This window comes from Procambarus clarkii, chromosome 61 (genome assembly GCF_040958095.1).
Source record: "Procambarus clarkii isolate CNS0578487 chromosome 61, FALCON_Pclarkii_2.0, whole genome shotgun sequence".
Taxonomy (NCBI): Eukaryota; Metazoa; Arthropoda; class Malacostraca; order Decapoda; family Cambaridae; genus Procambarus; species Procambarus clarkii.
Genome location: NC_091210.1, coordinates 24,949,542 through 25,237,899, shown reverse-complemented (window position 1 = coordinate 25,237,899; position 288,358 = coordinate 24,949,542).

Below are 288,358 nucleotides of genomic sequence, written 5' to 3'. Positions count from 1 at the left end.
GATCCATCGCCGTTTTCAGTAATTGGCATATTTTCGGTATAAAAAGTCGTAATTAGAAACTGAAAATAGGTGCAGAGAGTCAGTATTCGTCTCAAAAATCACGCTCAGGAGTCAAATTTCCGACATTTCAGACATTTTGAAAACTGCAGGTGGGTTTGGGCAAAATATGACCCATCGCCGTTTTCAGTAATTGGCATATTTTCGGTATGAAACGTCGTAATTTGAAAATGAAAATAGGTGCAGAGAGTCAGAATTCAGATAAAAAATCACGCTCAGGAGTCAAATTTCCGACGTTTCAGACATTTTGAAAACTGCAGGGGGGTTTGGGCAAAATATGACCCATCGCCGTTTTCAGTAATTGGCATATTTTCGGTATAAATTGTCGTAATTTGAAACTGAAAACAGGTGCAGAGAGTCAGAATTCGGCTCAAAAATCACGCTCAGGAGTCAAATTTCCGACATTTCAGACATTTTGAAAACTGCAGGGGGGTTTGGGCAAAATATGATCTATTTTGCCCAAACCTAGGGGGGGGGGGGGGGGTTGGGGCAAATGTGACCAAACGCAGCTTTCAGTACTTGGAATATGTTGGGTATTAATTCGTAATTTCAAACTGCGAATACGTGTAGAGAGTCAAAATTTGGCTCCAAAATATGGCTCAGGCCTCGATATTGTGATGTTTGGGATATTTCGAAAACTGCAGGGGAGTTTGTGTAAAATATGACTAACTGCCGCTTTCAGGACTTAGCATACGTTGGGTATAAAAAGTCGTAATTTCAATCTGCGAATACGTGCATAGAGCCAGAATTTGACTCCAAAATATGGCTCAGGCCTAAAAATTGGGATGTTTGGGATTTTTTGAAAACTGCAGGGGGATTGAGACAAATGTGACCAAACGCCGCTTTCAGTACTTGGCATATGTTGGATATATAAATTCGTAATTTCAAACTGCAAATACGTGCAGAGAGCCAAAGTTTGGCTCCAAAATATGGCTCAGGCCTCGAAATTGGGATGTTTGGGATATTTCGAAAACTGCAGGGGAGATTGAGCAAAATGTGACTCACTGCCTCTTTTAGTACTTGGCATATGTTGGATATAAAAGTCGTAATATCAAACTGCGAATACGTGCAGAGAGCCAGAATTTGGCTCCGAAATATGGCTCAGGCCTCGATATTGTGATGTTTGGGATATTTTGAAAAATGCTGGGAGGTTTGCGACAAATGTAACCAAACGCCACTTTCAGTACTTGGCATATGTTGGGTATAAAAATGTCGTAATTTCAAACTGCGAATACGTGCAGAGAGCCAGAATTTGGCTCCAAAATATGGCTCAGGCCTCGAAATTAGGATGTTTGGAATATTTTGAAAACTGCAGGGGGGATGGAGACAAATGTGATCAAACGCCGCTTTCAGTACTTGGCATATGTTGGCTATAAAAAAGTGGTAATTTCAAACTGCGAATACGTGCAGAGAGCTAGAATTTGGCTCCAAAATATGGCTCAGGCCTCAAAATTGGGATGTTTGAGATATTTTGAAAACTGCAGGGGGGGTTTGGGACAAATGTGACCAAACGCCGCTATCAGTACTTGGCATATGTTGGGCATAAAAAAGTCGTAATTTCAAACTGTGAATACGTGCAGAGAGCCAGAATTTGGCTTCAAAATATGGCTCAGGCCTCAAAATTGGGATGTTTGGGATATTTTGAAATTGCAGGGGGATTGAGACAAATGTGACCAAACGCCGCTTTCAGTACTTGGCATATGTTGGGTATAAAAAAGGCGTAATTTCAATCTGCGAATACGTGCAGAGAGCCAGAGTTTGGCTCCAAAATATGGCTCAGGCCTAGAAATTGGTATGTTTGGGATATTTTGAAAACTGCAGGGAGTTTGTGCAAAATGTGACTCACTGCCGATTTCAGTACTTGGCATATGTTGGGTATAAAAATCGTAATATCAAACTGCGAATACGTGCAGAGAGCCAGAATTTGGCTCCAAAATATGGCTCAGGCCTCGATATTGTGATGTTTGGGATATTTTGAAAACTGCAGGTAGGTTAGGGACAAATGTAACCAAACGCCGCTTTCAGGACTTGGCATATGTTGGGTATAAAAAAATCGTATTTTCAAACTGCGAATACGTGCAGAGAGCCAGAATTTGGCTCCAAAATGTGGCTCAGGCCTCGAAATTGGGATATTTGGGATATTTCGAAAACTTTAAGGGAGTTTGTGCAAAATTTGACTCACTGCGGCTTTCAGGACTTGGCATATGTTGGGTATAAAAAGTCGTAATTTCAAACTGCGAATACGTGCATAGTGCCAGAATTTGGCTCCAAAATATTGCTCAGTCCTCGAAATTGGGATGTTTGGGATATTTTGAAAACTGCAGGGGGGGGGGGGGGGGGGGTTTGGGACAAATGTGACCAAACGCCGCTTTCAGTACTGGGTATATGTTGGGTATAAAAAAGTTGTAATTTCAAACTGCGAATACGTGCAGAGAGCCAGAATTTGGCTCCAAAATATGGCTCAGGCCTCAAAATTTGGATATTTGGGATATTTCGAAAACTGCAGGTGAGTTTGTGCGAAATGTGACTCACTGCTGTTTTCAGGACTTTGCATATGTTGGGTATAAAAAGTCGTAATTTCAAACTGCGAATACGTGCATAGTGCCAGAATTTGGCTCCAAAATATGGCTAAGGCCTCGAAATTGGGATGTTTGGGATCTTTTTGAAAACTGCAGGGAGGTTTGGGACAAATGTGACGAAACGCCGCTTTCAGTACTTGGCATATGTTGGGTATATAAATTCGTAATTTGAAACTGCGAATACGTGCAGAGAGCTAGAATTTTTCTCCAAAATATGGCTCATGCCTCAAAATTGAGATGTTTGGGATATTTTGAAAACTAGGGGGGTTTGGGACAAATGTGACCAAACTCCGCTTTCAGTACTTGGCATATATTGGGTATAAAAAAGTCGTAATTTCAAACTGCAAATACGTGCAGAGAGCCAGAGTTTGGCTCCAAAATATGGCTCAGGCCTCGAAATTGGGATGTTTGGGATATTTCGAAAACTGCAGGGGAGTTTGTGCAAAATGTGACTCACTGCCGCTTTCAGAACTTGGCAAATGTTGGGTATAAAAATCGCAATATCAAACTGTGAATACGTGCAGAGAGCCAGAATTTGGCTCCAAAATATGGCTCAGGCCTCGATATTGTGATGTTTGGGATATTTTGAAAACTGCTGGGAGGTTTGGGACAAATGTAACCAAACGCCGCTTTCAGTACTTGGCATATGTTGGGTATAAAATATTGGTAATTTCAAACTGGGAATACGTGCAGAGAGCCAGAATTTGGCTCCAAAATATGGCTCAGCCCTCGAAATTGGGATGTTTTGGATATCTTGAAAACTGCAAGGAGGTTTGGGACAAATTTGACCAAACGCCACTTTCAGTACTTGGCATATGTTGGGTATAAAAATTTGTAATTTCAAACTTCGAATACGTGCAGAGAGCCAAAATTTGGCTACAAAATATTGCTCAGGCCTCGAAATTGGAATATTTTGGATATTTCGAAAACTGCAGGGGAGTTTATGCGAAATGTGTCTCACTGCCGCATTCAGGACTTGGCATATGTTGGGTATAAAATGTCGTAATTTCAAACCGCGAATACGTGCATAGAGCCAGAATTTGGCTCCAAAATATGGCTCAGGCCTCGAAATTGGGATGTTTTGGATATTTTGAAAACTGCAGGGGGGTTTGGGACAAATGTTACCAAACGCCGCTTTCAGTACTTGGCATATATTGGGTATAGAAAAGTCGTAATTTCAAACTGCAAATACGTGCAGAGAGCCAGAGTTTGGCTCCAAAATATGGCTCACGCCTCGAAATTGGGATGTTTTGGATATTTCGAAAACTGCAGGGAAGTTTGTGCAAAATGTGACTCACTGCCGCTTTTAGTACTTGGCATATGTTGGGTATAAAAATCGTAATATCATACTGCGAATACGTGCAGAGAGCCAGAATTTGGCTCCAAAATATGGCTCAGGCCTCGAAATTGGGATGTTTGGGATATTTTGAAAACTGCAGGGGGGTTTGAGCAAAATGTGACTCACTGCCGCTTTCAGTACTTGGCATATGTTGGGTATAAAAATTCGTAATTTCATACTGTGAATACGTGCAGAGAGCCAGAATTTGGCTCCCAAATATGGCTCAGGCCTCGAAAGTGGGATGTTTGGGATATTTTGAAAACTGCAGGGGAGTTTGAGCAAAATGTGACTTACTGCGGCTTTCAGTACTTGGCATATGTTGGGTATAAAAATTCGTAATTCCATACTGTGAATACGTGCAGAGAGCCAGAATTTGGCTCCCAAATATGGCTCAGGCCTAAAAATTGGGATATTTGGGATATTTCGAAAACTGCAAGGGAGTTTGTGCGAAATGTGACTCACTGCTGCTTTCAGGACTTGGCATATGTTGGGTATAAAATATCGTAATTTCAAACCGCGAATACGTGTATAGAGCCAGAATTTGGCTCCAAAATATGGCTAAGGCCTCGAAATTGGGATGTTTGGGATATTTTGAAAACTGCAGGGGGCGGTTTGGGACAAATGTGACCAAACGCCGCTTTCAGTACTTGGCATATGTTGGGTATAAAAAAGTCGTTATTTCAAACTGCGAATACGTGCAGAGAGCCAGAATTTGGCTCCAAAATATGGTTCAGGCCTCGAAATTGGGATATTTGGGATATTTCGAAAACTCCAGGGGAGTTTGTGCGAAATGTGACTCACTGCCGCTTTCAGGACTTGGCATATGTTGGGTATATAAATTCGTAATTTCAAACTGCGAATATGTGCAGAGAGCCACAATTTGGCTCCAAAATATGGCTCATGCCTCGAAATTGGGATGTTTGGGATATTTTGAAAACTGCAGTAACGTGTGGGACAAATGTGACCAAAAGCCACTTTTAGTTCTTGGCATATGTTGGGTATAAAAATTCGTAATTTCAAATTGCGAATACGTGCAGAGAGCCCGAATTTGGCTCCAAAATATTGCTCAGGCCTCGAAATTGGGATATTTGGGATATTTTAAAAACTGCAGGGTGGATTGAGACAAATGTGACCAAACGCCGCTTTCAGTACTTGGCATATGTTGCGTATAAAAAAGTGGTAATTTCAAACTGCGATTACATGCAGAGAGCCAGAATTTGGCTCCAAAGTATTGCTCAGGCCTCGAAATTGGAATATTTGGGATATTTTGAAAGCTGCAAGGAGGTTTGGGACAAATTTGACCAAACGCCTCTTTCAGTACTTGGTATATGGTGGGTATAAAAATTCGTAATTTCAAACTTTGAATACGTTCAGAGAGCCAGAATTTGGCTCCAAAATATTGCTCAGGCCTCGAAATTGGGATATTTGGGATATTTCGAAAACTGCAGGGGAGTTTGAGCAAAATGTGTCTCACTGCCGCTTTCAGGACTTGGCATATGTTGGGTATAAAATGTCGCAATTTCAAACCGCGAATACGTGCAGAGAGCCAGAGTTTGGCTCCAAAATATGGCTCACGCTTTGAAATTGGGATGTTTGGGATATTTCGAGAACTGCAGGGGAGTTTGTGCAAAATGTGACTCACTGCAGCTTTTAGTACTTGGCATATGTTGGGTATAAAAATCGTAATATCAAACTGCGAATACGTGCAGAGAGCCAGAATTTGGCTACAAAATATGGCTCATGCCTCGAAATTGGGATGTTTGGGATATTTTGAAAACTGCAGGGAGGTGTGGGACAAATGTGACCAAACGCCACTTTCAATACTTGACATATGTTGGGTATAAAAAGTCGTAATTTCAAATTGCGAATACGTGCAGAGAGCCAGAATTTGGCTCCAAAATATGGCTCAGGCCTCAAAATTAGGATATTTGGGATATTTCGAAAACTGCAGGGGAGTTTGTGCGAAATGTGACTCACTGCTGCTTTCAGGACTTTGCATATGTTGGGTATATAAATTCGTAATTTCAAACTGCGAACACGTGCAGAGAGCCAGAATTTGGCTCCAAAATATGGCTCATGCCTCGAAATTGGGATGTTTGGGATATTTTGAAAACTGCAGGGGGGGTTTGGGACAAATGTGACCAAATGCCGCTTTCAGTACTGGGCATATGTTGGGTATAAAAAATTCGTAATTTCAAACAGCGAATACGTGCAGAGAGCCAGAATTTGGCTCCAAAATATGGCTCAGGCCTCGAAATTGGGATATTTTGGATATTTCGAAAACTCCAGGGGAGTTTGTGCGAAATGTGACTCACTGCCACTTTCAAGACTTGGCATATGTTGGGTATAAAATGTTGTATTTCAAACCGGGAATACGTGCATATAAGAAGAATTTGGCTCCAAAATATGGCTCAGGCCTGGAAATTGGGATGTTTGGGATATTTTAAAACTGCAGGGGGATTTGGGACAAATGTGACCAAACGCCGCTTTCAGTACTTGGTATATGTTTGGTAAAAAAAAGCCGTAATTTCAGACTGCGAATACGTGCATGGAGCCAGAATTTGGCTCCAAAATATGGCTCAGGCCTCGAAATTGGGATGTTTGGGATATTTTGAAAACTGCAGGGTGGATTGAGACAAATGTGACCAAACGCCGCTCTCAGTGCTTGGCATATGTTGGGTATAAAAAAGTGGTAATATCAAACTGCGAATACGTGCAGAAAGCCAGAATTTGGCTCTAAAATATGGCTCAGGCCTCGAAATTGGGATGTTTGGAATATTTTGAAAACTGCAGGGGAGTTTGTGCGAAATGTGACTCACTGCCGCTTTCAAGACTTGGCATATGTTGGGTATAAAATGTCGTAATTTAAAAAAACCGAGTACGTGCAGAGAGCCAAAATTTGGCTCCAAAATATGGCTCAGGACTCGAAATTGGGATGTTTGGGATATTTGGAAAACTGCAGGGAGGTTTGGGACAAATTTGACCAAACGCCACTTTCAGTACTTGGCATATGTTGGGTATACAAATTCGTAATTTCAAACTTCGAATACGTGCAGAGAGCCAGAATTTGGCTCCTAAATATAGCTCAGACCTCGAAATTTTGATATTTGGGATATTTCGAAAACTCCAGGGGAGTTTGTGCGAAATGTGACTCACTGCCGCTTTCAAGACTTGGCATATGTTGGGTATAAAGTGTCGTAATTTCCAAAACCGAATACGTGCAGAGAGCTAGAATTTGGGTCCAAAATATGGCTCATGCCTCGAAATTGGGATGTTTGGGATATTTTGAAAACTGTAGGGAGGTTTGGGACAAATGTGACCAAACGCCACTCTCAGTCCTTGGCCTTTGTTGGGTATAAAAAGTCGTAATTTCAAACTTCGAATACGTGAAGAGAGCCAGAATTTGGCTCCAAAATATGGCTCAGGCCTCAAAATTGCGATATTTGGGATATTTCAAAAACTGCAGGGGAGTTTGTGCGAAATGTGACTCACTGCCGCTTTCAGGACTTGGCATATGTTGGGTATAAAATGTTGTAATTTCAAACCGCGAATACGTGCATATAGCCAGAATTTGGCTCCAAAATATGGCTCTGGCCTCCAAATTGGGATGTTTGGGATATTTTGAAAACTGCAGGGAGGTTTGGGACAAATGTGACCAAACGCCACTTTCTGTCCTTGGCATATGTTGGGTATACAAATTCGTAATATCAAACTGCGAATACGCGCAGAGAGCCTGAATTTGGCTCCAAAATATGGCTCAGGCCTCGATATTCTGATGTTTGGGATATTTTGAAAACTGCAGGGAGGTTTGGGACAAATGTAACCAAACGCCGCTTTCAGTACTTGGCATATGTTGGGTATAAAAAATTCGTAATTTCATACTGCGAATACGTGCAGAGAGCCAGAATTTGGCTCCAAAATATGGCTCAGGCCTCGAAATTGGGAAATTTGGGATATTTCGAAAACTGTAGGCGAGTTTCTGCAAAATTTGACTCATTGCCGCTTTCAGGACTTGGCATATGTTTTGTATAAATAGTCTTAATTTCAAACTGCGAATACGTGCATAGAGCCAGAATTTGGCTCCAAAATATTGCTCAGTCCTCGAAATTGGGATGTTTGGGATATTTTGAAAACTGCAGGGGGGGGGGGGGTTTCGGACAAATATGACCAAACGCCGCTTTCAATACTTGGCATATGTTGGGTATAAAAAGTCGTAATTTCAAACTTCGAATACGTGCAGAGAGCCAGAATTTGGCTTCAAAATATGGCTCAGGCCTCAAAATTGGGATATTTGGGATATTTCAAAAACTCCAGGGGAGTTTGTGCGAAATGTGACTCACTGCCGCTTACAAGACTTGGCATATGTTGGGTATAAAATGTCGTAATTTCAAACCGCGAATACGTGCATAGAGCCAGAATTTGGCTCCAAAATATGGCTAAGGCCTCGAAATTGGGATGTTTGGGATATTTTGAAAACTGCAGGGGGGGGGGGGGGTTGGACAAATGTGACTAAACGCCGCTTTCAATACTTGGTATATGTTGGGTATAAAATGTCGTAATTTCAAACCGCGAATACGTGTATAGAGCCAGAATTTGGCTCCAAAATATGGCTAAAGCCTCGAAATTGGGATGTTTGGGATATTTTGAAAACTGCAGGGGGGGTTTGAGACAAATGTGACCAAACGCCGCTTTCAGTACTTGGCATATGTTGGGTATAAAAAAGTCGTAATTTCAAACTGCGAATACGTGCAGAGAGCCAGAATTTGGCTCCAAAACATGGCTCAGACCTCGAAATTTTGATATTTGGGATATTTCAAAAACTCCAGGGGAATTTGTGCGAAATGTGACTCACTGCCGCTTACAAGACTTGGCATATGTTGGGTATAAAATGTCGTAATTTCAAACTGCGAATACGTGCAGAAAGCTTGAATTTGGCTCCAAAATATGGCTGAGGCCTCGAAAGTGGGATGTTTGGGATATTTTGAAAACTGCAGGGGAGGTTTTGGACAAATGTGAACAAACGCCGCGTTCAGTACTTGGCATATGTTGGGTATAAAAAAGTCGCAATTTCAAACTGCGAATACGTGCAGAGAGCCAGAATTTGGCTCCAAAATATTGCTCAGGCCTCGAAATTGGGATATTTGGGATATTTTGAAAACTCCAGGGGAGTTTGTGCGAAATGTGACTCACTGCCGCTTTCAGGACTTGGCATATGTTGGGTATATAAATTCGTAATTTCAAACTGCGAATACGTGCAGAGAGCCAAAATTTGGCTCCAAAATATGGCTCATGCCTCGAAATTGGGATGTTTGGGATATTTTGAAAACTGCAGGGAGGTGTGGGACAAATGTGACCAAACGCCGCGTTCAGTACTTGGCATATGTTGAGTATAAAAAAGTCGTAATTTCAAACTGCGAATACGTGCAGAGAGCCAGAATTTGGCTCCAAAATATGGCTCAGGCCTCGATATTCTGATGTTTGGGATATTTTAAAAACTGTAGGGAGGTTTGGGACAAATGTAACCAAATGCCGCTTTCAGTACATGGCATATGTTGGGTATAAAAAATTCGAAATTTCATACTGCGAATACGTGTAGAGAGCCAGAATTTGGCTCCAAAATATGGCTCAGGCCTCGAAATTGGGATATTTGGGATATATCGAAAACTGCAGGGGAGTTTGAGCGAAATGTGACTCACTGCCGCTTTCAGGACTTGGCATATGTTGGGTATAAAATGTAGTAATTTCAAACTACGAATACGTGCATAGAGCCAGAATTTGGCTCCAAAATATTGCTCAGTCATCGAAATTGGGATGTTTGGGATATTTTGAAAACTGCAGGGGGGTTTGGGACAAATATGACCAAACTCCGCATTCAGAACTTGGCATATGTTGGGTATAAAATGTCGTAATTTCAAACTGCGAATAAGTGCAGAGAGCTTGAATTTGGCTCCAAAATATGGCTCAGGCCTCGAAAGTGGGATGTTTGGGATATTTTGAAACTGCAGGGGGGGTTTTGGACAAATGTGACCAAACGCCGCGTTCAGTACTTGGCATATGTTGGGTATAAAAAAGTCGTAATTTCAAACTGCGAGTACGTGTAGAGAGCCTGAATTTGGCTCCAAAATATGGCTCAGGCCTCGATATTCTGATGTTTGGGATATTTTGAAAACTGCAGGGAGGTTTGGGACAAATGTAACCTATCGCCGCTTTCAGTACTTGGCATATGTTGGGTATAAAAAATTCGTAATTTCATACTGCGAATACGTGCAGAGAGCCAGAATTTGGCTCCAAAATATGGCTCAGGCCTCGAAATTGGGATATTTGGGATATTTCGAAAACTGCAGGGGAGTTTGTGAGAAATGTGATTCACTGCCGCTTTCAAGACGTGGCATATGTTGGGTATAAAATGTCGTAATTTCAAACCGCGAATACGTGCATAGAGCAAGAATTTGGCTCCAAAATATGGCTCAGGCCTCGAAATTGGGATGTTTGGGATATTTTGAAAACTGCAGAGGAGTTTGTGCGAAATGTGACTCACTGCCGCTTTCATGACTTGGCATATGTTGGGTATAAAATATCGTAATTTCCAAAACTGAATACGTGCAGAGAGCTAGAATTTGGCTCCAAAATATGGCTCATGCCTCGAAATTGGGATGTTTGGGATATTTTGAAAACTGCAGGGAGGTTTGAGACAAATGTGACCAAACGCCACTTTCAGTCCTTAGCATATGTTGGGTATAAAAAGTCGTAATTTCAAATTGCAATACGTGCAGAGAGCCAGAATTTGGCTCCAAAATATGGCTCATGCCTCGAAATTGGGATGTTTGGGATATTTTGAAAACTGCAGGGAGGTGTGGGACAAATGTGACTAAACGCCACTTTTAGTACTTAGCATATGTTGGGTATAAAAAGTCGTAATTTCAAATTGCGAATACGTGCAGAGGGGCCAGAATTTGGCTCCAAAATATTGTTCAGGCCTCAAAATTGGGATATATGGGATATTTTGAAAACTGCAATGAGGTTTGGGACAAATTGGACCAAACGCCACTTTCAGTACATAGCATATGTTGGGTATAAAAATTCGTAATTTCAAACTTCGAATACGTGCAGATAGCCAGAATTTGGCTCCAAAATAGTGCTCAGGCCTCGAAATTGGGATGTTTGGGATATTTTGAAAACTGCAGGGGAGTTTGTGCGAAATGTGACTCACTGCCGCTTTCATGACTTGGCAAATGTTGGGTATAAAATATCGTAATTACCAAAACTGAATACGTGCAGAGAGCTAGAATTTGGCTCCAAAATATGGCTCATGCCTCGAAATTGGGATGTTTGGGATATTTTGAAAACTGCAGGGAGGTTTGGGACAAATGTGACCAAACGCCACTTTCAGTCCTTGGCATATGTTGGGTATACAGGCAACGAAATTGGGATGTTTGGGATATTTCGAAAACTGAAAGGGAGTTTGTGCAAAATGTGACTCATTGCCGCTTTCAGGACTTGGCATATGTTGGGTATAAAAATCGTAATATTAAACTGCGAATACGTGAAGAGAGCCAGAATTTGGCTCCATAATATGGCTCAGGCCTCGATATTGGGATATTTGGGATATTTCGAAAACTGCAAGGGAGTTTGTGCAAAATGTGACTCACTGCCGCTTTCAGGACTTGGCATATGTTGGGTAAAAAATGTAGTAATTTCAAACCGCGAATACGTGCATAGAGCCAGAATTTGGCTCCAAAATATGGCTAAGGCCTCGAAATTGGGATGTTTGGGATATTTTGAAAACTGCAGGGTGGATTGAGACAATTGTGACCAAACGCCGCTTTCAGTACTTGGCATATGTTGGGTATAAAAAAGTGGTAATTTCAAACTGCGAATGCGTGCAGAGAGCCAGAATTTGGCTCCAAAATATGGCTCAGGCCTCGAAATTGGGATATTTTGGATATTTCGAAAACTGCAGGGGAGTTTGTGCGAAATGGGACTCACTGCCTCTTTCAAGACTTGGCATATGTTGGGTATAAAATGCCGTAATTTCAAACCGCGAATACGTGCATAGAGCCAGAATTTGGTTCCAAAATATGGCTCAGGCCTCGAAATTGGGATGTTTGTGATATTTTGAAAACTGCAGGGAGGGTTTGGGACAACTGTGATCAAACGCCGCTTTCAGTACTTGGTATATGTTGGGTATAAAAGAGTCGTAATTTCAAACTGCGAATACGTGCAGAGAGCCAGAACTTGGCTCCAAAATATGGCTCCGGCCTCGAAATTGGGATGTTTGGGATATTTTGAAAACTGCAGGGAGGTTTGGGACAAATGTAACCAAACGCCGCTTTCAGTACTTGGCATATGTTGGGTATAAAAAAGTCGTAATTTCAAACTGCGAATACGTGCAGAGAGCCAGAATTTGGCTCCAAAATATGGCTCAGGCCTCGAAATTAGGATATTTGGGATATTTCGAAAACTGCAGGGGAGTTTGAGCAAAATGTGACTAACTGCCGCTTTCAGGACTTAGCATATGTTGGGTATAAAAATGTCGTAATTTCAAACTGCGAATACGTGCAGAGAGCCAGAATTTGGCTCCAAAATATGGCTCATGCCTCGAAATTGGGATGTTTGGGATATTTTGAAAACTGCAGGGAGGTTTGGGACAAATGTAACCAAACGCCGCTCTCAGTACTTGGCATATGTTGGGTATAAAAAAGTCGTAATTTCAAACTGCGAATACGTGCAGAGAGCCAGAATTTGGCTCCAAAATATGGCTCAGGCCTCGAAATTAGGATATTTGGGATATTTCGAAAACTGCAGGGGAGTTTGTGCAAAATGTGACTAACTGCCGCTTTCAGGACTTAGCATATGTTGGGTATAAAAATGTCGTAATTTCAAACTGCGAATACGTGCAGAGAGCCAGAATTTGGCTCCAAAATATGGCTCATGCCTCGAAATTGGGATGTTTGGGATATTTTGAAAACTGCAGGGTGGATTGAGACAAATGTGACCAAACGCCGCTTTCAGTACTTGGCATATGTTGGGTATAAAAAAGTGGTAATTTCAAGCTACGAATACGTGCAGAGAGGCAAAATTTGGTTCCAAAATATGGCTCAGGCCTCGAAATTGGGATATTTCGAAAACTGCAGGGGAGTTTGTGCGAAATGTGACTCACTGCCGCTTTCAGGACTTGGCATATGTTGGGTATATAATGTAGTAATTTCAAACCGCGAATACGTGCATAGAGCCAGAATTTGGCTCCAAAATATGGCTCATGCCTCGAAATTGGGATGTTTGGGATATTTTGAAAACTGCAAGGAGGTTTGGGACAAATGTGACCAAACGCCACTTTCAGTCCTTGGCATATGTTGGGTATACAAATTCGTATTATCAAACTGCGAGTACGTGTAGAGAGCCTGAATTTGGCTCCAAAATATGGCTCAGGCCACGATATTCTGATGTTTGGGATATTTTGAAAACTGCAGGGAGGTTTGGGACAAATTTAACCAATCGCCGCTTTCAGTACTAGGCATATGTTGGGTATAAAAAATTCGTAATTTCATACTGCGAATACGTGCAGAGAGCCAGAATTTGGCTCCAAAATATGGCTCAGGCCTCGAAATTGGGATATTTGGGATATTTCGAAAACTGTATGCGAATTTCTGCAAAATTTGACTCTCTGCCGCTTTCAGGACTTGGCATATGTTGGGTAAAAAAAGTCTTAATTTCAAACTGCGAATACGTGCATAGAGCCAGAATTTGGCTCCAAAATATTGCTCAGTCCTCGAAATTGGGATGTTTGGGATATTTTGAAAACTTCAGGAGGTTTGGGACAAATATGACCAAATGCCGCATTCAGAACTTGGCATATGTTGGGTATAAAAAGTCGTAATTTCAAACTGCGAATACGTGCAGAGAGATTGAATTTGGCTCCAAAATATGGCTGAGGCCTCGAAAGTGGGATGTTTGGGATATTTTGAAAACTGCAGGGGGGGTTTTGGACAAATGGGACCAAACGCCGCGTTCAGTACTTGGCATATGTTGGGTATAAAAAAGTCGTAATTTCAAACTGCGAATACGTGCAGAAAGCCAGAATTTGGCTCCAAAATATGGCTCAGGCCTCGAAATTGGGATATTTGGGATATTTCGAAAACTGCAGGGGAGTTTGTGAGAAATGTGATTCACTGCTGCTTTCAAGACGTGGAATATGTTGGGTGTAAAATGTCGTAATTTCAAACCGCGAATACGTGCATAGAGCAAGAATTTGGCTCCAAAATATGGCTCAGGCCTCGAAATTGGGATGTTTGGGATATTTTGAAAACTGCAGGGGGGGTTTGGGACAAATGTGACCAAACGCCGCTTTCAATACTTGGTATATGTTGGGTATAAAATGTCGTAATTTCAAACCGCGAATACGTGTATAGAGCCACAATTTGGCTCCAAAATATGGCTAAGGCCTCGAAATTGGGATGTTTGGGATATTTTCAAAACTGCAGGGGGGGTTTGAGACAAATGTGACCAAACGCCGCTTTCAGTACTTGGCATATGTTGGGTATAAAAAAGTCGTAATTTCAAACTGCGAATTCGTGCAGAGAGCCAGAATTTGGCTCCAAAATATGGCTCAGACCTCGAAATTTTGATATTTAGGATATTTCGAAAACTCCAGGGGAGTTTGTGCGAAATGTGACTCACTTCTGCTTACAAGACTTGGCATATGTTGGGTATTAAATATCGTAATTTCAAACCGCGAATACGTGCATAGAGCCAGAATTTGGCTCCAAAATATGGCTCATGCCTCGAAATTGGGATGTTTGGGATATTTTGAAAACTGCAGGGAGGTTTGAGACAAATGTGACCAAACGCCACTTTCAGTCCTTGGCATATGTTGGGTATAAAAAGTCGTAATTTCAAATTGCGAATACGTGCATAGAGCCAGAATTTGGCTCCAAAATATTGCTCAGGCCTCGAAATTGGGATATTTGGGATATTTTGAAAACTCCAGGGGAGTTTGTGCGAAATGTTACTCACTGCCGCTTTCAGGACTTGGCATATGTTGGGTATAAAAAGTCGTAATTTCAAATTGCGAATACGTGCAGAGAGCCAGAATTTGGCTCCAAAATATGGCTCATGCCTCGAAATTGGGATGTTTGGGATAATTTGAAAACTGCAGGGAGGTGTGGGACAAATGTGACCAAACGCCACTTTTAGTACTTAGCATATGTTGGGTATAAAAATTCGTAATTTCAAACTTCGAATACGTGCAGATAGCCAGAATTTGGCTCCAAAATATTGCTCAGGCCTCGAAATTGGGATATTTGGGATATTTTGAAAACTGCAGGGAGGTGTGGGACAAATGTGACCAAACGCCACTTTCAATACTTGACATATGTTGGGTATAAAAAGTCGTAATTTCAAATTGCGAATACGTTCAGAGAGCCAGAATTTGGCTCCAAAATATGGCTCAGGCCTCAAAATTAGGATATTTGCGATATTCCGAAACTGCAGAGGAGTTTGTGCGAAATGTGACTCACTGCTGCTTTCAGGACTTGGCATATGTTGGGTATAAAATGTCGTAATTTCAAACCACGAATACGTGCATAGAGCCAGAATTTGGCTTCAAAATATGGCTCAGGCCTCGAAATTGGGATGTTTGGGATATTTTGAAAACTGCAGAGGGGTTTGGGACTAATGTGACCAAACGCTGCTTTCAGTACTTGGTATATGTTGGGTAAAAAAAAGTCTTAACTTCAAACTGCGAATACGTGCAGAAAGCCACAGTTTGGCTCCAAAATATGGCTCAGGCCTCGAAATTGGGATGTTTGGGATATTTCGAAAACTGCAAGGGAGTTTGGGCAAAATGTGACTCACTGCCGCTTTCAGGACTTGGCATATGTTGGATATAAAAATCGTAATATTAAACTGCGAATACGTGAAGAGAGCCAGAATTTGGCTCCATAATATGGCTCAGGCCTCGATATTGGGATATTTGGGATATTTCGAAAACTGCAGGGGAGTTTGTGCAAAATGTGACTCACTGCCGCTTTCAGGACTTGGCATATGTTGGGTAAAAAATGTAGTAATTTCAAACCACGAATACGTGCATAGAGCCAGAATTTGGTTCCAAAATATGGCTAAGGCCTCGAAATTGGGTTGTTTGGGATAATTTTGGAAACTGCAGGGTGGATTGAGACAATTGTGACCAAACGCCGCTTTTAGTACTTGGCATATGTTGGGTATAAAAAAGCGGTAATTTCAAACTGCGAATGCGTGCAGAGAGCCAGAATTTGGCTCCAAAATATGGCTCAGGCCTCGAAATAGGGATATTTTGGATATTTCGAAAACTGCAGGGGAGTTTGTGCGAAATGGGACTCACTGCCTCTTTCAAGACTTGGCATATGTTGGGTATAAAATGCCGTAATTTCAAACCGCGAATACGTGCATAGAGCCAGAATTTGGCTCCAAAATATGGCTCAGGCCTCGAAATTGGGATGTTTGTGATATTTTGAAAACTGCAGGGAGGGTTTGGGACAAATGTGACCAAACGCCGCTTTCAGTACTTGGTATATGTTGGGTATAAAAGAGTCGTAATTTCAAACTGCGAATACGTGCAGAGAGCCAGAACTTGGCTCCAAAATATGGCTCAGGCCTCGAAATTGGGATGTTTGGGATATTTTGAAAACTGCAGGGAGGTTTGGGACAAATGTAACCAAACGCCGCTTTCAGTACTTGGCATATGTTGGGTATAAAAAAGTCGTAATTTCAAACTGCGAATACGTGCAGAGAGCCAGAATTTGGCTCCAAAATATGGCTCAGGCCTCGAAATTAGGATATTTGGGATATTTCGAAAACTGCAGGGGAGTTTGTGCAAAATGTGACTAACTGCCGCTTTCAGGACTTAGCATATGTTGGGTATAAAAAAGTCGTAATTTCAAACTGCGAATACGTGCAGAGAGCCAGAATTTGGCTCCAAAATATGGCTCAGGCCTCGAAATTGGGATATTTGGGATATTTCGAAAACTGCAGGGGAGTTTGTGCGAAATGTGACTCACTGCCGCTTTCAGGACTTGGCATATGTTGGGTATAAAATGTAGTAATTTCAAACCGCGAATACGTGCATAGAGCCAGAATTTGGCTCCAAAATATGGCTAAGGCCTCGAAATTGGGATGTTTGGGATTTTTTGAAAACTGCAGGGTGGATTGAGACAAATGTGACCAAACGCCGCTTTCAGTACTTGGCATATGTTGGGTATAAAAAAGTGGTAATTTCAAACTGCGAATACATGCAGAGAGCCTGAATTTGGCTCCAAAATATGGCTCAGGCCACGAAATTGGGACGTTTGGGATATTTTGAAAACTGCAGGGAGGTTTGGGACAAATGTGACCAAACGCCACTTTCAGTCCTTGGCATCTGTTAGATATAAAAAGTCGTAATTTCAAACTTCGAATACGTGAAGAGAGCCAGAATTTGCTCCAAAATATGGCTCAGGCCTCAATATTGGGATATTTGGGATATTTCGAAAACTGCAGGGGAGTTTGTGCGAAATGTGACTCACTGCCGCTTTCAAGACTTGGGATATGTTGGGTATAAAATGTCGTAATTTCCAAAACCGAATACGTGCAGAGAGCTAGAATTTGGCTACAAAATGTGGCTCATGCCTCGAAATTGGGATGTTTGGGATATTTTGAAAACTGCAGGGAGGTTTGGGACAAATGTGACCAAACGCCACTTTCAGTCCTTTGAATATGTTGGGTATAAAAAGTCGTAATTTCAAACTTTGAATACGTGAAGAGAGCCAGAATTTGGCTCCAAAATATGGCTCATGCCTCGATATTGTGATGTTTGGGATATTTTGAAAACTGCAGGGAGGGTTTGGGACAAATGTGACCATCGCCGCTTTCAGTACTTGGTATATGTTGGGTATAAAAGAGTCGTAATTTCAAACTGCGAATACGTGCAGAGAGCCAGAACTTGGCTCCAAAATATGGCTCAGGCCTCGAAATTGGGATGTTTGGGATATTTTGAAAACTGCAGGGAGGTTTGGGACAAATGTAACCAAACGCCGCTTTCAGTACTTGGCATATGTTGGGTATAAAAAAGTCGTAATTTCAAACTGCGAATACGTGCAGAGAGCCAGAATTTGGCTCCAAAATATGGCTCAGGCCTCGAAATTAGGATATTTGGGATATTTCGAAAACTGCAGGGGAGTTTGTGCAAAATGTGACTAACTGCCGCTTTCAGGACTTAGCATATGTTGGGTATAAAAAAGTCGTAATTTCAAACTGCGAATACGTGCAGAGAGCCAGAATTTGGCTCCAAAATATGGCTCAGGCCTCGAAATTGGGATATTTGGGATATTTCGAAAACTGCAGGGGAGTTTGTGCGAAATGTGACTCACTGCCGCTTTCAGGACTTGGCATATGTTGGGTATAAAATGTAGTAATTTCAAACCGCGAATACGTGCATAGAGCCAGAATTTGGCTCCAAAATATGGCTAAGGCCTCGAAATTGGGATGTTTGGGATTTTTTGAAAACTGCAGGGTGGATTGAGACAAATGTGACCAAACGCCGCTTTCAGTACTTGGCATATGTTGGGTATAAAAAAGTGGTAATTTCAAACTGCGAATACATGCAGAGAGCCTGAATTTGGCTCCAAAATATGGCTCAGGCCACGAAATTGGGACGTTTGGGATATTTTGAAAACTGCAGGGAGGTTTGGGACAAATGTGACCAAACGCCACTTTCAGTCCTTGGCATATGTTGGGTATAAAAAGTCGTAATTTCAAACTTCGAATACGTGAAGAGAGCCAGAATTTGCTCCAAAATACGGCTCAGGCCTCAATATTGGGATATTTGGGATATTTCGAAAACTGCAGGGGAGTTTGTGCGAAATGTGACTCACTGCCGCTTTCAAGACTTGGGATATGTTGGGTATAAAATGTCGTAATTTCCAAAACCGAATACGTGCAGAGAGCTAGAATTTGGCTACAAAATGTGGCTCATGCCTCGAAATTGGGATGTTTGGGATATTTTGAAAACTGCAGGGAGGTTTGGGACAAATGTGACCAAACGCCACTTTCAGTCCTTGGCATATGTTGGGTATAAAAAGTCGTAATTTCAAACTTTGAATACGAAAAGAGAGCCAGAATTTGGCTCCAAAATATGGCTCAGGCCTCGATATTGTGATGTTTGGGATATTTTGAAAACTGCAGGGAGGGTTTGGGACAAATGTGACCATCGCCGCTTTCAGTACTTGGTATATGTTGGGTATAAAAGAGTCGTAATTTCAAACTGCGAATACGTGCAGAGAGCCAGAACTTGGCTCCAAAATATGGCTCAGGCATCGAAATTGGGATGTTTGGGATATTTCGAAAACTGCAGGGGAGTTTGTGCAAAATGTGACTCACTGCCACTTTCAGTACTTGGCATATGTTGGGTATAAAAATCGTAATATCAAACTGCGAATACGTGCAAAGATCCAGAATTTGGCTCCAAAATATGGCTGAGGCCTCGATATTGTGATGTTTGGGATATTTTGAAAAATGCAGGGAGGTTTGGGACAAATGTAACCAAACGCCGCATTCAGTACTTGGCATATGTTGGGTATAAAAAAGTAGTAATTTCAAACTGCGAATGCGTGCAGAGAGCCAGAATTTGGCTCCAAAATATGGCTCAGGCCTCGAAATTGGGATATTTTGGATATTTCGAAAACTGCAGGGGAGTTTGTGCGAAATGGGACTCACTGCCGCTTTCAAGACTTGGCATATGTTGGGTATAAAATGCCGTAATTTCAAACCGCGAATACGTGCATAGAGCCAGAACTTGGCTCCAAAATATGGCTCAGGCCTCGAAATTGGGATGTTTTGGATATTTTGAAAACTGCAGGGGGGGTTTGGGACAAATGTTACCAAACTCCGCTCTCAGTACTTGGCATATATTGGGTATAAAAAAGTCGTAATTTCAAACTGCGAATACGTGCCGAGAGCCAGAGTTTGGCTCCAAAATATGGCTCACGCCTCGAAATTGGGATGTTTGGGATATTTTGAAAACTGCAGGGGAGTTTGTGCAAAATGTGACTCTCTGCCGCTTTCAGTACTTGGCATATGTTGGTATAAAAATCATAATATCAAACTGCGAAAACGTGCAGAGAGCGTGAATTTGGCTCCAAAATATGGCTCAGGCCTCGATATTGTGATGTTTGGGATATTTTGAAAACTGCAGGGAGGTTTGGGACAATTGTAACCAAACGCCGCTTTCAGTACTTGGCATATGTTGGTTATAAAAAGTTCGCAATTTCATACTGCGAATACGTGCAGAGAGCCAGAATTTGGCTCAAAAATATGGCTCAGGCCACGAAATTGGGATATTTGGGATATTTCGAAAACTGTAGGGGAGTTTCTGCAAAATTTGACTCACTGCCGCTTTCAGGACTTGGCATATGTTGGGTATAAAAAGTCGTAATTTCAAACTGCGAATACGTGCATAGACCCAGAATTTGGCTCCAAAATATTGCTCAGTCCTCGAAATTGGGATGTTTGGGATATTTTGAAAACTGCAGGGGGGTTTGGGACAAATATGACCAAACGCCGTGTTCGGAACTTGGCATATGTTGGGTATAAAAAGTCGTAATTTCAAACTGCGAATACGTGCAGAGAGCTTGAATTTGGCTTCAAAATATGGCTCAGGCCTCGAAAGTGGGAGGTTTGGGATATTTTGAAAACTGCAGGGGGGGTTTTGGACAAATGTGACCAAACGCCGCGTTCAGTACTTGGCATATGTTGGGTATAAAAAAGTCGTAATTTCAAACTGCGAATACGTGTAGAGAGCCAGAATTTGGCTCCAAAATATGGCTCAGGCCTCGAAATTGAGATATTTGGGATATTTTGAAAACTGCAGGGGAGTTTGTGCGAAATGTGACTCACTGCCGCTTTCAGGACTTGGCATATGATGGGTATAAAATATAGTAATTTCAAACCGCGAATACATGCATAGAGCCAGAATTTGGCTCCAAAATATGGCTAAGGCCTCGAAATTGGGATGTTTGGGATATTTTGAAAACTGCAGGGTGGATTGAGACAAATATGACCAAACGCCGTTTTCAGTACTTGGCATATGTTGGGTATAAAAAGTCGTAATTTCAAACTTCGAATACGTGAAGAGAGCCAGAATTTGCTCCAAAATATGGCTCAGGCCTCAAAATTGGGATGTTTGGGATATTTTGAAAAATGCAGGGAGGTTTGTGCGAAATGTGACTCACTGCCACTTACAAGACTTGGCATATGTTGGGTATAAAATGTCGTAATTTCCAAAACCGAATACGTGCAGAGAGCTAGAATTTGGCTACAAAATGTGGCTCATGCCTCGAAATTGGGATGTTTGGGATATTTTGAAAACTGCAGGGAGGTTTGGGACAAATGTGACCAAACGCCACTTTCAGTCCTTGGCATATGTTGGGTATAAAAAGTCGTAATTTCAAACTTCGAATACGTGAAGAGAGCCAGAACTTGGCTCCAAAATATGGCTCAGGCATCGAAATTGGGATGTTTGGGATATTTCGAAAACTGCAGGGGAGTTTGTGCAAAATGTGACTCACTGCCACTTTCAGTACTTGGCATATGTTGGGTATAAAAATCGTAATATCAAACTGCGAATACGTGCAAAGATCCAGAATTTGGCTCCAAAATATGGCTGAGGCCTCGATATTGTGATGTTTGGGATATTTTGAAAAATGCAGGGAGGTTTGGGACAAATGTAACCAAACGCCGCATTCAGTACTTGGCATATGTTGGGTATAAAAAAGTAGTAATTTCAAACTGCGAATGCGTGCAGAGAGCCAGAATTTGGCTCCAAAATATGGCTCAGGCCTCGAAATTGGGATATTTTGGATATTTCGAAAACTGCAGGGGAGTTTGTGCGAAATGGGACTCACTGCCGCTTTCAAGACTTGGCATATGTTGGGTATAAAATGCCGTAATTTCAAACCGCGAATACGTGCATAGAGCCAGAATTTGGATCCAAAATATGGTTCAGGCCTCGAAATTGGGATGTTTGTGATATTTTGAAAACTGCAGGGAGGGTTTGGGACAAATGTGACTATCGCCGCTTTCAGTACTTGGTATATGTTGGGTATAAAAGAGTCGTAATTTCAAACTGCGAATACGTGCAGAGAGCCAGAACTTGGCTCCAAAATATGGCTCAGGCCTCGAAATTGGGATGTTTTGGATATTTTGAAAACTGCAGGGGGGGTTTGGGACAAATGTTACCAAACTCCGCTCTCAGTACTTGGCATATATTGGGTATAAAAAAGTCGTAATTTCAAACTGCGAATACGTGCCGAGAGCCAGAGTTTGGCTCCAAAATATGGCTCACGCCTCGAAATTGGGATGTTTGGGATATTTTGAAAACTGCAGGGGAGTTTGTGCAAAATGTGACTCTCTGCCGCTTTCAGTACTTGGCATATGTTGGTATAAAAATCATAATATCAAACTGCGAAAACGTGCAGAGAGCGTGAATTTGGCTCCAAAATATGGCTCAGGCCTCGATATTGTGATGTTTGGGATATTTTGAAAACTGCAGGGAGGTTTGGGACAATTGTAACCAAACGCCGCTTTCAGTACTTGGCATATGTTGGTTATAAAAAGTTCGCAATTTCATACTGCGAATACGTGCAGAGAGCCAGAATTTGGCTCAAAAATATGGCTCAGGCCACGAAATTGGGATATTTGGGATATTTCGAAAACTGTAGGGGAGTTTCTGCAAAATTTGACTCACTGCCGCTTTCAGGACTTGGCATATGTTGGGTATAAAAAGTCGTAATTTCAAACTGCGAATACGTGCATAGACCCAGAATTTGGCTCCAAAATATTGCTCAGTCCTCGAAATTGGGATGTTTGGGATATTTTGAAAACTGCAGGGGGGTTTGGGACAAATATGACCAAACGCCGTGTTCGGAACTTGGCATATGTTGGGTATAAAAAGTCGTAATTTCAAACTGCGAATACGTGCAGAGAGCTTGAATTTGGCTTCAAAATATGGCTCAGGCCTCGAAAGTGGGAGGTTTGGGATATTTTGAAAACTGCAGGGGGGGTTTTGGACAAATGTGACCAAACGCCGCGTTCAGTACTTGGCATATGTTGGGTATAAAAAAGTCGTAATTTCAAACTGCGAATACGTGTAGAGAGCCAGAATTTGGCTCCAAAATATGGTTCAGGCCTCAAAATTGGGATATTTGGGATATTTCGAAAACTGCAGGGGAGTTTGTGCGAAATGTGACTCACTGCCGCTTTCAGGACTTGGCATATGTTGGGTATAAAATGTTGTAATTTCAAACCGCGAATACGTGAATAGAGCCAGAATTTGGCTCCAAAATATGGCTCTGGCCTCGAAATTGGGATGTTTGGGATATTTTGAAAACTGCAGGGAGGTTTGGGACAAATGTGACCAAACGCCACTTTCAGTCCTTGGCATTTGTTGGGTATACAAATTCGTAATATCAAACTGCGAATACGTGCAGAGAGCCTGAATTTGGCTCCAAAATATGGCTCAGGCCTCGAAATTGGGATATTTGGGATATTTCGAAAACTGTAGGGGAGTTTCTGCAAAATTTGACTCACTGCCGCTTTCGGGACTTGGCATATGTTGGGTATAAAAAGTCTTAATTTCAAACTGCGAATACGTGCATAGAGCCAGAATTTGGCTCGAAAATATTGCTCAGTCTTCGAAATTGGGATGTTTGAGATATTTTGAAAACAGCAGGGGGGTTTGGGACAAATATGACCAAACGCCGCTTTCAAAACTTGGCATATGTTGGGTATAAAAAGTCGTAATTTCAAACTGCGAATACGTGCAGAGAGCTTGAAATTGGCTCCAAAATATGGCTCAGACCTCGAAAGTGGGATGTTTGGGATATTTTGAAAACTGCAGGGTGGATTGAGACAAATGTGACCAAACGCTGCTTTCAGTACTTGGCATATGTTGGGTATAAAAAAGTGGTAATTTCAAACTGCGAATACATGCAGAGAGCCAGAATTTGGCTCCAAAATATGGCTCAGGCCTCAAAATTGGGATATTTATGATATTTCAAAAACTGCAGGGGAGTATGTGCGAAATGTGACTCTCTGCCGCTTTCAGGACTTGGCATGTGTTGGGTATAAAATATCGTAATTTCAAACCGCGAATACATGCATAGAGCCAGAATTTGGCTCCAAAATATTGCTCAGGCCTCGAAATTGGGATGTTTGGGATATTTTGAAAACTGCAGGGGGGGTTTGGGACAAATGTGAGCAAACGCCGCTTTCAGTACTTGGCATATGTTGGGCATAAAAAAGTCGTATTTTCAAACTGCGAATACGTGCAGAGAGCCAGAATTTGGCTCGAAAATATTGCTCAGTCCTCGAAATTGGGATATTTGGGATATTTCGAAAACTGCAGGGGAGTTTGTGCGAAATGTGACTCACTGCCGGTTTCAGGACTTGGCATATGTTGGGTATAAAATGTCGTAATTTCAAACCGCTAATACGTGCAGAGAGCCAGAGTTTGGCTCCAAAATATGGCTCAGGCCTCGAAATTGGGATATTTGGGATATTTTGAAAACTGCAGGGGAGTTTGTGCGAAATGTGACTCACTGCCGCTTTCAGGACTTGGCATATGATGGGTATAAAATGTAGTAATTTCAAACCGCGAATACATGCATAGAGCCAGAATTTGGCTCCAAAATATGGCTAAGGCCTCGAAATTGGGATGTTTGGGATATTTTGAAAACTGCAGGGTGGATTGAGACAAATATGACCAAACGCCGTTTTCAGTACTTGGCATATGTTGGGTATAAAAAGTCGTAATTTCAAACTTCGAATACGTGAAGAGAGCCAGAATTTGCTCCAAAATATGGCTCAGGCCTCAAAATTGGGATGTTTGGGATATTTTGAAAAATGCAGGGAGGTTTGTGTGAAATGTGACTCACTGCCGCTTTCAAGACTTGGCATATGTTGGGTATAAAATGTCGTAATTTCCAAAACCGAATACGTGCAGAGAGCTAGAATTTGGCTACAAAATGTGGCTCATGCCTCGAAATTGGGATGTTTGGGATATTTTGAAAACTGGAGGGAGGTTTGGGACAAATGTGACCAAACGCCACTTTCAGTCCTTGGCATATGTTGGGTAAAAAAAGTCGTAATTTAAAACTTCGAATACGTGAAGAGAGCCAGAATTTGGCTCCAAAATATGGCTCAGGCCTCAAAATTGGGATATTTGGGATATTTCGAAAACTGCAGGGGAGTTTGTGCGAAATGTGACTCACTGCCGCTTTCAGTACTTGGCATATGTTGGGTATAAAATGTTGTAATTTCAAACCGCGAATACGTGAATAGAGCCAGAATTTGGCTCCAAAATATGGCTCTGGCCTCGAAATTGGGATGTTTGGGATATTTTGAAAACTGCAGGGAGGTTTGGGACAAATGTGACCAAACGCCACTTTCAGTCCTTGGCATTTGTTGGGTATACAAATTCGTAATATCAAACTGCGAATACGTGCAGAGAGCCTGAATTTGGCTCCAAAATATGGCTCAGGCCTCGAAATTGGGATATTTGGGATATTTCGAAAACTGTAGGGGAGTTTCTGCAAAATTTGACTCACTGCCGCTTTCGGGACTTGGCATATGTTGGGTATAAAAAGTCTTAATTTCAAACTGCGAATACGTGCATAGAGCCAGAATTTGGCTCGAAAATATTGCTCAGTCTTCGAAATTGGGATGTTTGGGATATTTTGAAAACAGCAGGGGGGTTTGGGACAAATATGACCAAACGCCGCTTTCAAAACTTGGCATATGTTGGGTATAATAAGTCGTAATTTCAAACTGCGAATACGTGCAGAGAGCTTGAAATTGGCTCCAAAATATGGCTCAGACCTCGAAAGTGGGATGTTTGGGATATTTTGAAAACTGCAGGGTGGATTGAGACAAATGTGACCAAACGCTGCTTTCAGTACTTGGCATATGTTGGGTATAAAAAAGTGGTAATTTCAAACTGCGAATACATGCAGAGAGCCAGAATTTGGCTCCAAAATATGGCTCAGGCCTCAAAATTGGGATATTTATGATATTTCAAAAACTGCAGGGGAGTATGTGCGAAATGTGACTCTCTGCCGCTTTCAGGACTTGGCATGTGTTGGGTATAAAATATCGTAATTTCAAACCGCGAATACATGCATAGAGCCAGAATTTGGCTCCAAAATATTGCTCAGGCCTCGAAATTGGGATGTTTGGGATATTTTGAAAACTGCAGGGGGGGTTTGGGACAAATGTGACCAAACGCCGCTTTCAGTACTTGGCATATGTTGGGCATAAAAAAGTCGTATTTTCAAACTGCGAATACGTGCAGAGAGCCAGAATTTGGCTCGAAAATATTGCTCAGTCCTCGAAATTGGGATATTTGGGATATTTCGATAACTGCAGGGGAGTTTGTGCGAAATGTGACTCACTGCCGGTTTCAGGACTTGGCATATGTTGGGTATAAAATGTCGTAATTTCAAACCGCTAATACGTGCAGAGAGCCAGAGTTTGGCTCCAAAATATGGCTCAGGCCTCGAAATTGGGATGTTTGGGATATTTCGAAAACTGCAAGGGAGTTTGTGCAAAATGTGACTCACTGCCGCTCTCAGTACTTGGCATATGTTGGGTATGAAAATCGTAATATTAAACTGCGAATACGTGGAGAGAGCCAGAATTTGGCTCCATAATATGGCTCAGGCCTCGATATTGGGATATTTGGGATATTTCGAAAACTGCAAGGGAATTTGTGCAAAATGTGACTCACTGCCGCTTTCAGGAATTGGCATATGTTGGGTATAAAATTCGTAATTTCAATCTGCGAATACGTGCATAGAGCCAGAATTTGGCTCTAAAATATAGCTCAGGCCTCCAAATTGGGATGTTTGGGATATTTTTAAAACTGCAGGGAGGTTTGGGACAAATGTGACCAAACACCACTTTCAGTACTTGGCATATGTTGGGTATATAAAGTCGTAATTTCAAACTGCGAATATGTGCAGAGAGCCAGAATTTGGCTCAAAAATATGGCTCAGGCCTCAAAATTTGGATATTTGGGATATTTCGAAAACTGCAGGGGAGTTTGTGCGAAATGTGACTCACTGCCGCTTTCAGGACTTGGCATATGTTGGGTAAAAAATGTCGTAATTTCAAACCGCGAATACGTGCAAAGAGCCAGAATTTGGCTCCAAAATATGGCTCAGGCCTCGAAATTGGGATGTTTTTGATATTTTGAAAACTGCAGGGAGGGTTTGGGACAAATGTGACCAAACCCCGCTTTCAGTACTTGGTATATGTGGGTATAAAAGAGTCGTAATTTCAAACTGCGAATACGTGCAGAGAGCCAGAACTTGGCTCCAAAATATGGCTCAGGCCTCGAAATTGGGATGTTTGGGATATTTCGAAAACTGCAGGGGAGTTTGTGCAAAATGTGACTCACTGCCGCTTTCAGTACTTGGCATATGTTGGGTATAAAAATCGTAATATTAAACTGCGAATACGTGGAGAGAGCCAGAATTTGGCTCCATAATATGGCTCAGGCCTCGATATTGGGATATTTGGGATATTTCGAAAACTGCAAGGAAGTTTGTGCAAAATGTGACTCACTGCCGCTTTCAGGAATTGGCATATGTTGGGTATAAAAAGTCGTAATTTCAATCTGCGAATACGTGCATAGAGCCAGAATTTGGCTCCAAAATATAGCTCAGGCCTCCAAATTGGGATGTTTGGGATATTTTTAAAACTGCAGGGAGGTTTGGGACAAATGTGACCAAACACCACTTTCAGTACTTGGCATATGTTGGGTATAAAAAGTCGTAATTTCAAACTGCGAATATGTGCAGAGAGCCAGAATTTGGCTCAAAAATATGGCTCAGGCCTCAAAATTGGGATATTTGGGATATTTCGAAAACTGCAGGTGAGTTTGTGCGAAATGTGACTCACTGCCGCTTTCAGGACTTGGCATATGTTGGGTAAAAAATGTCGTAATTTCAAACAGCGAATACGTGCATAGAGCCAGAATTTTGCTCCAAAATATGGCTCAGGCCTCGAAATGGGGATGTTTGGGATATTTTGAAAACTGCAGGGGGGGTTTGGGACAATTGTGACCACACGCCGCGTTCATTACTGGGCATATGTTGGGTATAAAAAAGTCGTAATTTCAAACTGCGAATACGTGCAGAGAGCCAGAATTTGTCTCCAAAATATGGCTCAGGCCTCGAAATTGGGATATTTTGGATATTTCGAAAACGGCAGGGGAGTTTGTGCGAAATGGGACTCACTGCCGCTTTCAAGACTTGGCATATGTTGGGTATAAAATGTCGTAATTTCAAACCGCGAATACGGGCAAAGAGCCAGAATTTGGCTCCAAAATATGGCTCAGGCCTCGAAATTGGGATGTTTGTGATATTTTGAAAACTGCAGGGAGGGTTTGGGACAAATGTGACCAAACCCCGCTTTCAGTACTTGGTATATGTGGGTATAAAAGAGTCGTAATTTCAAACTGCGAATACGTGCAGTGAGCCAGAACTTGGCTCCAAAATATGGCTCAGGCCTCGAAATTGGGATGTTTGGGATATTTCGAAAACTGCAGGGGAGTTTGTGCAAAATGTGACTCACTGCCGCTTTCAGTACTTGGCATATGTTGGGTATAAAAATCGTAATATTAAACTGCGAATACGTGGAGAGAGCCAGAATTTGGCTCCAAAATATTGCTCAGGCCTCAAAATTGGGATGTTTGAGATATTTTGAAAACTGCAGGGGGGGTTTTGGGACAAATGTGACCAAACGCCGCTTTCAGTACTTGGCATATGTTGGGCATAAAAAAGTCGTAATTTCAAACTGCGAATACGTGCAGAGAGCCAGAATTTGACTCCAAAATATGGCTCTGGCCTCGAAATTGGGATGTTTGGGATATTTTGAAAACTGCAAGGGTGGTTTGGGACAAATGTGACCAAACGCCGCTTTCAGTACTTAGTATATGTTGGGTATAAAAAAGTCGTAATTTCAAACTGCGAATACGTGCATAGAGCCAGAATTTGGCTACAAAATATTGCTCAGGCCTTAAAATTGGGATGTTTGAGATATTTTGAAAACTGCAGGGGGGGTTTGGGCCAATGTGACCAAACGCCGCTTTCAGTACTTGGCATATGTTGGGCATAAAAAAATCGTAATTTCAAACTGCGAATTCTTGAAGAGAGCCAGAATTTGGCTCCAAAATATTGCTCAGTCCTCGAAATTGGGATGTTTGGGATATTTTGAAAACTGCAGGGAGGATTGAGACAAATGTGACCAAACGCCGCTTTCAGTACTTGGCATATGTTGGGAATAAAAAATTGGTAATTTCAAACTGCGAATACATGCAGAAAGCTAGAATTTGGCTCCAAAATATTGTTCAGGCCTCGAAATTGGCATATTTGAGATATTTCGAAAACTCCAGGGGAGTTTGGGCGAAATGTGACTCACTGCCGCTTTCAGGACTTGGCATATGTTGGGTATATAAATTCGTAATTTCAAACTGCGAATACATGCAGAGAGCCAAAATTTGGCTCCAAAATATGGCTCATGCCTCGAAATTGGGATGTTTGGGATATTTCGAAAACTGCAGGGGAGTTTGTGCAAAATGTGACTCACTGCCGCTTTGAGTACTTGGCATTTGTTGGGTATAAAAATCGTAATATCAAACTGCGAATACGTGCGGAGAGCCAAAATCTGGATCCAAAATATGGTTCAGGCCTCGATATTGTGATGTTTGGGATATTTTGAAAACTGATGGGAGGTTTGGGACAAATGTAACCAAACGCCGCTTTCAGTACTTGGCATATGTTGGGTATAAAAAAGTCGTAATTTCAAACTGCGAATACGTGCAGAGATCTAGAATTTATCGCCAAAATATGGCTCATGCCTCGAAATTGGGATGTTTGGGATATTTTGAAAACTGCAGGGGGGATTGAGACAAATGTGACCAAACGCTGCTGTCAGTACTTTGCATATGTTGGGTATAAAAAAGTGGTAATTTCAAACTGCGAATACGTGCAGAGAGCCAGAATTTGGCTCCAAAATATGGCTCAGGACTCAAAATTGGGATGTTTGGGATATTTTGAAAACTGCAGGGAAGTTTGGGACAAATGTGACGAAACGCCGCTTTCAATACATGGCATATGTTGGGAATATAAATTCGTAATTTCAAACTGCGAATACGTGTAGAGAGCCAGAATTTGGCTCCAAAATATGGCTCATGCCTCGAAATTGGGATGTTTGGGATATTTTGAAAACTGCAGGGAGGTTTGGGACAAATGTGACCAAATGCCACTTTAATTACTTGGCATATGATGGGTATAAAAATTCGTAATTTCAAACTTCGAATACGTGCAGAGAGCTAGAATTTGGCTGCAAAATATAGCTCAGACCTCAAAATTGGGATATTTGGGATATTTCGAAAACTGCAGGGGAGTTTGTGCGAAATGTGAATCACTGCTGCTTTCAGGACTTGGCATATGTTGGGTATAAAATGTCGTAATTTCAAACCGCGAATACGTGCATAGAGCCAGAATTTGGCTCCAAAATATGGCTCAGGCCTCAAAATTGGGATGTTTGGGATATTTTGAAAACTGCCGGGGGGGGGGGGGGGGGGGGGTTGGGACAAATGTGACCAAAAGCTGCTTTCAGTACTTGGCATATGTTGGGTATAAAAAAGTCGTAATTTTAAACTGCGAATACGTGCAGAGAGCCAGCATTTGGCTCCAAAATATGGCTCAGGCCTCGAAATTGGGATGTTTGTGATATTTTGAAAACTGCAGGGAGGGTTTGGGACAAATGTGACCAAACGCCGCTTTCAGTACTTGGTATATGTTGGGTATAAAAGAGTCGTAATTTCAAACTGCGAATACGTGCAGAGAGCTTGAATTTGGCTCCAAAATATGGCTCAGGCCTCGAAATTGGGATGTTTGGGATATTTCGAAAACTGCAGGGGAGTTTGTGCAAAATGTGACTAACTGCCGCTTTCAGGACTAAGCGTATGTTGGGTATAAAAAAGTCGTAATTTCAAACTGCGAATACGTGCAGAGAGCCAGAATTTGGCTCCAAAATATGGCTCATGACTCGAAATTGGGATGTTTGGGATATTTTGAAACCTGCAGGGAGGTTTGGGACAAATGTGAACAAACGCCACTTTCAGTATTTGGCATATGTTGGGTATAAAAAGTCGTAATTTCAAACTGCGAATACGTGCAGAGAGCCAGAATTTGGCTCCAAAATATGGCTCAGGCCTCGAAATTGGGATGTTTGGGATATTTTGAAAACTGCAGGGAGGTTTGGGACAAATGTGATCAAACGCCACTTTCAGTATTTGGCATATGTTGGGTATAAAAAGTCGTAATTTCAAACTGCGAATACGTGCAGAGAGCCAGAACTTGGCTCCAAAATATGGCTCAGGCCTTGAAATTGGGATGTTTGGGATATTTCGAAAACTGCAGGGGAGTTTGTGCAAAATGTGACTCACTGCCGCTTTCAGTACTTGGCATATGTTGGGTATAAAAATCGTAATATTAAACTGCGAATACGTGGAGAGAGCCAGAATTTGGCTCCATAATATTGCTCAGGCCTCGATATTGGGATATTTGGGATATTTCGAAAAATGCAAAGGAGTTTGTGCAAAATGTGACTCACTGCCACTTTCAGGAATTGGCATATGTTGGGTATAAATAGTCGAAATTTCAATCTGCGAATACGTGCAGAGAGCCAGAATTTGGCTCCAAAATATGGCTCAGGCCTCGAAATTGGGATATTTGGGATATTTCGAAAACTGCAGGGGAGTTTGGGCGAAATTTGACTCACTGCTGCTCTCAAGACTTGGCATATGTTGGGTATAAAATGTCGTAAATTCAAACCGCGAATACGTGCATAGAGCCAGAATTTGGCTCCAAAATATGGCTCAGGCCTCGAAATTGGGATGTTTGGGATATTTTGAAAACTGCAGGGGGGGGGGGGTTTGAGACAAATGTGACCAAACTCCGCTTCCAGTGCTTGGCATATATTGATTATAAAAAAGTTGTAATTTCAAACTGCGAATACGTGCAGAGAGCCAGAATTTGGCTCCAAAATATTGCTCAGGCCTCAAAATTGGGATGTTTGAGATATTTTGAAAACTGCAGGGGGGGATTGGGACAAACGTGACCAAACGCCGCTTTCAGTACTTGGCATATGTTGGGCATAAAAAAGTCGTAATTTCAAACTGCGAATACGTGCAGAGAGCCAGAATTTGGCTCCAAAATATGGCTCAGGCCTCGAAATTGGGATGTTTGGGATATTTTGAAAACTGCAGGGAGGTTTGGGACAAATGTGATCAAACGCCACTTTCAGTATTTGGCATATGTTGGGTATAAAAAGTCGTAATTTCAAACTGCGAATACGTGCAGAGAGCCAGAACTTGGCTCCAAAATATGGCTCAGGCCTTGAAATTGGGATGTTTGGGATATTTCGAAAACTGCAGGGGAGTTTGTGCAAAATGTGACTCACTGCCGCTTTCAGTACTTGGCATATGTTGGTATAAAAATCATAATATCAAACTGCGAAAACGTGCAGGGAGCGTGAATTTGGCTCCAAAATATGGCTCAGGCCTCGATATTGTGATGTTTGGGATATTTTGAAAACTGCAGGGAGGTTTGGGACAATTGTAACCAAACGCCGCTTTCAGTACTTGGCATATGTTGGTTATAAAAAGTTCGCAATTTCATACTGCGAATACGTGCAGAGAGCCAGAATTTGGCTCAAAAATATGGCTCAGGCCACGAAATTGGGATATTTGGGATATTTCGAAAACTGTAGGGGAGTTTCTGCAAAATTTGACTCACTGCCGCTTTCAGGACTTGGCATATGTTAGGTATAAAAAGTCTTAATTTCAAACTGCGAATACGTGCATAGACCCAGAATTTGGCTCCAAAATATTGCTCAGTCCTCGAAATTGGGATGTTTGGGATATTTTGAAAACTGCAGGGGGGTTTGGGACAAATATGACCAAACGCCGTGTTCGGAACTTGGCATATGTTGGGTATAAAAAGTCGTAATTTCAAACTGCGAATACGTGCAGAGAGCTTGAATTTGGCTTCAAAATATGGCTCAGGCCTCGAAAGTGGGAGGTTTGGGATATTTTGAAAACTGCAGGGGAGTTTGTGCGAAATGTGACTCACTGCCGCTTTCAGGACTTGGCATATGATGGGTATAAAATGTAGTAATTTCAAACCGCGAATACATGCATAGAGCCAGAATTTGGCTCCAAAATATGGCTAAGGCCTCGAAATTGGGATGTTTGGGATATTTTGAAAACTGCAGGGTGGATTGAGACAAATATGACCAAACGCCGTTTTCAGTACTTGGCATATGTTGGGTATAAAAAGTCGTAATTTCAAACTTCGAATACGTGAAGAGAGCCAGAATTTGCTCCAAAATATGGCTCAGGCCTCAAAATTGGGATGTTTGGGATATTTTGAAAAATGCAGGGAGGTTTGTGCGAAATGTGACTCACTGCCGCTTTCAAGACTTGGCATATGTTGGGTATAAAATGTCGTAATTTCCAAAACCGAATACGTGCAGAGAGCTAGAATTTGGCTACAAAATGTGGCTCATGCCTCGAAATTGGGATGTTTGGGATATTTTGAAAACTGCAGGGAGGTTTGGGACAAATGTGACCAAACGCCACTTTCAGTCCTTGGCATATGTTGGGTATAAAAAGTCGTAATTTCAAACTTCGAATACGTGAAGAGAGCCAGAATTTGGCTCCAAAATATGGCTCAGGCCTCAAAATTGGGATATTTGGGATATTTCGAAAACTGCAGGGGAGTTTGTGCGAAATGTGACTCACTGCCGCTTTCAGGACTTGGCATATGTTGGGTATAAAATGTTGTAATTTCAAACCGCGAATACGTGAATAGAGCCAGAATTTGGCTCCAAAATATGGCTCTGGCCTCGAAATTGGGATGTTTGGGATATTTTGAAAACTGCAGGGAGGTTTGGGACAAATGTGACCAAACGCCACTTTCAGTCCTTGGCATTTGTTGGGTATACAAATTCGTAATATCAAACTGCGAATACGTGCAGAGAGCCTGAATTTGGCTCCAAAATATGGCTCAGGCCTCGAAATTGGGATATTTGGGATATTTCGAAAACTGTAGGGGAGTTTCTGCAAAATTTGACTCACTGCCGCTTTCGGGACTTGGCATATGTTGGGTATAAAAAGTCTTAATTTCAAACTGCGAATACGTGCATAGAGCCAGAATTTGGCTCGAAAATATTGCTCAGTCTTCGAAATTGGGATGTTTGAGATATTTTGAAAACAGCAGGGGGGTTTGGGACAAATATGACCAAACGCCGCTTTCAAAACTTGGCATATGTTGGGTATAAAAAGTCGTAATTTCAAACTGCGAATACGTGCAGAGAGCTTGAAATTGGCTCCAAAATATGGCTCAGACCTCGAAAGTGGGATGTTTGGGATATTTTGAAAACTGCAGGGTGGATTGAGACAAATGTGACCAAACGCTGCTTTCAGTACTTGGCATATGTTGGGTATAAAAAAGTGGTAATTTCAAACTGCGAATACATGCAGAGAGCCAGAATTTGGCTCCAAAATATGGCTCAGGCCTCAAAATTTGGATATTTATGATATTTCAAAAACTGCAGGGGAGTATGTGCGAAATGTGACTCTCTGCCGCTTTCAGGACTTGGCATGTGTTGGGTATAAAATATCATAATTTCAAACCGCGAATACATGCATAGAGCCAGAATTTTGCTCCAAAATATTGCTCAGGCCTCGAAATTGGGATGTTTGGGATATTTTGAAAACTGCAGGGGGGGTTTGGGACAAATGTGACCAAACGCCGCTTTCAGTACTTGGCATATGTTGGGCATAAAAAAGTCGTATTTTCAAACTGCGAATACGTGCAGAGAGCCAGAATTTGGCTCCAAAATATGGCTCAGGCCTCGAAATTGGGATATTTGGGATATTTCGAAAACTGCAGGGGAGTTTGTGCGAAATGTGACTCACTGCCGGTTTCAGGACTTGGCATATGTTGGGTATAAAATGTCGTAATTTCAAACCGCTAATACGTGCAGAGAGCCAGAGTTTGGCTCCAAAATATGGCTCAGGCCTCGAAATTGGGATATTTGGGATATTTTGAAAACTGCAGGGGAGTTTGTGCGAAATGTGACTCACTGCCGCTTTCAGGACTTGGCATATGATGGGTATAAAATGTAGTAATTTCAAACCGCGAATACATGCATAGAGCCAGAATTTGGCTCCAAAATATGGCTAAGGCCTCGAAATTGGGATGTTTGGGATATTTTGAAAACTGCAGGGTGGATTGAGACAAATATGACCAAACGCCGTTTTCAGTACTTGGCATATGTTGGGTATAAAAAGTCGTAATTTCAAACTTCGAATACGTGAAGAGAGCCAGAATTTGCTCCAAAATATGGCTCAGGCCTCAAAATTGGGATGTTTGGGATATTTTGAAAAATGCAGGGAGGTTTGTGCGAAATGTGACTCACTGCCGCTTTCAAGACTTGGCATATGTTGGGTATAAAATGTCGTAATTTCCAAAACCGAATACGTGCAGAGAGCTAGAATTTGGCTACAAAATGAGGCTCATGCCTCGAAATTGGGATGTTTGGGATATTTTGAAAACTGCAGGGAGGTTTGGGACAAATGTGACCAAACGCCACTTTCAGTCCTTGGCATATGTTGGGTATAAAAAGTCGTAATTTCAAACTTCGAATACGTGAAGAGAGCCAGAATTTGGCTCCAAAATATGGCTCAGGCCTCAAAATTGGGATATTTGGGATATTTCGACAACTGCAGGGGAGTTTGTGCGAAATGTGACTCACTGCCGCTTTCAGGACTTGGCATATGTTGGGTATAAAATGTTGTAATTTCAAACCGCGAATACGTGAATAGAGCCAGAATTTGGCTCCAAAATATGGCTCTGGCCTCGAAATTGGGATGTTTGGGATATTTTGAAAACTGCAGGGAGGTTTGGGACAAATGTGACCAAACGCCACTTTCAGTCCTTGGCATTTGTTGGGTATACAAATTCGTAATATCAAACTGCGAATACGTGCAGAGAGCCTGAATTTGGCTCCAAAATATGGCTCAGGCCTCGAAATTGGGATATTTGGGATATTTCGAAAACTGTAGGGGAGTTTCTGCAAAATTTGACTCACTGCCGCTTTCGGGACTTGGCATATGTTGGGTATAAAAAGTCTTAATTTCAAACTGCGAATACGTGCATAGAGCCAGAATTTGGCTCGAAAATATTGCTCAGTCTTCGAAATTGGGATGTTTGAGATATTTTGAAAACAGCAGGGGGGTTTGGGTCAAATATGACCAAACGCTGCTTTCAAAACTTGGCATATGTTGGGTATAAAAAGTCGTAATTTCAAACTGCGAATACGTGCAGAGAGCTTGAAATTGGCTCCAAAATATGGCTCAGACCTCGAAAGTGGGATGTTTGGATATTTTGAAAACTGCAGGGTGGATTGAGACAAATGTGACCAAACGCTGCTTTCAGTACTTGGCATATGTTGGGTATAAAAAAGTGGTAATTTCAAACTGCGAATACATGCAGAGAGCCAGAATTTGGCTCCAAAATATGGCTCAGGCCTCAAAATTGGGATATTTATGATATTTCAAAAACTGCAGGGGAGTATGTGCGAAATGTGACTCTCTGCCGCTTTCAGGACTTGGCATGTGTTGGGTATAAAATATCGTAATTTCAAACCGCGAATACATGCATAGAGCCAGAATTTGGCTCCAAAATATTGCTCAGGCCTCGAAATTGGGATGTTTGGGATATTTTGAAAACTGCAGGGGGGGTTTGGGACAAATGTGACCAAACGCCGCTTTCAGTACTTGGCATATGTTGGGCATAAAAAAGTCGTATTTTCAAACTGCGAATACGTGCAGAGAGCCAGAATTTGGCTCGAAAATATTGCTCAGTCCTCGAAATTGGGATATTTGGGATATTTCGAAAACTGCAGGGGAGTTTGTGCGAAATGTGACTCACTGCCGGTTTCAGGACTTGGCATATGTTGGGTATAAAATGTCGTAATTTCAAACCGCTAATACTTGCAGAGAGCCAGAGTTTGGCTCCAAAATATGGCTCAGGCCTCGAAATTGGGATATTTGGGATATTTTGAAAACTGCAGGGGAGTTTGTGCGAAATGTGACTCACTGCCGCTTTCAGGACTTGGCATATGATGGGTATAAAATGTAGTAATTTCAAACCGTGAATACATGCATAGAGCCAGAATTCGGCTCCAAAATATGGCTAAGGCCTCGAAATTGGGATGTTTGGGATATTTTGAAAACTGCAGGGTGGATTGAGACAAATATGACCAAACGCCGTTTTCAGTACTTGGCATATGTTGGGTATAAAAAGTCGTAATTTCAAACTTCGAATACGTGAAGAGAGCCAGAATTTGCTCCAAAATATGGCTCAGGCCTCAAAATTGGGATGTTTGGGATATTTTGAAAAATGCAGGGAGGTTTGTGCGAAATGTGACTCACTGCCGCTTTCAAGACTTGGCATATGTTGGGTATAAAATGTCGTAATTTCCAAAACCGAATACGTGCAGAGAGCTAGAATTTGGCTACAAAATGAGGCTCATGCCTCGAAATTGGGATGTTTGGGATATTTTGAAAACTGCAGGGAGGTTTGGGACAAATGTGACCAAACGCCACTTTCAGTCCTTGGCATATGTTGGGTATAAAAAGTCGTAATTTCAAACTTCGAATACGTGAAGAGAGCCAGAATTTGGCTCCAAAATATGGCTCAGGCCTCAAAATTGGGATATTTGGGATATTTCGAAAACTGCAGGGGAGTTTGTGCGAAATGTGACTCACTGCCGCTTTCAGGACTTGGCATATGTTGGGTATAAAATGTTGTAATTTCAAACCGCGAATACGTGAATAGAGCCAGAATTTGGCTCCAAAATATGGCTCTGGCCTCGAAATTGGGATGTTTGGGATATTTTGAAAACTGCAGGGAGGTTTGGGACAAATGTGACCAAACGCCACTTTCAGTCCTTGGCATTTGTTGGGTATACAAATTCGTAATATCAAACTGCGAATACGTGCAGAGAGCCTGAATTTGGCTCCAAAATATGGCTCAGGCCTCGAAATTGGGATATTTGGGATATTTCGAAAACTGTAGGGGAGTTTCTGCAAAATTTGACTCACTGCCGCTTTCGGGACTTGGCATATGTTGGGTATAAAAAGTCTTAATTTCAAACTGCGAATACGTGCATAGAGCCAGAATTTGGCTCGAAAATATTGCTCAGTCTTCGAAATTGGGATGTTTGGGATATTTTGAAAACAGCAGGGGGGTTTGGGACAAATATGACCAAACGCCGCTTTCAAAACTTGGCATATGTTGGGTATAAAAAGTCGTAATTTCAAACTGCGAATACGTGCAGAGAGCTTGAAATTGGCTCCAAAATATGGCTCAGACCTCGAAAGTGGGATGTTTGGGATATTTTGAAAACTGCAGGGTGGATTGAGACAAATGTGACCAAACGCTGCTTTCAGTACTTGGCATATGTTGGGTATAAAAAAGTGGTAATTTCAAACTGCGAATACATGCAGAGAGCCAGAATTTGGCTCCAAAATATGGCTCAGGCCTCAAAATTGGGATATTTATGATATTTCAAAAACTGCAGGGGAGTATGTGCGAAATGTGACTCTCTGCCGCTTTCAGGACTTGGCATGTGTTGGGTATAAAATATCGTAATTTCAAACCGCGAATACATGCATAGAGCCAGAATTTGGCTCCAAAATATTGCTCAGGCCTCGAAATTGGGATGTTTGGGATATTTTGAAAACTGCAGTGGGGGTTTGGGACAAATGTGACCAAACGCCGCTTTCAGTACTTGGCATATGTTGGGCATAAAAAAGTCGTATTTTCAAACTGCGAATACGTGCAGAGAGCCAGAATTTGGCTCGAAAATATTGCTCAGTCCTCGAAATTGGGATATTTGGGATATTTCGAAAACTGCAGGGGAGTTTGTGCGAAATGTGACTCACTGCCGGTTTCAGGACTTGGCATATGTTGGGTATAAAATGTCGTAATTTCAAACCGCTAATACGTGCAGAGAGCCAGAGTTTGGCTCAAAAATATGGCTCAGGCCTCGAAATTGGGATGTTTGGGATATTTCGAAAACTGCAAGGGAGTTTGTGCAAAATGTGACTCACTGCCGCTCTCAGTACTTGGCATATGTTGGGTATGAAAATCGTAATATTAAACTGCGAATACGTGGAGAGAGCCAGAATTTGGCTCCATAATATGGCTCAGGCCTCGATATTGGGATATTTGGGATATTTCGAAAACTGCAAGGGAATTTGTGCAAAATGTGACTCACTGCCGCTTTCAGGAATTGGCATATGTTGGGTATAAAATTCGTAATTTCAATCTGCGAATACGTGCATAGAGCCAGAATTTGGCTCCAAAATATAGCTCAGGCCTCCAAATTGGGATGTTTGGGATATTTTTAAAACTGCAGGGAGGTTTGGGACAAATGTGACCAAACACCACTTTCAGTACTTGGCATATGTTGGGTATAAAAAGTCGTAATTTCAAACTGCGAATATGTGCAGAGAGCCAGAATTTGGCTCAAAAATATGGCTCAGGCCTCAAAATTGGGATATTTGGGATATTTCGAAAACTGCAGGTGAGTTTGTGCGAAATGTGACTCACTGCCGCTTTCAGGACTTGGCATATGTTGGGTAAAAAATGTCGTAATTTCAAACCGCGAATACGTGCATAGAGCCAGAATTTTGCTCCAAAATATGGCTCAGGCCTCGAAATGGGGATGTTTGGGATATTTTGAAAACTGCAGGGGGGGTTTGGGACAATTGTGACCACACGCCGCATTCATTACTGGGCATATGTTGGGTATAAAAAAGTCGTAATTTCAAACTGCGAATACGTGCAGAGAGCCAGAATTTGTCTCCAAAATATGGCTCAGGCCTCGAAATTGGGATATTTTGGATATTTCGAAAACGGCAGGGGAGTTTGTGCGAAATGGGACTCACTGCCGCTTTCAAGACTTGGCATATGTTGGGTATAAAATGTCGTAATTTCAAACCGCGAATACGGGCAAAGAGCCAGAATTTGGCTCCAAAATATGGCTCAGGCCTCGAAATTGGGATGTTTGTGATATTTTGAAAACTGCAGGGAGGGTTTGGGACAAATGTGAACAAACCCCGCTTTCAGTACTTGGTATATGTGGGTATAAAAGAGTCGTAATTTCAAACTGCGAATACGTGCAGAGAGCCAGAACTTGGCTCCAAAATATGGCTCAGGCCTCGAAATTGGGATGTTTGGGATATTTCGAAAACTGCAGGGGAGTTTGTGCAAAATGTGACTCACTGCCGCTTTCAGTACTTGGCATATGTTGGGTATAAAAATCGTAATATTAAACTGCGAATACGTGGAGAGAGCCAGAATTTGGCTCCAAAATATGGCTCAGGCCTCGAAATTAGGGTGTTTGGGATATTTTGAAAACTGCAAGGGGGGGGGGGGTTTGGGACAAATGTGACCAAACTCCGCTTTCAGTGCTTGGCATATATTGATTATAAAAAAGTTGTAATTTCAAACTGCGAATACATGCAGAGAGCCAGAATTTGGCTCCAAAATATTGCTCAGGCCTCAAAATTGGGATGTTTGAGATATTTTGAAAACTGCAGGGGGGGTTTTGGGACAAATGTGACCAAACGCCGCTTTCAGTACTTGGCATATGTTGGGCATAAAAAATTCGTAATTTCAAACTGCGAATACGTGCAGAGAGCCAGAATTTGGCTCCAAAATATGGCTCAGGCCTCGAAATTGGGATGTTTGGAATATTTTGAAAACTGCAGGGAGGTTTGGGACAAATGTGATCAAACGCCACTTTCAGTATTTGGCATATGTTGGGTATAAAAAGTCGTAATTTCAAACTGCGAATACGTGCAGAGAGCCAGAACTTGGCTCCAAAATATAGCTCAGGCCTTGAAATTGGGATGTTTGGGATATTTCGAAAACTGCAGGGGAGTTTGTGCAAAATGTGACTCACTGCCGCTTTCAGTACTTGGCATATGTTGGGTATAAAAATCGTAATATTAAACTGCGAATACGTGGAGAGAGCCAGAATTTGGCTCCATAATATTGCTCAGGCCTCGATATTGGGATATTTGGGATATTTCGAAAACTGCAAGGGAGTTTGTGCAAAATGTGACTCACTGCCGCTTTCAGGAATTGGCATATGTTGGGTATAAATAGTCGAAATTTCAATCTGCGAATACGTGCATAGAGCCAGAATTTGGCTCCAAAATATAGCTCAGGCCTCCAAATTGGGATGTTTGGGATATTTTTAAAACTGCAGGGAGGTTTGGGACAAATGTGACCAAACACCACTTTCAGTACTTGGCATATGTTGGGTATAAAAAGTCGTAATTTCAAACTGCGAATATGTGCAGAGAGCCAGAATTTGGCTCAAAAATATGGCTCAGGCCTCAAAATTGGGATATTTGGGATATTTCGAAAACTGCAGGGGAGTTTGTGCGAAATGTGACTCACTGCCGCTTTCAGGATTTGGCATATGTTGGGTAAAAAATGTCGTAATTTCAAACCGCGAATACGTGCATAGAGCCAGAATTTTGCTCCAAAATATGGCTCAGGCCTCGAAATGGGGATGTTTGGGATATTTTGAAAACTGCAGGGGGGGTTTGGGACAATTGTGACCACACGCTGCGTTCATTACTGGGCATATGTTGGGTATAAAAGAGTCGTAATTTCAAACTGCGAATACGTGCAGAGAGCCAGAATTTGTCTCCATAATATGGCTCAGGCCTCGAAATTGGGATATTTTGGATATTTCGAAAACGGCAGGGGAGTTTGTGCGAAATGGGACTCACTGCCGCTTTCAAGACTTGGCATATGTTGGGTATAAAATGTCGTAATTTCAAACCGCGAGTACGTGCAAAGAGCCAGAATTTGGCTCCAAAATATGGCTCAGGCCACGAAATTGGGATGTTTGTGATATTTTGAAAACTGCAGGGAGGGTTTGGGACAAATGTGACCAAACCCCGCTTTCAGTACTTGGTATATGTTGGGTATAAAAGAGTCGTAATTTCAAACTGCGAATACGTGCAGAGAGCCAGAACTTGGCTCCAAGATATGGCTCAGGCCTCGAAATTGGGATGTTTGGGATATTTCGAAAACTGCAGGGGAGTTTGTGCAAAATGTGACTCACTGCCGCTTTCAGTACTTGGCATATGTTGGGTATAAAAATCGTAATATCAAACTGCGAATACGTGCAGAGAGCCAGAATTTGGCTCCAAAATATGGCTGAGGCTTCGATATTGTGATGTTTGGGATATTTTGAAAACTGCAGGGAGGTTTGGGACAAATGTGATCAAACGCCACTTTCAGTACTTGGCATATTTTGGGTATAAAAGGTCGTAATTTCAAACTGCGAATACGTGCAGAGAGACAGAATTTGGCTCTAAATTATGGCTCAGGCCTCAAAATAGGGATATTTGGTATATTTCGAAAACTGCAGTGGAGTGTGTTCGAAATGTGACTCACTGCCGCTTTCAGGACTTGGCATATGTTGGGTATAAAATGTGGTTATTTCAAACTGCGAATACGTGCAGAGAGCCAGAATTTGGCTCCAAAATATGGCTCAGGCCTCGAAATTGGGATATTTGGGATATTTCGAAAACTGCAGGGGAGTTTGGGCGAAATTTGACTCACTTCTGCTCTCAAGACTTGGCATATGTTGGGTATAAAATGTCGTAAATTCAAACCGCGAATACGTGCATAGAGCCAGAATTTGGCTCCAAAATATGGCTCAGGCCTCGAAATTGGGATGTTTGGGATATTTTGAAAACTGCAGGGGGGGGGGGATTTGGGCCAAATGTGATCAAACTCCGCTTCCAGTGCTTGGCATATATTGATTATAAAAAAGTTGTAATTTCAAACTGCGAATACGTGCAGAGAGCCAGAATTTGGCTCTAAAATATTGCTCAGGCCTCAAAATTGGGATGTTTGAGATATTTTGAAAACTGCAGGGGGGGTTTGGGACAAATGTGACCAAACGCCGCTTTCAGTACTTGGCATATGTTGGGCATAAAAAAGTCGTAATTTCAAACTGCGAATACGTGCAGAGAGCGAGAATTTGGCTCCAAAATATGGCTCTGGCCTCGAAATTGGGATGTTTGGGATATTTTGAAAACTGCAAGGGTGGTTTGGGACAAATGTGACCAAACGCCGCTTTCAGGACTTAGTATATGTTGGGTATAAAAAAGTCGTAATTTCAAACTGCGAATACGTGCATAGAGCCAGAATTTGGATACAAAATATTCCTCAGGCCTTAAAATTGGGATGTTTGAGATATTTTGAAAACTGCAGGGGGGGTTTGGGCCAATGTGACCAAACGCCGCTTTCAGTACTTGGCATATGTTGGGCATAAAAAAGTCGTAATTTCAAACTGCGAATTCTTGAAGAGAGCCAGAATTTGGCTCCAAAATATTGCTCAGGCCTCGAAATTGGGATGTTTGGGATATTTTGAAAACTGCAGGGAGGATTGAGACAAATGTGACCAAACGCCGCTTTCAGTACTTGGCATATGTTGGGAATAAAAAATTGGTAATTTCAAACTGCGAATACATGCAGAAAGCTAGAATTTGGCTCCAAAATATTGTTCAGGCCTCGAAATTGGCATATTTGAGATATTTCGAAAACTCCAGGGGAGTTTGGGCGAAATGTGACTCACTGCCGCTTTGAGGACTTGGCATATGTTGGGTATATAAATTCGTAATTTCAAACTGCGAATACATGCAGAGAGCCAAAATTTGGCTCCAAAATATGGCTCATGCCTCGAAATTGGGATGTTTGGGATATTTCGAAAACTGCAGGGGAGTTTGTGCAAAATGTGACTCACTGCCGCTTTCAGTACTTGGCATATGTTGGGTATAAAAATCGGAATATCAAACTGCGAATACGTGCAGAGAGCCAAAATCTGGATCCAAAATATGGCTCAGGCCTCGATATTGTGATGTTTGGGATATTTTGAAAACTGGTGGGAGGTTTGGGACAAATGTAACCAAACGCCGCTTTCAGTACTTGGCATATGTTGGGTATAAAAAATCGTAATTTCAAACTGCGAATACGTGCAGAGATCTAGAATTTATCTCCAAAATATGGCTCATGCCTCGAAATTGGGATGTTTGGGATATTTTTAAAACTGCAGGGGGGATTGAGACAAATGTGACCAAACGCTGCTGTCAGTACTTTGCATATGTTGGGTATAAAAAAGTGGTAATTTCAAACTGCGAATACGTGCAGAGAGCCAGAATTTGGCTCCAAAATATGGCTCAGGACTCAAAATTGGGATGTTTGGGATATTTTGAAAACTGCAGGGAAGTTTGGGACAAATGTGACGAAACGCCGCTTTCAATACATGGCATATGTTGGGAATATAAATTCGTAATTTCAAACTGCGAATACGTGTAGAGAGCCAGAATTTGGCTCCAAAATATGGCTCATTCCTCGAAATTGGGATGTTTGGGATATTTTGAAAACTGCAGGGAGGTTTGGGACAAATGTGACCAAATGCCACTTTCATTACTTGGCATATGATGGGTATAAAAAGTCGTAATTTCAAACTTCGAATACGTGCAGAGAGCTAGAATTTGGCTGCAAATATAGCTCAGACCTCAAAATTGGGATATTTGGGATATTTCGAAAACTGCAGGGGAGTTTGTGCAAAATGTGACTAACTGCCGCTTTCAGGACTTAGCGTATGTTGGGTATAAAAAAGTCGTAATTTCAAACTGCGAATACGTGCAGAGAGCCAGAATTTGGCTCCAAAGTATGGCTCATGCCTCGAAATTGGGATGTTTGGGATATTTTGAAAACTGCAGGGAGGTTTGGGACAAATGTGATCAAACGCCACTTTCAGTATTTGGCATATGTTGGGTATAAAAAGTCGTAATTTCAAACTGCGAATACGTGCAGAGAGCCAGAATTTGGCTCCAAAATATGGCTCAGGCCTCGAAATTGGGATGTTTGGGATATTTTGAAAACTGCAGGGGAGTTTGTGCAAAATGTGACTCTCTGCCGCTTTCAGTACTTGGCATATGTTGGGTATAAAAATCGTAATATCAAACTGCGAATACGTGCAGAGAGCCTGAATTTGGCTCCAAAATATGGCTCAGGCCTCGATATTGTGATGTTTGGGATATTTTGAAAACTGCAGGGAGGTTTGGGACAAATGTAACCAAACGCCGCGTTCAGTACTTGGCATATGTTGGTTATAAAAAGTTCGCAATTTCATACTGCGAATACGTGCAGAGAGACAGAATTTGGCTCAAAAATATAGCTCAGGCCACGAAATTGTGATATTTGGGATATTTCGAAAACTGTAGGGGAGTTTCTGCAAAATTTGACTCACTGCCGCTTTCAGGACTTGGCATATGTTGGGTATAAAAAGTCGTAATTTCAAACTGCGAATACGTGCATAGAGCCAGAATTTGGCTCCAAAATATTGCTCAGTCCTCGAAATTGGGATGTTTGGGATATTGTGAAAACTGCAGGGGGGTTTGGGACAAATATGACCAAACGCCGTGTTCGGAACTTGGCATATGTTGGGTATAAAAAGTCGTAGTTTCAAACTGCGAATACGTGCAGAGAGCTTGAATTTGGCTTCAAAATATGGCTCAGGCCTCGAAAGTGGGATGTTTGGGATATTTTGAAAACTGCAGGGGGGGTTTTGGACAAATGTGACCAAACGCCGCGTTCAGTACTTGGCATATGTTGGGTATAAAAAAGTCGTAATTTCAAACTGCGAATACGTGCAGAGAGCCAGAATTTGGCTCCAATATATGGCTCAGGCCTCGAAATTGGGATATTAGGGATATTTCGAAAACTGCAGGGGAGTTTGTGCGAAATGTGACTCACTACCGATTTCAGGACTTGGCATATGTTGGGTATAAAATGTAGTAATTTCAAACCGCGAATACGTGCATAGAGCCAGAATTTGGCTCCAAAATATGGCTAAGGCCTCGTAATTGGGATGTTTGGGATATTTTGAAAACTGCAGGGAGGTTTGGGACAAATGTGACCAAACGCCACTTTCAGTCCTTGGCATATGTTGGGTATAAAAAGTCGTAATTTCAAACTTCGAATACGTGAAGAGAGCCAGAATTTGGCTCCAAAATATGGCTCAGGCCTCAAAATTGGGATATTTGGGATATTTCTAAAACTGCAGGGGAGTTTGTGCGAAATGTGACTCACTGCCACTTTCAAGACTTGGCATATGTTGGGTATAAAATGTCGCAATTTCCAAAACCGAATACGTGCAGAGAGCTAGAATTTGGCTACAAAATGTGGCTCATGCCTCGAAATTGGGATGTTTGGGATATTTTGAAAACTGCAGGGAGGTTTGGGACAAATGTGACCAAACGCCACTTTCAGTCCTTGGCATATGTTGGGTATAAAAAGTCGTAATTTCTAACTTCGAATACGTGAAGAGAGCCAGAATTTGGCTCCAAAATATGGCTCAGGCCTCAAAATTGGGATATTTGGGATATTTCGAAAACTGCAGGGGAGTTTGTGCGAAATGTGACTCACTGCCGCTTTCAGGTCTTGGCATATGTTGGGTATAAAATGTTGTAATTACAAACCGCGAATACGTGAATAGAGCCAGAATTTGGCTCCAAAATATGGCTCTGGCCTCGAAATTGGGATGTTTGGGATATTTTGAAAACTGCAGGGAGGTTTGGGACAAATGTGACCAAACGCCACTTTCAGTCCTTGGCATATGTTAGGTATACAAATTCGTAATATCAAACTGCGAATACTTGCAGAGAGCTTGAAATTGGCTCCAAAATATGGCTCAGACCTCGAAAGTGGGATGTTTGGGATATTTTGAAAACTGCAGGGTGGATTGAGACAAATGTGACCAAACGCTGCATTCAGTACTTGGCATTTGTTGGGTATAAAAAAGTGGTAATTTCAAACTGCGAATACATGCAGAGAGCCAGAATTTGGCTCCAAAATATGGCTCAGGCCTCAAAATTGGGATATTTATGATATTTCAAAAACTGCAGGGGAGTATGTGCGAAATGTGACTCACTGCCGCTTTCAGGACTTGGCATATGTTGGGTATAAAATATCGTAATTTCAAACCGCGAATACATGCATAGAGCCAGAATTTGGCTCCAAAATATTGCTCAGGCCTCGAAATTGGGATGTTTGGGATATTTTGAAAACTGCAGGGGGGGTTTGGGACAAATATGACCAAACGCCGCTTTCAGTACTTGGCATATGTTGGGCATAAAAAAGTGGTATTTTCAAACTGCGAATACGTGCAGAGAGCCAGAATTTGGCTCGAAAATATTGCTCAGTCCTCGAAATTGGGATATTTGGGATATTTCGAAAACTGCAGGGGAATTTGTGCGAAATGTGACTCACTGCCGGTTTCAGGACTTGGCATATGTTGGGTATAAAATGTCGTAATTTCAAACCGCGAATACGTGCATAGAGCTAGAATTTGGCTCCAAAATATGGCTCAGGCCTCGAAATTGGGTTGTTTGGGATATTTTGAAAACTGCAAGAGGGTTTCGGACAAAGGTTACCAAACGCCGCTTTCAGTACTTGGCATATATTGGGTATAAAAAAGTCGTAATTTCAAACTGCGAAAACGTGCAGAGAGCCAGAGTTTGGCTCCAAAATATGGCTCAGGCCTCGAAATTGGGATGTTTGGGATATTTCGAAAACTGCAAGGGAGTTTGTGCAAAATGTGACTCACTGCCGCTTTCAGTACTTGGCATATGTTGGGTATAAAAATCGTAATATTAAACTGCGAATACGTGGAGAGAGCCAGAATTTGGCTCCATAATATGGCTCAGGCCTCGATATTGGGATATTTGGGATATTTCGAAAACTGCAAGGGAGTTTGTGAAAAGTGTGACTCACTGCCGCTTTCAGGAATTGGCATATGTTGGGTATAAAAAGTCGTAATTTCAATCTGCGAATACGTGCATAGAGCCAGAATTTGGCTCCAAAATATAGCTCAGGCCTCCAAATTGGGATGTTTGGGATATTTTTAAAACTGGAGGGAGGTTTGGGACAAATGTGACCAAACACCACTTTCAGTACTTGGCATATGTTGGGTATAAAAAGTCGTAATTTCAAACTGCGAATATGTGCCGAGAGCCAGAATTTGGCTCAAAAATATGGCTCAGGCCTCAAAATTGGGATATTTGGGATATTACGAAAACTGCAGGGGAGTTTGTGCGAAATGTGACTGACTGCCGCTTTCAGGACTTGGCATATGATGGGTAAAAAATGTCGTAATTTCAAACCGCGAATACGTGCATAGAGCCAGAATTTTGCTCCAAAATATGGCTCAGGCCTCGAAATGGGGATGTTTGGGATATTTTGAAAACTGCATGGGGGGTTTGGGACAATTGTGACCACACGCCGCGTTCATTACTGGGCATATGTTGGGTATAAAAAAGTCGTAATTTCAAACTGCGAATACGTGCAGAGAGCCAGAATTGGGCTCCAAAATATGGCTCAGGCCTCGAAATTGGGATATTTTGGATATTTCGAAAACGGCAGGGGAGTTTGTGCGAAATGGGACTCACTGCCGCTTTCAAGACTTGGCATATGTTGGGTATAAAATGTCGTAATTTCAAACCGCGAATACGGGCAAAGAGCCAGAATTTGGCTCCAAAATATGGCTCAGGCCTCGAAATTGGGATGTTTGGGATATTTTGAAAACTGCAGGGAGGGTTTGGGACAAATGTGACCAAACGCCGCTTTCAGTACTTGGTATATGTTGGGTATAAAAGAGTCGTAATTTCAAACTGCGAATACGTGCAGAGAGCCAGAACTTGGCTCCAAAATATGGCTCAGGCCTCGAAATTGGGATGTTCGGGATATTTCGAAAACTGCAGGGGAGTTTGTGCAAAATGTGACTCGCTGCCGCTTTCAGTACATGGCATATGTTGGGTATAAAAATCGTAATATTAAACTGCGAATACGTGGAGAGAGCCAGAATTTGGCTCCAAAATATGGCTCAGGCCTCGAAATTGGGATGTTTGGGATATTTTGAAAACTGCAAGGGGGGGGGGGGGGTTTGGGACAAATGTGACCAAACTCCGCTTCCAGTGCTTGGCATATATTGATTATAAAAAAGTTGTAATTTCAAACTGCGAATACGTGCAGAGAGCCAGAATTTGGCTCCAAAATATTGCTCAGGCCTCAAAATTGGGATGTTTGAGATATTTTGAAAACTGCAGGGGGGGTTTTGGGACAAATGTGACCAAACGCCGCTTTCAGTACTTGGCATATGTTGGGCATAAAAAATTCGTAATTTCAAACTGCGAATACGTGCAGAGAGCCAGAATTTGGCTCCAAAATATGGCTCAGGCCTCGAAATTGGGATGTTTGGGATATTTTGAAAACTGCAGGGAGGTTTGGGACAAATGTGATCAAACGCCACTTTCAGTATTTGGCATATGTTGGGTATAAAAAGTCGTAATTTCAAACTGCGAATACGTGCAGAGAGCCAGAACTTGGCTCCAAAATATGGCTCAGGCCTTGAAATTGGGATGTTTGGGATATTTCGAAAACTGCAGGGGAGTTTGTGCAAAATGTGACTCACTGCCGCTTTCAGTACTTGGCATATGTTGGGTATAAAAATCGTAATATTAAACTGCGAATACGTGGAGAGAGCCAGAATTTGGCTCCATAATATTGCTCAGGCCTCGATATTGGGATATTTGGGATATTTCGAAAACTGCAAGGGAGTTTGTGCAAAATGTGACTCACTGCCGCTTTCAGGAATTGGCATATGTTGGGTATAAATAGTCGAAATTTCAATCTGCGAATACGTGCATAGAGCCAGAATTTGGCTCCAAAATATAGCTCAGTCCTCCAAATTGGGATGTTTGGGATATTTTTAAAACTGCAGGGAGGTTTGGGACAAATGTGACCAAACACCACTTTCAGTACTTGGCATATGTTGGGTATAAAAAGTCGTAATTTCAAACTGCGAATATGTGCAGAGAGCCAGAATTTGGCTCAAAAATATGGCTCAGGCCTCAAAATTGGGATATTTGGGATATTTCGAAAACTGCAGGGGAGTTTGTGCGAAATGTGACTCACTGCCGCTTTCAGGATTTGGCATATGTTGGGTAAAAAATGTCGTAATTTCAAACCGCGAATACGTGCATAGAGCCAGAATTTTGCTCCAAAATATGGCTCAGGCCTCGAAATGGGGATGTTTGGGATATTTTGAAAACTGCAGGGGGGGTTTGGGACAATTGTGACCACACGCTGCGTTCATTACTGGGCATATGTTGGGTATAAAAAAGTCGTAATTTCAAACTGCGAATACGTGCAGAGAGCCAGAATTTGTCTCCAAAATATGGCTCAGGCCTCGAAATTGGAATATTTTGGATATTTCGAAAACGGCAGGGGAGTTTGTGCGAAATGGGACTCACTGCCGCTTTCAAGACTTGGCATATGTTGGGTATAAAATGTCGTAATTTCAAACCGCGAGTACGTGCAAAGAGCCAGAATTTGGCTCCAAAATATGGCTCAGGCCACGAAATTGGGATGTTTGTGATATTTTGAAAACTGCAGGGAGGGTTTGGGACAAATGTGACCAAACCCCGCTTTCAGTACTTGGTATATGTTGGGTATAAAAGAGTCGTAATTTCAAACTGCGAATACGTGCAGAGAGCCAGAACTTGGCTCCAAGATATGGCTCAGGCCTCGAAATTGGGATGTTTGGGATATTTCGAAAACTGCAGGGGAGTTTGTGCAAAATGTGACTCACTGCCGCTTTCAGTACTTGGCATATGTTGGGTATAAAAATCGTAATATCAAACTGCGAATACGTGCAGAGAGCCAGAATTTGGCTCCAAAATATGGCTGAGGCTTCGATATTGTGATGTTTGGGATATTTTGAAAACTGCAGGGAGGTTTGGGACAAATGTGATCAAACGCCACTTTCAGTACTTGGCATATTTTGGGTATAAAAGGTCGTAATTTCAAACTGCGAATACGTGCAGAGAGCCAGAATTTGGCTCTAAATTATGGCTCAGGCCTCAAAATAGGGATATTTGGTATATTTCGAAAACTGCAGTGGAGTGTGTTCGAAATGTGACTCACTGCCGCTTTCAGGACTTGGCATATGTTGGGTATAAAATGTGGTTATTTCAAACTGCGAATACGTGCAGAGAGCCAGAATTTGGCTCCAAAATATGGCTCAGGCCTCGAAATTGGGATATTTGGGATATTTCGAAAACTGCAGGGGAGTTTGGGCGAAATTTGACTCACTGCTGCTCTCAAGACTTGGCATATGTTGGGTATAAAATGTCGTAAATTCAAACCGCGAATACGTGCATAGAGCCAGAATTTGGCTCCAAAATATGGCTCAGGCCTCGAAATTGGGATGTTTGGGATATTTTGAAAACTGCAGGGGGGGTTTGGGACAAATGTGATCAAACTCCGCTTCCAGTGCTTGGCATATATTGATTATAAAAAAGTTGTAATTTCAAACTGCGAATACGTGCAGAGAGCCAGAATTTGGCTCCAAAATATTGCTCAGGCCTCAAAATTGGGATGTTTGAGATATTTTGAAAACTGCAGGGGGGGTTTGGGACAAATGTGACCAAACGCCGCTTTCAGTACTTGGCATATGTTGGGCATAAAAAAGTCGTAATTTCAAACTGCGAATACGTGCAGAGAGCGAGAATTTGGCTCCAAAATATGGCTCTGGCCTCGAAATTGGGATGTTTGGGATATTTTGAAAACTGCAAGGGTGGTTTGGGACAAATGTGACCAAACGCCGCTTTCAGGACTTAGTATATGTTGGGTATAAAAAAGTCGTAATTTCAAACTGCGAATACGTGCATAGAGCCAGAATTTGGCTACAAAATATTGCTCAGGCCTTAAAATTGGGATGTTTGAGATATTTTGAAAACTGCAGGGGGGGTTTGGGCCAATGTGACCAAACGCCGCTTTCAGTACTTGGCATATGTTGGGCATAAAAAAGTCGTAATTTCAAACTGCGAATTCTTGAAGAGAGCCAGAATTTGGCTCCAAAATATTTCTCAGGCCTCGAAATTGGGATGTTTGGGATATTTTGAAAAATGCAGGGAGGATTGAGACAAATGTGACCAAACGCCGCTTTCAGTACTTGGCATATGTTGGGAATAAAAAATTGGTAATTTCAAACTGCGAATACATGCAGAAAGCTAGAATTTGGCTCCAAAATACTGTTCAGGCCTCGAAATTGGCATATTTGAGATATTTCGAAAATCCAGGGGAGTTTGGGCGAAATGTGACTCACTGCCGCTTTGAGGACTTGGCATATGTTGGGTATATAAATTCGTAATTTCAAACTGCGAATACATGCAGAGAGCCAAAATTTGGCTCCAAAATATGGCTCATGCCTCGAAATTGGGATGTTTGGGATATTTCGAAAACTGCAGGGGAGTTTGTGCAAAATGTGACTCACTGCCGCTTTCAGTACTTGGCATATGTTGGGTATAAAAATCGGAATATCAAACTGCGAATACGTGCAGAGAGCCAAAATCTGGATCCAAAATATGGCTCAGGCCTCGATATTGTGATGTTTGGGATATTTTGAAAACTGGTGGGAGGTTTGGGACAAATGTAACCAAACGCCGCTTTCAGTACTTGGCATATGTTGGGTATAAAAAATCGTAATTTCAAACTGCGAATACGTGCAGAGATCTAGAATTTATCTCCAAAATATGGCTCATGCCTCGAAATTGGGATGTTTGGGATATTTTTAAAACTGCAGGGGGGATTGAGACAAATGTGACCAAACGCTGCTGTCAGTACTTTGCATATGTTGGGTATAAAAAAGTGGTAATTTCAAAATGCGAATACGTGCAGAGAGCCAGAATTTGGCTCCAAAATATGGCTCAGGACTCAAAATTGGGATGTTTGGGATATTTTGAAAACTGCAGGGAAGTTTGGGACAAATGTGACGAAACGCCGCTTTCAATACATGGCATATGTTGGGAATATAAATTCGAAATTTCAAACTGCGAATACGTGTAGAGAGCCAGAATTTGGCTCCAAAATATGGCTCATGCCTCGAAATTGGGATGTTTGGGATATTTTGAAAACTGCAGGGAGGTTTGGGACAAATGTGACCAAATGCCACTTTCATTACTTGGCATATGATGGGTATAAAAAGTCGTAATTTCAAACTTCGAATACGTGCAGAGAGCTAGAATTTGGCTGCAAATATAGCTCAGACCTCAAAATTGGGATATTTGGGATATTTCGAAAACTGCAGGGGAGTTTGTGCAAAATGTGACTAACTGCCGCTTTCAGGACTTAGCGTATGTTGGGTATAAAAAAGTCGTAATTTCAAACTGCGAATACGTGCAGAGAGCCAGAATTTGGCTCCAAAATATGGCTCATCCCTCGAAATTGGGATGTTTGGGATATTTTGAAAACTGCAGGGAGGTTTGGGACAAATGTGATCAAACGCCACTTTCAGTATTTGGCATATGTTGGGTATAAAAAGTCGTAATTTCAAACTGCGAATACGTGCAGAGAGCCAGAATTTGGCTCCAAAATATGGCTCAGGCCTCGAAATTGGGATGTTTGGGATATTTTGAAAACTGCAGGGGAGTTTGTGCAAAATGTGACTCTCTGCCGCTTTCAGTACTTGGCATATGTTGGGTATAAAAATCGTAATATCAAACTGCGAATACGTGCAGAGAGCCTGAATTTGGCTCCAAAATATGGCTCAGGCCTCGATATTGTGATGTTTGGGATATTTTGAAAACTGCAGGGAGGTTTGGGACAAATGTAACCAAACGCCGCGTTCAGTACTTGGCATATGTTGGTTATAAAAAGTTCGCAATTTCATACTGCGAATACGTGCAGAGAGCCAGAATTTGGCTCAAATATATAGCTCAGGCCACGAAATTGTGATATTTGGGATATTTCGAAAACTGTAGGGGAGTTTCTGCAAAATTTGACTCACTGCCGCTTTCAGGACTTGGCATATGTTGGGTATAAAAAGTCGTAATTTCAAACTGCGAATACGTGCATAGAGCCAGAATTTGGCTCCAAAATATTGCTCAGTCCTCGAAATTGGGATGTTTGGGATATTGTGAAAACTGCAGGGGGGTTTGGGACAAATATGACCAAACGCCGTGTTCGGAACTTGGCATATGTTGGGTATAAAAAGTCGTAGTTCAAACTGCGAATACGTGCAGAGAGCTTGAATTTGGCTTCAAAATATGGCTCAGGCCTCGAAAGTGGGATGTTTGGGATATTTTGAAAACTGCAGGGGGGGTTTTGGACAAATGTGACCAAACGCCGCGTTCAGTACTTGGCATATGTTGGGTATAAAAAAGTCGTAATTTCAAACTGCGAATACGTGCAGAGAGCCAGAATTTGGCTCCAATATATGGCTCAGGCCTCGAAATTGGGATATTAGGGATATTTCGAAAACTGCAGGGGAGTTTGTGCGAAATGTGACTCACTACCGATTTCAGGACTTGGCATATGTTGGGTATAAAATGTAGTAATTTCAAACCGCGAATACGTGCATAGAGCCAAAATTTGGCTCCAAAATATGGCTAAGGCCTCGTAATTGGGATGTTTGGGATATTTTGAAAACTGCAGGGAGGTTTGGGACAAATGTGACCAAACGCCACTTTCAGTCCTTGGCATATGTTGGGTATAAAAAGTCGTAATTTCAAACTTCGAATACGTGAAGAGAGCCAGAATTTGGCTCCAAAATATGGCTCAGGCCTCAAAATTGGGATATTTGGGATATTTCTAAAACTGCAGGGGAGTTTGTGCGAAATGTGACTCACTGCCACTTACAAGACTTGGCATATGTTGGGTATAAAATGTCGCAATTTCCAAAACCGAATACGTGCAGAGAGCTAGAATTTGGCTACAAAATGTGGCTCATGCCTGGAAATTGGGATGTTTGGGATATTTTGAAAACTGCAGGGAGGTTTGGGACAAATGTGACCAAACGCCACTTTCAGTCCTTGGCATATGTTGGGTATAAAAAGTCGTAATTTCTAACTTCGAATACGTGAAGAGAGCCAGAATTTGGCTCCAAAATATGGCTCAGGCCTCAAAATTGGGATATTTGGGATATTTCGAAAACTGCAGGGGAGTTTGTGCGAAATGTGACTCACTGCCGCTTTCAGGACTTGGCATATGTTGGGTATAAAATGTTGTAATTACAAACCGCGAATACGTGAATAGAGCCAGAATTTGGCTCCAAAATATGGCTCTGGCCTCGAAATTGGGATGTTTGGGATATTTTGAAAACTGCAGGGAGGTTTGGGACAAATGTGACCAAACGCCACTTTCAGTCCTTGGCATATGTTAGGTATACAAATTCGTAATATCAAACTGCGAATACTTGCAGAGAGCTTGAAATTGGCTCCAAAATATGGCTCAGACCTCGAAAGTGGGATGTTTGGGATATTTTGAAAACTGCAGGGTGGATTGAGACAAATGTGACCAAACGCTGCATTCAGTACTTGGCATTTGTTGGGTATAAAAAAGTGGTAATTTCAAACTGCGAATACATGCAGAGAGCCAGAATTTGGCTCCAAAATATGGCTCAGGCCTCAAAATTGGGATATTTATGATATTTCAAAAACTGCAGGGGAGTATGTGCGAAATGTGACTCACTGCCGCTTTCAGGACTTGGCATATGTTGGGTATAAAATATCGTAATTTCAAACCGCGAATACATGCATAGAGCCAGAATTTGGCTCCAAAATATTGCTCAGGCCTCGAAATTGGGATGTTTGGGATATTTTGAAAACTGCAGGGGGGGATTGGGACAAATGTGACCAAACGCCGCTTTCAGTACTTGGCATATGTTGGGCATAAAAAAGTGGTATTTTCAAACTGCGAATACGTGCAGAGAGCCAGAATTTGGCTCGAAAATATTGCTCAGTCCTCGAAATTGGGATATTTGGGATATTTCGAAAACTGCAGGGGAGTTTGTGCGAAATGTGACTCACTGCCGGTTTCAGGACTTGGCATATGTTGGGTATAAAATGTCGTAATTTCAAACCGCGAATACGTGCATAGAACTAGAATTTGGCTCCAAAATATGGCTCAGGCCTCGAAATTGGGTTGTTTGGGATATTTTGAAAACTGCAAGAGGGTTTCGGACAAAGGTTACCAAACGCCGCTTTCAGTACTTGGCATATATTGGGTATAAAAATGTCGTAATTTCAAACTGCGAAAACGTGCAGAGAGCCAGAGTTTGGCTCCAAAAAATGGCTCAGGCCTCGAAATTGGGATGTTTGGGATATTTCGAAAACTGCAAGGGAGTTTGTGCAAAATGTGACTCACTGCCGCTTTCAGTACTTGGCATATGTTGGGTATAAAAATCGTAATATTAAACTGCGAATACGTGGAGAGAGCCAGAATTTGGCTCCATAATATGGCTCAGGCCTCGATATTGGGATATTTGGGATATTTCGAAAACTGCAAGGGAGTTTGTGAAAAGTGTGACTCACTGCCGCTTTCAGGAATTGGCATATGTTGGGTATAAAAAGTCGTAATTTCAATCTGCGAATACGTGCATAGAGCCAGAATTTGGCTCCAAAATATAGCTCAGGCCTCAAAATTGGGATATTTGGGATATTACGAAAACTGCAGGGGAGTTTGTGCGAAATGTGACTCACTGCCGCTTTCAGGACTTGGCATATGTTGGGTAAAAAATGTCGTAATTTCAAACCGCGAATACGTGCATAGAGCCAGAATTTTGCTCCAAAATATGGCTCAGGCCTCGAAATTGGGATGTTTGGGATATTTTGAAAACTGCAGGGAGGGTTTGGGACAAATGTGACCAAACGCCGCTTTCAGTACTTGGTATATGTTGGGTATAAAAGAGTCGTAATTTCAAACTGCGAATACGTGCAGAGAGCCAGAACTTGGCTCCAAAATATGGCTCAGGCCTCGAAATTGGGATGTTCGGGATATTTCGAAAACTGCAGGGGAGTTTGTGCAAAATGTGACTCGCTGCCGCTTTCAGTACATGGCATATGTTGGGTATAAAAATCGTAATATCAAACTGCGAATACGTGCAGAGAGTCAGAACTTGGCTCCAAAATATGGCTGAGGCTTCGATATTGTGATGTTTGGGATATTTTGAAAACTGCAGGGAGGTTTGGGACAAATGTAACCAAACGCCGCTTTCAGTACTTGGTATATGTTGGGTATAAAAAAGTCGTAATTTCAAACTGCGAATATGTGCAGAGAGCCAGGATTTGGCTCCAAAATATGGCTCAGGCCTCGAAATTAGGATATTTGGGATATTTCGAAAACTGCAGGGGAGTTTCTGCAAAATTTGATTGACTGCCACTTTCAGGACGTGCCATATGTTGGGTATAAAAAGTCTTAATTTCAAACTGCGAATACGTGCATAGAGCCAGAATTTGGCTCGAAAATATTGCTCAGTCTTCGAAATTGGGATGTTTGGGATATTTTGAAAACTGCAGGGGTGTTTGGGACAAATATGACCAAACGCCGCTTTCAAAACTTGGCATATGTTGGGTATAAAAAGTCGTAATTTCAAACTGCGAATACGTGCAGAGAGCTTGAAATTGGCTCCAAAATATGGCTCAGACCTCGAAAGTGGGATGTTTGGGATATTTTGAAAACTGCAGGGTGGATTGAGACAAATGTGACCAAACGCTGCTTTCAGTACTTGGCATATGTTGGGTATAAAAAAGTGGTAATTTCAAACTGCGAATACATGCAGAGAGCCAGAATTTGGCTCCAAAATATGGCTCAGGCCTCAAAATTGGGATATTTATGATATTTCAAAAACTGCAGGGGAGTATGTGCGAAATGTGACTCACTGCCGCTTTCAGGACTTGGCATATGTTGGGTATAAAATATCGTAATTTCAAACCGCGAATACATGCATAGAGCCAGAATTTGGCTCCAAAATATTGCTCAGGCCTCGAAATTGGGATGTTTGGGATATTTTGAAAACTGCAGGGGGGGTTTGGGACAAATGTGACCAAACGCCGCTTTCAGTACTTGGCATATGTTGGGCATAAAAAAGTCGTATTTTCAAACTGCGAATACGTGCAGAGAGCCAGAATTTGGCTCCAAAATATTGCTCAGTCCTCGAAATTGGGATATTTGGGATATTTCGAAAACTGCAGGGGAGTTTGTGCGAAATGTGACTCACTGCCGGTTTCAGGACTTGGCATATGTTGGGTATAAAATGTCGTAATTTCAAACCGCGAATACGTGCATAGAGCTAGAATTTGGCTCCAAAATATGGCTCAGGCCTCGAAATTGGGTTGTTTGGGATATTTTGAAAACTGCAGGGAGGGTTTGGGACAAATGTGACCAAACGCCGCTTTCAGTACTTGGTATATGTTGGGTATAAAAGAGTCGTAATTTCAAACTGCGAATACGTGCAGAGAGCCAGAACTTGGCTCCAAAATATGGCTCAGGCCTCGAAATTGGGATGTTCGGGATATTTCGAAAACTGCAGGGGAGTTTGTGCAAAATGTGACTCGCTGCCGCTTTCAGTACATGGCATATGTTGGGTATAAAAATCGTAATATCAAACTGCGAATACGTGCAGAGAGTCAGAATTTGGCTCCAAAATATGGCTGAGGCTTCGATATTGTGATGTTTGGGATATTTTGAAAACTGCAGGGAGGTTTGGGACAAATGTAACCAAACGCCGCTTTCAGTACTTGGTATATGTTGGGTATAAAAAAGTCGTAATTTCAAACTGCGAATATGTGCAGAGAGCCAGGATTTGGCTCCAAAATATGGCTCAGGCTTCGAAATTAGGATATTTGGGATATTTCGAAAACTGCAGGGGAGTTTCTGCAAAATTTGATTCACTGCCGCTTTCAGGACTTGCCATATGTTGGGTATAAAAAGTCTTAATTTCAAACTGCGAATACGTGCATAGAGCCAGAATTTGGCTCGAAAATTTTGCTTAGTCTTCGAAATTGGGATGTTTGGGATATTTTGAAAACTGCAGGGGTGTTTGGGACAAATATGACCAAATGCCGCTTTCAAAACTTGGCATATGTTGGGTATAAAAAGTCGTAATTTCAAACTGCGAATACGTGCAGAGAGCTTGAAATTGGCTCCAAAATATGGCTCAGACCTCGAAAGTGGGATGTTTGGGATATTTTGAAAACTGCAGGGTGGATTGAGACAAATGTGACCAAACGCTGCTTTCAGTACTTGGCATATGTTGGGTATAAAAAAGTGGTAATTTCAAACTGCGAATACATGCAGAGAGCCAGAATTTGGCTCCAAAATATGGCTCAGGCCTCAAAATTGGGATATTTATGATATTTCAAAAACTGCAGGGGAGTATGTGCGAAATGTGACTCACTGCCGCTTTCAGGACTTGGCATATGTTGGGTATAAAATATCGTAATTTCAAAACGCGAATACATGCATAGAGCCAGAATTTGGCTCCAAAATATTGCTCAGGCCTCGAAATTGGGATGTTTGGGATATTTTGAAAACTGCAGGGGGGGTTTGGGACAAATGTGACCAAACGCCGCTTTCAGTACTTGGCATATGTTGGGCATAAAAAAGTCGTATTTTCAAACTGCGAATACGTGCAGAGAGCCAGAATTTGGCTCCAAAATATTGCTCAGTCCTCGAAATTGGGATATTTGGGATATTTCGAAAACTGCAGGGGAGTTTGTGCGAAATGTGACTCACTGCCGGTTTCAGGACTTGGCATATGTTGGGTATAAAATGTCGTAATTTCAAACCGCGAATACGTGCATAGAGCTAGAATTTGGCTCCAAAATATGGCTCAGGCCTCGAAATTGGGTTGTTTGGGATATTTTGAAAACTGCAGGAGGGTTTCGGACAAAGGTTACCAAACGCCGCTTTCAGTACTTGGCATATATTGGGTATAAAAAAGTCGTAATTTCAAACTGCGAATACGTGCAGAGAGCCAGAATTTGGCTCCATAATATGGCTCAGGACTTGATATTGGGATATTTGGGATATTTCGAAAACTGAAAGGGAGTTTGTGAAAAATGTGACTCACTGCCGCTTTCAGGAATTGGCATATGTTGGGTATAAAAAGTCGTAATTTCAATCTGCGAATACGTGCATAGAGCCAGAATTTGGCTCCAAAATATAGCTCAGGCCTCCAAATTGGGATGTTTGGGATATTTTTAAAACTGCAGGGAGGTTTGGGACAAATGTGACCAAACACCACTTTCAGTACTTGCCATATGTTGGGTATAAAAAGTCGTAATTTCAAAACGCGAATACGTGCATAGAGCCAGAATTTGGCTCCAAAATATGGCTCAGGCCTCGAAATTGGGATGTTTGTGATATTTTGAAAACTGCAGGGAGGGTTTGGGACAAATGTGACCAAACGCCGCTTTCAGTACTTGGCATATGTTGGGCATAAAAAAGTCGTATTTTCAAACTGCGAATACGTGCAGAGAGCCAGAATTTGGCTCCAAAATATTGCTCAGTCCTCGAAATTGGGATATTTGGGATATTTCGAAAACTGCAGGGGAGTTTGTGCGAAATGTGACTCACTGCCGGTTTCAGGACTTGGCATATGTTGGGTATAAAATGTCGTAATTTCAAACCCCGAATACGTGCATAGAGCTAGAATTTGGCTCCAAAATATGGCTCAGGCCTCGAAATTGGGTTGTTTGGGATATTTTGAAAACTGCAGGAGGGTTTCGGACAAAGGTTACCAAACGCCGCTTTCAGTACTTGGCATATATTGGGTATAAAAAAGTCGTAATTTCAAACTGCGAATACGTGCAGAGAGCCAGAGTTTGGCTCCAAAATATGGCTCAGGCTTCGAAATAGTGATGTTTGGGATATTTCGAAAACTGCAAGGGAGTTTGTGCAAAATGTGACTCACTGCCGCTTTCAGTACTTGGCATATGTTGGGTATAAAAATCGTAATATTAAACTGCGAATACGTGGAGAGAGCCAGAATTTGGCTCCATAATATGGCTCAGGACTTGATATTGGGATATTTGGGATATTTCGAAAACTGAAAGGGAGTTTGTGAAAAATGTGACTCACTGCCGCTTTCAGGAATTGGCATATGTTGGGTATAAAAAGTCGTAATTTCAATCTGCGAATACGTGCATAGAGCCAGAATTTGGCTCCAAAATATAGCTCAGGCCTCCAAATTGGGATGTTTGGGATATTTTTAAAACTGCAGGGAGGTTTGGGACAAATGTGACCAAACACCACTTTCAGTACTTGGCTTATGTTGGGTATAAAAAGTCGTAATTTCAAAACGCGAATACGTGCATAGAGCCAGAATTTGGCTCCAAAATATGGCTCAGGCCTCGAAATTGGGATGTTTGTGATATTTTGAAAACTGCAGGGAGGGTTTGGGACAAATGTGACCAAACGCCGCTTTCAGTACTTGGTATATGTTGGGTATAAAAGAGTCGTAATTTCAAACTGCGAATACGTGCAGAGAGCCAGAACTTGGCTCCAAAATATGGCTCAGGCCTCGAAATTGGGATGTTTGGGATATTTCGAAAACTGCAGGGGAGTTTGTGCAAAATGTGACTCACTGCCGCTTTCAGTACTTGGCATATGTTGGGTATAAAAATCGTAATATCAAACTGCGAATACGTGCAGAGAGCCAGAATTTGGCTCCAAAATATGGCTGAGGCTTCGATATTGTGATGTTTGGGATATTTTGAAAACTGCAGGGAGGTTTGGGACAAATGTAACCAAATGCCGCTTTCAGTACTTGGTATATGTTGGGTATAAAAAATTCGTAATTTCAAACTGTGAATATGTGCAGAGAGCCAGGATTTGGCTCCAAAATATGGCTCAGGCCTCGAAATTAGGATATTTGGGACATTTCGAAAACTGCAGGGGAGTTTGTGCAAAATGTGACTAACTGCCGCTTTCAGGACTTAGCATATGTTGGGTATAAAAAAGTCGTAATTTCAATCTGCGAATACGTGCAGAGAGCCAGAATTTGGCTCCAAAATATGGCTCATGCCTTGAAATTGGGATGTTTGGGATATTTTGAAAACTGCAGGGAGGTTTGGGACAAATGTGATCAAACGCCACTTTCAGTACTTGGCATATGTTGGGTATAAAAGGTCGTAATTTCAAACTGCGAATACGTGCAGAGAGCCAGAATTTGGCTCTAAAATATGGCTCAGGCCTCAAAATAGGGATATTTGGTATATTTCGAAAACTGCAGTGGAGTTTGTTCGAAATGTGATTCACTGCCGCTTTCAGGACTTGGCATATGTTGGGTAAAAAATGTGGTAATTTCAAACCGCGAATACGTGCATAGAGACAGAATTTTGCTCCAAAATATGGCTCAGACCTCGAAATGGGGATGTTTGGGATATTTTGAAAACTGCAGGGGGGGTTTGGGACAATTGTGACCACACGCCACGTTCATTACTGGGCATATGTTGGGTATTAAAAAAGTCGTAATTTCAAACTGCGAATACGTGCAGAGAGCCAGAATTTGGCTCTAAAATATGGCTCAGGCCTCAAAATAGGGATATTTGGTATATTTCGAAAACTGCAGTGGAGTTTGTTCGAAATGTGACTCACTGCCGCTTTCAGGACTTGGCATATGTTGGGTATAAAATGTTGTTATTTCAAACCACGAATACGTGCATAGAGCCAGAATTTGGCACCAAAATTTGGCTTAGGCCTCGAAATAGGGATGCTTGGGATATTTTGAAAACTACAGGGGGGGGGTGGTTTGGGACAAATGCGACCAAATGCCGCGTTCAGTACTTGGCATATGTTGGGTATAAAAAAGTCGTAATTTCAAACTGCGAATACGTGCAGAGAGCCAGCATTTGGCTCCAAAATATGGCTCAGGCCTCGAAATTGGGATGATTGTGATATTTTGAAAACTGCAGGGAGGGTTTGGGACAAATGTGACCAAATGCCGCTTTCAGTACTTGGTATATGTTGGGTATAAAAGAGTCGTAATTTCAAACTGCGAATACGTGCAGAGAGCCAGAACTTGGCTCCAAAATATGGCTCAGGCCTCGAAATTGGGATGTTTGGGATATTTCGAAAACTGCAGGGGAGTTTGTGCAAAATGTGACTAACTGCCGCTTTCAGGACTTAGCATATGTTGGGTATAAAAAAGTCATATTTTCAAACTGCGAATACGTGCAGAGAGCCAGAATTTGGCTCCAAAATATGGCTCATGCCTCGAAATTGGGATGTTTGGGATATTTTGAAAACTGCAGGGAGGTTTGGGACAAATGTGATCAAACGCCACTTTCAGTACTTGGCATATGTTGGGTATAAAAAGTCGTAATTTCAAACTGCGAATACGTGCAGAGAGCCAGAATTTTGCTCCAAAATATGGCTCAGGCCTCAAAATAGGGATATTTGGTATATTTCGAAAACTGCAGTGGAGTTTGTTCGAAATGTGACTCACTGCTTCTTTCAGGACTTGGCATATGTTGGGTAAAAAATGTCGTAATTTCAAACAGCGAATACGTGCATAGAGACAGAATTTTGCTCCAAAATATGGCTCAGAACTCGAAATGGGGATGTTTGGGATATTTTGAAAACTGCAGGGGGGGTTTGGGACAATTGTGACCACACGCCGCGTTCATTACTGGGCATATGTTGGGTATAAAAAATTCGTAATTTCAATTTGCGAATACGTGCAGAGAGCCAGAATTTGGCTCCAAAATATGGCTCAGGCCTCAAAATTGGGATATTTTGGATATTTCGAAAACGGCAGGGGAGTTTGTGCGAAATGGGACTCACTGCCGCTTTCAAGACTTGGCATATGTTGGGTATAAAATGTCGTAATTTCAAACCGCGAATACGTGCAAAGAGCCAGAATTTGGCTCCAAAATATGGCTCAGGCCTCGAAATTGGGATGTTTGTGATATTTTGAAAACTGCAGGGAGGGTTTGGGACAAATGTGACCAAACGCCGCTTTCAGTACTTGGTATATGTTGGGTATAAAAGAGTCGTAATTTCAAACTGCGAATACGTGCAGAGAGCCAGAACTTGGCTCCAAAATATGGCTCAGGCCTCGAAATTGGGATGTTTGGGATATTTCGAAAACTGCAGGGGAGTTTGTGCAAAATGTGACTCACTGCCGCTTTCAGTACTTGGCATATGTTGGGTATAAAAATCGTAATATCAAACTGCGAATACGTGCAGAGAGCCAGAATTTGGCTCCAAAATATGGCTGAGGCTTCGATATTGTGATGTTTGGGATATTTTGAAAACTGCAGGGAGGTTTGGGACAAATGTAACCAAACGCCGCTTTCAGTACTTGGTATATGTTTTGTATAAAAGAGTCGTAATTTCAAACTGCGAATACGTGCAGAGAGCCAGAATTTGGCTCAAAAATATGGCTCAGGCCTCAAAATTGGGATATTTGGGATATTTCGAAAACTGCAGTGGAGTTTGTTCGAAATGTGACTCACTGCCGCTTTCAGGACTTGGCATATGTTGGGTATAAAATGTTGTTATTTCAAACGACGAATACGTGCATAGAGCCAGAATTTGGCTCCAAAATTTGGCTTAGGCCTCGAAATAGGGATGTTTGGGATATTTTGAAAACTACAGGGGGGGGGGGGGTGGTTTGGGACAAATGCGAACAAATGCCGCGTTCAGTACTTGGCATATGTTGGGTATAAAAAAGTCGTAATTTCAAACTGCGAATACGTGCAGAGAGCCAGCATTTGGCTCCAAAATATGGCTCAGGCCTCGAAATTGGGATGTTTGTGATATTTTGAAAACTGCAGGGAGGGTTTGGGACAAATGTGACCAAACGCCGCTTTCAGTACTTGGCATATGTTGGGTATAAAAAGTCGTAATTTCAAACTGCGAATACGTGCAGAGAGCCAGAATTTTGCTCCAAAATATGGCTCAGGCTTCAAAATTGGGATATTTTGGATATTTCGAAAACGGCAGGGGAGTTTGTGCGAAATGGGACTCACTGCCGCTTTCAAGACTTGGCATATGTTGGGTATAAAATGTCGTAATTTCAAACCGCGAATACGTGCAAAGAGCCAGAATTTTGCTCCAAAATATGGCTCAGGCCTCGAAATTGGGATGTTTGTGATATTTTGAAAACTGCAGGGAGGGTTTGGGACAAATGTGACCAAACGCCGCTTTCAGTACTTGGTATATGTTGGGTATAAAAGAGTCGTAATTTCAAACTGCGAATACGTGCAGAGAGCCAGAACTTGGCTCCAAAATATGGCTCAGGCCTCGAAATTGGGATGTTTGGGATATATCGAAAACTGCAGGGAAGTTTGTGCAAAATGTGACTCACTGCCGCTTTCAGTACTTGGCATATGTTGGGTATAAAAATCGTAATATCAAACTGCGAATACGTGCAGAGAGCCAGAATTTGGCTCCAAAATATGGCTGAGGCTTCGATATTGTGATGTTTGGGATATTTTGAAAACTGCAGGGAGGTTTGGGACAAATGTAACCAAACGCCGCTTTCAGTACTTGGTATATGTTGGTATAAAACAGTCGTAATTTCAAACAGCGAATGCGTGCAGAGAGCCAGGATTTGGCTCCAAAATAAGGCTCAGGCCTCGAAATTAGGATATTTGGGATATTTCGAAAACTGCAGTGGAGTTTGTTCGAAATGTGACTCACTGCCGCTTTCAGGACTTGGCATATGTTGGGTATAAAATGTTGTAATTTCAAACCACGAATACGTGCATAGAGCCAGAATTTGGCTCCAAAATTTGGCTTAGGCCTCGAAATAGGGATGTTTGGGAAATTTTGAAAACTACAGGGGGGGGGGGGGTTTGAGACAAATGCGACCAAATGCCGCGTTCAGTACTTGGCATATGTTGGGTATAAAAAAGTCGTAATTTCAAACTGCGAATACGTGCAGAGAGCCAGCATTTGGCTCCAAAATATGGCTCAGGCCTCGAAATTGGGATGTTTGTGATATTTTGAAAACTGCAGGGAGGGTTTGGGACAAATGTGACCAAACGCCGCTTTCAGTACTTGGTATATGTTGGGTATAAAAGAGTCGTAATTTCAAACTGCGAATACGTGCAGAGAGCCAGAATTTGGCTCAAAAATATGGCTCAGGCCTCAAAATTGGGATATTTGGGATATTTCGAAAACTGCAGGGGAGTTTGTGCGAAATGTGACTCACTGCCGCTTTCAGGACTTGGCATATGTTGGGTATAAAAAAGTCGTAATTTCAAACTGCGAATACGTGCAGAGAGCCAGAATTTGGATCCAAAATATGGCTCAGGCCTCAAAATTGGGATATTTTGGATATTTCGAAAACGGCAGGGGAGTTTGTGCGAAATGGGACTCACTGCCGCTTTCAAGACTTGGCATATGTTGGGTATAAAATGTCGTAATTTCAAACCGCGAATACGTGCAAAGAGCCAGAATTTGGCTCCAAAATTTGGCTCAGGCCTCGAAATTGGGATGTTTGGGATGTTTCGAAAACTGCAGGGGAGTTTGTGCAAAATGTGACTAACTGCCGCTTTCAGGACTTAGCATATGTTGGGTATAAAAAAGTCATATTTTCAAACTGCGAATACGTGCAGAGAGCCAGAATTTGGCTCCAAAATATGGCTCATGCCTCGAAATTGGGATGTTTGGGATATTTTGAAAACTGCAGGGAGGTTTGGGACAAATGTGATCAAACGCCACTTTCAGTACTTGGCATATGTTGGGTATAAAAAGTCGTAATTTCAAACTGCGAATACGTGCAGAGAGCCAGAATTTTGCTCCAAAATATGGCTCAGGCCTCAAAATAGGGATATTTGGTATGTTTCGAAAACTGCAGTGGAGTTTGTTCGAAATGTGACTCACTGCCGCTTTCAGGACTTGGCATGTGTTGGGTAAAAAATGTCGTAATTTCAAACCGCGAATACGTGCATAGAGACAGAATTTTGCTCCAAAATATGGCTCAGACCTCGAAATGGGGATGTTTGGGATATTTTGAAAACTGCAGGGGGGGTTTGGGACAATTGTGACCACACGCCGCGTTCATTACTGGGCATATGTTGGGTATAAAAAAGTCGTAATTTCAATTTGCGAATACGTGCAGAGAGCCAGAATTTGGCTCCAAAATATGGCTCAGGCCTCAAAATTGGGATATTTTGGATATTTCGAAAACGTCAGGGGAGTTTGTGCGAAATGGGACTCACTGCCGCTTTCAAGACTTGGCATATGTTGGGTATAAAATGTCGTAATTTCAAACCGCGAATACGTGCAAAGAGCCAGAATTTGGCTCCAAAATATGGCTCAGGCCTCGAAATTGGGATGTTTGTGATATTTTGAAAACTGCAGGGAGGGTTTGGGACAAATGTGACCAAACGCCGCTTTCAGTACTTGGTATATATTGGGTATAAAAGAGTCGTAATTTCAAACTGCGAATACGTGCAGAGAGCCAGAACTTGGCTCCAAAATATGGCTCTGGCCTCGAAATTGGGATGTTTGGGATATTTCGAAAACTGCAGGGGAGTTTGTGCAAAATGTGACTCACTGCCGCTTTCAGTACTTGGCATATGTTGGGTATAAAAATCGTAATATCAAACTGCGAATACGTGCAGAGAGCCAGAATTTGGCTCCAAAATATGGCTGAGGCTTCGATATTGTGATGTTTGGGATATTTTGAAAACTGCAGGGAGGTTTGGGACAAATGTAACCAAACGCCGCTTTCAGTACTTGGTATATGTTGGGTATAAAACAGTCGTAATTTCAAACAGCGAATGCGTGCAGAGAGCCAGGATTTGGCTCCAAAATAAGGCTCAGGCCTCGAAATTAGGATATTTGGGATATTTCGAAAACTGCAGTGGAGTTTGTTCGAAATGTGACTCACTGCCGCTTTCAGGACTTGGCATATGTTGGGTATAAAATGTGGTAATTTCAAACCAAGAATACGTGCATAGAGCCAGAATTTAGCTCCAAAATTTGGCTTAGGCCTCGAAATAGGGATGTTTGGGAAATTTTGAAAACTACATCGGGGGGGGGGGGGGGGGGGGGTTTGAGACAAATGCGACCAAATGCCGCGTTCAGTACTTGGCATATGTTGAGTATAAAAAAGTCGTAATTTCAAACTGCGAATACGTGCAGAGAGCCAGCATTTGGCTCCAAAATATGGCTCAGGCCTCGAAATTGGGATGTTTGTGATATTTTGAAAACTGCAGGGAGGGTTTGGGACAAATGTGACCAAACGCCGCTTCCAGTACTTGGTATATGTTGGGTATAAAAGAGTCGTAATTTCAAACTGCGAATACGTGCAGAGAGCCAGAATTTGGCTCAAAAATATGGCTCAGGCCTCAAAATTGGGATATTTGGGATATTTCGAAAACTGCAGGGGAGTTTGTGCAAAATGTGACTCACTGCCGCTTTCAAGACTTGGCAGATGTTGGGTATAAAATGTCGTAATTTCAAACTGCGAATACGTGCAGAGAGCCAGAATTTGGATCCAAAATATGGCTCAGGCCTCAAAATTGGGATGTTTGTGATATTTCGAAAACTGCAGGGAGGGTTTGGGACAAATGTGACCAAACGCCGCTTTCAGTACTTGGTATATGTTGGGTATAAAAGAGTCGTAATTTCAAACTGCGAATACGTGCAGAGAGCCAGAACTTGGCTCCAAAATATGGCTCAGGCCTCGAAATTGGGATGTTTGGGATATTTCGAAAACTGCAGGGGAGTTTGTGCAAAATGTGACTAACTGCCGCTTTCAGGACTTAGCATATGTTGGGTATAAAAAAGTCATATTTTCAAACTGCGAATACGTGCAGAGAGCCAGAATTTGGCTCCAAAATATGGCTCATGCCTCGAAATTGGGATGTTTGGGATATTTTGAAAACTGCAGGGAGGTTTGGGACAAATGTGATCAAACGCCACTTTCAGTACTTGGCATATGTTGGGTATAAAAATTCGTAATTTCAAACTGCGAATACGTGCAGAGAGCCAGAATTTTGCTCCAAAATATGGCTCAGGCCTCAAAATAGGGATATTTGGTATATTTCGAAAACTGCAGTGGAGTTTGTTCGAAATGTGACTCACTGCCGCTTTCAGGACTTGGCATATGTTGGGTAAAAAATGTCGTAATTTCAAACCGCGAATACGTGCATAGACAGAATTTTGCTCCAAAATATGGCTCAGACCTCGAAATGGGGATGTTTGGGATATTTTGAAAACTGCAGGGGGGGGTTTGGGACAATTGTGACCACACGCCGCGTTCATTACTGGGCATATGTTAGGTATAAAAAAGTCGTAATTTCAATTTGCGAATACGTGCAGAGAGCCAGAATTTGGCTCCAAAATATGGCTCAGGCCTCAAAATTGGGATATTTTGGATTTTCGAAAACGGCAGGGGAGTTTGTGAGAAATGGGACTCACTGCCGCTTTCAAGACTTGGCATATGTTGGGTATAAAATGTCGGAATTTCAAACCGCGAATACGTGCAAAGAGCCAGAATTTGGCTCCAAAATATGGCTCAGGCCTCGAAATTGGGATGTTTGTGATATTTTGAAAACTGCAGGGAGGGTTTGGGACAAATGTGACCAAACGCCGCTTTCAATACTTGGTATATGTTGGGTATAAAAGAGTCGTAATTTCAAACTGCGAATACGTGCAGAGAGCCAGAACTTGGCTCCAAAATATGGCTCAGGCCTCGAAATTGGGATGTTTGGGATATTTCGAAAACTGCAGGGGAGTTTGTGCAAAATGTGACTCACTGCCGCTTTCAGTACTTGGCATATGTTGGGTATAAAAATCGTAATATCAAACTGCGAATACGTGCAGAGAGCCAGAATTTGGCTCCAAAATATGGCTGAGGCTTCGATATTGTGATGTTTGGGATATTTTGAAAACTGCAGGGAGGTTTGGGACAAATGTAATCAAACGCCGCTTTCAGTAAATGGTATATGTTGGGTATAAAACAGTCGTAATTTCAAACAGCGAATGCGTGCAGAGAGCCAGGATTTGGCTCCAAAATAAGGCTCAGGCCTCGAAATTAGGATATTTGGGATATTTCGAAAACTGCAGTGGAGTTTGTTCGAAATGTGACTCACTGCCGCTTTCAGGACTTGGCATATGTTGGGTATAAAATGTGGTAATTTCAAACCACGAATACGTGCATAGAGCCAGAATTTAGCTCCAAAATTTGGCTTAGGCCTCGAATTAGGGATGTTTAGGAAATTTTGAAAACTACAGGGGGGGGGGGGGTTTGAGACAAATGCGACCAAATGCCGCGTTCAGTACTTGGCATATGTTGGGTATAAAAAAGTCGTAATTTCAAACTGCGAATACGTGCAGAGAGCCAGCATTTGGCTCCAAAATATGGCTCAGACCTCGAATTAGGGATGTTTAGGAAATTTTGAAAACTACAGGGGGGGGGGGGTTGAGACAAATGCGACCAAATGCCGAGTTCAGTACTTGGCATATGTTGGGTATAAAAAAGTCGTAATTTCAAACTGCGAATACGTGCAGAGAGCCAGCATTTGGCTCCAAAATATGGCTCAGGCCTCGAAATTGGGATGTTTGTGATATTTTGAAAACTGCAGGGAGGGTTTGGGACAAATGTGACCAAACGCCGCTTTCAGTACTTGGTATATGTTGGGTATAAAACAGTCGTAATTTCAAACAGCGAATGCGTGGAGAGAGCCAGGATTTGGCTCCAAAATAAGGCTCAGGCCTCGAAATTAGGATATTTGGGATATTTCGAAAACTGCAGGGGAGTTTGTGCAAAATGTGACTCACTGCCGCTTTCAGGACTTGGCATATGTTGGGTATAAAATGTGGCAATTTCAAACCACGAATACGTGCATAGAGCCAGAATTTGGCTCCAAAATATGGCTCATGCCTCGAAATTGGGATGTTTGGGATATTTTGAAAACTGCAGGGAGGTTTGGGACAAATGTGATCAAACGCCACTTTCAATACTTGGCATATGTTGGGTATAAAAGGTCGTAATTTCAAACTGCGAATACGTGCAGAGAGCCAGAATTTGGCTCTAAAATATGGCTCAGGCCTCAAAATAGGGATATTTGGTATATTTCGAAAACTGCAGTGGAGTTTGTTCGAAATGTGACTCACTGCCGCTTTCAGGACTTGGCATATGTTGGGTATAAAATGTGGTAATTTCAAACCACGAATACGTGCATAGAGCCAGAATTTGGCTCCAAAATTTGGCTTAGGCCTCGAAATAGGGATGTTTGGGATATTTTGAAAACTACAGGGGGGGGGGGGGTTGACACAAATGCGACCAAATGCCGCGTTCAGTACTTGGCATATGTTGGGTATTAAAAAGCCGTAATTTCAAACTGCGAATACGTGCAGAGAGCCAGAATTTGGCTCCAAAATATGGCTCAGGCCTCGAAATTGGGTTGTTTGTGATATTTTGAAAACTGCAGGGAGGGTTTGGGACAAATGTGACCAAACGCCGCTTTCAGTACTTGGTATATGTTGGGTATAAAAGATTCGTAATTTCAAACTGCGAATACGTGCAGAGAGCCAGAATTTGGCTCAAAAATATGGCTCAGGCCTCAAAATTGGGATATTTGGGATATTTCGAAAACTGCAGGGGAGTTTGAGCGAAATGTGACTCACTGCCGCTTTCAGGACTTGGCATATGTTGGGTATAAAAAAGTCGTAATTTCAAACTGCGAATACGTGCAGAGAGCCAGAATTTGGCTCCAAAATATGGCTCAGGCCTCAAAATTGGGATATTTTGGATATTTCGAAAACGGCAGGGGAGTTTGTGCGAAATGGGACTCACTGCCGCTTTCAAGACTTGGCATATGTTGGGTATAAAATGTCGTAATTTCAAACCGCGAACACGTGCAAAGAGCCAGAATTTGGCTCCAAAATATGGCTCAGGCCTCGAAATTGGGATGTTTGTGTTATTTTGAAAACTGCAGGGAGGGTTTGGGACAAATGTGACCAAACGCCGCTTTCAGTACTTGGTATGTGTTGGGTATAAAAGAGTCGTAATTTCAAACTGCGAATACGTGCAGAGAGCCAAAACGTGGCACCAAAATATGGCTCAGGCCTCGAAATTGGGATGTTTGGGATATTTTGAAAACTGCAGGGAGGGTTTGGGACAAATGTGACCAAACGCCGCTTTCAGTACTTGGTATATGTTGGGTATAAAAGAGTCGTAATTTCAAACTGCGAATACGTGCAGAGAGCCAGAACTTGGCTCCAAAATATGGCTCAGGCCTCGAAATTGGGATGTTATGGATATTTCGAAAACTGCAGGGGAGTTTGTGCAAAATGTGACTAACTGCCGCTTTCAGGACTTAGCATATGTTGGGTATAAAAAAGTCATATTTTCAAACTGCAAATACGTGCAGAGAGCCAGAATTTGACTCCAAAATATGGCTCAGGCCTCGAAATTGGGATGTTTGTGATATTTTGAAAACTGCAGGGAGTGTTTGGGACAAATGTGACCAAACGCCGCTTTCAGTACTTGGTATATGTTGGGTATAAAAGAGTAGTAATTTCAAACTGCGAATACGTGCAGAGAGCCAGAACTTGGCTCCAAAATATGGCTCAGGCCTCGAAATTGGGATGTTTGGGATATTTCGAAAACTGCAGGGGAGTTTGTGCAAAATGTGACTAACTGCCGCTTTCAGGACTTAGCATATGTTGGATATAAAAAAGTCATATTTTCAAACTGCGAATACGTGCAGAGAGCCAGAATTTGGCTCCAAAATATGGCTCGTGCCTCGAAATTGGGATGTTTGGGATATTTTGAAAACTGCAGGGAGGTTTGGGACAAATGTGATCAAACGCCACTTTCAGTACTTGGCATATGTTGGGTATAAAAAGTCGTAATTTCAAACTGCGAATACGTGCAGAGAGCCAGAATTTTGCTCCAAAATATGGCTCAGGCCTCAAAATAGGGATATTTGGTATATTTCGAAAACTGCAGTGGAGTTTGTTCGAAATGTGACTCACTGCCGCTTTCTGGACTTGGCATATGTTGGGTAAAAAATGTCGTAATTTCAAACCGCGAATACGTGCATAGACAGAATTTTGCTCCAAAATATGGCTCAGACCTCGAAATGGGGATGTTTGGGATATTTTGAAAACTGCAGGGGGGGTTTGGGACAATTGTGACCACACGCCGCGTTCATTACTGGGCATATGTTGGGTATAAAAAAGTCGTAATTTCAATTTGCGAATACGTGCAGAGAGCCAGAATTTGGCTCCAAAATATGGCTCAGGCCTCAAAATTGGGATATTTTGGATATTTCGAAAACGGCAGGGGAGTTTGTGAGAAATGGGACTCACTGCCGCTTTCAAGACTTGGCATATGTTGGGTATAAAATGTCGTAATTTCAAACCGCGAATACGTGCAAAGAGCCAGAATTTGGCTCCAAAATATGGCTCAGGCCTCGAAATTGGGATGTTTGTGATATTTTGAAAACTGCAGGGAGGGTTTGGGACAAATGTGACCAAACGCCGCTTTCAGTACTTGGTATATGTTGGGTATAAAAGAGTCGTAATTTCAAACTGCGAATACGTGCAGAGAGCCAGAACTTGGCTCCAAAATATGGCTCAGGCCTCGAAATTGGGATGTTTGGGATATTTCGAAAACTGCAGGGGAGTTTGTGCAAAATGTGACTCACTGCCGCTTTCAGTACTTGGCATATGTTGGGTATAAAAATCGTAATATCAAACTGCGAATACGTGCAGAGAGCCAGAATTTGGCTCCAAAATATGGCTGAGGCTTCGATATTGTGATGTTTGGGATATTTTGAAAACTGCAGGGAGGTTTGGGACAAATGTAACCAAACGCCGCTTTCAGTACTTGGTATATGTTGGGTATAAAACAGTCGTAATTTCAAACAGCGAATGCGTGGAGAGAGCCAGGAATTGGCTCCAAAATAAGGCTCAGGCCTCGAAATTAGGATATTTGGGATATTTCAAAAACTGCAGGGGAGTTTGTGCAAAATGTGACTAACTGCCGCTTTCAGGACTTAGCATATGTTGGGTATAAAAAAGTCGTAATTTCAAACTGCGAATACGTGCAGAGAGCCAGAATTTTGCTCCAAAATATGGCTCAGGCCTCAAAATAGGGTTATTTGGTATATTTCGAAAACTGCAGTGGAGTTTGTTCGAAATGTGACTCACTGCCGCTTTCAGGACTTGGCATATGTTGGGTAAAAAATGTCGTAATTTCAAACCGCGAATACGTTCATAGAGACAGAATTTTGCTCCAAAATATGGCTCAGACCTCGAAATGGGGATGTTTAGGATATTTTGAAAACTGCAGGGGGGGTTTGGGACAATTGTGACCACACGCCGCGTTCATTACTGGGCATATGTTGGGTATAAAAAAGTCGTAATTTCAAACTGCGAATACGTGCAGAGAGCCAGAATTTGGCTCCAAAATATGGCTTAGGCCTCGAAATTGGGATATTTTGGATATTTCGAAAACGGCAGTGGAGTTTGTGCGAAATGGGACTCACTGCCGCTTGCAAGACTTGGCATATGTTGGGTATAAAAATGTCGTAATTTCAAACTGCTAATACGTGCAGAGAGCCAGAATTTGGCTTCCAAAATATGGCTCAAGAGCTCGAATTGGGATGTTTGTGATATTTTGAAAACTGCAGGGAGGGTTTGGGACAAATGTGACCAAACTCCGCTTTCAGTACTTGGTATATGTTGGGTATAAAAGAGTCGTAATTTCAAACTGCGAATACGTGCAGAGAGCCAGAACTTGGCTCCAAAATATGGCTCAGGCCTCGAAATTGGGATGTTTGGGATATTTCGAAAACTGCAGGGGAGTTTGTGCAAAACGTGACTCACTGCCGCTTTCAGTACTTGGCATATGTTGGGTATAAAAATCGTAATATCAAACTGCGAATACGTGCAGAGAGCCAGAATTTGGCTCCAAAATATGGCTGAGGCTTCGATATTGTGATGTTTGGGATATTTTGAAAACTGCAGGGAGGTTTGGGACAAATGTAACCAAACGCCGCTTTCAGTACTTGGTATATGTTGGGTATAAAACAGTCGTAATTTCAAACAGCGAATGCGTGGAGAGAGCCAGGATTTGGCTCCAAAATAAGGCTCAGGCCTCGAATTTGGGATGTTTGTAATAATTTAAAAACTGCAGGGAGGGTTTGGGCAAAATGTGACCCACCGCTGATCCCATTAATTGGCATATATTCGGTATAAAATGTCGTAATTTCAAACTGCGAATACGTGCAGAGAGCGAGAATTTTGCTCCAAAATATTGCTCAAGCGTCAAATTTGAGATGTTTGGGATATTATGAAAACTGCAGGGAGGGTTAGGGCAAAATGTGACTCATCGGCGCGTTCAGTAATTGGCATATTTTCGGTATAAAAATCGTAATTTCAAACTGCGAAAACGTGCCGAGAGCCAGAATTTGGCTCCAAAATATGGCTCAAGCGTCGAATTTGGGACGTTTGGGATATTTTGAAAATTGCAGGGAGGGCTCGGGCAAGATGTGATCCATCGATGCTTTCAGTGACTGGCATATTTTCGGTATAAAAAGTCGTTATTTCATAGTGCGAATACGTGCAGAGAGCCAGAATTTGGCTTCAAAATATGGTTCAAGCGTCGAATTTGGGATGTTTGGGATATTTTGAAAACTGCAGGGAGGGTTTAGGCAAAATGTGATCCATCGCCGCTTTCAGTAATTGGCATTTTTTCTGTATAAAAAGTTGTAACTTCAAACTGCGAATACGTGCAGAGAGCCAGAATTTGGCTCTAAAATATGGTTCAAGAGTCGAATTTGGGATGTTTGTGATATTTTTTAAACTGCAGGGAGGGTTTGGGCAAAATGTGACACATCGCTGATCCCAGTAATTGGCATATATTCGGTATAAAAAGTCGTAATTTCAAACTGCGAATACGTGCAGAGATCGAGAATTTGGCTCCAAAATATTGCTCAAGGGTCAAATTTGGGATGTTTGGGATATTTTGAAAACTGCAGAGAGGGTTTGGGCAAAATGTGACTCATCGGCGCGTTCAGTAATTGGCATATTTTGGTATAAAAATGTCGTAATTTCAAACTGCGAATACGTGCAGAGAGCCAGAATTTGGCTCCAAAATATGGCTCAAGGGTCGAGTTTGGGACGTTTGGGATATTTTGAAAATTGCAGGGAGGGCTCGGGCAAGATGTGATCCATCGATGCTTTCAGTGACTGGCATATTTTCGGTATAAAAAGTCGTTATTTCATACTGCGAATACGTGCAGAGAGCCAGAATTTGGCTTCAAAATATGGTTCAAGCGTCGAATTTGGGATGTTTGGGATATTTTGAAAACTGCAGGGAGGGTTTGGGCAAAATGTGATCCATCGCCGCTTTCAGTAATTGGCATTTTTTCTGTATAAAAAGTTGTAATTTCAAACTGCGAATACGTGCAGAGAGCCAGAATTTGGCTCTAAAATATGGTTCAAGAGTCGAATTTGGGATGTTTGTGATATTTTTTAAACTGCAGGGAGGGTTTGGGCAAAATGTGACCCATCGCTGATCCCAGTAATTGGTATATATTCGGTATAAAAAGTCGTAATTTCAAACTGCGAATACGTGCAGAGAGCCAGAGTTTGGTTCCAAAATATGGCTAAAGAGTCGAATTTGGGATGTTTGAGATATTTTCAAAACTACAGGGTGAATTTGGGCAAACTGTGACCTATCGCCGCTCTCAGTAATTTTCATATTTTCGGTATAAAATTCGTAATTTCAAACTGCGAAAACGGGCCGAGAGGCCGAATTTGGCTCCAAAATATGGCTCAAGAGTCGAATTTGGGACTTTTGGGATATTTTGAAAATTTTAGAGAGGGATTGGGCAAAATGTGATCCATCGCTGCTTTCAGTAACTGGCATATTTTCGGTATAAAAAGTCGTAATTTCATACTGCGAATACGTGCAGTGAGCCAGAAATTGGCTCCCAAAAATTCCTCAAGGGTCGTATTTGGGATGTTTGTGATATTTCGAAAACTGCAGAGGGGTTTGGGAAAAATGTGACCCATCGCTGATCCCAGTAATTCGCATATATTCGGTATAAAAATTCGTAATTTCAAACTTCGAATACGTGCAGAGAGCCAGAGTTTCATTCCAAAATATGGCTCAAGAGTCGAATTTGGGATGTTTGAAATATTTTCAAAACTGCAGGGTGAATTTGGGCAAACTGTGACCCATCGCCGCTCTCAGTAATTGAATATTTTCGGTATAAAATTCGTAATTTCAAACTGCGAATACGTGCAGAGAGCCATAATTTGGCTCCAAAATATGGCTCAAGCGTCGAATTTTGGACGTTTGGGATATTTTGAAAACTGCAGGGAGGGTTTGGGCAAAACGTGATCCATCGCCCCTTTCAGTAATTGGCATATTTTCTGTACAAAAAGACGTAATTTCAAACTGCAAATACGTGCAGAGAGCCAGAATTTGGCTCCAAATTATGGTTCAAGCGTCGAATTTGGGATGTTTGTGATATTTTTAAAACTGCAGGGAGGGTTTGGGCAAAATGTAACCCATCGCTGATCCCATTAATTGGCATATATTCGGTATAAAATGTCGTAATTTCACACCGCGAATACGTGCAGAGAGCGAGAATTTTGCTCCAAAATATTCCTCAAGCGTCAAATTTGAGATGTTTGGGATATTTTGAAAACTGCAGGGAGGGTTAGGGCAAAATGTGACTCATCGGCGCGTTCAGTAATTGGCATATTTTCGGTATAAAATTCGTAATTTCAAACTGCGAAAACGTGCCGAGAGCCAGAATTTGGCTCCAAAATATGGCTCAAGCGTCGAATTTGGGACGTTTGGGATATTTTGAAAATTGCAGGGAGGGCTCGGGCAAGATGTGATCCATCGATGCTTTCAGTGACTGGCATATTTTCGGTATAAAAAGTCGTTATTTCATACTGCGAATACGTGCAGAGAGCCAGAATTTGGCTTCAAAATATGGTTCAAGCGTCGAATTTGGGATGTTTGGGATATCTTGAAAACTGCAGGGAGGGTTTGGGCAAAATGTGATCCATCGCCGCTTTCAGTAATTGGCATTTTTTCTGTATAAAAAGTTGTAATTTCAAACTGCGAATACGTGCAGAGAGCCAGAATTTGGCTCTAAAATATGGTTCAAGAGTCGAATTTGGGATGTTTGTGATATTTTTTAAACTGCAGGGAGGGTTTGGGCAAAATGTGACACATCGCTGATCCCAGTAATTGGCATATATTCGGTATAAAAAGTCGTAATTTCAAACTGCGAATACATGCAGAGAGCGAGAATTTGGCTCCAAAATATTGCTCAAGGGTCAAATTTGGGATGTTTGGGATATTTTGAAAACTGCAGAGAGGGTTTGGGCAAAATGTGACTCATCGGCACGTTCAGTTATTGGCATATTTTGGTATAAAATGTCGTAATTTCAAACTGCGAATACGTGCAGAGAGCCAGAATTTGGCTCCAAAATATGGCTCAAGGGTCGAGTTTGGGACGTTTGGGATATTTTGAAAATTGCAGGGAGGGCTCGGGCAAGATGTGATCCATCGATGCTTTCAGTGACTGGCATATTTTCGGTATAAAAAGTCGTTATTTCATACTGCGAATACGTGCAGAGAGCCAGAATTTGGCTTCAAAATATGGTTCAAGCGTCGAATTTGGGATGTTTGGGATATTTTGAAAACTGCAGGGAGGGTTTGGGCAAAATGTGATCCATCGTAGCTTTCAGTAATTGGCATTTTTTCTGTATAAAAAGTTGTAATTTCAAACTGCGAATACGTGCAGAGAGCCAGAATTTGGCTCTAAAATATGGTTCAAGAGTCGAATTTGGGATGTTTGTGATATTTTTTAAACTGCAGGGAGGGTTTGGGCAAAATGTGACCCATCGCTGATCCCAGTAATTGGTATATATTCGGTATAAAAAGTCGTAATTTCAAACTGCGAATACGTGCAGAGAGCCAGAGTTTGGTTCCAAAATATGGCTAAAGAGTCGAATTTGGGATATTTGAGATATTTTCAAAACTACAGGGTGAATTTGGGCAAACTGTGACCCATCGCCGGTCTCAGTAATTTTCATATTTTCGGTATAAAATTCGTAATTTCAAACTGCGAAAACGGGCCGAGAGGCCGAATTTGGCTCCAAAATATGGCTCAAGAGTCGAATTTGGGACTTTTGGGATATTTTGAAAATTTTAGAGAGGGATTGGGCAAAATGTGATCCATCGCTGCTTTCAGTAACTGGCATATTTTCGGTATAAAAAGTCGTAATTTCATACTGCGAATACGTGCAGTGAGCCAGAAATTGGCTCCCAAAAATTCCTCAAGGGTCGTATTTGGGATGTTTGTGATATTTCGAAAACTGCAGAGGGGTTATGGAAAAATGTGACCCATCGCTGATCCCAGTAATTGGCATATATTCGGTATAAAAATTCGTAATTTCAAACTTCGAATACGTGCAGAGAGCCAGAGTTTGATTCCAAAATATGGCTCAAGAGTCGAATTTGGGATGTTTGAAATATTTTCAAAACTGCAGGGTGAATTTGGGCAAACTGTGACCCATCGCCGCTCTCAGTAATTGAATATTTTCGGTATAAAATTCGTAATTTCAAACTGCGAATACGTGCAGAGAGCCATAATTTGGCTCCAAAATATGGCTCAAGCGTCGAATTTTGGACGTTTGGGATATTTTGAAAACTGCAGGGAGGGTTTGGGCAAAACGTGATCCATCGCCGCTTTCAGTAATTGGCATATTTTCTGTATAAAAAGACGTAATTTCAAACTGCAAATACGTGCAGAGAGCCAGAATTTGGCTCCAAATTATGGTTCAAGCGTCGAATTTGGGATGTTTGTGATATTTTTAAAACTGCAGGGAGGGTTTGGGCAAAATGTAACCCATCGTTGATCCCATTAATTGGCATATATTCGGTATAAAATGTCGTAATTTCAAACTGCGAATACGTGCAGAGAGCGAGAATTTTGCTCCAAAATATTGCTCAAGCGTCAAATTTGAGATGTTTGGGATATTTTGAAAACTGCAGGGAGGGTTAGGGCAAAATGTGACTCATCGGCGCGTTCAGTAATTGGCATATTTTCGGAATAAAATTCGTAATTTCAAACTGCGAAAACGTGCCGAGAGCCAGAATTTGGCTCCAAAATATGGCTCAAGCGTCGAATTTGGGACGTTTGGGATATTTTGAAAATTGCAGGGAGGGCTCGGGCAAGATGTGATCCATCGATGCTTTCAGTGACTGGCATATTTTCGGTATAAAAAGTCGTTATTTCATACTGCGAATACGTGCAGAGAGCCAGAATTTGGCTTCAAAATATGGTTCAAGCGTCGAATTTGGGATGTTTTGGATATTTTGAAAACTGCAGGGAGGGTTTGGGCAAAATGTGATCCATCGCCGCTTTCAGTAATTGGCATTTTTTCTGTATAAAAAGTTGTAATTTCAAACTGCGAATACGTGCAGAGAGCCAGAATTTGGCTCTAAAATATGGTTCAAGAGTCGAATTTGGGATGTTTGTGATATTTTTTAAACTGCAGGGAGGGTTTGGGCAAAATGTGACACATCTCTGATCCCAGTAATTGGCATTTATTCGGTATAAAAAGTCGTAATTTCAAACTGCGAATACATGCAGAGAGCGAGAATTTGGCTCCAAAATATTGCTCAAGGGTCAAATTTGGGATGTTTGGGATATTTTGAAAACTGCAGAGAGGGTTTGGGCAAAATGTGACTCATCGGCGCGTTCAGTAATTGGCATATTTTGGTATAAAATATCGTAATTTCAAACTGCGAATACGTGCAGAGAGCCAGAATTTGGCTCCAAAATATGGCTCAAGGGTCGAGTTTGGGACGTTTGGGATATTTTGAAAATTGCAGGGAGGGTTTGGGCAAAATGTAACCCATCGTTGATCCCATTAATTGGCATATATTCGGTATAAAATGTCGTAATTTCAAACTGCGAATACGTGCAGAGAGCGAGAATTTTGCTCCAAAATATTGCTCAAGCGTCAAATTTGAGATGTTTGGGATATTTTGAAAACTGCAGGGAGGGTTAGGGCAAAATGTGACTCATCGGCGCGTTCAGTAATTGGCATATTTTCGGAATAAAATTCGTAATTTCAAACTGCGAAAACGTGCCGAGAGCCAGAATTTGGCTCCAAAATATGGCTCAAGCGTCGAATTTGGGACGTTTGGGATATTTTGAAAATTGCAGGGAGGGCTCGGGCAAGATGTGATCCATCGATGCTTTCAGTGACTGGCATATTTTCGGTATAAAAAGTCGTTATTTCATACTGCGAATACGTGCAGAGAGCCAGAATTTGGCTTCAAAATATGGTTCAAGCGTCGAATTTGGGATGTTTTGGATATTTTGAAAACTGCAGGGAGGGTTTGGGCAAAATGTGATCCATCGCCGCTTTCAGTAATTGGCATTTTTTCTGTATAAAAAGTTGTAATTTCAAACTGCGAATACGTGCAGAGAGCCAGAATTTGGCTCTAAAATATGGTTCAAGAGTCGAATTTGGGATGTTTGTGATATTTTTTAAACTGCAGGGAGGGTTTGGGCAAAATGTGACACATCTCTGATCCCAGTAATTGGCATATATTCGGTATAAAAAGTCGTAATTTCAAACTGCGAATACATGCAGAGAGCGAGAATTTGGCTCCAAAATATTGCTCAAGGGTCAAATTTGGGATGTTTGGGATATTTTGAAAACTGCAGAGAGGGTTTGGGCAAAATGTGACTCATCGGCGCGTTCAGTAATTGGCATATTTTGGTATAAAATATCGTAATTTCAAACTGCGAATACGTGCAGAGAGCCAGAATTTTGCTCCAAAATATGGCTCAAGGGTCGAGTTTGGGACGTTTGGGATATTTTGAAAATTGCAGGGAGGGCTCGGGCAAGATGTGATCCATCGATGCTTTCAGTGACTGGCATATTTTCGGTATAAAAAGTCGTTATTTCATACTGCGAATACGTGCAGAGAGCCAGAATTTGGCTTCAAAATATGGTTCAAGCGTCGAATTTGGGATGTTTGGGATATTTTGAAAACTGCAGGGAGGGTTTGGGCAAAATGTGATCCATCGCCGCTTTCAGTAATTGGCATTTTTTCTGTATAAAAAGTTGTAATTTCAAACTGCGAATACGTGCAGAGGGCCAGAATTTGGCTCTAAAATATGGTTCAAGAGTCGAATTTGGGATGTTTGTGATATTTTTTAAACTGCAGGGAGGGTTTGGGCAAAATGTGACCCATCGCTGATCCCAGTAATTGGTATATATTCGGTATAAAAAGTCGTTATTTCAAACTGCGAATACGTGCAGAGAGCCAGAGTTTGGTTCCAAAATATGGCTAAAGAGTCGAATTTGGGATATTTGAGATATTTTCAAAACTACAGGGTGAATTTGGGCAAACTGTGACCTATCGCCGCACTCAGTAATTGGCATATTTTCGGTATAAAATTCGTAATTTCACACTGCGAAAACGGGCCGAGAGGCCGAATTTGGCTCCAAAATATGGCTCAAGAGTCGAATTTGGGACTTTTGGGATATTTTGAAAATTTTAGAGAGGGATTGGGCAAAATGTGATCCGTCGCTGCTTTCAGTAACTGGCATATTTTCGGTATAAAAAGTCGTAATTTCATACTGCGAATACGTGCAGTGAGCCAGAAATTGGCTCCCAAAAATTCCACAAGGGTCGTATTTGGGATGTTTGTGATATTTCGAAAACTGCAGAGGGGATTGGGAAAAATGTGACCCATCGCTGATCCCAGTAATTGGCATATATTCGGTATAAAAATTCGTAATTTCAAACTGCGAATACGTGCAGAGAGCCAGAGTTTGATTCCAAAATATGGCTCAAGAGTCGAATTTGGGATGTTTGAAATATTTTCAAAACTGCAGGGTGAATTTGGGCAAACTGTGACCCATCGCCGCTCTCAGTAATTGAATATTTTCGGTATAAAATTCGTAATTTCAAACTGCGAATACGTGCAGAGAGCCATAATTTGGCTCCAAAATATGGCTCAAGCGTCGAATTTTGGACGTTTGGGATATTTTGAAAACTGCAGGGAGGGTTTGGGCAAAACGTGATCCATCGCCGCTTTCAGTAATTGGCATATTTTCTGTATAAAAAGACGTAATTTCAAACTGCAAATACGTGCAGAGAGCCAGAATTTGGCTCCAAATTATGGTTCAAGCGTCGAATTTGGGATGTTTGTGATATTTTTAAAACTGCAGGGAGGGTTTGGGCAAAATGTGACACATCGCTGATCCCAGTAATTGGCATATATTCGGTATAAAAAGTCGTAATTTCAAACTGCGAATACGTGCAGAGAGCGAGAATTTGGCTCCAAAATATTGCTCAAGGGTCAAATTTGGGATGTTTGGGATATTTTGAAAACTGCAGAGAGGGTTTGGGCAAAATGTGACTCATCGGCGCGTTCAGTAATTGGCATATTTTGGTATAAAATGTCGTAATTTCAAACTGCGAATACGTGCAGAGAGCCAGAATTTTGCTCCAAAATATGGCTCAAAGGTCGAGTTTGGGATGTTGGGGATATTTTGAAAACTGCAGGGGGGGTTACGGCAAAATGTGACTCATCGCCGCTTTTAGTATTTGGCATATTGTCGGTATAAAAAGTCGTAATTTCAAACTGCGAATACGTGCAAAGAGCCAGAAATTGGCTACAAAATATGGTTCAAGCGTCGAATTTGGGATGTTTGTGATATTTGTTAAAACTGCAGGGAGGGTTTGGGCAAAATGTGACCCATCGCTGATCCCAGTAATTGGTATATATTCGGTATAAAAAGTCGTAATTTCAAACTGCGAATACGTGCAGAGAGCCAGAGTTTGGTTCCAAAATATGGCTCAAGAGTCGAATTTGGGATGTTTGAGATATTTTCAAAACTACAGGGTGAATTTGGGCAAACTGTGATCCATCGCCGCTTTCAGTAATTGGCATATTTTCGGTATAAAATTCGTAATTTCAAACTGCGAAAACGGGCCGAGAGGCCGAATTTGGCTCCAAAATATGGCTCAAGAGTCGAATTTGGGACTTTTGGGATATTTTGAAAATTTCAGAGAGGGCTTGGGCAAAATGTGATCCATCGCTGCTTTCAGTAACTGGCATATTTTCGGTATAAAAAGTCGTAATTTCATACTGCGAATACGTGCAGTGAGCCAGAAATTGGCTCCCAAAAATTCCTCAAGGGTCGAATTTGGGATGTTTGTGATATTTCGAAAACTGCAGAGGGGTTTGGGCAAAATGTGACCCATCGCTGATCCCAGTAATTGGCATATATTCGGTATAAAAATTCGTAATTTCAAACTGCGAATACGTGCAGAGAGACAGAATTTGGCGCCAAAATATGGCTCAAGAGTCGAATTTGGGACGTTTGGAAAATTTGGAAAACTGCAGGGAGGGCTTGGGCAAAATGTGATCCATCGCTGCTTTCAGTAACTGGCATAATTTCAGTATAAAAATTCGTAATTTCAAACTGCGAATACGTGCAGAGAGCCAGAATTTGGCTTCAAAATATGGTTCAAGTGTCGAATTTGGGATGTTTTGTATATTTTGAAAACTGCAGGGAGGTTTTGGGCAAAATGTGACTCATCAGCGAGCTCAGTAATTGGCATATTTTCGGTATAAAAATTCATAATTTCAAAAAGCGAATATATGCAGAGAGCCAGAACTTGGCTCCAAAATATGGCTCAAGGGTCGAATTTGGGATGTTTACGTTATTTGCAAAACTGCATGGTGGGTTTGGGCAAACAGTGACCCATCGCTGCTCTCAGTAATGGGCATATTTTCGGTATAAAATTCGTAATTTCAAACTGCGAATACATGCAGAGAGCCAGAATTTGGCTCCTTAATATGGCCGAAGGGTCGACATTGGGATGTTTGAGATATTTCGAAAACTGCAGAGGGGTTTGGGCAAAACCCATCGCCGCTTTCAGTAATTGGTATTTTTTCTGTATAAAAAGTCGTAATATCAAACTGCGAATACGTGCAGAGAGCCAGAATTTGGCTCCAAAATATTGCTCAATAGTCGAATTTCGGATGTTTGGGATATTTTGAAAACTGCAGGGAGGGTTTGGGCAAAAGGTGACTCATCGGCGCGTTCAGTAATTGGCATATTTTGGTATAAAAAGTCGTAATTTCAAACTGCGAATACGTGCATAGAGCCAGAATTTGGCTCCAAAATATTGCTCAAGGGTCGAATTTGGGATGTTTGTGATATTTTGAAAACTGCAGAGAGGGCTTGGGCAAAATGTGATCTATCGCTGCTTTCAGTAACTGGCATATTTTCGGTATAAAAAGTCGGAATTTCATACTGCGAATACGTGCAGAGAGCCAGAAATTGGCTCCAAAAAATTCCTCAAGGGTTGTATTTGGGATGTTTGGGAAATTTCGAAAACTGCAGAGGGGTTTGGGCAAAATGTGACCCATCGCTGATCCCAGTAATTGGCATATATTCGGTATAAAAATTCGTAATTTCAAACTGCGAATACGTGCAGAGAGCCAGAGTTTTGCTCCAAAATATGGCTCAATAGTCGAATTTGGGATGTTTGGGATATTTTGAAAACTGCAAGGAGGATTTGGGAAGAATGTGACTCATCGGCGCGATCAGTAATTGGCATATTTTCGGTATAAAAAGTCGTAATTTCAAACTGCGAATACGTGCAGAGAGCCAGAATTTGGCGCCAAAATATGGCTCAAGCGTCGAATTTGGGATATTTGGGATCATTTCAAAACTGCAAGGTGGGTTTCGGCAAACTGTGACCCATCGCCGCTCTCAGTAATTGGCATATTTTCGTTATAAAATTCGTAATTTAAAACTGCGAATACATGCAGAGATCCAGAATTTGGTTCCTTAATATGACCCAAGCGTCGAATTTGGGATGTTTGGGATATTTAAAAAACGGCAGGGAGGGTTTGGGCAAAATGTGATCCATCGACGCTTGCAGTAATTGGCATTTTTTCAGTATAAAAAGTCGTAATTTCAAAGTGCGAATACGTGCAAAGAGCCAGAATTTGGCTCCAAAATATGGATCAAGAGTCGAAATTGGGATGATTGTGATATTTTTAAAACTGCAGGGAAGGTTTGGGCAAAATGTGACCCATCGCTGATCCCAGTAATTAGCATATATTCGGTAAAAAAAAGTCATATTTTCAAACTGCGAATACATGCTGACAGCGAGAATTTTGTTCCAAAATATTAAATTTTAAAAATATTAAACAAATAAATTTTGTTTTTTTTGTTCCAAAATATTGCTCAAGCGTCAAATTTGGGATGTTTTGAATATTTTGAATACTGCAGGGAGGGTTTGGGCAAAAAGTGACTCATCGGCGCGTTCAGTAATTGGCATATTTTGGTATAAAAATTCGTAATTTCAAACTGCGAATACGTGCAGAGAGACAGAATTTGGCGCCAAAATATATCTCAAGATTTGAATTTGGGACGTTTGGGAAATTTGGAAGACTGCAGGGAGGGCTTGGGCAAAATGTGATCCATCGCAGCTTTCAGTAACTGGCATAATTTCAGTATAAAAAGTCATATTTTCAAACTGCGAATACGTGCAGAGAGCCAAAATTTGGCTTCAAAATATGTTTCAAGTGTCGAATTTGGGATGTTTGGTATATTTTAAAAACTGCAGGGAGGATTTGGGCAGAATGTGACTCATCGGCGCGCTCAGTAATTGGCATATTTTCGGTATAAAATATCGTAATTTCAAAAAGCGAATACGTGATACTACATAAAATAGTATCGAAATATTGGTAAAAATGAATATATTTACGTAATATCAAACTGCATGATTAACGTGAAAAAGTCACTATTTTACCATATATGAGGATTTTAACTTCAAATCATAGAGCGAGGTTTCGTATTATTTTGATCCAAAAAAAGACATTTGACAATGTTGTTTCCAATACAAACGATAAAAATCAATGTGTTTTCAATAGAATTAACTAAAATGTTCCTGATTTTCCGTTAGTATTACCGATGGAAGATGTACACGAAAACATCTCTATTCCGGCTGAAACGTCGATATATGCAATAAAAACAGCACTTCTCCCCTTTTCAATATCCTACTCAGTATTTTAACGAGAAACAAATGGTTGATTGAAAATAAAGTATTTAAGATTAATTTCTAATCAATTATGTGTTTGCATCATTTTTATCGTATATATAATGAATTTATACCCATAAACTGAAAATTCACAAAAACGTGGAAAAACGGCAAAATATTGCCTAATTCTATGATATTTTGTTTAAATCACATAAAGGAAAAGGAGATGATAAACGTCAAAATATTGCGAAATTCGAAGATTTTTCGTACGAAACAAAATGCAAGAAAACTTGCTTAAAATGCAATAATATGCGAAACTCTGAGATTTGAAGGCCAAATCACATATCGTGATACTACATGTAATAGTATCGAAATATTGGTAAAAATTAATATATTTACGTTATATCAAACTACATGATTAACGTGAAAAAGTCACTATTTTACCATATTTGAGGATTTTAACTTCAAATCATAGAGCGAGGTTTCGTATTATTTAGATCCAAGAAAAGACATTTGACAATGTTGTTTCCAATACAAACGATAAAAATCAATGTGTTTTCAATAGAATTAACTAAAATGTTCCTGATTTTCAGTTTATATTACCGATGGAAGATGTACACGAACACATCTCTATTCCAGCTGAAACGTCGATATATGCAATAAAAATAGAACTTCTCCCCTTTTCAATATCTTACTCAGTATTTTAACGAGAAACAAATTGTTGATTGAAAATGAAGTATTTAAGGTTAATATATAATCAATTATGTGTTTGCATCATTTTTATCGTATATATAATGAATAAATACCCATAAACTGAAAATTCACAAAAACATGGAAATACGGTAAAATATTGCCTAATTCGATGATATTTTGTTTAAATCACATAAAGGAAAAGGAGATGATAAACGTCAAAATATTGCTAAATTCGATGATTTTTCGTACGAAACAAAATGCAAGAAAACTTGCTTAAAATGCAATATTAAGCGAAATTCTGAGATTTGAAGGCCAAATCACATATCGTGATACTACATGAAATAGTATCGAAATATTGGTATAAATGAATATATTTACGTATTATCAAACTACATGAAAAACGTGAAAAAGTCACTATTTAACCATATTTGAGGATTTTATCTTCATATCATAGAGCGAGGTTTGGTATTATTTAGATCCAAGAAAAGACATATGACAATGTTGTTTCCAATACAAATGATAAAAAACAATGTGTTTTCATTAGAATTAACTAAAATGTTCATGATTTTCCGTTTATATTACCGATGGAAGATGTACACGAAAATATCTCTATTCCAGCTGAAACGTCGATATATGCAATAAAAATAGAACTTCTCCCCTTTTCAATATCTTACTCAGTATTTTAAGGAGAAACAAATAGTTGATTGAAAATTAAGTATTTAAGGTTATTATCTAATCAATTATGTGTTTGCATCATTTTTATCGTAATAAATGAATTAACACAAATAAACTGAAAATTCACAAAAACGTGGAAAAACGGCAAAATTTTGCCTAATTCGATGATATTTTGTTTAAATCACAAAGGAAAAAGGGATGATAAACGTCAAAATATTGCTAAATTCGATGTTTTTTCGTACGAAACAAAATGCAAGAAAACTTGCTGAAAATGCAATATTATGCGAAATTCTGAGATTTGAAGGCCAAATCACATATCGTGATACTACATGAAATAGTATCGAAATAACGGCAAAAATTCAAAATTTAATTCTAAAGAAAACACATTGATTTTTATCATTTGAATTTGAAACAACGTTTTCATATGCCTTTTTAATGATCAAAATAATACGCAACCTCGCTCAATAATTTGATGTAAAAATCGTCAATTTTTGTATTTTTAGTGACTTTTTCACGTTTTCATTTTTAATTTTCAAGTAATTTTAGGTAAATATGTTCGATTTTACTAATATTTTGATACTACTTAATGTTGTCTCGCAAAAGGTAATTTAGCCTACAAATCTCAGAATTTCGCATAATATTGCGTTTTAAGCAATATTTATTGCGTTTTCATGCATTGTGCTTTGTACATAATATCATCGAATTTAGCAATATTTTGAGGTTTTTCATCCTTGTTTTCTTTAAGATTTAAGCCAAATATCAACGATTTAGGCAATATTTTGCCATTTTTCCGCGTTTTCAAGCCTTTTCGGTTTATTGCCATTAATTCAATAAATTTACGATAAATATGATGCAAACACGTAATTAATTGCAAATTAAAATTAAATACTTGATTTTAAATCAACTATTTGTATCTCTTAAAAATAGTGAGTAAGATATTGATTAGGGGAGATTTTCTGTTTTTATTGCATATTTCGAAGTTTCAGCCGGAGTAAAGCAGTTTTATGAGTACCTATTCTTACCATGATATAAACAGAAATTCAGGAACACTTTAGGTAATTCTATAGGAAACACATTGGTTTTTATCATTTGAATTGGAAACAACGTTTTCATATGCCTTTTTATTGATCAAAATAATACGCAACCTCGCTCTATGATTCTATGTAAAAGTCCTCGAATATGGTATTATAGTGACTTTTTTCACGTTTTTCATGTTGAGTGATATCAGGTTAAAATGTTTGAATTTACTCATTTTTTTGGCATATTTTCGGTATAAAATTCGTAATTTCAAACTGCGAATACATGCAGAGAGCCATAATTTGGCTCGTTAATATGGCCCAAGCGTCGAATTTGGGATGTTTGGGATATTTTGAAAACTGCAGAGAGGGTTTGGGCAAAATGTGATCCATCGCCGCTTTCAGTAATTGGCATTTTTTCTGTATAAAAAGTCGTAATTTCAAACTGCGAATACGTGCAAAAACCAGCCAGATTTTGGCTCCAAATTATGGTTCAAGCGTCGAATTTGGGATGTTTGTGATATTTTTAAAACTCGAGGGAGGGATTGGGCAAAATGTAACCCATCGCTGATCCCAGTTATTGGCATATATTCGGTATAAAAAGTCATAATTTCAAACTGCGAATACAGGCAGAGAGCGAGAATTTTGCTCCAAAATATTGCTCAAGCGTCAAATTTGGGATGTTTTGGATATTTTGAAAACTGCAGGAAGGGTTTGGGCAAAATGTGACTCATCGGCGCGTTCAGTAATTGGCATATTTTGGTATAAAACGTCGTAATTTCAAACAGCGAAAACGTGCCGAGAGCCAGAATTTGGCTCCAAAATATGGCTCAAGCGTTGACTTTGGACGTTTGGGATATTTGGAAAACTGCAGGGAGGGTTTGGGCAAAACGTGATCCAACGCTGCTTTCAGTAATTGGCATTTTTTCTGTATAAAAAGTCGTAATTTCAAACTGCGAATACGTGCAGAGAGCCAGAATTTGGCTCCAAATTATGGTTCAAGCGTCGAATTTGGGTTGTTTTAGATATTTTGAAAACTGCAGGGAGGACTTGGGCAAAATGTGACTCATCTGCGCGTTCACTAATTGGCATATTTCCGTTATAAAAAGTCGTAATTTCAAACTGCGAATACTTGCAGAGAGCCAGAATTTGGCTCCAAATTATGGTTCAATAGTCGAATTTGGGATGTTTGGGATATTTTCAAAACTGCAGAGTTGGTTTGGGCAAACTGTGACATATCGCTGGTCTCAGTAATTGGATATTTTCGGTATAAAATTCGTAATTTCAAACAGCGAAAACGTGCCGAGAGCCAGAATTTGGCTCCAAAATATGGCTCAAGCGACGAATTTTGGACGTTTGGGATATTTTGAAAACTGCAGGGAGGGTTTGGGCAAAACGTGATCCATCGCCGCTTTCAGTAATTGGCATTTTTTCTGTATAAAAAGTCGTAATTTCAAACTGCGAATACGTGCAAAAACCAGCCAGAATTTGGCTCCAAATTATGGTTCAAGCGTCGAATTTGGGATGTTTGTGATATTTTTAAAACTGGAGGGAGGGATTGGGCAAAATGTAACCCATCGCTGATCCCATTAATTGGCATATATTCGGTATAAACTTTCGTAATTTCAAACTGCGAATACGTGCAGAGAGCGAGAATGTTGCTCCAAAATATTGCTAAAGCGTCAAATTTGGGGTGTTTGGGATATTTTGAAAACTGCAGGGAGGGTTAGGGCAAAATGTGACTCATCGACGCGTTCAGTAATTGGCATATTTTCGGTAGAAAAAGTTGTAATTTCAAAATTCGAATACATGCAGAGAGCCAGAATTTAGCTCCAAAATATGGCTCAAGAGTCGAATTTGGGATGTTTGGGATATTTTCAAAACTGTAGGGTGGGTTTCGGCAAACTGTGACCCATCGCCGCTCTCAGTAATTGGCTTATTTTCGGTATAAAAGTCGAAATTTCAAACTGCGAAAAAGTGCCGAGAGCCAGAATTTGGCTCCAAAATATGGCTCAAGCTTCAAATTTGGGACGTTTGGGATATTTTGAAAACTGCAGAGAGGGCTTGGGCAAAATGTGATCCATCGCCGCTTTCAGTGACTGGCATATTTTCGGTATAAAATGTCGTTATTTCATACTGCGAATACGTGCAGAAAGCCAGAATTTGGCTCCAAGCTATGCCTCAAGGGTCGTATTTGGGATGTTTGGGATATTTTTAAAACTGCAGGGGGGGTTTGGGCAAAATGTGACCCATCGCTGCTTTCAGTATTTGGCATTTTTTCGGTATAAAAAGTAGTAATTTCAAACTGCGAATTCGTGCAGAGAGCCAGAATTTGGCTTCAAAATATGGTTCAAGTGTCGAATTTGGGATGTAGTATCACGATATGTGATTTGGCCTTCAAATCTCAGAATATCGCATAATATTGCATTTTAAGCAAGTTTTCTTGCATTTTGTTTCGTACGAAAAATCATCGAATTTAGCAATATTTTGACGTCTATCATCCCCTTTTCCTTCATGTGATTTTAAACAAAATATCATCGAATTAGGCAACATTTTCCCGTTTTTCCACGTTTTTGTGAATTTTCAGTTTATTGTTATTAATTCGTTATATATACGATAAAAATGATGCAAACACATAATTGATTAGAAATTAATCTTAAATACTTCATTTTCAATCAACAATTTGTTTCTCGTTAAAATACTGAGTAGGATATTTAAAAGGGGAGAAGTTCTGTTTTTATTGCATATATCGATGTTTCAGCCGGAATAGAGATGTTTTCGTGTACATCTTCCATCGGTAATATAAACGGAAAATCAGGAACATTTTAGTTAATTCTATTGAAAACACATTGATTTTTATCGTTTGTATTGGAAACAACATTGTCAAATGCCTTTTTTTGGATCTAAATAATACGAAACCTCGCTCTATGATTTGAAGTTAAAATCCTCATATATGGTAAAATAGTGACTTTTTCACGTTATTCATGTAGTTTGATATTACGTAAATATATTCATTTTTACCAATATTTCGATACTATTTCATGTAGTATCACGATATGTGATTTGGCTTTCGTATCTCAGAATTTCGCATAATATTGCATTTTAAGCAAGTTTTCTTGCATTTTGTTTCGTTCGAAAAATCATCGAATTTAGCAATATTTTGACGTTTATCATTCCCTTTTCCTTTATGTGATTTAAACAAAATATCATCGAATTAGGCAACATTTTCCCGTCTTTCCACGTTTTTGAAAATTTTCAGTGTATTGTTATTAATTCATTATGTATACGATAAAAATGATGCAAACACATAATTGATTAAAAATTAACCTCAAATACTTCATTTTCAATCAAATATTTGTTTCTCGTTAAAATACTGAGTAGGATATTGAAAAGAGGAGAAGTTCGGTCTTTATTGCATATATCGACGTTTCAGCAGGATTAGAGCGATTTTACGTGTACATCTTCCATCGGTAATATAAACGAAAAATCAAAAACATTTTAGTTAGTTCTAATGAAAACACATTGTTTTTTATCATTTGTATTGGAAACAACATTGTCATATGTCTTTTCTTGGATCTAAATAATACGAAACCTCGCTCTATGATTTGAAGTTAAAATCCTCATATATGGTAAAATAGTGAATTTTTCCCGTTAATCATGTAGTTTCATATTACGTAAATATATTCATTTTTACCAATATTTCGATACTATTTCATGTAGTATCACGATATGTGATTTGGCCTTCAAATCTCAGAATTTCGCATAATATTGCATTTTAAGCAAGTTTTCTTGCATTTTGTTTCGTACGAAAAATCATCGAATTTAGCAATATTTTGACGTTTATCATCCCCTTTTCCTTCATGTGATTTTAAACAAAATATCATCGAATTAGGCAACATTTTCCCGTTTTTCCACGTTTTTGTGAATTTTCAGTTTATTGTTATTAATTCATTATATATATGATAAAAATGATGCAAACACATAATTGATTAGAAATTAATCTTAAATATTTCATTTTCAATCAACGATTTGTTTCTCGTTAAAATACTGAGTAGGATATTGAAAAGGGGAGAAGTTCTGTTTTTATTGCATATATCGACGTTTCAGCAGGATTAGAGCGATTTTACGTGTACATCTTCCATCGGTAATATAAACGGAATATCAGGAACGTTTTAGTTAATTCTAATGAAAACACATTGATTTTTATCATTTGTATTGGAAACAACATTTTCATATGTCTTTTCTTGGATCTAAATAATACGAAACCTCGCTCTATAATATGAAGGTTAAATCCTCAAATATGGTTAAATAGTGATTTTTTTCACGATAATCATGTAGTTTGATATTATGTAAATATATTCATTTTTACCAAAATTTCGATACTATTTCATGTAGTATCACGATATGTGATTTGGCCTTATAATATCAGAATTTCGCATAATATTGCATTTTAAGAAAGTTTTCTTGCATTTGGTTTCGTACGAAAAATCATCGAATTTAGCAATATTTTGACGTTTATCATCTCTTTTTCCTTTATGTGATTTAAACAAAATATCATCGAATTAGGCAATATTTTGCCGTTTTTCCACGTTTCTGTGAATTTTCAGTCTATGGGTTTCAATTCATTATATATACGATACAAATGATGCAAACACATAATTGATTAGATAATAACCTTAAATACTTAATTTTCAATCATCTATTTGTTTCTCGTTAAAATACTGAGTAAGATATTGAAAAGGGGAGAAGTCCGGTTTTTATTGCATATATGGAGGTTTCAGCCGGATTAGAGCGGTTTTCGTGTACATCTTCCATGGGTAATATAAACGGAAAATCAGAAACATTTTATTTAATTCTAATGAAAACACATTGATTTTTATCATTTGTATTGAAAACAACATTGTCATATGTCTTTTCTTCGATCTAAATAATACGAAACCTCGCTGTAGGATATGAAGTTAAAATCCTCAAATATTTTCCCGTTTTTCAACGTTTTTGTGAATTTTCAGTTTATTGTTATTAATTCATTATATATACGATAAAAATGATGCAAACACATAATTGATTAGAAATTAATCTTAAATACTTCATTTTCAATCAACCATTTGTTTCTCGTTAAAATACTGAGTAGGATATTAAAAAGGGGAGAAGTTCTGTTTTTATTGCATATATCGACGTTTCAGCCGGAATAGAGATGTTTTCGTGTACTTCTTCCATCGGTAATATAAACGGAAAATCAGGAACATTTTAGTTAATTCTATTGAAAACATATTGATTTTTATTGTTTGTATTGGATAAAACATTGTCAAATGTCTTTTCTTGGATCTAAATAATACGAAACCTCGCTCTATGATTTGAAGTTAAAATCCTCATATATGGTAAAATAGTGACTTTTTCACGTTAATCATGAAGTTTGATATTACGTAAATATATTCATTTTTACCAATATTTCGATACTATTTCATGTAGTATCACGATATGTGATTTGGCCTTCAAATCTCAGAATTTCGCATAATATTGCATTTAAAGCAAGTTTTCTTGCATTTTGTTTCGTACGAAAAATCATCGAATTTAGCAATATTTTGAAGTTTATCATCCCCTTTTCCTTTATGTTATTTAAACAAAATATCATCGAATTAGGCAACATTTTCCCGTTTTCCACGTTCTTGTGAATTTTCAATTTATTGTTATTAATTCATTATATATACGATAAAAATGATGCAAACACATAATTGATTAGAAATTAACCTCAAATACTTCATTTTCAATCAACCATTTGTTTCTCGTTAAAATACTGAGTAGGATATTGAAAAGGGGAGAAGTTCGGTTTTTATTGCATATATCGACGTTTCAGCAGGATTAGAGCGATTTTACGTGTACATCTTCCATCGGTAATATAAACGGAAAATCAAGAACATTTTAGCTAGGTCTTATGAAAACACATTGTTTTTTATCATTTGTATTGGAAACAACATTGTCATATGTCTTTTCTTGGATCTAAATAATACGAAACCTCGCTCTATGATTTGAAGTTAAAATCCTCATATATGGTAAAATAGTGACTTTTTCACGTTAATCATGTAGTTTCATATTACGTAAATATATTCATTTTTACCGATATTTTGATACAATTTCATGTAGTATCACGATATGTGATTTGGCCTTCAGATCTCTGAATTTCGCATAATATTGCATTTAAAGCAAGTTTTCTTGCATTTTGTTTCTGTGCTCGCGATGAGTCACATTTTGCCCAAGTCCTCCCTGCAGTTTTCAAAATATCCCAAACATCCCAAATTCGACACTTGAACCATATTTTGTAGCCAAATTCTGGCTCTTTGCACGTATTCGCAGTTTGAAATTACGACTTTTTATACCGACAATATGCCAAATACTGAAAGCGGCGATGAGTCACATTTTGCCCAAACTCTTCCTGCAGTTTTCAAAATATCCCAAACATCCCAAATTCGACAATTGAGCAATATTTTAGAGCCAAATTCTGGCTCTCTGCACGTATTCGCAGTTTGAAATTACGACTTTTTATACCGACAATATGCCAAATACTGAAAGCGGCGATGAGTCACATTTTGCCCAAACTCTCCCTGCAGTTTTAAAAATATCACAAACATCCCAAATTCGACGCATTAACCATATTTTGGAGCCAAATTCTGGCTCTTGGCACGTATTCGCAGTTTGATATTACGACTTTTTATACAGAAAAAATGCCAATTACTGAAAGCGGCGATGGATCACATTTTGCCGAAACCATCTCTGCAGTTTTCAAAATATCCCAAAAATCCCAATTTCGACCTTTGAACCATATTTTGGAGCCAAATTCTGGCTCTCTGCACTTATTCGAAGTTTGAAATTACGACTTTTTATACCGAAAATATGCCAATTACTGAAAGCGGCGAGGGGTCACATTTTGCCCGAGCCCACTCTGCAGTTTTCATAATATCTCAAACATCCTAAATTCGACTCTTGAGCCATATTTTGGAACCAAACTCTGGCTCTCTGCACGTATTCGCAGTTTGAAATTACGGCTTTTTTTTACCGAATATATGCCAATTCCTGGGATCAGCGATGGGTCACATTTTGCCCAAACCCTCCCTGCAGTTTTAAAAATAACACAAAAATCCGAATTCGACGCTTGAACCATATTTTGTAGCCAAATTCTGGCTCTTTGCACGTATTCGCAGTATGAAATTACGACTTTTTATACCAAAATATGCCAATTACTTAGCGCCCCGCTAAGTCACATTTAGCCCAAACCCTCCCTGATGTTTTCAAAATATCCCAAACATCCCAAATTTGACGCTTGAGCAATATTTTGGAGCCACGTTTTGGCTCTCTGCACGTATTCGCTTTTTGAAATTGCGAATTTTTATACCGAAAATATGCCAATTACTGAGCGCGCCGATGAGTCACATTTTGCCCAAACCCTCCCTGCAGATTTCAAAATATCCCAAACATCTCAAATTTGACGCTTGAGCAATATTTTGGACCCAAATTCTCGCTCTCTGCATGTATTTGCAGTTTGAAATTACGACTTTTTATACCGAATATATGCCAATTACTGGGATCAGCGATGTGTCACATTTTGCTCAAACCCTCCCTGCAGTTTTAAAAATATCACAAACATCCCAAATTCGACTCTTGAACCATATTTTCGTAAGTCGTAATTTCAAACTGCGAATACATGCAGAGAGCCAGAATTTGGCTCCAAAATATTGCTCAATAGTCGAATTTGGGATGTTTGGGATATTTTGAAAACTGCAGGGAGGGTTTGGGCAAAATGTGACTCATCGGCGCGTTCAGTAATTGGCATATTTTCGGTATAAAAAGTCGTAATTTCAAACTGCGAATACATGAAGAGAGCCAGAATTTGGCTCCTTAATATGGCTCAATCGTAGAATTTGGGATGTTTGGGATATTTTGAAAACTTCAGGGAGGTTTTGGGCAAAATGTGATCCATCGCCGCTTTCAGTAATTGGCATTTTTTCTTTATAAAAAGTCGTAATTTTAAACTGTGAATACGTGCAGAGAGCCAGAATTTGGCTCCAAAATATGGTTCAAGAGTCGAATTTGGGATGTTTCTGATATTTTTCAAACTGCAGGGAGGGTTTGGGCAAAATGTGACCCATCGCTGATCCCAGTAATTGGCATATATTTGGTATAAAAAGTCGTAATTTCAAACTGCGAATACGGGCAGAGAGCCAGAGTTTGGTTCCAAAATATTGCTCAAGAGTCGAATTTCGGATGTTTGAGATATTTTCAAAACGGCAGGGTGAATTTGGGCAAACTGTGACCCATCGCCGCTCACAGTAATTGGCATATTTTCGTTATAAAATTCGTAATTTCAAACTGCGAAAACGTGCCGAGAGCCAGACTTTGGCTCCAAAATATGGCTCAAGCGTCGAATTTGGGACGTTTGGGATATTTTAAAAATTGCAGGGAGGTCTTGGGCAAAATGTGATCCATCGCTGCTTTCAGTAACTGGCATATTTTCGGCATAAAAAGTCGTAATTTCATACTGCGAATACGTGCAGAAAGCCAGAAATTGGCTCCAAAATATTCTTCAAGGGTCGTATTTGGGATGTTTGGGATATTTCGAAAACTGCAGAGGGGTTTGGGCAAAATGTGACCCATCGCCGCTTACAGTAATTGGTATATTTTCTGTATAAAAATTCGTAATTTCAAACTGCGAATACGTGCAGAGAGCCAGATATTGGCTCCAAAATATTGCTCAATAGTCGAATTTGGGATGTTTGGGATATTTTGAATAGTTTAGGGAGGTTTTGGGCAAAATGTGATCTATCGCCGCTTTCAGTAATTGGCATTTTTTCTGTATAAAAAGCCGTAATTTCAAACTGCGAATACGTGCAGAAAGCCAGAATTTGGCTCGAAAATATGGTTCAAGAATCGAATTTGGGATGTTTCAGATATTTTTAAAACTGCAGGGAGGGTTTGGGCAAAATGTGACCCATCGCTGATCCCAGTAATTGGCATATATTCGGTATAAAAAGTCATAATTTCAAACTGCGAATACGTGCAGTGAGCGAGAATTTGGGTCCAAAATATTGCTCAAGCGTCAAATTTGGTATGTTTGGGATATTTTGACAACTGCAGAGGGGGTTTGGGGAACATGTGACTCATCGCCGCTCTCAGAATTTTACATATTGTCGGTATAAAAAGTCGTAATTTCAAACTGCGAATACGTGCAAAGAGCCAGAATTTGGCTACAAAATATGGGAACGAACATCCCAAATTCGACGCTTGAACCATATTTTGTAGCCAAATTCTGGCTCTTTGCAAGTATTCGCAGTTTGAAATTACGACTTTTTATACCAAAATATGCCAATTACTTTACGCCCCGAAGAGTCACATTTTGCCCAAAACCTCCCTGCAGTTTTCAAAATATCCCAAACATCCCAAATTTGACGCTTGAGCAATATTTTGGAGCCAAATTCTGGCTCTCTGCACGTATTCGCAGTTTGAAATTACGACTTTTTATACCGAATATATGCCAATTACTGGGAACAACGATGGGTCACATTTTGCCCAAACCCTCCCTGCAGTTTTAAAAATATCACAAACATCCCAAATTCGACGCTTGAACCATATTTTGTAACCAAATTCTGGCTCTTTGCACGTATTCGCAGTTTAAAATTACGACTTTTTATACCGACAATATGTCAAATTCTGAGAGCGGCGATGAGTCACATTTTCCCCAAACCCCCTCTGCAGTTGTCAAAATATCCCAAACATACCAAATTTGACGCTTGAGCAATATTTTGGAGCCAAATTCTCGCTCTCTGCACGTATTCGCAGTTTAAATTATGACTTTTTATACCGAATATATGCCAATTACTGAGATCAGCGATGGGTCACATTTTGCCCAAACCCTCCCTGCAGTTTTAAAAATATCAGAAACATCCCAAATTCGATTCATGAACCATATTTTCGAGCCAAATTCTGGCTTTCTGCACGTATTCGCAGTTTGAAATTACGGCTTTTTATACAGAAAAAATGCCAATTACTGAAAGCGGCGATGGATCACATTTTGCACAAAAACCTCCCTAATGTATTCAAAATATCCCAAACATCCCAAATTCGACTATTGAGCAATATTTTGGAGCCAAATTCTGGCTCTCTGCACGTCTTCGCAGTTTGAAATTACGACTTTTTATACCTAATATATGCCAATTACTGGGATCAGCGATGGGTCACATTTTGCCCAAACCCTCTCTGCAGTTTTCAAAATATCTCTAACATCCCAAATTCGACTCTTGAGCCATATTTTGGAACCAAACTCTGGCTCTCTGCACGTATTCGCAGTTTGAAATTACGACTTTTTTTTACCAAATATATGCCAATTCCTGGGATCAGCGATGGATCTCATTTTGCCCAAACCCTCCCTGCAGTTTTAAAAATATAACGAACATCCCAAATTCGACGCTTGAACCATATTTTGTAGCCAAATTCTGGCTCTATGCACGTATTCGCAGTTTGAAATTACGAATATACCAAAATATGCCAATTACTTAACGCCCCGATGAGTCACATTTTGCCCAAACCCTCCCTGCAGTTTTCAAAATATCCCAAACATCCCAAATTTGACGTTTGAGCAATATTTTGGAGCCAAGTTCTGGCTCTCTGCACGTAATCGCTTTTTAAAATTACTACTTTTTATACCGAAATTATGCCAAATACTGAAAGCAGCGATGGGTCACATTTTGCCCAAACCTCCCTGCAGTTTTAAAAATATCCGAAACATCCCAAATACGACCCTTGAGGTATAACTTGGAGTCAAATTCTGGCTTTCTGCACGTATTCGCAGTATGAAATTACGACTTTTTATACAGAAAAAATGCCAATTACTGAAAGCGGCGATGGATCACATTTTGCCCATAACCTCCCTGAAGTTTTCAAAATATCCCAAACATCCCAAATTCGACGCTTGAGCCATAATAAGGAGCCAAATTCTGGCTCTCTTCATGTATTCGCAGATTGAAATTACGAATTTTATACCGAAAATATGCCAATTACTGAGAGCGGCGATGGGTCACAGTTTGCCCAAACCCACCTTGCAGTTTTGAAAATATCCCAAACATCCCAAGTTCGACGCTTGAGCCATATTTTGGCGCCAAATTCTGTCTCTCTGCATGTATTCGAAGTTTGAAATTACGAATTTTATACCGAAAATATGCCAATTACTGAACGGCCGATGAGTCATATTTTGCCTAAACCCTCCCTGCAGTTTTCAAAATATCCCAAACATCCCAAATTCGACTATTGAGCAATATTTTGGAGCCAAATTCTGGCTCTCTGCACGTATTCGCAGTTTGAAATTACGACTTTTTATACCGAATATATGCCAATTACTGGGAACAACGATGGGTCACATTTTGCCCAAACCCTCCCTGCAGTTTTAAAAATATCACAAACATCCCAAATTCGACGCTTGAACCATATTTTGGAGCCAAATTCTGGCTCTCTGCACGTATTCGCAGTTTGATATTACGACTTTTTATACCGAAAATATACCAATTACTGTAAGCGGCGATGGGTCACATTTTGCCCAAACCCCTCTGCAGTTTTCGAAATATGACAAACATCCCAAATACGACCCTTGAAGAATATTTTGGAGCCAATTTCTGGCTTTCTGCTTGTATTCGCAGTATGAAATTACGACTTATTATACCGAAAATATGCCAGTTACTGACAGCGGCGATGGATCACATTTTGCCCAAGACCTCTCTGCAGTTTTCAAAATATCCCAAACGTCCCAAATTCGACGCTTGATCCATATTTAGGAACCAAATTCTGGCTCTCGGCACGTTATCGCAGTTTGAAATTAAGAATTTTATACCGAAAATATGCCTATTACTGAGAGCGGCGATGGGTCACAGTTTGCCCAAATTCACCCTGCAGCTTTGAAAATATCTCAAACATCCCAAATTCGTCTCTTGAGCTATTTTTTGGAACCAAACTCTGGCTCTCTGCACGTATTCGCAGTTTGAAATTACGACTTTCTATAAAGAATATATGCCAATTACTGGGATCAGCGATGGGTCATATTTTGCCCAAACCCTCCCTGCAGTTTTAAAAATATCACAAACATCCCAAATTCAACGCTTGAACCATATTTTGTAGCCAAATTCTGGCTCTTTGCACGTATTCGCAGTTTGAAATTACGACTTTTTATACCGACAATATGTAAAATTCTGAGAGCGGCGATGAGTCACATTTTCCCCAAACCCCCTCTGCAGTTGTCAAAATATCCCAAACATACCAAATTTGACGCTTGAGCAATATTTTGGAGCCAAATTCTCGCTCTCTGCACGTATTCGCAGTTTGAAATTATGACTTTTTATACCGAATATATGCCAATTACTGGGATCAGCGATGGGTCACATTTTGCCCAAACCCTCCCTGCAGTTTTAAAAATATCAGAAACATCCCAAATTCGATTCTTGAACCATATTTTCGAGCCAAATTCTGGCTTTCTGCACGTATTCGCAGTTTGAAATTACGGCTTTTTAAACAGAAAAAATGCCAATTACTGAAAGCGGCGATGGATCACATTTTGCCCAAAACCTCCCTAAACTATTCAAAATATCCCAAACATCCCAATTCGACTATTGAGCAATATTTTGGAGCCAAATTCTGGTTCTCTGCACGAATTCGCAGTTTGATATTACGACTTTTTATACAGAAAATATACCAATTACTGTAAGCAGCGATGGGTCACATTTTGCCCAAACCCCTCTGCAGTTTTCGAAATATCCCAAACATCCCAAATACGACCCTTGAAGAATATTTTGGAGCCAATTTCTGGCTTTCTGCACGTATTCGCAGTATGAAATTACGACTTTTTATACCGAAAATATGCCAGTTACTGACAGCGGCGATGGATCACATTTTGTCCAAGACCTCTCTGCAGTTTTCAAAATATCCCAAACGTCCCAAATTCGACGCTTGATCCATATTTAGGAGCCAAATTCTGGCTCTCGGCACGTTATCGCAGTTTGAAATTAAGAATTTTATACCGAAAATATGCCTATTACTGAGCGCGGTGATGGGTCACAGTTTGCCCAAATTCACCCTGCAGTTTTGAAAATATCTCAAACATCCCAAATTCGACTCTTGAGCTATATTTTGGAACCAAACTCTGGCTCTCTGCACGTATTCGCAGTTTGAAATTACGACATTCTATACCGAATATATGCCAATTACTGGGATCAGCGATGGGTCATATTTTGCCCAAACCCTCCCTGCAGTTTTAAAAATATCACAAACATCCCAAATTCGACGCTTGAACCATATTTTGTAGCCAAATTCTGGCTCTTTGCACATATTCGCAGTTTGAAATTACGACTTTTTATACCGACAATATGTCAAATTCTGAGAGCGGCGATGAGTCACATTTTCCCCAAACCCCCTCTGCAGTTGTCAAAATATCCCAAACATACCAAATTTGACGCTTGAGCAATATTTTGGAGCCAAATTCTGGCTCTCTGCACGTATTCGCAGTTTGAAATTATGACTTTTTATACCGAATATATGCCAATTACTGGGATCAGCGATAGGTCACATTTTGCCCAAACCCTCCCTGCAGATTTGAAAATATCAGAAACATCCCAAATTCGACTCTTGAACCATATTTTGGAGCCAAATTCCGGCTCTCTACACGTATTCGCAGTTTGAAATTACTACTTTTTATACCGAAAATATGCCAAATACTGAGAGCAGCGATTGGTCACATTTTGCCCAAACCCCCCCTGCAGTTTTAGAAATATCCCAAACATCCCAAATACTACCCTTGAGGCATAACTTGGAGTCAAATTCTGGCTTTCTGCACGTATTCGCAGTATGAAATTACGACTTTTTATGCCGAAAATATGCCAGTTACTGAAAGCAGCGATGGATCACATTTTGCCCAAGACCTCCCTGCAATTTTTAAAATATCCCAAACGTCCCAAATTCGACGCTTGAGCCATATTTTGGAGCCAAAGTCTGGCTCTCGGCACGTTTTCGCAGTTTGAAATTACGAATTTTATAACGAAAATATGCCAATTACTGAGAGCGGCGATGGGTCACAGTTTGCCCAAATTCACCCTGCAGTTTTGAAAATATCTCAAACATCCGAAATTTGACTCTTGAGCAATATTTTGGAACCAAACTCTGGCTCTCTGCCCGTATTCGCAGTTTGAAATTACGACTTTTCATACCGAATATATGCCAATTACTTGGATCAGCGATGGGTCACATTTTGCCCAGACCCTCCCTGCAATTTTTAAAATATCAGAAACATCCCAAATTCGACTCTTGAACCATATTTTGTAGCCAAATTCTGGCTCTCTACACGTATTCGCAATTTAAAATTACGACTTTTTATAAAGAAAAAATGCCAATTACTGAAAGCGGCGATGGATCACATTTTGCCCAAAACCTCCCTGAAGTTTTCAAAATATCCCAAACATCCCAAATTCTACGCTTGAGCCATATTAAGGAGCCAAATTCTGGCGCTCTTCATGTATTCGCAGTTTGAAATTACGAATTTTATACCGAAAATATGCCAATTACTGAGAGCGGCGATGGGTCACAGTTTGCCCAAACCCACCCTGCAGTTTTGAAAATATCCCAAACATCCCACGTTCGACGCTTGAGCCATATTTTGGCGCCAAATTCTGGCTCTCTGCATGTATTCGCAGTTTGAAATTACGACTTTTTATACAGAAAATATGCCAATTACTGAACGCGCCGATGAGTCACATTTTGCCTAAACTCTCCCTGCAGTTTTCAAAATATCCCAAACATCCCAAATTCGACTATTGAGCAATATTTTGGAGCAAAATTCTGGCTCTCTGCACGTATTCGCAGTTTGAAATTACGACTTTTTATACCGAATATATGCCAATTACTGGGAACAACGATGGGTCACATATTGCCCAAACCCTCCCTGCAGTTTTAAAAATATCACAAACATCCCAAATTCGACGCTTGAACCATATTTTGGAGCCAAATTCTGGCTCTCTGCACGTATTCGCAGTTTGATATTACGACTTGTTATACCGAAAATATACCAATTATTGAAAGCGGCGATGGGTCACATTTTGCCCAAACCCCTCTGCAATTTTCGAAATATCCCAAACATCCCAAATACGACCCTTGAAGAATATTTTGGAGCCAATTTCTGGCTCTCTGCACGTATTCGCAGTATGAAATTACGACTTTTTATACCGAAAATATGCCAATTACTGGGATCAGCGATGGGTCACATTTTGCCCAACCCCTCTGCAGTTTTAAAAATATCACAAACATCCCAAATTCGACGCATCATCCATATTTAGGAGCCAAATTCTGGCTCTCGGCACGTTATCGCAGTTTGAAATTAAGAATTTTATACCGAAAATATGCCAATTACTGAGAGCGGCGATGGGTCACAGTTTGCCCAAATTCACCCTGCAGTTTAGAAAATATCTCAAACATCTCAAATTCGACTCATGAGCTATATTTTGGAACCAAACTCTGGCTCCCTGCACGTATTCGCAGATTGAAATTACAACTTTTTATACCGAATATATGCCAATTTCTGGGATCAGCGATGGGTCACATTTTGCCCAAACCCCCCCTGCAGTTTTAAAAATATCCCAAACATCCCAAATACGACCCTTGAGGCATAACTTGGAGTCAAATTCTGGCTTTCTGCACGTATTCGCAGTATGAAATTACGACTTTTTATACCGACAATATGCCAAATACAGAAAGCGGCGATGAGTCACATTTTGCCCAAACTCTCCCTGCAGTTTTCAAAATATCTCAAACATCCCAAATTCGACAATTGAGCAATATTTTGGAGCCAAATTCTGGCTCTCTGCACGTATTCGCAGTTTGAAATTACGACTTTGTATACCAAATATATGCCAATTACTGGGATCAGCGATGGGTCACATTTTGCCCAACCCCTCTGCAGTTTTAAAAATATCACAAACATTCCAAATTCGACGCTTGAACCATATTTTGGAGCCAAATTCTGGCTCTCTGCACGTATTCGCAGTTTGATATTACGACTTTTTATAAAGAAAAAATGCCAATTACTGAAAGCGGCGATGGATCACATTTTGCCGAAACCCTCTCTGCAGTTTTCAAAATATCCCAAAAATCCCAAATTCGACCTTTGAACCATATTTTGGAGCCAAATTCTGGCTCTCTGCACTTATTCGCAGTTTGAAATTACAACTTTTTATACCGAAAATATGCCAATTACTGAAAGCGGCGGGGGGTCACATTTTGCCCGAGCCCTCTCTGCAGTTTTCAAAATATCTCAAACATCCCAAATTCGACTCTTGAGCCATATTTTGGAACCAAACTCTGGCTCTCTGCACGTATTCGCAGTTTGAAATTACGAATTTTTTACCGAATATATGCCAATTCCTGGGATCAGCGATGGGTCACATTTTGCCCAAAGCTTCCCTGCAGTTTTAAAAATATCACAGACATCCCAAATTCGACGCTTGAACCATATTTTGTAGCCAAATTCTGGCTCTTTGCCTGTATTCGCAGTTTGAAATTACGACTTTTTATACCAAAATATGCCAATTACTTAACGCCCCGCTGAGTCACATTTTGCCCAAACCCTCCCTGCAGTTTTCAAAATATCCCAAACATCCCAAATTTGACGCTTGAGCAATATTTTGGAGCCACGTTCTGGCTCTCTGCAAGTATTCGCTTTTTGAAATTGTGAATTTTTATACAGAAAATATGCCAATTACTGAGCGCGCCGATGAGTCACATTTTGCTCAAACCCTTCCTGCACTTTTCAAAATATCCCAAACATCCCAAATTTGACGCTTGAGCAATATTTTGGACCCAAATTCTCGCTCTCTGCACGTATTCGCAGTTTGAAATTACGAGTTTTTATACCGAATATATGCCAATTACTGGGATCAGCGATGTGTCACATTTTGCAAAAACCCTCTTTGCAGTTTTAAAAATATCACAAACATCCCAAATTCGACTCTTGAACCATATTTTCGTAAGTCGTAATTTCAAACTGCGAATACATGCAGAGAGCCAGAATTTGGCTCCAAAATATTGCTCAATAGTCGAATTTGGGATGTTTGGGATATTTTGAAAACTGCGGGGAGGGTTTGGGCAAAACGTGGCTCATCGGCGCGCTCAGTAATTGGCATATTTTCGGTATAAAAAGTCGTAATTTCAAACTGCGAATACATGCAGAGAGTCAGAATTTGGCGCCAAAATATGGCTCAAGCGTCGAACTTGGGATGTTTGGGATATTTTCAAAACTGCATGGTGGGTTTGGGCAAACTGTGACCCATCGCCGATCTCAGTAATTGGCATTTTTTTGGTATAAAATTCGTAATTTCAATCTGCGAATATATGAAGAGAGCCAGAATTTGGCTCCTTAATATGGCTCAAGCGTCGAATTTGGGATGTTTGGGATATTTTGAAAACTTCAGGGAGGTTTTGGGCAAAATGTGATCCATCTCCGCTTTCAGTAATTGGCATTTTTTCTGTATAAAAAGTCGTAATTTCAAACTGCGAATACGTGCAGAGAGCCAGAATTTGGCTCCAAAATATGGTTCAAGAGTCGAATTTGGGATGTTTCTGATATTTTTTAAACTGCAGGGAAGGTTTGGGCAAAATGTGACCCATCGCTGATCCCAGTAATTAGCATATATTCGGTATAAAATTCGTAATTTCAAACTGCGAATACGTGCAGAGAGCCAGAGTTTGGTTCCAAAATATGCCTCAAGAGTCGAATTTCGGATGTTTGAGATATTTTCAAAACTGCAGGGTGAATTTGGGCAAACTGTGACCCATCGCCGCTCTCAGTAATTGGCATATTTTCGTTATAAATTTCGTAATTTCAAACTGCGAAAACGTGCCGAGAGCCAGAATTTGGCTCCAAAATATGGCTCAAGCGTCGAATTTGGGGCGTTTGGGATATTTTAAAATTTGCAGGGAGGTCTTGGGGAAAATGTGATCCATCGCTGCTTTCAGTAACTGGCATATTTTCTGTATAAAAATTCGTAATTTCATACTGCGAATACCTGCAGAAAGCCAGAATTTGACTCCAAGTTATGCTTCAAGGGTCGTATTTGGGATGTTTGGGGTATTTTTGAAACTGCAGGGGGTGTTTGGCCAAAATGTGATCCATCGCTGCTTTCAGTATTTGGCATATTTTCGGTATAAAAAGTAATAATTTCGAACTGCGAATACGTGCAGAGAGCCAGAATTTGGCTCCAAAATATTGCTCAAGCGTCAAATTTGGGATGTTTGGGATATTTTGAAAACTGCAGGGAGGGTTTGGGCAAAATGTGACTCATAAGGGCGTTAAGTAATTGGCATATTTTGGTATAAAAAGTCGTAATTTCAAACTGCGAATAAGTGCAGAGAGCCAGAATTTGGCTACAAAATATGGTTCAAGCGTCGAATTTGGGATGTTTGTGATATTTTTAAAACTGGAACGAAGGACTTGGGCAAAATGTGACTCATCGGCGCGCTCAGTAATTGGCATATTTTCGTTATAAAAATTCGTAATATCAAAAAGCGAATACGTGCAGAGAGCCAGAACTTGGCTCCAAAATATGGCTCAAGCGTTGAATTTGGGATGTTTGGGATAATTTCAAAACTGCAGGGTGGGTTTGGGCAAACAGTGACCCATCGCCGCAATCAGTAATTGGCATATTTTCGGCATAAAATTCGTAATTTCAAACTGCGAATACATACAGAGAGCCAGAATTTGGCTCCTTAATATGGCCCAAGCGTCGAATTTGGGATGTTTGGGATATTTTGAAAACTGCAGGGAGGATTTGTGCAAAATGTGATCCATCGCCGCTTTCAGTAATTGACATTTTTTCTGTATAAAAATTCGTAATTTCAAACTGCGAATACGTGCAGAGAGCCAGAGTTTGGTTCCAAAATATGGTTCATGAGTCGAATTTAGGATGTTTGAGATATTTTCAAAACTGCAGGGTGAATTTGGGTAAACTGTGACCCATTGCTGCTCTCAGTAATTGGCATATTTTCGGTATAAAATTCGTAATTTCAAACTGCGAAAACGTTCCGAGAGTCAGAATTTGGCTCCAAAATTTTCCTCAAGGGTCGTATTTGGGATGTTTGGGATATTTCGAAAACTGCAGAGGGGTTTGGACAAAATGTGACCCATTGACGCTTTCAGTAATTGGTATATTTTCGGTATAAAAATTCGTAATTTCAAACTGGAATACGTGAAAAGAGCCAGAATTTGGCTCTAAAATATTGCTCAATAGTCGAATTTGGGATGTTTGGGATATTTTGAAAACTGCAGGGAGGGTTTGTGCATAATGTGACTCATCGGCGCGTTCAGTAATTGGCATATTTTCGATATAAAAAGTCGTAATTTCAAACTGCGAATACGTGCAGAGAGCCAGAATTTGGCCCCAAAATATGGCTCAAGCGTCGAACTTGGGATGTTTGAGATATTTTCAAAACTGCAGGGTGGGTTTGGGCAAACTGTGACCCATCGCCGCTCTCAGTAATTTGCATTTTTTCTGTATAAAAAGTCGTAATATTAAACTGCGAATACGTGCAGAGAGCCTGAATTTGGCTCAAAAATATGGTTCAAGCGTCGAATTTGGGATGTTTGTGATATTTTTAAAACTGCAGGGATGGTTTGGGCAAAATGTGACACATCGCTGATCCCAGTAATTGGCATATATTCGGTATAAAAATTCGTAATTTCAAACTGCGAATACGTGCAGAGAGCCTGAACTTGGCTCCAAAATATTGCTCAATAGTTGAATTTGGGATGTTTGGGATATTTTGAAAACTGCAGGGAGGGTTTGGCAAAATGTGACTCATCGGCGCGTTCAGTAATAGGCATATTTTCGGTATAAAAAGTCGTAATTTCAAACTGCGAATACAAGAAGAGAGCCAGAATTTGGCTCCTTAATATGGCCCAAGCGTCGAATTTGGGATGTTTTGGATATTTTGAAAACTTCAGGAAGGTTTTGGGCAAAATGTGAACCATCGCCGCTTTCAGTAATTGGCATTTTTTCTGTATAAAAAGTCGTAATTTCAAACTGCGAATACGTGCAGAGAGCCAGAATTTTGCACCAAAATAGGGTTCAAGAGTCGAATTTGGGATTTTTGTGATATTTTTAAAACTGCAGGGAGGGTTTGGGCAAAATGTGACCCATCGCTGATCCCAGTAATTGGCATATATGCGGTATAAAAAGTCATAATTTCAAACTGCGAATACGTGCAGAGAGCGAGAATTTTGCTCCAAAATATTACTCAAGCGTCAAATTTGGGATGTTTTGGATATTTTTAAAACTGCAGGGAGGGTTTGGGCAAAATGTGACTCATCGGCGCGTTCAGTAATTGGCATATTTTGGTATAAAAATTCGTAATTTCAAACTGCGAGTACGTGCAGAGAGCCAGAACTTGGCTCCAAAGTTTGGCTCAAGCGTCGAATTTGGGATGTTTTGGATATTTTCAAAACTGCGGGGTGGGTTTGGGCAAACAGTGACCAATCGCCGCTCTCAATAATTGGGATATTTTCGGTATAAAATTCGTAGTTTCAAACTGCGAATACATGCAGAGAGCCAGAATTTGGCTCCTTAATATGGCCCAAGCGTCGAATTTGGGATGTTTGGGATATTTTGAAAAGTGCAAGGAGGACTTGGGCAAAATGTGATCCATCGCTGCTTTCAGTAATTGGCATTTTTTCTGTATAAAAAGTCGTAATTTCATACTGCGAATACGTGCAGAGATCCAGAATTTGGCTCCAAAATATGGTTCAAGCGTCGAATTTGGGATGTTTGGGATATTTCGAAAACTGCAGAGGGGTTTGGGCAAAATGTGACCCATCGACGCTTTCAGTAATTGGCATATTTTCGGTATTAAAAGTTGTAATTTCAAAATGCGAATACGTGCAGGGAGCGAGAATTTGGCTCGAAAATATTGCTCAAGCGTCAAATTTTGGATGTTTGGGATATTTTGAAAACTGCAGGGAGGGTTTGGGCAAAATGTGACTCATCGGGGCGTTCAGAAATTGGCATATTTTGGTATTAAAAGTCGTAATATCAAACTGCGAATACGTGCAAAGAGCCAGAATTTGGCTACAAAATATGGTTCAAGCGTCGAATTTGGGATGTTTGTGATATTTTTGTAACTGCAGGGAGAGTTTGGGCAAAAAGTGACCCATCGACGATTTCAGTAATTGGCATTTTTTCTGTATAAAAAGTCGTAATTTCAAACTGCGAATACGTGCAGAGAGACAAAATCTGGCTCCAAAATATGGCTCAAGCGTCGAATTTGGGACGTTTGTGATATTTTCTTAACTGCAGAGAGGGCTCGGGCAAAATGTCATCCATCGCTGCTTTCAGTAACTGGCATTTTTTCTGTATAAAAAGTCGTAATTTCAAACTGCGAATACGTGCAGAGAGACAGAATCTGGCTCCAAAATATGGCTCAAGCGTCGAATTTGGGACGTTTGTGATATTTTCTTAACTGCAGAGAGGGCTCGGGCAAAATGTCATCCATCGCTGCTTTCAGTAACTGGCATATTTTCGGTATAAAAAGTCGTAATTTCATACTGTGAGTACGTGCAGAGATCCAGAAATTGGCTCCAAAATATTCCTCAAGGGTCGTATTTGGGATGTTTGGGATATTTCGAAAACTGCAGAGGGTTTTGGGCAAAATGTGACCCATCGACGCTTTCATTAATTGGTATATTTTCGGTATAAAAATTCGTAATTTCAAACTGCGAATAAGTGCAGAGACCCAGAATTTGGCTACAAAATATGGTTAAAGGGTCGAATATGGGATGTTTGTGATATTTTTTAAACTGCAGGGAGGACTTGGGCAAAATGTGACACATCGGCGCTTTCAGTAATTGGCATATTTTCGGTATAAAAAGTAGTAATATCAAACTGCGAATACGTGCACAGAGCCAGAATTTGGCTCTAAAATATGGTTCAAGCGTCGAATTTGGGATATTTGTGATATTTTTAAAACTGCAGGGAGGGTTTGGCAAAATGTGATCCATCGCCGCTTTCAGTAATTTTAATTTTTTCTGTATAAAAAGTCGTAATATCAAACTGCGAATACGTGCAGAGAACCAGAATTTGGCTCTAAAATGTGGTTCAAGCGTCGAATTTGGGATGTTTGTGATATTTTTAAAACTGCAGGGAGGGTTTTGGGCAAAATGTGACCCATCGACGCTTTCATTAATTGGTATATTTTCGGTATAAAAATTCGTAATTTCAAACTGCGAATAAGTGCAGAGACCCAGAATTTGGCTACAAAATATGGTTAAAGGGTCGAATATGGGATGTTTGTGATATTTTTTAAACTGCAGGGAGGACTTGGGCAAAATGTGACACATCGGCGCTTTCAGTAATTGGCATATTTTCGGTATAAAAAGTAGTAATATCAAACTGCGAATACGTGCACAGAGCCAGAATTTGGCTCTAAAATATGGTTCAAGCGTCGAATTTGGGATGTTTGTGATATTTTTAAAACTGCAGGGAGGGTTTGGGCAAAATGTGATCCATCGCCGCTTTCAGTAATTTTCATTTTTTCTGTATAAAAAGTCGTAATATCAAACTGCGAATACGTGCAGAGAACCAGAATTTGGCTCTAAAATGTGGTTCAAGCGTCGAATTTGGGATGTTTGTGATATTTTTAAAACTGCAGGGAGGGTTTGGGCAACATGTGACCCATCGTTGATCCCACTAATTGGCATATATTCGGTATAAAAAGTCGTAATTTCAAACTGCGAATACGTGCAGAGAGCCAGAATTTGGCGCCAAAATATGGCTCAAGCGTCGAATTTGGGATGTTCAGGATATTTTCAAAACTTCATGGTGGGTTTGGACAAACAGTGACCCACCGCCGCTCTCAGTAATTTGCATATTTTCGGTATAAAATTCGTAATTTCAAACTGCGAATAATGCACAAAGCCAGAATTTGGCTCCTTAATATGGCCCAAGCGTCGAATTTGGGATATTTGGGATATTTTGAAAACGTCAGGGAGGTTTTGGGCAAAACGTGGTCCATCGCCGCTTTCAGTAATTGGCATTTTTTCTGTATAAAAAGTCGTAATTTCAAACTGCGAATACGTGCAGAGAGCCAGAATTTGGCTCCAAATTATGGTTCAAGCGTGGAATTTGGGATGTTTGTGATATTTTTAAAATTGTACGGAGGGTTTGGGAAAAAGGAAACCCATCGCTGATCCCAGTAATTGGCATATATTCGGTATAAAAAGTCGTAATTTCAAACTGCGAATACGTGCAGATAGCCAGAATTTAGCTCCAAAATATGGTTCAAGAGTCGAATTTAGGATGTTTGGGATATTTTCAAAACTGCAGGGTGGGTTTGAGCAAACTGTGACCCATCGCCGCTCTCAGTAATTGGCTTATTTTCGGTATAAAAATCGCAATTTCAAACTGCGGATATAAATATACGATAAAAATGATGCAAACACATAATTGATTAGAAATTAACCTTAAATACTTCATTTTCAATCAACCATTTGTTTCTCGTTAAAATACTGAGTAAGATATTAAAAAGGGGAGAAGTTCGGTTTTTATTGCATATATTGACGTTTCAGCCGGATTAGAGCGGTTTTACGTGTACATCTTCCATCGGTAATATAAACGGAAAATCAAAATCATTTCAGTTAATTCTAATGAAAACACATTGTTTTTTATCATTTGTATTGGAAACAACATTGTCATATGACTTTTCTTTGATCTTAATAATGCGAAACCTCGCTCTATGATTTGAAGTTAAAATCCTCAAATATGGTAAAATAGTGACTTTTTCACGTTAATCATGGAGTTTGATATTACGTAAATATATTCATTTTTACCAATATTTCGATACTATTTCATGTAGTATCACGATATGTGATTTGGCCTTAAAATCTCAGAATTTCGCATAATATTGCATTTTAAGCAAGTTTTCTTGTATTTTGTTTCGTACGAAAAATCATCGAATTTAGCAATATTTTGACGTTTATCATCTCTTTTTCCTTTATGTGATTTAAACAAAATATCATCGAATTAGGCAATATTTTGCCGTTTTTCCACGTTTTTGTGAATTTTCAGTCTATGGGTATTAATTCATTATATATACGATAAAAATTATACAAACACATAATTGATTAGATAATAACCTTAAATACTTCATTTTCAATCATCTATTTGTTTCTCCTCCACCAGCAGAACATTCACCAAGGAGGAGATTTGAGAAGGGTCAGAGGAAAGTGAGCCTCAAGGCAATGTACACTAACATAGATGGTATTACAAATAAAGCAAATGAACTTGGAGAATGGGTGCTAGAGGAAAACCCAGACATAATAGCTCTCACAGAAACAAAGCTGACGAGACCAATAACAAATGCAGTGTTCCCACAGGACTATTATGTTATGAGGAAAGAGAGAGAAGGAAGAGGTGGGGGTGGTGTAGCTCTGCTGGCAAGAAAAGGCTAGTATTTCAAGGAGTTGGTTGTTCAGGGATGTGAAGGTTTCAGTGACTACATAATAGGAACAATAACAACTGGAGGGCAAAAAATTATAGTCGTAGTCATATATAATCCACCACTAAATGACAAAAGACCCAGACAGAAATATGATAGAAACAATATGGCCACCATTAACATAATGGAGAGAGCAGCTTCTGTTGCGAGCAGGAATGGATCTGGACTACTAATCATGGGAGACTTCAACCATGGGAAGGGCAAAATGTGATCCATCGCCGCTTTCAGTAATTGGCATTTTTTCTGTATAAAAAGTCGTAATTTCATACTGCGAATACGTGCAGAGAGACAGAAATTGGCTCCAAAATATTCCTCAAGGGTCGTATTTGGGATGTTTGGGATATTTCGAAAACTGCAGAAGGGTTTGGACAAAATGTGACCCATTGACGCTTTCAGTAATTGGTATATTTTCGGTATAAAAAGTCGTAATTTCAAACTGCGAATAAGTGCAGAGAGCCATAATTTAGCTCCAAAATATGGTTCAAGGGTCGACTTTGGGATGTTTGGGATATTTTGAAAACTGCAGAGAGGGTTTGGGCAAAATGTGATCCATCGCCGCTCTCAGTACTTGGCATTTTTTCTGTAAAAAAAGTCGTAATATCAAACTGCGAATACGTGCAGAGAGCCAAAATTTGGCTCCAAAATATGGTTCAAGCGTCGAATTTGGGATGTTTGTGATATTTTTAAAACTGCAGGGAGGGTTTGGGCAAAATGTGACCCATCGCTGATCCCAGTATTTGGCATATATACGGTATAAAAAGTCGTAATTTCAAACTGCGAATACGTGCAGAGAGCCAGAATTTGGCTCCAAAATATTGTTCAATAGTCGAATTTGGGATGTTTGAGATATTTTGAAAACTGCAGGGAGGGTTTGGGCATAATTTGACTCATCGGCGCGTTCAGTAATTGGCATATTTTCGATATAAAAAGTCGTAATTTCAAACTGCGAATACGTGAAGAGAGCGAGAATTTGGCGCCAAAATATGGCTCAAGCGTCGAACTTTTGATGTTTGGTATATTTTCACAACTGCAGGGTGGGTTTGGGCAAACTGTGACCCATCGTCGCTCTCAGTAATTGGCATATTTTCGGTATAAAATTCGTAACTTCAAACTGCGAATACAAAAACCTTCCTGAAGTTTTCAAAATAACCCAAACATCCCAAATTCGACGCTTGGGCCATATTAAGGAGCCCAATTCTTGCTCTCTGCATGTATTCGCAGTTTGAAATTACGAATTTTATACCGAAAATATGCCAATTACTGAGAGCAGCGATGGGTCACAGTTTGCCCAAACCCACCCTGCAGTTTTGAAAATATCCCAAACATCCCAAATTCGACGCTTGAGCCATATTTTGGAGCCAAGTTCTGGCTCTCTGCACGTAATCGCTTTTTGAAATTACGAATTTATATACCGAAAATATGCCAATTACTGAGCGCGCCGATGAGTCAAATTTTGCCCAAGTCCTCCCTGCAGTTTTAAAAATATCCCAAACATCCCAAATTAGACACTTGAACCATATTTTGGAGCCAAATTCTGGCTCTCGACACGTATTCGCAGTTTGAAATTACGACTTTTTATACCGAAAATATGCCGGTTACTGAAAGCAGCGATGGATCACATTTTGCCCAAGCCCTCCCTGCAGTTTTCCAAATATCCCAAACGTCCCAAATTCGACTCTTGAGCCATATTTTGGCGCCAAATTCTGTCTCTCTGCACCTATTCGCAGTTTGAAATTACGAATTTTTATACCGAAATATGCCAATTACTGAACGCGCCGATGAGTCACATTTTGCCCAAACCCTCCCTGCAGTTTTCAAAATATCCAAAACATCCCAAATTTGACGCTTGAGCAATATTTTGGAACAAAATTCTCGCTCTCTGCACGTATTCGCAGTTTGAAATTGTGACTTTTTATACCGAATATATGCCAATTACTGGGATCAGCGATGGGTCACATTTTGCAAAAACCCTCCCTGCAGTTTTGAAAATATCAGAAACATCCCAAATTCGACTCTTGAACCATATTTTGGAGCCAAATTCTGACTCCCTGCACGTATTCGTAGTTTGAAATTACGACTTTTTATACAGAAAAAATGCCAATTACTGAAAGCGGCGATGGATCACAGATTGCCCAAAACCTCCCTGAAGTTTTCAAAATATCCCAAACATCCCAAATTCGACGCTTGAGCCATATTAAGGAGCCAAATTCTGGCTCTCTGCATGTATTCGCTGTTTGAAATTACGAATTTTATACCGAAAATATGCCAATTACTTAGAGCGGCGATGGGTCACAGTTTTCCCAACCCCACCCTGCAGTTTTGAAAATATCACAAACATCACAAGTTCGACGCTTGAGCCATATTTTGGCGCCAAATTCTGGCTCTCTGCACGTATTCGCAGTTTTAAATTACGACTTTTTATACCAAAATATGCCAATTACTGAACGCGCCGATGAGTCACATTTTGCCTAAACCCTCCCTTCAGTTTTCAAAATATCCAAAACATCCCAAATTCGACTATTGAGCAATATTTTGGAGCCAAATTCTGGCTCTCTGCACGTATTCGCCGTTTGAAATTATGACTTTTTATACCGAATATATGCCAATTACTGGGATCAGCGATGGGTCACATTTTGCCCAAACCCTCCCTGCAGTTTTAAAAATATCACAAACATCCCAAATTCGACGCTTGAACCATATTTTGGAACCAAATTTTGGCTCTCTGCACGTATTCGCAGTTTCATATTACGACTTTTTATACGGAAAAAATGCCAATTACTGAGAGCGGCGATGGATCACATTTTGCCCAAACCCTCTCTGCAGTTTTCAAAATATCCAAAACATCCCAAATTCTACCCTTGAACCATATTTTGGAGCCAAATTCTGGCTCTCTTCACTTATTCGCAGTTTGAAATTACGACATTTTATACCGAAAATATACCAATTACTGAAAGCGTCAAAGGGTCACATTTTGTCCAAACCCCTCTGCAGTTTTCGAAATATCCCAAACATCCCAACTACGACCCTTGAGGAATATTTTGGAGCCAAGTTCTGGCTTTCTGCACGTATTCGCAGTATGAAATTACGAATTTTTATACCGAAAATATTCCAATTACTGAAAGCGGCGATGGATCACATTTTGCCCGAGCCCTCTCTGCAGTTTTCAAAATATCCCAAACGTCCCAAATTCGACGCTTGAGCCATTATTTGGAGCCAAATTCTGGCTCTCGGCACGTTTTCGCAGTTTGAAATTAAGAATTTTATTCCGAAAATATGCCAATTACTGAGAGAGGCGATGGGTCACAGTTTGCTTAAATTCACCCTGCAGTTTTGAAAATATCTCAAACATCCCAAATTCGAATCTTGAGCCATATTTTTGAACTAAACTCTGGCTCTCTGCACGTATTCGCAGTTTGAAATTACGACTTTTTATACCGAATATATGCCAATTCCTGGGATCAGCGATGGGTCACATTTTGCCCAAACCCTCCCTGCAGTTTTAAAAATATTACAAACATCCCAAATTCGACGCTTGAACCATATTTTGTAGCCAAATTCTGGCTCTTTGCACGAATTCGCAGTTTGAAATTACGACTTTTTATACCGAATATATGCCAATTACTGGGATGAGCGATAGGTCACATTTTGCCCAAACCCTCCCTCCAGTTTTAAAAATATCACAAACATCCCAAATTCGACGCTTGAACCATATTTTGTAGCCAAATTCTGTCTCTCTGCAAGTATTCGCAGTTTGAAATTACGACTGGAGGGAGGGTTTGGGCAAAATGTGACCCATCGCTGATCCCAGTAATTGGCATATATTCGGTATAAAATGTCGTAATTTCAAACTGCGAATACGTGCAAAGAGCCTGAATTTGACTACAAAATATTGTTCAATCGTCGAATTTGGGATGTTTGTAATAATTTTAAAACTGCAGGGAGGGTTTGGGCAAAATGTGACCCATCGCTGATCCCAGGAATTGGCATATATTCGGTATAAAAAATCGTAATTTCAAACTGCGAATACGTGCAGAGAGCCAGAGTTTGGTTCAAAAATATGGCTCAAGTTTCGAATTTATGATGTTTGAGATATTTTGAAAACTGCAGGGTGAATTTGAGCAAACTGTGACCCATCGCCTTTCTCAGTAATTGGCATATTTTCGGAATAAAATTCTTAATTTGACCTGCGAATACGTGCAGAAAGCCAGAATTTGGCTCGAAAATATGGTTCAAGAGTAGAATTTGGGATGTTTGTGATATTTTTAAAACTGCAGGGAGGGTTTGGGCAAAATGTGACACATCGCTGATCCCAGTAATTGGCATATATTCGGTATAAAAAAGTCGTAATTTCAAACTGCGAATACGTGCAGTGAGCGAGAATTTGGCTCCAAAATATTGCTCAAGCGTCAAATTTGGGATGTTTGGGATATTTTGAAAACTGCTGGGAGGGTTTGGGCAAAATGTGACCCATCGCTGATCCCAGTAATTGGCATATATTCAGTATAAAAGTCGTAATTTCAAACTGCGAATACGTGCAGAGAGCCTGAATTTGGCTCCAAAATATTGCTCAATAGTCGAATTTGGGATGTTTGGGATATTTTGAAAACTGCAGGGAGGGTTTGGGCAAAATGTGAGTCATCGGCGCGTTCAATAATTGGCATATTTTCGATATAAAAAGTCGTAATTTCAAACTGCGAATACATGCAGAGAGCCAGAATTTGGCGCCAAAACATGGCTCAAGCGTCGAACTTGGGATGTTTAGGATATTTTCAAAACTGCAGGGTGGTTTTGGGCAATTTGTGACCCATCGCCGCTCTCAGTAATTGGCATATTTTCGGTATAAAATTCGTAATTTCAATCTGCGTATACATGCATAGAGCCAGAATTTGGCTCCATAATATGGCCCAAGCGTCGAATTTGGGATGTTTGGGATATTTTGAAAACTTCACATAGGTTTTGCGCAAAATGTGATCCATCGCCGCGTTCAGTAATTGGCATTTTTTATGTATAAAAAGTCGTAATTTCAAACTGCGAATACGTGCAGAGAGCCAGAGTTTGGTTCCAAAATATGGCTCAAGAGTCGAATTTGGGATGTTTGAGATATTTTCAAAACTGCAGGGTGAATTTGGGCAAACTGTGACCCATTGCTGCTCTCAGTAATTGGCATATTTTCGGTATAAAATTCGTAATTTCAAACTGCGAAAACGTGCTGAGGGCCAGAATTTGGCTCCAAAATACGGCACAAGCGTCGAATTTGGGACGTTTGGGATTTTTTGAAAACTGCAGAGAGGGCTAGGTCAAAATGTGATCCATCGCTGCTTTCAGTAACTGGCATATTTTCGGTATAAAAAGTCTTAATTTCATACTGCGAATACGTGCAGTGAGCCAGAAATTGGCTCCAAAATATTCCTCAAATGTCGTATTTGGGATGTTTGGGATATTTCGAAAACTGCAGAGGGGTTTGGACAAAATGTGACCCATCGCTGATCCCAGTAATTGGCATATATTCGGTATAAAAAGTCGTAATTTCAAACTGCGAATACGTGCAGAGAGCGAGAATTTGGCTCCAAAATATTGCTCAAGGGTCAAATTTGGGATGTTTGGGATATTTTGAAAACTGCAGGGAGGGTTTGGGCAAAATGTGACCCATCGCTGATCCCAGTAATTGGCATATATTCAGTATAAAAGTCGTAATTTCAAACTGCGAATACGTGCAGAGAGCCAGAATTTGGCTCCAAAATATTGCTCAATAGTCGAATTCATGATGTTTGGGATATTTTGAAAACTGCAGGGAGGGTTTGGGCAAAATGTGACTCATCGGCGCGTTAAGTAATTGGCATATTTTCGATATAAATAGTCGTAATTTCAAACTGCAAATACATGCAGAGAGCCAGAATTTGGCGCCAAAACATAGCTCAAGCGTCGAACTTGGGATGTTTAGGATATTTTCAAAACTGCAGGGTGGTTTTGGGCAAACTGTGACCCATCGCCGCTCTCAGTAATTGGCATATTTTCGGTATAAAATTCGTAATTTCAAACTGCGAATACATGCAGAGAGCCAGAATTTGGCTCCTTAATATGGCCCAAGCGTCGAATTTGGGATGTTTGGGATATTTTGAAAACTTCACATAGGTTTTGCGCAAAATGTGATCCATCGCCGCTTTCAGTAATTGGCATTTTTTCTGAATAAAAAGTCGTAATTTCAAACTGCGAATACGTGCAGAGAGCCAGAGTTTGGTTCCAAAATATGGCTCAAGAGTCGAATTTGAGATGTTTGAGATATTTTCAAAACTGCAGGGTGAATTTGGGCAAACTGTGACCCATTGCTGCTGTCAGTAATTGGCATATTTTCGGTATAAAATTCGTAATTTCAAACTGCGAAAACGTGCTGAGAGCCAGAATTTGGCTCCAAAATACGGCTCAAGCGTCGAATTTGGGACGTTTGGGATTTTTTGAAAACTGCAGAGAGAGCTCGGGCAAAATGTGATCCATCGCTGCTTTCAGTAACTGGCATATTTTCGGTATAAAAAGTCTTAATTTCATACTGCGAATACGTGCAGAGAGCCAGAAATTGGCTCCAAAATATTCCTCAAGGGTCGTATTTGGGATGTTTGGGATATTTCGAAAACTGCAGAGGGGTTTGGACAAAATGTGATCCATCGCCGCTTTCAGTAATTGGTATATTTTCGGTATAAAAATTCGTAATTTCAAACTGCGAATAAGTGCAGAGAGCCAGAATTTGGCTCCAAAATATGGTTCAAGGGTCGAATTTGGGATGTTTGGGATATTTTGAAAACTGCAGAGAGGGTTTGGGCAAAATGTGATCCATCGCTGCTCTCAGTAATTGGCATTTTTTCTGTATAAAAAGTCGTAATATCAAACTGCGAATACGTGCAAAGAGCCAGAATTTGGCTCCAAAATATGGTTCAAGCGTCGAATTTGGGATGTTTGTGATATTTTTAAAACTGGAGGGAGGGTTTGGGCAAAATGTGACCTTTTGCTGATCCCAGTAATTGGCATATATTCGGTATAAAAATTCGTAATTTCAAACTGCGAATACGTGCAGAGAGCGAGAATTTGGCTCCAAAATATTGCTCAAGCGTCAAATTTGGGATGTTTGGGATATTTTGAAAACTGCAGGGAGGGTTTGGGCAAAATGTGGCCCATCGCTGATCCCAGTAATTGGCATATATTCAGTATAAAAGTCGTAATTTCAAACTGCGAATACGTGCAGAGAGCCAGAATTTGGCTCCAAAATATTGCTCAATAGTCGAATTTGGGATGTTTGGGATATTTTGAAAACTGCAGGGAGGGTTTGGGCAAAATGTGACTCATCGGCGCGTTCAGTAATTAGCATATTTTCGATATAAAAAGTCGTAATTTCAAACTGCGAATACATGCAGAGAACCAGAATTTGGCGCCAAAACATGGCTCAAGCGTCGAACTTGGGATGTTTAGGATATTTTCAAAACTGCAAGGTGGTTTTGGGCAAACTGTGACCCATCGCCGCTCTCAGTAATTGGCATATTTTCGGTATAAAATTCGTAATTTCAAACTGCGAATACATGCAGAGAGCCAGAATTTGGCTCCTTAATATGGCCCAAGCGTCGAATTTGGGATGTTTGGGATATTTTGAAAACTTCACATAGGTTTTGCGCAAAATGTGATCCATCGCCGCTTTCAGTAATTGGCATTTTTTCTGTATAAAAAGTCGTAATTTCAAACTGCGAATACGTGCAGAGAGCCAGAGTTTGGTTCCAAAATATGGCTCAAGAGTCGAATTTGGGATGTTTGAGATATTTTCAAAACTAAAGGGTGAATTTGGGCAAACTGTGACCCATTGCTGCTCTCAGTAATTGGCATATTTTCGGTATAAAATTCGTAATTTCAAACTGCGAAAACGTGCTGAGAGCCAGAATTTGGCTCCAAAATACGGCTCAAGCGTCGAATTTGGGACGTTTGGGATATTTTGAAAACTGCAGAGAGGGTTTGGGCAAAATGTGATCCATCGCCGCTCTCAGTAATTGGCATTTTTTCTGTATAAAAAGTCGTAATATCAAACTGCGAATACGTGCAGAGAGCCAGAATTTGGCTCCAAAATATGGTTCAAGCTTCGAATTTGGGATGTTTGTGATATTTTTAAAACTGGAGGGAGGGTTTGGGAAAAATGTGACCCATCGCTGATCCCAGTAATTGGCATATTTTCGGTATAAAATTCGTAATTTCAAACTGCGAAAACGTGCTGAGAGCCAGAATTTGGCTCCAAAATACGGCTCAAGCGTCGAATTTGGGACGTTTGGGATTTTTTGAAAACTGCAGAGAGGGCTCGGGCAAAATGTGATCCATCGCTGCTTTCAGTAACTGGCATATTTTCGGTATAAAAAGTCTTAATTTCATACTGCGAATACGTGCAGAGAGCCAGAAATTGGCTCCAAAATATTCCTCAAGGGTCGTATTTGGGATGTTTGGGATATTTCGAAAACTGCAGAGGGGTTTGGACAAAATGTGATCCATCGCCGCTTTCAGTAATTGGTATATTTTCGGTATAAAAAGTCGTAATTTCAAACTGCGAATAAGTGCAGAGAGCCAGAATTTGGCTCCAAAATATGGTTCAAGGGTCGAATTTGGGATGTTTGGGATATTTTGAAAACTGCAGAGAGGGTTTGGGCAAAATGTGATCCATCGCTGCTCTCAGTAATTGGCATTTTTTCTGTATAAAAAGTCGTAATATCAAACTGCGAATACGTGCAAAGAGCCAGAATTTGGCTCCAAAATATGGTTCAAGCGTCGAATTTGGGATGTTTGTGATATTTTTAAAACTGGAGGGAGGGTTTGGGCAAAATGTGACCTATCGCTGATCCCAGTAATTGGCATATATTCGGTATAAAAAGTCGTAATTTCAAACTGCGAATACGTGCAGAGAGCGAGAATTTGGCTCCAAAATATTGTTCAAGCGTCAAATTTGGGATGTTTGGGATATTTTGAAAACTGCAGGGAGGGTTTGGGCAAAATGTGGCCCATCGCTGATCCCAGTAATTGGCATATATTCAGTATAAAAGTCGTAATTTCAAACTGCGAATACGTGCAGAGAGCCAGAATTTGGCTCCAAAATATTGCTCAATAGTCGAATTTGGGATGTTTGGGATATTTTGAAAACTGCAGGGAGGGTTTGGGCAAAATGTGACTCATCGGCGCGTTCAGTAATTAGCATATTTTCGATATAAAAAGTCGTAATTTCAAACTGCGAATACATGCAGAGAACCAGAATTTGGCGCCAAAACATGGCTCAAGCGTCGAACTTGGGATGTTTAGGATATTTTCAAAACTGCAAGGTGGTTTTGGGCAAACTGTGACCCATCGCCGCTCTCAGTAATTGGCATATTTTCGGTATAAAATTCGTAATTTCAAACTGCGAATACATGCAGAGAGCCAGAATTTGGCTCCTTAATATAGCCCAAGCGTCGAATTTGGGATGTTTGGGATATTTTGAAAACTTCACATAGGTTTTGCGCAAAATGTGATCCATCGCCGCTTTCAGTAATTGGCATTTTTTCTGTATAAAAAGTCGTAATTTCAAACTGCGAATACGTGCAGAGAGCCAGAGTTTGGTTCCAAAATATGGCTCAAGAGTCGAATTTGGGATGTTTGAGATATTTTCAAAACTACAGGGTGAATTTGGGCAAACTGTGACCCATTGCTGCTCTCAGTAATTGGCATATTTTCGGTATAAAATTCGTAATTTCAAACTGCGAAAACGTGCTGAGAGCCAGAATTTGGCTCCAAAATACGGCTCAAGCGTCGAATTTGGGACGTTTGGGATATTTTGAAAACTGCAGAGAGGGTTTGGGCAAAATGTGATCCATCGCCGCTCACAGTAATTGGCATTTTTTCTGTATAAAAAGTCGTAATATCAAACTGCAAATACGTGCAGAGAGCCAGAATTTGGCTCCAAAATATGGTTCAAGCTTCGAATTTGGGATGTTTGTGATATTTTTAAAACTGGAGGGAGGGTTTGGGAAAAATGTGACCCATCGCTGATCCCAGTAATTGGCATATTTTCGGTATCAAATTCGTAATTTCAAACTGCGAAAACGTGCTGAGAGCCAGAATTTGGCTCCAAAATACGGCTCAAGCGTCGAATTTGGGACGTTTGGGATTTTTTGAAAACTGCAGAGAGGGCTCGGGCAAAATGTGATCCATCGCTGCTTTCAGTAACTGGCATATTTTCGGTATAAAAAGTCTTAATTTCATACTGCGAATACGTGCAGAGAGCCAGAAATTGGCTCCAAAATATTCCTCAAGGGTCGTATTTGGGATGTGTGGGATATTTCGAAAACTGCAGAGGGGTTTGGACAAAATGTGATCCATCGCCGCTTTCAGTAATTTGTATATTTTCGGTATAAAAAGTCGTAATTTCAAACTGCGAATGAGTGCAGAGAGCCAGAATTTGGCTCCAAAATATGGTTCAAGGGTCGAATTTGGGATGTTTGGGATATTTTGAAAACTGCAGAGAGGGTTTGGGCAAAATGTGATCCATCGCCGCTCTCAGTAATTGGCATTTTTTCTGTATAAAAAGTCGTAATATCAAACTGCGAATACGTGCAAAGAGCCAGAATTTGGCTCCAAAATATGGTTCAAGCGTCGAATTTGGGATGTTTGTGATATTTTTAAAACTGGAGGGAGGGTTTGGGCAAAATGTGACCCATCGCTGATCCCAGTAATTGGCATATATTCGGTATAAAAAGTCTTAATTTCAAACTGCGAATACGTGCAGAGAGCGCGAATTTGGCTCCAAAATATTTCTCAAGCGTCAAATTTGGAATGTTTGTGATATTTTGAAAACTGCAGGGAGGGTTTGGGCAAAATGTGGCCCATCGCTGATCCAAGTAATTGGCATATATTCTGTATAAAAGTCGTAATTTCAAACTGCGAATACGTGCAGAGAGCCAGAATTTGGCTCCAAAATATTGCTCAATAGTCGAATTTGGGATGTTTGGGATATTTTGAAAACTGCAGGGAGGGTTTGGGCAAAATGTGACTCATCGGCGCGTTCAGTAATTGGCATATTTTCGATATAAAAAGTCGTAATTTCAATCTGCGAATACATGCAGAGAGCCAGAATTTGGCGCCAAAACATGGCTCAAGCGTCGAACTTGGGATGTTTAGGATATTTTCAAAACTGCAGGGTGGTTTTGGGCAATTTGTGACCCATCGCCGCTCTCAGTAATTGGCATATTTTCGGTATAAAATTCGTAATTTCAATCTGCGTATACATGCATAGAGCCAGAATTTGGCTCCTTAATATGGCCCAAGCGTCGAATTTGGGATGTTTGGGATATTTTGAAAACTTCACATAGGTTTTGCGCAAAATGTGATCCATCGCCGCTTTCAGTAATTGGCATTTTTTCTGTATAAAAAGTCGTAATTTCAAACTGCGAATACGTGCAGAGAGCCAGAGTTTGGTTCCAAAATATGGCTCAAGAGTCGAATTTGGGATGTTTGAGATATTTTCAAAACTGCAGGGTGAATTTGGGCAAACTGTGACCCATTGCTGCTCTCAGTAATTGGCATATTTTCGGTATAAAATTCGTAATTTCAAACTGCGAAAACGTGCTGAGGGCCAGAATTTGGCTCCAAAATACGGCACAAGCGTCGAATTTGGGACGTTTGGGATTTTTTGAAAACTGCAGAGAGGGCTAGGTCAAAATGTGATCCATCGCTGCTTTCAGTAACTGGCATATTTTCGGTATAAAAAGTCTTAATTTCATACTGCGAATACGTGCAGAGAGCCAGAAATTGGCTCCAAAATATTCCTCAAGGGTCGTATTTGGGATGTTTGGGATATTTCGAAAACTGCAGAGGGGTTTGGACAAAATGTGATCCATCGCCGCTTTCAGTAATTGGTATATTTTCGGTATAAAAAGTCGTAATTTCAAACTGCGAATAAGTGCAGAGAGCCAGAATTTGGCTCCAAAATATGGTTCAAGGGTCGAATTTGGGATGTTTGGGATATTTTGAAAACTGCAGAGAGGGTTTGGGCAAAATGTGATCCATCGCCGCTCTCAGTAATTGGCATTTTTTCTGTATAAAAAGTCGTAATATCAAACTGCGAATACGTGCAAAGAGCCAGAATTTGGCTCCAAAATATGGTTCAAGCGTCGAATTTGGGATGTTTGTTACATTTTTAAAACTGGAGGGAGGGTTTGGGCAAAATTTGACCCATCGCTGATCCCAGTAATTGGCATATATTCGGTATAAAAAGTCGTAATTTCAAACTGCGAATACGTGCAGAGAGCGAGAATTTGGCTCCAAAATATTTCTCAAGCTTCAAATTTGGAATGTTTGTGATATTTTGAAAACTGCAGGGAGGGTTTGGGCAAAATGTGGCCCATCGCTGATCCAAGTAATTGGCATATATTCTGTATAAAAGTCGTAATTTCAAACTGCGAATACGTGCAGAGAGCCAGAATTTGGCTCCAAAATATTGCTCAATAGTCGAATTTGGGATGTTTGGGATATTTTGAAAACTGCAGGGAGGGTTTGGGCAAAATGTGACTCATCGGCGCGTTCAGTAATTGGCATATTTTCGATATAAAAAGTCGTAATTTCAATCTGCGAATACATGCAGAGAGCCAGAATTTGGCGCCAAAACATGGCTCAAGCGTCGAACTTGAGATGTTTAGGATATTTTCAAAACTGCAGGGTGGTTTTGGGCAATTTGTGACCCATCGCCGCTCTCAGTAATTGGCATATTTTCGGTATAAAATTCGTAATTTCAATCTGCGTATACATGCATAGAGCCAGAATTTGGCTCCTTAATATGGCCCAAGCGTCAAATTTGGGATGTTTGGGATATTTTGAAAACTTCACATAGGTTTTGCGCAAAATGTGATCCATCGCCGCTTTCAGTAATTGGCATTTTTTCTGTATAAAAAGTCGTAATTTCAAACTGCGAATACGTGCAGAGAGCCAGAGTTTGGTTCCAAAATATGGCTCAAGAGTCGAATTTGGGATGTTTGAGATATTTTCAAAACTGCAGGGTGAATTTGGGCAAACTGTGACCCATTGCTGCTCTCAGTAATTGGCATATTTTCGGTATAAAATTCGTAATTTCAAACTGCGAAAACGTGCTGAGGGCCAGAATTTGGCTCCAAAATACGGCACAAGCGTCGAATTTGGGACGTTTGGGATTTTTTGAAAACTGCAGAGAGGGCTAGGTCAAAATGTGATCCATCGCTGCTTTCAGTAACTGGCATATTTTCGGTATAAAAAGTCTTAATTTCATACTGCGAATACGTGCAGAGAGCCAGAAATTGGCTCCAAAATATTCTTCAAGGGTCGTATTTGGGATGTTTGGGATATTTCGAAAACTGCAGAGGGGTTTGGACAAAATGTGACCCATCGCTGATCCCAGTAATTGGCATATATTCGGTATAAAAAGTCGTAATTTCAAACTGCGAATACGTGCAGAGAGCGAGAATTTGGCTCCAAAATATTGCTCAAGCGTCAAATTTGGGATGTTTGGGATATTTTGAAAACTGCAGGGAGGGTTTGGGCAAAATGTGGCCCATCGCTGATCCCAGTAATTGGCATATATTCAGAATAAAAGTCGTAATTTCAAACTGCGAATACGTGCAGAGAGCCAGAATTTGGCTCCAAAATATTGCTCAATAGTCGAATTTGGGATGTTTGGGATATTTTGAAAACTGCAGGGAGGGTTTGGGCAAAATGTGACTCATCGGCGCGTTCAGTAATTGGCATATTTTCGATATAAAAAGTCGTAATTTCAAACTGCGAATACATGCAGAGAGCCAGAATTTGGCGCCAAAACATGGCTCAAGCGTCGAACTTGGGATGTTTAGGATATTTTCAAAACTGCAGGGTGGTTTTGGGCAATTTGTGACCCATCGCCGCTCTCAGTAATTGGCATATTTTCGGTATAAAATTCGTAATTTCAATCTGCGTATACATGCATAGAGCCAGAATTTGGCTCCTTAATATGGCCCAAGCGTCGAATTTGGGATGTTTGGGATATTTTGAAAACTTCACATAGGTTTTGCGCAAAATGTGATCCATCGCCGCTTTCAGTAATTGGCATTTTTTCTGTATAAAAAGTCGTAATTTCAAACTGCGAATACGTGCAGAGAGCCAGAGTTTGGTTCCAAAATATGGCTCAAGAGTCGAATTTGGGATGTTTGAGATATTTTCAAAACTGCAGGGTGAATTTGGGCAAACTGTGACCCATTGCTGCTCTCAGTAATTGGCATATTTTCGGTATAAAATTCGTAATTTCAAACTGCGAAAACGTGCTGAGGGCCAGAATTTGGCTCCAAAATACGGCACAAGCGTCGAATTTGGGACGTTTGGGATTTTTTGAAAACTGCAGAGAGGGCTAGGTCAAAATGTGATCCATCGCTGCTTTCAGTAACTGGCATATTTTCGGTATAAAAAGTCTTAATTTCATACTGCGAATACGTGCAGAGAGCCAGAAATTGGCTCCAAAATATTCCTCAAGGGTCGTATTTGGGATGTTTGGGATATTTTGAAAACTGCAGAGGGGTTTGGACAAAATGTGATCCATCGCCGCTTTCAGTAATTGGTATATTTTCGGTATAAAAATTCGTAATTTCAAACTGCGAATAAGTGCAGAGAGCCAGAATTTGGCTCCAAAATATGGTTCAAGGGTCGAATTTGGGATGTTTGGGATATTTTGAAAACTGCAGAGAGGGTTTGGGCAAAATGTGATCCATCGCTGCTCTCAGTAATTGGCATTTTTTCTGTATAAAAAGTCGTAATATCAAACTGCGAATACGTGCAAAGAGCCAGAATTTGGCTCCAAAATATGGTTCAAGCGTCGAATTTGGGATGTTTGTGATATTTTTAAAACTGGAGGGAGGGTTTGGGCAAAATGTGACCTATCGCTGATCCCAGTAATTGGCATATATTCGGTATAAAAAGTCGTAATTTCAAACTGCGAATACGTGCAGAGAGCGAGAATTTGGCTCCAAAATATTGCTCAAGCGTCAAATTTGGGATGTTTGGGATATTTTGAAAACTGCAGGGAGGGTTTGGGCAAAATGTGGCCCATCGCTGATCCCAGTAATTGGCATATATTCAGAATAAAAGTCGTAATTTCAAACTGCGAATACGTGCAGAGAGCCAGAATTTGGCTCCAAAATATTGCTCAATAGTCGAATTTGGGATGTTTGGGATATTTTGAAAACTGCAGGGAGGGTTTGGGCAAAATGTGACTCATCGGCGCGTTCAGTAATTAGCATATTTTCGATATAAAAAGTCGTAATTTCAAACTGCGAATACATGCAGAGAACCAGAATTTGGCGCCAAAACATGGCTCAAGCGTCGAACTTGGGATGTTTAGGATATTTTCAAAACTGCAAGGTGGTTTTGGGCAAACTGTGACCCATCGCCGCTCTCAGTAATTGGCATATTTTCGGTATAAAATTCGTAATTTCAAACTGCGAATACATGCAGAGAGCCAGAATTTGGCTCCTTAATATGGCCCAAGCGTCGAATTTGGGATGTTTGGGATATTTTGAAAACTTCACATAGGTTTTGCGCAAAATGTGATCCATCGCCGCTTTCAGTAATTGGCATTTTTTCTGTATAAAAAGTCGAAATTTCAAACTGCGAATACGTGCAGAGAGCCAGAGTTTGGTTCCAAAATATGGCTCAAGAGTCGAATTTGGGATGTTTGAGATATTTTCAAAACTACAGGGTGAATTTGGGCAAACTGTGACCCATTGCTGCTCTCAGTAATTGGCATATTTTCGGTATAAAATTCGTAATTTCAAACTGCGAAAACGTGCTGAGAGCCAGAATTTGGCTCCAAAATACGGCTCAAGCGTCGAATTTGGGACGTTTGGGATATTTTGAAAACTGCAGAGAGGGTTTGGGCAAAATGTGATCCATCGCCGCTCTCAGTAATTGGCATTTTTTCTGTATAAAAAGTCGTAATATCAAACTGCGAATACGTGCAGAGAGCCAGAATTTGCCTCCAAAATATGGTTCAAGCTTCGAATTTGGGATGTTTGTGATATTTTTAAAACTGGAGGGAGGGTTTGGGAAAAATGTGACCCATCGCTGATCCCAGTAATTGGCATATTTTCGGTATAAAATTCGTAATTTCAAACTGCGAAAACGTGCTGAGAGCCAGAATTTGGCTCCAAAATACGGCTCAAGCGTCGAATTTGGGACGTTTGGGATTTTTTGAAAACTGCAGAGAGGGCTCGGGCAAAATGTGATCCATCGCTGCTTTCAGTAACTGGCATATTTTCGGTATAAAAAGTCTTAATTTCATACTGCGAATACGTGCAGAGAGCCAGAAATTGGCTCCAAAAAATTCCTCAAGGGTCGTATTTGGGATGTTTGGGATATTTCGAAAACTGCAGAGGGGTTTGGACAAAATGTGATCCATCGCCGCTTTCAGTAATTGGTATATTTTCGGTATAAAAAGTCGTAATTTCAAACTGCGAATAAGTGCAGAGAGCCAGAATTTGGCTCCAAAATATGGTTCAAGGGTCGAATTTGGGATGTTTGGGATATTTTGAAAACTGCAGAGAGGGTTTGGGCAAAATGTGATCCATCGCCGCTCTCAGTAATTGGCATTTTTTCTGTATAAAAAGTCGTAATATCAAACTGCGAATACGTGCAAAGAGCCAGAATTTGGCTCCAAAATATGGTTCAAGCGTCGAATTTGGGATGTTTGTGATATTTTTAAAACTGGAGGGAGGGTTTGGGCAAAATGTGACCCATCGCTGATCCCAGTAATTGGCATATATTCGGTATAAAAAGTCTTAATTTCAAACTGCGAATACGTGCAGAGAGCGAGAATTTGGCTCCAAAATATTGCTCAAGCGTCAAATTTGGGATGTTTGGGATATTTTGAAAACTGCAGGGAGAGTTTGGGCAAAATGTGGCCCATCGCTGATCCCAGTAATTGGCATATATTCAGAATAAAAGTCGTAATTTCAAACTGCGAATACGTGCAGAGAGCCAGAATTTGGCTCCAAAATATTGCTCAATAGTCGAATTTGGGATGTTTGGGATATTTTGAAAACTGCAGGGAGGGTTTGGGCAAAATGTGACTCATCGACGCGTTCAGTAATTGGCATATTTTCGATATAAAAAGTCGTAATTTCAAACTGCGAATACATGCAGAGAGCCAGAATTTGGCGCCAAAACATGGCTCAAGCGTCGAACTTGGGATGTTTAGGATATTTTCAAAACTGCAGGGTGGTTTTGGGCAATTTGTGACCCATCGCCGCTCTCAGTAATTGGCATATTTTCGGTATAAAATTCGTAATTTCAATCTGCGTATACATGCATAGAGCCAGAATTTGGCTCCTTAATATGGCCCAAGCGTCGAATTTGGGATGTTTGGGATATTTTGAAAACTTCACATAGGTTTTGCGCAAAATGTGATCCATCGCCGCTTTCAGTAATTGGCATTTTTTCTGTATAAAAAGTCGTAATTTCAAACTGCGAATACGTGCAGAGAGCCAGAGTTTGGTTCCAAAATATGGCTCAAGAGTCGAATTTGGGATGTTTGAGATATTTTCAAAACTGCAGGGTGAATTTGGGCAAACTGTGACCCATTGCTGCTCTCAGTAATTGGCATATTTTCGGTATAAAATTCGTAATTTCAAACTGCGAAAACGTGCTGAGGGCCAGAATTTGGCTCCAAAATACGGCACAAGCGTCGAATTTGGGACGTTTGGGATTTTTTGAAAACTGCAGAGAGGGCTAGGTCAAAATGTGATCCATCGCTGCTTTCAGTAACTGGCATATTTTCGGTATAAAAAGTCTTAATTTCATACTGCGAATACGTGCAGAGAGCCAGAAATTGGCTCCAAAATATTCCTCAAGGGTCGTATTTGGGATGTTTGGGATATTTTGAAAACTGCAGAGGGGTTTGGACAAAATGTGATCCATCGCCGCTTTCAGTAATTGGTATATTTTCGGTATAAAAATTCGTAATTTCAAACTGCGAATAAGTGCAGAGAGCCAGAATTTGGCTCCAAAATATGGTTCAAGGGTCGAATTTGGGATGTTTGGGATATTTTGAAAACTGCAGAGAGGGTTTGGGCAAAATGTGATCCATCGCTGCTCTCAGTAATTGGCATTTTTTCTGTATAAAAAGTCGTAATATCAAACTGCGAATACGTGCAAAGAGCCAGAATTTGGCTCCAAAATATGGTTCAAGCGTCGAATTTGGGATGTTTGTGATATTTTTAAAACTGGAGGGAGGGTTTGGGCAAAATGTGACCTATCGCTGATCCCAGTAATTGGCATATATTCGGTATAAAAAGTCGTAATTTCAAACTGCGAATACGTGCAGAGAGCGAGAATTTGGCTCCAAAATATTGCTCAAGCGTCAAATTTGGGATGTTTGGGATATTTTGAAAACTGCAGGGAGGGTTTGGGCAAAATGTGGCCCATCGCTGATCCCAGTAATTGGCATATATTCAGAATAAAAGTCGTAATTTCAAACTGCGAATACGTGCAGAGAGCCAGAATTTGGCTCCAAAATATTGCTCAATAGTCGAATTTGGGATGTTTGGGATATTTTGAAAACTGCAGGGAGGGTTTGGGCAAAATGTGACTCATCGGCGCGTTCAGTAATTAGCATATTTTCGATATAAAAAGTCGTAATTTCAAACTGCGAATACATGCAGAGAACCAGAATTTGGCGCCAAAACATGGCTCAAGCGTCGAACTTGGGATGTTTAGGATATTTTCAAAACTGCAAGGTGGTTTTGGGCAAACTGTGACCCATCGCCGCTCTCAGTAATTGGCATATTTTCGGTATAAAATTCGTAATTTCAAACTGCGAATACATGCAGAGAGCTAGAATTTGGCTCCTTAATATGGCCCAAGCGTCGAATTTGGGATGTTTGGGATATTTTGAAAACTTCACATAGGTTTTGCGCAAAATGTGATCCATCGCCGCTTTCAGTAATTGGCATTTTTTCTGTATAAAAAGTCGAAATTTCAAACTGCGAATACGTGCAGAGAGCCAGAGTTTGGTTCCAAAATATGGCTCAAGAGTCGAATTTGGGATGTTTGAGATATTTTCAAAACTACAGGGTGAATTTGGGCAAACTGTGACCCATTGCTGCTCTCAGTAATTGGCATATTTTCGGTATAAAATTCGTAATTTCAAACTGCGAAAACGTGCTGAGAGCCAGAATTTGGCTCCAAAATACGGCTCAAGCGTCGAATTTGGGACGTTTGGGATATTTTGAAAACTGCAGAGAGGGTTTGGGCAAAATGTGATCCATCGCCGCTCTCAGTAATTGGCATTTTTTCTGTATAAAAAGTCGTAATATCAAACTGCGAATACGTGCAGAGAGCCAGAATTTGCCTCCAAAATATGGTTCAAGCTTCGAATTTGGGATGTTTGTGATATTTTTAAAACTGGAGGGAGGGTTTGGGAAAAATGTGACCCATCGCTGATCCCAGTAATTGGCATATTTTCGGTATAAAATTCGTAATTTCAAACTGCGAAAACGTGCTGAGAGCCAGAATTTGGCTCCAAAATACGGCTCAAGCGTCGAATTTGGGACGTTTGGGATTTTTTGAAAACTGCAGAGAGGGCTCGGGCAAAATGTGATCCATCGCTGCTTTCAGTAACTGGCATATTTTCGGTATAAAAAGTCTTAATTTCATACTGCGAATACGTGCAGAGAGCCAGAAATTGGCTCCAAAATATTCCTCAAGGGTCGTATTTGGGATGTTTGGGATATTTCGAAAACTGCAGAGGGGTTTGGACAAAATGTGATCCATCGCCGCTTTCAGTAATTGGTATATTTTCGGTATAAAAAGTCGTAATTTCAAACTGCGAATAAGTGCAGAGAGCCAGAATTTGGCTCCAAAATATGGTTCAAGGGTCGAATTTGGGATGTTTGGGATATTTTGAAAACTGCAGAGAGGGTTTGGGCAAAATGTGATCCATCGCCGCTCTCAGTAATTGGCATTTTTTCTGTATAAAAAGTCGTAATATCAAACTGCGAATACGTGCAAAGAGCCAGAATTTGGCTCCAAAATATGGTTCAAGCGTCGAATTTGGGATGTTTGTGATATTTTTAAAACTGGAGGGAGGGTTTGGGCAAAATGTGACCCATCGCTGATCCCAGTAATTGGCATATATTCGGTATAAAAAGTCTTAATTTCAAACTGCGAATACGTGCAGAGAGCGAGAATTTGGCTCCAAAATATTGCTCAAGCGTCAAATTTGGGATGTTTGGGATATTTTGAAAACTGCAGGGAGGGTTTGGGCAAAATGTGGCCCATCGCTGATCCCAGTAATTGGCATATATTCAGAATAAAAGTCGTAATTTCAAACTGCGAATACGTGCAGAGAGCCAGAATTTGGCTCCAAAATATTGCTCAATAGTCGAATTTGGGATGTTTGGGATATTTTGAAAACTGCAGGGAGGGTTTGGGCAAAATGTGACTCATCGGCGCGTTCAGTAATTAGCATATTTTCGATATAAAAAGTCGTAATTTCAAACTGCGAATACATGCAGAGAACCAGAATTTGGCGCCAAAACATGGCTCAAGCGTCGAACTTGGGATGTTTAGGATATTTTCAAAACTGCAAGGTGGTTTTGGGCAAACTGTGACCCATCGCCGCTCTCAGTAATTGGCATATTTTCGGTATAAAATTCGTAATTTCAAACTGCGAATACATGCAGAGAGCCAGAATTTGGCTCCTTAATATGGCCCAAGCGTCGAATTTGGGATGTTTGGGATATTTTGAAAACTTCACATAGGTTTTGCGCAAAATGTGATCCATCGCCGCTTTCAGTAATTGGCATTTTTTCTGTATAAAAAGTCGAAATTTCAAACTGCGAATACGTGCAGAGAGCCAGAGTATGGTTCCAAAATATGGCTCAAGAGTCGAATTTGGGATGTTTGAGATATTTTCAAAACTACAGGGTGAATTTGGGCAAACTGTGACCCATTGCTGCTCTCAGTAATTGGCATATTTTCGGTATAAAATTCGTAATTTCAAACTGCGAAAACGTGCTGAGAGCCAGAATTTGGCTCCAAAATACGGCTCAAGCGTCGAATTTGGGACGTTTGGGATATTTTGAAAACTGCAGAGAGGGTTTGGGCAAAATGTGATCCATCGCCGCTCTCAGTAATTGGCATTTTTTCTGTATAAAAAGTCGTAATATCAAACTGCGAATACGTGCAGAGAGCCAGAATTTGTCTCCAAAATATGGTTCAAGCTTCGAATTTGGGATGTTTGTGATATTTTTAAAACTGGAGGGAGGGTTTGGGAAAAATGTGACCCATCGCTGATCCCAGTAATTGGCATATTTTCGGTATAAAATTCGTAATTTCAAACTGCGAAAACGTGCTGAGAGCCAGAATTTGGCTCCAAAATACGGCTCAAGCGTCGAATTTGGGACGTTTGGGATTTTTTGAAAACTGCAGAGAGGGCTCGGGCAAAATGTGATCCATCGCTGCTTTCAGTAACTGGCATATTTTCGGTATAAAAAGTCTTAATTTCATACTGCGAATACGTGCAGAGAGCCAGAAATTGGCTCCAAAATATTCCTCAAGGGTCGTATTTGGGATGTTTGGGATATTTCGAAAACTGCAGAGGGGTTTGGACAAAATGTGATCCATCGCCGCTTTCAGTAATTGGTATATTTTCGGTATAAAAAGTCGTAATTTCAAACTGCGAATAAGTGCAGAGAGCCAGAATTTGGCTCCAAAATATGGTTCAAGGGTCGAATTTGGGATGTTTGGGATATTTTGAAAACTGCAGAGAGGGTTTGGGCAAAATGTGATCCATCGCCGCTCTCAGTAATTGGCATTTTTTCTGTATAAAAAGTCGTAATATCAAACTGCGAATACGTGCAAAGAGCCAGAATTTGGCTCCAAAATATGGTTCAAGCGTCGAATTTGGGATGTTTGTGATATTTTTAAAACTGGAGGGAGGGTTTGGGCAAAATGTGACCCATCGCTGATCCCAGTAATTGGCATATATTCGGTATAAAAAGTCTTTATTTCAAACTGCGAATACGTGCAGAGAGCGAGAATTTGGCTCCAAAATATTTCTCAAGCGTCAAATTTGGAATGTTTGTGATATTTTGAAAACTGCAGGGAGGGTTTGGGCAAAATGTGGCCCATCGCTGATCCAAGTAATTGGCATATATTCTGTATAAAAGTCGTAATTTCAAACTGCGAATACGTGCAGAGAGCCAGAATTTGGCTCCAAAATATTGCTCAATAGTCGAATTTGGGATGTTTGGGATATTTTGAAAACTGCAGGGAGGGTTTGGGCAAAATGTGACTCATCGGCGCGTTCAGTAATTGGCATATTTTCGATATAAAAAGTCGTAATTTCAATCTGCGAATACATGCAGAGAGCCAGAATTTGGCGCCAAAACATGGCTCAAGCGTCGAACTTGGGATGTTTAGGATATTTTCAAAACTACAGGGTGGTTTTGGGCAATTTGTGACCCATCGCCGCTCTCAGTAATTGGCATATTTTCGGTATAAAATTCGTAATTTCAATCTGCGTATACATGCATAGAGCCAGAATTTGGCTCCTTAATATGGCCCAAGCGTCGAATTTGGGATGTTTGGGATATTTTGAAAACTTCACATAGGTTTTGCGCAAAATGTGATCCATCGCCGCTTTCAGTAATTGGCATTTTTTCTGTATAAAAAGTCGTAATTTCAAACTGCGAATACGTGCAGAGAGCCAGAGTTTGGTTCCAAAATATGGCTCAAGAGTCGAATTTGGGATGTTTGAGATATTTTCAAAACTTTAGGGTGAATTTGGGCAAACTGTGACCCATTGCTGCTCTCAGTAATTGGCATATTTTCGGTATAAAATTCGTAATTTCAAACTGCGAAAACGTGCTGAGGGCCAGAATTTGGCTCCAAAATACGGCACAAGCGTCGAATTTGGGACGTTTGGGATTTTTTGAAAACTGCAGAGAGGGCTAGGTCAAAATGTGATCCATCGCTGCTTTCAGTAACTGGCATATTTTCGGTATAAAAAGTCTTAATTTCATACTGCGAATACGTGCAGAGAGCCAGAAATTGGCTCCAAAATATTCCTCAAGGGTCGTATTTGGGATGTTTGGGATATTTCGAAAACTGCAGAGGGGTTTGGACAAAATGTGATCCATCGCCGCTTTCAGTAATTGGTATATTTTCGGTATAAAAAGTCGTAATTTCAAACTGCAAATAAGTGCAGAGAGCCAGAATTTGGCTCCAAAATATGGTTCAAGGGTCGAATTTGGGATGTTTGGGATATTTTGAAAACTGCAGAGAGGGTTTGGGCAAAATGTGATCCATCGCCGCTCTCAGTAATTGGCATTTTTTCTGTATAAAAAGTCGTAATATCAAACTGCGAATACGTGCAAAGAGCCAGAATTTGGCTCCAAAATATGGTTCAAGCGTCGAATTTGGGATGTTTGTTATATTTTTAAAACTGGAGGGAGGGTTTGGGCAAAATGTGACCCATCGCTGATCCCAGTAATTGGCATATATTCGGTATAAAAAGTCGTAATTTCAAACTGCGAATACGTGCAGAGAGCGAGAATTTGGCTCCAAAATATTTCTCAAGCGTCAAATTTGGAATGTTTGTGATATTTTGAAAACTGCAGGGAGGGTTTGGGCAAAATGTGGCCCATCGCTGATCCAAGTAATTGGCATATATTCTGTATAAAAGTCGTAATTTCAAACTGCGAATACGTGCAGAGAGCCAGAATTTGGCTCCAAAATATTGCTCAATAGTCGAATTTGGGATGTTTGGGATATTTTGAAAACTGCAGGGAGGGTTTGGGCAAAATGTGACTCATCGGCGCGTTCAGTAATTGGCATATTTTCGATATAAAAAGTCGTAATTTCAATCTGCGAATACATGCAGAGAGCCAGAATTTGGCGCCAAAACATGGCTCAAGCGTCGAACTTGAGATGTTTAGGATATTTTCAAAACTGCAGGGTGGTTTTGAGCAATTTGTGACCCATCGCCGCTCTCAGTAATTGGCATATTTTCGGTATAAAATTCGTAATTTCAATCTGCGTATACATGCATAGAGCCAGAATTTGGCTCCTTAATATGGCCCAAGCGTCAAATTTGGGATGTTTGGGATATTTTGAAAACTTCACATAGGTTTTGCGCAAAATGTGATCCATCGCCGCTTTCAGTAATTGGCATTTTTTCTGTATAAAAAGTCGTAATTTCAAACTGCGAATACGTGCAGAGAGTCAGAGTTTGGTTCCAAAATATGGCTCAAGAGTCGAATTTGGGATGTTTGAGATATTTTCAAAACTGCAGGGTGAATTTGGGCAAACTGTGACCCATTGCTGCTCTCAGTAATTGGCATATTTTCGGTATAAAATTCGTAATTTCAAACTGCGAAAACGTGCTGAGGGCCAGAATTTGGCTCCAAAATACGGCACAAGCGTCGAATTTGGGACGTTTGGGATTTTTTGAAAACTGCAGAGAGGGCTAGGTCAAAATGTGATCCATCGCTGCTTTCAGTAACTGGCATATTTTCGGTATAAAAAGTCTTAATTTCATACTGCGAATACGTGCAGAGAGCCAGAAATTAGCTCCAAAATATTCCTCAAGGGTCGTATTTGGGATGTTTGGGATATTTTGAAAACTGCAGAGGGGTTTGGACAAAATGTGATCCATCGCCGCTTTCAGTAATTGGTATATTTTCGGTATAAAAAGTCGTAATTTCAAACTGCGAATAAGTGCAGAGAGCCAGAATTTGGCTCCAAAATATGGTTCAAGGGTCGAATTTGGGATGTTTGGGATATTTTGAAAACTGCAGAGAGGGTTTGGGCAAAATGTGATCCATCGCCGCTCTCAGTAATTGGCATTTTTTCTGTATAAAAAGTCGTAATATCAAACTGCGAATACGTGCAAAGAGCCAGAATTTGGCTCCAAAATATGGTTCAAGCGTCGAATTTGGGATGTTTGTGATATTTTTAAAACTGGAGGGAGGGTTTGGGCAAAATGTGACCCATCGCTGATCCCAGTAATTGGCATATATTCGGTATAAAAAGTCGTAATTTCAAACTGCGAATACGTGCAGAGAGCGAGAATTTGGCTCCAAAATATTTCTCAAGCGTCAAATTTGGAATGTTTGTGATATTTTGAAAACTGCAGGGAGGGTTTGGGCAAAATGTGGCCCATCGCTGATCCAAGTAATTGGCATATATTCTGTATAAAAGTCGTAATTTCAAACTGCGAATACGTGCAGAGAGCCAGAATTTGGCTCCAAAATATTGCTCAATAGTCGAATTTGGGATGTTTGGGATATTTTGAAAACTGCAGGGAGGGTTTGGGCAAAATGTGACTCATCGGCGCGTTCAGTAATTGGCATATTTTCGATATAAAAAGTCGTAATTTCAATCTGCGAATACATGCAGAGAGCCAGAATTTCGCGCCAAAACATGGCTCAAGCGTCGAACTTGAGATGTTTAGGATATTTTCAAAACTGCAGGGTGGTTTTGAGCAATTTGTGACCCATCGCCGCTCTCAGTAATTGGCATATTTTCGGTATAAAATTCGTAATTTCAATCTGCGTATACATGCATAGAGCCAGAATTTGGCTCCTTAATATGGCCCAAGCGTCAAATTTGGGATGTTTGGGATATTTTGAAAACTTCACATAGGTTTTGCGCAAAATGTGATCCATCGCCGCTTTCAGTAATTGGCATTTTTTCTGTATAAAAAGTCGTAATTTCAAACTGCGAATACGTGCAGAGAGTCAGAGTTTGGTTCCAAAATATGGCTCAAGAGTCGAATTTGGGATGTTTGAGATATTTTCAAAACTGCAGGGTGAATTTGGGCAAACTGTGACCCATTGCTGCTCTCAGTAATTGGCATATTTTCGGTATAAAATTCGTAATTTCAAACTGCGAAAACGTGCTGAGGGCCAGAATTTGGCTCCAAAATACGGCACAAGCGTCGAATTTGGGACGTTTGGGATTTTTTGAAAACTGCAGAGAGGGCTAGGTCAAAATGTGATCCATCGCTGCTTTCAGTAACTGGCATATTTTCGGTATAAAAAGTCTTAATTTCATACTGCGAATACGTGCAGAGAGCCAGAAATTAGCTCCAAAATATTCCTCAAGGGTCGTATTTGGGATGTTTGGGATATTTTGAAAACTGCAGAGGGGTTTGGACAAAATGTGATCCATCGCCGCTTTCAGTAATTGGTATATTTTCGGTATAAAAAGTCGTAATTTCAAACTGCGAATAAGTGCAGAGAGCCAGAATTTGGCTCCAAAATATGGTTCAAGGGTCGAATTTGGGATGTTTGGGATATTTTGAAAACTGCAGAGAGGGTTTGGGCAAAATGTGATCCATCGCCGCTCTCAGTAATTGGCATTTTTTCTGTATAAAAAGTCGTAATATCAAACTGCGAATACGTGCAAAGAGCCAGAATTTGGCTCCAAAATATGGTTCAAGCGTCGAATTTGGGATGTTTGTGATATTTTTAAAACTGGAGGGAGGGTTTGGGCAAAATGTGACCCATCGCTGATCCCAGTAATTGGCATATATTCGGTATAAAAAGTCGTAATTTCAAACTGCGAATACGTGCAGAGAGCGAGAATTTGGCTCCAAAATATTTCTCAAGCGTCAAATTTGGAATGTTTGTGATATTTTGAAAACTGCAGGGAGGGTTTGGGCAAAATGTGGCCCATCGCTGATCCCAGTAATTGGCATATATTCTGTATAAAAGTCGTAATTTCAAACTGCGAATACGTGCAGAGAGCCAGAATTTGGCTCCAAAATATTGCTCAATAGTCGAATTTGGGATGTTTGGGATATTTTGAAAACTGCAGGGAGGGTTTGGGCAAAATGTGACTCATCGGCGCGTTCAGTAATTGGCATATTTTCGATATAAAAAGTCGTAATTTCAAACTGCGAATACATGCAGAGAGCCAGAATTTGGCGCCAAAACATGGCTCAAGCGTCGAACTTGGGATGTTTAGGATATTTTCAAAACTGCAGGGTGGTTTTGGGCAATTTGTGACCCATCGCCGCTCTCAGTAATTGGCATATTTTCGGTATAAAATTCGTAATTTCAATCTGCGTATACATGCATAGAGCCAGAATTTGGCTCCTTAATATGGCCCAAGCGTCGAATTTGGGATGTTTGGGATATTTTGAAAACTTCACATAGGTTTTGCGCAAAATGTGATCCATCGCCGCTTTCAGTAATTGGCATTTTTTCTGTATAAAAAGTCGTAATTTCAAACTGCGAATACGTGCAGAGAGCCAAAGTTTGGTTCCAAAATATGGCTCAAGAGTCGAATTTGGGATGTTTGAGATATTTTCAAAACTGCAGAGTGAATTTGGGCAAACTGTGACCCATTGCTGCTGTCAGTAATTGGCATATTTTCGGTATAAAATTCGTAATTTCAAACTGCGAAAACGTGCTGAGAGCCAGAATTTGGCTCCAAAATACGGCTCAAGCGTCGAATTTGGGACGTTTGGGATTTTTTGAAAACTGCAGGGAGGGTTTGGGCAAAATGTGGCCCAACGCTGATCCAAGTAATTGGCATATATTCTGTATAAAAGTCGTAATTTCAAACTGCGAATACGTGCAGAGAGCCAGAATTTGGCTCCAAAATATTGCTCAATAGTCGAATTTGGGATGTTTGGGATATTTTGAAAACTGCGTGGAAGGGTTTGGGCAAAAGGTGACTCATCGGCGCGTTCAATAATTGGCATATTTTCGATATAAAAAGTCGTAATTTCAATCTGCGAATACATGCAGAGAGCTAGAATTTGGCGCCAAAACATGGCTCAAGCGTCGAACTTGGGATGTTTAGGATATTTTCAAAACTGCAGGGTGGTTTTGGGCAATTTGTGACCCATCGCCGCTCTCAGTAATTGGCATATTTTCGGTATAAAATTCGTAATTTCAATCTGCGTATACATGCATAGAGCCAGAATTTGGCTCCTTAATATGGCCCAAGCGTCGAATTTGGGATGTTTGGGATATTTTGAAAACTTCACATAGGTTTTGCGCAAAATGTGATCCATCGCCGCTTTCAGTAATTGGCATTTTTTCTGTATAAAAAGTCGTAATTTCAAACTGCGAATACGTGCAGAGAGCCAGAGTTTGGTTCCAAAATATGGCTCAAGAGTCGAATTTGGGATGTTTGAGATATTTTCAAAACTGCAGGGTGAATTTGGGCAAACTGTGACCCATTGCTGCTCTCAGTAATTGGCATATTTTCGGTATAAAATTCGTAATTTCAAACTGCGAAAACGTGCTGAGGGCCAGAATTTGGCTCCAAAATACGGCACAAGCGTCGAATTTGGGACGTTTGGGATTTTTTGAAAACTGCAGAGAGGGCTAGGTCAAAATGTGATCCATCGCTGCTTTCAGTAACTGGCATATTTTCGGTATAAAAAGTCTTAATTTCATACTGCGAATACGTGCAGAGAGCCAGAAATTGGCTCCAAAATATTCCTCAAGGGTCGTATTTGGGATGTTTGGGATATTTCGAAAACTGCAGAGGGGTTTGGACAAAATGTGATCCATCGCCGCTTTCAGTAATTGGTATATTTTCGGTATAAAAAGTCGTAATTTCAAACTGCGAATAAGTGCAGAGAGCCAGAATTTGGCTCCAAAATATGGTTCAAGGGTCGAATTTGGGATGTTTGGGATATTTGGAAAACTGCAGAGAGGGTTTGGGCAAAATGTGATCCATCGCCGCTCTCAGTAATTGGCATTTTTTCTGTATAAAAATTCGTAATATCAAACTGCGAATACGTGCAAAGAGCCAGAATTTGGCTCCAAAATATGGTTCAAGCGTCGAATTTGGGATGTTTGTGATATTTTTAAAACTGGAGGGTGGGTTTGGGCAAAATGTGACCCATCGCTGATCCCAGTAATTGGCATATATTCGGTATAAAAAGTCGTAATTTCAAACTGCGAATACGTGCAGAGAGCGAGAATTTGGCTCCAAAATATTTATCAAGCGTCAAATTTGGAATGTTTGTGATATTTTGAAAACTGCAGGGAGGGTTTGGGCAAAATGTGGCCCATCGCTGATCCAAGTAATTGGCAAATATTCTGTATAAAAGTCGTAATTTCAAACTGCGAATACGTGCAGAGAGCCAGAATTTGGCTCCAAAATATTGCTCAATAGTCGAATTTGGGATGTTTGGGATATTTTGAAAACTGCAGGGAGGGTTTGGGCAAAATGTGACTTATCGGCGCGTTCAGTAATTGGCATATTTTCGATATAAAAAGTCGTAATTTCAATCTGCGAATACATGCAGAGAGCCAGAATTTGGCGCCAAAACATGGCTCAAGCGTCGAACTTGAGATGTTTAGGATATTTTCAAAACTGCAGGGTGGTTTTGGGCAATTTGTGACCCATCGCCGCTCTCAGTAATTGGCATATTTTCGGTATAAAATTCGTAATTTCAATCTGCGTATACATGCATAGAGCCAGAATTTGGCTCCTTAATATGGCCCAAGCGTCAAATTTGGGATGTTTGGGATATTTTGAAAACTTCACATAGGTTTTGCGCAAAATGTGATCCATCGCCGCTTTCAGTAATTGGCATTTTTTCTGTATAAAAAGTCGTAATTTCAAACTGCGAATACGTGCAGAGAGCCAGAGTTTGGTTCCAAAATATGGCTCAGGAGTCGAATTTGGGATGTTTGAGATATTTTCAAAACTGCAGGGTGAATTTGGGCAAACTGTGACCCATTGCTGCTCTCAGTAATTGGCATATTTTCGGTATAAAATTCGTAATTTCAAACTGCGAAAACGTGCTGAGGGCCAGAATTTGGCTCCAAAATACGGCACAAGCGTCGAATTTGGGACGTTTGGGATTTTTTGAAAACTGCAGAGAGGGCTAGGTCAAAATGTGATCCATCGCTGCTTTCAGTAACTGGCATATTTTCGGTATAAAAAGTCTTAATTTCATACTGCGAATACGTGCAGAGAGCCAGAAATTGGCTCCAAAATATTCCTCAAGGGTCGTATTTGGGATGTTTGGGATGTTTCGAAAACTGCAGAGGGGTTTGGACAAAATGTGATCCATCGCCGCTTTCAGTAATTGGTATATTTTCGGTATAAAAAGTCGTAATTTCAAACTGCGAATAAGTGCAGAGAGCCAGAATTTGGCTCCAAAATATGGTTCAAGGGTCGAATTTGGGATGTTTGGGATATTTTGAAAACTGCAGAGAGGGTTTGGGCAAAATGTGATCCATCGCCGCTCTCAGTAATTGGCATTTTTTCTGTATAAAAAGTCGTAATATCAAACTGCGAATACGTGCAAAGAGCCAGAATTTGGCTCCAAAATATGGTTCAAGCGTCGAATTTGGGATGTTTGTGATATTTTTAAAACTGGAGGGAGGGTTTGGGCAAAATGTGACCCATCGCTGATCCCAGTAATTGGCATATATTCGGTATAAAAAGTCGTAATTTCAAACTGCGAATACGTGCAGAGAGCGAGAATTTGGCTCCAAAATATTTCTCAAGCGTCAAATTTGGAATGTTTGTGATATTTTGAAAACTGCAGGGAGGGTTTGGGCAAAATGTGGCCCATCGCTGATCCCAGTAATTGGCATATATTCTGTATAAAAGTCGTAATTTCAAACTGCGAATACGTGCAGAGAGCCAGAATTTGGCTCCAAAATATTGCTCAATAGTCGAATTTGGGATGTTTGGGATATTTTGAAAACTGCAGGGAGGGTTTGGGCAAAATGTGACTCATCGGCGGGTTCAGTAATTGGCATATTTTCGGTATAAAATTCGTAATTTCAAACTGCGAATACATGCAGAGAGCCAGAATTTGGCTCCTTAATATGGCCCAAGCGTCGAATTTGGGATGTTTGGGATATTTTGAAAACTTCACATAGGTTTTGCGCAAAATGTGATCCATCGCCGCTTTCAGTAATTGGCATTTTTTCTGTATAAAAAGTCGTAATTTCAAACTGCGAATACGTGCAGAGAGCCAGAGTTTGGTTCCAAAATATGGCTCAAGAGTCGAATTTGGGATGTTTGAGATATTTTCAAAACTACAGGGTGAATTTGGGCAAACTGTGACCCATTGCTGCTCTCAGTAATTGGCATATTTTCGGTATAAAATTCGTAATTTCAAACTGCGAAAACGTGCTGAGAGCCAGAATTTGGCTCCAAAATACGGCTCAAGCGTCGAATTTAGAACGTTTGGGATATTTTGAAAACTGCAGAGAGGGTTTGGGCAAAATGTGATCCATCGCCGCTCTCAGTAATTGGCATTTTTTCTGTATAAAAATTCGTAATATCAAACTGCGAATACGTGCAAAGAGCCAGAATTTGGCTCCAAAATATGGTTCAAGCGTCGAATTTGGGATGTTTGTGATATTTTTAAAACTGGAGGGAGGGTTTGGGCAAAATGTGACCCATCGCTGATCCCAGTAATTGGCATATATTCGGTATAAAATTCGTAATTTCAAACTGCGAAAACGTGCTGAGAGCCAGAATTTGGCTCCAAAATACGGCTCAGGCGTCGAATTTTGGACGTTTGGGATATTTTGAAAACTGCAGAGAGGGTTTGGGCAAAATGTGATCCATCGCCGCTCTTAGTAATTGGCATTTTTTCTGTATAAAAAGTCGTAATATCAAACTGCGAATACGTGCAGAGAGCCAGAATTTGGCTCCAAAATATGGTTCAAGCGTCGAATTTGGGATGTGTGTGATATTTTTAAAACTGGAGGGAGGGTTTGGGCAAAATGTGACCCATCGCTAATCCCAGTAATTGGCATATATTCGGTATAAAAAGTCGTAATTTCAAACTGCGAATACGTGCAAAGAGCCAGAATTTGGCTCCAAAATATTGTTCAATAGTCGAATTTGGGATGTTTGAGATATTTTGAAAACTGCAGGGAGGGTTTGGGCATAATTTGACTCATCGGCGCGTTCAGTAATTGGCATATTTTCGATATAAAAAGTCGTAATTTCAAACTGCGAATACGTGCAGAGAGCGAGAATTTGGCTCCAAAATATTGCTCAAGGGTCAAATTTGGGATGTTTGGGATATTTTGAAAACTGCAGGGAGGGTTTGGGCAAAATGTGACCCATCGCTGATCCCAGTAATTGGCATATATTCAGTATAAAAGTCGTAATTTCAAACTGCGAATACGTGCAGAGAGCCAGAATTTGGCTCCAAAATATTGCTCAATAGTCGAATTCATGATGTTTGGGATATTTTGAAAACTGCAGGGAGGGTTTCGGCAAAATGTGACTCATCGGCGCGTTCAGTAATTGGCATATTTTCGATATAAAAAGTCGTAATTTCAAACTGCGAATACATGCAGAGAGCCAGAATTTGGCGCCAAAACATGGCTCAAGCGTCGAACTTGGGATGTTTAGGATATTTTCAAAACTGCAGGGTGGTTTTGGGCAAACTGTGACCCATCGCCGCTCTCAGTAATTGGCATATTTTCGGTATAAAATTCGTAATTTCAAACTGCGAATACATGCAGAGAGCCAGAATTTGGCTCCTTAATATGGCCCAAGCGTCGAATTTGGGATGTTTGGGATATTTTGAAAACTTCACATAGGTTTTGCGCAAAATGTGATCCATCGCCGCTTTCAGTAATTGGCATTTTTTCTGAATAAAAAGTCGTAATTTCAAACTGCGAATACGTGCAGAGAGCCAGAGTTTGGTTCCAAAATATGGCTCAAGAGTCGAATTTGAGATGTTTGAGATATTTTCAAAACTGCAGGGTGAATTTGGGAAAACTGTGACCCATTGCTGCTGTCAGTAATTGGCATATTTTCGGTACAAAATTCGTAATTTCAAACTGCGAAAACGTGCTGAGAGCCAGAATTTGGCTCCAAAATACGGCTCAAGCGTCGAATTTGGGACGTTTGGGATTTTTTGAAAACTGCAGAGAGGGCTCGGGCAAAATGTGATCCATCGCTGCTTTCAGTAACTGGCATATTTTCGGTATAAAAAGTCTTAATTTCATACTGCGAATACGTGCAGAGAGCCAGAAATTGGCTCCAAAATATTCCTCAAGGGTCGTATTTGGGATGTTTGGGATATTTCGAAAACTGCAGAGGGGTTTGGACAAAATGTGATCCATCGCCGCTTTCAGTAATTGGTATATTTTCGGTATAAAAAGTCGTAATTTCAAACTGCGAATAAGTGCAGAGAGCCAGAATTTGGCTCCAAAATATGGTTCAAGGGTCGAATTTGGGATGTTTGGGATATTTTGAAAACTGCAGAGAGGGTTTGGGCAAAATGTGATCCATCGCCGCTCTCAGTAATTGGCATTTTTTCTGTATAAAAAGTCGTAATATCAAACTGCGAATACGTGCAAAGAGCCAGAATTTGGCTCCAAAATATGGTTCAAGCGTCGAATTTGGGATGTTTGTGATATTTTTAAAACTGGAGGGAGGGTTTGGGCAAAATGTGACCCATCGCTGATCCCGGTAATTGGCATATATTCGGTATAAAAAGTCGTAATTTCAAACTGCGAATACGTGCAGAGAGCGAGAATTTGGCTCCAAAATATTTCTCAAGCGTCAAATTTGGAATGTTTGTGATATTTTGAAAACTGCAGGGAGGGTTTGGGCAAAATGTGGCCCATCGCTGATCCCAGTAATTGGCATATATTCTGTATAAAAGTCGTAATTTCAAACTGCGAATACGTGCAGAGAGCCAGAATTTGGCTCCAAAATATTGCTCAATAGTCGAATTTGGGATGTTTGGGATATTTTGAAAACTGCAGGGAGGGTTTGGGCAAAATGTGACTCATCGGCGCGTTCAGTAATTGGCATATTTTCGATATAAAAAGTCGTAATTTCAAACTGCGAATACATGCAGAGAGCCAGAATTTGGCGCCAAAACATGGCTCAAGCGTCGAACTTGGGATGTTTAGGATATTTTCAAAACTGCAGGATGGTTTTGGGCAAACTGTGACCCATCGCCGCTTTCAGTAATTGGCATATTTTCGGTATAAAATTCGTAATTTCAAACTGCGAATACATGCAGAGAGCCAGAATTTGGCTCCTTAATATGGCCCAAGCGTCGAATTTGGGATGTTTGGGATATTTTGAAAACTTCACATAGGTTTTGCGCAAAATGTGATCCATCGCCGCTCTTAGTAATTGGCATTTTTTCTGTATAAAAAGTCGTAATTTCAAACTGCGAATACGTGCAGAGCCAGAGTTTCGTTCCAAAATATGGCTCAAGAGTCGAATTTGGGATGTTTGAGATATTTTCAAAACTACAGGGTGAATTTGGGCAAACTGTGACCCATTGCTGCTCTCAGTAATTGGCATATTTTCGGTATAAAATTCGTAATTTCAAACTGCGAAAACGTGCTGAGAGCCAGAATTTGGCTCCAAAATACGGCTCAGGCGTCGAATTTGGGACGTTTGGGATATTTTGAAAACTGCAGAGAGGGTTTGGGCAAAATGTGATCCATCGCCGCTCTTAGTAATTGGCATTTTTTCTGTATAAAAAGTCGTAATATCAAACTGCGAATACGTGCAGAGAGCCAGAATTTGGCTCCAAAATATGGTTCAAGCGTCGAATTTGGGATGTTTGTGATATTTTTAAAACTGGAGGGAGGGTTTGGGCAAAATGTGACCCATCGCTAATCCCAGTAATTGGCATATATTCGGTATAAAAAGTCGTAATTTCAAACTGCGAATACGTGCAAAGAGCCAGAATTTGGCTCCAAAATATTGTTCAATAGTAGAATTTGGGATGTTTGAGATATTTTGAAAACTGCAGGGAGGGTTTGGGCATAATTTGACTCATCGGCGCGTTCAGTAATTGGCATATTTTCGATATAAAAAGTCGTAATTTCAAACTGCGAATACGTGCAGAGAGCGAGAATTTGGCTCCAAAATATTGCTCAAGGGTCAAATTTGGGATGTTTGGGATATTTTGAAAACTGCAGGGAGGGTTTGGGCAAAATGTGACCCATCGCTGATCCCAGTAATTGGCATATATTCAGTATAAAAGTCGTAATTTCAAACTGCGAATACGTGCAGAGAGCCAGAATTTGGCTCCAAAATATTGCTCAATAGTCGAATTCATGATGTTTGGGATATTTTGAAAACTGCAGGGAGGGTTTCGGCAAAATGTGACTCATCGGCGCGTTCAGTAATTGGCATATTTTCGATATAAAAAGTCGTAATTTCAAACTGCGAATACATGCAGAGAGCCAGAATTTGGCGCCAAAACATGGCTCAAGCGTCGAACTTGGGATGTTTAGGATATTTTCAAAACTGCAGGGTGGTTTTGGGCAAACTGTGACCCATCGCCGCTCTCAGTAATTGGCATATTTTCGGTATAAAATTCGTAATTTCAAACTGCGAATACATGCAGAGAGCCAGAATTTGGCTCCTTAATATGGCCCAAGCGTCGAATTTGGGATGTTTGGGATATTTTGAAAACTTCACATAGGTTTTGCGCAAAATGTGATCCATCGCCGCTTTCAGTAATTGGCATTTTTTCTGAATAAAAAGTCGTAATTTCAAACTGCGAATACGTGCAGAGAGCCAGAGTTTGGTTCCAAAATATGGCTCAAGAGTCGAATTTGAGATGTTTGAGATATTTTCAAAACTGCAGGGTGAATTTGGGCAAACTGTGACCCATTGCTGCTGTCAGTAATTGGCATATTTTCGGTATAAAATTCGTAATTTCAAACTGCGAAAACGTGCTGAGAGCCAGAATTTGGCTCCAAAATACGGCTCAAGCGTCGAATTTGGGACGTTTGGGATTTTTTGAAAACTGCAGGAGGGCTCGGGCAAAATGTGATCCATCGCTGCTTTCAGTAACTGGCATATTTTTCGGTATAAAAAGTCTTAATTTCATACTGCGAATACGTGCAGAGAGCCAGAAATTGGCTCCAAAATATTCCTCAAGGGTCGTATTTGGGATGTTTGGGATATTTCGAAAACTGCAGAGGGGTTTGGACAAAATGTGATCCATCGCCGCTTTCAGTAATTGGTATATTTTCGGTATAAAAAGTCGTAATTTCAAACTGCGAATAAGTGCAGAGAGCCAGAATTTGGCTCCAAAATATGGTTCAAGGGTCGAATTTGGGATGTTTGGGATATTTTGAAAACTGCAGAGAGGGTTTGGGCAAAATGTGATCCATCGCCGCTCTCAGTAATTGGCATTTTTTCTGTATAAAAAGTCGTAATATCAAACTGCGAATACGTGCAAAGAGCCAGAATTTGGCTCTAAAATATGGTTCAAGCGTCGAATTTGGGATGTTTGTGATATTTTTAAAACTGGAGGGAGGGTTTGGGCAAAATGTGACCCATCGCTGATCCCGGTAATTGGCATATATTCGGTATAAAAAGTCGTAATTTCAAACTGCGAATACGTGCAGAGAGCGAGAATTTGGCTCCAAAATATTTCTCAAGCGTCAAATTTGGAATGTTTGTAATATTTTGAAAACTGCAGGGAGGGTTTGGGCAAAATGTGGCCCATCGCTGATCCCAGTAATTGGCATATATTCTGTATAAAAGTCGTAATTTCAAACTGCGAATACGTGCAGAGAGCCAGAATTTGGCTCCAAAATATTGCTCAATAGTCGAATTTGGGATGTTTGGGATATTTTGAAAACTGCAGGGAGGGTTTGGGCAAAATGTGACTCATCGGCGCGTTCAGTAATTGGCATATTTTCGATATAAAAAGTCGTAATTTCAAACTGCGAATACATGCAGAGAGCCAGAATTTGGCGCCAAAACATGGCTCAAGCGTCGAACTTGGGATGTTTAGGATATTTTCAAAACTGCAGGATGGTTTTGGGCAAACTGTGACCCATCGCCGCTTTCAGTAATTGGCATATTTTCGGTATAAAATTCGTAATTTCAAACTGCGAATACATGCAGAGAGCCAGAATTTGGCTCCTTAATATGGGCCAAGCGTCGAATTTGGGATGTTTGGGATATTTTGAAAACTTCACATAGGTTTTGCGCAAAATGTGATCCATCGCCGCTCTTAGTAATTGGCATTTTTTCTGTATAAAAAGTCGTAATTTCAAACTGCGAATACGTGCAGAGCCAGAGTTTCGTTCCAAAATATGGCTCAAGAGTCGAATTTTGGATGTTTGAGATATTTTCAAAACTACAGGGTGAATTTGGGCAAACTGTGACCCATTGCTGCTCTCAGTAATTGGCATATTTTCGGTATAAAATTCGTAATTTCAAACTGCGAAAACGTGCTGAGAGCCAGAATTTGGCTCCAAAATACGGCTCAGGCGTCGAATTTGGGACGTTTGGGATATTTTGAAAACTGCAGAGAGGGTTTGGGCAAAATGTGATCCATCGCCGCTCTTAGTAATTGGCATATATTCGGTATAAAAAGTCGTAATTTCAAACTGCGAATACGTGCAAAGAGCCAGAATTTGGCTCCAAAATATTGTTCAATAGTCGAATTTGGGATGTTTGAGATATTTTGAAAACTGCAGGGAGGGTTTGGGCATAATTTGACTCATCGGCGCGTTCAGTAATTGGCATATTTTCGATATAAAAAGCCGTAATTTCAAACTGCGAATACGTGCAGAGAGCGAGAATTTGGCTCCAAAATATTGCTCAAGGGTCAAATTTGGGATGTTTGGGATATTTTGAAAACTGCATGGAGGGTTTGGGCAAAATGTGACCCATCTCTGATCCCAGTAATTGGCATATATTCAGTATAAAAGTCGTAATTTCAAACTGCGAATACGTGCAGAGAGCCAGAATTTGGCTCCAAAATATTGCTCAATAGTCGAATTCATGATGTTTGGGATATTTTGAAAACTGCAGGGAGGGTTTCGGCAAAATGTGACTCATCGGCGCGTTCAGTAATTGGCATATTTTCGATATAAAAAGTCGTAATTTCTAACTGCGAATACATGCAGAGAGCCAGAATTTGGCGCCAAAACATGGCTCAAGCGTCGAACTTGGGATGTTTAGGATATTTTCAAAACTGCAGGGTGGTTTTGGGCAAACTGTGACCCATCGCCGCTCTCAGTAATTGGCATATTTTCGGTATAAAATTCGTAATTTCAAACTGCGAATACATGCAGAGAGCCAGAATTTGGCTCCTTAATATGGCCCAAGCGTCGATTTTGGGATGTTTGGGATATTTTGAAAACTTCACATAGGTTTTGCGCAAAATGTGATCCATCGCCGCTTTCAGTAATTGGCATTTTTTCTGAATAAAAAGTCGTAATTTCAAACTGCGAATACGTGCAGAGAGCCAGAGTTTGGTTGCAAAATATGGCTCAAGAGTCGAATTTGAGATGTTTGAGATATTTTCAAAACTGCAGGGTGAATTTGGGCAAACTGTGACCCATTGCTGCTGTCAGTAATTGGCATATTTTCGGTATAAAACTCGTAATTTCAAACTGCGAAAACGTGCTGAGAGCCAGAATTTGGCTCCAAAATACGGCTCAAGCGTCGAATTTGGAACGTTTGGGATTTTTTGAAAACTGCAGAGAGGGCTCGGGCAAAATGTGATCCATCGCTGCTTTCAGTAACTGGCATATTTTCGGTATAAAAAGTCTTAATTTCATACTGCGAATACGTGCAGAGAGCCAGAAATTGGCTCCAAAATATTCCTCAAGGGTCGTATTTGGGATGTTTGGGATATTTCGAAAACTGCAGAGGGGTTTGGACAAAATGTGATCCATCGCCGCTTTCAGTAATTGGTATATTTTCGGTATAAAAAGTCGTAATTTCAAACTGCGAATAAGTGCAGAGAGCCAGAATTTGGCTCCAAAATATGGTTCAAGGGTCGAATTTGGGATGTTTTGGGATATTTTGAAAACTGCAGAGAGGGTTTGGGCAAAATGTGATCCATCGCCGCTCTCAGTAATTGGCATTTTTTCTGTATAAAAAGTCGTAATATCAAACTGCGAATACGTGCAAAGAGCCAGAATTTGGCTCCAAAATATGGTTCAAGCGTCGAATTTGGGATGTTTGTGATATTTTTAAAACTGGAGGGAGGGTTTGGGCAAAATGGGACCCATCGCTGATCCCAGTAATTGGCATATATTCGGTATAAAAAGTCGTAATTTCAAACTGCGAATACGTGCAGAGAGCGAGAACTTGGCTCCAAAATATTGCTCAAGCGTCAAATTTGGGATGTTTGGGATATTTTGAAAACTGCAGGGAGGGTTTGGGCAAAATGTGGCCCATCGCTGGTCCCAGTAATTGGCATATATTCAGTATAAAAGTCGTAATTTCAAACTGCGAATACGTGCAGAGATCCAGAATTTGGCTCCAAAATATTGCTCAATAGTCGAATTTGGGATGTTTGGGATATTTTGAAAACTGCAGGGAGGGTTTGGGCAAAATGTGACTCATCGGCGCGTTCAGTAATTAGCATATTTTCGATATAAAAAGTCGTAATTTCAAACTGCGAATACATGCAGAGAACCAGAATTTGGCGCCAAAACATGGCTCAAGCGTCGAACTTGGGATGTTTAGGATATTTTCAAAACTGCAGGGTGGTTTTGGGCAAACTGTGACCCATCGCTGCTCTCAGTAATTGCCATATTTTCGGTATAAAATTCGTAATTTCAAACTGCGAATACGTGCAGAGAGCCAGAGTTTGGTTCCAAAATATGGCTCAAGAGTCGAATTTGGGATGTTTGAGATATTTTCAAAACTACAGGGTGAATTTGGGCAAACTGTGACCCATTGCTGCTCTCAGTAATTGGCATATTTTCGGTATAAAATTCGTAATTTCAAACTGCGAAAACGTGCTGAGAGCCAGAATTTGGCTTCAAAATACGGCTCAAGCGTCGAATTTGGGACGTTTGGGATATTTTGAAAACTGCAGAGAGGGTTTGGGCAAAATGTGATCCATCGCCGCTCTCAGTAATTGGCATTTTTTCTGTATAAAAAGTCGTAATATAAACTGCGAATACGTGCAGAGAGCCAGAATTTGGCTCCAAAATATGGTTCAAGCTTCGAATTTGGGATGTTTGTGATATTTTTAAAACTGGAGGGAGGGTTTGGGCAAAATGTGACCCATCGCTGATCCCAGTAATTGGCATATTTTCGGTATAAAATTCGTAATTTCAAACTGCGAAAACGTGCTGAGAGCCAGAATTTGGCTCCAAAATACGGCTCAAGCGTCGAATTTGGGACGTTTGGGATTTTTTGAAAACTGCAGAGAGGGCTCGGGCAAAATGTGATCCATCGCTGCTTTCAGTAACTGGCATATTTTCGGTATAAAAAGTCTTAATTTCATACTGCGAATACGTGCAGAGAGCCAGAAATTGGCTCCAAAATATTCCTCAAGGGTCGTATTTGGGATGTTTGGGATATTTCGAAAACTGCAGAGGGGTTTGGACAAAATGTGATCCATCGCCGCTTTCAGTAATTGGTATATTTTCGGTATAAAAAGTCGTAATTTCAAACTGCGAATAAGTGCAGAGAGCCAGAATTTGGCTCCAAAATATGGTTCAAGGGTCGAATTTGGGATGTTTGGGATATTTTGAAAACTGCAGGGAGGGTTTGGGCAAAATGTGACTCATCGGCGCGTTCAGTAATTAGCATATTTTCGATATAAAAAGTCGTAATTTCAAACTGCGAATACATGCAGAGAACCAGAATTTGGCGCCAAAACATGGCTCAAGCGTCGAACTTGGGATGTTTAGGATATTTTCAAAACTGCAGGGTGGTTTTGGGCAAACTGTGACCCATCGCTGCTCTCAGTAATTGCCATATTTTCGGTATAAAATTCGTAATTTCAAACTGCGAATACGTGCAGAGAGCCAGAGTTTGGTTCCAAAATATGGCTCAAGAGTCGAATTTGGGATGTTTGAGATATTTTCAAAACTACAGGGTGAATTTGGGCAAACTGTGACCCATTGCTGCTCTCAGTAATTGGCATATTTTCGGTATAAAATTCGTAATTTCAAACTGCGAAAACGTGCTGAGAGCCAGAATTTGGCTTCAAAATACGGCTCAAGCGTCGAATTTGGGACGTTTGGGATATTTTGAAAACTGCAGAGAGGGTTTGGGCAAAATGTGATCCATCGCCGCTCTCAGTAATTGGCATTTTTTCTGTATAAAAAGTCGTAATATAAACTGCGAATACGTGCAGAGAGCCAGAATTTGGCTCCAAAATATGGTTCAAGCTTCGAATTTGGGATGTTTGTGATATTTTTAAAACTGGAGGGAGGGTTTGGGCAAAATGTGACCCATCGCTGATCCCAGTAATTGGCATATTTTCGGTATAAAATTCGTAATTTCAAACTGCGAAAACGTGCTGAGAGCCAGAATTTGGCTCCAAAATACGGCTCAAGCGTCGAATTTGGGACGTTTGGGATTTTTTGAAAACTGCAGAGAGGGCTCGGGCAAAATGTGATCCATCGCTGCTTTCAGTAACTGGCATATTTTCGGTATAAAAAGTCTTAATTTCATACTGCGAATACGTGCAGAGAGCCAGAAATTGGCTCCAAAATATTCCTCAAGGGTCGTATTTGGGATGTTTGGGATATTTCGAAAACTGCAGAGGGGTTTGGACAAAATGTGATCCATCGCCGCTTTCAGTAATTGGTATATTTTCGGTATAAAAAGTCGTAATTTCAAACTGCGAATAAGTGCAGAGAGCCAGAATTTGGCTCCAAAATATGGTTCAAGGGTCGAATTTGGGATGTTTGGGATATTTTGAAAACTGCAGAGAGGGTTTGGGCAAAATGTGATCCATCGCCGCTCTCAGTAATTGGCATTTTTTCTGTATAAAAAGTCGTAATATCAAACTGCGAATACGTGCAAAGAGCCAGAATTTGGCTCCAAAATATGGTTCAAGCGTCGAATTTGGGATGTTTGTAATATTTTTAAGACTGGAGGGAGGGTTTGGGCAAAATGTGACCCATCGCTGATCCCAGTAATTGGCATATATTCGGTATAAAAAGTCGTAATTTCAAACTGCGAATACGTGCAGAGAGCGAGAATTTGGCGCCAAAACATGGCTCAAGCGTCGAACTTGGGATGTTTAGGATATTTTCAAAACTGCAGGATGGTTTTGGGCAAACTGTGACCCATCGCCGCTTTCAGTAATTGGCATATTTTCGGTATAAAATTCGTAATTTCAAACTGCGAATACATGCAGAGAGCCAGAATTTGGCTCCTTAATATGGCCCAAGCGTCGAATTTGGGATGTTTGGGATATTTTGAAAACTTCACATAGGTTTTGCGCAAAATGTGATCCATCGCCGCTCTTAGTAATTGGCATTTTTTCTGTATAAAAAGTCGTAATTTCAAACTGCGAATACGTGCAGAGCCAGAGTTTCGTTCCAAAATATGGCTCAAGAGTCGAATTTGGGATGTTTGAGATATTTTCAAAACTACAGGGTGAATTTGGGCAAACTGTGACCCATTGCTGCTCTCAGTAATTGGCATATTTTCGGTATAAAATTCGTAATTTCAAACTGCGAAAACGTGCTGAGAGCCAGAATTTGGCTCCAAAATACGGCTCAGGCGTCGAATTTTGGACGTTTGGGATATTTTGAAAACTGCAGAGAGGGTTTGGGCAAAATGTGATCCATCGCCGCTCTTAGTAATTGGCATTTTTTCTGTATAAAAAGTCGTAATATCAAACTGCGAATACGTGCAGAGAGCCAGAATTTGGCTCCAAAATATGGTTCAAGCGTCGAATTTGGGATGTGTGTGATATTTTTAAAACTGGAGGGAGGGTTTGGGCAAAATGTGACCCATCGCTAATCCCAGTAATTGGCATATATTCGGTATAAAAAGTCGTAATTTCAAACTGCGAATACGTGCAAAGAGCCAGAATTTGGCTCCAAAATATTGTTCAATAGTCGAATTTGGGATGTTTGAGATATTTTGAAAACTGCAGGGAGGGTTTGGGCATAATTTGACTCATCGGCGCGTTCAGTAATTGGCATATTTTCGATATAAAAAGTCGTAATTTCAAACTGCGAATACGTGCAGAGAGCGAGAATTTGGCTCCAAAATATTGCTCAAGGGTCAAATTTGGGATGTTTGGGATATTTTGAAAACTGCATGGAGGGTTTGGGCAAAATGTGACCCATCTCTGATCCCAGTAATTGGCATATATTCAGTATAAAAGTCGTAATTTCAAACTGCGAATACGTGCAGAGAGCCAGAATTTGGCTCCAAAATATTGCTCAATAGTCGAATTCATGATGTTTGGGATATTTTGAAAACTGCAGGGAGGGTTTCGGCAAAATGTGACTCATCGGCGCGTTCAGTAATTGGCATATTTTCGATATAAAAAGTCGTAATTTCAAACTGCGAATACATGCAGAGAGCCAGAATTTGGCGCCAAAACATGGCTCAAGCGTCGAACTTGGGATGTTTAGGATATTTTCAAAACTGCAGGGTGGTTTTGGGCAAACTGTGACCCATCGCCGCTCTCAGTAATTGGCATATTTTCGGTATAAAATTCGTAATTTCAAACTGCGAATACATGCAGAGAGCCAGAATTTGGATCCTTAATATGGCCCAAGCGTCGAATTTGGGATGTTTGGGATATTTTGAAAACTTCACATAGGTTTTGCGCAAAATGTGATCCATCGCCGCTTTCAGTAATTGGCATTTTTTCTGAATAAAAAGTCGTAATTTCAAACTGCGAATACGTGCAGAGAGCCAGAGTTTGGTTCCAAAATATGGCTCAAGAGTCGAATTTGAGATGTTTGAGATATTTTCAAAACTGCAGGGTGAATTTGGGCAAACTGTGACCCATTGCTGCTGTCAGTAATTGGCATATTTTCGGTATAAAATTCGTAATTTCAAACTGCGAAAACGTGCTGAGAGCCAGAATTTGGCTCCAAAATACGGCTCAAGCGTCGAATTTGGAACGTTTGGGATTTTTTGAAAACTGCAGAGAGGGCTCGGGCAAAATGTGATCCATCGCTGCTTTCAGTAACTGGCATATTTTCGGTATAAAAAGTCTTAATTTCATACTGCGAATACGTGCAGAGAGCCAGAAATTGGCTCCAAAATATTCCTCAAGGGTCGTATTTGGGATGTTTGGGATATTTCGAAAACTGCAGAGGGGTTTGGACAAAATGTGATCCATCGCCGCTTTCAGTAATTGGTATATTTTCGGTATAAAAAGTCGTAATTTCAAACTGCGAATAAGTGCAGAGAGCCAGAATTTGGCTCCAAAATATGGTTCAAGGGTCGAATTTGGGATGTTTTGGGATATTTTGAAAACTGCAGAGAGGGTTTGGGCAAAATGTGATCCATCGCCGCTCTCAGTAATTGGCATTTTTTCTGTATAAAAAGTCGTAATATCAAACTGCGAATACGTGCAAAGAGCCAGAATTTGGCTCCAAAATATGGTTCAAGCGTCGAATTTGGGATGTTTGTGATATTTTTAAAACTGGAGGGAGGGTTTGGGCAAAATGTGACCCATCGCTGATCCCAGTAATTGGCATATATTCGGTATAAAAAGTCGTAATTTCAAACTGCGAATACGTGCAGAGAGCGAGAACTTGGCTCCAAAATATTGCTCAAGCGTCAAATTTGGGATGTTTGGGATATTTTGAAAACTGCAGGGAGGGTTTGGGCAAAATGTGGCCCATCGCTGGTCCCAGTAATTGGCATATATTCAGTATAAAAGTCGTAATTTCAAACTGCGAATACGTGCAGAGAGCCAGAATTTGGCTCCAAAATATTGCTCAATAGTCGAATTTGGGATGTTTGGGATATTTTGAAAACTGCAGGGAGGGTTTGGGCAAAATGTGACTCATCGGCGCGTTCAGTAATTAGCATATTTTCGATATAAAAAGTCGTAATTTCAAACTGCGAATACATGCAGAGAACCAGAATTTGGCGCCAAAACATGGCTCAAGCGTCGAACTTGGGATGTTTAGGATATTTTCAAAACTGCAGGGTGGTTTTGGCCAAACTGTGACCCATCGCTGCTCTCAGTAATTGCCATATTTTCGGTATAAAATTCGTAATTTCAAACTGCGAATACGTGCAGAGAGCCAGAGTTTGGTTCCAAAATATGGCTCAAGAGTCGAATTTGGGATGTTTGAGATATTTTTAAAACTGGAGGGAGGGTTTGGGCAAAATGTGATCCATCGCCGCTCTCAGTAATTGGCATTTTTTCTGTATAAAAAGTCGTAATATAAACTGCGAATACGTGCAGAGAGCCAGAATTTGGCTCCAAAATATGGTTCAAGCTTCGAATTTGGGATGTTTGTGATATTTTTAAAACTGGAGGGAGGGTTTGGGCAAAATGTGACCCATCGCTGATCCCAGTAATTGGCATATTTTCGGTATAAAATTTGTAATTTCAAACTGCGAAAACGTGCTGAGAGCCAGAATTTGGCTCCAAAATACGGCTCAAGCGTCGAATTTGGGACGTTTGGGATTTTTTGAAAACTGCAGAGAGGGCTCGGGCAAAATGTGATCCATCGCTGCTTTCAGTAACTGGCATATTTTCGGTATAAAAAGTCTTAATTTCATACTGCGAATACGTGCAGAGAGCCAGAAATTGGCTCCAAAATATTCCTCAAGGGTCATATTTGGGATGTTTGGGATATTTCGAAAACTGCAGAGGGGTTTGGACAAAATGTGATCCATCGCCGCTTTCAGTAATTGGTATATTTTCGGTATAAAAAGTCGTAATTTCAAACTGCGAATAAGTGCAGAGAGCCAGAATTTGGCTCCAAAATATGGTTCAAGGGTCGAATTTGGGATGTTTGGGATATTTGGAAACTGCAGAGAGGGTTTGGGCAAAATGTGATCCATCGCCGCTCTCAGTAATTGGCATTTTTTCTGTATAAAAAGTCGTAATATCAAACTGCGAATACGTGCAAAGAGCCATAATTTGGCTCCAAAATATGGTTCAAGCGTCGAATTTGGGATGTTTGTAATATTTTTAAGACTGGAGGGAGGGTTTGGGCAAAATGTGACCCATCGCTGATCCCAGTAATTGGCATATATTCGGTATAAAAAGTCGTAATTTCAAACTGCGAATACGTGCAGAGAGCGAGAATTTGGCTCCAAAATATTTCTCAAGCGTCAAATTTGGAATGTTTGTGATATTTTGAAAACTGTAGGGAGGGTTTGGGCAAAATGTGGCCCATCGCTGATCCCAGTAATTGGCATATATTCTGTATAAAAGTCGTAATTTCAAACTGCGAATACGTGCAGAGAGCCAGAATTTGGCTCCAAAATATTGCTCAATAGTCGAATTTGGGATGTTTGGGATATTTTGAAAACTGCAGGGAGGGTTTGGGCAAAATGTGACTCATTGGCGCGTTCAGTAATTGGCATATTTTCGATATAAAAAGTCGTAATTTCAAACTACGAATACATGCAGAGATCCAGAATTTGGCGCCAAAACATGGCTCAAGCGTCGAACTTGGGATGTTTAGGATATTTTCAAAACTGCAGGGTGGTTTTGGGCAAACTGTGACCCATCGCCGCTTTCAGTAATTGGCATATTTTCGGTATAAAATTCGTAATTTCAAACTGCGAATACATGCAGAGAGCCAGAATTTGGCTCCTTAATATGGCCCAAGCGTCGAATTTGGGATGTTTGGGATATTTTGAAAACTTCACATAGGTTTTGCGCAAAATGTGATCCATCGCCGCTTTCAGTAATTGACATTTTTTCTGTATAAAAAGTCGTAATTTCAAACTGCGAATACGTGCAGAGCCAGAGTTTCGTTCCAAAATATGGCTCAAGAGTCGAATTTGGGATGTTTGAGATATTTTCAAAACTACAGAGTGAATTTGGGCAAACTGTGACCCATTGCTGCTCTCAGTAATTGGCATATTTTCGGTATAAAATTCGTAATTTCAAACTGCGAAAACGTGCTGAGAGCCAGAATTTGGCTCCAAAATACGGCTCAAGCGTCGAATTTGGGACGTTTGGGATATTTTGAAAACTGCAGAGAGGGTTTGGGCAAAATGTGATCCATCGCCGCTCTCAGTAATTGGCATTTTTTCTGTATAAAAAGTCTTAATTTCATACTGCGAATACGTGCAGAGAGCCAGAAATTGGCTCCAAAATATTCCTCAAGGGTCATATTTGGGATGTTTGGGATATTTCGAAAACTGCAGAGGGGTTTGGACAAAATGTGATCCATCGCCCCTTTCAGTAATTGGTATATTTTCGGTATAAAAAGTCGTAATTTCAAACTGCGAATAAGTGCAGAGAGCCAGAATTTGGCTCCAAAATATGGTTCAAGGGTCGAATTTGGGATGTTTGGGATATTTGGAAACTGCAGAGAGGGTTTGGGCAAAATGTGATCCATCGCCGCTCTCAGTAATTGGCATTTTTTCTGTATAAAAAGTCGTAATATCAAACTGCGAATACGTGCAAAGAGCCATAATTTGGCTCCAAAATATGGTTCAAGCGTCGAATTTGGGATGTTTGTAATATTTTTAAGACTGGAGGGAGGGTTTGGGCAAAATGTGACCCATCGCTGATCCCAGTAATTGGCATATATTCGGTATAAAAAGTCGTAATTTCAAACTGCGAATACGTGCAGAGAGCGAGAATTTGGCTCCAAAATATTTCTCAAGCGTCAAATTTGGAATGTTTGTGATATTTTGAAAACTGCAGGGAGGGTTTGGGCAAAATGTGGCCCATCGCTGATCCCAGTAATTGGCATATATTCTGTATAAAAGTCGTAATTTCAAACTGCGAATACGTGCAGAGAGCCTGAATTTGGCTCCAAAATATTGCTCAATAGTCGAATTTGGGATGTTTGGGATATTTTGAAAACTGCAGGGAGGGTTTGGGCAAAATGTGACTCATTGGCGCGTTCAGTAATTGGCATATTTTCGATATAAAAAGTCGTAATTTCAAACTACGAATACATGCAGAGAGCCAGAATTTGGCGCCAAAACATGGCTCAAGCGTCGAACTTGGGATGTTTAGGATATTTTCAAAACTGCAGGGTGGTTTTGGGCAAACTGTGACCCATCGCCGCTTTCAGTAATTGGCATATTTTCGGTATAAAATTCGTAATTTCAAACTGCGAATACATGCAGAGAGCCAGAATTTGGCTCCTTAATATGGCCCAAGCGTCGAATTTGGGATGTTTGGGATATTTTGAAAACTTCACATAGGTTTTGCGCAAAATGTGATCCATCGCCGCTTTCAGTAATTGACATTTTTTCTGTATAAAAAGTCGTAATTTCAAACTGCGAATACGTGCAGAGCCAGAGTTTCGTTCCAAAATATGGCTCAAGAGTCGAATTTGGGATGTTTGAGATATTTTCAAAACTACAGAGTGAATTTGGGCAAACTGTGACCCATTGCTGCTCTCAGTAATTGGCATATTTTCGGTATAAAATTCGTAATTTCAAACTGCGAAAACGTGCTGAGAGCCAGAATTTGGCTCCAAAATACGGCTCAAGCGTCGAATTTGGGACGTTTGGGATATTTTGAAAACTGCAGAGAGGGTTTGGGCAAAATGTGATCCATCGCCGCTCTTAGTAATTGGCATTTTTTCTGTATAAAAAGTCGTAATATCAAACTGTGAATACGTGCAGAGAGCCAGAATTTGGCTCCAAAATATGGTTCAAGCGTCGAATTTGGGATGTTTGTGATATTTTTAAAACTGGAGGGAGGGTTTGGGCAAAATGTGACCCATCGCTAATCCCAGTAATTGGCATATATTCGGTGTAAAAAGTCGTAATTTCAAACTGCGAATACGTGCAAAGAGCCAGAATTTGGCTCCAAAATATTGTTCAATAGTCGAATTTGGGATGTTTGAGATATTTTGAAAACGGCAGGGAGGGTTTGGGCATAATTTGACTCATCGGCGCGTTCAGTAATTGGCATATTTTCGATATAAAAAGTCGTAATTTCAAACTGCGAATACGTGCAGAGAGCCAGAGTTTGGTTCAAAAATATGGCTCAAGATTCGAATTTATGATGTTTGAGATATTTTGAAAACTGCAGGGTGAATTTGAGCAAACTGTGACCCATCGCCTCTCTCAGTAATTGGCATATTTTCGGAATAAAATTCTTAATTTCAAACTGCGAATACGTGCAGAAAGCCAGAATTTGGCTCGAAAATATGGTTCAAGAGTAGAATTTGGGATGTTTGTGATATTTCTAAAACTGCAGGGAGGGTTTGGGCAAAATGTGACACATCGCTGATCCCAGTAATTGGCATATATTCGGTATAAAAAAAGTCGTAATTTCAAACTGCGAATACGTGCAGAGAGCGAGAATTTGGCCCCAAAATATTGCTCAAGCGTCAAATTTGGGATGTTTGCGATATTTTGAAAACTGCTGGGAGGGTTTATGCAAAATGTGACCCATCGCTGATCCCAGTAATTGGCAAATATTCAGTATAAAAGTCGTAATTTCAAACTGCGAATACGTGCAGAGAGCCAGAATTTGGCTCCAAAATATTGCTCAATAGTCGAATTTGGGATGTTTGGGATATTTTGGAAACTGCAGGGAGGGTTTGGGCAAAATGTGACTCATCGGCGCGTTCAGTAATTGGCATATTTTCGATATAAAAAGTCGTAATTTCAAACTGCGAATACATGCAGAGAGCCAGAATTTGGCGCCAAAACATGGCTCAAGCGTAGAACTTGGGACGTTTAGGATATTTTCAAAACTGCAGAGTGGTTTTGGGCAGTTTGTGACCCATCGCTGCTCTCAGTAATTGGCATATTTTCGGTATAAAATTCGAAATTTCAAACTGCGAATACATGCAGAGAGCCAGAATTTGGCTCCTTAATATGGCCCAAGCGTCGAATTTGGGATGTTTGGGATATTTTGAAAACTTCACATAGGTTTTGCGCAAAATGTGATCCATCGCCGCTTTCAGTAATTGGCATTTTTTCTGTATAAAAAGTCGTAATTTCAAACTGCGAATACGTGCAGAGAGCCAGAGTTTGGTTCAAAAATATTCCTCAAGGGTCGTATTTGGGATGTTTGGGATATTTCGAAAACTGCAGAGGGGTTTGGACAAAATGTGATCCATCGCTGCTTTCAGTAACTGGCATATTTTCGGTATAAAAATCTTAATTTCATACTGCGAATACGTGCAGAGAGCCAGAAATTGGCTCCAAAATATTCCTCAAGGGCCGTATTTGGGATGTTTGGGATATTTCGAAAACTGCAGAGGGGTTTGGACAAAATGTGATCCATCGCCGCTTTCAGTAATTGGTATATTTTCGGTATAAAAAGTCGTAATTTCAAACTGCGAATAAGTACAGAGAGCCAGAGTTTGGCTCCGAAATATAGTTCAAGGGTCGAATTTGGGATGTTTGGGATATTTTGAAAACTGCAGAGAGGGTTTGGGCAAAATGTGTTCCATCGCCGCTCTCAGTAATTGGCATTTTTTCTGTAAAAAAAGTCGTAATATCAAACTGCGAATACGTGCAGAGAGCCAGAATTTGGCTCCAAAATATGGTTCAAGCGTCGAATTTGGGATGTTTGTGATATTTTTGAAACTGGAGGGAGGGTTTGGGCAAAATGTGACCCATCGCTGATCCCAGTAATTGGCATATATTCGGTATAAAAAGTCGTAATTTCAAACTGCGAATACGTGCAAAGAGCCTGAATTTGGCTACAAAATATTGTTCAATCGTCGAATTTGGGATGTTTGTAATAATTTTAAAACTGCAGGGAGGGTTTGGGCAAAATGTGACCCATCGCTGATCCCAGGAATTGGAATATATTCGGTATAAAAAGTCGTAATTTCAAACTGCGAATACGTGCAGAGAGCCAGAGTTTGGTTCAAAAATATGGCTCAAGATTCGAATTTTGGATGTTTGAGATATTTTGAAAACTGCAGGGTGAATTTGAGCAAACTGTGACCCATCGCCTCTCTCAGTAATTGGCATATTTTCGGAATAAAATTCTTAATTTCAAACTGCGAAAACGTGCCGACAGCCAGAATTTGGCTCCAAAATATGGCTCAAGCGTTGAATTTGGGACGTTTGGGATATTTTGAAAACTGCAGAGAGGGCTCGGGCAAAATGTGATCCATCGCCGCTTTCTGTAATTGGAATATTTTCGGTATAAAAAGTCGAAATTTCATACTGCGAATACGTGCAGAGAGCCAGAAATTGGTTCCAAAATATTCCTCAAGGGTCCTATTTGGGATGTTTGGGATATTTCGAAAACTGCAGAGGGGTTTGGACAAAATGTGACCCATTGACGCTTTCAGTAATTGGTATATTTTCGGTATAAAAAGTCGTAATTTCAAACTGCGAATAAGTGAAGAGAGCCAGAATTTGGCTCCAAAATATGGTTCAAGGGTAGAATTTGGGATGTTTGGGATATTTTGAAAACTGCAGAGAGGGTTTGGGCAAAATGTGATCCATCACCGCTCTCAGTAATTGGCATTTTTTCTGTATAAAAAGTCGTAATATGAAACTGCGAATACGTGCAGAGAGCCAAAATTTGGTTCCAAAATATGGTTCAAGCGTCGAATTTGGGATGTTTGTGATATTTTTAAAACTTCAGGGAGGGTTTGGGCAAAATGTGACCCATCGCTGATCCCAGTAATTGGCATATATTCGGTATAAAAAGTCGTAATTTCAAACTGCGAATACGTGCAGAGAGCCAGAATTTGTCTCCAAAATATTGCTCAATAGTCGAATTGGGGATGTTTGGGATATTTTGAAAACTGCAGGGAGGGTTTGGGCAAAATGTGACTCATCGGCGCGTTCAGTAATTGGCATATTTTCGATATAAAAAGTCGTAATTTCAAACTGCGAATACGTGCAGAGAGCCAGAATTTGGCGCCAAAATATGGCTCAAGCTTCGATCTTGGGATGTTTGGGATATTTTCAAAACTGCAGGGTGGGTTTGGGCAAACTGTGACCCATCGCTGCTCTCAGTAATTGGCATATTTTCGGTATAAAATTCGTAATTTCAAACTGCGAATACATGCAGAGAGCCAGAATTAGGCTCCTTAATATGGCCCAAGCGTCGAATTTGGGATGTTTGGGTTATTTTGAAAACTTCAGGAAGGTTTTTGTATTCGCAGTTTGAAGTTACGAATTTTATACCGAAAATATGCCAATTACTGAGAGCGGCGATGGGTCACAGTTTGCCCAAACCCACCCTGCAGTTTTCAAAATATCCCAAACATCCCAAATTCGACTATTGAACAATATTTTGGAGCCAAATTCTGGCTCTCTGCACGTATTCGCAGTTTGAAATTACGACTTTTTGTACCGAATATATGCCAAATACTGGGATCAGCGATGGGTCACATTTTGCCCAAACCCTCCCTGCAGTTTTAAAAATATCACAAACATCCCAAATTCGTCGCTTGAACCATATTTTGGAGCCAAATTTTGGCTCTCTGCACGTATTCGCAGTTTGATATTACGACTTTTTTTACAGAAAACATGCCTAGTACTGAGAGCGGCGATGGATCACATTTTGCCCAAACCCTCTCTGCAGTTTTCAAAATATCCCAAACATCCCAAAGTCGACCCTTGAACCATATTTTGGAGCTAAATTATGGCTCTCTGCACTTATTCGCAGTTTACAATTACGACTTTTTATACCGAAAATATACCAATTACTGAAAGCGTCAATGGGTCACATTTTGTCCAAACCCCTCTGCAGTTTTCGAAATATCCCAAACATCCTAAATACGACCCTTGAGGAATATTTTGGAGCCAATTTCTGTCTCTCTGCACGTATTCGCAGTATGAAATTACGACTTTTTATACAGAAAAAATGCCAATTACTGAAAGCGGCGATGGATCACATTTTGCCCTTCCCATGGTTGAAGTCTCCCATGATTAGTAGTCCAGATCCATTCCTGCTCGCAACAGAAGCTGCTCTCTCCATTATGTTAAGGGTGGCCATATTGTTTCTATCATATTCCTGTCTGGGTCTTTTGTCATTTAGTGGTGGATTATATATGACTACGACTATAATTTTTTGCCCTCCAGTTGTTATTGTTCCTATTATGTAGTCACTGAAACCTTCACATCCCTGAACAACCAACTCCTTGAAATACTAGCCTTTTCTTACCAGCAGAGCTACACCACCCCCACCTCTTCCTTCTCTCTCTTTCCTCATAACATAATAGTCCTGTGGGAACACTGCATTTGTTATTGGTCTCGTCAGCTTTGTTTCTGTGAGAGCTATTATGTCTGGGTTTTCCTCTAGCACCCATTCTCCAAGTTCATTTGCTTTATTTGTAATACCGTCTATGTTAGTGTACATTGCCTTGAGGCTCACTTTCCTCTGACCCTTCTCAAATCTCCTCCTTGGTGAATGTTCTGCTGGTGGAGGAGAAACAAATAGATGATTGAAAATGAAGTATTTAAGGTTATTATCTAATCAATTATGTGTTTGCATAATTTTTATCGTATATATAATGAATTAATACCCATAGACTGAAAATTCACAAAAACGTGGAAAAACGGCAAAATATTGCCTAATTCGATGATATTTTGTTTAAATCACATAAAGGAAAAAGAGATGATAAACGTCAAAATATTGCTAAATTCGATGATTTTTCGTACGAAACAAAATACAAGAAAACTTGCTTAAAATGCAATATTATGCGAAATTCTGAGATTTGAAGGCCAAATCACATATCGTGATACTACATGAAATAGTATCGAAATATTGGTAAAAATGAATATATTTACGTAATATCAAACTCCATGATTAACGTGAAAAAGTCACTATTTTACCATATTTGAGGATTTTAACTTCAAATCATAGAGCGAGGTTTCGCATTATTAAGATCAAAGAAAAGACATATGACAATGTTGTTTCCAATACAAATGATAAAAAACAATGTGTTTTCATTAGAATTAACTAAAATGATTTTGATTTTCCGTTTATATTACCGATGGAAGATGTACACGTAAAACCGCTCTAATCCGGCTGAAACGTCAATATATGCAATAAAAACCGAACTTCTCCCCTTTTCAATATCTTACTCAGTATTTTAACGAGAAACAAATGGTTGATTGAAAATGAAGTATTTAAGGTTAATTTCTAATCAATTATGTGTTTGCATCATTTTTATCGTATATTTATATCCGCAGTTTGAAATTGCGAATTTTATACCGAAAATAAGCCAATTACTGAGAGCGGCGATGGGTCACAGTTTGCTCAAACCCACCCTGCAGTTTTGAAAATATCCCAAACATCCTAAATTCGACTCTTGAACCATATTTTGGAGCTAAATTCTGGCTCTCTACACGTATTCGCATTTTGAAATTACAACTTTTAATACCGAAAATATGCCAATTACTGAACGCGCTGATGAGTCACATTTTGCCCAAACCCTCCCTGCAGTTTTCAAAATATCCCAAACATCCCAAATTTGACGCTTGAGCAATATTTTGGAGCAAAATTCTCGCTCTCTGCACGTATTCGCAGTTTGAAATTACGACTTTTTATACCGAATATATGCCAATTACTGGGATCAGCGATGGGTTTCCTTTTTCCCAAACCCTCCGTACAATTTTAAAAATATCACAAACATCCCAAATTCGACGCTTGAACCATAATTTGGAGCCAAATTCTGGCTCTCTGCACGTATTCGCAGTTTGAAATTACGACTTTTTATACAGAAAAAATGCCAATTACTGAAAGCGGCGATGGACCACGTTTTGCCCAAAACCTCCCTGACGTTTTCAAAATATCCCAAACATCCCAAATTCGACGCTTGGGCCATATTAAGGAGCCAAATTCTGGCTCTCTGCATTATTCGCAGTTTGAAATTACGAATTTTATACCGAAAATATGCAAATTACTGAGAGCGGCGATGGGTCACAGTTTGCCCAAACCCACCATGCAGTTTTGAAAATATCCTGAACATCCCAAATTCGACGCTTGAGCCATATTTTTGCGCCAAATTCTGGCTCTCTGCACGTATTCGCAGTTTGAAATTACGACTTTTTATACCGAATATATGCCAATTAGTGGGATCAACGATGGGTCACATGTTGCCCAAACCCTCCCTGCAGTTTTAAAAATATCACAAACATCCCAAATTCGACGCTTGAACCACATTTTAGAGCCAAATTCTGGTTCTCTGCACGTATTCGCAGTTTGATATTACGACTTTTTATACAGAAAAAATGAAAATTACTGAAAGCGGCGATGGATCACATTTTGCCCAAACCCTCCCTGCAGTTTTAAAAATATCACAAACAACCCAAATTCGACGCTTGAACCATATTTTAGAGCCAAATTCTGGCTCTCTGCACGTATTCGCAGTTTGATATTACTACTTTTTATACCGAAAATATGCCAATTACTGCAAGCGCCGATGTGTCACATTTTGCCCAAGTCCTCCCTGCAGTTTTAAAAATATCACAAACATCCCATATTCGACCCTTCAACCATATTTTGGAGCCAAATTCTGGGTCTCTGCACTTATTCGCAGTTTGAAATTACGAATTTTTATACCGAAAATATACCAATTAATGAAAGCGTCGATGGGTCACATTTTGCCCAAAACCCTCTGCAGTTTTCGAAATATCCCAAACATCCCAAATACGACCCTTGAGGAATATTTTGGAGCCAATTTCTGGATCTCTGCACGTACTCGCAGTATGAAATTACGACCTTTTATACCGAAAATATGCCAGTTACTGAAAGCGGCGATGGATGACATTTTGCCCGAGCCCTCTCTGCAGTTATCAAAATATCCCAAACGTCCCAAATTCGACGTTTGAGCCATATTTTGGAGCCAGGTTCTGTCTCTCTGCACGTATTCGCAGTTTGAAATTACGACTTTTTATACCGAATATATGCCAATTCCTGGGATCAGCGATGGGTCACATTTTGCCCAAACTCTCCCTGCAGTTTCAAAAATATCACAAACATCCCAAATTCGACGCTTGAACCATATTTTGTAGCCAAATTCTGGCTCTTTGCACGTATTCGCAGTTTGAAATTACGACTTTTTATACCAAAATATGCCAATTACTAAACGCCCCGATGAGTCACATTTTGCCCAAACCCTCCCTGCAGTTTTCAAAATATCCCAAACATCCAAAATTTGACGCTTGAGTAATATTTTGGAGCCAAATTCTCGCTCTCTGCACGTATTCGCAGTTTGAAATTACGACTTTTTATACCGAATATATGTCAAATACTGGGATCAGCGATGTGTCACATTTTGCCCAAACCCTCCCTGCAGTTTTAAAAATATCACATACATCCCAAATTCGACTCTTGAACCATATTTTCGAGCCAGTTTCTGGCTTTCTGTACGTATTCGCAGTTTGAAATTACGACTTTTTATACAGAAAAAATGCCAATTACTGAAAGCAGCGATGGATCACATTTTGCCCAAATCCTCCTTGCAGTTTTCTAAATATCCCAAACATCCCAAATTCGACGCTTGGGCTATATTAAGGAGCTAAATTCTGGCTCTCTGCATGTATTCGCAGTTTGAAAATACGAATTTTATACCGAAAATATCCCAATGACTGAGAGCGGCGATTAGTCACTGTTTGCCCAAACCCACCCTACAGTTTTGAAAATATCCAAAACATCCCAAATTCGACTCTTGAGCCATGTTTTGTCGCCAAATTCTGGCTCTGTGCACGTATTCGCAGTTTGAAATTACGAATTTTTATACCAAAATATGCCAATTACTGAACGCGCCGATGAGTCACATTTTGCCCAAACCCTCCCTGCAGTTATCAAAATATCCAAAACATCCCAACATTGACACTTGAGCAATATTTTGGAGCAAAATTCTCGCTTTCTGCGCGTATTCACAGTTTAAAATTATGACTTTTTATACCGCATATATGCCAGTTACTGGGATAAGCGATGGGTCACATGTTGCCCAAACCCTCCGTGCAGTTTTCAAAATATCACAAACATCCCAAATTCGACTCTTGAACCATATTTTGGAGCCAAATTCTGGCTCTCTGCACGTATTCGCAGTTTGAAATTACGACTTTTTATACAGAAAAAATGCCAATTACTGAAAGCGGCGATGGTTCACATTTTGCCTAAAACCTTCTTGAAGTTTTCAAAATATCCCAAACATCCCAAATTCGACGCTTGGGCCATATTAAGGAGCCAAATTCTGGCTCTCTGCTTGTATTCGCAGTTTGAAATTACGAATTTTATACCGAAAATATGCCAATTACTGAGAGCGGCGATGGGTCACAGTTTGCCCAAACCCACCCTGCAGATTTGAAAATATCCCAAACATCCCAAGTTCGACGCTTCAGCCATATTTTGGCGCCAAATTCTGGCTCTCTGCACGTATTCGCAGTTTGAAATTACGATTTTTATACCGAATATATGCCAATTACTGGGATCAGCGATGGGTCACATTTTGCCCAAACCATCCATGCCGTTTTAAAAATATCACAAACATCCCAAGTTCGACGCTTGAGCCATATTTTGGAGCCAAATTCTGGCTCTGTGCACGTATTCGCAGTATGAAATTACGACTTTTTTTACAGAAAATATGCCAGTTACTGAAAGCGGCGATGGATCACATTTTGCCCGAGCCCTCTCTGCAGTTTTCAAAATATCCCAAACGTGTCCCAAATTCGACGCTTGAGCCATATTTTGGAGCCAAATTCTGGCTCTCGGCACGTTTTCGCAGTTTGAAATTACGAATTTTATACCGAAAATATGCCAATTACTGAGAACAGCGATGGGTCACAGTTTGCCCAAATTCACCCTGCAGTTTTGAAAATATCTCAAACATCCCAAATTCGACTCTTGAGCCATATTTTGGAACCAAACTCTGGCTCTCTGCACTTATTCGCAGTTTGAAATTACGATTTTTATACCGAATATGTCAATTCCTGGGATCAGCGATTGGTCACATTTTGCCCAAACCCTCATTGCAGTTTTAAAAATATCAGAAACATCCCAAATTCGACTCTTGAACCATATTTTGGAGCCAAATTCTGGCTCTCTGCACGTATTCGCAGTTTAATATTACGACTTTTTATACAGAAAAAATGCCAATTACTGAGAGCGGCGATGGATCACATTTTGCCCAAAACCTTCCTGAAGTTTTCAAAATATCCCAAACATTCCAAATTTGACGCTTGGGCCATATTAAGGAGCCAAATTCTGGCTCTCTGCATGTATTCGCAGTTTGAAATTACGAATTTTATACCGAAAATATGCCAATTACTGAGAGCGGCGATGGGTCACAGTTTGCCCAAACCCACCCTGTAGTTTTGAAAATATCTCAAACATCCCAAGTTCGACGCTTCAGCCATATTTTGGCGCCAAATTCTGGCTCTCTGCACGTATTCGCAGTTTGAAATTACGACTTTTTATACCGAAAATATTCCAATTACTGATCGCGCCGATGAGTCACATTTTGCCCAAACCCTCCCTGCAGTTTTCAAAATTTCCCAAACATCCCAAATTCAACTATGGAGCAATATTTTGGAGCCAAATTCTGGCTCTCTGCACGTATTCGTAGTTTGAAATTTCGACTTTTTATACTGAATATATGCCAATTACTGGGATCAGCGATAGGTCACATTTTGCCCAAACCCTCCTTGCATTTTTAAAAATATCACAAACATCCCAAATTCGACGCTTGAACAATATTTTGGAGCCAAATTCTGGCTCTCTGCACGTATTCGCAGTATGAAATTAAGACTTTTTATACCGAAAATATGCCAGTTACTGAAAGCGGCGATGGATCACATTTTGCCCGAGCTCTCTCTGCAGTTTTCAAAATATCCCAAACGTCCCAAATTCGACGCTTGAGCCATATTTTGGAACTAAACTCTGGCTCTCTGCACGTATTCGCAATTTGAAATTACGACTTTTTATACAGAAAAAATGCCAATTACTGAGAGCGGCGATGGATCAAATTTTTGCGCAAAACCTCCCTGAAGTTTTCAAAATATCCCAAACATCCCTAAATTCGACACTTGGCCCATATTAAGGAGCCAAATTCTGGCTCTCTTTATGTATTCGCAGTTTGAAATTACGACTTTTTATATCGAAAATATGCCAATTACTGAAAGCGTCAATGGGTCACATTTTGTCCAAACCCCTCTGCAGTTTTCAAAATATCCCAAACATCCCAAATACGACCCTTGAGCCATATTAAGGAGCCAAATTCTGGCTCTCTTCATGTATTCGCAGTTTGAAATTACGAATTTTATACCAAAAATATGCCAATTACTGAGAGCGGCGATGGGTCACAGTTTGCCCAAACCCACCCTGCAGTTTTGAAAATAACCTAAACATGCCAAGTTCGACGCTTGAGCCATATTTTGGCGCCAAATTCTCGCTCTCTGCACGTATTCGCAGTTTGAAATTACGACTTACGAAAATATGGTTCAAGAGTCGAATTTGGGATGTTTATGATATTTTTAAAACTGCAGGGAGGGTTTGGGCAAAATGTGACCAATCGCTGATCCCAGTAATTGGCATATATTCGGTATAAAAGTCGTAATTTCAAACTGCGAATACGTACAGAGAGCCAGAATTTTGCTCCAAAATATTGCTCAATAGTCGAATTTGGGATGTTTGGGATATTTTGAAAACTGTACTGAGGGTTTGGGCAAAATGTGACTCATCGGCGCGTTCAGTAATTGGCATATTTTCGATATAAAAAGTCGTAATTTCAAACTGCGAATACGTGGAGAGAGCCAGAATTTGGCGCCAAAACATGACTCAAGCGTCGAACTTGGCATGTTTAGGTTATTTTCAAAACTGCAGGGTGGGTTTGGGCAAACTGTGACCCATCGCTGCTCTCAGTAATTGGCATATTTTCGGGATAAAATTCGTAATTTCAAACTGCGAATACATGCAGAGAGCCAGAATTGGGCTCCTTAGTATGGCCCAAGCGTCGAATTTGGAATGTTTGGGTTATTTTGAAAACTTCAGGAAGGTTTTTGTATTCGCAGTTTGAAGTTACGAATTTTATACCGAAAATATGCCAATTACTGAGAGCGGCGATGGGTCACAGTTTGCCCAAACCCACCCTGCAGTTTTGAAAATATCCCAAACATCCCAAGTTCGACGCTTGAGCCATATTTTGGCGCCAAATTCTCGCTCTCTGCACGTATTCGCAGTTTGAAATTACGACTTTTTATATCGAAAATATGTCAATTACTGACCGCGCCGATGAGTCAAATTATGCCCAAACCCTCCCTGCAGTTTTCAAAATATCTCAAACATCCCAAATTCGACTATTGAACAATATTTTGGAGCCAAATTCTGGCTTTCTGCACGTATTCGCAGTTTGAAATTACGACTTTTTGTACCGTATATATGCCAAATACTGGGATCAGCGATGGGTCACATTTTGCCCAAACCCTCCCTGCAGTTTTAAAAATATCACAAACATCCCAAATTCGACGCTTGAACCATATTTTGGAGCCAAATTTTTGCTCTCTGCACGTATTCGCAGTTTGATATTACGACTTTTTTTACAGAAAAAATGCCAAGTACTGAGAGCGGCGATGGATCACATTTTGCCCAAACCCTCTCTGCAGTTTTCAAAATATCCCAAACATCCCAAAGTCGACCCTTGAACCATATTTTGGAGCTAAATTATGGCTCTCTGCACTTATTCGCAGTTTGCAATTACGACTTTTTATACCGAAAATATACCAATTACTGAAAGCGTCAATGGGTCACATTTTGTCCAAACCCCTCTGCAGTTTTCGAAATATCCCAAAAATCCTAAATACGACCCTTGAGGAATATTTTGGAGCCAATTTCTGTCTCTCTGCACGTATTCGCAGTATGAAATTACGACTTTTTATACAGAAAAAATGCCAATTACTGAAAGCGGCGACGGATCACATTTTGCCCTTCCCATGGTTGAAGTCTCCCATGATTAGTAGTCCAGATCCATTCCTGCTCGCAACAGAAGCTGCTCTCTCCATTATGTTAATGGTGGCCATATTGTTTCTATCATATTCCTGTCTGGGTCTTTTGTCATTTAGTGGTGGATTATATATGACTACGACTATAATTTTTTGCCCTCCAGTTGTTATTGTTCCTATTATGTAGTCACTGAAACCTTCACATCCCTGAACAACCAACTCCTTGAAATACTAGCCTTTTCTTACCAGCAGAGCTACACCACCCCCACCTCTTCCTTCTCTCTCTTTCCTCATAACATAATAGTCCTGTGGGAACACTGCATTTGTTATTGGTCTCGTCAGCTTTGTTTCTGTGAGAGCTATTATGTCTGGGTTTTCCTCTAGCACCCATTCTCCAAGTTCATTTGCTTTATTTGTAATACCGTCTATGTTAGTGTACATTGCCTTGAGGCTCACTTTCCTCTGACCCTTCTCAAATCTCCTCCTTGGTGAATGTTCTGCTGGTGGAGGAGAAACAAATAGATGATTGAAAATGAAGTATTTAAGGTTATTATCTAATCAATTATGTGTTTGCATAATTTTTATCGTATATATAATGAATTAATACCCATAGACTGAAAATTCACAAAAACGTGGAAAAACGGCAAAATATTGCCTAATTCGATGATATTTTGTTTAAATCACATAAAGGAAAAAGAGATGATAAACGTCAAAATATTGCTAAATTCGATGATTTTTCGTACGAAACAAAATACAAGAAAACTTGCTTAAAATGCAATATTATGCGAAATTCTGAGATTTGAAGGCCAAATCACATATCGTGATACTACATGAAATAGTATCGAAATATTGGTAAAAATGAATATATTTACGTAATATCAAACTCCATGATTAACGTGAAAAAGTCACTATTTTACCATATTTGAGGATTTTAACTTCAAATCATAGAGCGAGGTTTCGCATTATTAAGATCAAAGAAAAGACATATGACAATGTTGTTTCCAATACAAATGATAAAAAACAATGTGTTTTCATTAGAATTAACTAAAATGATTTTGATTTTCCGTTTATATTACCGATGGAAGATGTACACGTAAAACCGCTCTAATCCGGCTGAAACGTCAATATATGCAATAAAAACCGAACTTCTCCCCTTTTCAATATCTTACTCAGTATTTTAACGAGAAACAAATGGTTGATTGAAAATGAAGTATTTAAGGTTAATTTCTAATCAATTATGTGTTTGCATCATTTTTATTGTATATTTATATCCGCAGTTTGAAATTGCGAATTTTATACCGAAATTAAGCCAATTACTGAGAGCGGCGATGGGCCACAGTTTGCTCAAACCCACCCTGCAGTTTTGAAAATATCCCAAACATCCTAAATTCGACTCTTGAACCATATTTTGGAGCTAAATTCTGGCTCTCTACACGTATTCGCATTTTGAAATTACAACTTTTAATACCGAAAATATGCCAATTACTGAACGCGCTGATGAGTCACATTTTGCCCAAACCCTCCCTGCAGTTTTCAAAATATCCCAAACATCCCAAATTTGACGCTTGAGCAATATTTTGGAGCAAAATTCTCGCTCTCTGCACGTATTCGCAGTTTGAAATTACGACTTTTTATACCGAATATATGCCAATTACTGGGATCAGCGATGGGTTTCCTTTTTCCCAAACCCTCCGTACAATTTTAAAAATATCACAAACATCCCAAATTCGACGCTTGAACCATAATTTGGAGCCAAATTCTGGCTCTCTGCACGTATTCGCAGTTTGAAATTACGACTTTTTATACAGAAAAAATGCCAATTACTGAAAGCGGCGATGGACCACGTTTTGCCCAAAACCTCCCTGACGTTTTCAAAATATCCCAAACATCCCAAATTCGACGCTTGGGCCATATTAAGGAGCCAAATTCTGGCTCTCTGCATTATTCGCAGTTTGAAATTACGAATTTTATACCGAAAATATGCAAATTACTGAGAGCGGCGATGGGTCACAGTTTGCCCAAACCCACCATGCAGTTTTGAAAATATCCTGAACATCCCAAATTCGACGCTTGAGCCATATTTTGGCGCCAAATTCTGGCTCTCTGCACGTATTCGCAGTTTGAAATTACGACTTTTTATACCGAATATATGCCAATTAGTGGGATCAACGATGGGTCACATGTTGCCCAAACCCTCTCTGCAGTTTTGAAAATATCACAAACATCCCAAATTCGACGCTTGAACCACATTTTAGAGCCAAATTCTGGTTCTCTGCACGTATTCGCAGTTTGATATTACGACTTTTTATACAGAAAAAATGAAAATTACTGAAAGCGGCGATGGATCACATTTTGCCCAAACCCTCCCTGCAGTTTTAAAAATATCACAAACAACCCAAATTCGACGCTTGAACCATATTTTAGAGCCAAATTCTGGCTCTCTGCACGTATTCGCAGTTTGATATTACTACTTTTTATACCGAAAATATGCCAATTACTGAAAGCGCCGATGTGTCACATTTTGCCCAAGTCCTCCCTGCAGTTTTAAAAATATCACAAACATCCCATATTCGACCCTTCAATCATATTTTGGAGCCAAATTCTGGGTCTCTGCACTTATTCGCAGTTTGAAATTACGAATTTTTATACCGAAAATATACCAATTAATGAAAGCGTCGATGGGTCACATTTTGCCCAAAACCCTCTGCAGTTTTCGAAATATCCCAAACATCCCAAATACGACCCTTGAGGAATATTTTGGAGCCAATTTCTGGATCTCTGCACGTACTCGCAGTATGAAATTACGACCTTTTATACCGAAAATATGCCAGTTACTGAAAGCGGCGATGGATGACATTTTGCCTGAGCCCTCTCTGCAGTTATCAAAATATCCCAAACGTCCCAAATTCGACGCTTGAGCCATATTTTGGAGCCAGATTCTGTCTCTCTGCACGTATTCGCAGTTTGAAATTACGACTTTTTATACCGAATATATGCCAATTCCTGGGATCAGCGATGGGTCACATTTTGCCCAAACTCTCCCTGCAGTTTCAAAAATATCACAAACATCCCAAATTCGACGCTTGAACCATATTTTGTAGCCAAATTCTGGCTCTTTGCACGTATTCGCAGTTTGAAATTACGAATTTTTATTCCAAAATATGCCAATTACTGAACGCGCCGATGAGTCACATTTTGCCCAAACCCTCCCTGCAGTTATCAAAATATCCAAAACATCCCAAATTTGACACTTGAGCAATATTTTGGAGCAAAATTCTCGCTCTCTGCATGTATTCACAGTTTGAAATTATGACTTTTTATACAGCATATATGCCAATTACTGGGATAAGCGATGGGTCACATGTTGCCCAAACCCTCCGTGCAGTTTTAAAAATATCACAAACATCCCAAATTCGACTCTTGAACCATATTTTTTAGCCAAATTCTGGCTCTCTGCACGTATTCGCAGTTTGAAATTACGACTTTTTATACAGAAAAAATGCCAATTACTGAAAGCGGCGATGGTTCACATTTTGCCCAAAACCTTCCTGAAGTTTTCAAAATATCCCAAACATCCCAAATTCGACGCTTGGGCCATATTAAGGAGCCAAATTCTGGCTCTCTGCTTGTATTCGCAGTTTGAAATTACGAATTTTATACCGAAAATATGCCAATTACTGAGAGCGGCGATGGGTCACAGTTTGCCCAAACCCACCCTGCAGATTTGAAAATATCCCAAACATCCCAAGTTCGACGCTTCAGCCATATTTTGGCGCCAAATTCTGGCTCTCTGCACGTATTCGCAGTTTGAAATTACGACTTTTTATACCGAATATATGCCAATTACTGGGATCAGCGATGGGTCACATTCTGCCCAAACCATCCATGCAGTTTTAAAAATATCACAAACATCCCAAGTTCGACGCTTGACCCATATTTTGGCGCCAAATTCTGGCTCTTTGCACGTATTCGCAGTATGAAATTACGACTTTTTATACCGAATATATGCCAATTACTGGGATTAGCGATGGGTCACATTTTGCCCAAACCATCCCTGCAGTTTTAAAAATATCACAAACATCCCAAATTCGACGCTTCAACCATATTTTGGAGCCAAATTCTGGCTCTCTGCACGTATTCGCAGTATGAAATTACGATTTTTTTTACAGAAAATATGCCAGTTACTGAAAGCGGCGATGGATCACATTTTGCCCGAGCCCTCTCTGCAGTTATCAAAATATCCCAAACATCCTAAATACGACCCTTGAGGAATATTTTGGAGCTAATTTCTGTCTCTCTGCACGTATTCGCAGTATGAAATTACGACTTTTTATACAGAAAAAATGCCAATTACTGAAAGCAACGACGGATCACATTTTGCCCTTCTCATGGTTGAAGTCTCCAATGATTAGTAGTCCAGATCCATTCCTGCTCGCAACAGAAGCTGCTCTCTCCATTATGTTAATGGTGGCCATATTGTTTCTATCATATTCCTGTCTGGGTCTTTTGTCATTTAGTGGTGGATTATATATGACTACGACTATAATTTTTTGCCCTCCAGTTGTTATTGTTCTTATTATGTAGTCACTGAAACCTTCACATCCCTGAACAACCAACTCCTTGAAATACTAGCCTTTTCTTACCAGCAGAGCTACACCACCCCCACCTCTTCCTTCTCTCTCTTTCCTCATAACATAATAGTCCTGTGGGAACACTGCATTTGATATTGGTCTCATCAGCTTTGTTTCTGTGAGAGCTATTATGTCTGGGTTTTCCTCTAGCACCCATTCTCCAAGTTCATTTGCTTTATTTGTAATACCGTCTATGTTAGTGTACATTGCCTTGAGGCTCACTTTCCTCTGACCCTTCTCAAATCTCCTCCTTGGTGAATGTTCTGCTGGTGGAGGAGAAACAAATAGATGATTGAAAATGAAGTATTTAAGGTTATTATCTAATCAATTATGTGTTTGCATAATTTTTATCGTATATATAATGAATTAATACCCATAGACTGAAAATTCACAAAAACGTGGAAAAACGGCAAAATATTGCCTAATTCGATGATATTTTGTTTAAATCACATAAAGGAAAAAGAGATGATAAACGTCAAAATATTGCTAAATTCGATGATTTTTCGTACGAAACAAAATACAAGAAAACTTGCTTAAAATGCAATATTATGCGAAATTCTGAGATTTGAAGGCCAAATCACGTATCGTGATACTACATGAAATAGTATCGAAATATTGGTAAAAATGAATATATTTACGTAATATCAAACTCCATGATTAACGTGAAAAAGTCACTATTTTACCATATTTGAGGATTTTAACTTCAAATCATAGAGCGAGGTTTCGCATTATTACGATCAAAGAAAAGACATATGACAATGTTGTTTCCAATACAAATGATAAAAAACAAAGTGTTTTCATTAGAATTAACTAAAATGATTTTGATTTTCCGTTTATATTACCGATGGAAGATGTACACGTAAAACCGCTCTAATCCGGCTGAAACGTCAATATATGCAATAAAAACAGAACTTCTCCCCTTTTCAATATCTTACTCAGTATTTTAACGAGAAACAAATGGTTGATTGAAAATGAAGTATTTAAGGTTAATTTCTAATCAATTATGTGTTTGCATCATTTTTATTGTATATTTATATCCGCAGTTTGAAATTGCGAATTTTATACCGAAATTAAGCCAATTACTGAGAGCGGCGATGGGCCACAGTTTGCTCAAACCCACCCTGCAGTTTTGAAAATATCCCAAACATCCTAAATTCGACTCTTGAACCATATTTTGGAGCTAAATTCTGGCTCTCTACACGTATTCGCATTTTGAAATTACAACTTTTAATACCGAAAATATGCTATTACTGAACGCGCTGATGAGTCACATTTTGCCCAAACCCTCCCTGCAGTTTTCAAAATATCCCAAACATCCCAAATTTGACGCTTGAGCAATATTTTGGAGCAAAATTCTCGCTCTCTGCACGTATTCGCAGTTTGAAATTACGACTTTTTATACCGAATATATGCCAATTACTGGGATCAGCGATGGGTTTCCTTTTTCCCAAACCCTCCGTACAATTTTAAAAATATCACAAACATCCCAAATTCGACGCTTGAACCATAATTTGGAGGCAAATTCTGGCTCTCTGCACGTATTCGCAGTTTGAAATTACGAATTTTTATACAGAAAAAATGCCAATTACTGAAAGCGGCGATGGACCACGTTTTGCCCAAAACCTCCCTGACGTTTTCAAAATATCCCAAACATCCCAAATTCGACGCTTGGGCCATATTAAGGAGCCAAATTCTGGCTCTCTGCATTATTCGCAGTTTGAAATTACGAATTTTATACCGAAAATATGCAAATTACTGAGAGCGGCGATGGGTCACAGTTTGCCCAAACCCACCATGCAGTTTTGAAAATATCCTGAACATCCCAAATTCGACGCTAGAGCCATATTTTGGCGCCAAATTCTGGCTCTCTGCACGTATTCGCAGTTTGAAATTACGACTTTTTATACCGAATATATGCCAATTAGTGGGATCAACGATGGGTCACATGTTGCCAAAACCCTCCCTGCAGTTTTAAAAATATCACAAACATCCCAAATTCGACGCTTGAACCACATTTTAGAGCCAAATTCTGGTTCTCTGCACGTATTCGCAGTTTGATATTACGACTTTTTATTTAGAAAAAATGAAAATTACTGAAAGCGGCGATGGATCACATTTTGCCCAAACCCTCCCTGCAGTTTTAAAAATATCACAAACAACCCATATTCGACCCTTCAACCATATTTTGGAGCCAAATTCTGGGTCTCTGCACTTATTCGCAGTTTGAAATTACGAATTTTTATACCGAAAATATACCAATTAATGAAAGCGTCGATGGGTCACATTTTGCCCAAAACCCTCTGCAGTTTTCGAAATATCCCAAACATCCCAAATACGACCCTCGAGGAATATTTTGGAGCCAATTTCTGGATCTCTGCACGTACTCGCAGTATGAAATTACGACCTTTTATACCGAAAATATGCCAGTTACTGAAAGCGGCGATGGATGACATTTTGCCCGAGCTCTCTCTGCAGTTATCAAAATATCCCAAACGTCCCAAATTCGACGCTTGAGCCATATTTTGGAGCCAGATTCTGTCTCTCTGCACGTATTCGCAGTTTGAAATTACGACTTTTTATACCGAATATATGCCAATTCCTGGGATCAGCGATGGGTCACATGTTGCCCAAACCCTCCTTGCAGTTTTAAAAATATCACAAACATCCCAAATTCGACTCTTGAACCATATTTTGGAGCCAAATTCTGGCTCTCTGCACGTATTCGCAGTTTGAAATTACGACTTTTTATACAGAAAAAATGCCAATTACTGAAAGCGGCGATGGTTCACATTTTGCCCAAAACCTTCCTGAAGTTTTCAAAATATCCCAAACATCCCAAATTCGACGCTTGGGGCATATTAAGGAGCCATATTCTGGCGCTCTGCTTGTATTCGCAGTTTGAAATTACGAATTTTATACCGAAAATATGCCAATTACTGAGAGCGGCGATGGGTCACAGTTTGCCCAAACCCACCCTGCAGATTTGAAAATATCCCAAACATCCCAAGTTCGACGCTTCAGCCATATTTTGGCGCCAAATTCTGGCTCTCTGCACGTATTCGCAGTTTGAAATTACGACTTTTTATACCGAATATATGCCAATTACTGGGATCAGCGATGGGTCACATTTTGCCCAAACCATCCATGCAGTTTTAAAAATATCACAAAAATCCCAAGTTCGACGCTTGAGCCATATTTTGGCGCCAAATTCTGGCTCTTTGCACGTATTCGCAGTATGAAATTAAGACTTTTTATACCGAATATATGCCAATTACTGGGATCAGCGATGGGTCACATTTTGCCCAAACCATCCATGCAGTTTTAAAAATATCACAAACATCCCAAATTCGACGCTTGAATCATATTTTGGAGCCAAATTCTGGCTCTCTGCACGTATTCGCAGTATGAAATTACGATTTTTTTACAGAAAATATGCCAGTTACTGAAAGCGGCGATGGATCACATTTTGCCCGAGCCCTCTCTGCAGTTTTCAAAATCTCCCAAACGTCCCAAATTCGACGCTTGAGCCATATTTTGGAGCCAAATTCTGGCTCTCGGCACGTTTTCGCAGTTTGAAATTACGAATTTTATACCGAAAATATGCCAATTACTGAGAACAGCGATGGGACACAGTTTGCCCAAATTCACCCTGCAGTTTTGAAAATATCTCAAACATCCCAAATTCGACTCTTGAGCCATATTTTGGAACCAAACTCTGGCTCTCTGCACTTATTCGCAGTTTGAAATTACGATTTTTATACCGAATATATGTCAATTCCTGGGATCAGCGATTGGTCACATTTTGCCCAAACCCTCATTGCAGTTTTAAAAATATCAGAAACATCCCAAATTCGACTCTTGAACCATATTTTGGAGCCAAATTCTGGCTCTCTGCACGTATTCGCAGTTTAATATTACGACTTTTTATACAGAAAAAATGCCAATTACTGAGAGCGGCGATGGATCACATTTTGCCCAAAACCTTCCTGAAGTTTTCAAAATATCCCAAACATCCCAAATTTGACGCTTGGGCCATATTAAGGAGCCAAATTCTGGCTCTCTGCATGTATTCGCAGTTTGAAATTACGAATTTTATACCGAAAATATGCCAATTACTGAGAGCGGCGATGGGTCACAGTTTGCCCAAACCCACCCTGTAGTTTTGAAAATATCTCAAACATCCCAAGTTCGACGCTTCAGCCATATTTTGGCGTCAAATTCTGGCTCTCTGCACCTATTCGCAGTTTGAAATTACGACTTTTTATACCGAAAATATTCAAATTACTGATCGCGCCGATGAATCACATTTTGCCCAAACCCTCCCTGCAGTTTTCAAATTTCCCAAACATCCCAAATTCAACTATGGAGCAATATTTTGGAGCCAAATTCAGGCTCTCTGCACGTATTCGTAGTTTGAAATTTCGACTTTTTATACCGAATATATGCCAATTACTGGGATCAGCGATAGGTCACATTTTGCCCAAACCCTCCTTGCATTTTTAAAAATATCACAAACATCCCAAAATCGACGCTTGAACCATATTTTGGAGCCAAATTCTGGCTCTCTGCACGTATTCGCAGAATGAAATTAAGACTTTTATACCGAAAATATGCCAGTTACTGAAAGCGGCGATGGATCACATTTTGCCCGAGCTCTCTCTGCAGTTTTCAAAATATCCCAAACGTCCCAAATTCGACGCTTGAGCCATATTTTGGAACCAAACTCTGGCTCTCTGCACGTATTCGCAGTTTGAAATTACGACTTTTTATACAGAAAAAATGCCAATTACTGAGAGCGGCGATGGATCAAATTTTTGCGCAAAACCTCCCTGAAGTTTTCAAAATATCCCAAACATCCCAAATTCGACGCTTGGGCCATATTAAGGAGCCAAATTCTGGCTCTCTTTATGTATTCGCACTTTGAAATTACGACTTTTTATATCGAAAATATGCCAATTACTGAAAGAGTCAATGGGTCACATTTTGTCCAAACCCCTCTGCAGTTTTCGAAATATCCCAAACATCCCAAATACGACCCTTGAGCCATATTAAGGAGCCAAATTCTGGCTCTCTTCATGTATTCGCAGTTTGAAATTACGAATTTTATACCAAAAATATGCCAATTACTGAGAGCGGCGATGGGTCACAGTTTGCCCAAACCCACCATGCAGTTTTGAAAATATCCCAAACATCCCAAGTTCGACGCTTCAGCCATATTTTTGCGCCAAATTCTGGCTCTCTGCATGTATTCGCAGTTTGAAATTACGACTTTTTATACCGAAAATATGCCAATTACTGAACGCGCCGATGAGCCACATTTTACCCAAACCCTCCCTGCAGTTTTCAAAATATCCCAAACATCCCAAATTCGACTATTGAGCAATATTTTGGAGCCAAATTCTGGCTCTCTGCATGTATTCGCAGTTTGAAATTACGACTTACGAAAATATGGTTCAAGAGTCGAATTTGGGATGTTTATATTTTTAAAACTGCAGGGAGGGTTTGGGCAAAATGTGACCAATCGCTGATCCCAGTAATTGGCATATATTCGGTATAAAAGTCGTAATTTCAAACTGCGAATACGTACAGAGAGCCAGAATTTGGCTCCAAAATATTGCTCAATAGTCGAATTTGGGATGTTTGGGATATTTTGAAAACTGTACTGAGGGTTTGGGCAAAATGTGACTCATCGGCGCGTTCAGTAATTGCCATATTTTCGATATAAAAAGTCGTAATTTCAAACTGCGAATACGTGGAGAGAGCCAGAATTTGGCGCCAAAACATGACTCAAGCGTCGAACTTGGGATGTTTAGGTTATTTTCAAAACTGCAGGGTGGGTTTGGGCAAACTGTGACCCATCGCTGCTCTCAGTAATTGGCATATTTTCGGGATAAAATTCGTAATTTCAAACTGCGAATACATGCAGAGAGCCAGAATTTGGCTCCTTAATATGGCCCAAGCGTCGAATTTGAGATGTTTGGGATGTTTTAAAAACTGCAGGGAGGATTTGGGCAAAATGTGATCCATCGCCGCTTTCAGTAATTGGCATTTTTTCTGTATAAAAAGTCGTAATTTCAAACTGCGAATACGTGCAGAAAGCCAGAATTTGGCTCGAAAATATGGTTCAAGAGTAGAATTTGGGATGTTTGTGATATTTTTAAAACTGCAGGGAGGGTTTGGGCAAAATGTGACACATCGCTGATCCAAGAAATTGGCATATATTCAGTATAAAATGTCGTAATTTCAAACTGCGAATACGTTCAGAGAGCGAGAATTTGGCTCCAAAATATTGCTCAAGCGTCAAATTTAGGATGTTTGGGATATTTTGAAAACTGCAGGGAGGGTTTGGGCAAAATGTGACCCATCGCTGATCCCAGTAATTGGCATAAATTCAGTATAAAAGTCGTAATTTCAAACTGCGAATACGTGCAGAGAGCCAGAATTTGGCTCTAAAATATTGCTCAATAGTCGAATTTGGGATGTTTTGGATATTTTGAAAACTGCAGGGAGGGTTTGGGCAAAATGTGACTCATCGGCGCGTTCAGTAATTGGCATATTTTCGATATAAAAATTCGTAATTTCAAACTGCGAATACATGCAGAGAACCAGAATTTGGCGCCAAAACATAGCTCAAGCGTCGAACTTGGGATGTTTAGGATATTTTCAAAACAGCAGGGTGGTTTTGGGCAAACTGTGACCCATCGCCGCTCTCAGTAATTGGCATATTTTCGGTATAAAATTCGTAATTTCAAACTGCGAATACATGCAGAGACCCAGAATTTGGCTCCTTAATATGGCCCAAGCGTCGAATTTTGGGTGTTTGGGATATTTTGAAAACTTCACATAGGTTTTGCGCAAAATGTGATACATCGCCGCTTTCAGTAATTGGCATTTTTTCTGTATAAAAAGTAGTAATTTCAAACTGCGAATACGTGCAGAGAGCCAGAGTTTGGTTCCAAAATATGGCTCAAGAGTCGAATTTGGGATGTTTGAGATATTTTCAAAACTGCAGGGTGAATTTGGGCAAACTGTGACCCATTGCTGCTCTCAGTAATTGGCATATTTTCGGTATAAAATTCGTAATTTCAAACTGCGAAAACGTGCTGAGAGCCAGAATTTGGCTCATAAATACGGCTCAAGCGTCGAATTTGGGACGTTTGGGATTTTTTGAAAACTGCAGAGAGGGCTCGGGCAAAATGTGATCCATCGCTGCTTTCAGTAACTAGCATATTTTCGGTATAAAAAGTCTTAATTTCATACTGCGAATACGAGCAGAGAGCCAGAAATTGGCTCCAAAATATTCCTCAAGGGTCGTATTTGGGATGTTTGGGATATTTCGAAAACTGCAGAGGGGTTTGGACAAAATGTGATCCATCGCCGCTTTCAGTAATTGGTATATTTTCGGTATAAAAAGTCGTAATTTCAAACTGCGAATAAGTGCAGAGAGCCAGAATTTGGCTCCAAAATATGGTTCAAGGGTCGAATTTGGATGTTTGGGATATTTTGAAAACTGCAGAGAGGGTTTGGGCAAAATGTGATCCATCGCCGCTCTCAGTAATTGGCATTTTATCTGTATAAAAAGTCGTAATATCAAACTGCGAATACGTGCAGAGAGCCAGAATTTGGCTCCAAAATATGGTTCAAGCGTCGAATTTGGGATGTTTGTGATATTTCTAAACTGGAGGGAGGGTTTGGGCAAAATGTGACCCATCGCTGATCCCAGTAATTGGCATATATTCAGTATAAAAATTCGTAATTTCAAACTGCGAATACGTGCAAAGAGCCTGAATTTGGCTACAAAATATTGTTCAATCGTCGAATTTGGGATGTTTGTAATAATTTTAAAACTGCAGGGAGGGTTTGGGCAAAATGTGACCCATCGCTGATCCCAGGAATTGGCATATATTCTGTATAAAAAGTCGTAATTTCAAACTGCGAATACGTGCAGAGAGCCAGAGTTTGGTTCAAAAATATTGCTCAAGATTCGAATTTGGGATGTCTGAGATATTTTGAAAACTGCAGGGTGAATTTGAGCAAACTGTGACCCATTGCTGCTCTCAGTAATTGGCATATTATCGGAATAAAATTCTTAATTTCAAACTGCGAAAACGTGCCGAGAGCCAGTATTTGGCTTCAAAATATGGCTCAAGCGTCGAATTTGGGATGTTTGGGATATTTTGAAAACTGCAGGGAGGGTTTGGGCAAAATGAGACTCATCGGCGCGTTCAGTAATTGGCATATTTTCGATATAAAAAGTCGTAATTTCAAACTGCGAATACGTGCAGAGAGCCAGAATTTGGCGCCAAAATATGGCTCAATCGTCGAACTAGGGATGTTTAGGATATTTTCAAAACTGCAGAGTGGGTTTGGGCAAACTGGGACCCATCGCTGCTCTCAGTAATTGGCATATTTTCGGTATAAAATTCGTAATTTCAAACTGCAAATACATGCAGAGAGCCAGAATTGGGCTCCTTAATATGGAACAAGCGTCGAATTTGGGATGTTTGGGTTATTTTGAAAACTTCAGGAAGGTTTTTGTATTCGCAGTTTGAAGTTACGAATTTTATACCGAAAATATGCCAATTACTGAGAGCGGCGATGGGTCACAGTTTGCCCAAACCCACCCTGCAGTTTTGAAAATACCCCAAACATCCCAAGTTCGACGCTTGAGCCATATTTTGGCGCCAAATTCTCGCTCTCTGCACGTATTCGCAGTTTGAAATTACGAATTTTTATATCGAAAATATGCCAATTACTGAACGCGCCGATGAGTCAAATTATGCCCAAACCCTCCCTGCAGTTTTCAAAATATCTCAAACATCCCAAATTCGACTATTGAACAATATTTTGGAGCCAAATTCTGGCTCTCTGCATGTATTCGCAGTTTGAAATTACGACTTACGAAAATATGGTTCAAGAGTCGAATTTGGGATGTTTGTGATATTTTTAAATCTGCAGGGAGGGTTTGGGCAAAATGTGAGACATCGCTGATCCCAGTAATTGGCATATTTTCGGTATAAAAATTCGCAATTTCAAAAAGCGAATACGTGCAGAGAGCCAAAACGTGGCTCCAAAATATTGCTCAAGCGTCAAATTTGGGATGTTTGGGATATTTTGAAAACTGCAGGGAGGGTTTGGGCAAAATGTGACTCAGCGGGGCGTTAAGTAATTGGCATATTTTGGTATAAAAAGTCGTAATTTCAAACTGCAAATACATGCAAAGAGCCAGAATTTGGCTACAAAATATGGTTCAAGCGTCGAATTCGGATGTTTGTGATATTTTTAAAACTGCAGGGAGGGTTTGGGCAAAATGTGACTCATCGCTGATCCCAGGAATTGGCATATATTCGGTAAAAAAAAGTCGTAATTTCAAACTGCGAATAAGTGCAGAGAGCCAGAATTTGGCTCCAAAATATGGTTCAAAGGTCGAAATTGAGATTTTTGGGATATTTTGAAAACTGCAGAGAGGGTTTCGGCAAAATGTGATCCATCGCCGCTTTCAGTAATTGGCATTTTTTCTGTATAAAAAGTCGTAATATCAAACTGCGAATACGTGCCGAGAGCCAGAATTTGGCTCCAAAATATGGTTAATGCGTCGAATTTGGGATGTTTGTGATATTTTTAAAACTGCAGAGGGGTTGGGCAAAATGTGACCCATCGCTGATCCCAGTAATTGGCATATATTCGGTATAAAAATCGTAATTTCAAACTGCGAATACGTGCAGAGAGCCAGAATTTGGCTCCAAAATATGGTTCAAGGGTCGAATTTGGGATGTTTGGGATATTTTTAAAACTGCAGGAAGGGTTTGGGCAAAATGTGACTCATTGGCGAGTTCAGTAATTGTCATATTTTCGGTATAAAAAGTCGTAATTTCAAACTGCGAATACGTGCAGAGAGAAAGAATTCGGCTCAAAAATATGGTTCAAGCGTCGAGTTTGGGATATTTGTGATATTTTTAAAACTGCAGGGACGGTTTGGGCAAAATGTGACCCTTCGCTGATCCCAGTAATTGGCCTATATTCAGTATAAAAAGTCGTAATTTCAAACTGCGAATACGTGCAGAGAGCAAGAATTTGGCTCCAAAATATGCCTCAAGGGTCGAATTTGGGATGTTTAGGAGTTTTTGAAAACTGCAGTGAGGACTTTGGCAAAATGTGACACATAGGCGCGTTCAGTAATTGGCATATTTTCGGTATAAAAATTCGTAATTTTAAACGGCGAATACGTGCAGAGAGCCAGAACTTGGCTCCAAAATATGGCTCAAGCGTCGAATTTGGGTTGTTTGGGATATTTTCAAACTGCAGGGTGGGTTTGGGCAAACTGTGACCCATCGCCGCTCTCAGTAATTGGCATATTTTCAGTATAAAATTCGTAATTTCAAACTGCGAATACATGCAGAGAGCCAGAATTTGGCTCCTTAGTATGGCCCAAGCGTCGAATTTGGGATGTTTGGGATATTTTGAAAACTTCAGGAAGGTTTTGGGCAAAATGTGAACCATCGCCGCTTTCAGCAATTGGCATTTTTTCTGTATAAAATGCCGTAATTTCAAACTGCGAATACGTGCAGAGAGCCAGAATTCGATTCCAAAATATGGTTCAAGCGTCGAGTTTGGGATGTTTGTGATATTTTTAAAACTGCAGAGAGGGTTTGGGCAAAATGAGACCAATCGCTGATCCCAGTAATTGGCATATATTCGGTATAAAAAGTCGTAGTTTCAAACTGCGAATACGTGCAGAGAGCGAGAATTTGGCCCTAAAATATGGTTCAAGGGTCGAATTTGGGATGTTAAGGATATTTTCAAAACTGCAGGGAGGGTTTGGGCAAAATGTGACTCATCGGCGCGTTCAATAATTGGCATATTTTAGGTATAAAAAGTCGTAATTTCAAACTGCGAATACGTGCAGAGAGCCAGAATTTGGCTCCAAAATATGGCTCAATAGTCGAATTTGGGATGTTTTGGATATTTTCAAAACTGCAGGGTGGGTTTGGGCAAACTGTGACCCATCGCCGCTCTCAGTAATTGGCATATTTTCGGTATAAAATTCGTAATTTCAAACTGCGAAAACGTGCCGAGAGCCAGAATTTGGCTTCGAAATATGGCTCAAGCGTCGAATTTGAGACCTTTGGGATATTTTAAAAATTGCAGGGAGGGCTTGGGCAAAATGTGATCCAACGCTGCTTTTAGTAACTGGCATATTTTCGGTATAAAAAGTCGTAATTTCATACTGCGAATACGTGCAGAGAGACAGAAATTACCTCTAAAATATGCGTCAAGGGTCGTATTTGGGATGCTTGGGATATTTTGAAAACTGCAGGGGGGTTTGGGCAAATTGTGACCCATCTCCGCTTTCAGTATTTGGCATAATTTCGGTATAAAATGTCGCAATTTCAAACTGCGAATACGTGCAGATAGCCAGAATTTGGCTCCAAAATATGGTTCAAGCGTCGAATTTGGGATGTTTGTGATATTTATAAAACTGCAAGGGGGAATTTCGGAAAAATGTGACCCATCGCTGATCCCAGTAATTGGCATATATTCGGTATAAAAAGTCGTAATTTCAAACTGCGAATACGTGCAGAGAGCGAGAATTATGCTCCAAAATATTGCTTAAGCGTCAAATTTGGGATGTTTGAGATATTTTGAAAACTGCACGGGGGGGGTTTGGGCAAAATGTGACTCATCGCCGCTTTTAGTATTTGGCATATTTTCGGTATAAAAAGTCGTAATTTCAAACAGCGAATACGTGTAGAGAGCAAGAATTTGGCTCCAAAATATGGCTCAAGTGTCGAACTTTGGAAGTTTGAGATATTTTGTAAACTGCATGGGGGGTTTGGGCAAAATGTGACTCATCGGCGCGTTCAGTAATTGGCATATTTTCGGTATAAAAAGTTGTAATTTCAAACTGCGAATACGTGCAGAGAGCCAGAATTTGGCTCCAAAATATTATTCAAGGGTCAAATTTGGGATGTTTGGAATTTTTTGAAAACTGCAGGAAGGACTTGGGCAAAATTTGACACATCGGCGCGTTCAGTAATTGGCATATTTTCGGTATAAAAATTCGTAATTTCAAACTGCGAATACGTGCAGAGAGCCAGAACTTGGCTCCAAAATATGCCTCAGAGGTCTTATTTGGGATGTTTGGGATATTTTGAAAACAGCAGGGGAGTTTGGGCAAAATGTGACCCATCGCCTCTCTAAGTAATTGGCATATTTTCGTTTTAAAATTCGTTATTTCAAACTGCGAAAACGCTCCGAGAGCCAGAATTTGGCTCCAAAATATGGCTCAAGCGTCGAATTTGGGAAGTTTGGGATTTTTTAAAAATTGCAGGGAGGGGTTGGGCAAAATGTGATCCATCGCTGCTTTCAGTAACTGGCATATTTTCGGTATAAAAAGTCGTAATTTCATACTTTCGAATACGTGCAGAGAGACAGAAATTAGCTGGAAAATATGCCTCAAGGGTCGTATTTGGGATGCTTGGGATATTTTAAAAACTGCAGGGGGGTTTGGGCAAAATGTGACCCATCTCCGCTTTCAGTATTTGGCATATATTCGGTATAAAAAGTCGTAATTTCAAACTGCGAATACGTGCAGAGAGCGAGAATTTTGCTTCAAAATATTGCTCAAGCGTCAAATTTAGGATGTTTGATATATTTTGAAAACTGCAAGGGTGGGTTTGTGCAAAATGTGACTCATCGCCGCTTTCAGTATTTGGCATATTTTCGATATAAAAAGTAGTAATTTCCAACTGCGAATACGTGTAGAGAGCAAGACTTTGGCTCCAGAGTACATACATAAAAAATGCCAATTACTGAAAGCAGCGATGGATCACATTTTGCCCAAATCCTCCTTGCAGTTTTCAAAATATCCCAAGCATCCCAAATTCGACGCTTGGGCCATATTAAGGAGCCAAATTCTGGCTCTCTGCACGTATTCGCAGTTTGAAATTACGACTTTTTATACCAAAAAATGCCAATTACTGAACGCGCCGATGAGTCACATTTTGCCGAAACCCTCCCTGCAGTTTTAAAAATATCACAAACATCCCAAATTCGACTCGTGAACCATATTTTGAAGCCAAATTCTTGCTCTCTGCACATATTTGCAGTTTGAAATTACGACTTTTTATACAGAAAAAATGCCAATTACTGAAAGCGGTGATGGATCACATTTTGCTCAAACCCTCCCTGCAGTTTTCAAAATATCCCAAACATCCCAAATTCGACGCTTGGGTCATATTAAGGAACCAAATTCTGGCTCTCTGCATGTATTCGCAGTTTGAAATTACGAATTTTATACCGAAAATATGCCAATTACTAAGAGCGGCGATGGGTCACAGTTTGACCAAACCCACCCTGCAGTTTTGAAAATATCCCAAACTTCCCAAATTCGACGCTTGAGCTATATTTTGGCGCCAAATTCTGGCTCTTTTCACGTATTCGCAGTTTGAAATTACGACTTTTTATACCGAATCACATAAATGAAAAAGAGATGATAAACGTCAAAATATTGCTAAATTCGATGATTTTTCGTACGAAACCAAATGCAAGAAAACTTGCTTAAAATGCAATATTATGCGAAATTCTGAGATTTTAAGGCCAAATCACATATCGTGATACTACATGAAATAGTATCGAAATATTGGTAAAAATGAATATATATACATAATATCAAACGTATCAAACATAATATCAAACGATTATCGTAAAAAAAGTCACTATTTAACCATATTTGAGGATTTAACCTTCATATTATAGAGCGATGTTTCGTATTATTTAGATCCAAGAAAAGACATATGAAATTGTTGTTTCCAATACAAATTATAAAAATCAATGTGTTTTCATTAGAATTATCTAAAAAGTTCCTGATATTCTGTTTATATTACCGATGGAAGATGTACACGAAAACATCTCTATTCCGGCTGAAACGTCGATATATGCAATAAAAACAGAACTTCTCCTCTTTTAAATATCCTACTCAGTATTTAAATATCCTGGCTCAGAAAAGAGCCAGAATTTGGCACCAAAATATAGCTCAAGTGTCGAATTTGGGAAGTTTGGGATGTTTTCAAAACTGCAGGGTGGGTTTGGGCAAACTGTGACCCATCGCCGCTCTCAGTAATTGGTATATTTTCGGTATAAAATTCGTAATTTCAAACTGCGAATACATGCAGAGAGCCAGAATTTGGTTCCTTAATATGACCCAAATGTCAAATTTGGGATGTTTGGGATATTTCGAAAACTGCAGAGGGGTTTGGGCAAAATGTGACCCATCGACGCTTTCAGTAATTGGTATATTTTCGGTATAAAAAGTCGTAATTTCAAACTGCGAATAAGTGCAGAGAGCCAGAATTTGGCTCCAAAATATGGTTCAAGGGTCGAATTTGGGATGTTTGTGATATTTTTAAAACTGCAGGGAGAACTTGGGCAAAATGTGACACATCGGCGCGTTCGATAATTGGCATATTTTCGGTATAAAAAGTAGTAATATCAATCTGCGAATACGTGCAGAGAGCCAGAATTTGGCTCCAAAATATGGTTCAAGCGTCGAATTTGGGATGTTTGGGATATTTTGAAAACTGCAAGGAGGATTTGGGCAAAATGTGATCCATCGCTGCTTTCAGTAATTGGCATTTTTTCTGTATAAAAAGTCGTAATTTCAAACTGCGAATACGTGCAGAAAGCCAGAATTTGGCTCGAAAATATGGTTCAAGAGTCGAATTTGGGATGTTTGTGATATTTTTAAAACTGCAGGGAGGGTTTGGGCAAAATGTGACCCATCGCTGATCCCGGTAATTGGCATATATTCGGTATAAAAAGTCGTAATTTCAAACTGCGAATACGTGCAGAAAGCAAGAATTTGGCTCCAAAATATTGCTCAAGCGTCAAATTTGGGATGTTTGGGATATTTTGAAAACTGCAGGGAGGGTTTGGGCAAAATGTGACTCATCGGGGCGTTCAGTAATTGGCATATTTTGGTATAAAAAGTCGTAATTTCAAACTGCGAATACGTGCAAAGAGCCAGAATTTGGCTACAAAATATGGTTCAAGCGTCGAATTTGCGATGTTTGTGATATTTTTGAAACTGCAGGGAGGGTTTGGGCAAAATGTGACTGATCGCTGATCCCAGGAATTGGCATATATTCGGTATAAAAAGTCGTAATTTCAAACTGCGAATACGTGCAGAGAGCCAGAGTTTGGTTATAAAATATGGCTCAAGAGTCGAATTTGGGATGTTTGAGATATTTTCAAAACTGCAGGGTGAATTTGGACAAACTGTGACCCATTGCTGCTCTCAGTTATTGGCATATTTTAGGTATAAAATTTGTATTTTCAAACTGCGAAAACGTGCCGAGAGCCAGAATTTGGCTCCAAAATATGGCTCAAGCGTCGAATTTGGGACGTTTGGGATATTTTGAAAACTGCAGAGAGGGCTCGGGCAAAATGTGATCCATCGCCGCTTTCAGTAACTGGCATATTTTCGGTATAAAAAGTCTTAATTTCATGCTGCGAATACGTGCAGAGAGCCAGAAATTGGCTCCAAAATATTCCTCAAGGGTCGTATTTGGGGTGTTTGGGATATTTCGAAAACTGTAGAGGGGTTTGGACAAAATGTGACCCATCGCCGCTTTCAGTAATTGGTATATTTTCGGTATAAAAAGTCGTAATTTCAAACTGCGAATAAGTGCAGAGAGCCAGAATTTGGCTCCAAAATATGGTTCAAGGGTCGAATTTGGGATGTTTGGGAAATTTTGAAAACTGCAGAGAGGGTTTGGCCAAAATGTAATCCATCGCCGCTCACAGTAATTGGCATTTTCTCTGTATAAAAAGTCGTAATATAAAACTGTGAATACGTGCAGAGAGCCAGAATTTGGCTCCAAAATATGGTTCAAGCGTCGAATTTGGGATGTTTGTGATATTTTTAAAACTGCAGGGTGAATTTGGGCAAACTGTGACCCATCACTGCTCTCAGTAATTGGCATATTTTCGGTATAAAATTCGTAATTTCAAACTGCGAAAACGTGCCGAGAGCCAGAATTTGGCTCCATAATATGGCTCAAGCGTCGAATTTGGGACGTTTGGGATATTTTGAAAACTGCAGAGAGGGCTCGGGCAAAATGTGATCCATCGCCGCTTTCAGTAACTGGCATATTTTCGGTATAAAAAGTCGTAATTTTATACTGCGAATACGTGCAGAGATCCAGAAATTGGCTTCAAAATATTCCTCAAGGGTCTTATTTGGGATGTTTGGAATATTTCAAAAACTGCAGAGGGGTTTGGACAAAATGTGACCCATCGCCGCTTTCAGTAATTGGTATATTTTCGGTATAAAATTCGTAATTTTATTTGGCCCTGTTTTCGGTATAAAAAGTCGTAATTTCAAGGAGCGAATACGTGCAGAGAGCCAGAATTTGGCTCCAAAATATGGTTCAAGGGTCGAATTTGGGATGTTTGGGATATTTTCAAAACGGCAGGGAGGGTTTAGGCAAAATGTGACTCATCGGCGCGTTCAGTAATTGGCATATTTTAGGTATAAAAAGTCGTAATTTCAAACTGCGAATACGTGCAGAGAGCCAGAATTTGGCTCCAAAATATGGCTCAATAGTCGAATTTGGGATGTTTGGGATATTTTCAAAACTGCAGGGTGGGTTTGGGGAAACTGTGACCCATCGCCGCTCTCAGTAATTAGCATATTTTCGGTATAAAAATCGTAATTTCAAACTGCGAAAACATACCGAGAGCCAGAATTTGGCTCCAAAATATGGCTCAAGTGTCGAACTTGGGAAGTTTGCGATATTTTGTAAACTGCAGGGGGGGTTTGGGCAAAATGTGACACCATAGGAGCGTTCAGTAATTGGCATATTTTCGGTATAAAAATTCGTAATTTCAAACTGCGAATACGTGCAGAGAGCCAAAACTTGGCTCCAAAATATGCCTCAGAGGTCGTATTTGGGATGTTTAGGATATTTTTAAAACTGCAGGGAGGGTTTGGGCAAAATGTGACTCATCGGCGCGTTCAGTAATTGTCATATTTTCGGTATAAAAAGTCGTAATATCAAACTGCGAATACGTGCAGAGAGCCAGAATTTGGCTCAAAAATATGGCTCAAGGGTCGAATTTGGGATGTTTGGGATATTTTGAAAACTGCAGGGGGGGTTTTGGCAAAATGTGACTCATCGGCGCGTTCAGTAATTGGCATATTTTCGGTATAAAAAGTTGTAATTTCAAACTGCGAATACGTGCAGAGAGCCAGAACTTGGCTCCAAAATATGGCTCAAGCGTCGAATTTGGGATGTTTGGGATATTTTTAAAACTGCAGGGTGGGTTTGGGAAAACTGTGACCCATCGTTACTCTCAGTAATTGGCATATTTTCGGTGTAAAATTCGTAATTTCAAACTGCGAATACATGCAGAGAGCCAGAATTTGGCTCCTTAATATGGCCCAAGCGTCGAATTAGGGATGTTTGGGATATTTTGAAAACTGCAGGGAGGGTTTCGGCAAAATGTAAGCCATCGCTGATCCCAGTAATTGGCATATATTGGGTATAAAAAGTCGTAATTTCAAACTGCGAATAAGTGCAGAGAGCGAAAATTTTGCTCCAAAATATTGCTCAAGCGTCAAATTTGGGACGTTTTGGATATTTTGAAAACTGCAGGGAGGGTTTGGGCAAAATGTGATCCATCGCCGCTTTCGGTAATTGGCATTTGCTCTGTATAAAAAGTCGTAATTTCAAACTGCGAATAGGTGCAGAGAGCCAGAATTTGGCTCCAAAATATGGTTCAAGCGTCGAATTTGGGATGCTTGTGATATTTTTAAAACTGCAGGGAGGGTTTCGGCAAAATGTAACCCATCGCTGATCCCAGTAATTGGCATATATTGGGTATAAAAAGTCGTAATTTCAAACTGCGAATACGTGCAGAGAGCGAAAATTTTGCTCCAAAATATTGCTCAAGCGTCAAATTTGGGATGTTTGAGATATTTTGAAAACTGCACGGGGTGGGGGGGGGGGGGTTTGGGCAAAAATGTGACTCATCGCCGCTTTCATTATTTGGCATATTTTCGGTATAAAAATTCGTAATTTCAAACTGCGAATACGTGTAGAGAGCAAGAATTTGGCTCCAAAATATGGCTCAAGGGTCGAATTTGGGATGTTTGAGATATTTTGAAAACTGCACGGGGGGGGGGGGGGGGCTTTTAATTATGGCTCTCTGCACTTATTCGCAGTTTGAAATTACGAAATTTTATACCGAAATTATGCCAAATACTGAAAGCAGAGAAGGGTCACTTTTTGCCCAAACCCCCCTGCAGTTTTCAAAATATCCCAAGCATCCCAAATACGACCCTTGAGGCATATTTTGGAGCTAATTTCTGTCTCTCTGCACGTATTCGTAGTATGAAATTACAACTTTTTATACCGAAATTATGCCAGTTACTGAATTTAGCGATGGATCACATTTTGCCCAAGCCCTCCCTGCAATTTTTAAAATATCCCAAACGTCCCAAATTCGAAGCTTGAGCCATATTTTGGAGCCAAATTCTGGCTCTCAGCACGTTTTCGCAGTTTGAAATTTCGAATTTTATAACGAAAATATGCCAATTACTGAGAGCGGCGATGGGTCACAGTTTGCCCAAACCCACCCTGCAGTTTTGAAAATTATCCAAACATCCCAAATTTGACGCTTGAGCCATATTTTGGAGCCAGGTTCTGGCTCTCTGCACGCATTCGCAGTTTGAAATTACGAATTTTTATACCTAAAATATGTCAATTACTGATCGCGCCGATGAGTCACATTTTGCCCAAACCCTCCCTGCAGTGTTAAAAATATCCCAAACATCCAAAATTCGGCCCTAGAACCATATTTTGGAGCCAAATTCTGGCTCTCTGCACGTATTCGCAGTTTGAAATTACGACTTTTTATACTGAAAATATGCCAAATACTGAAAGCGGCGATGGGTCACATTTTGCCCAAACTCCTCTGCAGTTTTCAAAATATCCCAAACATCCCAAATACGACCTCTGAGGCATATTTTGGAGCCAAGTTCTGGCTCTCTGCACGTATTCGCAGTTTGAAATTACGAATTTTTATACCGAAATTATGCCAATTACTGAATGCGCCGATGTGTCACATTTTGCGCAAGTCCTCCCTGCAGTTTTCAAAAAATCCCAAACATCCCAAATTCGACCCTTGAACCATATTTTGGAGCCAAATTCTGGCTCTCTGCACGTATTCGCAGTTTGAAATTACAACTTTTTATACCGAAAATATGCCAATTACTGAACGCGCCGATGAGTCACATTTTGCCCAAACCCCCCACGTGCAGTTTTGAAAATATCTCAAACATCCCAAATTCGACCCTTCAGCCATATTTCGGAGCCAAATTCTTGCTCTCTACACGTATTCGCAGTTTGAAATTACGACTTTTTATACCGAAAATATGCCAAATACTGAAAGCGGCGATGAGTCACATTTTGCCCATACCCCCCCGTGCAGTTTTCAAAATATCTCAAACATCCCAAATTTGACGCTTGAGCAATATTTTGGACCATAATTCTCGCTCTCTGCACGTATTCGCAGTTTGAAATTACGACATTTTATACCGAATACCCAGCAAACACAAATCATCTACACAACGTTCGCCTATCTCTTCCCATAGGTGTGGGAATGATTTGCATTGAGAATGGTGCAGGAGAGCCTTTGAGAAACTTTTACTCAAAAAATCCAAACACAAAGGTTTAATTATAAATTGTTTTTCTACAATTATTTTCTTCCAAATGTAAAACAAATAGTTTTTACATGTTTAAATATAAAATTTATGGTGTTTTTTTGTAAAATTCATTAATAAATTGTGAATGATATATATTGGCTGAGTGAAACCTTTAAAATCCATTTAGTTATAATATGAACAGAAAAAAGTAGTTTTCCAAATTTTCTAAAAATCGCTCTTTTTAACACAATTTGACTCCTTATGCATTCCACTAAACACTAATATCATGTTTAAATATATAATTTATGTATTATTCCCTAAGATAATTTATATAAATTATAAAAGTTGCTGGAAAGTGGTGAGAAAGAATCTGAAAACGTTTTGTTGTCTTATATTGGCGTGTTCTTATTAACTAGAGTGAGTAAGAGTGAGCGAGAGTGGGTAAGAGTGAGTAAGAGTGACTGAAGGTGAGTGAGAGTGCCAGAGAGTGTGTAAGTGTGAGTAACAGTGAGTATATGTAAGAGTGACTGAGAGTGAGTAAGAGTGAGAGTAAGGGTGACAGAATGAGTAAGAGTGAGAGTAAAGTGATTGAGAGTAAGGGTGAGTATGAGAGTAAGAGTGATTGAGAGTTAGAGTGAGAGTAAGAGTGATTGAGAGTAAGTGAGAGTAGGAGTGATTGAGAGTAAGAGTGATTGAGAGTAAGAGTGATTGAGAGTAAGAGTGATTGAGAGTAAGAGTGATTGGGAGTAAGAGTAATGGAGAGTAAGAGTGATTGAGAGTAAGAGTGATTGGGAGTAAGAGTGATTGGGAGTAGGAGTTAGAGTGAGAGCAGGAGTAAGAATGAGAATAAGAGTGATTGAGAGTAAGAGTGAGTAAGAGTAAGAATGAGAGTAAGAGTGATTGAGAGTAAGAGTGATTGAGAGTAAGAGTGATTGAGAGTAAGAGTGATTGAGAGTAGGAGTGATTGGGAGTAAGAGTGATTGGGAGTAAGAGTAAGAGTGAGAGTAAGAGTAAGAATGAGAATAAGAGTGATTGAGAGTAAGAGTGATTGGGAGTAAGAGTAAGAGTAAGAATGAGAGTAGGAGTGATTGAGAGTAGGAGTGATTGGGAGTAGGAGTGATTGGGAGTAAGAGTGATTGAGAGTAAGAGTAATTGAGAGTAAGAGTATGAGAGTAAGAGTGAGAGAGTGAGTATGAATGGGTAAGGGTGACTGAGAGTGAGTAAGAGTGACAGAGTAAGAATGACAGAGTAAGAGTGATAGAGAGTAAGAGTGACAGAGAGTAAGAGTGACAGAGAGTAAGAGTGACAGAGAGTAAAAGTGACAGAGAGTAAGAGTGACAGAGAGTAAGAGTGACAGAGTAAGAGTGAGTATGAGAGTGAGTAAGGATGACTGAGAGAAAGAGTGAGTAATAGTGCATAAGAGTGATTGAGAGTTAGAGTGAGAGTAAGAGTGATTGAGAGTTAGTGAGAGTAAGAGTGATTGAGAGTAAGAGTGATTGAGAGTAAAAGTGATTGAGAGTAAGAGTGATTGAGAGTAAGAGTGATTGGGAGTAAGAGTGATTGAGAGTAAGAGTGATTGGGAGTAAGAGTGATTGGGAGTAGGAGTAAGAATGAGAATAAGAGTGATTGAGAGTAAGAGTAAGAGTAAGAATGAGAGTAAGAGTGATTGTGAGTAAGAGTGATTGAGAGTAAGAGTGATTGAGAGTAAGAGTGATTGGGAGTAAGAGTGATTGAGAGTAAGAGTGATTGGGAGTAAGAGTGATTGGGAGTAGGAGTAAGAATGAGAATAAGAGTGATTGAGAGTAAGAGTGAGTAAGAATGAGAGTAAGAGTGATTGAGAGTAAGAGTGATTGAGAGTAAGAGTGATTGAGAGTAAGAGTGATTGGGAGTAAGAGTAAGAGTGAGAGTAAGAGTAAGAATGAGAATAAGAGTGATTGAGAGTAAGAGTGATTGGGAGTAAGAGTAAGAGTAAGAATGAATGTAGGAGTGATTGAGAGTAGGAGTGATTGGGAGTAGGAGTGATTGGGAGTAAGAGTGATTGAGAGTAAGAGTAATTGAGAGTAAGAGTATGAGAGTAAGAGTGAGAGAGTGAGTATGAATGGGTAAGGGTGACTGAGAGTGAGTAAGAATGACAGAGTAAGAGTGACAGAGAGTAAGAGTGACAGAGAGTAAGAGTGACAGAGAGTAAGAGTGACAGAGAGTAAGAGTGACAGAGTAAGAGTGACAGAGAGTAAGAGTGACAGAGAGTAAGAGTGACAGAGAGTAAGAGTGACAGAGAGTAAGAGTGACAGAGAGTAAGAGTGACAGAGTGTAAGAGTGACAGAGTAAGAGTGACAGAGTAAGAGTGACAGAGAGTAAGAGTGACAGAGAGTAAGAGTGACAGAGAGTAAGAGTGACAGAGAGTAAGAGTGACAGAGTAAGAGTGACAGAGAGTAAGAGTGACAGAGAGTAAGAGTGACAGAGAGTAAGAGTGACAGAGAGTAAGAGTGACAGAGTAAGAATGACAGAGAGTAAGAGTGACAGAGAGTAAGAGTGACAGAGAGTAAGAGTGACAGAGTAAGAGTGACAGAGAGTAAGAGTGACAGAGTGTAAGAGTGACAGTGTAAGAGTACCAGAGTAAGAGTGACAGAGAGTAAGAGTGACAGAGAGTAAGAGTGACAGAGAGTAAGAGTGACAGAGTAAGAGTGACAGAGAGTAAGAGTGACAGAGTAAGAGTGACAGAGAGTAAGAGTGACAGAGTAAGAGTGACAGAGAGTAAGAGTGACAGAGAGTAAGAGTGACAGAGTAAGAGTGACAGAGAGTAAGAGTGACAGAGAGTAAGAGTGACAGAGAGTAAGAGTGACAGAGAGTAAGAGTGACAGAGAGTAAGAGTGACAGAGTAAGAGTGACAGAGAGTAAGAGTGACAGAGAGTAAGAGTGACAGAGAGTAAGAGTGACAGAGAGTAAGAGTGACAGAGAGTAAGAGTGACAGAGTAAGAGTGACAGAGAGTAAGAGTGACAGAGAGTAAGAGTGACCGAGAGTAAGAGTGACAGAGAGTAAGAGTGACAGAGAGTAAGAGTGACAGAGAGTAAGAGTGACAGAGAGTAAGAGTGACAGAGAGTAAGAGTGACAGAGTAAGAGTGACAGAGTAAGAGTGACAGAGAGTAAGAGTGACAGAGAGTAAGAGTGACAGAGAGTAAGAGTGACAGAGAGTAAGAGTGACAGAGAATAAGAGTGACAGAGTAAGAGTGACAGAGAGTAAGAGTGACAGAGAGTAAGAGTGACAGAGAGTAAGAGTGACAGAGAGTAAGAGTGACAGAGAGTAAGAGTGACAGAGTAAGAGTGACAGAGAGTAAGAGTGACAGAGTAAGAGAGTGAGAGTGATTATGAGAGAGTTAAGAGTGTGAGGTGTGAGAGGGTAGCAGGCCAGGGAGGCAGGATGTGTGGTCACAGGCGAGGCCTAGGCCTCGTGATCTCTAATGTTGGTTTTTATATATATGTGGGATTTTTTGTCCTGTTTCAAATTATAATTATTTAGCAGGAATGTAATAAGATATTGCACAGTATTAATGTGACAATAATATATGCATTATTTCCTTGATAATCAAACTTGTTGTTCAGAGATAATATACAATCTTTGAAGGAAACATTTTGAGAGCGTGAGCTGGCAAAACTGGGCTGGTGGGTGAGAGAGACATATGGTTAGTTTTGCTCAGACCTTCAGTGGTGAAGGGTGTGTCCCAGCTGGCCGCCACCAGCCGCCACCCGCCGCCACCCGCCGCCCACCACCAGCCGCCACCCGCCGCCCACCACCAGCCGCCACCCGCCGCCCACCACCAGCCGCCACCCGCCGCCCACCACCAGCCGCCACCCGCCACCACCCACCACCAGCCGCCACCCGCCACCACCCGCCACCACCCACCACCAGCCGCCACCCACCACCAGCCGCCACCAGCCACCACCCACCACCAGCCGCCACCTGCCACCACCCACCACCAGCCGCCACCCGCCGCCACCCGCCGCCACCCGCCACCAGCCGCCACCCGCCGCCACCCACCACCACCCGCCACCACCCACCGTCAGCCGCCACCCGCCACCACCCACCACCAGCCGCCACCCGCCACCACCCACCACCAGCCGCCACCAGCCACCGCCACCCACCACCGCCACTCACCACCCGCCGCCACCACCCACCACAAGCCGCCACCTGCCACCACCCACCACCAGCCGCCACCCACCACCAGCCGCCACCCGCCACCACCCACCACCAGCCGCCACCTGCCACCAGCCGCCGCCGCCACCACCCACCACCGCCGCCGCCGACACCACCGCCACCACCCACCACAGCCGCCACCACCACCCACCACCACCACCACCCACCACCCACCACCACCACCACCACCACCCAACACCGCCGCCACCACCAGCCGCCACAGGCCGCCACCGCCCGCCACCGCCCGCCACCAGCCGATATCACCACCACCACCACCACCAGCCGCCATCACCGCCACCAGCCGCCACCAGCTGCCACCACCACCAGCCGCCACCACCACCACCACCAGCCGCCATCACCGCCACCAGCTGCCACCACCACCAGCCGCCACCAGCTGCCACCACCACCAGCCGCGACCAGCTGCCACCCACCACCAGCCGCCACCCGCCGCCACCCACCACCAGCCGCCACCCGCCGCCACCCACCACCAGCCGCCACCCGCCACCACCCACCGTCAGCCGCCACCCACCACCACCCACCACCAGCCGCCACAACCCACCACCAGCCGCCACCCGCCACCACCCACCACCAGCCGCCACCACCCACCACCAGCCGCCACCCGCCACCACCCACCACCAGCCGCCACCACCCACCACCAGCCGCCACCCGCCACCAGCCACCGCCACCCACCACCGCCACTCACCACCCGCCGCCACCACCCACCACCAGCCGCCACCCGCCACCACCCACCACCAGCCGCCAGCCGCCACCCGCCACCACCCGCCACCCGCCACCACCCACCACCAGCCGCCACCCGCCACCACCCACCACCAGCCGCCACCCGCCACCACCCACCACCAGCCGCCACCACCGCCACCACCACCTGCCACCAGCCGCCACCACCGCCCGCTATCAGCCGTCACCGCCCGTTGCCACAGTCGCCACCGCAAGCCGCCACCGCCAGCCGCCACCCGCCGCCACCCGCCGCCCACCACCAGCCGCCACCCGCCACCACCCACCACCAGCCGCCACCCACCACCAGCCGCCACCCGCCACCACCCACCACCAGCCGCCACCTGCCACCAGCCGCCACCCGCCGCCACCCACCACCAGCCGCCACCCGCCGCCACCCACCACCAGCCGCCACCCGCCACCACCCACCGTCAGCCGCCACCCGCCACCACCACCCACCACCACCACCACCACCCACCACCACCGCCGCCACCACCCACCACCACCAGCCGCCGCCGCCACCACCACCCACCACCACCGCCGCCACCACCCACCACCGCCAGCAGCCACCACTCATCACAGACGCCGCCACCCGCCACCGCCCGCCACCACCGCCAGACACAGCCGCCAGTGTCCGCCACCGCCGCCACTGTCCGCCACCGCCGCCACTGTCCGCCACCGCAGCCACTGTCCGCCACCGCCGTCACTGTCCGCCACCGCCGCCACTGTCCGCCACCGCCACCACTGTCTGCCACCGCCACCACTGTCCGCCCGCCGCCACCACTGTCCGCCCGCCGCCACCACTGTCCGCCCGCCGCCACCACTGTCCGCCCGCCGCCACCACTGTCCGCCCGCCGCCTCCACTGTCCGCCCGCCGCCTCCACTGTCCGCCCGCCGCCGCCACTGTTCGCCCGCCGCCGCCACTGTCCGCCCGCCGCCACCACTGTCCGCCCGCCGCCACCACTGTCCGCCCGCCGCCTCCACTGTCCGCCCGCCGCCTCCACTGTCCGCCCGCCGCCTCCACTGTCCGCCCGCCGCCTCCACTGTCCGCCCGCCGCCTCCACTGTCCGCCCGCTGCCTCCACTGTCCGCCCGCCGTCTCCACTGTTCGCCCGCCGCCGCCACTGTCCGCCCGCCGCCGCCACTGTCCGCCCGCCGCCACGGTCCGCCCGCCGCCACTATCCGCCACAGCCGCCACTGTCCGCCCGCCGCCACTGTCCTCCCGCCGCCACTGTCCGCCCGCCGCCACTGTCCGCCCGCCGCCACTGTCCGCCCGCCGCCGCCACTATCCGCCACCGCCGCCACCGCCGCCACTGTCCGCCCGCCGCCACTGTCCGCCCGCCGCCACTATCCGCCACCGCCGCCACTGTCCGCCCGACGCCACTGTCCGCCCGCCGCCACTGTCCGCTTGCCGCCACTGTCCGCCCGCCGCCACTGTCCGCCCGCCGCCGCCACTGTCCGCCACCGCCGCCACTGTCCGCCCGCCGCCACTATCCGCCACCGCCGCTACTGTCCGCCCGCCGCCACTATCCGCCACCGCCGCCACTGTCCGCCCGCCGCCACTATCCGCCACCGCCGCTACTGTCCGCCCGCCGCCACTATCCGCCACCGCCGCCACTATCCGCCACCGCCGCTACTGTCCGCCCGCCGCCGCCACTGTCCGCCCGCCGCCACTATCCGCCACCGCCGCCACTGTCCGCCACAGCCGCCACTCTCCGCCGTACAGCCTCCCCTCTCTCCGTTAGTAAATAATTATAATTGTTAGTAAATAATAAAGGAAATATAAATTATTAGATTTTTTTTACCCTTAAATTGGTTTTAATATTTAAATTGAAAATAATAATATAATATAAAATATATTAAAAATAATATAATATAAAATATAATTTAATTTCAAGAAATTTAACTTTAAAACACAAAGATGTGAAAAGGGTTCAGATTATTGGCTCAAACCTTTCATAAGAGATTCATATTGGTATATGAATGGATTATGAATGACTCATGTTAGGAGTGTAAAGTTGCCACAACATCTCAAATTAGTGTTAGATACATGTCTTGGTTATAAGTTTTGGAAACCTATTTAAGTCCACACACAATATCGTATCTGATACGATAAAACAAACGTTTCCAATACTTTCAAATACTTTCCAGATATGTTGTGGCAACCTAAAATTGTTTGCTGGGTATATGCCAATTACTGGGATCAGCGATGGGTCACATTTTGCCCAAACCCTCCCTGCAGTTTTAAAAATATCACAAACATCCCAAATTCCACGCTTGAACCATATTTTGGAGCCAAATTCTGGCTCTCTGCACGTATTCGCAGTTTGAAATTACGACATTTTATACCGAAATTATGCCAAATACTGAAAGCGGAGATGGGTCACAGTTTGCCCAAACCCACCCTGCAGTTTTGAAAATATCCCAAACATCCCAAATTCGACGCTTGAGCCATATTTTGGAGCCAAGTTCTGGCTCTCTGCACGTTTTTCGCAGTTTGAAATTACGAATTTTGATACCGAAAATATGCCAATTACTGAACGCGCCGATGTGTCACATTTTGCCCATGTCCCCCCTGCAGTTTTCAAAAAATCCCAAACATCCCAAATTCGACCCTTGAACCATATTTTGGAGCCAAATTCTGGCTCTCTGCACGTATTCGCAGTTTGAAATTACGACTTTTTATACCGAAAATATGCAAAATACTGAAAGCGGCGATGGGTCACATTTTGCCCAAACCCCCCTGCAGTTTTCAAAAAATCCCAAACATCCCAAATACGACCCTTGAGGCATATTTTGGAGCCAAATTCTGGCTCTCTGCACGTATTCGCAGTTTGAAATTACGACTTTTTATACCGAAAATATGCCAAATACTGAAAGCAGCTATGAGTCTTATTTTTCCCAAACCCCCCCTGCAGTTTTCAAAATATCCCAAACATCCCAAATTAGACCTTTGAGCAATATTTTGGAGCCAAATTCTGGCTCTCTGCACGTATTCGCAGTTTGAAATTACGACATTTTATACCGAAATTATGCCAAATACTGAAAGCGGAGATGGGTCACATTTTGCCCAAACCCCCCTGCAGCTTTCAAAATATCCCAACCATCCCAAATACGACCCTTGAGGCATATTTTGGAGCTGATTTCTGTCTCTGCACGTATTCGCAGTATGAAATTACTACTTTTTATGCCGAAAATATGCCAGTTACTGAAAGCAGCGATGGATCACATTTTGCCCAAGCCCTCCCTGCAATTTTTAAAATATCCCAAACGTCCCAAATTCGACGCTTGAGCCATATTTTGGAGCCAAACTCTGGCTCTCCGCACGTTTTCGCAGTTTGAAATTACGAATTTTAAAACGAAAATATGCCAATTACTGAGAGCGGCGATGGGTCACAGTTTGCCCAAACCCACCCTGCAGTTTTGAAAATATCCCAAACATCCCAAATTCGACGCTTGAGCCATATTTTGGAGCCAAGTTCTAACTCTCTGCACGCATTCGCAGTTTGAAATTACGAATTTTTATACCGAAAATATGACAATTACTGAACGCGCCGATGAGTCACATTTTGCCCAAACCCTCCCTGCAGTTTTAAAAATATCCCAAACATCCCAAATTCCCCGCTTGAACCATATTTTGGAGCCAAATTCTGGCTCTCTGCACGTATTCGCAGTTTGAAATTACGACTTTTTATACTGAAAATATGTCAAATACTGAAAGCAGCCATGAGTCACATTTTGCCCAAACTCCCCTGCAGTTTTCAAAATATCCCAAACATCCCAAATACGACCTCTGAGGCATATTTTGGAGCCAAGTTCTGGCTCTCAGCACGCATTCGCAGTTTGAAATTATGAATTTTTATACCGAAAATATGCCAATTACTGTACGCGCCGATGTGTCACATTTTGCCCATGTCCCCCCTGCAGTTTTCAAAAAATCCCAAACATCCCAAATTCGACCCTTGAACCATATTTTGGAGCCAAATTCTGGCTCTCTGCACGTATTCGCAGTTTGAAATTACGACTTTTTATACCGAAAATATGCAAAATACTGAAAGCGGCGATGGGTCACATTTTGCCCAAACCCCCCTGCAGTTTTCAATATATCCCAAACATCCCAAATACGACCCTTGAGGCATATTTTGGAGCCAAATTCTGGCTCTCTGCACGTATGCGCATTTTGAAATTACGACTTTTTATACTGAATATATGCCAATTACTATGATCAGCGAAGGGTCACATTTTGCCCAAACCGTCCCTGCAGTCTTAAAAATATCACAAACATCCCAAATTCGACGCTTGAACCATATTTTTGAGCCAAATTCTTTCTCTCTGCACGTATTCGCAGTTTGAAATTACGACTTTTTATACCGAAAATATGCCAAATACTGAGAGCGGCGATGAGTCACATTTTTCCCAAACCCCCCTGCAGTTTTCAAAATATCGCAAACATCCCAAATTAGACCTTTGAACAATATTTTGGAGCCAAATTCTGGCTCTCTGCACGTATTCGCAGTTTGAAATTGCGACTTTATATACCAAAATATGTAAATTACTGAACGCGCCGATGAGTCACATTTTTCCCAAACCCTCCCTGCAGTTTTCAAAATATCCCAAACATCCCAAATTTGACGCTTGAGCAATATTTTGAAGCAAAATTCTCGCTCTCTGCACGTATTCGCAGTTTGAAATTACGACTTTTTAAACCGAATATATGCCAATTACTGGGATCAGCGATGGGTCACATTTTGCCGAAACCCTCCCTGCAGTTTTAAAAATATCACAATCAACCCAAATTCGACTATTGAGCCATATTTTGCAGCCAAATTCTGGCTCTCTGCACGTATTCGCAGTTTGAAATTACGACTTTTTATACCTAAAATATGCCAATTACTGAACGCGCCGATGAGTCACATTTTGCCCAAACCCTCACTGCAGTTTTGAAAATATCCCATACATCCCAAATTTGACCCTTGAACCATATTTTGGAGCCAAATTCTGGCTCTCTGCACGTATTCGCAGTTTGAAATTACGACTTTTTATACCGAAAATATGCCAGTTACCAAAAGCGGCGATGGATCACATTTTGCCCAAGCCCTCTCTGCAGTTTTCAAAATATCCCAAAAGTCCCAAATTCGACGCTTGAGCCATATTCTGGAGCCAAATTCTGCCTCTCGGCACGTTTTCGCAGTTTGAAATTACGAATTTTATACCGAAAATATACTAATTACTGAGAGCGGCGATGGGTCACAGTTTGCCCAAATTCACCCTGCAGTTTTGAAAATATCTCAAACATCCCAAATTCGACTCCTGAGCCATATTTTGGAACCAAACTCTAGCTCTCTGCACTTATTCGCAGTTTGAAATTACGACTTTTTATACCGAATATATGCCAATTACTGGGATCAGCGATGGGTCATATTTTGCGCAAACCCTCCCTGCAGCTTTAAAAAATATCACAAACATCCCAAATTCGTCGCTTGAACCATATTTTGTAGCCAAATTCTGGCTCTTTGCACGTATTCGCAGTTTGAAATTATGACTTTTCATGAGTGATGCAGAGGCTTAAGAGAGGGATGCAGAGGCTCAAGAGAGGGATGCAGAGACTCAAGAGAGGGATGCAGAGGCTCAAGAGAGGGATGCTGAGGCTCAAGTGAGGGATGCAGAGGCACAAGAGAAAGATGCAGAGACACTTGAGAACGATGCAAAGGCTCAAGAGAGGGATGCAGACGCTTAAGAGAGTGATGCAAAGGCTCAAGAGAGGGATGCAGAGGCTTAAGAGAATGATGAAGAGGCTCAAGAGATTGATGCAGAGGCTCAAGAGAATGATGCAGAGGCTCAAGAGAGTGATGCAGAGGGATCAAGAGAGTGATGCAGAGGCTCAAGAGAGAGATGAAGAGGCTTAAGTTAGTGATGCAGAGGCTCAAGAGAGTGATGCATGGGCTCAAGAGAATGATGTAGAGGCTTAAGAGAGTGATGTAGAAGCTCAAGAAATAGTCAAGGTACAAAAAGTTGATTGAGAATCATGTATTTAAGGGTAATTTGCAATTCATTACGTGTGTGCATCATATTTATCGTAAATATCATGAATTAATGGCTTTAAACCGAAAAGGCTGGAAAACGTGGAAAAACGGCAAAATATTGCATAAATCGTTGATATTAGGTTTAAATCTCATACAGGAAACAAGGATGAAAAACCCCAAAATATTGCTAAATTTGATGATTTTAAGTACAAAGCACAATGCAAGAAAACTTGCTTAAAAACGCCATATTATGTGAAAATCTGAGATTTGTAGGCCAAATCACATATATTTGGACAACATGAAGCAGTATCAAAAAATGAGTAAATTCAAACATTTTAACCTGATATCACTCAACATGAAAAACGTGAAAAAAGTCACTATAATACCATATTCGAGGACTTTTACATAGAATCATAGAGCGAGGTTGCGTATTATTTTGATCAATAAAAAGGCATATGAAAACGTTGTTTCCAATTCAAATGATAAAAACCAATGTGTTTTCTATAGAATTACCTAAAGTGTTCCTGAATTTCTGTTTATATCATCGTAAGAAGAGGTACTCATAAAACTGCTTTACTCCGGCTGAAACTTCGAAATATGCAATAAAAACAGAAAATTCTCCCCTAATCAATATCTTACTCACTATTTTAACGAGATACAAATAGTTGAATAGTTTATCAGTCTCCGTGGTGTAGTGGTAAGACACTCGCCTGGCGTTCCGCGAGCGCTTTGTCATGGGTTCGTATCCTGGCCGGGGAGGATTTACTGGGCGCAATTCCTTAACTGTAGCCTCTGTTTAACTCAACAGTAAAATGTGTACTTGGATGAAAAAACGATTCTTCGCGGCAGGGGATCGTATTCCAGGGACCATAGGATTAAGGACTTGCCCGAAACGCTACGCGTACTAGTGGCTCTACAAGAATGTAACAACTCTTGTATATATCTAAAAAAAAAAAAAAAAAAAAAAAAAAAAAAATCAAGTATTTAATTTTAATTTGCAATTAATTACGTGTTTGCATCATATTTATCGTAAATTTATTGAATTAATGGCAATAAACCGAAAAGGCTTGAAAACGCGGAAAAATGGCAAAATATTGCCTAAATCGTTGATATTTGGTTTAAATCTTAAAGAAAACAAGGATGAAAAACCTCAAAATATTGCTAAATTCGATGATATTATGTACAAAGCACAATGCATGAAAACGCAATAAATATTGCTTAAAACGCAATATTATGCGAAATTCTGAGATTTGTAGGCTAAATTACCTTTTGCGAGACAACATGAAGTAGTATCAAAATATTAGTATAATCGAACATATTTACCTAAAATTACTCTACATGAAAAACGTGAAAAAGTCACTAAAAATACAAAATTTGACGATTTTTACATCAAATCATAGAGCGAGGTTGCGTATTATTTTGATCATTAAAAAGGCATATGAAAAAGTTGTTTCCAATTCAAATGATAAAAATCAATGTGTTTTCTTTAAAATTAAATTTTGAATTTTTGCCGTTATTTCGATACTATTTCATGTAGTATCACGATATGTGATTTGGCCTTCAAATCTCAGAATTTCGCATAATATTGCATTTTAAGCAAGTTTTCTTGCATTTTGTTTCGTACGAAAAAAACATCGAATTTAGCAATATTTTGACGTTTATCATCCCTTTTTCGTTTGTGATTTAAACAAAATATCATCGAATTAGGCAAAATTTTGCCGTTTTTCCACGTTTTTGTGAATTTTCAGTTTATTTGTATTAATTCATTATATATACGATAAAAATGATGCAAACACATAATTGATTAGATAATAACCTTAAATACTTAATTTTCAATCAACTATTTGTTTCTCGTTAAAATACTGAGTAGGATATTGAAAAGGGGAGAAGTTCTATTTTTATTGCATATATCGACGTTTCAGCTGGAATAGAGATGTTTTCGTGTACATCTTCCATCGGTAATATAAACGGAAAATCAAGAACATTTTAGTTAATTCTATTGAAAACACATTGTTTTTTATCATTTGTATTGGAAAGAACATTGTCATATGTCTTTTCTTGTATCTAAATAATACGAAACCTCGCTCTTTGATTTGAAGTTAAAATTCTCAAATATGGTAAAATAGTGACTTATTCACGTTAATCATGTAGGTTGATATTACGTAAATATATTCATTTTTACCAATATTTCGATACTATTTCATGTAGTATCACGATATGTGATTTGGCCTTCAAATCTCAGAATTTCGCATAATATTGTATTTTAAGCAAGTTTTCTTGCATTTTGTTTCGTACGAAAAAACATCGAATTTAGCAATATTTTGACGTTTATCACCCCCTTTTCCTTTATGTGATTTAAACAAAATATCATCGAATTAGGCAACATTTTCCCGTTTTTCCACGTTTTTGTGAATTTTCAGTTTATTGTTATTAATTCATTACCTATACGATAAAAATGATTCAAACACATAATTGATTGGAAATTAATCTTAAATACTTCATTTTCAATCAACCATTTGTTTCTCGTTAAAATACTGAGTAGGATATTTAAAAGGGGAGAAGTTCTGTTTTTATTGCATATATCGACGTTTCAGCCGGAATAGAGATGTTTTCGTGTACGTCTTTCATCGGTAAAATAAACGGAAAATCAGGAACATTTTAGTTAATTCTATTGAAAACACATTGATTTTTATCGTTTGTATTGGATAAAACATTGTCAAATGTCTTTTCTTGGATCTAAATAATACGAAACCTCGCTCTATGATTTGAAGTTAAAATCCTCAAATATGGCAAAATAGTGACTTTTTCACGTTAATCATGTAGTTTGATATTACGTAAATATATTCATTTTTACCAATATTTCGATATTATTTCATGTAGTATCATGATATGTGATTTGGCCTTCAAATCTCAGAATTTTGCATAATATTGCATTTTAAGCAAGTTTTCTTGCATTTTGTTTCGTACGAAAAAACATCGAATTTAGCAATATTTTGACGTTTATAATCCCTTTTTCCTTTGTGATTTAAACAAAATATCATCGAATTAGGCAAAATTTTGCCGTTTTTCCACGTTTTTGTGAATTTTCAGTTTATTGGTATTAATTCATTATATATACGATAAAAATGATGCAAACACATAATTGATTAGATAATAACCTTAAATACTTCATTTTGAATCAACTATTTGATTCTCATTAAAATACTGAGTAAGATATTGAGAAGGGAAGAAGTTCTGTTTTTATTGCATATATCAACGTTTCTGCCGGAATAGAGCGGTTTTCGTGTACTTCTTCCATCGGTAATATAAACGGAAAATCAGGAACATTTTAGTTAATTCTAATGAAAACACATTGATTTTTTTCTTTTGTATTGGAAACTACATTGGCATATGTCTTTTCTTGGATCGAAATAATACGAAACCTCTCTCTATGATTTGAAGTTAAAATCCTCATATATGGTAAAATAGTGACTTTTTCACGTTAATCATGTAGTTTCATATTACGTAAATATATTCATTTTTACCAATATTTCGATACTATTTCATGTAGTATCACGATATGTGATTTGGCCTTCAGATCTCAGAATTTCGCATAACATTGCATTTAAAGCAAGTTTTCTTGAATTTTGTTTCGTACGAAAAATCATCGAATTTAGCAACATTTTGACGTTTATCATCCCCTTTTCCTTTATGTGATTTATGTGATATCCCAAACATCCCAAATTTGACGCTTGAGCAATATTTTGGAGCAAAATTCTCGCTCTCTGCACGTATTCGCAGTTTGAAATTATGAATTTTTATACCGAATATATGCCAATTACTTCGATCAGCGATGGGTCACATTTTGCCTAAACCCTCCCTGCAGTTTTAAAAATATCACAAACATCCCAAATTCGACGCTTGAACCATATTTTGGAGCCAAATTTTGGCTCTCTGCACGTATTCGCAGTTTGAAATTACGATATTTTATACAGAAAAAATGCCAATTACGGAAAGCGGCGATGAATCACATTTTGCCCAAACCCTCTCTGCAGTTTTCGAAATATCCCAAACATTCCAATTTCGACGCTTGGGCTATATTAACGAGCCAAATTCTGGCTCTCTGCATGTATTCGCAGTTTGAAATTATGAATTTTATACCGAAAATATGCCAATTACTGAGAGCGGCGATGAGTCACATTTTGCCCAAACCCCTCTGCAGTTTTCAAAATATCAAAAACACCCCAAATACGACCCTTGAAGAATATTTTGGAGCCAATTTCTGGTTCTCTGCACGTATTCGCAGTATGAAATTACGAATTTTTATACCGAAAATATGGCAGTTACTGAAAGCGGCGATGGATCACATTTATCCCAAGCCCTCTTTGCAGTTTTCAAAATATCCCAAACGTCCCAAATTCGACGCTTGAGCCATATATTGGAGCCAAATTCTGGCTCTCGGCACGTTTTCGCAGTTTGAAATTACGAATTTTATACCGAAAATATGCCAATTACTGAGAGCGGCGATGGGTCACAGTTTGGCCAAATTCACCCTGCAGTTTTGAAAATATCTCAAACATCTAAATTTCGACTCTTGAGCCATGATTTGGAAAAATATATACTAAATATATTTTATATATATAAAATACTGAGTAAGATATTTAAAAGGGGAGAAGTTCTATTTTTATTGCATATATCGACGTTTCAGCTGGAATAGAGATGTGTTCGTGTACATCTTCCATCGGTAATATAAACTGAAAATCAGGAACATTTTAGTTAATTCTATTGAAAACACATTGATTTTTATCGTTTGTATTGGAAAGAACATTGTCAAATGTCTTTTCATGGATCTAAATAATACGAAACCTCGCCCTATGATTTGAAGTTAAAATCCTCAAATATGGTTAAATAGTGATTTTTTTCACGTTTTTCCTGTAGTTTGATATTACGTAAATATATTCATTTTTACCAATATTTCGATACTATTTCATGTAGTATCACGATATGTGATTTGGCCTTCAAATCTCAGAATTTTGCATTATATTGCATTTTAAGCAAGTTTTCTTGCATTTTGTTTCGTACGAAAAATCATCGAATTTAGCAATATTTTGACGTTTATCATCTCTTTTTCCTCTATGTGATTTAAACAAAATATCATCGAATTAGGCAATATTTGCCGTTTTTCCACGTTTTTGTGAATTTTCAGTCAATGGGTATTAATTCATTATATATACGATAAAAATTATGCAAACACATAATTGATTAGATAATAACCTTAAATACTTCATTTTCAATCATCTATTTGTTTCTCGTTAAAATACTGAGTAAGATAGTGAAAAGGGGAAAAGTTCGGTTTTTATTGCATATATCGACGTTTCAGCCGGATTAGAGCGGTTTTACGTGTACATCTTCCATCGGTAATATAAACGGAAAATCAAGAACATTTTAGTTAATTCTAAGGAAAACACATTGTTTTTTATCATTTGTATTGGAAACAGCATTTTCATATGTCTTTTCTTGGATCTAAATAATACGAAACCTCGCTCTATGATTTGAAGTTAAAATCCTCAAATATGGCATAATAGTGACTTTTTCACGTTAATCATGTAGTTTGATATTACGTTAATATATTCATTTTTACCAATATTCCGATACTATTTCATGTAGTATCATGATATGTGATTTGGCCTTCAAATCTCAGAATTTCGCATAATATTGCATTTTAAGCAAGTTTTCTTGCATTTTGTTTCGTACGAAAAATCATCGAATTTAGCAATATTTTGACGTTTATCATCCCCTTTTCCTTTATGTGATTTAAACATAATATCATCGAATTAGGCAATATTTTGCCGTTTTCCACTTTTTTGTGAATTTTCAGTTTATTGTTATTAATTCATTATATATACGATAAAAATGATGCAAACACATAATTGATTAGAAATTAACCTCAAATACTTCATTTTCAATCAACCATTTGTTTCTCGTTAAAATACTGAGTAGGATATTGAAAAGGGGAGAAATTCGGTTTTTATTGCATATAGACGATTCAGCAGGATTAGAGCGGTTTTCCGTGTACATCTTCCATCGGTAATATAAACGGAAAATCAAGAACATTTTAGTTAGTTCTAATGAAAACACATTGTTTTTTATCATTTGTATTGGAAACTACATTGTCATATGTCTTTTCTTGGATCTAAATAATACGAAACCTCTCTCTATGATTTGAAGTTAAAATCCTCATATATGGTAAAATAGTGACTTTTTCACGTTAATCATGTAGTTTCATATTACGTAAATATATTCATTTTTACCAATATTTCGATACTATTTCATGTAGTATCACGATATGTGATTTGGCCTTCAGATCTCAGAATTTCGCATAACATTGCATTTAAAGCAAGTTTTCTTGAATTTTGTTTCGTACGAAAAATCATCGAATTTAGCAATATTTTGACGTTTATCATCCCCTTTTCCTTTATGTGATTTATGTGATATCCCAAACATCCCAAATTTGACGCTTGAACTATATTTTGGAGCAATATTCTCGCTCTCTGCAGGTATTCGCAGTTTGAAATTACGACATTTTATACCAAATATATGGCAATTAATGGGATCAGCGATGGGTTACATTTTGCCCAATCCCTCCCTGCAGTTTTAAAAATATCACAAACATCCCAAATTCGACGCTTGAACCATATTTTGGAGCCAAATTCTGGCTTTCTTCACGTATTCGCAGTTTGAAATTACGACTTTTTATACAGAAAAAATGCCAATTACTGAAAACAGGGATGGATCACGTTTTGCCCAAACCCTCCCTGCAGTTTTCAAAATATCCCAAACGTCCAAAATTTGACGCTTGAGCCATATTTTGATTCCAAATTCTGGCTCTCTGCACGTATTCGCAGTTTGAAATTACGAATTTTATACCGAAAATATTCAATATCTGAGAGCAGCGATATGTCACAGTTTGCCCAAACCCTCCCTGCAGTTTAGAACATATCCCAAACATCCAAAATTCGACTATTGAACCATAATTTGGAGCCAAACTCTGGCTCTCTGCACGTATTCGCAGTTTGAAATTAGGACTTTTTATAACGGAAATATGCCAATTACTGAACGCGCAGATGAGTCACATTTTGCCCAAGTCCTCCCTGCAGTTTTCAAAATATCTAAAACATCCCAAATTCGACTCTTTAACCATAATTTGGAGCCAAATTCTGTCTCTCTGCACGTATTCGCAGTTTGAAATTACGACTTTTTACACCGAAAATATGGCAGTTACTGAAAGCGGCGATGGATCACATTTATCCCAAGCCCTATTTGCAGTTTTCAAAATATCCCAAACGTCCCAAATTCGACGCTTGAGCAATATATTGGAGCCAAATTCTGGCTCTCGGCACGTTTTCGCAGTTTGAAATTACGAATTTTATACCGAAAATATGCCAATTACTGAGAGCGGCGATGGGTCACAGTTTGCCCAAATTCACCCTGCAGTTTTGAAAATATCTCAAACATCCAAATTTCGACTCTTGAGCCATGATTTGGAACCAAACTCTGGCTCTCTGCACGTATTCGCAGTTTGAAATTACGACTTTTTATACAGAAAAAATGCCAATTACTGAAAGCGGCGATGGATCACATTTTGCCCATACCCTCTCTGCAGTTTTCAAAATATCGCAAACATTCCAAATTCGACCCTTGAACCATATTTTGGAGCCAAATTCTCTCTCTCTGCACGTATTCGCAGTTTGAAATTACGACTTTTTATACCGAAAATATACCAAATACTGAAAGCGGAGATGGGTCACATTTTGCCCAAACCCCTCTGCAGTTTTCGAAATATCCCAAACATCCCAAATACGACCCTTGAAGAATATTTTTGAGCCAATTTCTGACTCCCTGCACGTATTCGCAGTATGAAATTACGTCTTTTTATAAAGAAAATATGCCAGTTACTGAAAGCGGCGATGGATCACATTTTGCCCAAGCCCTCTCTGCAGTTTTCAAAATATCCCAAACGTCCCAAATTCGACGCTTGAACCATATTTTGTAGCCAAATTCTGGCTCTTTGCACGTATTCGTAGTTTGAAATTACGACTTTTTATACAGACAATCTGCCAAATACTGAAAGCGGCGATGAGTCACATTTTGCCCAAACCCCCCCTGCAGTTTTCAAAATATCCCAAACATCCAAAATTTGACTATTGAACAATATTTGGGAGCCAAATTCTGGCTCTCTGCACGTATTCGCAGTTTGAAATTACGACTTTTTATTCCGAATATATACCAATTACTGGGATCAGCGATGGGTCACATTTTGCCCAAACACTCCCTGCGGTTTTAAAAATATCACAAACATCCCAAATTCAACGCTTGAACCATATTTTGGAGCCAAATTCTGGCTCTCTGAACGTATTCGCAGTTTGAAATAACTACTTTTTATACCGAAAATATACCAATTACTGAAAGCGGCGATGGGTCACATTTTGCCCAAACCCCTCTGCAGTTTTCGAAATATCCCAAACATCCCAAATACGACCCTTGAAGAATATTTTGGAGCCAATTTCTGGCTCTGCACGTATTCGCAGTATGAAATTACGACTTTTTATACCGAAAATATGCCAGTTACTTAAAGCGGCGATGGATCACATTTTGCCCAAGCCCTCTCTGCAGTTTTCAAAATATCCCAAAAGTCCCAAATTCGAAGCTTGAGCCATATTCGGGAGCCAAATTCTGCCTCTCGGCACGTTTTCGCAGTTTGAAATTATGACTTTTCATGAGTGATGCAGAGGCTTAAGAGTGGGATGCAGAGGCTCAAGAGAGGGATGCAGAGGCTCAAGTGAGGGATGCAGAGGCACAAGAGAAAGATGCAGAGGCACTTGAGAACGATGCAAAGGCTCAAGAGAGGGATGCAGAGGCTTAAGAGAGTGATGCAAAGGCTCAAGAGAGGGATGCAGAGGCTCAAGAGAATGATGTAGAGGCTCAAGAGAGGGATGCAGAGGCTCAAGAGATTGATGCAGAGGCTCAAGAGAGTGATGCAGAGGATCAAGAGAGTGATGCAGAGGCTGAAAAGAGAGATGAAGAGGCTTAAGAGAGTGATGCAGAGGCTCAAGAGAGTGATGCATGGGCTCAAGAGAATGATGTAGAGGCTTAAGAGAGGGATGTAGAGGCTCAAGAAATAGTCAAAGTACAAATAGTTGATTGAGAATCATGTATTTAAGGGTAATTTGCAATTCATTACGTGTGTGCATCATATTTATCGTCAATTTCATGAATTAATCCCTATAAACCGAAAAGGCTGGAAAACGTGGAAGACGGTAAAATATTGCATAAATCGTTGATATTTGGTTTAAATCTCATACAGGAAACAAGGATGAAAAACCCCAAAATATTGCTAAATTCGATGATTTTAAGTACAAAGCACAATGCAAGAAAACTTGCTTAAAAACGCCATATTATGTGAAATTCTGAGATTTGTAGGCCAAATCACATATATTTGGACAACATGAAGCAGTATCAAAAAATGAGTAAATTCAAACATTTTAACCTGATATCACTCAACATGAAAAACGTGAAAAAAGTCACTATAATACCATATTCGAGGACTTTTACGTAGAATCAAAGAGCGAGGTGGCGTATTATTTTGATCAATAAAAAGGCATATGAAAACGTTGTTTCCAATTCAAATGATAAAAACCAATGTGTTTTCTATAGAATTACCTAAAGTGTTCCTGAATTTCTGTTTATATCATCGTAAGAAGAGGTACTCATAAAACTGCTTTACTCCGGCTGAAACTTCGAAATATGCAATAAAACAGAAAATCTCCCCTAATCAATATCTTACTCACTATTTTAACGAGATACAAATAGTTGATTTAAAATCAAGTATTTAATTTTAATTTGCAATTAATTACGTGTTTGCATCATATTTATCGTAAATTTATTGAATTAATGGCAATAAACCGAAAAGGCTTGAAAACGCGGAAAAATGGCAAAATATTGCCTAAATCGTTGATATTTGGTTAAAATCTTAAAGAAAACAAGGATGAAAAACCTCAAAATATTGCTAAATTCGATGATATTATGTACAAAGCACAATGCATGAAAACGCAATAAATATTGCTTAAAACGCAATATTATGCGAAATTCTGAGATTTGTAGGCTAAATTACCTTTTGCGAGACAACATGAAGTAGTATCAAAATATTAGTAAAATCGAACATATTTACCTAAAATTACTCTACACGAAAAACGTGAAAAAGTCACTAAAAATACAAAATTTGACGATTTTTACATCAAATCATAGAGCGAGGTTGCGTATTATTTTGATCATTAAAAAGCCATATGAAAACGTTGTTTCAAATTCAAATGATAAAAATCAATGTGTTTTCTTTAGAATTTACTAAAATGTTCCTGAATTTCCGTTTATATTACTGTAGGAAGAGGCACTCGTAAAACCGCTTTAAACCGGCTGAAAAGTAAAAATATGCAATGGCAACAAAAAATCTTTCCTAATCAATACCTAACTCATTATTTTAACGAGGTACAAATAGTTGACTGTAAATAAAGTACTTAAGGGTAATTTGCAATTAATTATGTGTTTGCAATATATTTATCGTATTTTTAATGCATTAATGACAATAAACCAAAAATGCTTAAAATCGTTGAAAAACGGCAAATAATTTCCTAAATCGTTGATATTTCGTTTAAGTCTTATAAAGGAAAAAAGGATGATAAACGTGAAAATATTGCTAAATTCCATTGTTATTAGTACAAATAAAATACAAGTAAACTTGCTTAAAAACGCAATATTATGCTAAATTCTTAGATTTTTAAGCTAAATCACATTTCGCGAGAAAACATGAGGTTGTATCAAAATACTAGTAAATTCGAATATTACTACCTTAAATGTTTTCATGTTGTCACATGAAAACGTGAAAAAAGTCACAATAATTACCAATTACGTGGATTTTTGCTTCAAATCATTAAGCAATGTTTCGTGTTATTTTGATCATATGATACGGCGTTTTCCAACTCAAATGATAAAAAATCAATGTCTTTTCATTAGAATTAACTAAAATGTTCCTGAATTTCCGTTTATATTACTGAGAGAAAAGGTACTCGTTAAACTGCACTAATCCGGCTGAAACGACGAAATATGCAATAACAACAGAAAATCTCTCCTTATCAATATCTGACTCACTATTTTAACGAGGTACAAATAGTTGATTGAAAATCAAGTATTTAAGGGTAATTTGCAATTCATTACGTGTTTGCGTCATATTTATCGTAAATTTAATGAATTAAAGCAATAAACCGAAAATGCTTGAAAACGTGGAAAAACGGCCAAATATTGCCTAAATCGTGGATGCTATCTCATAAAGGAAACAAGGATGAAAAACCCCAAAATATTGCTAAATTCCCTGATTTTATGTACAAGGCACAATGCAAGAAAACTTGCTTAAAAACGCAATATTATGTGTAATTCTGAGATTTGTAGGTCAAATCACAAATAGAAAGACAACATGAAGTAGTATCAAAATATTAGTAAATTCGAATATTTTTACCTAAAATCACCCAACATGAAAAACGTGAAAAAAGTCACTATAATACCAAATTCGAGGATTTTTACTTCAAATAATAGAGCGAGGTTGCGAATTATTTTGAAAATTAAAAAGGCATATGAGAACGATGTTTCCAAACTCAAATGATAAAAATCAATGTGTTTTCTTTAGAATTAACTAAAATGTTCCTGAATTTCCGTTTATATTTCTGAATTCGTAAACCGCTCTAATCTGGCTAAAACGTCGAAATATGCAATGGAAACAGAAATTCTCTCTTAATCAATATCTAACTCACTATTTTAACGAGATATAAAAAGTTGGTTGAAAATCAAGTATTTAAGGGAAATTTGCAATTAATTACGTGTTTGCATCATATTTATCTTTTTTTTTGCATTAATGACAATAAACCAAAAATGCTTAAAATCGTTGAAAAACGGCAAATCATTACCTAAATCGTTGATATTTGGTTGAAGTCTCATAAAGGAAAAAAGGATGATAACCGTGAAAATATTGCTAAATTAGATGATTATTAGTACAAATATAATGCCAGAAAACTTGCTTAAAAACGCAGTATTATGCTAAATTCTTAGAATTATAGCCTAAATCACATTTCGCGAGAAAATATGAGGTTGTATCAAAATATTAGTAAATTCGAATATTGCTACCATAAATGACACATGTTTTCATATGAAAACGTGAAAAAAGTCACAACATTACCAATTACGTGGATTTTTGCTTGAAATCATTAAGCGAGGTTACGTGTTATTTTAATCATATGAAAAGGCGTTTTCCAATTCATATGATAAAAATCAATATCTTTTCATTAGAATTAACTAAAATGTTCCTGAATTTCAGTTTATATTACTGAAAGAAGAGGCACTCGTAAAACGGCTGAAACGTCGAAATACGCAATAAAAACAGAATATCTCTCCTAATCAATATCTGACTCACTATTTTAACGAGGTACAAATAGTTGATTGAAAAATCAAGTATTTAAGGGTAATTTGCAATTCATTACGTGTTTGCGTCATATTTATCGTAAATTTAATGAAATAAAGGCAATAAACCGAAAATGCTTGAAAACGTGGAAAAACGGCCAAATATTGCCTAAATCGTGGATGATATCTCATAAAGGAAACAAGGACGAAAAACCTCAAAATATTGCTAAATTCGCTGATTTTATGTACAAGGCACAATGCAAGAAAACTTGCTTAAAAACGCAATATTATGTGTAATTCTGAGATTTGTAGGCCAAATCACAAATAGAGAGACAACATGAAGTAGTATCAAAATATTAGTAATTTCGAACATTTTTGCCTAAAATCACCCTAAATGAAAAACGTGAAAAAAGTCACTATAATACCAAATTCAAGGATTTTTACTTCAAATCATAGAGCGAGGTTGCGTATTATTTTTATAATTAAAAAGGCATATGAAAACGATGTTTTCAATTCAAATGATAAAAATCAATGTGTTCTCTTTAGAATTAACTAAAATGTTCCTCAATTTCTGTTTATATTGCTGCAAGAAGAGCTACTCATAAAACTGCTTTTCTCCGGCTGAAACGTCGAAATATGCAATAAAAACAGAAAATCTCTCTTAATCAATATCTTACTCACTGTTTTAACGAGTTGATTGAAAAGCTTGTATTTAAGGTAAATTTGCAATTATTTACGTGTTTGCATCATAACATGAGGGATGTGTTTGCATCATCTTGCTCAGTATTTTAACGAGAAACAAATAGTTGATTGAAAATTAAGTATTTAAGGTTATTTTCTAATCAGTTATGTGTTTGCATCATTTTTATCGTATATTTAATGAATTAATACCAATAAACTGAAAATTCACAAAAACGTGAAAAAACGGCAAAATATTGCCTAAATGCAAAATTTGCGAAATTCTCTTATTTGAAGGCCAAATCACATATCGTGAGAAAACATGAAGTAGTATCGAAATATTCGTACAACGAATATATTTACGTAATGTCACACAACATGAAAAACGTGAAAAAAAATCGCTATTTTACCAAATTTGAGGATTTTAACTTCAAATCATAAAGCGAGGTTTCGTATTATTTAGATTCTAGAAAAGACATATAAAGATGTTGTTTCCAATACAAATGATAGAAATCCATGTGTTTTTATTAAAATACTCTAAAATGTTCCTGATTTTCCGTTTATATTACCGATGGAAGATGTACACGTAAAACCGCTCTAATCCGGCTGAAACGTCGATATATGCAATAAAATCATAACTTCTCGCTTTTTCAATATCTTACTCAGTATTTTAACGAGAAACAAATAGTTGATTGAAAACGAAATATTTAATGTTAATTTCTAATCAATTATGTGTTTGCATAATTTTTATCGTATATATATTGAATTAATAACAATAAACTGAAAATTCACAAAAACGAGGAAAAACGGCAAAATATTGCCTAATTCGATGATATTTTGTTTAAATCACATAAAGGAAAAGAGGGATAAAACGTCAAAATATTTCTAAATTCAATGATTTTTAGTACAAAACAAAAAGCAAGAAAACTTGCTTAAAATTGCAATATTATGCGAAATTCTCAGACTTAAGGCCAAATCACATATCGTGAGAAAACAAGAAGTAGTATCGAATTATTGGTAAAAAGAATATATTTACGTACAATCACACTACATGAAAAACGTGAAAAAAATCGCTATATTACCAAATTTGAGGATTTTAACTTCAAATCATAAAGCGAGGTTTCGTATTATTTAGATCATAGAAAAGATATATAAAGATGTTGTTTCCAATACAAATGATAAAAATCAATGTGTTTTCATTACCTCACTTGAGGTAATCACATTATATCACTTGAGGTAATTACCTCACTTTCATCCCTCACTTGAGCCTCTGCATCACCCTCTTGAACTCCTGCATCCCTCTCATGAGCCTCTGCATCACCCTCTTGAACTCCTGCATCCCTCTCATGAGCCTCTGCATCCCTAACTTGAGCCTTTGCATCACTCTCTTAAGACTCCTTAAGCTTACGAGAGTGATGCAGAGGCTCAAGAGAGGGAGGCAGAGGCTTAACAGAGTGATGCAAAGGCTCAAGGGTTTGGATGCAGAGGCTCATGAGAGGGATGCAGGAGTTCAAGAGAGGGATGCAGAGGCTCAAGAAAGGGATGCAGAGGCTTAAGAAAGTAATGAAGAGGCTCAAAATAGGAATGCAGAGGCTTAAGAGGGTGATGCAGAGGCTCAAGAGGGTGAGTCAGAGGCTTTAGAGAGGGATGTAGAGGCTCAAGCGAGTGATGCAGAAGCTCAATAGAGAGATGCAGAGGCTTAAGAGAGTGATGCAGAGGCTTAATAGAGGGGATGCAGAGGCTCAAGAGAGTGATGCAGAGGCTGAAGAGAGTGATGCAGAGGCTTAAGAGAGGGATGCAGAGGTTCAAGAGAGGGATGCACATGGATAAAACAGGAATGCAGGGGCTCAAGAGAGGGATGCAGAGGCTCAAGAGAAGGTATCAGAGGCTCTTGAGAGCGATGCAGAGGCTGAAGAGAAGGATGCAGAGGCTTAAGAGAGTGTTCCAAAGGCTCAAGAGAGGGATGCAGAGGCTCATGAGTGGGATGCCTTAGTTCAAGAGAGGGATGCAGATGCTCAAGAGAGTGATGCAGAGGCTTAAGAGAGGGATGCAGAGGCTCAAGAGAGTGATGCAGAGGCTTAAGAGAATGATGCAGCGGCTCAAGAGAGTGCTGCAGAGTCTCAAGAGAGGGATGCTGAGGCTCCAGAGAGGGATGCAGAGGCTAAAGAGAGTGATGCAGAGGCTGAAGAGAGAGATGCAGAATCTTAAGAGAGTGATGCAGAGGCTCATGAGAGTAATGCAGAGGCTGAAGAGAATGATGTAGAGGCTTAAGAGAGGGATGCGGAGCCTCAAGAGAATGAATCAGATGCTCACGAGAGTGATGCAGAGGATCAAGAGAGGGATGCAGAGGCTTAAGAGAGTGATGAAGAGGCTCAAGAGAGTGATGCACAGGCTCATGAGAGTGATGCAGAGGATCAAGAGAGTGATGCAGAGGCTCAAGAGAGTGATGCAGAGGCTCATGAGAGTGATGCAGAGGCTCAAGAGAGTGATGCAGAGGATCAAGAGAGGGAAGCAGAGTCTTAAGAGAGTGATGCAGAGGGCGAAGAGAGTGATGCAGAGGCTTAGGAGAGTCATACAGAGGCTGAAGAGAGTGTTGCAGAGGCTCACGAGAGAGATGCAGAGGCTCAAGAGAGTGATGTAGAGGCTAAAAAGATTTATGCAGAGGCTAAAGAGAGTGATGCAGAGGCTTACTAGAGTGATGCAGAGGATCAAGAGAGGGATGCAGAGGCTTAAGTGAGTGATGCAGAGGCTGAAGAGTGTTGCAGAGGCTTAAAAGAGATATGCAGAGGCTCAAGAGAGTGATGCAGAGGCTCGAGAGAGTGATACAGAGGTTCAAGAGAGTGATGCAGAGGCTCAAGAGAGTGATGCAGAGGCTCAGGAGAGTGATGCAGAGGATTGAGAGAGGGATGCACAAGCTCAAAAGAGTGATGCAGAGGCTCAAGAGAGTGATACAGAGGCTAAAGAGAGTGATGCAGAGGCTCAAGAGAGTGATGCAGAGGCACAAGAGAGGGATGCAGAGTTTTAAGAGAGTGATGCAGAGGCTCAAGAGAGTGATGCAGAGGCTTAGGAGAGGGATGACGAGGCTCAAAAGAGTGACGAAGAGGCTCAAGAGAAGGATGTAGAGGCTCAAGAGAGTGATGCAAAGGCTCAAGAGAGTGATGCAGAGGCCTAGGAGAATGATGCAGAGGCTCATGAGAGGGATCCAGAGGCTGAAGAGAGTGATGCAGAGGCTCAAGAGAGGGATGCAGAGGCTCAAGAGAGTGATGCAGAGGCTTAGGAGAGTAATGCAGAGGCTTAATTAAGAGAGGGATGCAGGGGCTCATGAGAGGGATGCAGAGGCTTAAGAGGGTGATGCAAAGGCTCAAAAGAAGGATGCAGAGGCTCATGAGAGGGATGCAGGAGTTCAAGAGAGGGATGCAGAGGTTCAAGAAAGGGATGCAGGGGCTCATGAGAGTGATGCAGAGGCTTAAGAGGGTGATGCAAAGGCTCTAGAGTGGGATGCAGAGGCTCATGAGAGAGATGCAGGAGTTCAAGAGAGTGATGCGGAGGCTCAAGAGAGGGATGCAGAGGCTCAAGAGAGGGATGCAGGGGCTCAAGAGAGGGATGCAGAGGTTCAAGCGAGGGATGCAGAGGCTCAAGAGAAGGACGCAGAGGCTCAAGAGAAGGATGCAGAGGCTCAAGTGAGGGATGCAGAGGCACAAGAGAGGGATGCAGAGGCTCTTGCGAGTGATGCAGAGGCTCAAGAGAGGGATGCAGAGGCTCATGAGAGGGACGCAGAGGCTCAAGTGAGGGATGCAGAGGCACAAGAGAGGAATGCAGAGGCTCAAGAAAGGGATGCAGAGGCTCAAGTGAGGGATGCAGAGGCACAAGAGAGGGATGCAGAGGCACAAGAGAGGGATGCAGAGGATCAAGAGAGTGATGCAGAGGCTCGAGAGTGATGCAGAGGATCAAGAGAGGGATTCAGAGGCTCAAGAGAGGGATTCAGAGGCTTAGGAGAGTTATGCAGAGGCTGAAGTGGGTGTTGCAGAGGCTCAAGAGAGGGATGCAGAGGCTCAAGAGAGTGATGCAGAAACTCAAGAGAGTTATGCAGAGGCTCAAGAGAGTGATGCAGAGGCTTACGAGAGTGATACAGAGGCTCAAGGGAGGGATGCAGAGGCTTAAGAGAGTGATGCAAAGGCAAAAGAGAGGGATGCAGAGGATCATGAGAGGGATGCAGGAGTTCAAGAGAGGGATGCAGAGGCTCAAGAAAGGGATGCAGAGGCTTAAGAAAGTGATGCAGAGGCTCAAAATAGGGATGCAGAGGCTTAAGAGGGTGAAGAAGAGGCTCAAGAGAGTGATGCAGAGGCTCAAGAGAGGGATGCAGGGGCCCAAGAGAGTGATGCAGATGCTCAAGAGAGGAATGCAGAGGATGAAGAGAGTGATGCATAGGCTCGAGAGAGTGATGCAGAGGCTCAAGAGAGGGATTCAGAGGCTCAAGAGAGGGATTCAGAGGCTTAAGAGAGTGATGCAGAGGCTGAAGAGAATGTTGAAGAGGCTCAAGAGAGGGATGCAGAAGCTCAAGAGAGTGACGCAGAGACTCAAGAGAGTTATGCAGCGGCTCAAGAGAATGATGCATAGGCTTACAAGAGTGGTGCAGAGGCTCAAGTGAGGGATGTAGAGGCTCAAGAGAGTGATGCGGAAGCTCTAGAGAGTGATACAGAGGCTTAAGTGAGTGATGCAGAGGCTTAAGAGAGGGGATGCAGAGGCTCAAGAGAGTGATGCAGAGGCTCAAGAGAGTGATGCAGAGGCTAAAGTGAGGGATGCAGAGGCTCAAGATAGGGATGCAGAGGCTGAAGAGAGGGATGCAGGGGCTCAAGAGAGGGATGCAGATGCTCAAGAGAGGGATGCAGAGGCTCTTGAAAGTGATGCAGAGGCTCAAGAGAGGAATGCAGAGGCTTAAGAGAGTGATGCAAAGGCTAAGGAGAGGGATGCAGAGGCTCAAGAGAGTGATGCAGAGGATCAAGAGAGGGAAGCAGAGTCTTAAGAGAGTGATGCAGAGGGCGAAGAGAGTGATGCAGAGGCTTAGGAGAGTCATACAGAGGCTGAAGAGAGTGTTGCAGAGGCTCACGAGAGAGATGCAGAGGCTCAAGAGAGTGATGTAGAGGCTAAAAAGATTTATGCAGAGGCTAAAGAGAGTGATGCAGAGGCTTACTAGAGTGATGCAGAGGATCAAGAGAGGGATGCAGAGGCTTAAGTGAGTGATGCAGAGGCTGAAGAGTGTTGCAGAGGCTTAAAAGAGATATGCAGAGGCTCAAGAGAGTGATGCTGAGGCTCGAGAGAGTGATACAGAGGCTCAAGAGAGTGATGCAGAGGCTCAAGAGAGTGATGCAGAGGCTCAGGAGAGTGATGCAGAGGATTGAGAGAGGGATGCACAAGCTCAAAAGAGTGATGCAGAGGCTCAAGAGAGTGATGCAGAGGCTAAAGAGAGTGATGCAGAGGCTCAAGAGAGTGATGCAGAGGCACAAGAGAGGGATGCAGAGTTTTAAGAGAGTGATGCAGAGGCTCAAGAGAGTGATGCAGAGGCTTAGGAGAGGGATGACGAGGCTCAAAAGAGTGACGAAGAGGCTCAAGAGAAGGATGTAGAGGCTCAAGAGAGTGATGCAAAGGCTCAAGAGAGTGATGCAGAGGCCTAGGAGAATGATGCAGAGGCTCATGAGAGGGATCCAGAGGCTGAAGAGAGTGATGCAGAGGCTCAAGAGAGGGATGCAGAGGCTCAAGAGAGTGATGCAGAGGCTTAGGAGAGTAATGCAGAGGCTTAATTAAGAGAGGGATGCAGGGGCTCATGAGAGGGATGCAGAGGCTTAAGAGGGTGATGCAAAGGCTCAAAAGAAGGATGCAGAGGCTCATGAGAGGGATGCAGGAGTTCAAGAGAGGGATGCAGAGGTTCAAGAAAGGGATGCAGGGGCTCATGAGAGTGATGCAGAGGCTTAAGAGGGTGATGCAAAGGCTCTAGAGTGGGATGCAGAGGCTCATGAGAGAGATGCAGGAGTTCAAGAGAGTGATGCGGAGGCTAAAGAGAGGGATGCAGAGGCTCAAGAGAGGGATGCAGGGGCTCAAGAGAGGGATGCAGAGGTTCAAGCGAGGGATGCAGAGGCTCAAGAGAAGGACGCAGAGGCTCAAGAGAAGGATGCAGAGGCTCAAGTGAGGGATGCAGAGGCACAAGAGAGGGATGCAGAGGCTCTTGCGAGTGATGCAGAGGCTCAAGAGAGGGATGCAGAGGCTCATGAGAGGGACGCAGAGGCTCAAGTGAGGGATGCAGAGGCACAAGAGAGGAATGCAGAGGCTCAAGAAAGAGATGCAGAGGCTCAAGTGAGGGATGCAGAGGCACAAGAGAGGGATGCAGAGGCACAAGAGAGGGATGCAGAGGATCAAGAGAGTGATGCAGAGGCTCGAGAGTGATGCAGAGGATCAAGAGAGGGATTCAGAGGCTCAAGAGAGGGATTCAGAGGCTTAGGAGAGTTATGCAGAGGCTGAAGAGGGTGTTGCAGAGGCTCAAGAGAGGGATGCAGAGGCTCAAGAGAGTGATGCAGAAACTCAAGAGAGTTATGCAGAGGCTCAAGAGAGTGATGCAGAGGCTTACGAGAGTGATACAGAGGCTCAAGGGAGGGATGCAGAGGCTTAAGAGAGTGATGCAAAGGCAAAAGAGAGGGATGCAGAGGATCATGAGAGGGATGCAGGAGTTCAAGAGAGGGATGCAGAGGCTCAAGAAAGGGATGCAGAGGCTTAAGAAAGTGATGCAGAGGCTCAAAAAAGGGATGCAGAGGCTTAAGAGGGTGAAGAAAAGGCTCAAGAGAGTGATGCAGAGGCTCAAGAGAGGGATGCAGGGGCCCAAGAGAGTGATGCAGATGCTCAAGAGAGGAATGCAGAGGATGAAGAGAGTGATGCATAGGCTCGAGAGAGTGATGCAGAGGCTCAAGAGAGGGATTCAGAGGCTCAAGAGAGGGATTCAGAGGCTTAAGAGAGTGATGCAGAGGCTGAAGAGAATGTTGAAGAGGCTCAAGAGAGGGATGCAGAAGCTCAAGAGAGTGACGCAGAGACTCAAGAGAGTTATGCAGCGGCTCAAGAGAATGATGCATAGGCTTACAAGAGTGGTGCAGAGGCTCAAGTGAGGGATGTAGAGGCTCAAGAGAGTGATGCGGAAGCTCTAGAGAGTGATACAGAGGCTTAAGTGAGTGATGCAGAGGCTTAAGAGAGGGGATGCAGAGGCTCAAGAGAGTGATGCAGAGGCTCAAGAGAGTGATGCAGAGGCTAAAGTGAGGGATGCAGAGGCTCAAGATAGGGATGCAGAGGCTGAAGAGAGGGATGCAGGGGCTCAAGAGAGGGATGCAGATGCTCAAGAGAGGGATGCAGAGGCTCTTGAAAGTGATGCAGAGGCTCAAGAGAGGAATGCAGAGGCTTAAGAGAGTGATGCAAAGGCTAAGGAGAGGGATGCAGAGGCTCAAGAGAGTGATTCAGAGGCTCAAGAGAGGGATGCAGAGGCTCAAGAGAATGATGCTGAGGCTCAAGAGAGTGCTGCAGAGGCTCAAGAGAGGGATGCTGACGCTCCAAAGAGGGATGCCGAAGCTGAAGAGAGAGATGCAGAGGCTTAAAAGAGTGATGCAGAGGCTCAAGAGAGTAATGCAGAGGCTCAAGAGAATGATGTATAGGCTTAAGAGAGGGATGCAGAGGCTCAAGAGAATGATGCAGAGGCTCAAGAGAGTGATGCTCAGGATCAAGAGATGGATACAGAGGCTTAAGAGAGTGATGCAGAGGCTCAAGAGAGTGATGCAGAGGCTCAAGAGAGTGATGCAGAGGCTTAAGTGAGTGATGCAGAGGCTCAAGAGAATGTTGCAGAGGCTCAAGAGAAGGAAGCAGAGGCTCAAGAGAGTGATGCGGAGGCTTACGAGAGTGATGCAGAGGATCAAGAGAGGGATGCAAAGGCTTAAGAGAGTTATGCAGAGGCTGAAGGGAGTGTTGCAGAGGCCTATGAGAGGAATGCAGAGGCTCAAGAGAGTGATGCCGAGGCTCAAGAGAGTGATGCAGAGGATCAAGAGAGTGATGCAGAGGCTGAAGAGAGTGTTGCAGAGGCTTATGAGAGGGATGCAGAGTCTCAGGAGAGTGATGCCGAGGCTCAAGAGAGTGATGCAGAGGCTCAAGAGAGTGATGCAGAGGCTCAAGAGAGTGATGCAGAGGGTCAAGAGAGTGATGCAGAGGCTCAAGAGAGTGTTCCAGAGGCTTAAGAGAGGGATGCAGAGGCTCAAGGGAGTGATGCAGAGGCTCAAGAGAGTGATGCAGAGGCTAAAGAGAGTGATGCAGAGGCTCATTAGATTGATGCAGAGGCTCAAGAGATGGATGCAGAGGCTTATGAGAGGGATTCTGAGGCTCAAGAGAGTGATGCAGAGGCTTAAGAGAGGGATGTAGAGGCTCAGGAGAGTGATGCAGAGGCTCAAGTGAGTGATGCAGAGTCCTAAAAAGAATGATGCATAGGCTCAAGAGAGGGATGCAGAGGCTCAAGAGAGGGATGCAGAGGCCGAAGAGAGTGAGGCAGAGTCTCAAGAAAGGGACGCAGAGGCTCAAGAGAATGATGCAGAGGTTTACGAGAGTGATGCAGAGGCTTAAGAGAGGGATTCAGAGGCTTAAGAGAGGGATGCAGAGGCTCAAGAGAGCGATGCAGAGGCTCAATAGAAGGATGCAGGGGCTCAAGAGAGGGATGCAGAGGCTTAAGAGAGTGATGCAAAGGCTCAGGAGAGGGATGCAGAGGCTCATGAGAGGGATGCAGGAGCTCAAGAGAGGGATGCAGAGGCTCAAGAGATTGATGCAGAGGCCCATAGAGTGATGCAGAGGCTCAAGAGAGGGATGCAGGGGCTCAAGAGAGTGATGCATCTCAAGAGAAAGATTCAGAGGCTTACGAGAGTGATGCAGCGGCTTAAGAGAGTGATGCAGATGCTTAAGAGAGGGATGCAGAGGCCCAAGAGAGGGATGCAGAGGCTCAAGAGAGGGATGCAGAGGCTCAAGAGAGGGATGCAGAGGCTCAAGTGAGGGATGCAGAGGCACAAGAGAGGGAAGCAAATGCTCTTGAGAGTGGTGCAGAGGCTCAAGAGAAGGATGCAGAGGCTTAAAAGAGTGATGCAAAGGCTCAAGAGAGGGATGCAGAGGCTCATGAGAGGGATGTAGGAGTTCAAGAGATTGATGCAGAGGCTCAAAAGAGTGATGCAGAGGCTTAAGAGATGGATGCAGAGGTTCAGGAGAATGATGAATTGGCTCAAGAGAGTGCTGCAGAGGCTCAAGAGAGGGATGCTGAGGCTCCAGAGAGAGATGCAGAGGCTCCAGAGAGCGATGTAGAGGCTTAAGAGAGGGATGCAGAGGCTCAAGAGAATGATGCAGAGGCTCAAGAGAGTGATGCAGAGGATCAAAAGAGGGATGCAAGGGCTTAAGAGAGTGATGCAGAGGCTCAAGAGAGTGTTGCAGAGACTTAAGAGAGGGATGCAGAGGCTGAAGAGAGTGATGCAGAGGCTCAAGAGAGTGATGCAGAGGATCAAGAGAGTGATGCAGAGGCTCAACAGAGTGATGCAGAGGATCAAGAGAGGGAAGCAGAGGCTTATGAGAGCGATGCAGAGGCTCTAGAGAGTGATTCAGAGTCACGAGAGAGTTATGCAGAGGCTCAAGAGAGGGGTGCTGAGGCTCCAGAGAGGGATGCAGAGGCTCAAGAGAGTAATGCAGCGGCTCAAGAGAGTGATGCAGAGGCTCAACGGACTAAAGGACTAGCAACGCGAGGGAGGAAAAACAGAGGGAAGGGCGAGAGTGAGAAGCTTCAGAAGGAATGAGAACGAAGGGATGGATCTGCGGCGAGAGGGAAGACGATGGGAGGGGCGGGATGGGATAGGGGCGGGAGTGGGAAGGGCAGAAGGATGGAGGATGAGCAGGTTTATGAGAGGGAGGAAAACGGAAGGAGAAGGTGCCAGAACGAGAGGAGGGAGTTTGGTAGTAAAATAGGAGAGGGAGTGGGGAGGGTGTTGATAGATGGTTATGATAAATGAATAGATTAATGGACAATTTATATTGGTAGATAGATGGATGGATACATTGATCGCTTAATATATATATTGACGGATAGACGGATGCATAGATTAGTTGATGGCCGGAAAGACAGATGACTATATGGATGGATAGAAAGATGAGTTGATGGACGGATACATGGATAGATAGATGTATATAATGATAAATGGTTGGTTTAATGGGAAGATAGATTGATGGATTGACAGATATAAGTAGATAGATAGATGGATACATTGATGGATACATTTGTTCTAGGTTAACAGTCGAATCATGTTAAAGAATATCTTTCGATTTGCTATTGCATCAACCGGAATTCGATCGGGGGCCATTAGGATTATAACCATCGAACTCTCTCCATTTAGACGCTAGGCCTCCAGTTTGTGTGTGTGTGTGTGTGTGTGTGTGTGTGTGTGTGTGTGTGTGTGTGTGTGTGTGTGTGTGTGTGTGTGTGTGTGTGTGTGTGTGTGTGTGTGTGTGTGTGTGTGTGTGTGTGTGTGTGTGTGTGTGTGTGTGTGTGTGTGTGTGTGTGTGTGTGTGTGTGTGTGTGTGTGTGTGTGTGTGTGTGTGTGTGTGTGTGTGTGTGTGTGTGTGTGTGTGTGTGTGTGTGTGTGTGTGTGTGTGTGTGTGTGTGTGTGTGTGTGTGTGTGTGTGTGTGTTTGTGTGTGTGTGTGTGTGTGTGTGTGTGTGTGTGTGTACTCACCTAATTGTACTCACCTAATTGTGCTTGCGGGGGTTGAGCTCTGGCTCTTTGGTCCCGCCTCTCAACCGTCAATCAACTGGTGTACAGATTCCTGAGCCTATTGGGCTCTATCATATCTACATTTGAAACTGTGAATGGAGTCAGCCTCCACCACATCACTTCCTAATGCATTCCATTTGCTAACTACTCTGACACTGAAAAAGTTCTTTCTAACGTCTCTGTGGCTCATTTGGGTACTCAGCTTCCACCTGTGTCCCCTTGTTCGCGTCCCACCAGTGTTGAAAAGTTCGTCCTTGTTTACCCGGTCGATTCCCCTGAGGATTTTGTAGGTTGTGATCATGTCCCCCCTTACTCTTCTGTCTTCCAGTGTCGTGAGGTGCATTTCCCGCAGCCTTTCCTCATAACTCATGCCTCTTAGTTCTGGGACTAGTCTAGTAGCATACCTTTGGACTTTTTCCAGCTTCGTCTTGTGCTTGACAAGGTACGGGCTCCATGCTGGGGCCGCATACTCCAGGATTGGTCTTACATATGTGGTGTACAAGATTCTGAATGATTCCTTACACAGGTTCCTGAACGCCGTTCTGATGTTAGCCAGCCTCGCATATGCCGCAGACGTTATTCTCTTTATGTGGGCTTCAGGAGACAGGTTTGGTGTGATATCAACTCCTAGATCTTTCTCTCTGTCTGTTTCATTAAGTACTTCATCTCCTATTCTGTATCCTGTGCCTGGCCTCCTGTTTCCACTGCCTAGTTTCATTACTTTGCATTTACTCGGGTTGAACTTCAACAGCCATTTGTTGGACCATTCACTCAGTCTATCCAGGTCATCTTGTAGCCTCCTACTATCATCCTCTGTTTCAATCCTCCTCATAATTTTTGCATCGTCGGCAAACATTGAGAGGAACGAATCTATACCCTCTGGGAGATCATTTACATATACCAGAAACAGTATAGGTCCGAGGACTGACCCCTGCGGGACTCCACTTGTGACGTCTCGCCAATCTGAGACTTCACCCCTCACACAGACTCGTTGTCTCCTGTTGCTTAGGTATTCCTCTATCCACCGGAGTACCTTCCCTCTCACTCCAGCCTGCATCTCCAACTTTCGCACTAGCCTCTTGTGTGGCACTGTATCAAAGGCTTTCTGACAATCCAAAAATATGCAGTCTGCCCACCCTTCTCTTTCTTGCCTTATTTTTGTTGCCTGGTCGTAGAATTCAAGTAACCCTGTGAGGCAGGACCTGCCATCCCTGAACCCATGTTGATGCTGTGTTACAAAGTTCCTTCGCTCCAGATGCTCCACTAGTTTTTTTCGCACAATCTTCTCCATCAGCTTGCATGGTATGCAGGTTAGGGACACTGGCCTGTAGTTCAGTGCCTCCTGTCTATCCCCTTTCTTGTATATCGGGACTACGTTAGCTGCTTTCCAAGTATCTGGCAGTTCCCCTGTTGCCAGTGATTTGTTATACACTATGGAGAGTGGTAGGCTCAGTTCTCTTGCTCCTTCCTTTAGAACCCAAGGGGAGATTCCATCTGGGCCTATAGCCTTCGTCACGTCCAACTCTAGTAAACACTTCCTTACTTCCCCACTGGTAATCTCAAACTCTTCCAGTGGTTCCTGGTTAGCTATTCCCTCACTTACCTCTGGAATTTCTCCTTGTTCTAAGGTGAAGACCTCCTGGAATTTCTTATTCAATTCCTCACACACTTCCTTGTCATTTGTAGTGAATCCTTCCGCCCCTATCCTTAATCTCATAACCTGTTCCTTTACTGTTGTTTTTCTCCTAATGTGGCTATGCAACAATTTAGGCTGAGTCTTTGCCTTGCTTGCGATGTCATTTTCGTATTGTCTTTCTGCCTCTCTTCTCATCCTGACATATTCATTCCTGGCATTCTGGTATCTTTCTCTGCTCTCCAGTGTCCTGTTATTCCTATAGTTTCTCCATGCCCTTTTACTTTGCTGCTTAGCTAGCCTACATCTTTGATTAAACCATGGGTTTCTCATCTTCATTTCTCTGTTTTCCTTTTGGACTGGGACAAACTTGTTTGCTGCGTCCTTGCACTTCTGCGTGATGTAATCCATCATATCTTGGGCCGTCTTTCCCCTGAGCTCTGTTTCCCATGCTATATCTGTTAGGAATTTTCTTATCCCCTCATAGTTTCCCTTTCGGTATGCTAACCTTTTGGTTTCGGTATCCCTCCTCGAGTTCAATAACCCTTCTTCAATCAAGTACTCAAACACCAGTACACTGTGGTCGCTCATTCCTACTGGGTCCTCAAAACCGATTTCTCTTATGTCGGAGTCGTTCAGAGTGAAGACTAGGTCGAGTCTCGCTGGTTCGTCATTGCCTCTCATCCTTGTGGGTTCTCCGACATGCTGCGTTAAAAAGTTGCTTGTCACCACCTCCAATAGTTTGGCTCTCCACGTATCCTCGCCTCCATGCGGTTCCTTGTTCTCCCAGTCAATCTTTCCGTGATTGAAGTCGCCCATGATGAGCAGGTGGGATCTATTTCTACAGGCAGCAGAGGCTGCCCTCTCAATTATAGTGTTAACTGCCTTGTTGTTGTTTTCATACTCTTGACTGGGTCTCCTGTCATTTGGTGGAGGGTTGTATATTACTGCTACTACTATTCTTGGTCCTCCCATTGTTATGGTGCCTGCTATGTAGTCTCTGAACTCCTCACAGCCCGGGATGGCCATCTCCTTAAAACTCCATTCCCTTCTCATGAGTAGGGCCACTCCGCCTCCTCCTCTGTGTGTGTGTGTGTGTGTGTGTGTGTGTATGTGTGTGTGTGTGTGTGTGTTTGTGTGTGTGTTAGTTAGAGAGAAATAGATGTAGTAGATATAAAAGAGGATAAATACATTTATTTGATAGGCGGGGTCCAAGAGCTAATAACTCGATTCTGCAGATACATATAGTAAATATAAGGATAAAACACACACACACACACACACACACACACACACACACACACACACACACACACACACACACACACACACAAACACACACACACACACACACACACACACACACACACACACACACTCACGTACACACACAAACACTCTGTATAGAAAACCCCCCTTTCCTTCCTGTCCTCCCGCCCCGTTCACCCCATTCCCTCCCTGTCCTTCCCTCTTCACTTGACCTCCCACTCCTCATCCCAGAATCCTCTGCAACCCTGGTATCCACCTCACAAATCCTCACACCCATGGCACAGCTTCCTCCACCAGCAGAACATTCACCAAGGAGGAGATTTGAGAAGGGACAGAGGAAAGTGAGCCTCAAGGCAATGTACACTAACATAGACGGTATTACAAATAAAGCAAATGAACTTGGAGAATGGGTACTAGAGGAAAACCCAGACATAATAGCTCTCACAGAAACAAAGCTGACGAGACCAATAACAAATGCAGTGTTCCCACAGGACTATTATGTTATGAGGAAAGAGAGAGAAGGATGAGGTGGGGGTGGTGTAGCTCTGCTGGTAAGAAAAGGCTAGGATTTCTAGGAGTTGGTTGTTCAGGGATGTGAAGGTTTCAGTGACTACATAATAGGAACAATAACAACTGGAGGGCAAAAAATTATAGTCGTAGTCATATATAATCCACCACCAAATGACAAAAGACCCAGACAGGAATATGATAGAAACAATATGGCCACCATTAACATAATGGAGAGAGCAGCTTCTGTTGCGAGCAGGAATGGATCTGGACTAGTAATCATGAGAGACTTCAACCATGGGAAGATAGATTGGGAGAACAGAGACCCGCATGGAGGACCAGAAACATGGAGAGCTAAGCTGCTGGACGTGGCAACAAGAAACTTTCTAAGCCAGCACGTCAAGGATCCAACAAGAATGAGAGGAGAGGATGAACCAGCAATGCTTGATCTGATATTTACCCTAAATGAGTGGGATATAAGGGAAGTCAAGATGGAAGCACCCTTGGGAATGAGTGATCACAGTGTTTTGAACTTTGAGTACCTGGTTGAGCTAGGTATTATCCCCCCCCCCCAAAAAAAAAGAACTAGGAAACAAAAGGCTGGCATACCGAAAGGGAAATTATGAGGAGATGAGAAGCTTCCTAAGGGAACACCTTGGGACACAGACCTCAGAGCGAAGTCTGTACAAGATATGATGGACTATGTCACCCAAAAGTGTCAGGAGGCAGTAAGCAGATACATCCCGGCCCAAAAGGAAAAATCCGAGAAGCAAAAGAAGAATCCATGGTATAATAGGGCATGTATGGAAGCAAAGGTACTGAACAAAATGGCGTGGAGGAACTTCCGGAATAACAGAACACCAGAAAGCAGAGAGAGATACCAGAGAACCAGGAATGAGTATGTCAGGGTGAGAAGAAAAGCAGAGAAAAGTTATGAAAATGATATAGCAAACAAAGCCAAGACCGAACCAAAGCTACTCCACAGTCATATCAGAAGGAAAACAACAGTGAAAGAACAGGTAGTGAAACTTAGAACAGGCGAGGACAGGTATACAGAGAATGACATAGAGGTATGTGATGAACTCAACAAGAGGTTCCAAGAGGTCTTCACAACAGAACAAGGTGAGGTCACTGTGCTAGGAGAAAGGGAAATAAACAAGGCGGCCTTGGAAGAGTTTGAAATTACGAGAGAGGAGGTCAAGTGACACCTGCTGGACCTGGATGTTAGAATGGCTGTTGGTCCAGACGGGATCTCGAAATGGGTACTGAAAGAGTGTGCAGAGGCACTTTGCTTGCCACTCTCCATAGTGTATAGTAGGTCACTGGAGACGGGAGACCTACCAGAAATATGGAAGACAGCGAATGTGGTCTCAATATACAAAAAGGGAGACAGGCAAGAGGCACTGAGCTACAGGCCAGTGTCCTTAACTTGTATACCATGCAAGGTGATGGAGAAGATCGTGAGAAAAAAACTGGTAGCACATCTGGAGAGAAGGAACTTCGTGACAAATCGACAACATGGGTTCAGGGAGGGTAAATCTTGCCCTGACTGGCTTAATAGAATTCTATGACCAGGTAACACAGATTAAGCAAGAAAGAGAGGGCTGGGCGGACTGCATTTTCTTGCATTGTCGGAAAGCCTTTGACACAGTACAGCATAAGAGGCTGGTACATAAGCTGGAGAGACAGGCAGGTGTAGCTGGTAAGGTGCTCCAGTGGATAAGGGAGTACCTAAGCAATAGGAAGCATAGAGTTACGGTGAGGGGTGAGACCTCCGATTAGCGTGAAGTCACCAGTGGAGTCCCACAGGGCTCTGTACTCGGTCCTATCTTGTTTCTGATATATGTAAATGATCTCCCGGAGGGTATAGATTCATTTCTCTGAATGTTTGCGGACGATGCCAAAATTATGAGAAGGATTAAGACAGAAGAGGACTGTTTGAGGCTTCAAGAAGACCTAGACAAACTGCAAGAATGGTCGAACAAGTGGTTGTTAGAGTTTAACCCAACCAAATGTAATATAATGAAGATAGGTACAGGGAGCAGGAGGCCAAATACAAGGTATTATCTGGGAGAGGAAATTCTTCAGGAGTCAGAGAAAGAAAAAGACTTGGGAGTTGATATCACGCTAGACCTGTCTCCTGCAGCGCATATCAAGAAGATAACATCAGCGGCATATGCCAGGCTGGCCAACATACGAACGGCATTCAGAAATTTGTGTAAAGAATCATTCAGAACTTTGTATACCACATATGTCAGGCCAATCCTGGAGTATGCAGCCCCAGCATGGAGTCCGTATCTAGTCAAGGATAAGACTAAACTGGAAAAGGTTCAAAGATTTGCCACCAGATTAGTACCCGAGCTGAGAGGTATGAGCTACGAGGAGAGACTACGGGAATTAAACCTCACTTCGCTGGAAGACAGAAGAGTTAGGGGGGACATGATCACCACATTCAAGATTCTCAAGGGAATTGATAGGGTAGATAAAGACAGGCTATTTAACACAAGGGGCACACGCACAAGGGGACACAGGTGGAAACTGAGAGCCCAAATGAGCCACAGATATATTAGAAAGAACTTTTTTAGTGTCAGAGTGGTTGACAAATGGAATGCATTAGGAAGTGATGTGGTGGAGGCTGACTCCATGCACAGTTTCAAGTGTAGATATGATAGAGCCCAATAGGCTCAGGAATCTGTACACCTGTTGATTGACGGTTGAGAGGCGGGACCAAAGAGCCAGAGCTCAACCCCCGCAAGCACAACTAGGTGAGTACAACTAGGTGAGTACACACACACACACACACACACACACACACACAGAGGCGGGACCAAAGAACCAGAGCTCAACCCCCGCATGCACAACTAGGTGAGTAAAACTAGGTGAGTACACACACACACGCACACACACACACACACACACACACACACACACACACACACACACACACACACACACACACACACACACGCACACACACACACACACACACACACACACACGCACACACACACACACACACACACACACACACACACACACACACACACACACACACACACACACACACACACACACACACACACACACACACACACACAGAGGCGGGACCAAAGAGCCAGAGCTCAACCCCTGCAAACAGAACCAGGTGAGAATACACACACACACACACACACACACACACACACACACACACACACACACACACACACACACACACACACACACACACACACACACACACACACACACACACACACACACACTAGTTGATAATGGACTGTTCTGTGTTCGTATCCATGTGTACTATTGTCATGACCGACAGACACGTGAAGCTATATGTGTTTATGTGTACCTGTAATTAAACTGACATGTGTACGGTAATTATCTGTATGTGTCCATTTTAAAGGTACATATTAGTGAATGTTTATTTATGTAAATTGATTGACATATGTACGTATGCGCGCGTTTAGTGTTACTGTAATTTATATGGTTAACATGTATACGTTTGAATGACATAGTTTCCCATTATTGTCACATTTTTTGTTACTGTTTCGCTGTTCACTCTCACTCTCTGACCCCTGTCGACTAATTGTGCTCACGTGTGTTTGTTCAAGGTATGGTAAACATTGGCTTTTTACCCAATAATTTGCAACTATTTGCAAACAAACATTTCTAAATAACATCTATGTTTCTGATAAATATTTTTTTTCCTAACATACAAGTCAATCACACAGTACCTAACCTCAATCAGAAACACTTTTCTTGCTATCTCTCACAACGTCTTTTGCATATATATCCTATCTTAATCAATTTATAATTTAAATTCATAACTGGCAACCCTCTTCCAGCGCCTTCAAGGCCACCAAACATCATTCCTTTCCATTAACCTCGCCCAAATTATCTTTTGCACCAATACACACACTAGGGGGCTTTATAGCTGAGTGGACAGCGCTCTCGACTCGTAATCCTAGGGTCAAAGTTCGATCCCCCGGTGATGGCGCAAACGAAAATCAGCAGAGTTTCATTCATTCTGATGCTCCTCTTACCTAGCAGTACATAGGTACTTGGGCATTAGACACCTGTTACGGGCTGCTTCCTGGGTGTGTGTATGTGGAATTTTTTTATTAGCTAGTAAAAATTTATTGATTCACAGTTGAGAGGCGGCCGAAAGAGCAGAGTTCAACCCTCGCAAGAACAACGAGGTGAACACAACTAGATAAATACTAACTAACCACGATCTCGTATAATCTACTACACACGCTACAACCTCCCCCCCCCCCCCCACCTCCCCCCACTCCCTAAATCACTCTACCTAAGTCATTAAAAATATAAAACAAATCAATTAATACACCAAAAATACTAACTATAAATAAAGGAACCAAATTTTAAACATACAGCGACTCCAGCGTGGTCTAGTCGGAGGAGAACGTGTTCTCATCTGGATAGATTGCGATCGAGCCTGTCGGAACGGCTGTGTAACTGCAGGGCACAAATATTTGTGTGTCCCCTCCTGTAGCTGCCTCTGTTTCGACAGGTTCCCTGGATAGCTGGAATTGGCCTGGCCCTAGGAAAGTGGGGAAGGGGTGAAATCCGTTGGGCCCACGGATGGATACCTTGGATCCATAGACCTAGGGTAGGTCTAATCACCTGGGATTCGAACCCACGGTGGGAATAAGGGAGGAGATTTGGGGGAGGAGGGACACAAATGGTTCCTGGAACCAAACCTCACATAAATCCGGACACTAACACACACACACACACACCCTTATCCGAACATTCACAGGGACACTCACACCATAGACTGTGATAAGGGAGACCATCTCAGGGGACACAGATGGCCTCCTGAAACCACAGATGTAACCGGACACATAATCATCCGGACACTCACAGGGACACTCACACTCACACACTGACACACCCATAGACACAAACTGTGATAAGGGAGACCATCTGAGGGGACACAGATGGCCTCCTGGACCCACAGGGTCCATATCCATACAGATCAATATTTAAATATACATATATATTTATATATATAAAATTTTTATATATTTTATATATTTATTTAAATAATTTAAATATTTTAAATAAATAAATTTTAAATATTTATTTACTTAAAAATAATAAATTTTATTTATTTAAATATATCATTTTTATCGTATCGTATTTTATTAATTTATAAATTAATAACAATAAACTGAAAATTCACAAAAACGTGGAAAAACGGCAAAATATTGCCTAATTCGATGATATTTTGTTTAAATAAATAAAGGAAAAGGGGTATGATTGGTATGAAGGGGTATACGTCAAAATATTGCTAAATTCGATGATTTTTAGTACAATATGCAAGAAAACTTGCTAAAAAATGCAATATTATGCGAAATTCTGAGATTTGAAGGCCAAATCACATATCGTGAGAAAACATGAAGTAGTATCGAAATATTGGTAAAACGAATATATTTACGTAAAATCACACTACATGAAAAACGTGAAAAAAGTCACTATATTACCAAATTTGTGGATTTTAACTTCAGATAATAAGTCGAGGTTTCGTATTACTTAGATCCTAGAAATGACATATTGAAATGTTGTTTTCAATACAAATGATAAAAATTAATGTGTTTTCATTAGAATTTACTAAAATGTTCCAGATTTTATGTTTATATTACTAATGGAAGATGTACACGTAAAACCGCTCTAATCCGGCTGAAACGTCGATATATGCAATAAAAACAGAACTTCTCCCCTTTTAAATATCTTACTCAGTATCTTAACGGGAAACAAATAGTTGATTGAAAATGAAGTATTTATGGTTAATTTCTAACCAATTATATGTTTGCATCATTTTTATCTTATATATAATGAATTAATACCAATAAACAGAAAATTCACAAAAACGAGGAAAAACGGCAAAATATGGCCTAATTCGGTGATGCAGAGGCTCAAGAGAGTGATGCAGAGGCTCAGGAGAGGGATGCAGGGGCTCAAAAGAGTGATGGAGAGGCTCAACCCAGCAAACACAAATCATCTACACAACGTTCGCCTATCTCTTCCCATAGGTGTGGGAATGATTTGCATTGAGAATGGTGCAGGAGAGCCTTTGAGAAACTTTTACTCAAAAAATCCAAACACAAAGGTTTAATTATAAATTGTTTTTCGACAATTATTTTCTTCCAAATGTAAAACAAATAGTTTTTACATGTTTAAATATAAAATTTATGGTGTTTTTTTGTAAAATTCATTAATAAATTGTGAATGATATATATTGGCTGAGTGAAACCTTTAAAATCCATTTAGTTATATTTTCCAAATTTTCTAAAAATCGCTCTTTTTAACACAATTTGACTCCTTTTGCATTCCACTAAACACTAATATCATGTTTAAATATATAATTTATGTATTATTCCCTAAGATAATTTATATAAATTATAAAAGTTGCTGGAAAGTGGTGAGAAAGAATCTGAAAACGTTTTGTTGTCTTATATTGGCGTGTTCTTATTAACTAGAGTGAGTAAGAGTGAGCGAGAGTGCGTAAGAGTGAGTAAGAGTGACTGAAGGTGAGTGAGAGTGCCAGAGAGTGTATAAGTGTGAGTAAGAGTGAGTATAAGTAAGAGTGAGTATAAGTAAGAGTGACTGAGAGTGAGTAAGAGTGAGAGTAAGGGTGACAGAATGAGTAAGAGTGAGAGTAAAGTGATTGAGAGTAAGGGTGAGTATGAGAGTAAGAGTGATTGAGAGTTAGAGTGAGAGTAAGAGTGATTGAGAGTTAGTGAGAGTAAGAGTGATTGAGAGTAAGAGTGATTGAGAGTAAGAGTGATTGAGAGTAAGAGTGATTGAGAGAAAGAGTGATTGGGAGTAAGAGTGATTGAGAGTAAGAGTGATTGGGAGTATGAGTGATTGGGAGTAAGAGTAAGAGTGCGAGTAAGAGTAAGAATGAGAATAAGAGTGATTGAGAGTAAGAGTGATTGGGAGTAAGAGTAAGAATGAGAGTAGGAGTGATTGAGAGTAGGAGTGATTGGGAGTAGGAGTGATTGGGAGTAAGAGTGATTGAGAGTAAGAGTAATTGAGAGTAAGAGTATGAGAGTAAGAGTGAGAGAGTGAGTATGAATGGGTAAGGGTGACTGAGAGTGAGTAAGAGTGACAGAGTAAGAATGACAGAGTAAGAGTGATAGAGAGTAAGAGTGACAGAGAGTAAGAGTGACAGAGAGTAAGAGTGACAGAGTAAGAGTGACAGAGAGTAAGAGTGACAGAGAGTAAGAGTCACAGAGAGTAAGAGTGACAGAGAGTAAGAATGACAGAGAGTAAGAGTCACAGAGTAAGAGAGTGAGAGTGATTATGAGAGAGTTAAGAGTGTGAGGTGTGAGAGGGTAGCAGGCCAGGGAGGCAGGATGTGTGGTCACAGGCGAGGCCTAGGGCTCGTGATCTCTAATGTTGGTTTTTATATATATGTTGGATTTTTTGTCCTGTTTCAAATTATAATTATTTAGCAGGAATGTAATAAGATATTGCACAGTATTAATGTGACAATAATATATGCATTATTTCCTTGATAATCAAACTTGTTGTTCAAAGATAATATACAATCTTTGAAGGAAACATTTTGAGAGCGCGAGCTGGCAACACTGGGCTGGTGGGTGAGAGAGACATATGGTTAGTTGTGCTCAGACCTTCAGTGGTGAAGGGTGTGTCCCAGCTGGCCGCCACCAGCCGCCACCCGCCGCCACCCGCCGCCCACCACCAGCCGCCACCCGCCACCACCCACCACCCACCACCAGCCGCCACCCACCACCAGCCGCCACCCGCCGCCACCCGCCACCCACCACCAGCCGCCACCTGCCGCCACCCGCCACCCACCACCAGCCGCCACCCGCCGCCACCCGCCACCCACCACCAGCCGCCACCCACCACCAGCCGCCACCCACCACCAGCCGCCACCCGCCACCACCCACCACCAGCCGCCCCCTGCCACCACCCACCACCAGCCGCCACCCGCCACCACCAGCCGCCACCCGCCACCACCCACCACCAGCCGCCACCACCCACCACCAGCCGCCACCCGCCACCAGCCACCGCCACCCACCACCGCCACTCACCACCCGCCGCCACCACCCACCACCCGCCGCCACCCGCCACCCACCACCAGCCGCCACCCGCCACCACCCACCACCAGCTGCCACCCGCCACCACCCACCACCAGCCGCCACCCGCCACCACCCGCCACCAGCCGCCACCCGCCACCAGCCACCGCCACCCACCACCGCCACTCACCACCCGCCGCCAACACCCACCACCAGCCGCCACCTGCCACCCACCACCAGCCGCCACCCGCCACCACCCACCACCAGCCGCCACACGCCACCACCCGCCACCATAGCCGCCACCCGCCACCAGCCACCGCCACCCACCACCGCCACTCACCACCCGCCGCCATCACCCACCACCAGCCGCCACCCGCCACCAGCCACCGCCATCCACCACCGCCACCCGCCGCCACCACCCACCACCACCACCCACCACCACCAGCCGGCGCCGCCACCACCACCCACCACCACCGCCTCCACCACCCATCACTGTCGCCGCCACCACCACCCACCACCACCGCCGCCGCCACCACCCATCACCGCCGCCGCCGCCACCACCCACCACAGCTGCCGCCACCACCCACCACAGCCGCCACCACCACCCACCACCACCACCACCACCCACCACCGCCGCCACCACCAGCCGCCACAAGCCGCCACCGCCCGCCACCGCCCGCCACCAGCCGCCATCACCACCACCACCACCACCAGCCGCCATCACTGCCACCAGCCGCCACCAGCTGCCACCACCACCAGCCGCCACCACCACCACCACCAGCCGCCATCATCGCCACCAGCTGCCACCACCACCAGCCGCCATCACCGCCACCAGCTGCCACCACCACCACCCACCACCACCAGCCGCCGCCACCACCACCCACCACCACCGCCGCCACCACCCACCACCGCCAGCCGTCACCACTCATCACAGACGCCGCCACCCGCCACCGCCCACCACCACCGCCAGACACAGCCGCCAGTGTCCGCCACCGCCGCCACTGTCCGCCACCGCCGCCACTGTCCGCCACCGCCGCCACTGTCCGCCACCGCCGCCACTGTCCGCCACTGTCCGCCACCGCCACCACTGTCTGCCACCGCCACCACTGTCCGCCCGCCGCTACCACTGTCCGCCCGCCGCCACCACTGTCCGCCCGCCGCCACCACTGTCCGCCCGCCGCCACCACTGTCCGCCCGCCGCCACCACTGTCCGCCCGCCGCCACCACTGTCCGCCCGCCGCCACCACTGTCCGCCCGCCGCCTCCACTGTCCGCCCGCCGCCTCCACTGTCCGCCCGCCGCCTCCACTGTCCGCCCGCCGCCTCCACTGTCCGCCCGCCGCCGCCACTGTCCGCCCGCCGCCGCCACTGTCCGCCCGCCGCCACCACTGTCCGCCCGCCGCCGCCACTGTCCGCCCGCCGCCGCCACTGTCCGCCCGCCGCCGCCACTGTCCGCCCGCCGCCACTGTCCACCACCGCCGCCAAATCCGCCACGGTCCGCCCGCCGCCACTATCCGCCACGGCCGCCACTGTCCGCCCGCCGCCACTGTCCGCCCGCCGCCACTATCCGCCACCGCCGCCACTGTCCGCCCGCCGCCACTGTCCGCCCGCCGCCACTATCCGCCACCGCCGCCACTGTCCGCCCGACGCCACTGTCCGCCCGCCGCCACTGTCCGCCCGCCGCCACTATCCGCCACCGCCGCCACTGTCCGCCCGCCGCCACTGTCCGCCCCCTGCCACTATCCACCACCGCCACCACTGTCCGCCACCGCCACCACTGTCTGCCACCGCCACCACTGTCTGCCACCGCCACCACTGTCCGCCCGCCGCCACCACTGTCCGCCCGCCGCCACCACTGTCCGCCCGCCGCCACCACTGTCCGCCCGCCGCCTCCACTGTCCGCCCGCCGCCACCACTGTCCGCCCGCCGCCACCACTGTCCGCCCGCCGCCGCCACTGTCCGCCCGCCGCCGCCACTGTCCGCCCGCCGCCGCCACTGTCCGCCCGCCGCCGCCACTGTCCGCCCGCCACCACTGTCCACCACCGCCGCCAAAGCCGCCACGGTCCGCCCGCCGCCACTATCCGCCACAGCCGCCACTATCCGCCACCGCCGCCACTGTCCGCCACCGCCGCCACTGTCCGCCACCGCCGCCACTGTCCGCCACCGCCGCCACTGTCCGCCCGCCGCCACCATCCGCCACCGCCGCCACTGTCCGCCTGCCGCCACTGTCCGCCCGCCGCCGCCACTGTCCGCCCGCCGCCACTGTCCGCCCGCCGCCACTATCCGCCACCGCCGCCACTGTCCGCCACAGCCGCCACTCTCCGCCGTACAGCCTCCCCTCTCTCCGTTAGTAAATAATTATAATTGTTAGTAAATAATAAAAGAAATATAAATTATTAGATTTTTTTTACCCTTAAATTGGTTTTAATATTTAAATTGAAAATAATAATATGATATAAAATATAATAAAAATAATATAATATAAAATATAATTTAATTTCAAGAAATTTAACTTTAAACACAAAGATGTGAAAAGGGTTCAGATTATTGGCTCAAACCTTTCATAAGAGATTCATATTGGTATATGAATGGATTATGAATGACTCATGTTAGGAGTGTAAAGTTGCCACAACATCTCAAATTAGTGTTAGATACATATGTCTTGGTTATAAGTTTTGGAAACCTATTTAAGTCCACACACAATATCGTATCTGATACAATAAAACAAACGTTTCCAATACTTTCAAATACTTTCCAGATATGTTGTGGCAACCTAAAATTGTTTGCTGGGTTTTTATACAGAAAAAATGCCAATTACTGAGAGCGGCGATGGATCACATTTTGCCCAAACCCTCTCTGCAGTTTTCAAAATATCCCAAACATCCCAAATTCGACCCTTGAACAATATTTTGGAGCCAAATTCTGGCTCTCTGCATTTAAACGCAGTTTGAAATTACGACTTTTTATACCGAAAATATACCAATTACTGAAAGCGGCGATGGGTCACATTTTGTCCAAACCCCTCTGCAGTTTTCGAAATATCCCAAACATCCCAAATACGACCCTTGAGGAATATTTTGGAGCCAATTTCAGGCTCTCTGCATTTATTCGCAGTATGAAATTAAGACTTTTTATACCGAAAATATGTCAGTTACTGAAAGCAGCGAAGGATCACATTTTGCCCGAGCTCTCTCTGCAGTTTTCAAAATATCCCAAACGTCCCAAATTCGACGCTTGAGCCATATTTTGGAGCCAAGTCCTGGCTCTCGGCACGTTTTCGCAGTTTGAAATTCCGAATTTTATACCGAAAATATGCCAATTACTGAGAGAAGCAATGGGTCACAGTTTGCCCTAATTCACCCTGCAGTTTTGAAAATATCTCAAACATCCCAAATTCGACTTTTGAGCCATATTTTGGAACCAAACTCTGGCTCTCTGCACGTATTCGCAGTTTGAAATTACGACTTTTTATACAGAAAAAATGCCAATTACTGAAAGCGGCGATGGATCAAATTTTTCGCAAAACCTCCCTAAAGTTTTCAAAATATCCCAAACATCCCAAATTCGACTCTTGTGCCATATTAAGGAGCCAAATTCTGGCTCTCTGCATGTATTCGCAGTTTGAAATTACGAATTTTATACCGAAAATATGCCAATTACTGAGAGCGGCGATGGGTCACAATTTGCCCAAACCCACCCTGCAATTTTGAAAATATCCTAAACATCCCAAGTTCGACGCTTGAGCCATGTTTTGGCGCCAAATTCTGGCTCTCTGCACGTATTCGCAGTTTGAAATTACGACTTTTTATATCGAAAATATGCCAATTACTGGGATCAGCGATGGGTCACATTTTGCCCAAACCCTCCCGGCAGTTTTAAAAATATCACAAACATCCCAAATTTGACGCTTGAGCAATATTTTGGAGCCAAATTCTCGCTCTCTGCACGTATACGCAGTTTGAAATTACGACCTTTTATACCGAATATATGCCAATTACTGGGATCAGTGATGTTTCACATTTTGCCCAAACCCTCCCTGCAGTTTTAAAAATATCACAAACATCCCAAACTCTACTCTTAAATCATATTTTCGAGCCAAATTCTGGCTTTCTGCACGTATTCGCAGTTTGAAATTATGACTTTTTATACAGAAAAAATGCCAATTACTGAAAGCGGCGATGGATCACATTTTGCCCAAATCCTCCCTGCAGTTTTCAAAATATCCCAAACATCCCAAATTCGACGCTTGGGCCATATTAAGGAGCCAAATTCTGGCTCTCTGTATGTATTCGCAGTTTGAAATTACAAATTTTATACCGAAAATATGCCAATTACTGATTGCGGCGATGGGTCACTGTTTGCCCAAACCCACCCTGCAGTTTTGAAATTATCCCAAACATCCCAAATTCGACGCTTGAGCCATATTTTGGAGCCAAGTTCTGGGTCTCTGCACGTATTCGCTTTTTGAAATTACGAATTTTTATACCGAAAATATGCCAATTATTGAGCGCGCCGTTGAGTCACCTTTTGCCCAAGTCCTCCATTGCAGTTTTCAAAATATCCCAAACATCCCAAATTCGACCCTTGAACCATATTTTGAAGCCACATTCTGGCTCTCGACACGTATTCGCAGTTTGAAATTACTACTTTTTATACCGAAAATATGCCAAATACTGAAAGCAGCGATGGATAACATTTTGGCCAATCCCCCCCTGCAGTTTAAAAAATATCCCAAAAATCCCAAATACGACCCTTGAAGCATAACTTGGAGTCAAATTCTGGCTTTCTACACGTATTCGCAGTATGAAATTACGACTTTTTATACCGAAAATATGCCAGTTATTGAAAGCAGCGATGGATCACATTTTGCCCAAGACCTCCTTGCAATTTTTAAAATATCCCAAACGCCCCAAATTCGACGCTTGAGCCATATTTTGGAGCCAAATTCTGGCTCTCGGCACGTTTTCGCGGTTTGAAATTACGAAATTTACGCCGAAAATATGCCAATTACTGAGAGCGGCGATGGGTCACAGTTTGCACAAATTCACCCTGCAGTTTTGAAAATATCTCAAACATCCGAAATTCGACTCTTGAGCCATATTTTGGAACCAAACTCTGGCTCTCTGCACGTATTCGCAGTTTGAAATTACGAATTTTATACCGAATATATACCAATTACTGGGATCAGCGATGGGTCACATTTTGCCCAAACCCTCCCTGCAGTTTAAAAAATATCAGAAACATCCCAAATTCGACTCTTGAACCATATTTTGGAGCCAAATTCTGGCTCTCTGCACATATTCGCAGTTTGAAATTACGACTTTTTATACAGAAAAAATGCCAATTACTGAAAGCGGCAATTGATCACATTTTGCCCAAAACCTCCCTGAAGTTTTCAAAATATCCCAAACATCCCAAATTCGACGCTTGAGCCATATTAAGGAGCTAAATTCTGGCTCTCTTCATGTATTCGCAGTTTGAAATTACGAATTTTATACCAAAAATATGCCAATTACTAAGAGCGGCGATGGGTCACAGTTTGTCCAAACCCACCATGCAGTTTTGAAAATATCCCAAACATCCCAAGTTCGACGCTTGAGCCATATTTTGGCGCCAAATTCTGGCTCTCTGCATGTATTCGCAGTTTTAAATTACGACTTTTTATACCGAAAATATGCCAATTACTGAACGCGCCGATAAGTCACATTTTGCCCAAACCCTCCCTGCAGTTTTCAAAATATCCCAAACATTCCAAATTCGCCTATTGAGCAATATTTTGGAGCCAAATTCTGGCTCTCTGCATGTATTCGCAGTTTGAAATTACGACTTACGAAAATATGGTTCAAGAGTCGAATTTGGGATGTTTGTGATATTTTTAAAACTGCAGGGAGGGTTTGGGCAAAATGTGACACATCGCTGATCCCAGTAATTGGCATATATTCGGTATAAAAAGTCGTAATTTCAAACTGCAAATACGTGCAGAGAGCGAGAATTTGGGTCCAAAATATTGCTCAAGCGTCAAATTTGGGATGTTTGGGATATTTTGAAAACTGCAGGGAGGGTTTGGGCAAAATGTGACTCATCGGCGCGCTCAGTAATTGGCATATTTTCGGTATAAAAATTCGCAATTTCAAAAAGCGAATACGTGCAGAGAGCCAAAACGTGGCTCCAAAATATTGCTCAAGCGTCAAATTTGGGATGTTTGGGATATTTTGAAAACTGCAGGGAGGGTTTGGGCAAAATGTGACTCAGCGGGGCGTTAAGTAATTGGCATATTTTGGTTTAAAAAGTCGTAATTTCAAATTGCGAATACGTGCAAAGAGCCAGAATTTGGCTACAAAATATGGTTCAAGCGTCGAATTCGGATGTTTGTGATATTTTTAAAACTGCAGGGAGGGTTTGGGCAAAATGTGACCCATCGCTGATCCCAGGAATTGGCATATATTCGGTAAAAAAAAGTCGTAATTTCAAACTGCGAATACGTGCAGAGAGCCAGAGTTTGGTTCCAAAATATGGCTCAAGAGTCGAATTTGGGATGTTTGAGATATTTTGAAAACTGCAGAGAGGGCTCGGGCAAAATGTGACCCTCGCCGCTTTCAGTAATTGGCATATTTTCGGTATAAAAAGTCGTAATTTCAAACTGCGAATAAGTGCAGAGAGCCAGAATTTGGTTCCAAAATATGGTTCAAAGGTCGAAATTGGGATTTTTGGGATATTTTGAAAACTGCAGAGAGGGTTTCGGCAAAATGTGATCCATCGCCGCTTTCAGGAATTGGCATTTTTTCTGTATAAAAAGTCGTAATATCAAACTGCGAATACGTGCCGAGAGCCTGAATTTGGCTCCAAAATATGGTTAATGCGTCGAATTTGGGATGTTTGTGATATTTTTAAAACTGCAGAGGGGTTGGGCAAAATGTGACCCATCGCTGATCCCAGTAATTGGCATATTGTCGGTATAAAAAGTCGTAATTTCAAACTGCGAATACGTGCAAAGAGCCAGAATTTGGCTACAAAATATGGTTCAAGTGTCGAATTTGGGATGTTTGGGATATTTTGAAAACTGCAGGGATGACTTGGGCAAATTGTGACTCATCGCGCGCTCAGAAACAAAATGCAAGAAAACTTGCTTAAAATGCAATATTATTCGAAATTCTGAGATTTGAAGGCCAGATCACATATCGTGATACTACATGAAATAATATCGAAATATTGGTAAAAATAAATATATTTGCGTAATATCAAACTACATGATTAACGTGAAAAAGTCACTATTTTACCATATATGAGGATTTTAACTTCAAATCATAGAGCGAGGTTTCGTATTATTTAGATCCAAGAAAAGACATTTGACAATGTTTTATCCAATGCAAACAATAAAAATCAATGTGTTTTCAATAGAATTAACTAAAATGTTCCTGATTTTCCGTTTATATTACCGATGGAAGACGTACACGAAAACATCTCTATTCCGGTTGAAACGTCGATATATGCAATAAAAACAGAACTTCTCCCCTTTTAAAAATCCTACTCAGTATTTTAAGGAGAAACAAATGGTTGATTGAAAATGAAGTATTTAAGATTAATTTCTAATCAATTATGTGTTTGCATCATTTTTATCGTATATATAACGAATTAATAACAATAAACTGAAAATTCACAAAAACGTTGAAAAACGGGAAAATGTTGCCTAATTCGATGATATTTTGTTGAAATCACATAAATGAAAAAGGGGATGATTGACGTCAAAATATTGCTAAATTCGATGATTTTTCGTACGAAACAAAATGCAAGAAAACTTGCTTAAAATGCAATATTATTCGAAATTCTGAGATTTGAAGGCCAAATCACATATCGTGATACAACATCCCAAATTCGACATTAGAACCATATTTTGAAGCCAAATTCTGGCTCTCTGCATGTATTCGCAGTTTGAAATTACTACTTTTTATACCGAAAAAATGCCATATACTGAAAGCAGCGATGGGTCACATTTTGCCCAAACCCCCCCTGCAGTTTTAAAAATATGCCAAACATCCCAAATTCGACGCTTGAGCCATATTTTGGAGAAAAATTCTGGCTCACGGCACGTATTCGCAGTTTGAAATTACGAAATTTTATACCGAATATATGCCAATTAATGGGATCAGGGATGGGTTACATTTTGCCCAATCCCTCCCTCCAGTTTTAAAAATATCACAAACATCCCAAATTCGACGCTTGAACCATAATTTGGAGCCAAATTCTGGCTGGTTTTTGCACGTATTCGCAGTTTGAAATTACGACTTTTTATACCGAAAATATGCCAATTACTGAACGCGCCGATGCGCCACATTTTACCCAAACCCTCCTTGCAGTTTTCAAAATATCCCAAACATCCCAAATTCGACTATTGAACAATATTTTGGAGCCAAATTCTGGCTCTCTGCACGTATTCGCAGTTTGAAATTACGACTTTTTATACCGAATATATGCCAATTACTGGGATCAGCGATGGGTCACATTTTGCCCAATCCCTCCCTGCAGTTTTAAAAATATCACAAACATCCCAAATTCGGCGCTTCAACCATATTTTGGAACTAAATTCTGGCTCTCTTCACTTATTCGCAGTTTGAAATTACGACTTTTTATACCGAATATATGCCAATTACTGGGATCAGCGATGGGTCATATTTTGACCAAACCCTCCCTGCAGTTTTAAAAAAATCACAAACATCCCAAATTCGACGCTTGAACCATATTTTGTAGCCAAATTCTGGCTCTTTGCACGTATTCGCAGTTTGATATTACGACTTTTTATAGAGAAAAAATGCCAATTACTGAGAGCGGCGATGGATCACATTTTGCCCAAACCCTCTCTACAGTTTTCAAAATATCCCAAACATCCCATAATCGACCCTTGAACCATATTTTGGAGCCAAATTCTGGCTCTCTGCATTTATTCGCAGTTTGAATTTACGACTTTTTATACCGAAAATATACCAATTACTGAAAGCGGCGATGGGTCACATTTTGTCCAAACCCCTCTGCAGTTTTCGAAATATCCCAAACATCCCAAATACTACCCTTGAAGAATATTTTGGAGCCAATTTCTGGCTCTCTGCACGTATTCGCAGTATGAAATTACGACTTTTTATACCGAAAATATGCCAGTTACTGAAAGCGGCGATGGATGACATTTTGCCCGAGCCCTCTCTGCAGTTTTCAAAATATCCCAAACGTCCCAAATTCGACGCTTGAGCCATATTTTGGAACCAAATTCTGGCTCTCAGCACGTTTTCGCAGTTTGAAATTAAGAATTTTATACCGAAAATATGCCAATTACTGAGAGCTACGATGGGTCACAGTTTGCCAAAATTCACCCTGCAGTTTTGAAAATATCTCAAGCATCCCAAATTCGAATCTTGAGCCATATTTTGGAACCAAACTCTGGCTCTCTGCACGTATTCGCAGTTTGAAATTACGAATTTTTTCACCGAATATATGCCAATTCCTGGGATCAGCGATGGGTCACATTTTGCCCAAACCCTCCCTGCAGTTTTAAAAATATTACAAACATCCCAAATTCGACGCTTGAACCATATTTTGTAGCCAAATTCTGGCTCTTTGCACGAATTCGGAGTTTGAAATTACGACTTTTTATACCGAATATATGCCAATTACTGGGATCAGCGATGGGTCACATTTTGCCCAAACCCTCCTTGCAGTTTTAAAAATATTACAAACATACCTAATTCGACGCTTGAACCATATTTTGGAGTAAAATTCTGGCTCTCTGCATGTATTCGCAGTTTGATATTACGACTTTTTATACAGAAAAAATGCCAATTACTGAGAGCGGCGATGGATCACATTTTGCCCAAACCCTCTCTGCAGTTTTCAAAATATCCCAAACATCCCAAATTCGACCCTTGAACCATATTTTGGAGCCAAATTCTGGCTCTCTGCATTCATTCGCAGTTTGAAATTACGACTTTTTATACCGAAAATATACCAATTACTGAAAGCGGCGATGGATCACATTTTGCCCGAGCTCTCTCTGCAGTTTTCAAAATATCCCAAACGTCCCAAATTCGACGCTTGAGCCATATTTTGGAGCCAAGTTCTGGCTCTCGGCACGTTTTCGCAGTTTGAAATTACGAATTTTATACCGAAAATATGCCAATTACTGAGAGCAGCAATGAGTCACAGTTTACCCTAATTCACCCTGCAGTTTTGAAAATATCTCAAACATCCCAAATTCGACTTTTGAGCCATATTTTGGAACCAAACTCTGGCTCTCTGCACGTATTCGCAGTTTGAAATTACGAATTTTATACAGAAAAAATGCCAATTACTGTAAGCGGCGATGGATCAAATTTTTCGCAAAACCTCCCTAAAGTTTTCAAAATATCCCAAACATCCCAAATTCGACGCTTGGGCCATATTAAGGAGCCAAATTCTGGCTCTCTGCATGTATTCGCAGTTTGAAATTACGAATTTTATACCGAAAATATGCCAATTACTGAGAGCGGCGATGGGTCACAATTTGCCCAAACCCACCCTGCAGTTTTGAAAATATCCTAAACATCCCAAGTTCGACGCTTGAGCCATGTTTTGGCGCCAAATTCTGGCTCTCTGCACGTATTCGCAGTTTGAAATTACGACTTTTTATATCGAAAATATGCCAATTACTGAACGCGCCGATGAGTCACATTTTGCCAAACCCTCCCTGCAGTTTTCAAAATATCCCAAACAACCCAAATTCGACTCTTGAGCAATATTTTGGAGCCAAATTCTGGCTCTCTGCATGTATTCGCAGTTTGAAATTACGAATTTTTATACCGAATATATGCCAATTACTGGGATCAGCGATGGGTCACATTTTGCCCAAACTCTCCCGGCAGTTTTAATAATATCACAAACATCCCAAATTCTACTCTTGAATCATATTTTTGAGCCAAATTCTGGCTTTCTGCACGTATTCGCAGTTTGAAATTACGACTTTTTATACAGAAAAAATGCCAATTACTGAAAGCGGCGATGGATCACATTTTGCCCAAATCCTCCCTGCAGTTTTCAAAATATCCCAAACATCCCAAATTCGACACTTGGGCCATATTAAGGAAACCAAATTCTGGCTCTCTGTATGTATTCGCAGTTTGAAATTACAAATTTTATACCGAAAATATGCCAATTACTGATTGCGGCGATGGGTCACTGTTTGCCCAAACCCACCCTGCAGTTTTGAAATTATCCCAAACATCCCAAATTCGACGCTTGAGCCATATTTTGGAGCCAAGTTCTGGCTCTCTGCACATATTCGCAGTTTGAAATTACGTCTTTTTTTTACCGAATATGTGCCAATTCCTGGGATCAGCGATGGGTCACATTTTGCCCAAACCCTCCCTGCAGTTTTAAAAATATCACAAACATCCCAAATTCGACGCTTGAACCATATTTTGTAGCCAAATTCTGGCTCTTTGCACTTATTCGCAGTTTGAAATTACGACTTTTTATACCAAAATATGCCAATTACATAACGCCCTGATGAGTCACATTTTGCCCAAACCCTCTCTGCAGTTTTCAAAATATCCCAAACATCCCAAATTTGACGTTTGAACCATATTTTGGAGCCAAGTTCTGGCTCTCTGCACGTATTCGCTTTTTGAAATTACTACTTTTTTTACCGAAAATATGCCAAATACTGAAAGCAGCGATGGATCACATTTTGGCCAACCCCCCCTGCAGTTTCAAAAATATCCCAAACATCCCAAATACGACCCTTGAAGCATAACTTGGAGTCAAATTCTGGCTTTCTGCACGTATTCGCAGTATGAAATTACGACTTTTTATACCGAAAATATGCCAGTTACTGAAAGCAGCGATGGATCACATTTTGCCCAAGACCTCCCTGCAATTTTTAAAATATCCCAAACGCCCCAAATTCGACGCTTGAGCCATATTTTGGAGCCAAATTCTGGCTCTCGGCACGTTTTCGCAGTTTGAAATTACGAAATTTACAACGAAAATATGCCAATTACTGAGAGCGGCGATGGGTCACAGTTTGCCCAAATTCACCCTGCAGTTTAGAAAATATCTCAAACATCCGAAATTCGACTCTTGAGCCATATTTTGGCGCCAAATTCTGGCTCTCTGCATGTATTCGCAGTTTGAAATTACGACTTTTTATACCGAAAATATGCCAATTACTGAACGCGCCGATGAGTCACATTTTGCCTAAACCCTCCCTGCAGTTTTCAAAATATCCCAAACATCCCAAATTCGACTATTGAGCAATATTTTGGAGCCAAATTCTGGCTCTCTGCATGTATTCGCAGTTTGAAATTACGACTTACGAAAATATTGTTCATGAGTCCAGAATTTGGCTACAAAATATGGCTCAAGGGTCGAGTTTGGGATGTTGGGGATATTTTGAAAACTGCAGGGGGGGTTTGGGCAAAATGTGACTCATCGCCGCTCTCAGTATTTGGCATATTGTCGGTATAAAAAGTCGTAATTTCAAACTGCGAATACGTGAAGAGAGCCAGAATTTGGCTCCAAAATATTGCTCAAGGGTCGAATTTGGAATGTTTGGGATATTTTGAAAACTGCAGGGAGGGTTTGGGCAAAATGTGACTCATCCCCGCTGTCAGTAATTGGCATTTGTTCTGTATAAAAAGTCGTAATTTCAAACTGCAAATACGTGCAGAGAGCCAGAATTTGGCTACAAAATATGGTTCAAGCGTCGAATTTGGCATGTTTCTGGTATTTTTAAAACTGCAGGGAGGGTTTGGGCAAAATGTGACCCATCGCTGATCCCAGTAATTGGCATATATATTTGGTATAAAACGTCGCAATTTCAAACTGCGAATACGTGCAGAGAGCCAGAGTTTGGTTCCAAAATATTGCTCAGTAGTCGAATTTGGGATGTTTGAGATATTTTCAAAACTGCAGGGTGAATTTGGGTAAACTGTGACCCATCGCCGATCTCAGTATTTGGCATATTTTCGGTATGAAATTCGTAATTTCAAACTGCGAATACGTGCAAAGAGCCAGAGTTTGGCTACAAAATATGGTTCAAGCGTCGAATTTGGGATGTTTGTGATATTTTGAAAACTGCAGAGAGGGCGTGGGCAAAATGTGAACCATCGCCGCTTTCAGTAACTGGCATATTTTCGGTATAAAAAGTAGGAATTTCATACTGCGAATACGTGCAGAGAGCCAGAAATTGGCTCCAAAAAATTCCTCAAGGGTTGTATTTGGGATGTTTGGGATATTTCGAAAACTGCAGAGGGGTTTGGGCAAAATGTGACCCATCGCTGATCCCAGTAATTGGCATATATTCGGTATAAAAATTCGTAATTTCAAACTGCGAATACGTGCAGAGAGCCATAATTTGGCTCCAAATTATGGTTCAATAGTCGAATTTGGAATGTTTGGGATTTTTTCAAAACTGCAGGGAGGGTTTGGGCAAACTGTGACATATCGCTGCTCTCAGTAATTGAATATTTTCGATATAAAATTCGTAATTTCAAACTGCGAATACGTGCAGAGAGCCATAATTTGGCTCCAAAATATGGCTCAAGCGTCGAATTTTGGACGTTTGGGATATTTTGAAAACTGCAGGGAGGGTTTGGGCAAAACGTGATCCATCGCCGCTTTCAGTAATTGGCATTTTTTCTGTATAAAAAGTCGTAATTTCAAACTGCAAATACGTGCAGAGAGCCAGAATTTGGCTCCAAATTATGGTTCAAGCGTCGAATTTGGGATGTTTGTGATATTTTTAAAACTGCAGGGAGGGTTTGGGCAAAATGTAACCCATCGCTGATCCCATTAATTGGCATATATTCGGTATAAAACGTCGTAATTTCAAACTGCGAATACGTGCAGAGAGCGAGAATTTTGCTCCAAAATATTGCTCAAGCGTCAAATTTGGGATGTTTGGGATATTTTGAAAATTGCAGGGAGGGCTTGGGCAAAATGTGATCCATCGCTGCTTTCAGTAACTGGCATAATTTCAGTATAAAAAGTCATATTTTCAAACTGCGAATACGTGCAGAGAGCCAGAATTTGGCTTCAAAATATGTTTCAAGTGTCGAATTTGGGATGTTAGGTATATTTTAAAAACTGCAGGGAGGATTTGGGCAGAATGTGACTCATCGGCGCGCTCAGTAATTGGCATACTTTCGGTATAAAATATCGTAATTTCAAAAAGCGAATACGTGATACTACATGAAATAGTATCGAAATATTGGTAAAAATGAATATATTTACGTAATATCAAACTGCATGATTAACGTGAAAAAGTCACTATTTTACCATATATGAGGATTTTAACTTCAAAATATGGTTCAAGCGTCGAATTTGGGATGATTGGGATATTTTTAAAACTGCAGGGGGGGTTAGGGCAAAATGTGACCCATCGCTGCTTTCAGTATTTGGCATTTTTTCGGTATAAAAAGTAGTAATTTCAAACTGCGAATACGTGCAGAGAGACCGAAATACGAAACCTCGCTCTATGATTTGAAGTTAAAATCCTCATATATGGTTATATAGTGACTTTTTTCACGTTTTTCATGTAGTTTGATATTACGTAAATATATTCATTTTTACCAATATTTCGATACTATTTCATGTTGTATCACGATATGTGATTTGGCTTTCAAATCTCAGAATTTCGCATAATATTGCATTTTAAGCAAGTTTTCTTGCATTTTGTTTCGTACAAAAAATCATCGAATTTAGCAATATTTTGACGTTTATCATCCCCTTTTCCTTTATGTGATTTAAACAAAATATCATCGAATTAGGCAACATTTTCCCGTCTTTCCACGTTTTTGTGAATTTTCAGTGTATTGGTATTAATTCATTATGTATACGATAAAAATGATGTAAACACATAATTGATTAGAAATTAATCTTAAATACTTCATTTTCAATCAACAAATTGTTTCTCGTTAAAATACTGAGTAGGATATTTAAAAGGGGAGAAGTTCGGTTTTTATTGCATATATCGACGTTTCAGCAGGATTAGAGCGATTTTACGTGTACATCTTCCATCGGTAATATAAACGGAATATCAGGAACTTTTTAGTTAATTCAAATGAAAACACATTGGTTTTTATCATTTGTATTGGAAACAACATTTTCATATGTCTTTTCTTGGATCTAAATAATACGAAACCTCGCTCTATAATTTGAAGGTTAAATCCTCAAATATGGTTAAATAGTGACTTTTTTCACGATAATCATGTAGTTTGATATTATGTAAATATATTCATTTTTACCAATATTTCGATACTATTTCATGTAGTATCACGATATGTGATTTGGCCTTAAAATCTCAGAATTTCGCATAATATTGCATTTTAAGCAAGTTTTCTTGCATTTGGTTTCGTACGAAAAATCATCGAATTTAGCAATATTTTGACGTTTATCGTCTCTTTTTCCTTTATGTGATTTAAACAAAATATCATCGAATTAGGCAATATTTTGCCGTTTTTCCGCGTTTTTGTGAATTTTCAGTCTATGGGTTTCAATTCATTATATATACGATAAAAATGATGCAAACACATAATTGATTAGATAATAACCTTAAATACTTCATTTTCAATCATCTATTTGTTTCTCGTTAAAATACTGAGTAAGATATTGAAAAGGGGAGAAGTTCGGTTTTTATTGCATATATGGACGTTTCAGCCGGTTTAGAGCGGTTTTCGTGTACATCTTCCATAGGTAATATAAACGGAAAATCAGGAACATTTTAGTTAATTCTAATGAAAACACATTGATTTTTATCATTTGTATTGGAAACAACATTGTCATATGTCTTTTCTTCGATCTAAATAATACGAAACCTCGCTGTAGGATATGAAGTTAAATTCCTCAAATATTTTCCCGTTTTTCAACGTTTTTGTGAATTTTCAGTTTATTGTTATTAATTCATTATATATACGATAAAAATGATGCAAACACATAATTGATTAGAAATTAATCTTAAATACTTCATTTTCAATCAACCATTTGTTTCACGTTAAAATACTGAGTAGGATATTTAGAAGGGGAGAAGTTCTGTTTTTATTGCATATATCGACGTTTCAGCCGGAATAGAGATGTTTTCGTGTACGTCTTCCATCGGTAATATAAACGGAAAATCAGGAACATTTTTGTTAATTCTATTGAAAACACATTGATTTTTATTGTTTGTATTGGATAAAAATTTGTTAAATGTCTTTTCTTGGATCTAAATAATACGAAACCTCGCTCTATGATTTGAAGTTAAAATCCTCATATATGGTAAAATAGTGACTTTTTCACGTTAATCATTTAGTTTGATATTACATAAATATATTCATTTTTACCAATATTTCGATACTATTTCATGTAGTATCACGATATGTGATTTGGCCTTCAAATCTCAGAATTTCGCATAGTATTGCATTTTAAGCAAGTTTTCTTGCATTTTGTTTCGTACGAAAAATCATCGAATTTAGCAATATTTTGACGTTTATCATCCCCTTTTCCTTTATGTGATTTAAACAAAATATCATCGAATTAGGCAACATTTCCCGTTTTCCACGTTTATGTGAATTTTTAGTTTATTGTTATTAATTCATTATATATACGATAAAAATGATGCAAACACATAATTGATTAGAAATTAACCTCAAATACTTCATTTTCAATCAACCATTTGTTTCTCGTTAAAATACTGAGTAGGATATTGAAAAGGGGAGAAGTTCGGTTTTTATTGCATATATCGACGTTTCAGCAGGATTAGAGCGATTTTACGTGTACATCTTCCATCGGTAATATAAACGGAAAATCAAGAACATTTTAGCTAGGTCTAATGAAAACACATTGTTTTTTATCATTTGTATTGGAAACAACATAGTCATATGTCTTTTCTTGGTTCTAAATAATACGAGACCTCGCTCTATGATTTGAAGTTAAAATCCTCATATATGGTAAAATAGTGACTTTTTCACGTTAATCATGTAGTTTCATATTACGCAAATATATTCATTTTTACCGATATTTCGATACAATTTCATGTAGTATCACGATATGTGATTTGGCCTTCAGATCTCAGAATTTCGCATAATATTGCATTTAAAGCAAGTTTTCTTGCATTTTGTTTCTGAGCGCGCGATGAGTCACATTTTGCCCAAGTCCTCACTGCAGTTTTCAAAATATCCCAAACATCCCAAATTCGACACTTGAACCATATTTTGTAGCCAAATTCTGGCTCTTTGCACATATTCGCAGTTTGAAATTACGACTTTTTATACCGACAATATGCCAAATACTGAAAGCGGCGATGAGTCACATTTTGCCCAAACTCTCCCTGCAGTTTTCAAAATATCCCAAACATCCCAAATTCGATAATTGAGCAATATTTTAGAGCCAAATTCTGGCTCTCTGCACGTATTCGCAGTTTGAAATTACGACTTTTTATACCGAATATATGCCAATTACTGGGATCAGCGATGGGTCACATTTTGCCCAACCCCTCTGCAGTTTTAAAAAATATCATAAACATCCCAAATCCGACGCATTAACCATATTTTGGAGCCAAATTCTGGGTCTCGGCACGTATTCGCAGTTTGATATTACGACTTTTTATACAGAAAAAATGCCAATTACTGAAAGCAGCGATGAATCACATTTTGCCGAAACCCTCTCTGCAGTTTTCAAAATATCCCAAAAATCCCAATTTCGACCTTTGAACCATATTTTGGAGCCAAATTCTGGCTCTCTGCACTTATTCGCAGTTTGAAATTACGACTTTTTATACCGAAAATATGCAAATTACTGAAAGCGGCGAGGGGTCACATTTTGCCCGAGCCCTCTCTGCAGTTTTCAAAATATCACAAACATCCCAAATTCAACTCTTGAGCCATATTTTGGAACCAAACTCTGGCTCTCTGCACGTATTCGCAGTTTGAAATTACGACTTTTTTTACCGAATATATGCCAATTCCTGGGATCAGCGATGGGTCACATTTTGCCCAAACCCTCCCTGCAGTTTTAAAAATATCACAAACATCCGAGTTCGACGCTTGAACCATATTTTGTAGCCAAACTCTGGCTCTTTGCACGTATTCGCAGTTTGAAATTACGACTTTTTATACCAAAATATGCCAATTACTTAACGCCCCGCTGAGTCACATTTTGCCCAAACCCTCCCAGCAGTTTTCAAAATATCCCAAACATCCCAAATTTGACGCTTGAGCAATATTTTGGAGCCACGTTTTGGCTCTCTGCACGTATTCGCTTTTTGAAATTACGAATTTTTATACCGAAAATATGCCAATTACTGAGCGCGCCGATGAGTCACATTTTGCCCAAACCCTCCCTGCAGTTTTCAAAATATCCCAAACATCCCAAATTTGACGCTTGAGCAATATTTTGGACCCAAATTCTCGCTCTCTGCACGTATTTGCAGTTTGAAATTACGACTTTTTATACCGAATATATGCCAATTACTGGGATCAGCGATGTGTCACATTTTGCCCAAACCCTCCCTGCAGTTTTAAAAATATCACAAACATCCCAAATTCGACTCTTGAACCATATTTTCGTAAGTCGTAATTTCAAACTGCGAATACATGCAGAGAGCCAGAATTTAGCTCCAAAATATTGCTCAATAGTCGAATTTGGGATGTTTGGGATATTTTGAAAACTGCAGGGAGGGTTTGGGCAAAATGTGAGTCATCGGCGCGTTCAGTAATTGGCATATTTTCGGTTTAAAAAGTCGTAATTTCAAACTGCGAATACATGCAGAGAGCCAGAATTTGGCGCCAAAATATGACTCAAGCGTCGAACTTGGGATGTTTGGGATATTTTCAAAACTGCATGGTGGGTTTGGGCAAACTGTGACCCATCGCCGCTCTCAGTAATTGGCATATTTTTGGTATAAAATTCGTAATTTCAAACTGCGAATACATGAAGAGAGCCAGAATTTGGCTCCTTAATATGGCTCAAGCGTCGAATTTGGGATGTCTGGGATATTTTGAAAACTGCAGAGAGGGTTTGGGCAAAATGTGACTCATCAGGGCGTTAAGTAATTGGCATATTTTGGTATAAATAGTCGTAATTTCAAACTGCGAATAAGTGCAAAGAGCCAGAATTTGGCTACAAAATATGGTTCAAGCGTCGAATTTGGGATGTTTGTGATATTTTTAAAACTGCTGGGAGGGTTTGTGCAAAATGTGACCCATCGCTGATCCCAGGAATTGGCATATATTCGGTAAAAAAAAGTCGTAATTTCAAACTGCGAATATGTGCAGAGAGACAGAATTTGGCGCCAAAATATGGCTCAAGAGTCGAATTTAGGACGTTTGGAATATTTGAAAAACAGCAGGGAGGGCTTGGGCAAAATGTGATCCATCGCTGCTTTCAGTAACCGGCATATTTTCGGTATAAAAAGTCGTAATTTCAAACTGCGAATACGTGTCGAGAGCCAGAATTTGGCTTCAAAATATGGTTCAAGTGTCGAATTTGGGATGTTTGGGATATTTTGAAAACTGCAACGGAGGACTTGGGCAAAATGTGACTCAACGGCGCGCTCAGTAATTGGCATATTTTCGGTATAAAAATTCGTAATTTCAAAAAGCGAATACGTGCAGAGAGCCAGATCTTGGCTCCAAAATATGGCTCAAGCGTCAAATTTGGGATGTTTGGGATAATTTCGAAACTGCAGGGTTGGTTTGGGCAAACAGTGACCCATCGCCGCAATCAGTAATTGGCATAATTTCGGTATAAAATTTGTAATTTCAAACTGCGAATACATACAGAGAGCCAGAATTTGGCTCCTTAATATGGCCCAAGCGTCGAATTTGGGATGTTTGGGATATTTTGAAAACTGCAGGGAGGATTTGGGCAAAATGTGATCCATCGCCGCTTTCAGTAATTGGCATTTTTTCTGTATAAAAAGTCGTAATTTCAAACTGCGAATACGTGCAGAAAGCCAGAATTTGGCTCGAAAATATGATTCAAGAGTAGAATTTGGGATGTTTGTGATATTTTTAAAACTGCAGGGAGGGTTTGGGCAAAATGTGACACATCGCTGATCCCAGTAATTGGCATATATTCGGTGTAAAAGGTCGTAATTTCAAACTGCGAATACGTGCAGAGAGCGAGAATTTGGCTCCAAAATATTGCTCAAGCGTCAAATTTGGGACGTTTGTGATATTTTTAAAACTGCCTGGAGGGTTTGGGCAAAATGTGACCCATCGCTGATCCCAGTAATTGGCATATATTCGGTATAAAAAGTCGTAATTTCAAACTGCGAATACTTGCAGAGAGCCAGAATTTGGCTCCTTAATATGGCCCAAGCGTCGAATTTGGGATGTTTGGGATATTTTGAAAACTTTAGTGAAGTTTTGCGAAAAATTTGATCCATCGCCGCTTTCAGTAATTGGCATTTTTTCTGTATAAAAAGTCGTAATTTCAAACTGCGAATACGTGCAGAGAGCCAGAGTTTGCTTCCAAAATATGGCTCAAAAGTCGAACTTGGGATGTTTGAGATATTTTCAAAACTGCAGGGTGAATTAGCGCAAACTGTGACCCATTGCTGCTCTCAGTAATTGGCATATTTTCGGTATAAAATTCGTAATTTCAAACTGCGAAAACGTGCCGAGAGCCAGAACTTGGCTCCAAAATATGGCTCAAGCGTCGAATTTGGGACGTTTGGGATATTTTGAAAACTGCAGAGAGAGCTCGGGCAAAATGTGATCCATCGCCGCTTTCAGTAACTGGCATATTTTCGGTATAAAAAGTCTTAATTTCATACTGAGAATACATGCAGAGAGCCAGAAATTGGCTCCAAAATATTCCTCAAGGGTCGTATTTGGGATGTTTGGGATATTTCGAAAACTGCAGAGGGGTTTGGACAAAATGTGACCCATCGCCGCTTTCAGTAATTGGTATATTTTCGGTATAAAAAGTCGTAATTTCAAACTGCGAATAAATGCAGAGAGCCAGAATTTGGCTCCAAAATATGGTTCAAGGGTCGAATTTGGGATGTTTGGGATATTTTGAAAACTGCAGAGAGGGTTTGGGCAAAATGTGATCCATCGCCGCTTTCAGTAATTGGCATTTTTTCTGTATAAAAAGTCGTAATATCAAACTGCGAATACGTGCAGAGAGCCAGAATTTGGCTCCAAAATATGGTTCAAGCGTCGAATTTGGGATGTTTGTGATATTTTTAAAACTGCAGGGAGGGTTTGGGCAAAATGTGACCCATCGCTGATCCCAGTAATTGGCATATATTCGGAATAAAAAGTCGTAATTTCAAACTGCGAATTCGTGCAAAGAGCCAGAATTTGGCTCCAAAATATGGTTCAAGCGTCGAATTTGGGATGTTTGTAATATTTTTAAAACTGCAAGGAGGGTTTGGACAAAATGTGACCCATCGCTGATCCCAGGAATTGGCATATATTCGGTATAAAAAGTCGTAATTTCAAACTGCGAATACGTGCAGAGAGCCAGAGTTTGGTTCCAAAATATGGCTCAAGATTCGAATTTGGGATGTTTGAGATATTTTCAAAACTGCAGGGTGAATTTTGGCAAACTGTGACCCATCGCCTCTCTCAGTAATTGGCATATTTTCGGTATCAAATTCTTAATTTCAAACTGCGAAAACGTGCTGAGAGCCAGAATTTGGCTCTAAAATATGGCTCAAGCGTCGAATTTGGGGCGTTTGGGATATTTTAAAAATTGCAGGGAGGTCTTGGGCAAAATGTGATCCATCGCTGCTTTCAGTAACTGGCATATTTTCGGAATAAAATGTCGTAATTTCATACTGCGAATACGTGCAGAAAGCCAGAGTTTGACTCCAAGTTATGCTTCAAGGGTCGTATTTGGGATGTTTGGGATATTTTTGAAACTGCAGGGGGGGTTTGGCCAAAATGTGATCCATCGCTGCTTTCAGTATTTGGCATATTTTCGGTATAAAAAGTAGTAATTTCAAACTGCGAATACGTGCAGAGAGCCAGAATTTGGCTTCAAAATATGGTTCAAGTGTCGAATTTGGGATGTTTGGGATATTTTGAAAACTGCAGGGAGGACTTGGGCAAAATGTGACTTATCGGCGCGCTCAGTAATTGGCATATTTTCGGTATAAAAATTCGTAATTTCATAAAGCGAATACGTGCAGAGAGCCAGAACTTGGCTCCAAAATATTGCTCAAACGTCAAATTTGGGATGTCTGGGATATTTTGAAAACTGCAGAGAGGGTTTGGGCAAAATGTGACTCATCAGGGCGTTAAGTAATTGGCATATTTTGGTATAAATAGTCGTAATTTCAAACTGCGAATAAGTGCAAAGAGCCAGAATTTGGCTACAAAATATGGTTCAAGCGTCGAATTTGGGATGTTTGTGATATTTTTAAAACTGCAGGGAGGGTTTGTGCAAAATGTGACCCATCGCTGATCCCAGGAATTGGCATATATTCGGTAAAAAAAAGTCGTAATTTCAAACTGCGAATATGTGCAGAGAGACAGAATTTGGCGCCAAAATATGGCTCAAGAGTCGAATTTAGGACGTTTGGAATATTTGAAAAACAGCAGGGAGGGCTTGGGCAAAATGTGATCCATCGCTGCTTTCAGTAACCGGCATATTTTCGGTATAAAAAGTCGTAATTTCAAACTGCGAATACGTGTCGAGAGCCAGAATTTGGCTTCAAAATATGGTTCAAGTGTCGAATTTGGGATGTTTGGGATATTTTGAAAACTGCAACGGAGGACTTGGGCAAAATGTGACTCAACGGCGCGCTCAGTAATTGGCATATTTTCGGTATAAAAATTCGTAATTTCAAAAAGCGAATACGTGCAGAGAGCCAGATCTTGGCTCCAAAATATGGCTCAAGCGTCAAATTTGGGATGTTTGGGATAATTTCGAAACTGCAGGGTTGGTTTGGGCAAACAGTGACCCATCGCCGCAATCAGTAATTGGCATATTTTCGGTATAAAATTTGTAATTTCAAACTGCGAATACATACAGAGAGCCAGAATTTGGCTCCTTAATATGGCCCAAGCGTCGAATTTGGGATGTTTGGGATATTTTGAAAACTGCAGGGAGGATTTGGGCAAAATGTGATCCATCGCCGCTTTCAGTAATTGGCATTTTTTCTGTATAAAAAGTCGTAATTTCAAACTGCGAATACGTGCAGAAAGCCAGAATTTGGCTCGAAAATATGATTCAAGAGTAGAATTTGGGATGTTTGTGATATTTTTAAAACTGCAGGGAGGGTTTGGGCAAAATGTGACACATCGCTGATCCCAGTAATTGGCATATATTCGGTGTAAAAGGTCGTAATTTCAAACTGCGAATACGTGCAGAGAGCGAGAATTTGGCTCCAAAATATTGCTCAAGCGTCAAATTTGGGACGTTTGTGATATTTTTAAAACTGCCGGGAGGGTTTGGGCAAAATGTGACCCATCGCTGATCCCAGTAATTGGCATATGTCCGGTATAAAAAGTCGTATTTTCAAACTGCGAATACTTGCAGAGAGCCAGAATTTGGCTCCTTAATATGGCCCAAGCGTCGAATTTGGGATGTTTGGGATATTTTGAAAACTTTAGTGAAGTTTTGCGAAAAATTTGATCCATCGCCGCTTTCAGTAATTGGCATTTTTTCTGTATAAAAAGTCGTAATTTCAAACTGCGAATACGTGCAGAGAGCCAGAGTTTGCTTCCAAAATATGGCTCAAAAGTCGAACTTGGGATGTTTGAGATATTTTCAAAACTGCAGGGTGAATTAGCGCAAACTGTGACCCATTGCTGCTCTCAGTAATTGGCATATTTTCGGTATAAAATTCGTAATTTCAAACTGCGAAAACGTGCCGAGAGCCAGAACTTGGCTCCAAAATATGGCTCAAGCGTCGAATTTGGGACGTTTGGGATATTTTGAAAATTGCAGGGAGGTCTTGGGCAAAATGTGATCCATCGCTGCTTTCAGTAACTGGCATATTTTCGGAATAAAAAGTCGTAATTTCATACTGCGAATACGTGCAGAAAGCCAGAGTTTGACTCCAAGTTATGCTTCAAGGGTCGTATTTGGGATGTTTGGGATATTTTTGAAACTGCAGGGGGGGTTTGGCCAAAATGTGATCCATCGCTGCTTTCAGTATTTGGCATATTTTCGGTATAAAAAGTAGTAATTTCAAACTGCGAATACGTGCAGAGAGCCAGAATTTGGCTTCAAAATATGGTTCAAGTGTCGAATTTGGGATGTTTGGGATATTTTGAAAACTGCAGGGAGGACTTGGGCAAAATGTGACTTATCGGCGCGCTCAGTAATTGGCATATTTTCGGTATAAAAATTCGTAATTTCAAAAAGCGAATACGTGCAGAGAGCCAGAACTTGGCTCCAAAATATTGCTCAAACGTCAAATTTGGGATGTCTGGGATATTTTGAAAACTGCAGAGAGGGTTTGGGCAAAATGTGACTCATCAGGGCGTTAAGTAATTGGCATATTTTGGTATAAATAGTCGTAATTTCAAACTGCGAATAAGTGCAAAGAGCCAGAATTTGGCTACAAAATATGGTTCAAGCGTCGAATTTGGGATGTTTGTGATATTTTTAAAACTGCAGGGAGGGTTTGTGCAAAATGTGACCCATCGCTGATCCCAGGAATTGGCATATATTCGGTAAAAAAAAGTCGTAATTTCAAACTGCGAATATGTGCAGAGAGACAGAATTTGGCGCCAAAATATGGCTCAAGAGTCGAATTTAGGACGTTTGGAATATTTGAAAAACAGCAGGGAGGGCTTGGGCAAAATGTGATCCATCGCTGCTTTCAGTAACCGGCATATTTTCGGTATAAAAAGTCGTAATTTCAAACTGCGAATACGTGTCGAGAGCCAGAATTTGGCTTCAAAATATGGTTCAAGTGTCGAATTTGGGATGTTTGGGATATTTTGAAAACTGCAACGGAGGACTTGGGCAAAATGTGACTCAACGGCGCGCTCAGTAATTGGCATATTTTCGGTATAAAAATTCGTAATTTCAAAAAGCGAATACGTGCAGAGAGCCAGATCTTGGCTCCAAAATATGGCTCAAGCGTCAAATTTGGGATGTTTGGGATAATTTCGAAACTGCAGGGTTGGTTTGGGCAAACAGTGACCCATCGCCGCAATCAGTAATTGGCATATTTTCGGTATAAAATTTGTAATTTCAAACTGCGAATACATACAGAGAGCCAGAATTTGGCTCCTTAATATGGCCCAAGCGTCGAATTTGGGATGTTTGGGATATTTTGAAAACTGCAGGGAGGATTTGGGCAAAATGTGATCCATCGCCGCTTTCAGTAATTGGCATTTTTTCTGTATAAAAAGTCGTAATTTCAAACTGCGAATACGTGCAGAAAGCCAGAATTTGGCTCGAAAATATGATTCAAGAGTAGAATTTGGGATGTTTGTGATATTTTTAAAACTGCAGGGAGGGTTTGGGCAAAATGTGACACATCGCTGATCCCAGTAATTGGCATATATTCGGTGTAAAAGGTCGTAATTTCAAACTGCGAATACGTGCAGAGAGCGAGAATTTGGCTCCAAAATATTGCTCAAGCGTCAAATTTGGGACGTTTGTGATATTTTTAAAACTGCCGGGAGGGTTTGGGCAAAATGTGACCTATCGCTGATCCCAGTAATTGGCATATATTCGGTATAAAAAGTCGTAATTTCAAACTGCGAATACTTGCAGAGAGCGAGAATTTGGCTCCTTAATATGGCCCAAGCGTCGAATTTGGGATGTTTGGGATATTTTGAAAACTTTAGTGAAGTTTTGCGAAAAATTTGATCCATCGCCGCTTTCAGTAATTGGCATTTTTTCTGTATAAAAAGTCGTAATTTCAAACTGCGAATACGTGCAGAGAGCCAGAGTTTGCTTCCAAAATATGGCTCAAAAGTCGAACTTGGGATGTTTGAGATATTTTCAAAACTGCAGGGTGAATTAGCGCAAACTGTGACCCATTGCTGCTCTCAGTAATTGGCATATTTTCGGTATAAAATTCGTAATTTCAAACTGCGAAAACGTGCCGAGAGCCAGAACTTGGCTCCAAAATATGGCTCAAGCGTCGAATTTGGGACGTTTGGGATATTTTGAAAACTGCAGAGAGAGCTCGGGCAAAATGTGATCCATCGCCGCTTTCAGTAACTGGCATATTTTCGGTATAAAAAGTCTTAATTTCATACTGAGAATACATGCAGAGAGCCAGAAATTGGCTCCAAAATATTCCTCAAGGGTCGTATTTGGGATGTTTGGGATATTTCGAAAACTGCAGAGGGGTTTGGACAAAATGTGACCCATCGCCGCTTTCAGTAATTGGTATGTTTTCGGTATAAAAAGTCGTAATTTCAAACTGCGAATAAATGCAGAGAGCCAGAATTTGGCTCCAAAATATGGTTCAAGGGTCGAATTTGGGATGTTTGGGATATTTTGAAAACTGCAGAGAGGGTTTGGGCAAAATGTGATCCATCGCCGCTTTCAGTAATTGGCATTTTTTCTGTATAAAAAGTCGTAATATCAAACTGCGAATACGTGCAGAGAGCCAGAATTTGGCTCCAAAATATGGTTCAAGCGTCGAATTTGGGATGTTTGTGATATTTTTAAAACTGCAGGGAGGGTTTGGGCAAAATGTGACCCATCGCTGATCCCAGTAATTGGCATATATTCGGAATAAAAAGTCGTAATTTCAAACTGCGAATTCGTGCAAAGAGCCAGAATTTGGCTCCAAAATATGGTTCAAGCGTCGAATTTGGGATGTTTGTAATATTTTTAAAACTGCAAGGAGGGTTTGGACAAAATGTGACCCATCGCTGATCCCAGGAATTGGCATATATTCGGTATAAAAAGTCGTAATTTCAAACTGCGAATACGTGCAGAGAGCCAGAGTTTGGTTCCAAAATATGGCTCAAGATTCGAATTTGGGATGTTTGAGATATTTTCAAAACTGCAGGGTGAATTTTGGCAAACTGTGACCCATCGCCTCTCTCAGTAATTGGCATATTTTCGGTATCAAATTCTTAATTTCAAACTGCGAAAACGTGCTGAGAGCCAGAATTTGGCTCTAAAATATGGCTCAAGCGTCGAATTTGGGGCGTTTGGGATATTTTAAAAATTGCAGGGAGGTCTTGGGCAAAATGTGATCCATCGCTGCTTTCAGTAACTGGCATATTTTCGGAATAAAAAGTCGTAATTTCATACTGCGAATACGTGCAGAAAGCCAGAGTTTGACTCCAAGTTATGCTTCAAGGGTCGTATTTGGGATGTTTGGGATATTTTTGAAACTGCAGGGGGGGTTTGGCCAAAATGTGATCCATCGCTGCTTTCAGTATTTGGCATATTTTCGGTATAAAAAGTAGTAATTTCAAACTGCGAATACGTGCAGAGAGCCAGAATTTGGCTTCAAAATATGGTTCAAGTGTCGAATTTGGGATGTTTGGGATATTTTGAAAACTGCAGGGAGGACTTGGGCAAAATGTGACTTATCGGCGCGCTCAGTAATTGGCATATTTTCGGTATAAAAATTCGTAATTTCAAAAAGCGAATACGTGCAGAGAGCCAGAACTTGGCTCCAAAATATTGCTCAAACGTCAAATTTGGGATGTCTGGGATATTTTGAAAACTGCAGAGAGGGTTTGGGCAAAATGTGACTCATCAGGGCGTTAAGTAATTGGCATATTTTGGTATAAATAGTCGTAATTTCAAACTGCGAATAAGTGCAAAGAGCCAGAATTTGGCTACAAAATATGGTTCAAGCGTCGAATTTGGGATGTTTGTGATATTTTTAAAACTGCAGGGAGGGTTTGTGCAAAATGTGACCCATCGCTGATCCCAGGAATTGGCATATATTCGTTAAAAAAAAGTCGTAATTTCAAACTGCGAATATGTGCAGAGAGACAGAATTTGGCGCCAAAATATGGCTCAAGAGTCGAATTTAGGACGTTTGGAATATTTGAAAAACAGCAGGGAGGGCTTGGGCAAAATGTGATCCATCGCTGCTTTCAGTAACCGGCATATTTTCGGTATAAAAAGTCGTAATTTCAAACTGCGAATACGTGTCGAGAGCCAGAATTTGGCTTCAAAATATGGTTCAAGTGTCGAATTTGGGATGTTTGGGATATTTTGAAAACTGCAACGGAGGACTTGGGCAAAATGTGACTCAACGGCGCGCTCAGTAATTGGCATATATTCGGTATAAAAAGTCGTAATTTCAAACTGCGAATACTTGCAGAGAGCCAGAATTTGGCTCGTTAATATGGCCCAAGCGTCGAATTTGGGATGTTTGGGATATTTTGAAAACTTTAGTGAAGTTTTGCGAAAAATTTGATCCATCGCCGCTTTCAGTAATTGGCATTTTTTCTGTATAAAAAGTCGTAATTTCAAACTGCGAATACGTGCAGAGAGCCAGAGTTTGCTTCCAAAATATGGCTCAAAAGTCGAACTTGGGATGTTTGAGATATTTTCAAAACTGCAGGGTGAATTAGCGCAAACTGTGACCCATTGCTGCTCTCAGTAATTGGCATATTTTCGGTATAAAATTCGTAATTTCAAACTGCGAAAACGTGCCGAGAGCCAGAACTTGGCTCCAAAATATGGCTCAAGCGTCGAATTTGGGACGTTTGGGATATTTTGAAAACTGCAGAGAGAGCTCGGGCAAAATGTGATCCATCGCCGCTTTCAGTAACTGGCATATTTTCGGTATAAAAAGTCTTAATTTCATACTGAGAATACATGCAGAGAGCCAGAAATTGGCTCCAAAATATTCCTCAAGGGTCGTATTTGGGATGTTTGGGATATTTCGAAAACTGCAGAGGGGTTTGGACAAAATGTGACCCATCGCCGCTTTCAGTAATTGGTATATTTTCGGTATAAAAAGTCGTAATTTCAAACTGCGAATAAATGCAGAGAGCCAGAATTTGGCTCCAAAATATGGTTCAAGGGTCGAATTTGGGATGTTTGGGATATTTTGAAAACTGCAGAGAGGGTTTGGGCAAAATGTGATCCATCGCCGCTTTCAGTAATTGGCATTTTTTCTGTATAAAAAGTCGTAATATCAAACTGCGAATACGTGCAGAGAGCCAGAATTTGGCTCCAAAATATGGTTCAAGCGTCGAATTTGGGATGTTTGTGATATTTTTAAAACTGCAGGGAGGGTTTGGGCAAAATGTGACCCATCGCTGATCCCAGTAATTGGCATATATTCGGAATAAAAAGTCGTAATTTCAAACTGCGAATTCGTGCAAAGAGCCAGAATTTGGCTCCAAAATATGGTTCAAGCGTCGAATTTGGGATGTTTGTAATATTTTTAAAACTGCAAGGAGGGTTTGGACAAAATGTGACCCATCGCTGATCCCAGGAATTGGCATATATTCGGTATAAAAAGTCGTAATTTCAAACTGCGAATACGTGCAGAGAGCCAGAGTTTGGTTCCAAAATATGGCTCAAGATTCGAATTTGGGATGTTTGAGATATTTTCAAAACTGCAGGGTGAATTTTGGCAAACTGTGACCCATCGCCTCTCTCAGTAATTGGCATATTTTCGGTATCAAATTCTTAATTTAAAACTGCGAAAACGTGCTGAGAGCCAGAATTTGGCTCTAAAATATGGCTCAAGGGTCGAATTTGGGACGTTTGGGATATTTTGAAAACTGCAGAGAGGGCTCGGGCAAAATGTCATCCATCGCCGCTTTCATTAACTGGCATATTTTCGGTATAAAAAGTCGTAATTTCATACTGCGAATACGTGCAGAGAGCCAGAAATTGGCTCCAAAATATTCCTCAAGGGTCGTATTTGGGATGTTTCGGATATTTCGAAAACTGCAGAGGGGTTTGGACAAAATGTGACCCATCGCCGCTTTCAGTAATTGGTATATTTTCGGTATAAAAAGTCGTAATTTCAAACTGCGAATAAATGCAGAGAGCCAGAATTTGGCTCCAAAATATGGTTCAAGGGTCGAATTTGGGATGTTTGGGATATTTTGAAAACTGCAGAGAGAGTTTATATTACCGTTTATATTACCGATGGAAGACGTACACGAAAACATCTCTATTCCGGCTGAAACGTCGATATATGCAATAAAAACAGAACTTCTCCCCTTCTAAATATCCTACTCAGTATTTTAACGAGAAACAAATGGTTGATTGAAAATGAAGTATTTAAGATTAATTTCTAATCAATTATGTGTTTGCATCATTTTTATCGTATATATAATGAATTAATAACAATAAACTGAAAATTCACAAAAACGTTGAAAAACGGGAAAATATTTGAGGATTTTAACTTCATATCCTACAGCGAATTTTCGTATTATTTAGATCGAAGAAAAGACATATGACAATGTTGTTTCCAATACAAATGATAAAAATCAATGTGTTTTCATTAGAATTAACTAAAATGTTCCTGATTTTCAGTTTATATTACCGTTGGAAGATGTACACGAAAACCGCTCTAAACCGGCTGAAACGTCCATATATGCAATAACAACCGAACTTCTCCCCTGTTCAATATCTTACTCAGTATTTTAACGAGAAACAAATAGATGATTGAAAATGAAGTATTTAAGGTTATTATCTAATCAATTATGTGTTTGCATCATTTTTATTGTATATATAATGAATTGAAACCCATGGACTGAAAATTCACAAAAAACGTGGAAAAACGGCAAAATATTGCCTAATTCGATGATATTTTGTTTAAATCACATAAAGGAAAAAGAGATGATAAACGTCAAAATATTGCTAAATTCGATGATTTTTCGTACGAAACCAAATGCAAGAAAACTTGCTTAAAATGCAATATTATGCGAAATTCTGAGATTTTAAGGCCAAATCACATATCGTGATACTACATGAAATAGTATCGAAATATTGGTAAAAATGAATATATTTACATAATATCAAACTACATGATTATCGTGAAAAAAGTCACTATTTAACCATATTTGAGTATTTAACCTTCATATTATAGAGCGAGGTTTCGTATTATTTAGATCCAAGAAAAGACATATGAAAATGTTGTTTCCAATACAAATGATAAAAATCAATGTGTTTTCATTTGAATTAACTAAAAAGTTCCTGATATTCCGTTTATATTACCGATGGAAGATGTACACGTAAAATCGCTCTAATCCTGCTGAAACGTCGATATATGCAATAAAAACCGAACTTCTCCCCTTTTAAATATCCTGCTCAGTATTTTAACGAGAAACAAATTGTTGATTGAAAATGAAGTATTTAAGATTAATTTCTAATCAATTATGTGTTTGCATCATTTTTATCATATATATAATGAATTAATAACAATAAACTGAAAATTCACAAAAACGTGGAAAAACGGGAAAATGTTGCCTAATTCGATGATATTTTGTTTAAATCACATAAAGGAAAAGGGGATAATAAACGTCAAAATATTGCTAAATTCGATGATTTTTCGTACGAAACAAAATGCAAGAAAACTTGCTTAAAATGCAATATTATGCGAAATTCTGAGATTTGAAGGCCAAATCACATATCGTGATTCTACATGAAATAGTATCGAAATATTGGTAAAAATGAATATATTTACGTAATATCAAACTACATGATTAACGTGAAAAAGTCACTATTTTACCACATATGAGGATTTTAACTTCAAATCATAGAGCGAGGTTTCGTATTATTTAGATCCAAGAAAAGACAATTCACAATGTTTTATCCAATACAAACAATAAAAATCAATGTGTTTTCAATAGAATTAACTAAAATGTTCCTGATTTTCCGTTTATATTACCGATGGAAGACGTACACGAAAACATCTCTATTCCGGCTGAAACGTCGATATATGCAATAAAAACAGAACTTCTCCCCTTTTAAATATCCTACTCAGTATTTTAACGAGAAACAAATGGTTGATTGAAAATGAAGTATTTAAGATTAATTTCTAATCAATTATGTGTTTGCATCATTTTTATCGTATATATAACGAATTAATAACAATAAACTGAAAATTCACAAAAACGTTGAAAAACGGGAAAATGTTGCCTAATTCGATGATATTTTGTTGAAATCACATAAATGAAAAAGGGGATGATAGACGTCAAAATATTGCTAAATTCGATGATTTTTCGTACGAAACAAAATGCAAGAAAACTTGCTTAAAATGCAATATTATGCGAAATTCTGAGATTTGACGGCCAAATCACATATCGTGATACTACATCCCAAATTCGACACTTGAACCATATTTTGAAGCCAAATTCTGGCTCTCTGCACGTATTCGCAGTTTGAAATTACTACTTTTTATACCGAAAAAGTGCCAAATACTGAAAGCAGCGATGGGTCACATTTTGCCCAAACCCCCCTGCAGTTTTAAAAATATCCCAAACATCCCAAATACGACCCTTGACGCATAGTTTGGAGCCAAATTCTGGTATTCTGCACGTATTCGCAGTATGAAATAACGACATTTTATACCGAAAATATGCCAGTCACTGAATGCGGCGATGGATCACATTTTGCCCAAGCCCTCTCTGCAGTTTTTAAAATATCCCAAACGTCCCAAATTCGACGCTTGAGCCATATTTTGGAGAAAAATTCTGGCTCTCGGCACGTATTCGCAGTTTGAAATTACGAAATTTTATACCGAATATATGCCAATTAATGGGATCAGCGATGGGTTACATTTTGCCCAATCCCTCCCTCCAGTTTTAAAAATATCACAAACATCCCAAATTCGACGCTTGAACCATAATTTGGAGCCAAATTCTGGCTGGTTTTTGCACACATATTCGTAGTTTGAAATTACGACTTTTTTATACAGAAAAAATGCCAATTACTGAAAGCAGCGATGGATCACGTTTTGCCCAAACCCTCCCTGAAGTTTTCAAAATATCCCAAACGTCCAATATTCGACGCTTGAGCCATATTTTGGAGCCAAATTCTGGCTCACGGCACGTTTTCGCTGTTTGAAATTACGAATTTTATACCGAAAATATCCAATTACTGACAATAGCGATATGTCACAGTTTGCTCAAACCAACTCTGCAGTTTTGAAAATATCCCAAACATCCCTAATTCGACTATTGAACCATAATTTGGAGCCAAATTCTGGCTCTCTGCAAGTATTCGCAGTTTGAAATTACGACTTTTTATAACGGAAATATGCCAATTACTGAACGCGCAGATGAGTCACATTTTGCCCAAGTCCTCCCTGCAGTTTTCAAAATATCAAAAACATCCCAAATTCGACGCTTGAACCATATTTTGGAGCCAAATTCTGGCACTCTGCACGTATTCGCAGTTTGAAATTACGACATTTTGTACAGAAAAAATGCCAATTACTGAAAGCGGCGATGGATCACATTTTGCCCAAACCCTCTCTGCAGTTTTCAAAATATCCCAAACATCCCAAATTCGACGCTTGGTCCATAATAACGAGCCAAATTCTGGCTCTCTGCATGTATTCGCAGTTTGAAATTACGAATTTTATACCGAAAATATGCCAAAAAAATGAGTAAATTCAAACATTTTAACCTGATATCACTCAACATGAAAAACGTGAAAAAAGTCACTATAATACCATAATCGAGGACTTTTACATAGAATCATAGAGCGAGGTTGCGTATTATTTTGATCAATAAAAAGGCATATGAAAACGTTGTTTCCAATTCAAATGATAAAAACCAATGTGTTTCCTATAGAATTACCTAAAGTGTTCCTGAATTTCTGTTTATATCATCGTAAGAAGAGGTACTCATAAAACTGCTTTACTCCGGCTGAAACTTCGAAATATGCAATAAAAACAGAAAATCTCCCCTAATCAATATCTTACTCACTATTTTTAAGAGATACAAATAGTTGATTTAAAATCAAGTATTTAATTTTAATTTGCAATTAATTACGAGTTTGCATCATATATAACGTAAATTTATTGAATTAATGGCAATAACCGAAAAGGCTTGAAAACGCGGAAAAATGGCAAAATATTGCCTAAATCGTTGATATTTGGTTTAAATCTTAAAGAAAACAAGGATGAAAAACCTCAAAATATTGCTAAATTCGATGATATTATGTACAAAGCACAATGCATAAAAACGCAATAAATATTGCTTAAAACGCAATATTATGCGAAATTTTGAGATTTGTAGGCTAAATTACCTTTTGCGAGACAACATGAAGTAGTATCAAAATATTAGTAAAATCGAACATATTTACCTAAAATTACTTGAAAATTAAAAATGAAAAACGTGAAAAAGTCACTAAAAATAAAAAAAATTGACGATTTTTACATCAAATCATTGAGCGAGGTTGCGTATTATTTTGATCATTAAAAAGGCATATGAAAACGTTGTTTCAAATTCAAATGATAAAAATCAATGTGTTTTCTTTAGAATTAAATTTTGAATTTTTGCCGTTATTTCGATACTATTTCATGTAGTATCACGATATGTGATTTGGCCTTCATATCTCAGAATTTCGCATAATATTGCATTTTAAGCAAGTTTTCTTGCATTTTGTTTCGTACGAAAAAACATCGAATTTAGCAATATTTTGACGTTTATCATCCCTTTTTCCTTTGTGATTTAAACAAAATATCATCGAATTAGGCAAAATTTTGCCGTTTTTCCACGTTTTTGTGAATTTTCAGTTTATTTGTATTAATTCATTTAATACGATAAATATGATGCAAACACATAATTGATTAGATAATAACCTTAAATTCTTAATTTTCAATCAACTATTTATTTCTCGTTAAAATACTGAGTAGGATATTGAAAAGGGGAGAAGTTCTATTTTTATTGCATATATCGACGTTTCAGCTGGAATAGAGATATTTTCGTGTACATCTTCCATCGGTAATATAAACGGAAAATCATGAACATTTTAGTTAATTCTAATGAAAACACATTGTTTTCTATCATTTGTATTGGAAACAACATTGTCATATGTCTTTTCTTGGATATAAATAATACGAAACCTCGCTCTATGATATGAAGTTAAAATCCTCAAATATGGTTAAATAGTGACTTTTTTCACGTTTTTCATGTAGTTTGATAATACGTAAATATATTCATTTATACTAATATTTCGATACTATTTCATGTAGTATCACGATATGTGATTTGGCCTTCAAATCTCAGAATTTCGCATAATATTGCATTTTAAGCAAGTTTTCTTACATTTTGTTTCGTACGAAAAATCATCAAATTTAGGAATATTTTGACGTTGATCATGCCCTTTTCCTTTATGTGACTTTAACATAATATCATCGAATTAGGCAATATTTTGCCGTTTTCCACGTTTTTGTGAATTTTCAGTTTATTGTTATTAATTCATTATATATACGATAAAAATGATGCAAACACATAATTGATTAGAAATTAATCTTAAATACTTCATTTTCAATCAACCATTTGTTTCTCGTTAAAATACTGAGTAGGATATTTAAAAGGGGAGAAGTTCTGTTTTTATTGCATATATCGACGTTTCAGCCGTAATAGAGATGTTTTCGTGTACGTCTTCCATTGGTAAAATAAACGGAAAATCAGGAACATTTTATTTAATTCTATTGAAAACACATTGATTTTTATCGTTTGTATTGGATAAAACATTGTCAAATGTCTTTTCTTGGATCTAAATAATACGAAACCTCGCTCTATGATATAAAGTTAAAATCCTCAAATATGGTTATATAGTGACTTTTTTCACGTTTTTCATGTAGTTTGTTAATACGTAAATATATTCATTTATACCAATATTTCGATACTATTTCATGTAGTATCACGATATGTGATTTGGCCTTCAAATCTCAGAATTTCGCATAATATTGCATTTAAAACAAGTTTTCTTGCATTTTGTTTCGTACGAAAAATCATCGAATTTAGCAATATTTTGACGTTTATCATCCCCATTTCCTTTATGTGATTTAAACAAAATATCATCGAATTAGGCAATATTTTGCCGTATTTCCATGTTTTTGTGACTTTTCAGTTTATGGGTATTTATTCATTATATATACGATAAAAATGATGCAAACACATAATTGATTAGATAATAACCTTAAATACTTCATTTTCGATCAACAATTTGTTTCTCGTTAAAATACTGAGTAAGATATTGAAAAGGGGAGAAGTTTTATTTTTATTGCATATATCGACGTTTCAGCTGGAATAGAGATGTGTTCGTGTACATCTTCCATCGGTAATATAAACTGAAAATCAGGAACATTTTAGTTAATTCTATTGAAAACACCTTGATTTTTATCGTTTGTATTGGAAACAACATTGTCAAATGTCTTTTCTTGGATCTAAATAATACGAAACCTCGCTCTATGATTTGAAGTTAAAATCCTCAAATATGGTAAAATAGTGACTTTTTCACGTTAATCATGTAGTTTGATATTACGTAAATATATTCATTTTTACCAATATTTCGATACTATTTCATGTAGTATCACGTATTCGCTTTTTGAAATTACGATATTTTATACCGAAAATATGCCAATAACTGAGCGCGCCGATGAGTCACATTCTGCCCAAATCCTCCCTGCAGTTTTTAAAATATACCAAACATCCCAAATTCGACACTTGAAACATATTTTGATTGCAAATTCTGGCTCACTGCACGTATTCGCAGTTTGAAAATATGACTTTTTATACTGAAATTATGCCAGTTACTGAAAGCAGCGATGGATCACATTTTGCCCAAGCCCTCCCTGCAGTTTTCCAAATTTCCCAAACGTCCCAAATTCAAATCTTGAGATATATTTTGGCGCCAAATTCTGTCTCTCTGCACGTATTCGCAGTTTGAAATTACGAATTTTTATACCAAAATATGCCAATTACTGAACGCGCCGATGAGTCACATTTTGCCCAAACCCTCCCTGCAGTTTTCAAAATATCCAAAACATCCCAAATTTGACGCTTGAGCAATATTTTGGAACAAAATTCTCGCTGTCAGCACGTATTCGCAGTTTTAAAATATGACTTTTTTTACCGAATATATGCCAATTACTGGGATCAGCGATGGGTCACATTTTGCCCAAACCCTCCCTGCAGTTTTAAAAATATCACAATCATCCAAATTTCGACTCTTGATCCATATTTTGGAGCCAAATTCTGGCTCTTTGCACGTATTCGCACTTTGAAATTACTACTTTTTATACAGAAAAAATGCCAATTACTGAAAGCGGCGATGGATCACATTTTGCCCAAACCCTCCCTGCAGTTTTTAAAATATCCCAAACATCCCAAATTCGACGCTTGGGTCATATTAAGGAACCAAATTCTGGCTCTCTGCATGTATTCGCAGTTTTAAATTACGAATTTTATACCGAAAATATGCCAATTACTGAGAGCGGCGATGGGTCACAGTTTGCCCAAACCCACCTTGCAGTTTTGAAATTATCCCAAACATCCCAAATTCGACTATTGAGCCATATTTTGGAGCAAAACTCTGGCTCTCTGCACGTATTCGCAGTTTGAAATTACGAATTTTTATACCGAATATGTGCCAATTACTGGGATCAGCGATGGGTCACATTTTGCCCAAACCCCTCTGCAGTTTTCGAAATATCCCAAACATCCCAAATACAACCCTTGAGGAATTTTTTGGAGCCAATTTCTGGCTCTCTGCACGTATTCGCAGTATGAAATTCCGACTTTTTATACCGAAAATATGCCAGTTACTGAAAGCGGCGATAGATCACATTTTGCCCAAGCCCTCTCTACAGTTTTCAAAATATCCCAAACATCCCAAATTCGACTATTGAGCCATATTTTGGAGCAAAACTCTGGCTCTCTGCACGTATTCGCAGTTTAAAATAACGAATTTTATACCGAAAATATGCCAATTACTGAGAGCGGCGATGGGTCACAGTTTGCCCAAATTCACCCTGCAGTTTTGAAAATACCACAAACATCCCAAATTCGACGCTTGAACCATATTTTGTAGCCAAATTCTGGCTCTTTGCACGTATTCGCAGTTTGAAATTAGGACTTTTTATACAGAAAAAATGCCAATTACTGAAAGCGGCGATGGATCACATTTTGCCCAAACCCCCCCTGCAGTTTTGAAAATATCCCAAACATCCCAAATTCGACCCTTGAGCAATATTTTGGAGCCAAATTCTGGCTCTATGCACGTATTCGCAGTTTGAAATTACGACTTTTTATACCAAAATATGCCAATTACTGAACGCGCCGATGAGTCACATTTTGCCCAAACCCTCCCTGCAGTTTTCAAAATATCCCAAACATCCGAAATTCGACTATTGAGCAATATTTTGGAGCCAAATTCTGGCTCTCTGCACGTATTCGCAGTTTGATATTGCGACTTTTTATACAGAAAAAATACCAATTACTGAAAGCTGCGATGGGTCTCATTTTGCCCAAACCCTCTCTGCAGTTTTCAAAATATCCCAAACATCCCAAATACGACCCTTGACGCATAGTTTGGAGCCAAATTCTGGTATTCTGCACGTATTCGCAGTATGAAATAACGACATTTTATACCGAAAATATGCCAGTCACTGAATGCGGCGATGGATCACATTTTGCCCAAGCCCTCTCTGCAGTTTTTAAAATATCCCAAACGTCCCAAATTCGACGCTTGAGCCATATTTTGGAGAAAAATTCTGGCTCTCGGCACGTATTCGCAGTTTGAAATTACGAAATTTTATACCGAATATATGCCAATTAATGGGATCAGCGATGGGTTACATTTTGCCCAATCCCTCCCTCCAGTTTTAAAAATATCACAAACATCCCAAATTCGACGCTTGAACCATAATTTGGAGCCAAATTCTGGCTGGTTTTTGCACACATATTCGTAGTTTGAAATTACGACTTTTTTATACAGAAAAAATGCCAATTACTGAAAGCAGCGATGGATCACGTTTTGCCCAAACCCTCCCTGAAGTTTTCAAAATATCCCAAACGTCCAATATTCGACGCTTGAGCCATATTTTGGAGCCAAATTCTGGCTCACGGCACGTTTTCGCTGTTTGAAATTACGAATTTTATACCGAAAATATCCAATTACTGACAATAGCGATATGTCACAGTTTGCTCAAACCAACTCTGCAGTTTTGAAAATATCCCAAACATCCCTAATTCGACTATTGAACCATAATTTGGAGCCAAATTCTGGCTCTCTGCAAGTATTCGCAGTTTGAAATTACGACTTTTTATAACGGAAATATGCCAATTACTGAACGCGCAGATGAGTCACATTTTGCCCAAGTCCTCCCTGCAGTTTTCAAAATATCAAAAACATCCCAAATTCGACGCTTGAACCATATTTTGGAGCCAAATTCTGGCACTCTGCACGTATTCGCAGTTTGAAATTACGACATTTTGTACAGAAAAAATGCCAATTACTGAAAGCGGCGATGGATCACATTTTGCCCAAACCCTCTCTGCAGTTTTCAAAATATCCCAAACATCCCAAATTCGACGCTTGGTCCATAATAACGAGCCAAATTCTGGCTCTCTGCATGTATTCGCAGTTTGAAATTACGAATTTTATACCGAAAATATGCCAAAAAAATGAGTAAATTCAAACATTTTAACCTGATATCACTCAACATGAAAAACGTGAAAAAAGTCACTATAATACCATAATCGAGGACTTTTACATAGAATCATAGAGCGAGGTTGCGTATTATTTTGATCAATAAAAAGGCATATGAAAACGTTGTTTCCAATTCAAATGATAAAAACCAATGTGTTTCCTATAGAATTACCTAAAGTGTTCCTGAATTTCTGTTTATATCATCGTAAGAAGAGGTACTCATAAAACTGCTTTACTCCGGCTGAAACTTCGAAATATGCAATAAAAACAGAAAATCTCCCCTAATCAATATCTTACTCACTATTTTTAAGAGATACAAATAGTTGATTTAAAATCAAGTATTTAATTTTAATTTGCAATTAATTACGAGTTTGCATCATATATAACGTAAATTTATTGAATTAATGGCAATAACCGAAAAGGCTTGAAAACGCGGAAAAATGGCAAAATATTGCCTAAATCGTTGATATTTGGTTTAAATCTTAAAGAAAACAAGGATGAAAAACCTCAAAATATTGCTAAATTCGATGATATTATGTACAAAGCACAATGCATGAAAACGCAATAAATATTGCTTAAAACGCAATATTATGCGAAATTTTGAGATTTGTAGGCTAAATTACCTTTTGCGAGACAACATGAAGTAGTATCAAAATATTAGTAAAATCGAACATATTTACCTAAAATTACTTGAAAATTAAAAATGAAAAACGTGAAAAAGTCACTAAAAATAAAAAAAATTGACGATTTTTACATCAAATCATTGAGCGAGGTTGCGTATTATTTTGATCATTAAAAAGGCATATGAAAACGTTGTTTCAAATTCAAATGATAAAAATCAATGTGTTTTCTTTAGAATTAAATTTTGAATTTTTGCCGTTATTTCGATACTATTTCATGTAGTATCACGATATGTGATTTGGCCTTCATATCTCAGAATTTCGCATAATATTGCATTTTAAGCAAGTTTTCTTGCATTTTGTTTCGTACGAAAAAACATCGAATTTAGCAATATTTTGACGTTTATCATCCCTTTTTCCTTTGTGATTTAAACAAAATATCATCGAATTAGGCAAAATTTTGCCGTTTTTCCACGTTTTTGTGAATTTTCAGTTTATTTGTATTAATTCATTTAATACGATAAATATGATGCAAACACATAATTGATTAGATAATAACCTTAAATTCTTAATTTTCAATCAACTATTTATTTCTCGTTAAAATACTGAGTAGGATATTGAAAAGGGGAGAAGTTCTATTTTTATTGCATATATCGACGTTTCAGCTGGAATAGAGATATTTTCGTGTACATCTTCCATCGGTAATATAAACGGAAAATCATGAACATTTTAGTTAATTCTAATGAAAACACATTGTTTTCTATCATTTGTATTGGAAACAACATTGTCATATGTCTTTTCTTGGATATAAATAATACGAAACCTCGCTCTATGATATGAAGTTAAAATCCTCAAATATGGTTAAATAGTGACTTTTTTCACGTTTTTCATGTAGTTTGATAATACGTAAATATATTCATTTATACTAATATTTCGATACTATTTCATGTAGTATCACGATATGTGATTTGGCCTTCAAATCTCAGAATTTCGCATAATATTGCATTTTAAGCAAGTTTTCTTGCATTTTGTTTCGTACGAAAAATCATCAAATTTAGGAATATTTTGACGTTGATCATGCCCTTTTCCTTTATGTGACTTTAACATAATATCATCGAATTAGGCAATATTTTGCCGTTTTCCACGTTTTTGTGAATTTTCAGTTTATTGTTATTAATTCATTATATATACGATAAAAATGATGCAAACACATAATTGATTAGAAATTAATCTTAAATACTTCATTTTCAATCAACCATTTGTTTCTCGTTAAAATACTGAGTAGGATATTTAAAAGGGGAGAAGTTCTGTTTTTATTGCATATATCGACGTTTCAGCCGTAATAGAGATGTTTTCGTGTACGTCTTCCATTGGTAAAATAAACGGAAAATCAGGAACATTTTATTTAATTCTATTGAAAACACATTGATTTTTATCGTTTGTATTGGATAAAACATTGTCAAATGTCTTTTCTTGGATCTAAATAATACGAAACCTCGCTCTATGATATAAAGTTAAAATCCTCAAATATGGTTATATAGTGACTTTTTTCACGTTTTTCATGTAGTTTGTTAATACGTAAATATATTCATTTATACCAATATTTCGATACTATTTCATGTAGTATCACGATATGTGATTTGGCCTTCAAATCTCAGAATTTCGCATAATATTGCATTTAAAACAAGTTTTCTTGCATTTTGTTTCGTACGAAAAATCATCGAATTTAGCAATATTTTGACGTTTATCATCCCCATTTCCTTTATGTGATTTAAACAAAATATCATCGAATTAGGCAATATTTTGCCGTATTTCCATGTTTTTGTGACTTTTCAGTTTATGGGTATTTATTCATTATATATACGATAAAAATGATGCAAACACATAATTGATTAGATAATAACCTTAAATACTTCATTTTCGATCAACAATTTGTTTCTCGTTAAAATACTGAGTAAGATATTGAAAAGGGGAGAAGTTTTATTTTTATTGCATATATCGACGTTTCAGCTGGAATAGAGATGTGTTCGTGTACATCTTCCATCGGTAATATAAACTGAAAATCAGGAACATTTTAGTTAATTCTATTGAAAACACCTTGATTTTTATCGTTTGTATTGGAAACAACATTGTCAAATGTCTTTTCTTGGATCTAAATAATACGAAACCTCGCTCTATGATTTGAAGTTAAAATCCTCAAATATGGTAAAATAGTGACTTTTTCACGTTAATCATGTAGTTTGATATTACGTAAATATATTCATTTTTACCAATATTTCGATACTATTTCATGTAGTATCACGTATTCGCTTTTTGAAATTACGATATTTTATACCGAAAATATGCCAATAACTGAGCGCGCCGATGAGTCACATTCTGCCCAAATCCTCCCTGCAGTTTTTAAAATATACCAAACATCCCAAATTCGACACTTGAAACATATTTTGATTGCAAATTCTGGCTCACTGCACGTATTCGCAGTTTGAAAATATGACTTTTTATACTGAAATTATGCCAGTTACTGAAAGCAGCGATGGATCACATTTTGCCCAAGCCCTCCCTGCAGTTTTCCAAATTTCCCAAACGTCCCAAATTCAAATCTTGAGATATATTTTGGCGCCAAATTCTGTCTCTC